This window comes from Diadema antillarum, unplaced genomic scaffold (assembly GCF_040938485.1).
Source record: "Diadema antillarum isolate AM-2024a unplaced genomic scaffold, OU_Dant_1.0 seq00000791_RagTag, whole genome shotgun sequence".
Classification (NCBI taxonomy): Eukaryota; Metazoa; Echinodermata; class Echinoidea; order Diadematoida; family Diadematidae; genus Diadema; species Diadema antillarum.
The window spans coordinates 1,559,682-1,848,039 of record NW_027271678.1 but is presented as its reverse complement, the minus strand read 5'-3'; the positions used below and the strand labels follow the sequence as shown (position 1 = coordinate 1,848,039).

Genomic DNA, 288,358 nt, shown 5'->3' with positions numbered 1-288,358 from the left:
AGAGCACTTGCAGCAGATGAAGTCTGTTGGGGCCAATACTAAGACTGCCCGTGCCTTTCTCTTAGCTCTCCTGTCGGTCTGCTGTACGTGCCTTACAGCTTCAGCTCTCTGAACGCCCTCCCTGACGGTGCCTCTCCATAGCGGACGATCTTCAGCTACACCTTCCCATGTGTTGGTGTTGATGTCCATCGTCTTCATGTCACGTTTGCACACATCTTTGAAGCGAAGATGCGGCCTTCTCATGGGACGAGACCCCTCGCTTAGCTCTCCATACAGCATGTCCTTCGGGATGCGACCTGGTTCCATTCGACGCACATGACCCAACCACTTCAGGCGTCTCTGGCTGAGGAGTGAAAACATGCTGAGAATGCCGGCACGCTGGAGGACCTCTGCATTTGTCACCCTATCCTGCCATTTTATGTGCAGGAGTCGTCTGAGGCAACGGAGGTGAAAGGTGTTGAGCCTCTTCTCCTGGCCAGCGTATGTTGCCCAGGACTCAGAGCCGTATAGCAGGGTGCTGAGGACGCAGGCTTGGTAAACGTGGAGCTTGGTGTTCTTGGTCAGCTGACTGTTGTTCCATACGCGCCTGTTCAGTTTGGCCATGACTGCAGTAGCTTTCCCTATCCTATTGCTTATCTCATTGTCAAGGGAGAGGGAACTGGAGATTGCTGAACCAAGGTAGGTGAAAGAGTCCACTTCTTCCAGGTGTGTGACATTAATGGAGATGTCTGGAGGAGAGTCAGTGCCTTGGGTCAAGATCTTAGTCTTTTTCAGGCTGATGGTTAGTCCAAATTCGTTACAGGCATGGGACAGACAATCAACAAGCCTCTGCAATCCCGCTTCTGTGTGCGATACCAGAGCAGCGTCGTCAGCGAACAGCATTTCTTGGATAAGAACCTCTCTAACTTTGGTTCTCGCATGCAGTCGGGCGATGTTGAATAGCTTCCCATCCGCTCTGGTACGGATGTAGATTCCCTCTGTGCAGTCAACAAAGGCGTACTGAAGGAGCATGGAGAAGAAGATTCCGAAAAGTGTCGGTGCGAGGACACAGCCTTGCTTCACACCGCTGTTCACAGGGAAGGCATCAGAAGTTGTAGCAGACTTTACTTCGCATGTTCTCGTGAAAGGAAATGATAATTTGGAGCAGTCTCGGGGGGCATCCAATCTTCTGCAGGAGACTAAAGAGTCCACTTCGGCTGACCAGGTCAAAGGCTTTCGTCAGGTCTATGAAGGCAATGTACAGCGGCTTTTGCTGCTCACGGCACTTCTCCTGTAGCTGGCGTAGTGAGAAGATCATGTCTACTGTAGATCGGCCTGCCCTGAAGCCGCACTGTGACTCTGGATACACCCGGGAGGCAAGACTCTGCAGGCGTGTCAGAACTACACGTGCGAAGACTTTTCCCACAACACTTAGGAGAGAGATGCCTCTATAGTTGTTGCAGTCGCTGCGGTCTCCCCTGTTCTTGTAGACAGTGACGATACTGGCATCACGCATATCTTGGGGTACGTGGCCTTTTTCCCAGCAAAGACACAAGAGCTCATGGAGGTGTTGCAGTAGTACTGGCTTGCCGCTCTTTAGAACTTCTGGTGGGATACCATCATTTCCAGGAGCCTTCCCGCAGGATAGACGGTCAATGGCTTTGCTGAGTTCTTCTTTTGTAGGCAGGGCATCCAGCTCCTCCATGATTGAAAGGCTAGGTAAGGTGTCCAAGGCAGCATCTGTTACCTTATTTTGGGCTGCATAAAGTTCCAGGTAATGTTCTACCCAGCGTTCAAGCTGCTTACATTGGTCTGTGATGGCTTCTCCAGTCTTTGTCTTCAATGGTGCAGTCTTGATGGCGGTGGGACCGATTGCAGCTTTAATGCTGTCGTACATGTCCCTGGTATTTCCGCTGACTGCAGCTGTCTGAATCCTGCGGCAAAGGTTCAACCAGTAGTCATTAGCACAACGGCGCGCAGTCTGTTGAACCTTGTTGCGAGCAGTTCTTAGGACATCGTGTGTGCTAGAGATGGGGTTCTGCTTGTAGGCCAGCAGGGCTTTCCTCTTGGCTTCAACATCTGATTGCATCACATCCCAGTGAGTTTCGTACCAGTCTTCGCTCCGACGTTCCTTCTTCCCGAACACAGAGAAGGCTGAGGAGTAGATAGTATCCCTAAGGTGGCACCATTTACTATCAATATCATTGTCATTTGGAATTGAAGTGATCATTTTCTCACTGAACGTGTCATGAAATCGTCGACATCTCTCGAGGTCGTTGATACAGCAGGTGTTGATGCGTGGGAGACCTTTGGTTTTGGTTCGATGTATTTTCTTTGTCATCAATCTCACTTTGCTACTGACGAGGGAGTGATCTGAGTCGCAGTCTGCGCTGTGATAGCTCCGTGTGTGGAGAACACTGCTAAGGTCTGTACGCTTGGTGATGACAAGATCAAGTTGGTGCCAGTGTTGAGACCGTGGATGTCTCCAGGAGACTTTGTGGCGTTCTTTACCTTTGAAATAGGTGTTTGTCACACACAGACCAAGATGGCAGCACAGCTCCAGCAGCCGCTGTCCATTATCATTCATCTTTCCCGTGCCTTGGTGGCCGAGGCAGGAAGACCAGGTGTTGTAGTCAGTTCCCACTCTAGCATTAAAATCTCCTAGAAGATAAAGTCCTTCAGTGCTGGGGATCCTGGATATCATCTCATCCAATTCTTCATAGAACTGGTCTTTAGTCTCTGAGGTGGAGCAGAGTGTCGGTGCATAAATGCTGAAGATGTTGATGAAGCCCACTGTTGTAGACAAACGCAGAGTGAGTATTCTCTCTGTCCCGCCAGTTGGTGGTTCAATGGTGGAAACCAGAGAGTTCTTCACTGCGAAGCCCACCCCGTGCTGTCTTGGGTCGTCCTGTGACAGACCCTTCCAAAAGAAGGTGTAATTGGCTTCCTTGATAGAACCACTGTCTGCCAGACGGGTCTCCTGTAGACAGGCAATGTCAACATTTAGTCTTGATAGTTCCTTGTCGATAACCGCAGTCTTTCGGGCATCATTAATCTGTTCGATGTCGTTATTAAAACCAGGGCACATGGTTCGAACGTTCCAGGTTGCTAGCCGAAGAGTTGGAGTCTTCATTTTCACTTCTTAACTTCTCCTTCTTACATTGTGTCGACGTCTTGAGACGTCGCTGGAGTGTCTTCTCCAGAGTGCTACGAGCCTGGGCTGATGTGAAATGGAGAACTTGTGCTGCCCATACGTCAAGTTCCCCCTCTCGGCGTTGCTGATGTAGTCCAAAGGAAAGGATGAACCAATACAATTTGGCACCAGCACAGCTGCAGGAGTTGCCGGAAGGTAACGCAATACGTTGCTCGACCGCCTTATAGGGACTCCACTCCGGATTTCTGTAGAGTTTACTCCTTAGCCTTTACTTCTCCCGAAGATAACCACAAGGCAGTGGGACCACGTGGCAGGTTGTACTAGGTTACGTGGTACTAGTAGCAGGGTTGATTATTCCTGACCTGACCTACATATATATATATATATATATATATATATGAAGAGCTTGCTTCCAAAAGGCGCTAAAATCCATCTTATTTCAATGGATTTAGCGCCTTTTGGAAGCAAGCTCTTCATATATAATTATATATACTTGCTCAGGCTGTAAGCACTCCACCTGAATAGGCAATACTCATGGAACCACATATCAGATTGCCCTTTGGCCACTAAGGTGATAAAAATCTTTACTGTCTCCACTTAAAATTTCTCGTTGTTTGAACCACTCGAGATCAATTATCATACACCAGTCATGTGTAAATGCAAAATGTTATGTACCCCTCATTGAACCTTGAACTATGTCTACTATGACACGACAATAACTCCGTTAACGATTTGTCAGGTATACTCTAGACCTACATGATCTGCGACATAGGAATAACCCGATATATTAGCAGGCAAGCTGCTGATTCCAAGGGAAGAACCCCACACGATGAATGCTCCTTACTCAAATTCTACAAAAAGAATCCCAATTGTGCCAAATTGATGACTGGAATAGATTAGCTTGCTTGACTACCTCCCACTACTTAGGATAGAGGATAATATAGAGGATGACAAGGGTTTTCCTGAGATAAGGATTGGTCGTTGACTGCCTAGTTGCGATGGATAGAACATACGGCCCCGTGCTGCTTCTAACATTGGCTGCTTCTCTGTGTGTATTAGCTGCAGAAGGTAAGTGTATCTCTGCACTTCAATCGTAGATGTTACTTTATCCCGTGAGAATTTTGCCTTAAAATTTATTTTGTTTTGGCTAACTTTTGTCAATTAGTGGGTGCCGAATCCAAAATCAGAAAAACTTTGATTCCATTTTTTTCGACCACGTCTTTGACCGCCATTTTGAATTTCAAAATGGCAGCTGTAGCAAGCTGTATTTTGTCTCATATCTAATACAGTGAGCATTGTAACAGCTTCAAATTTGGTGCAAAATGCATGGTTTTGATGTCAGACATTCGGATATTTTATATCTTCACGATATTTTGGATTGCTTTGACACAATAAGGAGACTATCATCTGGCAATTCATAATGGCTGCCATATTGCTTTTACCCATATTTCAGGTTTCAATTAATGTACGAGCATCAAATTTTGAAGAATGCACATGCCTGTGATGTTCAACGTTACGCCCCAGCTGTTTCCTAATCGTGGATCGTCAAATAGGCAACCATGTTTAAATTAAAGATGGTCGCAATAGAAAACCATTTGTGATAAGCGCCTTAGATGAATATGCAGGAAATGAAGCCATCTCTCAAATTAAAATACCCACCATAAATTCAAAATGTAATGACGTTATCAAGCCATGCTGAAGGACAAAAACTGCGTATGGAGGGGGGGGGGAGTAGGAGGAGGGGTCCCATACCACTGTCCCATACTTGTGGGCAAACGTGTAAGCAATACATCCTACATCCCATACAGCCAGGCAGATATATGCGGTTCGACGAAGGTGAGAGCTTAATTCTCATGCGATTTGTTTTTTGCTTTTCAGGCAACACATTATCCAAACTTCAATAATAATTACATTTAATCCAAGTCTTTGAATATTTGTATAAAAGCAAGCATTGACAAAATTGAAGGTGATCTGTAAAAGCTCGATGCTACCGACCTCGAGAGAATGAATACAAACAAGGAAAAGTCTCGCAATGGCAAGAAATGTCATGGTCATCCTACCAGGCATCCCATTCACAAGCTTGTTTCTTGGACACACACTAAGACAAGGTTTGCTCGATATATTTCTTGAATAACACAGAATGAATAAGGAATGAGTAGGGTTTTTTTTTCCTGGTTGCCCTTGTGTGGGTCATACTCAATTATCAAGACTTCCAAGATGCTTACTTCTGTTAAGCCAATGATTTTAAAAATAAGTGACAATAATCATGTGATAATAGCTCAGTTCTCTGGCGCGTTGCATGCATCAGAATCCATCCACAATTTACAAGACACTCACTGGAAGGTAATGTTAAAAATTGTCACTGCAATGAAGCTGATGAATGGTAGTTTGGTAATCAGGTGTCGAAAACATTCAAGGGGGATATTCTAAAAAAAGATGAAAACGGGAAGTTTTTATGTCCTGTACTATGAATTATTAATTGAAAGAATTATATATCGAATAAAATGAGAAAGGCCAGATATTCAGCTCTTGCAATTAGAATACACCATGTACGATTGGATCCAAAGTCATTAAGCTTGAGAGGATCACCAACTTCTCATAACATTTCTACTGGATCTACAGTCTGATAGACCTTTTATCAAGTCACTGCTTGACGATACATTTATCGGAAGGTATAAGTTGTAGGTCACTCCATAATCACTCTTCACCTCATGATTTCATGGCATTCTCCTCATTCTCACTAACGAAGGCTCATTTTTAGATTCCCAGCATCAGAAACCAACAAAACTGATCAGCCTAATAATCAGCCTGAAAGCTGAAATAACGAGCAGTCATTTCCATCTGACAGAGAGACCCCATCACGGAATTAAAAAAAACAACAACAAAGGGTTCATCAAAGATACCATTGGAGCTTTTACCCGTCATAATGAGGAAGCAGATATTCTCATTCCAATGCATGTATTAGATACTACTTTAAGAGCAACAGGGAAAATGAGAGATATTGATGATTTTTACGTAGACACTGACATTTCAATTCTCCTGAGAAGTTTGTTTTACTTGCTGCATAGCAAGTTGTCTGCTCCATCACTGGAAAAGGAAATGATAAAAGTACAGGTGATATTATTGAGAAATTATGCTCTGCAGTTTGTTATGAAAAATAAAAAGCAAAGGTCTGTTTGGTCATGCCTTTCATGGTGCCGGCTGAAGTTGAGATTTGAGGATTTGAGCAGATAGACCAAGAAGTATCAACGCTTTTAAGCATGCAGAATGCGCAATGACATGGTCAATGCCTTCCAAAAGTTGGGCGTGGATGATTCAACCAGGAAAATCTCCCGCTTTAGCTCGGTAGAGTCTTGACACAACTCATCAAGAGAGCAAACCACATAAACTTTCTATAATTAGGTGATCCGAGTATCCTCTCGGATCACCTTCTGTATCTGTACGGATTCTTTGTTGGTGGTTCTTCTTCTTTCTTTATTTCTGGACAAATTTTGTGTATCGATTAGCTCAGAAAGTATTCTTCCTATCAATGTCAAAATTATACCATATATGTATCATGTCCCAAAGACGACGGGTCTAATAAAATCATAGTGATCAGTCAACCGTGACGTCACTATGACGTCATTATATGAAAACACATTCTCATTCATATCTCATTAATGGAATGGAATTTTTCAATGAAATTTACGTCACATATATTTCAAGTTATGCGGATTCTACTCATATTCCCAAAATTCATATTTTCTCTTAAAACGTGCGCGTACGCGCGCGTCGAAATATTTGTATGCTCAAATCGAGCTCAAATTTTTTTTGCATACGTTTCAGACCATTTGGAGCATTTTTTGAAAAATTGAAAAAATTGGACGGACGCGTACGCGCGCGCACATATACGCACGCGCAGCTCATATGCAATAGAGATTTTCCGTTTTATCACACTTATTGGATGCCTGAAATGTCAAGGAATATTTCTACCAAGTTTCAAGTCAATCCGACTCAATATGACGTCATACGGACCCGTCAAAGTTGAAATTCCGCGCGCGCGTCAATGGCGATATACAGTTCAACAATGCCAAAAAACCGCCAATTTTGAATCCGATTTTACTCGTCAGGATGGACGGTGACCCCCCATTTTCTTTACATATTCTGAAAGCTGATGAGTTGTACATGTCATTTCATGGGGTGGCAATGCTGACAAAATGATTAAAAGATATCAAATTTCTTAATAAAGTAAAAAAAGTAAATTTTCAAAATGACGTCATCAAATTTCAAGTTCATTCGAGCGTATGTCACTAGTCCTTTGTCAATTTTCACCCAGATTTCAGTATGATGTAGCTTATTTAATGTTCTTTCAAACATAAAATTACAATATTTTGATTGGATAACGGTATCACCTCGTAAAAATGGATTAAAAGTAATCTTGTCAAATTTGACCAGTTTACGTGTTATCTCTATGGGAGTGCAGTTTTTCTGGAAATGAAAATTGGCATGACTATCTTTATCGAGCACTAGCTCACTTAAGCTTCGGTAAATTTCTCCCAGATTTTAATATGTTGTAGCTGAGACTTTACGCTACCGTAAGTGTGCCCTTTGTTTTTTCATACGATGTCGGAATCACGTCAAAAAATTGGGTTGAAATTCAGGCTTATCTTCGATGTATTGAGATATTTCTTTCTTTCTGCAACTTTCTTTGCAATAACTCAAGAAAAACGGCCTCTATCACTTCTATATTTTGCACATGTTTAGTTCATGTCACGTACATTATTTCATAAAATAACAACTACTTGATCGGACACCATCTTGGGTATGTAAAGTAGGGTCAAAGGTCATAAGTGTTTCACCCTGTATCTTAGTGAATACATGTCCTTTCTTTCCCATATTTTGCACACGCAAAGACCATGTTACAAGAATTATTTCACAAAATAACCACTTTTTACTCAGATGCCATCTTGTCGTTGCAAATTGAGGTCAAAGGTCATATGTACTTCTTTTTGTATCTTCGTTATGACGTGTTATCTCTATGGGAGGGAATTTTCTTTAATGTGAAAATTGACATGATTGTCTTTATCGAGCACTAGCTCACTTACCCTTCGGTGAATTTCTCCCAGATTTTAATATGTTGTAGCTGAGACTTTGCGCTATCGTTTTATTAGGTGATCCGAGTATCCTTCGGATCACCTATTGTATCTGTACGGATTCTTTATTTATTTCTGGACAAAAGTTGTGCAGCGATTAGCTCAGAAAGTGCTACTCCTATTAATTTCAAACTTATACCATATATGTATCATGTCACAAAGACGACAGATCTAATCAAATCATAGTGATCAGTCGACCGTGACGTCACTATGACGTCATTATATGAAAACACATTCTCATTCATATCTCATTAATGGAATGGAATTTTTCAATGAAATTTACGTCACATATATTTCAAGTCAAGCGGATTGTACTCATATTCTCAAAAATCATCTATACCTTAAGACGTGCGCGTACGCGCGCGTTGAAATATTTGTATGCTCCAATCGAGCTCAAAATATTTTTGCATCCGTTTCAGACCATTTGCAGCATTTTTTGAAAAATTGAAAAAATCGGACGGACGCGTACGCGCGCGTGCATATACGCACGCACAGCTCATGTGCAATTGAAATTTCCAGTTTTTTTACTTTGATCGGATGTCTGAAATGTTAAGGAATATTTATACCAAGTTTCAAATCAATGCGACTCAATATGACGTCATACGGGCCCGTCAAAGTTGAAATTCCGCGCGCGCGTCAATGGCGATATACAGTGCAACTATGCCAAAAAACTGCTAATTTTAAATTCGATTTTACTCGTCAGGATGGACGGTGACCCCCCATTTTCTTTACATATTTTAAAATCTGATGAGTTGTACATGTCATTTCATGGGGTGGCAATGCTGACAAACTGATTAAAAGATAGCAAATTTCTTAATAAAGTAAAAAAAGCAATTTTTCAAAATGACGTCATCAAATTTCAAGTTCATTCGAGCGTATCTCACTAGTCCTTTGTTAATTTTCACCCAGATTTCAGTATGTTGTAGCTTATTTAATGTTCTTTCAAACATAAAATTACAAAATTTTGATTGGATAACGGTATCACCTCGTAAAAATGGATTGAAAGTAACCTTGTCAAATTTGACCAGTTTACGTGTTATCTCTATGGGAGTGCAGTTTTTCTGGAAATGAAAATTGACATGATTATCTTTATCGAGCACTAGCTCACTTACCCTTCGGTAAATTTCTCCCAGATTTCGATATGTTGTAGCTGAGACTTTACGCTACCGTGAGTGTGCCCTTCGTTTTTTCATACGATGTCGGGATCACGTCAAAAATTTTGGTTGAAATTCAGGCTTATCTTCGATGTATTGAGATATTTCTTTCTTTCTGCAACTTTCTTTGCAATAACTCAAGAAAAACACGCCCTATCACTTCTATATTTTGCACATGTTTAGTTCATGTCACGTACATTATTTCACAAAATAACAACTACTTGATCGGACACCATCTTGGGTATGTAAATTAGGGTCAAAGGTCATAAGTGTTTCATCCTGTATCTTAGTGAATACATGTCCTATCTTTCCCATATTTTGCACACGCAAAGACCATGTTACAAGGATCATTTCATAAAATAACCACTTTTTACTCAGATGCCATCTTGTCTGTGCAAATTGAGGTCAAAGGTCATATGTACTTCTTTTTGTATCTTCGTTATGACGTGTTATCTCTATGGGAGGGAATTTTTTTAAATGTGAAAATTGACATGATTGTCTTTATCGAGCACTAGCTCACTTACCCTTCGGTGAATTTCTCCCAGATTTTAATATGTTGTAGCTGAGACTTTGCGCTATCGTTAAATTTGATTTTGTTTTTTCATACGATGTCGGGATCACGATAAAAAACTTGGTTGAAATTAAAGCTTATCTTCTATGTATTGAGATATTTCTTTCTTTCTGCAACTTTCTTTGCAATAACTCAAGAAAAACAAGCCCTATCACCCCCATATTCTGCACATGTTTAGTTCATGTCACGTACATTATTTCATAAAATAACAACTACTTGATCGGACAACATCTTGGGTATGTAAATTAGGGTCAAAGGTCATAAATGTTTCATCTTGTATCTTGGCGAATACCTGTCGTATCTTTCCCACATTTTGCACACGTATAGACGATGTCGCAAGAATCATTTCACAAAATAACCACTTTTTCCTCAGATGCCATCTTGGGAGTGTAAAGGTGGGTCAAAGGTCATATGTATTTGTTGTTGTATCTTCGTTATCTAGTGTATACGGAATTTGGTACCAAAGATGGCAGATATGACTCCCTTTTCTAAACGAGAATTCAAACATCACACGGCCAACGTTTTTAACAACAGACGAAACCTGTATGGTCATGCCTATTGCGATCAGGACTCGAATCATTGATGAAAAAAAAAAAAATCGGATCACCTTAATTTGTCAGTAATGACAAATTACAATCTCTAGTTTCATTTGTTTTTTCATACGATGTCGGAATTACGATAAAAAATTGGTCGAAATTAAAGCTTATCTTCTATGTATTGAGATATTTCTTTCTTTCTGCAACTCTCTTTGCAATAACTCAAGAAAAACACGCCCTATCACCCCCATATTTTGCACATGTTTAGTTCATGTCTCGTACATTATTTCATAAAATAACAACTACTAGATCAGACAACATCTTGGGTATGTAAATTAGGGTCAAAGGTCATAAATGTTTCATCTTGTATCTTAGTGAATACCTGTCCTATCTTTCCCATATTTTCCACACGTATAGACGATGTCGCGAGAATCATTTCACAAAATAACCACTATTTCATCAGATGCAATCTTGGGAGTGCAAAGGTGGGTCAAAGGTCATATGTATTCATTGCTGTATCTTCGTTATTCAGTGTATACAGAATTTGGTACCAAAGATGGCAGATATGACTCCCTTTTCTAAATGAGAATCCAAACATCACACGGCCAATGTCTCTGAACACAGATGAAACCTGTCATGGTCATGCCTATTGCGATCAGGACTTGAATCATTGATTAAAAAAAAATCGGATCACCTTAATTTGTCAGTGATGACAAATTACAATCTCTAGTTTCTGGACAAATTTTGTGTATCGATTAGCTCAGAAAGTATTCTTCCTATCAATGTCAAAATTATACCATATATGTATCATGTCCCAAAGACGACGGGTCAAATAAAATCATAGTGATCAGTCGACCGTGACGTCACTATGACGTCATTATATGAAAACACATTCTCAATCATATCTCATCAATGGAATGGAATTTTTCAATGAAATTTACGTCACATATATTTCAAGTTATGCGGATTCTACTCATATTCTCAAAATTCATATTTTTTCTTAAAACGTGCGCGTACGCGCGCGTTGAAATATTTGTATGCTCAAATCGAGCTCAAATTTTTTTTGCACACGTTTCAGACCATTTGGAGCATTTTTTGAAAAATTGAAAAAATTGGACGGACGCGTACGCGCGCGCACATATTCGCACACACAGCTCATATGCAATGGAAATTTCCCGTTTTTTTACACTTATCGGATGCCTAAAATGTCAAGGAATATTTCTACCAAGTTTCAAGTCAATCCGACTCAATATGACGTCATACGGGCCCGTCAAAGTTGAAATTCCGCGCGCGCGTCAATGGCGATATACAGTGTAACGATGCCAAAAAAACGCCAAACTTTAAATCGGATTTTACTCGTCAGGATGGACGGTAACCCCCCCATTTTCTTTACATATTCTAAAAGCTGATGAGTTGGACATGTTATTTCATGGGTTGGCGATGCTGGAAAAATGATTAAAAGATATCAAATTTCTTAATAAAGTAAAAAAAGTAGATTTTCAAAATGACGTCATCGAATTTCAAGTTCACTCGAGCGTATCTCACTAATCCTCTGCCAATTTATACCTAGATTTCAGTATGTTGTAGCTTATTAAATGATCTTTCATTAATAGAATTACAACATTTTGATTGGATGACGGCATCACCTCGTAAAAATGGATTGAAAGTAATATTGTCAAATTTGACCAGTTTACGTGTTATCTCTATGGGAGAACAGTTTTTCTGGCAGTGAAAATTGACATGACTATCTTTATCGAGCACTAGCTTACTTATGCTTCGGTGAATTTCTCCTAGATTTTAGTATGTTGTAGCTGAGACTTTGCGCTATCGTGAGTGTGCCCTCCATTTTTTCATACGATGTCGGCATCACGTCGAAAAACTTGGTTGAAAATGGCACGAGGCTTCGATGCAGCATCATTTTGCTTAATACACAGGGCCTATGGAGAATGAAATACTGAGTAGGTCATTGCGTAGCGCATCCGACTCGTAATCCTAAGGTCCCTGGTTCGAGGCTCACCCCTGCCAATATTTTTTTTAAATTTTTTAGGTGATCCGAGTATCCTCTCGGATCACCTTCTGTATCTGTACTGATTCTTTATTCTTCTTTCTTTATTAGGTGATCCGAGTATCCTTCGGATCACCTGTATCTGTACTGATTCTTTCTTTATTTCTCCTCAAAAGTTGTGCAGAGGTTAGCTCAGAAAGTGCATTACCTATCAATGTCAAACTTATACCATATATGTATCATGTCGCAAAGACGACAGATCTAATAAAATCATAGTGATCAGTCGACCGTGACGTCACTATGACGTCATTATATGAAAACACATTCTCATTCATATCTCAATAATGGAATGGAATTTTTCAATGAAATTTACGTCACATATAGTTCAAATTAACTTGATTCTACTCATGTTTTCAAAATTTATCTATACCCTTAAAACGTGCGCGTACGCGCGCGTTGAAATATTTGTATGCTCCAATCGAGCTCAAAATTTTTTTGCACACGTTTCAGACCATTTGGAGCATTTTTTGAAAAATTGAAAAAATTGGACGGACGCGTACGCGCGCGCACATATACGCATGCACAGCTCATATGCAAAAGAAATTTCCCGTTTTTTCACATGAATCGGATGTCTGAAATGTCAAGGAATATTTCTACCAAGTTTCAAGTCAATCCGACTTTATATGACGTCATACGGGCCCGTCAAAGTTGAAATACCGCGCGCGCGTCAATGGCGATATACAGTGCAACTATGCCAAAAAACCGCCAATTTTAAATCCGATTTTACTCGTCAGGATGGACGGTGACCCCCAATTTTCTTTACATATTTTAAAAGCTGATGAGTTGTACATGTCATTTCATGGGGTGGCAATGCTGGCAAATTGATTAAAAGATATCAAATTTCTTAATAAAGTAAACAAAGTAAATTTTCAAAATGACGTCATCAAATTTCAAGTTTAGTCAAACGTATCTTATCAATCCTTTATCAATTTTCACCCAGATTTCAGTATGTTGTAGTTTATTTAATGTTCTTTCAAACATAAGATTACAAAACTTTGATTGGATATCAGCATCACCTCGTAAAAATGGATTGAAAGTAATCTTGTCAAATTTGACCAGTTCACGTGTTATCTCTATGGGAGTGCAGTTTTTCTGGAAATGAAAATTGACACGACTATCTTTCTCGAGCACTAGCTCACTTACCCTTCGGTGAATTTCTCCCAAATTTTAATACGTTCTAGCTGAGACTTTACGCTACCGTTACTGTGCCCTTCATTTTTTCATACGATGTCGGGATCACGTCAAAAATTTTGGTTGCAATTCAAGCTTATTTTCGATGTATTGAGATATTTCTTTCTTTCTGCAACTTTCTTTGCAATAACTCAAGAAAAACAGACCCTATCACCCCCATCTTTGGCACATGTTTAGTTCATGTCACGTACATTATTTCATAAAATAACAACTACATGAGCAGACACCATCTTCGGTATGTAAATTAGGGTCAAAGGTCATAAATGTTTCATCCTGTATCTTGGTATATACCTGTTCTATCTTTCCCATATTTTGCACACGCAAAGACCATATTACAAGGATCATTTCACAAAATAACCACTTTTTGCTCAGATGCCATCTTGTCTGTGCAAAGTGGGGGCAAAGGTCATATGTACATCTTTCTGTGTCTTCGCTATGACGTGTTATGTCTATGGGAGAGAATTTTTCTAGATGTGAAAATTGACGTGATTGTCTTTATCGAGCCCTAGCTCACTTAACCTTCGGTGAATTTCTCCCAGATTTTAATATGTTGTAGCTGAGACTTTGGGCTATCGAACGTGTGCCCTCCACTTTTTCATACGACGTCGGCATCACGTTAAAAAACTTGGTGAAATGAAAGCTTATCTTCGATGTATTTTCATATTTCTTTCTTTCTGCAACTTTCTTTGTAATAACTCAAGAAAAAAAACAGGCCCTATCACCCCCATCTTTGGCACATGTTTAGTTCATGTCACGTACATTATTTCATAAAATGACAACTACTTGATCTGACAACATCTTGGGTATGTAAATTAGGGTCAAAGGTCATAAATTTTTCATCTAGTATCTTGGTGAATACCTGTCCTATCTTTCCCATATTTTGCACACGTATAGACGATGTCGCAAGAATCATTTCACAAAATAACCACTTTTTCCTCAGATGCCATCTTGGGAGTGTAAAGGTGGGTCAAAGGTCATATGTATTTGTTGCTGTATCTTCGTTATCTAGTGCATACAGAATTTGGTACCAAAGATGGCAGACTTCCTTTTCTAAATGAGAATCCAAACATCACACGGCCAATGTTTCTAAACACAGATGAAACCTGTAATGATGGTCATCAGGATTCGAATCATTGATTAAAAAAAAAAATCGGATCACCTTAATTTGTCAGTAATGACAACCCTAACAAAAAAGTCCTGTGGTACTCCCTGTGGTACTTGTCGGTACCACACAATGTACCACACACTTGTAATGTTACCACAGGAATTGTGTGGTACTGTACCACAGGCTTGTAGGGTACTCCCTGTAGTACTTGTCAGTACCACACAATGTACCACATAAATAAATGTTACCACAGGAACTGTGTGGTACTGTTTTACAGGCTAATGTGGTACTCCCTGTGGTACTGGTTGGTACCACACAATGTACCACACAAATATATGTTAACACAGGAACTGTGTGGTACTGTGTCACAGGCTCGTGTGGTACTCTGGGATGTACCACAGGGCAGTACCACAGGACATTACCACAGGAAAGTTCCACAGGACAGTACCACAAGACAGTATACACACAAATTGTCCTGTGGTATTTTGGGACGTATACCACACAACAGTACCACAGGACAGTACCACATGAATTGTCATTTGGGACGTACCACAGGAGAGTACAACAGGAATTCCACAGGATAGTACCACAGGACAGTACCACACGACTTGTTTTGTGGTATTTTAGGACGTACCACAGGACAGTACCACAGGGCAGTTCCACAGGACAGTACCACAGGAAAGTACCACAGGACAGTACCACAGGAAAGTACCACAGGACAGTACCACAGGAATTGTCCTGTGGTATTTTGGGATGTACCACAGGACAGTACCACAGGATAGTACCACAGGACAGTACCTCACGACTTGTCCTGTGGTATTTTGGGACGTACCATTGGACAGTACCACAGGACAGTACCACAGAAAAGTACCACAGGATAGTACCACAGGACAGTACCACACGACTTGTCCTGTGGTATTTTGGGACGTACCACAGGACAGTACCACAGGACAGTACCACAGGACAGTACCACAGGACAGTACCACAGGACAGTACCACAGGACAGTACCACAGAAAAGTACCACAGGATAGTACCACAGGGCAGTACCACAGGACAGTACCACAGGAAAGTACCAAAGGATAGTACCACAGGAGAGTACCACACGACTCGTCCTGTGGTATTTTGGGACGTACCACAGGACAGTACCACAGGGCAGTACCACAGGAAAGTACCACAGGACAGTACCACACGACTTGTCCTGTGATATTTTGGGACATACCACAGGACAGTACCACAGGAATTGTCCTGTGGTATTTTGGGACATACCACAGGACAGTACCACAGGACAGTACCACATGATATTACCACAGGACAGTACCTCACGACTTGTCCTGTGGTATTTTGGGACGTACCACAGGACAGTACCACAGGACAGTACCACACGACTTGTCCTGTGGTATTTTGGGACATACCACAGGACAGTACCACAGGAATTGTCCTGTGGTATTTTGGGACATACCACAGGACAGTACCACAGGAATTGTCCTGTGGTATTTTGGGACATACCACAGGACAGTACCACAGGACAGTACCACAGGATATTACCACAGGACAGTACCTCACGACTTGTCCTGTGGTATTTTGGGACGTACCACAGGACAGTACCACAGGGCAGTACCGCAGGACAGTACCACAGGAAAGTACCACAGGATAGTACCACAGGACAGTACCACACGACTTGTCCTGTGGTATTTTGGGACGTACTACAGGGCAGTACCACAGGACAGTACCACAGGATAGTACCACAGGACAGTACCACACGACTTGTCCTGTGGTATTTTGGGACGTACCACAGGACAGTACCACAGAATAGTACCACAGGACAGTACCACACGACTTGTCCTGTGGTATTTTGGGACGTACCACAGGACAGTACCACAGGACAATACCACAGGAAAGTACCACAGGATAGTACCACAGGACAGTACCACATGACTTGTCCTGTGGTATTTTGGGACGTACCACAGGACAGTACCACACGAATTGTCCTGTGGAATTTTGGAACGTACCACAGGACAGTACGACAGGAATTCCTGTGGTAATTTTCGATGTATACCACAGGAGAGTACCACAGGAACTGTCCAAAATCCCACAGGAAAATCATAATATGGTGCTATTCCACACAGAAGTACCACACAGCAAATTAAATTCGTAAGTACCACAGAAAAATGCTACAGCATATTCTTTTTTTTCTTAACATTTTATACCAGAGGACTATCACATCAGGAGAATATCAAACAGCAGTACCACACAGGAGTACCACACAGGAAAATTGTAAGGCAGAATCAACTGAAATTTATAACAAAAATACAAACAAAAAAGCACATATTAATATTCCTCAATTAATTGATAGATGAGTTATGCTGTGAATTATAACAATTGATTTGCCATTACTTATCCTGTCCTATACTCCTACAGTATTACCTATTTAGTGAAAGTGCTGATGTAAAGCATGAGAAATTTCATAAGGACTTCTGTGGTACTCCTGTGGTACTCCTGTGGTACTCCTGTGGTACAAATTTTTACATAGCTCATGAATATTCATAAAAAGCACTCTAGATTTTAGAAAATACATATATGTCTTAAAAAATCAAAGTATTAATGATGGAAGTTACTTTGAACTTTATGAAAGATTGTCTAATTATGTTATGTTATTCCCAATATCATAGATATTGTTATGAAAGTGTAATTTCATATCTTGATAATAAAGTATAATCGAGTTAGTAACCATGCCTTAATGCTGTACGGATAGACGGCCATATATATATGTACTGATAGGGTCGATGGCTACCTAGGAATAGAATATGACTATATAGATCTATTATAGGACTAGATTGGCACTTGGCCATTAGACTCTCGTTTGTGGTTATATGTTAGGAGTAGGACAGGTTATTAAGTAGGGCCATGTTTGTCCTGAAATCCATCACTCACCTATCAGGAATATTCCGTGAAATGTGGCTAAAAGTCTCCCAGATTTTTTTTTTCGATCTGTCCTGTGTGGTACTCTCCTGTGGTACCATGGAAATGCTGTGTGGTACTGCCCCGTGGTAATGCTGTGTGGTAATGATCGACCTGTGGTACTGTCCTGTGGTACTGTCCCAAAATACCACAGGACAGTTCCTGTGGTACTGTTCTGTGGTACTAGTCCTGTGGTACTGCCCTGTGGTACGTCCCAAATACCACAGGAATTCCTGTGGTACTGCCCTGTGGTACGTCCCAAAATACCACAGGAATTCCTGTGGTACTGTCCTGTGGTACTGTTCTGTGGTACCGGTCCTGTGGTACTTTCCTGTGGTACTGCCCTGTGGTACGTCCCAAAATACCACAGGAATTCCTGTGGTACTGTCCTGTGGTATGTCCCAAAATACCACAGGACAATTCCTGTGGTACTGTCCTGTGGTACTGTCCTGTGGTACTTTCCTGTGGTACTGTCCTGTGGTACCGTCCTGTGGTAATTACCACAGGAGTACCACAGGACTTTTTCGTAAGGGAAATTACAATCTCTAGTCTAATGTGTGTCTCTACTGCAGGGGAATATGATATGGCCATTGTAGATATTTCCAGAGGATATACATAAACAGTGCAATTGAATGCTTGGAGTTTCCTACACCACAGAATTCATTATCATGCGCATTTAGCAACAAATAAAAAAAAATGCAAAAGCCATTGTTTCTGGAAGAATTTAGAACCAATGCTTCCCTGTGTACAGCCTTAAAGTGCTGTAACTTCGAAAACACATGCAGGGAATGTGCTTAGAAGATATTACCTAAGTGATGAAATTAGCAGTCTTTGGCTTATATTGTTTATTTAAACTCGACAACCAAATCGTCTAAATCGGGCATTTAGTCACTTGGACACAGTTATCAGGAGGTACATTTGAAAGTCATATGTTTTGACACCAGAATAACATGATTTCAAATTCACTAATTTTATCTAAGCGCAATGCCGGCAGTAATGTTCCCCACGGCAGCCATTTTGCATTTCAACATGGCAATGTACCTACAGGACAAGAAGCACTCGCGCTTGAGATATGCAACTCACTGAAGTGATTGACTTACACGTGAGTGCTCCAGCATGCTTGAGTTTGCAGGATAAAGAGAGCACCAAATGTGGGTCGAAATCCATCTTAAATTCAAGTGTCACTGCAGCAGTGTGCAGTGAGAATTTGGTGTAATTTTGTCCTACAAAATGGGTCTAGGATTGAAAACTAGTAAGTGTTAAACAGGTCTAAATTTGCAGACTACATGTGTTCAATGAAAGATAAGACCCCTACCCCAGGAGGCTAGTGTAAACATTGAACAGTTACCCCCTTGTTTTAGAGAAAGTATTAAGAATCCACCATTCACTTAGTACAGCAATAGGGCTTTGCGTGTTGTACATGTATGCAGTATTATGGGTGGACGTGGCAAGCTGTTTAGTGACAGTATTCACAGTTCCAGTGACAAGCTTGCGAAGTTGCAGCAGCCTAACAAGTTTGTTCAAGTTTTGTGGGAAAACAACAGGCCCGAATTTGGTAAGAAACTAACTTCTTCACAACGTTTTATAGCTTGTGATGATTTGTGTAATCATGTTAGTGAATGAGAAGACTGTAATGAATATTTACAGAGCAGGATTTGATTTACCGAATCTTTGTAGACAAATCTTTGTAGACAAATGGGAGTGGACAAAGAAGAAGCCAGTGATGCCCCATGCACACTGGTCTCTCGCTCCCCTCTTTCTCTCCTCTCTCTCTCTTCTCCCCTCCCTCTCCCCTCTCTCCCCTCTCTTCTCTTTCTCTCTCATTCTGTAAGCAGTATGTGCTTGTGCCTTAGAAGAATGTATAGCGGAATGGTAGGGATGTATTATACCTTTTTGCTGTTGCTGTAGGTAGTTGTGGTTAATGAGTTATATTCTCACAAGTGTTGTTAAAGAATTTCAAGTACAGTGTACTGATGCATTATTGTGTTACATGTTTTTGGATGTTTAGTAGAAACAAATTGACACACATTCAAAATGATTTGAGATTACATATTTAACGTAATCGACTTAGTTTTGGCATTAGTTGACAAATTGTTAGCTGGTGTATAGTGTTTATAGTTGTTAGGTTTTATGTTAGAGTTTTATAAAGTTATATTTGAGGTGTTAAGATAATAATTAGTTATAGTTGATAGTTTTGAGTTAATAGAATAAGTTTATTTTGTGTACTCTGCTATGGACAGTGATACATAATGAAAAGTTTGAGAATTTATATTTCAATGTTGATTTATGCAACAATAACTTAAATGATTGAAGTTATGAAAGATTAAAGGTGAATTAGGTTTTGGATAATATTGGGATTAGATTTTAATAAATTATATAAAGAATATCAATAGTTGAGGAATTAGTTGATTATATAACAGTTAATTCAGAAAATTATAAGATATGGATAAGTTTGGTTTATGATTTGTGAGTAAAGTGAATGATAATATATGTATTATAAGTTAGTGACATAGATTATTGGCAGATTATGTTATTAGATTTTAAATGAAGTAAAATGGTGTTAAACATAAATTTAAAACTTTGATTTTGTGTATCATGTTTCAGATTGTTATCTGAATGTCCATTATGAAATGAAGGTCCATATGAACTGAAGGTCTTTATCTAAAGTGAAGCTCAGTAACTGGAAGTCCATAACTGAAGATTTGACTGAAATTTCATATTAGAAACATCAGTGTGTTAGCGTAATAAACAAGTATTTGTCACGGTAACCAGATGTCACCTTGCTTCATATTTGACCTTGTGAATAACAACTAAGGAGGGTTGTTTTGAATGAACAGTGGAAACTCCTCCGTGGTACGAGTTGTCCCGGAGGCAGTCACACAAGAGAGATGGTCGATACAAATAATCCATTATCACAGATAACAGGCCCTTGTGTGTGTGTTTTAAAAGAAAGTACACGCACACCACCATAAACATTGATATTTCTAAAAGTCTAAAATGTTTAAAAGCTGCTTGTAAAAAAAAAAAAAAAAAAAATATTGGCTGAAAACAGCCATTTTGAATGTTAAACGGTAGCCGCGAAAGTGATTTGCAATGTCAGGGAGGGGAAAGTGTATCTGTATGTTCAACATCATAAGCCCGGTTTATGCCCGGAATGTGTAATTTCTGTATTGCAACATGAGAAATGGGTCAAAATATACATTTTGGTATAGCGGCCATTTTGAATTTCAAGATGGCCAGCAATAATATCAAAATGAGCCATCGTTTCTGAAAAAGGTGTTTCACAATGTCTGACAGCAAACACATGCTCTTTGCTCCATTTTTTTTTATTTCAAGATCGCCATCGATAATATCAAAATGAGCCATCGTTTCAAAAAAAGGTGTTTCACTATGTCTTAAAACAAACACATGTTCTTTGCCTCAAATTAGAACCTTACACAATGCATACGATATGAGATACAGGCCCAATTACATTTATTATGGTGGCCATTTTGAATTTCAAGAAGGCCACCAACTAAAATGATCCACTATTCTATAAACAAGTGTACATATTAGCATGTCTGACATCACAAGCATGCTCTTTTGGCCCCAAATGTGTACTTCCCATAATGCTTTCAGCCTGGGATATGGGTAGAAATATATTTAGTGGTAGAAGATATGCTAGTCTACATAGAAAGAGGTGTTAATTGGTCACACCTCCTAATTAGCGCTAATTAACTAATTAACGTCCTCCTTCCGTTGCTTCCGGAAGTCTAGTGTTTTAAGGATGAACTAATTAATTAGTCATCCTCTTTCGTCACTCCCCTAATTAGCGAACTTCCCTCCATCTTTACGAAGGGATGCGTATATGAATGTTTATGAAATGAACTTATGAATATATGCATCGGTAGTGTGTTGGTGAATATTGCTGCACTGTAGTTGTGCAGTGCAATTTTGCTGGATGAGGATTGCATGAGTACTATAACGGTCCATGGTCACTTACACATTGTGTCCAGCTGCCACGATAAATGGTAATGCACAGGGTGAGTATCCAAACAGCGATCAAGAGTGTATCCACAGGCACAAAGTTCTCATTCTCGGTGTATATTCCACACAAGGGTATGCAGAATGCGAGTGTACATCATGTACATATTATGTAGATCATGGCATAAAGGAGAGAACAAGTTCACACAGCGATAGCCTACATGAGAATGGTGAGGCAATCAGAGTTTCACTTTACCTCGCTGTGCACAATGTATAGGGAGAACAAGCCCGGTTCAAGACAGGAAACCAAGAAACAATATTCCAGTAGCCACGGTGGGAGAAGTTCTTTGTGAGAGTTTAAAACAAAGAGTCTAAGACAGGAAGGTATAGGTATAATCAAGACCAGGGGGAATACAATGTAGGTATACAGGGCCAAGGGACGCATGATTTAAGCAACTGTAGAGACTGAGGATGCAGGGGGGGGGGGGGAAATGGGAAAACAATGGGAGTATGGTAGAACTATGCTGTACAAAGAGGACGAGGCCAAGTTTACTGGATGAATGGGGCACAAAAGCAGGGTGTATAGATGGGGGAGGTTGGCAGGAAGACTGGTTAAAGAGAGGGAGACAATGAAGAAGTGGGTGAAGGGGACAAAGGGCTATGGTCAATTCCAATGACCAGTGGGGAGAGGGGTGTGAAAATGAGGATGTTACCTGATTGGTAGGAAGTATCACCAAGAGCTGACCAATGGGAGTGAAGAAAGGTCTACTCCAACATTGTAGTCGTTACAAAATGCCACGATGTGATTGGTCAAGGAAGATGACCTAGTGGTCAGGCCTCTGGGATCTCGGTTAGTTCTGATTAGTGAATGTGAGTAAAATGTAAGGTGGGCAACACAAACTTGTGGAGAAGAGTGCGTAATACACTTGACAATAAGCTACAAACAGACTGAAACTTCTAGGCGTTCTCAGCAATCAATGAACTCCATTCTTCATTGCGTCAATGTTACATCGATGGAAAGGCATGAAAAGGGTGTCGCCGAGTTACCATGATTCGCTGAGTTACCATGATCACATCATCAATTGTAAATGCCTCGCTGCATGACGCGTTGGCTCTTAGAGATGAACTCTTCGAAGAGTTGGACCCAGAACTCCACTGATTGATACAGTTTTGTTTGACAGGGAATGCAGCATAGCGGTCAGCGGTCACTTACACGATTTTTTCAGCCATGATAAATGGAAATGCACAGCGGGTATGCGATCAGCAATCTTATTAGTGTGCTAGTATATATCCAAGAACACGCTTGCACTGTATGTTCCACACATGGGCAGAATGTAAATGTGAACCGGAACTCCACTGATTGATCTACACGAGGACAATGTCAAGGAGATACTCCCGCAGAATTTCTGCATTCACCCGAGTACAGGTATGTTACATCATTTCTTTCTTTTTGTTTAATGTTCTGTCGTTTGTTTCAATTTGTATCTGGTACATATGCCGTTGAAAGTGATTTCGCATGTAGGACTATACGTTAAAGAGGTTCACAGCGAGAGTACAAGGTTGCAATACGCAAATGGTGTGTATGCTAGATGCGACTTTTCTCTTTATAAGTATTTCTTAGCGTTGATGCTAATACGCTCTTCGATATATTTCATTTCATAGATGACCACAGCTGGAGGAAGAGTCCCCAAACTGGTCCGTGTACGACTCATATCGCAGGAGCGTGATCAATGGGTGCCGGTTCAACTCATCCAAGCGAGGAGGAACATCCAACGACAGTGCCAGCAGCAACGACACGTAGAGCTGAGGGGCCTCAAACATCCAGAGAGAGAGAGAGAGAGGGAGTACGTCATCCACCGCAGATAGGAAGCGGCAAGCAGAGGAACACACTCTCCTTCAACTACAAAGTCAACCGTTAATGTACAATGTAAGAAAATTGGGTAAGATCAGTCAAAGACATTGTAGCAAACATAATGTCGCCATGACTGATACATCATGTGTTTTGTTTGTTTGTTTGTTTGTTTGTTTTTTAATCTGGTCTAGAGAAAGAGACCCATGATTGGCATGCTGCCTCTTGTGATTGGGTTCAACAATAGATGACGTGTTTGAGGGTGCTCGGGACAAAAAAATCGTAACAGTTTTCTTTAATACTTCTAAACTGGAGAAGCCGATCAGCATGCCTTACGTTTTGAAGGACCAGTTGAAGCTCGATTCATTCAGCATCAAATTGCAGACAATGCTCTAATCACACAAGGAATTGTCGCTCGATGAAATTTGGACGTTTAATGTCACGCGTTTTGCCCTGCCTGAGGGGAAGAATAAAATCAAAGGGTTCTAAACCTCCACGAAAAACCTGCTGAAAATATGTAGCATCATCCAAATCAAATATCGGGTGGTGGATGAGATGTGTTGCGCGAGAGCGATAGTGAAGGGAATCGTTTGCATTAAGATGATAAAAAAAAGACCCAGACTGGTAGTCCAAAAGGGAAAGTTATGAACAAAATGTACTACACGACAGATTTGAAAAGTGAAGTGAATGTCCCACATGGGAAATGCAGTCCAGAAGAGATCCAGTTTTATGATAATACTCCAAAAACGCGGAACTACCGAGAAATTGTCATTTCATAAGAAACTTTGGAACGCAATAGGGTGTTCAATTCCTGAAGATCGAGAGCATGTCATATCCGGTATACTTTTATTAGCATAACAAACACTTCGACTTGGTAACGTTCCTCAGTGTATTTTATCGCCGGTCTGTGAGAAGTGCCTGATGAGTAGGATGTATAAAGTTTGAGCACAAATGTGAGAATGCTTGCAACCTTTGCCACGGTAAACACCGTTCCGCACCATCGCAAGACGCAACATAGCGACACTGGGCTACGAGCAGTTAAAATTTCATGAACGATCATTGTTTTCGCACCAACAAAGAAACGCGTCTGTTGGAAATATTACAAAAATGTCCGCTTTGTAACAGAATGACGCAATTGCTGAGGACGAATACGATTCACGAAAATGGGCAGATTTTGTGTAAAGTTTGTAATATATCCGAAGCATAGGTGTTATAAATGCAGCCCATTGACAATACACGTAAGTAAGATAATGTCAAGTCCTAGGAGTTTAGGTGGGGAGAAAACCGCACATAGTTATTACACAGATGAGGTCAATGATGTTGGCGTTGTAGACCGAGATCGTGCCAAATGAATCTTTATTGCGCATTTTATAGCAGATCTGTGAGAATTAGTGTCTGAAGGGGTACGATGTAAAGTTTTAACACAAATGCGAGAATGTCTGCAACTTTTGCCTTGGTAAACACCGTTCCGCACCATCGCAAGACGCAACATTGCGATATTGCGATAGGAGCAGCTGAAATTTAGAGAATGATCATTGTTTTCGCACCTGCGAAGAAACGAGAGTCTGTTGGAAATATTACGAATGTCCACTTTGTAACGGAATTATTACGTAATATCAGTTTGCTGAGGAAATACAAAACGGTTCACGAGTGTGGGCAGATTTTGTGTATGGTTTGTAAAAATTTTGTATATCCGGGGCATAATATGTGTTACATGCAACCCGTTGATACTACACAGAAGCACATAATCAAGTCCGAGGAGTTTGGGTGGTGAGAAATCGGCACATAGTTATTACACAGATGAGGTCGATGATGTTGGAGTTGTAGACAGGAATCATGCCAAATGAATCTTTATTGGTATAACAAACAATTCGACTTGGATACCTCCCTCAGCGCATTTTATAGAAGATCTGTGAGCATTAGTGTCTGAAGGGGTACGATGTAAAGTTTGAGCACAAATGTGAGAATGTCTGCAACTTTTGCCTCGGTAAACACCGTTCCGCACCATCGCAAGACGCAACATTGCGATAGGACCAGCTGAAATTTAGAGAATGATCATTGTTTCGCACCTGCGAAGAAACGAGAGTCTGTTGGAAATATTACGAATGTCCACTTTGTAACAGAATTATTACGTAATATCAGTTTGCTGAGGAAATACAAAACGGTTCACGAGTGTGGGTAGATTTTGTGTATGGTTTATAAAAAGTTTGTATGTCCAGGACATATGTATTATATGCAGCCCATTGATACTACACAGAAGTTTCCTAATATCCAGTCCGTCGAGGATGTATTTGGGGTGGGGAGAAAACCGAGCTTACATAGATGAGGTCGATGATGTTGAAGTTGTGAGCGATAAAACGGACCAGCCTCATATACAGCACAGGAAGGAAAAGAAAACGAAAATCACAAAGAAAATAGAAAAAGCTGTGCCAAAAAGAAAGGCGCTTCGAAGTTTGTACTATTTGAGTTTGACTTTGTATGCACGCAAGAGAGAGGAATGCACATCCTAAATTACTGCGTTGCTCAGAAAGCGTGTTCCAAATTGTTACTCGTTGCTCCTTGAAACACTGTGCAACAAACCAAAGAGAACAAAAAAGTATTCAAGTTAGAAGACACTGGCAACGAATTTTGTCAGTGGTTGTTCGGCAAACGAAGAAAACCGAGGTGTACACAGTCTTCGCGCACCACTTCAAGGGTGTGATGGAGTTTGCATACAACAATATTTGTACGAGGACTGTACTAGAAGTTTGTCAAACCATGTCCCGTACCTCGGAACCCCTGCGAAGCGTATACTATTAGGATGTACAAACGCAAAATCTACTTGTTTATATCGCGAGTGTAAGCTTATGAAGTTGAGAAGATCCGGTACAGTGACTTTACATCTTTGTACCGTAGCATAGATGACAACGGTTAAGACGGATGATGAAAGCATGTTACGGCATGGAATATCACAACAATAAGGGAATTGAACTGGAACACGAGAAAATTGTTTAAACAAAAGGATTGATGTCTCAAGAAACTTTCATATTGAATTCATTTCTGGAGCGTTTTGGTATGAGGAATAATCTCCTCCCAGTGTTCAGGTCATAATGATATAGCTCTCAAGATTTGTATACAATGTTAATAGTGACAGCTTCGAATTTTCATTAGGATCGCTGTGTGGACTGTTATGTCAATCACGTAGGTGGATAAATTTGTACAACACACAAAGCTTGTGTTTCGATGCATTGGATGTTAGACAGTTACTTGTTCACCGATTCTTTGATATTTTCATGTCAGAAAACACTGTACTTTGTGCCATTCAGCGGTTTGAGTCCATTTATTTTTAGCTAATTGTACGCATGATGCGTTGCGTTGAACCAGTTCATAGTTGACGATGAAATGAAATGATGAGAACGAGTTCAAGATGAAAACACACTCCAGTAAGAATGATACTGGAAACTGCATTAAGTATCACAATTGATTTTTGTTGTTGTTGTTGTTGTTGTTCAAAATTTGTTTGCAATGGTTCGTGATATAAAAAAAAAACAGAATCACAAATGAGAGAGAACATTTCATGCAGTCTTTGCTTACATGTCTACCTGAATCTAAGATTGTGAGCACTAAAGAGAAGAGAAACAGACAAAAGAGAGAACAGGGAGAGAGAACAGAGCAGACTAACATCACAATCATGATAGGATTTAATTAAAAAGGCTAATGAGAGAAAGAGAGAGGGAGAGAGAGAGAGAGAGAGAGAGAGGAGATAGCATTGGTGGGCAGTTTGAAGAAACAATATCGTTTACATCTGACATTGTTTTGCACAAATACGGTATTAACTTCTCACAGTGTTATCACAGCATTCCGTAATAGGTACACCAAGTTTTAAGTGTACACTATAATGCGCTCATTTTGCATGTTTTGTGTGCGATTTGATGTGAACTATGGAACTTTACTTGGTGAGCTGTTGCCTCTAACTGAAAATACAAACATACGGTCCTATGCATAAAAAGTAAATGCAATTGATATAGTGCTAGCCTTTTGCTTGAATTTGCAGAAGCATAAAAAATATGCAGTTGCTTGTGAGCAAAAGCTTTTGTTACCACGAACATGCAAGCAAGGGCTTGCTGCCCTCGAACAAGTGCTCTAGACCAAGGATTTACTGAAAATTAGTACGTAATAATAACCAATATTTATAACGCGCTTTTTTTCTAAACAGACGCAAAGCGCTTCAAAAATTTAAACAAAATACAAGAAATCAACAATATTTACCAAACAAAACAAAACAGAGAAAGTACAAAGCAAAGCAGACGAATAATGACGTGAAACTTGTCAGGTCATTTCAGCAATGGAATGAGGTAAGAGCTATAAAGAGGTTTTACTTTTGGAACAAATAGGTTTCAATAGTTTTTTTTTTCTGTGTTAACTGCTGATTGGATATTTGATTTGTGGGGATATTGTTCCAGGATTGAGGTGCTGCAATACTGAATGCGTGACGTTCGCCTGTTGTTCGGGTTCTTGGGATGGTAAGCGCAGTACGAGTGGTGGACCTGAGGTTAATCATGTTGACTGGCGGATGTGGAGGAGCTCAGAAAGATACACTGGTACTTCATTGTGTGTGTGTGTGTGTGTGTGTGTGTGTGTGTGTGTGTGTGTGTGTGTGTGTGTGGAGGGGAACTTTGTATGCAAGTGTAGCAGTCTTGAAATCAATTCTCTTAGAGATGGAAAGCCGATGCAGATCATTCATAAGGATGTAAACTTGGGCTTATTGTGCACTAATTTAGCAACATGATTTTGGAGAAGCTGTAAAGATAGGAGATTTTGTGATGTAGTGCCATAAAAGAAACAATTACAGTGATCTATAGTCTGGAGAGTACAAATGCTTTCACTGTGTCGAGTGTAGAAAACTCATCGAGACATTTTCTAATACAACCGAGGTTCCTCAAATGACATCTGATATTGCACGACATATTAGTGACGTGGTCATCGGTACAACACCCAGTATGCGAACTGATGGCGAGGTCTTTAGTACTACATTGTCCAGTGAAATCGTACATTTTGCAGATGTTTTTGGTGTGATCTAGAAGATAGGACACAGAACTGCGTCTTGTCTTGGTTTAATTTCAACTTATTCGCCAGCATCTACTTCCTAATTTCAGACATAACAGTTGACATCTTCCTTGATGTCTGGTTTACATTGTGTCTCGTCGATGGGTCACAGGTCAGGTAGATTTGTATGTCATCTGCATACATAATAAACGTACGCTTTGCCTACGATCAAAGATATCAGGTACAGGTTTGAGATACAACGTAAACAGAAGAGGACCCATCACCAAGCCCAATTCAAGTAGACATCTACTGAGGATTCGCCATCATCAAACAAACATTTTGCTTGTTCTCGCAAGCAATTGCCTACGGGTTTTTTTTCCAGGCTCTGTAACACTATGAGTTTGGGCTTTTGCTTAACTGGGGCATTCGTAAAAAATCCAAAGTTGTGCAGGAATGGCATAGGCCCAAATCAACAAGACAGTTTTCCAAGGATGTATCGGAAATAAACTTTTTTTTTTCAACAAGGGGAATGTCCAGAGGCTATCACACAAAATGAGATGAGAAACGGGTAAGAAAATCATCTGGGAGAACATGGTAACATCCACCGAAGCCAGATCCAGACGATTAAACATCGGTCGTGGAAGTGATGTGAATCAGACAGTATATGTGCTTGTGTGTGTGTGTGTGTGTGTGTGTGTGTGTATGTGTGTGTATTTGTGTGTATTTGTCATTGTTCTACTGCTATGTCAGGAAATGTTTTCGCATACTAAACTGAGTAGTACACATGCCCTTTCAAATATTTCGTACCACATCCACCAGTGTTCACGTGTACGCACAGGCGTGACATCCCTCTTGTCGAAATCGCAAGTAATTGCTTGTGCAGGGCAAGCAATTACTTGAGCATGATCTTTTGCTTGGCGAGCTTGACGTGCTTACGATTTCGACAAGAGGGATGTCACGCCTGTGCGTACACGTGAACACTGGTGGATGTGGTACGAAATATTTGAAAGGGCATGTGTACTACTCAGTTTAGTATGCGAAAACATTTCCTGACATAGCAGTAGAACAATGACAAATACACACAAATACACACACATACACACACACACACACACACACACACACACACACAAGCACACACACACACACACACACACACACACAATGAAGTACCAGTGTATCTTTCTGAGCTCCTCCACATCCGCCAGTCAACATGATTAACCTCAGGTCCACCACTCGTACTGCGCTTACCATCCCAAGAACCCGAACAACAGGCGAACGTCACGCATTCAGTATTGCAGCACCTCAATCCTGGAACAATATCCCCACAAATCAAATATCCAATCAGCAGTTAACACAGAAAAAAAAAAAACTATTGAAACCTATTTGTTCCAAAAGTAAAACCTCTTTATAGCTCTTACCTCATTCCATTGCTGAAATGACCTGACAAGTTTCACGTCATTATTCGTCTGCTTTGCTTTGTACTTTCTCTGTTTTGTTTTGTTTGGTAAATATTGTTGATTTCTTGTATTTTGTTTAAATTTTTGAAGCGCTTTGCGTCTGTTTAGAAAAAAAGCGCGTTATAAATATTGGTTATTATTACGTACTAATTTTCAGTAAATCCTTGGTCTAGAGCACTTGTTCGAGGGCAGCAAGCCCTTGCTTGCATGTTCGTGGTAACAAAAGCTTTTGCTCACAAGCAACTGCATATTTTTTATGCTTCTGCAAATTCAAGCAAAAGGCTAGCACTATATCAATTGCATTTACTTTTTATGCATAGGACCGTATGTTTGTATTTTCAGTTAGAGGCAACAGCTCACCAAGTAAAGTTCCATAGTTCATATCAAATCGCACACAAAACATGCAAAATGAGCGCATTATAGTGTACACTTAAAACTTGGTGTACCTATTACGGAATGCTGTGATAACACTGTGAGAGGTTAATACCGTATTTGTGCAAAACAATGTCAGATGTAAACGATATTGTTTCTTCAAACTGCCCACCAATGCTATCTCCTCTCTCTCTCTCTCTCTCTCTCTCTCTCTCTCTCCCTCTCTCTTTCTCTCATTAGCCTTTTTAATTAAATCCTATCATGATTGTGATGTTAGTCTGCTCTGTTCTCTCTCCCTGTTCTCTCTTTTGTCTGTTTCTCTTCTCTTTAGTGCTCACAATCTGAGATTCAGGTAGACATGTAAGCAAAGACTGCATGAAATGTTCTCTCTCATTTGTGATTCTGTTTTTTTTTATATCACGAACCATTGCAAACAAATTTTGAACAACAACAACAACAACAACAACAAAAATCAACTGTGATACTCAATGCAGTTTCCAGTATCATTCTTACTGGAGTGTGTTTTCATCTTGAACTCGTTCTCATCATTTCATTTCATCGTCAATTATGAACTGGTTCAACGCAACGCATCATGCGTACAATTAGCTAAAAATAAATGGACTCAAACCGCTGAATGGCACAAAGTACAGTGTTTTCTGACATGAAAATATCAAAGAATCGGTGAACAAGTAACTGTCTAACATCCAATGCATCGAAACACAAGCTTTGTGTGTTGTACAAATTTATCCACCTACGTGATTGACATAACAGTCCACACAGCGATCCTAATGAAAATTCGAAGCTGTCACTATTAACATTGTATACAAATCTTGAGAGCTATATCATTATGACCTGAACACTGGGAGGAGATTATTCCTCATACCAAAACGCTCCAGAAATGAATTCAATATGAAAGTTTCTTGAGACATCAATCCTTTTGTTTAAACAATTTTCTCGTGTTCCAGTTCAATTCCCTTATTGTTGTGATATTCCATTCCGTAACATGCTTTCATCATCCGTCTTAACCGTTGTCATCTATGCTACGGTACAAAGATGTAAAGTCACTGTACCGGATTTTCTCAACTTCATAAGCTTACACTCGCGATATAAACAAGTAGATTTTGCGTTTGTACATCCTAATAGTATACGCTTCGCAGGGGTTCCGAGGTACGGGACATGGTTTGACAAACTTCTAGTACAGTTCTCGTACAAGTATTGTTGTATGCAAACTCCATCACACCCTTGAAGTTGTGCGCGAAGACTGTGTACACCTCGGTTTTCTTCGGTTGCCGAACAACCACTGACAAAATTCGTTGCCAGTGTCTTCTAACTTGAATACTTTTTTGTTCTCTTTGGTTTGTTGCACAGTGTTTCAAGGAGCAACGAGTAACAATTTGGAACACGCTTTCTGAGCAACGCAGTAATTTAGGATGTGCATTCCTCTCTCTTGCGTGCATACAAAGTCAAACTCAAATAGTACAAACTTCGAAGCGCCTTTCTTTTTGGCACAGCTTTTTCTATTTTCTTTGTGATTTTCGTTTTCTTTTCCTTCCTGTGCTGTATATGAGGCTGGTCCGTTTTATCGCTCACAACTTCAACATCATCGACCTCATCTATGTAAGCTCGGTTTTCTCCCCACCCCAAATACATCCTCGACGGACTGGATATTAGGAAACTTCTGTGTAGTATCAATGGGCTGCATATAATACATATGTCCTGGACATACAAACTTTTTACAAACCATACACAAAATCTACCCACACTCGTGAACCGTTTTGTATTTCCTCAGCAAACTGATATTACGTAATAATTCTGTTACAAAGTGGACATTCGTAATATTTCCAACAGACTCTCGTTTCTTCGCAGGTGCGAAACAATGATCATTCTCTAAATTTCAGCTGGTCCTATCGCAATGTTGCGTCTTGCGATGGTGCGGAACGGTGTTTACCGAGGCAAAAGTTGCAGACATTCTCACATTTGTGCTCAAACTTTACATCGTACCCCTTCAGACACTAATGCTCACAGATCTTCTATAAAATGCGCTGAGGGAGGTATCCAAGTCGAATTGTTTGTTATACCAATAAAGATTCATTTGGCATGATTCCTGTCTACAACTCCAACATCATCGACCTCATCTGTGTAATAACTATGTGCCGATTTCTCACCACCCAAACTCCTCGGACTTGATATTATGTGCTTCTGTGTAGTATCAACGGGTTGCATGTAACACATATTATGCCCCGGATATACAAAATTTTTACAAACCATACACAAAATCTGCCCACACTCGTGAACCGTTTTGTATTTCCTCAGCAAACTGATATTACGTAATAATTCCGTTACAAAGTGGACATTCGTAATATTTCCAACAGACTCTCGTTTCTTCGCAGGTGCGAAAACAATGATCATTCTCTAAATTTCAGCTGCTCCTATCGCAATATCGCAATGTTGCGTCTTGCGATGGTGGGGAACGGTGTTTACCAAGGCAAAAGTTGCAGACATTCTCGCATTTGTGTTAAAACTTTACATCGTACCCCTTCAGACACTAATTCTCACAGATCTGCTATAAAATGCGCAATAAAGATTCATTTGGCACGATCTCGGTCTACAACGCCAACATCATTGACCTCATCTGTGTAATAACTATGTGCGGTTTTCTCCCCACCTAAACTCCTAGGACTTGACATTATCTTACTCACGTGTATTGTCAATGGGCTGCATTTATAACACCTATGCCTCGGATATATTACAAACTATACACAAAATCTGCCCACTATCGTGAATCGTATTCGTCCTCAGCAATTGCGTCATTCTGTTACAAAGCGGACATTTTTGTAATATTTCCAACAGACGCGTTTCTTTGTTGGTGCGAAAACAATGATCGTTCATGAAATTTTAACTGCTCGTAGCCCAGTGTCGCTATGTTGCGTCTTGCGATGGTGCGGAACGGTGTTTACCGTGGCAAAGGTTGCAAGCATTCTCACATTTGTGCTCAAACTTTATACATCCTACTCATCAGGCACTTCTCACAGACCGGCGATAAAATACACTGAGGAACGTTACCAAGTCGAAGTGTTTGTTATGCTAATAAAAGTATACCGGATATGACATGCTCTCGATATTCAGGAATTGAACACCCTATTGCGTTCCAAAGTTCCTTTTGAAGTGACAATTTCTCGGTAGTTCCGCGTTTTTGGAGTATTATCATAAAACTGGATCTCTTCTGGACTGCATTTCCCATGTGGGACATTCACTTCACTTTTCAAATCTGTCGTGTAGTACATTTTGTTCATAACTTTCCCTTTTGGACTACCAGTCTGGGTCTTTTTTTATCATCTTAATGCAAACGATTCCCTTCACTATCGCTCTCGCGCAACACATCTCATCCACCACCCGATATTTGATTTGGATGATGCTACATATTTTCAGCAGGTTTTTCGTGGAGGTTTAGAACCCTTTGATTTTATTCTTCCCCTCAGGCAGGGCAAAACGCGTGACATTAAACGTCCAAATTTCATCGAGCGACAATTCCTTGTGTGATTAGAGCATTGTCTGCAATTTGATGCTGAATGAATCGAGCTTCAACTGGTCCTTCAAAACGTAAGGCATGCTGATCGGCTTCTCCAGTTTAGAAGTATTAAAGAAAACTGTTACGATTTTTTTGTCCCGAGCACCCTCAAACACGTCATCTATTGTTGAACCCAATCACAAGAGGCAGCATGCCAATCATGGGTCTCTTTCTCTAGACCAGATTAAAAAACAAACAAACAAACAAACAAACAAAACACATGATGTATCAGTCATGGCGACATTATGTTTGCTACAATGTCTTTGACTGATCTTACCCAATTTTCTTACATTGTACATTAACGGTTGACTTTGTAGTTGAAGGAGAGTGTGTTCCTCTGCTTGCCGCTTCCTATCTGCGGTGGATGACGTACTCCCTCTCTCTCTCTCTCTCTGGATGTTTGAGGCCCCTCAGCTCTACGTGTCGTTGCTGCTGGCACTGTCGTTGGATGTTCCTCCTCGCTTGGATGAGTTGAACCGGCACCCATTGATCACGCTCCTGCGATATGAGTCGTACACGGACCAGTTTGGGGACTCTTCCTCCAGCTGTGGTCATCTATGAAATGAAATATATCGAAGAGCGTATTAGCATCAACGCTAAGAAATACTTATAAAGAGAAAAGTCGCATCTAGCATACACACCATTTGCGTATTGCAACCTTGTACTCTCGCTGTGAACCTCTTTAACGTATAGTCCTACATGCGAAATCACTTTCAACGGCATATGTACCAGATACAAATTGAAACAAACGACAGAACATTAAACAAAAAGAAAGAAATGATGTAACATACCTGTACTCGGGTGAATGCAGAAATTCTGCGGGAGTATCTCCTTGACATTGTCCTCGTGTAGATCAATCAGTGGAGTTCCGGTTCACATTTACATTCTGCCCATGTGTGGAACATACAGTGCAAGCGTGTTCTTGGATATATACTAGCACACTAATAAGATTGCTGATCGCATACCCGCTGTGCATTTCCATTTATCATGGCTGAAAAAATCGTGTAAGTGACCGCTGACCGCTATGCTGCATTCCCTGTCAAACAAAACTGTATCAATCAGTGGAGTTCTGGGTCCAACTCTTCGAAGAGTTCATCTCTAAGAGCCAACGCGTCATGCAGCGAGGCATTTACAATTGATGATGTGATCATGGTAACTCAGCGAATCATGGTAACTCGGCGACACCCTTTTCATGCCTTTCCATCGATGTAACATTGACGCAATGAAGAATGGAGTTCATTGATTGCTGAGAACGCCTAGAAGTTTCAGTCTGTTTGTAGCTTATTGTCAAGTGTATTACGCACTCTTCTCCACAAGTTTGTGTTGCCCACCTTACATTTTACTCACATTCACTAATCAGAACTAACCGAGATCCCAGAGGCCTGACCACTAGGTCATCTTCCTTGACCAATCACATCGTGGCATTTTGTAACGACTACAATGTTGGAGTAGACCTTTCTTCACTCCCATTGGTCAGCTCTTGGTGATACTTCCTACCAATCAGGTAACATCCTCATTTTCACACCCCTCTCCCCACTGGTCATTGGAATTGACCATAGCCCTTTGTCCCCTTCACCCACTTCTTCATTGTCTCCCTCTCTTTAACCAGTCTTCCTGCCAACCTCCCCCATCTATACACCCTGCTTTTGTGCCCCATTCATCCAATAAACTTGGCCTCGTCCTCTTTGTACAGCATAGTTCTACCATACTCCCATTGTTTTCCCATCTCCCCCTGCATCCTCAGTCTCTACAGTTGCTTAAATCATGCGTCCCTTGGCACTGTATACCTACATTGTATTCCCCCTGGTCTTGATTATACCTATACCTTCCTGTCTTGGACTCTTTGTTTTAAACTCTCACAAAGAACTTCTCCCACCGTGGCTACTGGAATATTGTTTCTTGGTTTCCTGTCTTGAACCGGGCTTGTTCTCCTATACATTGTGCACAGCGAGGTAAAGTGAAACTCTGATTGCCTCACCATTCTCATGTAGGCTATCGCTGTGTGAACTTGTTCTCTCCTTTATGCCATGATCTACATAATATGTACATGATGTACACTCGCATTCTGCATACCCTTGTGTGGAATATACACCGAGAATGAGAACTTTGTGCCTGTGGATACACTCTTGATCGCTGTTTGGATACTCACCCTGTGCATTACCATTTATCGTGGCAGCTGGACACAATGTGTAAGTGACCATGGACCGTTATAGTACTCATGCAATCCTCATCCAGCAAAATTGCACTGCACAACTACAGTGCAGCAATATTCACCAACACACTACCGATGCATATATTCATAAGTTCATTTCATAAACATTCATATACGCATCCCTTCGTAAAGATGGAGGGAAGTTCGCTAATTAGGGGAGTGACGAAAGAGGATGACTAATTAATTAGTTCATCCTTAAAACACTAGACTTCCGGAAGCAACGGAAGGAGGACGTTAATTAGTTAATTAGCGCTAATTAGGAGGTGTGACCAATTAACACCTCTTTCTATGTAGACTAGCATATCTTCTACCACTAAATATATTTCTACCCATATCCCAGGCTGAAAGCATTATGGGAAGTACACATTTGGGGCCAAAAGAGCATGCTTGTGATGTCAGACATGCTAATATGTACACTTGTTTATAGAATAGTGGATCATTTTAGTTGGTGGCCTTCTTGAAATTCAAAATGGCCACCATAATAAATGTAATTGGGCCTGTATCTCATATCGTATGCATTGTGTAAGGTTCTAATTTGAGGCAAAGAACATGTGTTTGTTTTAAGACATAGTGAAACACCTTTTTTTGAAACGATGGCTCATTTTGATATTATCGATGGCGATCTTGAAATAAAAAAAAATGGAGCAAAGAGCATGTGTTTGCTGTCAGACATTGTGAAACACCTTTTTCAGAAACGATGGCTCATTTTGATATTATTGCTGGCCATCTTGAAATTCAAAATGGCCGCTATACCAAAATGTATATTTTGACCCATTTCTCATGTTGCAATACAGAAATTACACATTCCGGGCATAAACCGGGCTTATGATGTTGAACATACAGATACACTTTCCCCTCCCTGACATTGCAAATCACTTTCGCGGCTACCGTTTAACATTCAAAATGGCTGTTTTCAGCCAATATTTTTTTTTTTTTTTACAAGCAGCTTTTAAACATTTTAGACTTTTAGAAATATCAATGTTTATGGTGGTGTGCGTGTACTTTCTTTTAAAACACACACACAAGGGCCTGTTATCTGTGATAATGGATTATTTGTATCGACCATCTCTCTTGTGTGACTGCCTCCGGGACAACTCGTACCACGGAGGAGTTTCCACTGTTCATTCAAAACAACCCTCCTTAGTTGTTATTCACAAGGTCAAATATGAAGCAAGGTGACATCTGGTTACCGTGACAAATACTTGTTTATTACGCTAACACACTGATGTTTCTAATATGAAATTTCAGTCAAATCTTCAGTTATGGACTTCCAGTTACTGAGCTTCACTTTAGATAAAGACCTTCAGTTCATATGGACCTTCATTTCATAATGGACATTCAGATAACAATCTGAAACATGATACACAAAATCAAAGTTTTAAATTTATGTTTAACACCATTTTACTTCATTTAAAATCTAATAACATAATCTGCCAATAATCTATGTCACTAACTTATAATACATATATTATCATTCACTTTACTCACAAATCATAAACCAAACTTATCCATATCTTATAATTTTCTGAATTAACTGTTATATAATCAACTAATTCCTCAACTATTGATATTCTTTATATAATTTATTAAAATCTAATCCCAATATTATCCAAAACCTAATTCACCTTTAATCTTTCATAACTTCAATCATTTAAGTTATTGTTGCATAAATCAACACTGAAATATAAATTCTCAAACTTTTCATTATGTATCACTGTCCATAGCAGAGTACACAAAATAAACTTATTCTATTAACTCAAAACTATCAACTATAACTAATTATTATCTTAACACCTCAAATATAACTTTCTATGTAGACTAGCATATCTTCTAGTGGTGGTCATTTTTTATGTCAGATGGCTGCCCCAAAATTGTATGAAAGCAATATACAATATCAGAAAAGGGTGCATCAGAATATCTGACATCATTAACATGCTTTTTGCATCAAATTAAAACCTTGTACGATGCTAACAGTAGGACAATTGGGTCATACAATTTTCTAATGCGGCCATTTTTGAATTCTAAATGGTGGCTGAAGACGTGGTTGGAAAGAAGAATGGAACCAAAGGATCTTTGTTTTATTTCGTTTTTGTTTTTGTTTTTATTCATTACCCAAAAATTGACCAAGTTAGCTAAAAAACAAAAAGCAATTTTGGCAAGAAAATCTCACGGGACCAAATATTTCGACATAGCAAACTGTTCTAATTTGTGTTAACTTAGCGTTGTTAGATAATACAAGCTAATAATGTCACTGAAAGGTGCGCCCATGACAGGGCCAACTTGAATTCTATCAAATATCAACAATCAATAATTTCTATACCAGTTTGATTGGCAAGCAGAAAGTGAAAAGGCGTTAATACATTCTATAGTGTTTGACTCGCAAAATTAAAAGAAAATTAATGCTCAGTGACACATACGTCACAAACTGTTAGTCGTCACAGGGTCATGTCAAACTTTATTTGTAAGGTAAATTTAGATAAAGCTATCAAGTGCTATCAATACAGTGCCATTCGGACCCCAACTTTACCTTTCATGACAAAATACATGGACAGGGTTTCACTATATCAACGACGTAGGTAAGAGTAGATGAAAAAGAGTAAGAGTGAGTGAAAAATGTTGTAGGGAAAGCTATTGAATTTCATTAAAAATACAGTGCCAGGTAGCATTTCATCTAGCCTACCCCTATTTTCTATTTCCATGATAAAACACCACACAAACTGAAAAAAAAAATAGTTTTAACACTGATTGATAAATTACCAATTGTCTACATAAATAATTTTGATGATATCAGGTAAAGACAATAATACGCATAGTTCAACTGCAAACGACTTTGCCTTTAAGAAGCCTAAGTGATAAATAAATGGTTCTATAAAGGCACAGCTCTTGTGAAGGACATTAAATGACAAAAATGCAAGGTTATCTAAAAAAAAAAATGTCTTTTTTTCTAATAGCAGTGTAACTCTGCATTATCTATTATTTGATGCCTATAGGTCACATTTAAACATAAAGAAAAATAAAGAACACAATTTAAGGGCCATTCAAAAATCTTGATTACTATTTTGGTCCTTCAGCGAATTAGAGCCCAGACAACGCATTTCGTCCATTATCATATTCCTAATTAAAATTGAAACAGAAAAAAAAAAAGAAAATGAACACACAAAGTCTGACTGACATGCTGTTTATTGATTTCTGATTGATTTTGATTTATTGGTGTCTGCATTATCATTGTACAAGTGCATTTACATAAACATACATTGTTCGTGCCATATGATTTTTATAAACACTAAGTTGCTAAAAAAGTGTTTTTCTGACATTAACTTGACACAATGTACAGCAAGACGTATCAGCAATTACTAAAACAATGAATAGTTTACAGTTGCCATATGAATCATCAATATTAGACATTTCAAAATGTTGGTACATTGTAACATGATTTTTGGGGAAAGTCAACGGATTTGATTGTGATTTGATTAAGGGCGTAGGAGTTGCAAATGGAAAACTGACAAGGGCATAATAATTATGCCACCATTTTTTGGTTTAATAGGGTTAGATAGTTTACCAATAGAGAGTACCAGGAGCTATAACCTGAATATATCAAACATTGTACGGAGACTTAGAGGAGACACAAATGCATCGAAGCACACAGTCCAGCAATACATTGTAGTACATATACATATATATATATATATATATGTGACCGTGCACCTCAAAACGAACATAAAGTCGCACACACTGATTTTGCGTGAGGACTGAAAATAAGTGAAATGGGTCAACCTAGCCGAACTTGACTTTTTCATATTTCCTGAAAGAGCGGGTCTTCTTTTACATTATGCTAAAATTTGGTATCGTAAAACGGGCAGGAAAGTGTGTTTGTTTAGCAGTTTATCTCGAACATTTTTGGTAGAATAGTGTGATTAGGTGTGTCTTTAGAATCCTTTTTTTTTTTCATTTCTGAAAAACCTTGTCCTCACTCTTCACTTTCAACTCTAATTTATAACTTTTGAAAGGATAGGGCTACTGCTTTGAAAGTTGGCATTAATTATGGACAGAATGTGTTAATGAGGCATGTTAAATTTCAGTTTAATCTGATAATCCCTTCATTGTTGTTACTCTGGTGGTTTACTTCCTGTTTTTTGTCCCATTCATCACACAGCCAGCACGGTTTGGTAAAGATTAAGCGCTTGAATAGACACTGTACTTCAGAGCCTCTTTTCTCAGTTCACACTTTCAATTCAATTCAATTCAATTCAATTCACATTTATTTCGGATATTAAAACAAGGTGAATATTACAAGGATTCATTTGGGTAACACCTATAAGAAGCAAACGCTTGTCGGGTAAGGTGCACCCTATTGCAACTGTACAATAAACATAAATAATGATATAATATACAACATAAAAGCGACTAAAAAAAATACAGCGTACATACATACAAAATACATTCACAAAGACAACTTTTCCTGAGTTTGTGCTTTCTTTCCAATATTTAGATAGGTTAGGAGAGTCCATTTGATCTGAGTTATACATCATTTTAAAGCTTAAAGTCTGCTCTTTCAGAATATGGTCTTAACTAAAAATTCATGTCTGGCGACTTTTTGTTTGTTTTGAGGTGCAGGGTCACATATAGATATACATATATATGGCAATAATAATGTCACAACAGAGGAAGGCATTGAATGGCATTTTAATGCCTTCCTCTGTTGTGACACTATTATTGCTATTTCTAGTACTGCCAATACGCGGAGCAACTAATATATATATATATATATATATATATATAGTTAACGAATTAGTAGAAGAAGAACGCCGTAAAAAAAATAAATCCTAGATCTTGAAGATCTTAAAAACGGAGCATAGCTCTCAAATACTGAAAGGCAAGGTCACACTCTTCATCAGTGCCCATGGTGTGACAAAAGATCTTAATCAAACCCGTTTCTGAAACAGACATGAAAACACGTCTGATCATGGGCAGAGGATTTTGAAACTCACCTTTCAAAGAAGTCAAGGCGCTAAACAGATGGAGGTAGCGCACAGTGTCCATAGTGACACATCCAATGACGCGTAGTCATGACTGCAAGATGACATGGCAAATCTCCGGCTCCAAAACAGTGAATCTGAAAAGGGCCTCATCGCCAACAGTCGGAAGAGTAGCAGAAAATGTACACAGTACAGAAACGTAATAAGAAAATTGGTTTGCTCGGCATCTTGATGATAATAAGTTAACGAATCAGTAGAAGAAGAACGCCGTAAAAAAAAATAAAATAAATCCTAGATCTTGAAGATCTTAAAAACGGAGCATAGCTCTCAAATACTGAAAGGCAAGGTCACACTCTTCATCAGTGCCCATGGTGTGACAAAAGATCTTAATCAAACCCGTTTCTGAAACAGACATGAAAACACGTCTGATCATATATATATATATATATATATATATATATATATATATATATATGAACCGCTGCAACAAAAGGATCCGAAAGTCGGGGAAGGACAATTTTCTGAAAATGACATGATATTATTCCCTTCCTCTTCCACTTTAAAGTCATATATAACATGACTCATAAAAATACTCGGTTGCGGAGGTATCAATGATTTTATTAGCGCATATCGAGTGGTTTAGGAAATCAGCGTTTCGAGAAAACCACCCTCAAAGTTTTCCTTCCGACGCTATAATGATCAAGGGGAAGCAAGACAGTTTTCACCGTTTGACCATAGAAGGTACGCTCCTAGCAACCTCCGCGATGTTCATTCAAGCATAGCGCCAGTGGTCTACGCACGACCAATCAGTCACCAGGATGCCACTCACTGACCAATGAGATCACTCCCTCGTTGCTAGGGGCGGAGTCTAGCTGCGGCGGTAAATCCAAATCTTCGGACACATTTCTGTTCCGTTGAAAGTCGGAAAATCATGGCCCAGAAAAATGCTCTTTTGTTGCCTTTCCTTTGATCATTCAGCTTCGAAATTTCGGCAGATGATAGAAGATACATTAGACTACAAAATTTTGTCACAAACAGAAATCCGACGGTTTTGACAGATTTTGATGATCTGACTTGAAACTCGATTTCTTTTGTTCTAGCGGGTCATATATATATATATATATATATATATATATATAATATTCCGCAATACAGAGCTCCCACTTGTTTGGTTGTTGTAATCTGCTCTTATAATTACGATCGGAATGTTCCTTCAATCCGGAATAAAATATTTCAACAGATTTAAGCTTATCTTTGATGCAAAATCGATACAATAAATGTGCTCAATTGTTGTTTTTTTTTTTCGTTTTGTAAGTTCCTGTAAGAAAAAAAAAATACAAAGATGACTGAGAAGGTCTAGGCAAAAGTCAAGACTGTCATTGTCGTAGCTAAATCATTCTAATGTACATTACTATTTACACAGTGAGAGAGACCGCCCCCGTTTTTATAGGATGGAAAGGGGAAGACATCCGGCTGCCATGTCACTTCCAAGGAGAACCTGTAACTGTGATTTGGGTTAAGGAGAGTAGCTCACGTAAGCAGCCGAGGACGCTGAAAGCTGCATTCATCGATGGGAACTTTGAGAGCTTGGAAAAACGGTTTGACATCGACATGAACTTTAGTCTCGTCATTACGGACTTGGAAGTGGCAGATGAGGGTCTCTACCTGTGTCAGGTGGTTTTGACGAATTTGGAGGATTTTGAGCTTCCCACTCTTTTGACGGTTAGCTGTAAGTAAAGTATTGCTATATCTTTACCGATTAAAATTTACTGAAATGTTCCTTCAAAACTGTGCGTAAGAGCATGGTGACCTTATAGATATATTTTGATAGATCAAAATATCAGTTTTGATTTTATTCTGATGAAGAGAGAATCAAAACGCGTTTCGAATGACGTTTATGAATGTTGTTTGAAACGCGATTCTCAGGGTTTATCTAACGATTAATACATGACAACAAGTCACACGCACTGACTTTGCATGAAGATTCAAAATTATCGGAATTGATCTGCTTGGTAGAACTTAAGATATCGTGATATGGAATATCATTTTGCATCGCGCTATATTCACCCCGTATTGAAAGTAGGCCTATTTCAGACACTTCATGCGAGAACTAATCTTCATGCAACATTAGAGATCAGCACGTATTATACTAGTCTAGTTTCTAGCCGTTTTTATTTCGTCTTTATTTCTCCGTGTTGCAGCTTGTGCGCAAGCCCGAATAGGCTGTATTGCGCTAAGCCGAGTGAGGGCGCATACCCCAGTGATTGCGAGAAGGGCCTAATGTAGTATATTAATGAACAACCTCGTTCTCTATCGATCTGCATTATTTCTATAATATCAGCTAACCTCTTCTTATGAAATCTGCTGATCTCTACACAACCATGTATGAATGTTCTTCTGTACAGATATTCAAATATGTATCTATATAACATTTATGTTTATGTATATGAATTCAAATATCATGTAATGTACTTTCTAAAGCGTATTCGAAAGGGAGGCAGGTGTGAGGGGCCATCCAGCCAAGCCATTTTACGGCACGTTTCTCGGGGGTAGGGGCATTCTCCACTGCTATAGGCCAGCCAAGAATGAGTCTCTCCTTTCGTGCTTCTCCCTCATAATGTAATCACCATCTACATCGTTACCGCAGGTCTATTCTTTACTGCTTTTCTCATGGTCAAAAATGCTAGACAAAAATCATAATTTCGATAAAGAATTAAATTCATTCATTAACGATTTCCTCTTTCCCTAGCGATGGCCTCAAAACATTCAATCGAGGAATGCGTTGATAAAACTCGATACCGTCAAAACCTGTGTATATACGAGACTCCTAGCATTCCTTCATTCAACCTGACGTGTGTTGTGAGTGGATTCAAGCCTAACATTTCTATGCTGTGGACTGAGGAGTCTGGAAAGAGAATACATTCTGTGGTTTCAAGACAGAAAATGTTATCTGACAGCACGTACGAGAGGACTGAAACGATAACCGTTTCAATTGAACATGAGAGAGAGCAAACTTTCAAATGCATCGCTTTCGGTCACTCGCTGAATGGAACGTCGACCGAAGAAATCACTGTTCTATCCATGTCAGGTTGGATTATTTTTTTATTTTTTTACAATAACAGATTACAATTTTGTTTCTGCTTGCATTACCACTTTATGAAAACAGATGTAACGATACTGTAATGAATTTGGAATCTGACTGCTCATCGGAATAAATGTGAGTCTTCAAATTTGAGCAATTAAATATCTTCATACTAGAAATGTGTAAGCCTATTTCCACGAATAAAGGCAAAGATACGACTAACTGCTCAGTTCTGCTGAATGATATTATTCTGTCATAATAATTAGTGCTAGGGAATAGTCAATATTTCTGTTGAACTGTACATAATCATGGTAATCATAGTAATATTTTGCAGAAAAGACATTGTGTTCCTTATCAAATACACGTTTGATATTTTGAATGACCTGCTTTAATTGTGTCTATGTCAAATTTCAGGAAAACGTGACAATATAGGTTTCCGGATTGGGCTAGCCATTGGTGTGTCTGTTCCTGTATTCATCCTTTTTCTTCTTGTTGGAAGGTGTATGCAAAAGGGTAAAGGAGTCGATATTTTGTTGTTCTATCAATCCCCCTTTTTAAGCCTGTCAAATAGCTTTATAATATATGTAGGACAAAATTGTCCTTATGAACTTGTGCGTCAGTTCCTTTATACTACTTTCGTTTACAACTCAGCTTAGAATAGTTTAAAAAGATACGAGCAAAGGCTGATTAAACTAAATTAAGAAAACATATCCTTGTGTCGATACCCTTATGCTTTACCGTTTGAATAATTTGTAATAGGGACAAAATCTATGAAGTAACGATTTGCAACACACACGCACACACACATATTTATTTATAATATATATATAATATATATATATATATATATATATATATATCCGTTGGGTGCTCGACCGGACGCCTATATATATATATATATAATTTGTGTGTGTTTATATGCTTGTGGTCTTTATGCAAGTATAAAAATCTATGATGTTTAGATGTCTACGTATCTCAATGTATATATGAAGAGTTTGTTCGCAAAAACCGATAAGTTCATATTTGCCAGATGAAGATATTTGCGATTAAAGGTCAAGAAAAATAAAGAGAATAATACGAAAATGTTTGCTTCTTTTGATCATAACTTCAAAAATGTACCTTTATATGTAGTGACATTGTACTTCATGACAGAGACCGTACTTCAAAATCTTCAAAAATGAACTTATCGGTTTATGCGAACAAACTCTTCATATGTATGTATAGAAACATATAGATGACGATTGATATAACTATTGTTGCTTTTTCGTGATATTGTATTTCGCAGGGTGTGGCTGGATTCCCTTCAGGAGAAGACCAGAACGAGTCTACCAACTTGAAGAGGAATCAATGCTGAGTATGCTTTCTTTCTTTCTTTATTTCTTTCTTTCTTTCTTTCTTTCTTTTTTTTTGGGGGGGGGCACTTCACGTTGTATTCCTAACACACTGTGATGTATTATAAGGTATAGTGCTCCCAAAAATATATTTTTTGCTTATTTTATTTATTTTTTTTTTGGGGGGGGTTGTTTTTCCTTGGAGAGATTTTTTCGTGTATCTACTGAGAACATAGCTATGTAAAATGTTAATTGCAAAGTAAATGGAATCATACACGGTTCAAACTACATAGTTCTCATTTGCTTGCAGACCTCTAATGCTTGTTTCTTTTTAACCCTAAATGTTTTTTTTTAAGATAAGATGAAATCAAATATTTGCAAATAAGGGGTATTTATATTTTTACAGTGAAAATAGCGTCTCACCAAATAAAAATGGTACATATAAACTGCATATATTTCGATTTCTGAATTTGTTTTTCAGCAGTCAAATATTGCCAGAAGGTACAAAAAGGGTATAACTCTTCTAGGTATGATAGCTTAAGAAAATTGATTTAGTCAACCAACATGGCATATTTGGTCCATTACCAGAATCCATTAACGCTCACAGAGCACAACTTTGAAGAGACGTTAAAACATCGCGCATCTCTTTTTGCGAACTGAAAGGGCAAGCAGTTTAAAAGGAGTTATATCCCATCAATCACAAATCTGTACTTCATTACTCTTTATTACAGATTTGATGTGTTTTCTTAGAACGCATGCAATGTTTCCATTTAAAGGACCCATGCATTGTCTAGAACCCAATCAAACCAGTTATAAAATACAATTATTCATTCTATGATTGGCAATTGGAAAATCTGAGTATTTTTCATTAATCCTGAACTGCATTGCACGTGATATCGTAGACGATGAAGATACTGAAAATCTTGGGAAAGAGTTTTGTTTCTCTGCGGCAGAAGTTGCGCGATTCATCAAAGTCAACAGTCGGTACGATAAGGTAACATGTGAAGGAACGGTTCATATTTTTCATAAGTGGAGTAAGAGAGTGAGCTCGTCGAAAAGCCGGTTGACCTTGCCAGCAGCTCTAATAAGAGATTGATAAGGCAGTATTTCTAAGACATATCTACCTTTCACTGTCTACGTATCTACATATCTATCTATCTATCTATCTATCTATCTTTCTGCAGTAAACAAACGCATGGAAAACTTCAGAGAGCTGATATCACAGTGCGATACCCTGAAGAAAGGAGATTATTCCAAAGAGGAACTATCTTTGTACAAGCTTCGCCTAACTAAAGGAAAGTATGGTCCACGCAGTGAATACCAGACCTACTACTTCGGTCAAGGGAATGAAACACAGCGACATTTGGTTGTAATGGTCGTCGGAGCGACAGGTGCAGGAAAGAGCACTCTGATAAACGGCATGGTAAACTACATCTTTAACGTTGACTGGAATGACAACTTTCGTTTTAAGATCATTGCTGAGGAGGGAGAGAACAAGGCTGGCCGCAAGGTACAGAGCCAAACTCAGATGATCACTTCGTACACCATTAATCCAACAAAGTGGTCATGTTTCGATTTCAGGCTGACAATAATTGACACACCAGGATTCGGTGACACGAGGGGTATCGCACGAGACAAAGCCATCGTTGACCAGATTCGTGAATTCTTTGCAGATTCATCTCTCCATCACGTGGACCACATAAATGTCATTGGCTTTGTCGCTCAAGCATCTCAAGCAAGGTTAACCCTTACTCAAAAGTATGTGTTTGACTCCGTCTTGGCACTCTTCGGCAAGGACATCGAACAAAACATTATGATGCTCGTGACATTTGCCGATGGACAGAAACCTCCCTTAATGGACGTTATAAAAGAAGCAAACATTCCATGCTCGAACAACATTTTCAAATTCAACAATTCTGCTTTGTTTGCCAATAAGACTGATGTTGATCAACTTTCAGGTGGCAAGAGTAGCAACGATGTCGTTGGAAGAAACGTCAATGACGTGGAAGAAGGAAACGCAGATTCCTTGAACAATGTGTTCTGGAAGATGGGGATCCAGAGCATGCGGCGCTTCTTCTTGGCTTTGAGTCAGATAGAGCCAAAAAGTCTTTCGCTTACACAAGAAGTCCTGAAGGAACGTCAGCGCTTGGAAGCAGCAATAGAAAGTCTACAGCCACAGATCCAGATTGGATTTCATAAGCTTGATGAATTGCAAGAGGAGCAGAGGATCCTGGAGCAACATGAGGAGGAAATTGAAGCGAATAAGGACTTTACATACGTTGTGGATGTTCAGAAGAGTCGGAAGATCGACATTAAGGGAGATTACATTTTGAAGTGTTCCCGTTGCCACTTTACATGTCATTATCCATGTAAAATTACAGATTACAAGGATATAGCGCGCTGTTGTGCGATGACAGAAGATGGAACATGTCGCGTATGTCCTCTAAGATGTCCTTGGGCGGTTCATTTTCATCAGAATTTCAAATTTGACTTTTACACTGAGAAGGAGACTCGGACTTATGCGGAGCTCGAAAGTCGTTATAACGACGCAACTGGCAAGAAACTAGCTGTAGGACAAGTTTTCAAGAAACATCAAGAAGAATTCCTGAGCGTACAGGAATGCGTGTATCGACTAATCAGTGAATCACACAGGAGCCTCAAACGTCTGGAAGAAATCGCAATGAGACCAAACCCTCTCAGTACTCTGGACTACGTGGATATCTTGATTGAGGCAGAAGAACGTGAAGCTATGGCAGGATGGAGAAAACGTGTTAAGGCTCTCCAGGAAGTGCGCAAGGCGGCAGAAATCCAGTCCCAAATAGGGCAAGCGAATTACAATCCCTTTCAGCAGTACCAGCAGCAATTCGGTGGCAAAAGGAAAGAAGAAATTAGTATGTGCAATCTTTCGTAATTTTTTCTGGCCCATTTTGGATTGGAAGTGGTAGTCACAGCAGTGTTTAACTTCTCTGAGTAAATTTACCTGTATCAAAGATGGCCTGCACAAAACAATCTGGTACAGACTTAAACTAGAAATAATGTCAATGAAAGCTGAGCAGTGCTCGCCTACTACTTTGTTTAAATCTCCTTTTTCCTCGTTGATTCTTGGTTGAAACAGTTCTTAGATTTTCGTGAGTATATCTTAACGTTTATATAGGGAATAGTCGTATAGGTGTTAGATTACGATTTCTTGGTCACAAGAATCTTTGAAAATAAACATTTACTTGCTTGTAATCTACTCTTGCAAATTACTCAAACAAGAAAGTCATTTGTATTTTGATATTAAGTTATATATATATATGTATATATATATATATATATACATATATATATATAAATAATAGATAAATATAAGTTTTATATCAAATGAAAGAGCAAAACTTGTTTTGGTATTATGATAGAAAATACACAGAAACACACAATTAGCTAATTTTCAAAGAGGCAGCATTGGCAAATGCCCCCTTCCCCAATGGCTCCAGGGGCTAAATTCAAAATCAGATGATTCCGCTTTGAACTGAAAGATGCAACAAGGAGTTTACTACGCAAATGATTGACGTCTATGGGAAGAAGGAAACGCCCTGCTCCTACCAAGAAATGATTTGCCCAGCAAAACGAAAGCAACACGAGTTTTTTTCAAAGATATGGTTAATATGAAGATATTAACAGAGCTGTTGCAATAATTTACCATTCTTCTTTACCATGAATGTACTTTCGAAGCAACACAATTTCTACAATTTTACGCTGTACAGATTGTTCATCATTGGCGTTCATAACTGAACTTGCTTTTGGCAGGAGATATATGCACAGATATTATGCTCTGAATAAAGAGAATGGTTAAATCAGTCGCTTTGTAAATGTCATAATTACTTTCACCGGTCTGGTTGCGCCAGCTGATATAACACCAGGAATAGGAAATGTCATTACAAACACAAATGTAGGCTGCGTAGCGTGTACATGGATGAGTTAAAAAGCCGTCAGCAATATCATTTTTGTATCTCATGAGAAGACAGCATGGAACACAAAGATACCAAAAGGCTGTTGTAGTTTTTGTATTTTTTCTGTTATTTTTTTTTTTGGTGTCTTTGCATACATGTGTCCCATAGACATTGTTATGCACCACTGCTCTTCAACCTTAGACGTATTTGAAATCGAGTTTTGAAACTCTTATATAATTGTCATATCACGAAGTTTTCGTAATGTATTTCAAAATTCATTAATTGTATTTTTATGAACATTCCAGAAATCTATCAAAAATAATACGTCATTCTTTTTACATTTTTGAATAAAGCAAAATGTAAACTGAAGTAGGGTGCGCATGGAGATTTTTTTTGTGTTTGGTTTTTGCGTGATTCCAACTTAAAAACAAACAAACAAAAAAGTGATATCAAATGATACCAGATTTTAGTGATTTCAGCGACTTTTGAAAAACTTCATGCGAAAGTGGCAAATACCGAATGATTCTGACCAAATGATTTTGATATTACCTAACAAATGGAAACGTATTTGTAATCATATGGCTTGCCCGTCTCGTAAAGTTCATGCAGTTTATTTGACATGATTCCAATTTGAAAACAGGAACAATGTGATACCAAATGATATCAGATTTCGGTGATTATATGCCAGAGAAAACTGAGCTCTTACTACATGTATGTATACAGTTTTGACAGGATAAAAGTATCAGACCAATTTTACCTGTCCTACTTATATATGTAGTACATTATATATGTAGTACATGAATTTTGCAGTAAAGTCATATCACTGCGTGTAAGTAGCTGAAATATCCAATGTATGCCTAGCCATAGCTGTTTTGTTACTGGACATTGCTTGAATCAATGTAGTTTGCATTTCAACTTGTATCTCTACCCCTCTCTTTGAAAACACGATGGAAGTGTGATGATAGATAATATGTGAACATGAAGTCTGTAACAATATGACTATGGGCAGTTCTAAAAAAGATTGCATGCGTGAAAAGTTAATGCTGTTCTTTTGATATCTGGGCAGAGTATAAACGTAGAGTCCGGTAATCCAGATTACATTCGTTTTGCCAACGTCATGTAGTGATTTTTGTGATTCGTGTGGAGCCTGTAGGATGGAATGAGTCGCGGGGGGGGGGGGGGGTACTCAGCAAATTGTTAGAATCAATTATTATCAAGAGTCGAAAAATCATTTTTAAGATTGAATAGAAACATAATTCGCGATATTATGGTTTTAGACGGTCCTCTGTGGTTCATTGAAAGCAAATCTGAAATACATTTCTTTTATTATGAACTATGTTTAGAAGAAAAGATCTACAGTTCTAAAAGATGTGAAGCCCGGTTGTTTTGTTCTGATTAAGAGAAAAATGACACATTTTGCTGATGTGATAGTGGGTCATAAGATACTTGGGAAAGCAGTGCGTAGATTTTTCTCACAAGTAGAGGAAGAAAAAGACTGCAACATTTACATTTTTTCAACAATGTGAATGTTCCATAAAGCTTGTGGAGCGCATTATACGTTTATTTGTGTTTGTGATATTGATATTTCAGATGCAAGCTACGTAGAATAGACCTGTTTGGAATGTCACAGGTGTGATACTTTTGAAATCGTTACATTGACTTTTTTTTTTTTTGGTCAGGCGTAAAGGATTACATTGAGGAGGGAATAGAAACACTCCAACATTTATATTATGTACAATCATGGAACAATTCAAAAATGCGTAAGGCTAGCTGCATACATATTATGTTGTGTATTGATCTTCCATATTTAAAGAAACACTTAATGCGTTCTACTTTACGATTTAACACGTATGATACTCAAACGCATTGCGTAGACTTGACATTTATATTACATTCAAGAATGTAACATTTCGAATGAACAACACGCTTTTTGTTAATTACATTGATATTCCGCTTAAAAGATGCAGATTTTACTTCACGTGATGTAGAGATATGGATTTATGATAATAAGAAAGTAATTACTTTGATTTTTTTGTCAAGAGTAGAGAAAGCTTTGAGAATAGAATACGTTCGATGTATGTATGTACATGTATGTAGTATGTATGTATGTAGAAGTGTGTTCTATTCAAGAGTTATAGAGATATTGGATGTAGATTACATTTGTCGTCAGTATCTTTCACTAGGAGTTTTCCAAAATTCAGTAAGTTCACTGTTGTAGACAACAGTGGTGCAGTCAATCATTTAATGTGATGAATGATGTGGATGTTAAGTTGAAAAGATATGTGTTTGCTTGTCAGAAGCTTTCTATTATGTAGTGATGATTACGATACAGTTGATTTAAACGCATTGGTTATCTGATGGAGGGGCAAATACGTGTTCACATACTTTCATGAAATGATGACTGTGAATTGTTTCATTTAGTGCCCTGTTGTTATGACATGTATAGAAACAGGAAGAAATAATAATTGGAAGCCAAGGAAAGACTGGCTGGATTCCATTTCATGAATTTCACTCAACGTAATATGTCTGTTATCAGCATACTTTCACAAAACTAGTTTCCATATACTGGGAAGTACCACTGTGAAATTCATATGAATATGATACTTGGTTTGTCACCACACTGTAACGGAAGTTGTATCGATCATTATGCAGGAGTGTATGGATGCAAATGAAAAAAAAAAGTGCGTTTAATACTCGTTTATCGTAAGTTAAGATTTAGTGTTGCGGTAAGAGCATAGCTTGTAGCTGGTATATCAAAGTTACGGGCAAAAATGAAAACTTGTCTTGAAGTGGTTCAAAGTATTCATCAATTTCAGGCTCATTTCAGTTCACTCTAGATACGGACATTAAAAATGCACTTTCATCATCAAATGTGTGTCCTGTTAATGTGAGTTTATCACGTGAGGACGAGTGTGATTATTTTCAATTTGTCAAATGTTAAACATAACTTTATGAATTCTTTACAAAACATGTGTCAATGTATGACAGAAGTGTTTTGCTAACGTGTAACGTGACACACAAGATAAAAAATCTACTTTGCGAACAAGGCACATTAAATTTTGAAACGTTCATATCACATTCACGAGATCGTTCTTGATATCATAATTATTATGATACGTGAAATCTCTTATTTTTTTTTTCTTCGTACAGTTATGCCGGGCATGATTTGAGTTCTATTATGTGCTTTTAGTATAGGTATGCAAAATAAACAAATGCGTTACAATAATATGTGCATATCCACATGTGTGTTTTCTTTACTTTGTGCATGTATGTTTGATTCTGAATTTTTGTTTTACTTTGCACTTTCTCATAATAAAACTAATATGAATCTATTGTTTATACACATACACACACATTTTAGTACATGTCTATAAGCATGATACCATACATATTATTGATGTATATTATAAAACATATCTTATATATATGATTATAATATATATATATGCATAAATGTAACATATAAATGAATATATATATATATATATATATATATTATATATCATATATATTATATATATATAATATTACATATATATTATATATATATATATATTATATTTATTATATATATATACATATATATATATATATATAATATAGTCGAGACAAAGTAATGATGACAGAAGATGTTGCAGGATGCCGGCTGGTGGAAGCTTTTGCCCTTCGGTCTTCTTCAGCTTTATTGCCTGTTTATACGAAATGAAATAAATGTTTTAAGCATGACAGATCATTAATGGAGTAATGAACATAGTATACTGAATACAATTTCAGCATGAGTTGATAGCTTCAGAGCATACTTGGCAACTGATATTCAGCAATTGCAAAACATTCAACAATATATTACTGTAAGTAGACATATAGTAATGGGTATGTTTCATAAAGGCATATCACACAATAAAAAAAAAGATATTAAACATATCATAACTAAACTTAATAATGTAGTTACCTGTTGAGCAGACATGTGTGTGTTCCTTGACAGTAAATATTAACATATGTTGGATGCTTATAATTAACACTAATTAGAACGGTGGACTAGATGGCTAGCGCCACATTTCCTAAAGTGGGGGGAGGGGGGCTATACCGGGTTTCATCAGCTAACAAGCAAAAAAGAAAAAGAAAAAATGATGACACCCTATGTATTCCTATGAGTGGTGCAAAACAAGTGGGGGCCCAACAAACCCCTGGTTCCGCCGGCCCTGCACTGATGTTCGATTTTAATGTCACAATTTCACACTCTATCACAGTCATCATCTCTTCCAGGTTAAAAAATATGGTTCTCTCTTGTCAGATATGGTCGTATCCGTCTAAAAAAAAAAAAAAAAAAAAAAAAAAGCGGACCATCTTCTCCTTTGATAATAATTCATCAATGTCCTAATCCTAACCTAACCCTATAAAGCCCAAGAGGGGGCACATTATGCCCCCCTACCAGATTTTCATTTGCCACTCGTTTACCCTTAATCCGATTTCAACCAAATCTGGTGACTTTTCCTAAAATCTTATTGCGAACATTTTGATATATAATTTAGCTTCATTTGATATTTCTTGTTGCCATGGCAACCATAAACTGACAACCATGTCAGTCAGATTTTGCATCTTTTTTCTGTTCCCATTTCATTTAACAGCATTACAGTGAATGAAATGGGTGTTTCTTGGCTGAAATTTGTTGAAGGAGCAAAATTTGTGGCAAATATGAAAATGATTGGTCTATAATAAGACATATATAATTGGGATAAAGAAATCATACAGAAAAACCATGTTTTTAGCATATTTCCTATGTATTTCTTTATATTTTGGAAAATAGCGCCCTCCATGGGTGATCTTGAGAAAAACCAACTGTTCGGTCATGTAGAGTACGAGTTATTCTACCTATGTGCCAAATATGAAGATGATTCATCAAATAATAAAAAAATTATATAGGGGTGCACAATGTGCCCCCCCCCCCCCCCTTGGGCCTGCGAGGGGTCAAAATAGCTTGGGCTTAATAGGGTTACACGGTCATCAACAAATGCTTCAAGATAATTATGTACCATGTATCACTCTTATAATTTGATAGGATTTATTATGTACATTACGATGTAATACATCAATTCCACCGTAATTTTATACTTATTATATTTTGTTGGTTTTTGCCAACTGAGTAATAAATATTCATATTTGTTCATGTAAGCTGAACACAAGTCTGTTCACTAAAAGCCAGTGACTTGCTACTTTTATTGTTGAGTGTTTCGACTTCAGATTCCACCTTCTTCTTTTTTGGGGGGGGGGTGTTTAAAGCATATTGTAGACCTATTTGTGTCATTCGCATACAAACACCAAGGTGTTCAGTTTCATCGTTATGTACGTGTTCAACGTGCATTCATCCATAGAAAATTATGACATGCACGTGACTATGCTACCTGTAAGCGCAGAGGGCGCTATCCGAATTGATTGTACTAGCGTGACTATTAATGAGTTTCTAAAGAGAGAAAGCGAAAGAGAAGCTTAGGGGAAAGAGGAGAGAAAGAGGAAGATATCAGTGAATTTCTTGCTTACAACTGAGACGAAAAAGAAAGAGAAAGAAGTGCAGTTCCATTGATACTTGGCTACAATATGACATAGCTATCTAAAGTGATTTCAAGATACTTTCAAGGCACTATTGTTCGTAATGAAATGACAATATAAAGCACATTACGTTTGATGACTTAAAAGATAAAGAATGATAAAGGTGGTAGAACAAAAACAATGTAAGTTTAAAAGGTCTGTGGATCAGTACAGATTAATACTGACTTGATGTGGTGGAAGTCGGAGTTACAAATGTTTTGCTTTCTTATTCTCTAGTGTGTTGGTATAGTTTGTGCAGTGTCTCCCATGTTGGGCGTGGAATTTGATTGGGTTTTGTTTATCTGTAGTGAGAAATGTAGAAAGCAGCTGTAAATAGAGAAGAATCGGAGCGATCTCTTTTTGAGCTTGGAATGTTGAGATTTTACGTCTTACTGCACTTGAAAAGTATACACAATATTTCACACACACACACACACACACACACACACACACACACACACAAAGTATGTCATAGCATACACGTGTGTGTAGAGATAACGACCATATTGAAAGAAGGTAACACTGTCAATGAAACAACTTTGGATCTACACACAGAGCATGCATGACACTGTATGAAATAATTTCACAACTATATGAATATACACCTGCCAATGTGTGTGTAAACGCTGATTATGTATTGGTAAAAGTGAAAAAAAGATAATACTTTCCCTTTGAAATACTTATTTTCATTGTAAAAAAAAAGGTAGAAATAATACATTTCACTATTCTGATATGGTGACATGAAAGTATAATAGGGAATTTATTACGAAAACTTCATCTCCGAACTACGGAATAAAATCTTTGATCTGGGTAGACACCCTCTTATTATGACTGTTATTTTTAAAAGAAAAGTCAGCAAAAGGTGCAAAGCACGGTTATTTTGCTTCTGGTTAAGGGGAAAATGACTCATTTCGCTGATGTAATAGTGAGTCATTCGGCACTTGAGAAAGCAATGCTTAGATTTATCTCAGAACTAGGGGAAAAGAAACACTGCAACATTTACATTTTCAACAATGTGAATATTCCATGAAGCTTGTGGAGCGCGTTATATGTTTATTTGTGTTTATGATATTGATATTTCAGATGCAAGCGACGTAGAATAGATCTGTTTGGAATGACACAGGTGTGATACTTATGAAATCATTACATTGACTGTTTTTCTGGTCGGGCGTAAAGGATAATATTGAAGAGGGAATGGGAACACTTAAACATAATATGTTCGAGTATGGAACAATTCAGAAATGCGTAAGTCAACCCGCATATATTTTGTATATTGTATTGATCTTTCATCTTCACAGAAACAAATAATACATTCTACTTTAACTACGATATGATACTCAAACGCATTGCGTAAACTTGAAGTGAAAAGTAGATCCTTTTTTCTTTTGGTCTACTAGAATGGAATAAAAAACTCCAACATTTACATTATATTCAAGAATATAGCATTCCAAATGTGCAACATGTTTTTTTTTTTTCCGAATGACAATGATTATCCGTTAAATAAGACAATATCTTTTACTTTTTGGGATGTAGTAATAATGATTTATGATAATAAAAAAGTACAAAATTTAATGTACTTACTTTGATTCTTTGTCTAGAATGGAGAAAAGCTTGGAGAATAGAATACGTTCGATGTATTATATTCAAGAGTAGAGACATTGGATGTAGATTACATTATAGACGTCAGTATCCTTCGCTCGGAGTTTTCTAAATTCATTTAGCTTACTTGTTGCCGACACGAGTGGTGCAGTTAATCATTTTAGTAATATCTCTGCGCGAGGATGGTACACTGTGAATGAATGATGTGGATGTCGGGTTGATATGATATGTGTTTACTTGTCAGTCACCTTTCTATTCTGTAGTGATGATTACGATTCAGTTGATTTAAACTCATTGGGTATCTGATGGAGGGACAGGTATGTGTTCTTATACTTTCGTAAAGCGATGACTGTTGTTTCATTAAGTGCCTTATTGTAACGACATGGATGGAAAGAGGAAGAAACTAGACTTGGAATTTGTCAAGACTGACAAATTAGGTGATCCGATTTTTTTTTTAATCAATGATTCGAGTCCTGATCGCAATAGGCATGACCATATAGGTTTCATCTGTGTTTAGAGACATTGGCCGTGTGATATTTGGATTCTCATTTAGAAAAGAGAGTCAGGTCTGCCATCTTTGGTGCCAAATTCGGTATGCACTATAACGAAGATACAGAATGAAGTATATTTGACCATTGACCCAACTTTGCACAGCCAAGATGGCATCTGAGCAAAGAGTGGTTATTTTGTGAAATAATTCTTGTAACATGGTCTTTACGTGTGCAAAATATGGGAAAGATAGAACATGTATTCACCAAGATACAGGATGAAACACTTATGACCTTTGACCCTAATTTACATACCCAAGATGATGTCCGATCAAGTAGTTGTTATTTTATGAAATAATGTACGTGACATGAACTAAACATGTGCAAAATATGGGGGTGATAGGGGCTGTTTTTCTTGAGTTATTGCAAAGAAAGTTGCAGAAAGAAAGAAATATCTCAATACATCGAAGATAAGTTTGATTTCAACCAAGTTTTTTGACGTGATCTCGGAGTTGTATGAACAAATGGAGGGTACATTACGATAGCCCAAAGTCTCAGCTACAACATATCTAAATCTAGGAGAAATTCACCGAAGAGTAAGTGAGCTAGTGCTCCATAAAGATTGTCATATCAATTTTCATTTCCAGAAAAATTCCCTCCCATAGAGATAACACGTAAACTGGTTAAATTTGACATGGTTACATTATATCCATTTTCACGAGGTGAAGACATCATCCAATTAAAACTTTGATTAACAAAACTTAAAGAGTATTAAATTGGCTACAACATACTAAAATCTGGAAGAAATTCACCGAAGGGTAAGTGAGTTAGTCGTCGATAAAGACAATCATGTCAATTTTCACATCTAGAAAAATTCCCTCCCATAGAGATAACACGTCATAACGAAGATACAGGAAGAAGTACATATGACCTTTGACCCCACTTTGCACAGACAAGATGGCCTCTGAGCCAAAAATGGTTATTTTGTGAAATAATCCTTGTATAATGGTCGTTACGTGTGCAAAATATGGGAAAGATAGGACATGTGTATTCACCAAGATACAGGTTGAAACATTTATGACCTTTGACCCTAATTTACATACCCAAGATGGTGTCTGATCAAGTAGTTGTTATTTTATGAAATAATTTACGTGACATGAACTAAACATGTGCAAAATATGGTGGTGATAGGGTATGTTTTTCTTGAGTTATTGCAAAGAAAGTTGCAGAAAGGAAGAAATATTTCAATACATCGAAGATAAGCTTTAATTTCAACCAAGTTTTTTGACGTGATGCCGACTCCGTATGAAAAAACGAAGGGCACATTGACGATAGCCCCAAGTCTTAGCTACAACATACTAATGGGAGAAATTCACGGAAGCATAAGTGAGCTAGTGCTCGAAAAGGACAGTCATGTCAGTTTTCATTTCCAGAAAAACTGCACTCCCATAGAGATAACAAGTAAACTGGTCAAATTTGACAATGTTACATTTAATCCCCTTTTACGAGGTGATGCCGTCATCCAATCAAAATGTTGTTATTATATGACTGAAAGACCATTTAATAAGCTAAAACAAATTTTGGACGAAAATCAACAAAAGAATAAGTGAGATACGCTTGAGTGAACTTGAAATTTGATGACGTCATTTTGAAAATTTACTTTTTTTACTTTATTAAGAAATTTGATATCTTTTAATCATTTTTCCAGCATCGCCAACCCATGAAATGACATGTACAACTCATCAGCTTTCAGAATATGTAAAGAAAATGGGGGGGGGGGGGGGGTCACCGTCAATCCTGACGAGTAAAATCGGATTCAAAATTGGCGGTTTTTTTGTATTGTTGCACTGTATATCGCCATTGACGCGCGCGCGGAATTTCAACTTTGATGGGCCCGTGTGACGTCATATTGAGTCGGATTGACTTGAAACTTGGTAGAAATATTCCTTGACATTTCAGGCATCCGATAAGTGTGAAAAAACGGGAAATTTTTATTGCATATGAGCTGTGCGTGCGTATATGCGCGCGCGCGTACGCGTCCGTCCATTTTTTTCAATTTTTAAAAAAATGCTCCAATTGGTCTGAAACGTGTGCAAAAAAAAATTGAGCTCGAGTTGAGCATACAAATATTTCAATGCGCGCGTACGCGCACGTTTTAAAAGAAAATATGAATTTTGATTATATGAGTAGAGTGCGCTTGACTTGAAATATATGTGACGTAAATTTCATTGAAAATTTTCTTTCCATTAAAGAGATATGATTGAGAATGTGTTTTCATATAATGACGTCATAGTGACGTCACGGTCGACTGATCACTTTGATTTTAGTTCGATTGTCGTCTTTGGGACACGATACATATATGGTATAAGTTTGACATTCATAGGCAATGTACTTTCTGAGCTAATCCCTACACAACTTTTGCGGAGAAATAAAGAAGAAGAAGAAAAACAAAGAATCGGTACAGATACAGAAGGTGATCCGAGAGGATACTCGGATCACCTAATAATAATTGGAAGTCAAGGAAAGAATGGCTGGATTCCATTTCTAAAATTCACCCAACGTGATAAGACTGTTATCAATATACTTTCACAAAACAAGTTTCCTTATTAGGAAATGTCATTGTGAAATTCATATTAATATAATAATTGGTTTGTCACCACACTGTAACAGAAGATGTATCGATCATTATGCAGGAGTGTATGGATGCAGATGAAAAAAAAAAAGTGCGTTTAATACTCGTTTATTGTAAGTTATGAATTAGTGTTGCGTATAAAAGAGCATAGCTTGTAGTTGGTATATCAAAGTTACGTGCAAAAATGGTAACTTGAAGTGGTTTGAATTATTCATCAATTCCAGGCTCATTTCAGTTCACTCTAGAATACGGACATTAAAATGCACTTTCATTTTCAAATTTGTGTCCTGTTAATGTGAGTTTATCACGTGAGGACGAGTGTGTTTAGTTTCAATTTGCCAGATGTTTAACATAACTTTATGAATTCTTAATACAAAGCATGTGCCAATGTAAGACAGAAGTGTTATGCTAACGTGTAACATGACACACAAGATAAAGATTCAACTTTGCGAACGAGGCACATTAAATGTTGAAACGTTCATATCACATTCAAGAGATCTTTCTTGATATGATATGATATGTGTAATCCCTTATTTTTCTTCTTCTTTCACTTATGCCGGGCATGATTTGAGTTGTATATGCGCTTCTAGTATAGGTATGCAACATAAACAAATGCGTTACAATAATATGTGCCTATCCACATGTGTGTTTTCTTTACCCTTTATATATGTATGTTTGATTCTGAATTTTTGTTTTTCTTTGCACTTTCTCATAATAAAACTGATATGAATCTATTGTTTATACACATACACACATTTTATCATATGTCTATAAGCATGATATCATACATATTATGGATGTATATTTTAATTCATATATATATATATATATAATGATATATATATAATTATAATAACATATATAATAATTATATGTCATATATATATATATATGTATAGTGTATGTACACATATACATATATATGTATATATACATGTGTGTTTATATATATATATATATATATATATATATATATATATATATAATCGAGACAATGCAATGATGACAAAAAGATGTTGTAGGAAGCCGGCTGGAAGCTTTCGACCTTCGATCCATTTTAGCTTGATTGTCTGTTCATACGAAATGAAATAGATGTTTTGAGCATGACAGATCATATTATGCAGTAATGAACATAATACATTGAATGTATTTTTAGCATGAGTTAATGGCTTCAGAGCATACTTGGCAACATATTCAGCAATTTTAACACATTCAACAATGTATAGCTGTAAGCATTATATGGGTGTAATGATTCATAAAGGTATATCACACAAAAAATATCAAACACATATCATAACTAAACTTAGTAATGTAGTTACCTAAATGAGCAGATGTGTGTGTGTTCCTTCGCAGTAAGTATTAACATACGTTGGAAACGTATAATTAACACTTAGAACGGTGGACTATCAATGGCTAGCGCCACCTTTCCAAAAGTGGGGGGGGGGGGCAATACCGGGTTTCATCAGCTAACAAGCAAAAAAGAAAAAGAAGAAAAAATGATGACACCCTATGTATTCCTATGAGTGGTGCAAAGCAAGTGGAGGCCCAACAAACCCCTGGTTCCGCGGCCCCTGCACTGATGTTCGATTTTAACTTATGTCACAATTTCACTCAATATCACAGTCATCATCTCTTCCAGGTTAAAAATGTGTCTCTCTGTTGTCAGATATTGTCATATCCGTCTTTAAAAAGCGGACTACCTTTTTCTTTGATAATAATTCTCAATGTCCTACTCCCAACTTAAAGGGATGGTATACTATTGGTGGAGATGAAAATATGGCTTTTACCCGTTACTTTTTGCGAGATATCAAGAAACCACTTCTGAAATAGTACAGACCATACCATTCTAAGAGGAATTCAAAGTCTATTTGATAAAAATCGGTTTTGGAATGGCTGGGACATCCAAAAACAAAGTATGTAAAAAACAAAGTGATCGTAATAAGATGTGGGTCCCACCTTTTATTAGGAATGCTCTGTTCTGAATATCTCCACCATGCATTTCAAGACCAATTTTCATTAAATAAACGTTGAATTCCTTTCGGGATTACATGAAGAGTTTGTTCATATTTGCCAAATGGAGATATTTGCGATTAAAGGTCAAGAAAAATAAAGAGAATAATAAGAAAATGTTTGTTTCTTTTAACCATAACTTCAGAAATGTACCTTTGTATGTAGTGACCAATATAGGTCATTATTTAAAAGGTATTATTTTGTACTTTATGACAGAGACCTTACTTCAAAATCTTCAAAAATGGACTTATCGCTCTTTGCAAACAAACTCTTCACATGTTCTTTAATTTTCATAATAGGTTTCTCATTATCTCACCAGATAATGTTAGAAACCTGAATTTAGGTCTCAACCACTACTATACGATCCCTTTAAACGGTCATCAACAAATGCTTCAAGATAATGTACCTTATATCACTCTTTTAATTTGACAGGATTTATGATGTACGTTACGATGTCATACATTTATTCCGCCGTAGTTTTTTTTATATATAATTATTGTATTTAATTGTTTTTTGCCGACTGATTAATACATTTCTAATATTATTTTTTTTTCCTGTAAGCTGAGCACAAGTCTGTTCACTATTTATAAGCCAGTGGCTTGCTCCGTTTATTGTTGAGTGTTTCGACTACTACAGATTCTACACTTTTTGTTCAGAGCATATTGTAGGCCTACTTGTGTCAGTCGCATACAAACACCAAGGTGTTCAGTTTCATCGTTACATAATACGTGTTCAACATTAGCGATAGAAAATTATGACATGCACATGACTATGCTGCCTGTAAGCGCAGAGGGCGCTATCCTTATTGATTGTGCCGGCGTGAAATGATTATCTAAGAGGAGAAAGAGAATGAGAGGATGAAAGAGGAGAGAGTGGAAGTTATCAGTAAATATCTTGCCTAACAACTGAGACGATAAAAAGTCATCAGTTTGGATATCCATTTGAAGAGTTTGTTTGCAAAAACCGATAAGTCCATATTTGCTAAATGGAGATATTTGCAGTTAAAGGTCAAGAAAAATAAAGAGAATAATAAGAAAATGTTTGCTTCTTTTGACCATAACTTCAAAAATATACCTTCATATGTAGTGACCAATATATCATTTAAAGGGTATTATTTTGTACTTTATGACAGAGATCGTACGTCAAAATCTTCAAAAATGGACTTATCGGTTTTTGCAAACAAACCCTTCATTTCTTCCCGAATAAACTCAACTCTTCTATGATACCACTAACCAATAGATAAGTCTAGGCACGGTGCTGGATATTTTTCTGTCACCGAGCCATGCGACTTATTCAGTTTTATGTATTGCTCGCATTGACTTGGGAGATGACAAAGAATCATCCTATACCATTGTGTTACTAACGGGCATTTGCTCTACATGTAACAATACCCCTTTGCTTGGGTATAAAATGTATGGACTTTCATTCCATAGTATTTTAATCAGCATCAATTAATATCATTCTGTGTTTAGTAACTATATTTTCACCTCATTAATTCAGTTTCCTTCAAGCAGGTAAAATGCGCAAAATTCCCAGAACACGGAAGGAATATACAAAAAGGGAGCGGATTTATTTCCTTCCAAATGCATAAATTGCTTCTAAGAAATTATTGGATGTAAACTTGAATATTAACCCCAACTAGATTGGGTTTTTTCGGCTGTTCTGTACGCGGGGAAGTGTTGTAAATCAACAACCCCCTCCCCCGAAATTTTGGAATCGCGCAATCTGACCTTTATCGACATTAAAATTGGAACATACATTACCTCTGTAGTAATCTACGAAAAAATAAGTAAAAGAAATTGATTTTTCTACATCTAATATTAATTAGTAATGCTAATATATGTGTGAAATCATACATTTTGCTCTAAATTAGAAAATAAAGCTCCTAGAACCCTAATTCTAATGGATGATATTCTGTGTAGCATTAGTTCTAACATTACACTGAAAAAAATCTGGTATCAAAATTAATATTTCTTATGTATTGTATTATTGTACGCCTTTTGTTTTTCGACCATTTATTTTTGTCATTTTTTGTCAATATCAAAACTTATGACAAAACCTATTTTTAGCAGAATCATGATTAAATCATTTCAGTTTAGGCAATGAAAGCGAGAATAATCACATGTTTGAGAAAAATCAATGTTTTTGAGCCGTATAGGTCTGACAACCAAACGTAAAAAATTGTGCAGCGTCATAACATGGTTACGGTATGCACGATTTTTGCGAAAATGGTGTCATAAGATGTGCGAGACAAAAAAGTAAAAAGTCAGCGAGCGGGGTGGTCAAAAGAAAATTCACGCTGCGGAATGATCGTCGAGAATGTTGAGTAGGTTCGATTCAACCCCCCACCGCCCGCCGTAACGGACATAACGGAATAACGGCATAATGTAACGGTTTTGACACAACGTGGTGTCGTGGACGTTGTGATATTCTTGTGGAAATTTTTTTTTTCAATTTCAATTCAATTCATTCATAGTTTATTTCCAATCAACGAAAATCAAAACATAATACAAAGTATACATGTCATGAAATGATATTGTCCAAACGTTTACGAAAGATTCATGTAATATACGAAATACAACAACATATGTACAATAATTACGAGGAACAATGCATGTATACTTCGTGAGCGTTCGGAAAATAACTTCAATTACGGAAAATAGCGATCCACTAAAAAGCAGAGCTTGTGGGACGTGGATCGCAACATAAATAATGAGTAAACAATAATTATATTATTCAAGGTTTTTTTACAGCTATTGTATAGAATATAGATTACTTAAGTCATTTGTAAAGATATACACGTAGCTATTTTGAGATACGCTGGCTTCGGCAATAATAAGAAATAGGAATAGAGTATCAATGCTAATGCCTAATATGAAGTCACAAATAATAATAAAAATGGTTAATCAATGATAACTTTAAAGACGTCAGAATGATATCTAACTATTTATACTAGAATTGTGTACGTTATCCATGTTTCATTTATGAATAAACAAGATTTAAGCTATATCATAAACTTCCCATTGACTCACGGACAATTCTAACTTCATTTTCTTTCTTTTGAAATGTAATCTTAACCTCTCGCATCACACTTAGAAATGACCGACTTCAATATGAAGGCTTTATAGTTTTTGAATATACCTACAAAAATATTATAATCATAATTATTCCACTAAAAAGGGGGAGAGTTGAGTGTGCATAAGAACATGAAACATCACCATTTCAACTTTATTTTGTCTTAGTTAAGTGAGATTACGATAAGATTTAGATTTTCTTCATGGTTAAAGACAATCTCGGTACAACATTTTAAATTTTATAACTTCATACATTAAGTGTTGATCAGTTGCAGAAACAGGACAGTGCAGGATTTATCACAGCCCAATAGTGAGGAAGACATGTATCACAATTATCTCTCATGTGATTTAGGTATTTCAGTTTAGGTCTAACTGTTGAAAGAATGAACCAGAGCCTATAGCATACGAAGGACATGAGCAGAAGATGCCATCGCCTCACAACTTATATTCTCTCATTACATACTGCATACAGTGTATTAAGTACAGTCAATCGTGACGAATGCTAGAAATGTAATTACCCTTCATCCGGATACAACTCTAAACACATTTGATGCCATCTCGTTTCTCATTTATTTTACAGAGGGTGAAGTTCGGTATAAATGATTTTTTTTTTTTTTTTAGGCGATGAATGATTTTTTTTTTAAGGCAATGATCTTAAGCTACGGTCACCATTCGTACGAATTCTGGAGTTCGTAGAGATTCGTGGATATGGGCACAGATTCTAACGGCCTTCTTACGAATTTCGTATGAACGCTGTTTAATTCGCAAGAACAACTTAAGACCTTTTAGAGCAACGAAATGATTTTCAGTCATACAATGGCCCTAGAATTCGTACGTTTTTCGTAAGAATGCCTTGACTTATTCTTTCGTCAGACTTACGGCCATCTTACGATTTCTTTTTGTCATAAGGTGGTCGTCCGTGCAACTCATGGCACTCTCAATCCATTCGCAAGAAGATTCTACGATTTTTTAAAATATTTGTCGGGTTGTTAAAAAGACGCTGCCGTTTCCTGTCAAAAATTCTGTAACAGTTGAAAGTTTTATACTTCAAGATGGCAGAAGTGCCAAGGAGACTAAAACTGCAGCTGCATCTGCAAGTAAAGGAGGAGGAAGTTGTTGCTCCAACTCTCCCTTCTCGCTCCTTCCTCCTCATAACCCTCCTCTTTTATTCCCCTTCCTCCTTTTCCCTTTGATTGCCTTCCCTTTTGGTCCCATATTTAACAGAGATGCTTTCTTGTCGAACACCTAGAACAGAGTGAGGATTTGAACTTTTTCGGGCGTTTGGCTTTATACCCCCTAAAACTCAATAGTTGCACAAAATAATTGTGTACCTACGCCTTACGAGTCCCTTGCAAACGCCTTACAAACTCGAAGAGTTGTTCGTAAGAACGCCGTACGAATCTCCGTGCGTAAGACATTCTTACGAAAAGCGTAAGAGCCCTCTATGAACGACTTAAGGCGTTCTTACAATCATCGTAAGAATTTAAGGCTCCGAGAATAATTATGTCTCTCGACCCTACAAAATCTTGCGTATAAGTTATAGTTCTCACGATGTTCGTACGACGTTCGTACGGCCGCCTTACGAAGAGAGGGATTCGTACGATGTTAAAAAAAAAATCTTGGACAAGACCATCGACCAGGCTACGAACTTAAGAACGGTCTACGAACGGTCTACGAACGCTGGTTTCCTACGGCCTTCGTAAGAAGATCTTACGAAATTGTCTAAAAATCGTCGTACGGCTTTCGTAGCAGTACGTAGAGGCATTTGTGATCCACAAGACAAAGCGAAAATCGACAGCATCCATGCAGCCTATGACGTAATTTGCACAGAAAATTGACGTCACACCTTTTGCTATATTCAGGTCCATGCACAAGCATAGATTTTTCTTCTTCTTCTTCTTCTTCTTCTTCTTCTTTTTCTTCTTCGTCTGAAAGCATCCCCATGTTTACTCATCACATATATGGATCTTTGTCTGGCTATCTAATGCATTGACTTAGATGAAGAGCTTGTTTGCAAAAACCGATAAGTCCATTTTTGAAGATTTTGAAGTACGGTATCTGTCATAAAGTACAAAATGATACCATTCAAATGATATATTGGTCACTACACATAAAGGTACATTTTTGAAGTTATGGTCAAAAGAAGCAAACAATTTCTCATTATTCTCTTTATTTTTCTTGACCTTTTAATCGCAAATATCTCCATTTGACAAATATGGACTTATCGGTTTTTGCAAACAAACTCTTCAGATTTAATCAAATTGAATACTACATTTCAACTACATTGTGAGAGAAAGGGGACTTGGAGAGACTAAAGTAGATAATCAAGAGTAATGGAGATTGAAGAAAAAAAGGAAATCTTTTAATACGCAATGACTTTTGACGATAAATTAAATTTTGGCACGAGTGTCTACTTCAGCTGGATTCACAGGGCTTCTCTGGAGCTCTGCACTGTCTACCACTCTACCGTGCCTTGGCGAGGCTCGGGGCTGGAGCGTGTCCAGTAATCCACAGGTTGTTTTGCGTCTAGTACAGATCTTTTCCTGCCTTGCTGCTGGTAATACTAGTAGAGCAATGTCTTTGTGCAATGGGAACTCGATCCACTCCCCGGTTGGACTAATCCATTTGTAATAAGGAACAATCTACATAAAGTAATTTTTATTATGTACTTGTTGAATAATAAACAAAGAAATACATAAACAAAAATTGTATAATACATAGCTATAATTACTGTTAGAAAAATCGTTACATCCAAAACTCATTTAAAATAGGACCATGTATTGTTAGAAATATCTTGACACCCCTTGTTACGAATAGACTCACCCACCAGCCTTGCCTGGGAAATTTGTATGCAAATAAGGAGCATGCTTTCTGCCCAGCGTGCCCCTCTGTACGTTGATCAAGGTCAACAACGCATTAACTGTAATAGCATCATCAAAACTTTACAACATTTGTTTGGCGGAATACCTTGTCGATAACAAAGTTTTGATGAACAATTCACATAGGCCTGGATCATATATTTAAGGCCAGGATTTATCTAATGAAAATTAGCTGTGACATCATGAGAAAATCAGATACACTTGGTGAATGCATTGTTCGGCTCTTCACTCGGTCCGGCGAACAAAGGGTTTGTTCGCCCTGCCGTGACCCCATTTTGTCGTCCGGAGGGAGGAGAGATACGATGAGAACAGCCATTCCCACGGCTGATAATCAACTATGCAAAGTTCCCACGGTGTGCTTTTCACACTCAAACAAGCAGTTGCCGAGTTTGATTAGTATCATATATATACAAATTATCTTTGCAAATTTATAATAATATACATTTCAGTGCATAAAAGTATAAGAAATTATCATTTTTTGACGCAATTTTTTATTTAATGTTTGAAAATTTGATATTAAGGATCATTAGTTGTTTTAATGAGTTTGGATTCTTGGTCTTCAACGTGCTTGTGGGAATTTCTGAGGCCCATCTCTGCACTGTGGACTTGCAGCAGCAGCACACAGGGATGAGAAAATTCGCCCGAATCGGGCTGTGTTGAAGCGGAACCCCCTAAGTCGTGCGAAGAACCATGGTCGAGACAAAATAGTTTAACGTAAGTATTGTCGATTTTAAGATAAATATGTACAGTTACATGCGGGTTATGTCTTATTGTATAGAGTAGATACCTAGGGTTTAAATATCTGTCGTGTTCAATTTGAAGATATGTGGTAAATCGTTAGCAGTAAGTCGAGTGAATGTGAAGTTCGTAGTGTGACCTGACGGTGAGGCGAGTGGTAGGTCGTGGTATTGGTAGCGGAGTAGATGGTGTGCTAGTGGGTATAGCAGCGGTCTGTAAACTTGCCACGCCACGCACGCTTCACCACACTTGCCGTCTATAACTTGGGCAGTTTGGCAGGGAGAATGCAATGCAATGCAATACTCCGCTCTCCCGTCAACAAAATTGTGACCATGGCCGAAGTGCCTGCTAGAAGATACTTGCTCATGTTTTTATTAAAGTTGAAAGTCATATTATTACTCGATATCAGGCCGTCTTGAGTTTCATAACTATGATGTGGTACATCTTACATGTTATGATCCATGGTCGTATGGACAAACAACTAGAGAAATCATGGATATGGTGGTGGGAAAAGGTATGGTCATTTACAGTTGTAGGTGGTGTATGTTTTTGCCTGGGTAGCGAACAAGCAGCTTCCTCAAGCTCAACACATAAAGTAAACCTTGATATGTCTATCTCTACTCTAGACAGAAAAATCGGTACCGAAAAATCCATCATTCCGGAAGAATATTTTCTTCTATCATCTTCTTCTTCTTTTAAAATTTACCAGCTCTCCTCTGCTGTGGAGACATGTCATGTATAGGCCTACAAACAATGTAAACCATTACATAGACATCTACTATACAGGACTATACAGGACTAGGAGGGGATCCCGTGAAGCCAGACGCAATATCACTGTAGAATATTCGTATTCAGAGACTCCAACTCTCCCGTTTTCGACGGGAGATCTCCCGTCGAAAACCCATTTTTGCAAAAATCTCCCGTTCTCCCGCTTGAGATTTAATTTCTCCCGCCCTGGCTCTGTGTCTCCCGTTGGAAAGGATTTCTTACTTATTGCTATTGTATGTTGAAAAAACAAGCCTTAGACATATCCAGAGAGCATCTAGAACCCTAGGAACTTGGCGATTCGCACACATCAACTTGGAGTCTCCCGTTTGCTAGGGGTTTCAGGCGGGAGAATCTCCTGATCAGAAGGTGCTTTGGGTTGGAGTCTCTGGAACATATCCCCGACGACCACCAGATAAAGACCAATCTAGTGCGGTAAAGTCTATCTCTAACATTAGAATAGATTTATGACTAGGGTCTAGAATACAGACATCAAGAAAATTTAGTTTTCTAGAAAAGGAGACCTGTGCTGTGGTATTCATGTCAGAAAATGTGGTGTGCTGTATGCACATGCAGTTGCATACTTGGCAGTGTCGTTATTTTTTAGAATTTACAAGGGGAATGATATTTTTATTAGTTTTAAGATTAACAACTTGCAAAATTTACAATCTATCACTGTGGTCTGTGTCCTATATTAATGTAGACCTTATTGTCCCCCAAGTGAAAAAGAATTATTAGCTTTTCTCCTGAAAAGGAAAAATGATTATTCCTCATTTTGACTATGGTACTTGACTGTGAATTCAACCATGTTTGAAATAGTCTCAAGTCTGAAAGTACTGAACTTCTGTAAAAATTGATATTTTTGCTCGACTAATTTTTCACGCTTAGCTGGGTAAGAAGAATTTTGTGTGTTTTTTATGCCACGGAATCATGACATCAAGTAGATGTCCACTGCAACATACAAGATGGCAAGCAAACATATCTGCATGCTTTTATTTTCACACTGATTTCTGATTGCGCAAAACAGTCTCAACACAGCAAATATTTCCACTTTTACAGTAAGTGGTTATATACTTTTGCAGTATACTATATAAATCGTGCACAAGCTGTTATTTTGGGGAAGGTTTAAATTTTTTGAATTTCACAAAATTACTGTTGGACAGCAAATTAACAACCCATGAAAATATCACCTTGAGCTAGTCTACTAGTAGACTTACGGATAACCTCGCGTTAAAGGTCTGTGATCTGCACATTTGCAAAAAATATTTCATGATAGAAGCCAACATTATATTCTTATACAGGTGACTCCTTGGGCTATTCCACGGTTACTCACGTTACACTTGGAGAAACCTTCACTCATTCCTGGAGCTGTAACTCCCTTATTATAGATATGAACCAAACAACTTTTTATCACAACAAAGTACATAGTCTCACTATCCTTTGTATAAAAACAAAACTTGAGAAATTTTAATATGCTCGTGGCAAATCTTTAAAATGTGTCGGTTACTCACGTTACACGATTTGGACATGCATAAAATGAAAAGCCGACAAAAGTGAAAAGTGTCCTCATACCAAGCCTTTATGACAGTTGATAATATCCATTTCAAAGAAGTACAGTAGGGAGACAAACTTTGTATATAGTATAAAAAATAAGGAACGCATGTTTTTTTCTAGGGGTGCAGATAAAGTGGTTACTCACGTTACGGTTACTCACGTTACATTTTGTCCATGTATGGTCCTCATTATAAATCTCACAAAAAATTAATAATGTGTGATAGCATTCAAGTTTCTTTTTCTGAAATAATGTGTGTAGGATATCAGAGACCAGTTTATGTTTAAAGATAACATTCTAAGTAGGTTTCCTCTTCTCTTACTAAATTGGACAGTATATGCTACGACTTGTATGTATTTACATTGTACTATACTGTATAAGATCTGGCGTGGGCTTTGCAAATGAAAAAACTGGAAAACAAATGCATCTTATTTAATTTCTTCCCAGCAGTAAGTATAAAAAAGACAAACTGGTGTTACTCTTCAGATTGGCTATACTGTAGACCCCAGATGTAGACACAAAATCCAAATCAAATGTTCACATTGAGCTGTCCTTTCTTGATACTGTCCATGTCATTTAACCTGCGTTTTGACGATATACTATCCAGCTGATCTGTGTTTGTATTAAAAGTTAAAGTGTCCACAATCATGGTCAATTTTGATAGCTGGTGTAGTTTTTTCATAAGCATCTTCTATTTCATGTACAAAAGATTAAATGGGTTGGGCCATTTCCAATACATCCCAACTTGCTCCATTACAGATACAGTGTACAATATACTTGACAGTTATTCTCTTGGCCAACAGCAATGACTTCTCCAGGATACATTCTTCTGTCTTACTCCACAGCATACCAGTCTCCAATGGAAGGGTTCTCTTATTCTCTTCTTAAATTTTACTTATACTTTCCCACTTTAACATTGGGAACACCTTGTAGAAAAGAGCATGCGTTTCCAAAATCGACAATGCCATGTACCAAGCTTATATTTATTTATTTGTTTGTTTATTTTTGATGAGGAAAGAGTAACATCAGAGAGGGGTACTCTCATTTCACTTTTAATTAACCAAAAATAACTTCAAAACTTACCACGAGACTTAAAATTTGCCATCCCACAGTAAATGTTACCTAAATTCATAATTTTTGCTGGTTACTCACGTTACAAAATGGTTACTCACGTTACAAGGTTACTCACGTTACAGTTTTTCTTCATCATTTTTATGAAGATAAGTATTTTGTTGTGATTTTGATAGTCATTACCTTGTCAAAGTTTGTATGAAGGAAGAGAATTTCAAATCCCACCAATTCAAAGTGAAGAATTTTTCTCTCAGAAAACAAAGTCAGTTTTTTTGGTTACTCACGTTACATCGCCTAAGTAGGTTACAATATTTATTTTTGAACGAGTTCTACAAATTTACTTGAAAAGCCGTTGTGTATTTTAGGTAATTTGAGTCTTCTAAAATTTAGAAATGAATAAACTGGTATGATGTTGCTATAATGAAATGGTAATATGCCATATTCCATTTTTCACTATTTTCTTGTATTTTGGTACAGAATGGAAGTCACAACTTTCAACCATTTTTTCCCAAAGTAAACATATGAAAATTGACTTTTTATTTTTGGTTCCTGAAAATATCATGTATGAAGAACTAAAAATGAAAAGAACACAGAATAATACTGAATTTGAATTTTTAAGCTCATGTCCACCAACCTGTGGAATAGCCCCCTTGGAACTGGTAGTGAATGTTTTCTATTGTTCTTATCAAAATTTTGAGCAAGTAAAATGTTAAGATGTACATGTACATAGATAATAACTTAGGGACCTACGTGTAAATGTGAACTACATTTTTATGAAATTAAATTTTAGAGGGAGTGCATCAATCAATAATTTGTTGAAATGAAAGGTCAGTTTTCTGAGACTTAAGCTGAGTTTTAGTTGCTGGTTCATTTGAATTTGTCTTTTTGCAATGCTGCAAGCTGGCATTGGTCTGACGGTCCCTGACCAGTAAGACCAGTAAAAATCACTGTTGGACCAGTTACTTTCTTAGGAATGGACCAGTAAAACATGGAAGCACAGGGTACCTACTGGTCCGACCTGTCTGTTGGACCAGTAGAAAAAAAAAAGATGGGTTTAATAGTGTGCAGCCCTGCTTTTTGGACCAGTTGTGAACCTGTTTGGTTCATTGGTCTCTTCATCCATTGGTACCAGTCTAATTGAGGAATGCTGTTTGTACAATTGTCTCATTATCACAGACTAGCCCAAATGCTGTACAGTACTGGTTGAGGTGAGGATTTGACTTGTACCGTTTTCCGAGATATTTAGAAACCACTCTATGAAATGTTACAGAGCATTCAATTTTAAATTGAATCAAAAATTTATTTGATGAAAATCAGTTTTGAAATGACTGAGATATCTAGTAACAAGGTAAAACAAAGAACTCGGGACTAATAAAAGTCGTGGCCTGTCAATTTTATTAGGATAGCTTTTTTTTTTTTATGTCAGCCATTTCAAGACCAATGTTCATCAAATAAACGTTGAATCCTTCTTGAAATTACACTGTACATGCTCTTTCATATTTCATAATGAGGTTTCTCATTATCTCACACACACAAAAAAAAGGAAAAAATGTTACAAACCTTAAAGATGGGCCATCCCTTTTGCATTCCTTCCCAAATAGCACAGAACATGATACATTCCACCAAAATGACAAGACTATTGTAAAGCTATTTCTGTGATATTTGAAGGTTGTAGCCGTTAAAATTCATATAATGCACCAAATGCTCACCGTACCATATTCTGTGTACAAGGCACAGCTGCATAATCCTCCTGTGGTTGTAATATGATACTTATACTTCGAACAAAAGATTTATATGCATGTTAAAGCTGTCAGAAAGGAAGAATTCACTAGCTTACTTTGTTATCTATGGCAAATATTACAACAGACAACGTACATGAACTACAAACTTGTACATAAGTGCATCACACAGGTCTGCAAAACTAGACTAGTACAATGTAACTAGTTTAGATTTGTAATTTTTTCGTAGTACGAAATAATTATTTGAATCTTAAAGGTCAATTTAACTCAACAAATAAAGACCCTCTTGAGTTCAAAACATACAGGAGGTTTTCAAATAGTGTTTTCTTAGGTGTTCTCACGAAATTTTCAAAAATTTGCATGCAAAAGGGATGACCTATCTTTAAACCTCACCTTAACAGGTACACGTACACTGTACTATTACAGTCCCTTTAAAGGCCCTGAACTAGTTGAGACCATGTTGATTAAAGAACATGGACTTTCATGCAGGCATGAAATCCACAGTTAGAGTCCAAGTCTGTACATGACTTAAGTGTAAACACAGGAAAAAAGATGTCAAAATCGGGCGAGTCAAGAAAACTAGCCTCATCTTACAGTTGAACTTTGCTTGAATGGAAGCCCTTTCTGTAGTCAAGAGGACGAATGAGGAGTTGACTTTTTTTATGCACTAACTTTCAATTTTCATAATCAAGCATTTTGTATTGAAGAACAATTCCACCTTTCTAGACATGGGGATTGAGTGAATGCAGCAATATTAGTAGAACACATCAGTGAGGGTTTGAGGAAAATTGGACAACCTGTTAAAAAGTTTTGAATTTTTGAAGTTTTTGCTAAGTCACTGCTGGATGAGGAGACTACTGCAACTTGTGATGTCACATGTGTACAACATTGTAAAGAAAATATAAAGAAAATTCAACATACTTTCACTTTTCTCGCAAAATAAAAGAACACTTGACTTGCCTCTTTCAGAAGGCAAGTGGAATATTATAAAATGGGTTCAAGAATGTAGCCAATAGGAAGCGCTGAAATGAGTCACGTGTGCTTTGGTTATTCTAGTCCCATCGCACTGCATGTTAAATCCTATTGCCGATCGTCTGTGCGCGCGGCGGCTCCTGTGAATTGCATGCATACGCGCTGTCAATCCTGTAAACAACTTCTAGTTCGGCCTGCCAAGCCAGCCTGCCGGCCTTTCTTCCCTTGTGCATAACATGTGTGGCGTACGTATACTCTTATACGTACAGTACAGTATACCAAGCGTTGTGGGACCGGACGCGTACATGGAGTCACTTTGAAGGGCAAATCCAAAGATTTAGCAAGTTAATTCTCACGCCGTTTTCAGAGTATGTTGTCTAGTAGGCCTATATGAGGAGTCTATATCAAGTCTTTATTGAAGGTAAAGGGTGCATATTCTATGTAAAATAAGTACATTGTAAGTTTTCATGCAGGAACTTCAGTGTCCAGAAACCCAACCCCCCATCATACTTAAATTATACTGTATGTGCGGGATTTCCGAGTGCGACGTGCGTAAATGTTTGGGACGAACATCTTCAGACGTCTTGACCCACAAAGGTACGTGAAAAACGCTGAAAAATACTGTTATTTTTTCGAATTTTCAACCCATTTTATACAACAAATGATGCACAGGATTATTTCGTGGCGTTCGCCTCGTGCATGTTTCACAATTGTAAATACCCTCGAGTGCGCTATACGCCTCCACTAATGCACTCTATCCTGTGCATCATTTGTATAATATCACCTTTCAACGTATGTCAGCGACAAGCCGAGGAAATGTGCACTTTTTTCAAAAGATAAAAATTTATGAAATTCTCTTACAGTTGTACATCCTTATTTTGTTGTACACAAGTGACATTCTAGTAGTTTTCTCATCCAGCAGTGACTGCACGGACACTTTAAAAATTCATGAATTGTGAATTTATTGTCCAGTTTTCCACAAACTTTCACTGATTTGTTCTAACAATATTGCTGCATTCACTCATTCCACATGTATATAAAGGTGAACTTATCTTTAGAAAGTAAAAAGGACAGGTAAAGGAAGAATCTTTCACCAGTCTCCAGGTGGTTTATGAGTTGGGAACCTGACCCTAAAGTTCTCTTTGTTGTGTTGTGTGTGTGTGTGTGTGCCCATATGTCTGTGGAAGGGGAGGGGAGGGGGAGGACATGTATTCTATCTTTGTTTTACGTAATTTAAATAATCAGGCTTTAGTCAGGGGCGAATTCAGGAATTTTGAAAAGGGAGGGTGCAAACAATGTGTACATAATTTCTTGTGCTATTTCTGGGTTTCATCTCATTTTTTTCTTTGTATTTATTTTGTTTTAACAATGAATAAAGAGGGGGTGCGCCCGGTGCACCTCCTCTGGGTCTGCCACTGGTACTGTAGTTGTTCTCTGCTGTGAGATCCTTACAGGTGAACAAATCAACTTGTCTTCAGCAAACATGTCTTGAGCTGATAGTGATAAGCAGAGGAAATACGTTTGAAAATATGCTTAATCGAGCCTACTGTAATCAGGGAGATGTGATATTTATAGGACAGTAATTAAAGTTGAATACAAGCTGAATACAAGCTTTTCAACTTGAGTTTGTTTTTGTTTAAATTGTTTTTCACTGCAAGTAATTCCACCACTTAAATGGGAGTTTACCCCAAAAATACATGTTGATTGAGTGGATGCAGCATAAGTAGAACACAGCAGTGAAAGTTTGAGGAAAATCGGGCAGTCACTTCAAAAGTTATGAATTTTTGAAGTTTTGGTGATGAGATGACTGGATCAGAAGACTACTACTGATCATGACATCACATATGGACTGCCATGTATGAAAGAAAATTAAGCATTTTTCACTTTTCTAGCATAATGAAAGAGCACTGGACTTGCTTCTAGGGGAAATAATATTACCCTTGACATATTATGTCAGTACCAAGTTCAGGGAATGTGTACACAGTGTACTTTTCATATGAAATTATATTTTGTGGAATTTAAATACTTTCTTTAAAGCTTTCTTAATAAAAGGTGCGATCCACCTTTTTATCACTGCTTTGTTTTACTTTGGTTTAGAATTTATCAGCCACTTCAAAACCAATTTTCATCAAATTAAGTTTGAATTCCTCTTAGAAATCTACGCTTTTCAACATTTCATGAAATGAAAACTGAAAAATTAAATAGTTTAAAGTGTTTACTTCCATTGATGAAGGGCAGTTTGCCATTTATTTTCAATGAAAAACAACTTGACACAAGAAATATTAATTTTTATAAATAAGCAATACCTGCTGCGTGGAACCCCAGTGATCAAGTAGATATATGATGTCTGTCTAGCAGTCAGGTCATTGAGTCACACCTCAGTACATGTATGTACATATATTGTATACCCATGAATTTTGTCGTGGCTACTATTGAAAACTGAATAAGGACATTTTGTGTATCACTTGCAATTAAAAAAAAAATCATTTTATATTTTTCATATCATTATATTTTTTTTAATATATCACAACCATTTCAAATTGGATCTCCATCACATAAACTTTGAATTCCTCTAGTCTTAGGATTGTATGCTCTTTAGTAATTCATATAATTGGTTTCCAATCATCTCATTAAATGTTGAAAACTGAATCCCCATTTCTACAAAAAACTATACCATCCCTTTAATGCTGATTTTTCATTGTGTATTTTGCCATTTTCCCCTCCCCCTTTCTGAAAATTGTTCAGTCAAGTACATGTATTGTTTAAAGTGTCTATAACTCAAAAAGTAGAGTGTTGGGATGCTTTCTTCAGGATGATTGACCATTTGTGACCCGCTACAACAAAAAGGTCCTAAAGTCGCGCACGGTCGAAGCCGTGAAAATCGAGTTTGAAGTCAGAGCATTAAAATTGGTCAAAACTTACGATTTTCTGATTTTGATATATTATTGGAGTCTAACATGTCTTCTATCATCTGTCGAAATTTTGAAGCAAAATGATCGAAGGAAAGACCAAAAAATAGCGTTTTTCTGAGCAATGTTTTTTGGCGTTTCAACGAAGCAGAAACTAGTTCGAAAATTTGGATTGAGCGCCACGGATAGGTTCCGCCCCTAACAACGACAAGAGTGATCTCATTGGTCAGTTTGCTGCTTGCTGTTAACCGAAGCGTGAAGCTCGCACACTGCCCAGTCAACTGGTGCGTGCGGGCGGGGTGCGCTATGCTCGGCCGCTTCTCACATCCTGGTCACTGATTGGTTGGTGAGGAGACCGCCGACGCTGATGTGCTTGAATGAACTCTTCGGGGGTTGCTAGGGCTTACCTTCTATTGTGTAGGGGTGAAAACTGACTTGCGTGTCCCTTGTTCGCGATTGCGTCGAAAGGAAGACTTTTAGGGCACTTTTCTCGAAACAGTGATTTTCCAGACGTCTCGACATGCTCTCTTTTTAACATCGATATCTCCGCAGCCGGTTATTTTTATAAAATGTGTTATATATCAATTTAAAGCAGAAAGATTAGGGGATTATATCATGCAATTTTCAAATAATCGACCTCGCCCGACTTTAGGATCATTTTGTTGTAGCGGGTCACATTTGTGTACTGAGAGACCTTCCCAGCTAGCTACATGCATTCACATGCAATATGTATGAGGATGTCCCATACGTAATGCATTTGTCCCGTACGTAACATTATTTCAATGCCTAATAAAAAATATTTCTTTTACTGTTTTTTTTTTTCTATGGCATTTAATTTCTCTAAACGATAAATTAGAAGTTTCCAATTTTTAGGGCATTAATATAACCTTAGCAAATTCAGAAAAACCTAAAAAATGACCTCAATTTGTTACGTATGGGACATCTCATGATAGGACATGAGCTAATTTGCATAATCATTTGCATAATCCCTAAATTTTCATACCAAGTTAAACTATTTGATGAACTTCTTATGTCCACATATTAATCAAATATCATTTGATTTCCTTTGAATTAATATGAATTTTTATAAATGTCCCATATGTAATCCTGTGTTTCACTTTTATGCAAATTGAGCCCTTGAAATTTGCATAGATTTACATAATATAATTTTTTCCTCCATGGAAATCAAAACTTCAACTCACAAGCTTCAAAATGATACCAAACATGTCAATATTGAGCAAAGGTGAAATTTTGCCTTCTGAGGGGACCTTATCTTGGACTTGCCCTACATTGTATACCATCCCTTTAAACGAAATGAACACCTAGTCATGTATACTCTCCCAACCAATCATTTGCTCGGGATCTGCTTTATCATTAAATAAACATCTTTAATGTTCTGTCATATCCTTGGGATGTCAGAGAAGCAGAGATAACTGAAAGTAAAAACTATTTTGAAGGAGAGTGACGTCTTTCACATCCTATCTCTTCACAGGTCCGAACCAAGATGTAACGCTACGGTGATTCCTTCGTCCCACCCTCAACAAGAGCCAAAAGACATCCTACTGGACAAACACAAGTCTCATTCCAGGTGTCTACAAATCTCCATCAGATACTCAATTCAGATTCACCCTACACTGACTGTACATCACAGTGTTCAGTGTCAACATCTACCATCACACATTTCTAAACAGATGCCCATTGCTGTATCAAAGTAACTGTAGTATGAATGATAACACACTCTCTCTATAGCAACATTGTCATGCTCACACAAAAGGAGAGTGTTTCTATAGAAATATTTCTTGAACAATCTTTCTGTAGAAGTGACCTTATAAAGTTACAACCAAATCTGCAGCATGTACAAAGCTAGCATTGCCATGACAACAAGACTGTAAGGAGTCGCTGATCTGTGAGAGATTTTTGGTGGCCGACTCCTCATAACTTTTTTTTATGCAACTCAGTGAGGATGAATCCACACTATGAAGCACTCAACCTGTCACATAGAGACATGGTTGCCGGGGGCGGAGACTTGGTTGCTAGGGGTGGAGACCTGGTTGCTAGGGGTGGAGACATGACTCCAGAAGGAATGATGATTTCTAGAAGTCACGGTATGATGGTTGGAGCCACAGCGATGCCGTACGTCATGACGGCTGACATCACAAAGTATCACAGTAAGTTGGATTTGTCTCTAGTTTTTTTATTTGCAGTGAGAATTGCATTTGTTGTATGCTTTCATTTACAGTAAGTTTGATTTACTGCATGGTTTAATGCAATTTTTTTTTTTTTTTTGCTGTACTAGGTATGTTTTAATTTGGAGTAAGTTTGATTTGCTGTATGTTGTATGCTTTAATTTAGAGTGAGTTTGATTTGCTGTTTATATTGTTTTGATTTGAAGTACCTGTAAAAGTGGTTTCTTTCACAGTGGTTTTATTTTCGCGCTTTTCGCGCTTTGAGGTTGAACTGCGAATTTAACATCACGCGAAAATGTTTTGAACTCGTCGCTTGTTACAATGCTATCATTACCGACCATGAATTTAAACACACGCGAAAAAGTCGGCACCGATGGAAACCGCAAAAGTTTCTGTACGCGAAAGAAACCACTTTTACAGTAAGTTTGATTTGCCTCTAGTATTCATTCACAGGAATTTTGATTTGCTGCATATGTTTTCATTCACAGCAAATTTGATATTCGTTATGTTTTAATTCACATTGATCTCAGGATGTCTCAGTAGTGTGGGGGAGAGTGAACTAGCCTGATTAACCCATTGAGGACGGACTGATTTTGCTATACAACATACATTTCCCATAGACCCCTGCCTGAGTATACTCGAGACTCCTCCTCAATGGGTTAAAATGATTCATTCACTGTGTGTCCTTTGGTGTGTAGTAGAGAACAGTAGTGCAGGACACCGTTTCATCAAAGTTGTCAGCCCTGACAAGTTGTCAGTCTCTGACAATCACCATAGTAACAGTCAGTGACTGGAGCTTCTCAGCCAATCAAAACCAAGGATTTTGCTGAAATTGTCAGAGACTGACAACTTTTCAGTGCTGACTTAATTGATGAAACACCCCCAGGTCTCCCAGAATTTGCCCTTTCAAATAGTGAGTACAACATATATGCATGGAAGCATACGTGTATAAGGCTGCGTTCACATAGAAGTATACTATTCGGGTATTCGGGCTCGTTTTTCGAGGGCACGCGAATAGCTTGAATCGAACGATAGGATTTCCTCACACCGGTTCACATAGGAGGGCACTATTCGAAAGTACCGAATAGCTGCGAAAAGTATAGCAAAGTGGGAATCGAGCTTGTTCGATTTTCTTGCAGCGTATACCGTCTCTCGTTTATGAAATAATGACGCTTTTGGTCTGGATTTGCCCTTTAGCAAAAATAAGCATGCAGACTGACATTCTGATGCAGTTTAGAAATTGTTAATAAGATTTGCTGGGATGTAGGAGGAAGAAATCCTCACTGCATGGGATGGTGAGTTGACGGTGCGGGTGATGGTGTATTCGGTGCTCGAATAGCGAATAGCGAATAGCGAATACCGAATAGCAAATATTGAATACTTCTATGTGAACGCAGCCTTATGCTTCACAGCAAAAGTCAACTCCAGTTGAGAATTTTCTGCTGCTTGTATGCTGAGTATTTAGAGCTGTACATAATTTGTTACAGGGATTTCCAAACACAATTCAAGCCAACCTTTCCATTGCATGGTCTTCCCATGCTTTTGTACATGATAGATCAAGCAAACTGCATCCTTTGTACAAGTAATGATGTTACAATATAAACTTGTTAAAAATTACTGCTGTTCATTCAAATATTGAGATGAAGTGATTCATTTGTAAATGCGGGTAAGCTAGCCATGTGCATATAAATGTACTGGAATTGGGTATCACAAGCAGAAGTAAAAACAAACAAACAAACAAAGAACTAAACAAACAAAACAAGTCCTCACCTCCTGAGTTTACTACTACACTGTATATCAGCTCTTCAGCGTACTCCTGTAATTTCGCCTTGTCCCACTCCTCATCGATATTTGCTTTAGCCCCACCTTACTCTTTAGCCCCACCCTACTCTTTAGCCCCACCCTACTCTTTAGCCCCACCCTACTCTTTAGCCCCACCCTACTCTTTAGCCCCACCCTACTCTTTAGCCCCACCTTACTTTTTAGCCCCACCCTACTCTTTAGCCCACCTTACTTTTTAGCCCCACCCTACTCTTTAGCCCCACCCTACTCTTTAGCCCCACCCTACTCTTTAGCCCCACCCTACTCTTTAGCCCCACCCTACTCTTTAGCCCCACCTTACTTTTTTAACCCCACCCTACTCTTTAGCCCCACCTTACTCTTTAGCCCCACCCTACTCTTTAGCCCCACCCTACTCTTTAGCCCCACCCTACTCTTTAGCCCCACCCTACTCTTTAGCCCCACCCTACATGTACTCTTTAGCCCCACCTTACTTTTTAGCCCCACCCTACTCTTTAGCCCCACCTTACTTTTTAGCCCCACCCTACTCTTTAGCCCCACCTTACTTTTTAGCCCCACCCTACTCTTTAGCCCCACCCTACTGTGGTATCACTTTCCCTATCTCACTATGGTACACAGTATCACTTTGCCCGCTATGTTACTGTGATATAATTCGCCCCACCATACCAGGGTATATTGATCACTACTGTGGGGCCACTTTGCCCCATCGGCCTGTGGTAGGCCCTATCACTTTATCCGAGCCATACTGATGTATCAGTAGTGCCTTGCCCCACCATAGTATATAATCACTTTGCCCCACCCTAGCTACAATGGTTTCACTTTGTCCCACGCTGTACTGTGGTATCACTTTTTTATCCCCACCCTACCATAGTACTAGTATCACTTTATCCCCACCCTACTGTGGTAGTACTTTATCCCCACCCTACTGTGGTAGTACTTTATCCCCACCCTACTGTGGTAGTACTTTATCCCCACCCTACTGTGGTAGTACTTTATCCCCACCCTACTGTGGTAGTACTTTATCCCCACCCTACTGTGGTAGTACTTTATCCCCACCCTACTGTGGTAGTACTTTATCCCCACCCTACTGTGGTAGTACTTTATCCCCACCCTACTGTGGTAGTACTTTATCCCCACCCTACTGTGGTAGTACTTTATCCCCACCCTACTGTGGTAGTACTTTATCCCCACCCTACTGTGGTAGTACTTTATCCCCACCCTACTGTGGTAGTACTTTATCCCCACCCTACTGTGGTAGTACTTTATCCCCACCCTACTGTGGTAGTACTTTATCCCCACCCTACCATAGTACTAGTATCACTTTATCCCCACCCTACCATAGTACTAGTATCACTTTATCCCCACCCTACTGTGGTAGTACTTTATCCCCACCCTACTGTGGTATCACTTTATCCCCACCCTACTGTGGTAGTACTTTATCCCCACCCTACTGTGGTAGTACTTTATCCCCACCCTACTGTGGTAGTACTTTATCCCCACCCTACTGTGGTAGTACTTTATCCCCACCCTACTGTGGTAGTACTTTATCCCCACCCTACTGTGGTATCACTTTATCCCCACCCTACTGTGGTAGTACTTTAACCCCACCCTACTGTGGTAGTACTTTATCCCCACCCTACTGTGGTATCACTTTATCCCCACCCTACTGTGGTAGTACTTTATCCCCACCCTACTGTGGTATCACTTTATCCCCACCCTACTGTGGTATCACTTTATCCCCACCCTACTGTGGTAGTACTTTATCCCCACCCTACTGTGGTAGTACTTTATCCCCACCCTACTGTGGTATCACTTTATCCCCACCCTACCATAGTACTAGTATCACTTTATCCCCACCCTACTGTGGTAGTACTTTATCCCCACCCTACTGTGGTAGTACTTTATCCCCACCCTACTGTGGTAGTACTTTATCCCCACCCTACTGTGGTAGTACTTTATCCCCACCATACTGTGGTAGTACTTTATCCCCACCCTACTGTGGTAGTACTTTATCCCCACCCTACTGTGGTAGTACTTTATCCCCACCCTACTGTGGTAGTACTTTATCCCCACCCTACTGTGGTAGTACTTTATTCCCACCCTACTGTGGTAGTACTTTATCCCCACCCTACTGTGGTAGTACTTTATCCCCACCCTACTGTGGTAGTACTTTATCCCCACCCTACTGTGGTAGTACTTTATTCCCACCCTACTGTGGTAGTACTTTATCCCCACCCTACTGTGGTATCACTTTATCCCCACCCTACTGTGGTAGTACTTTATCCCCACCCTACTGTGGTAGTACTTTATCCCCACCCTACTGTGGTAGTACTTTATCCCCACCCTACTGTGGTAGTACTTTATCCCCACCCTACTGTGGTATAGTACTTTATCCCCACCCTACTGTGGTACTACTTTATCCCCACCCTACTGTGGTAGTACTTTATCCCCACCCTACTGTGGTAGTACTTTATCCCCACCCTACTGTGGTAGTACTTTATTCCCACCCTACTGTGGTAGTACTTTATCCCCACCCTACTGTGGTAGTACTTTATCCCCACCCTACTGTGGTAGTACTTTATTCCCACCCTACTGTGGTAGTACTTTATCCCCACCCTACTGTGGTATTACTTTATCCCCACCCTACTGTGGTAGTACTTTATCCCCACCCTACCATAGTACTAGTATCACTTTATCCCCACCCTACTGCATATAATGCATTGTATCCCAACAATCTAACAGTTTTTACCATCAAATGTAAACAATCTGAATAATGTATAAATCTTCCCAACAGATGTTTCGCAGTACTTAGCACATCCAGAGAGGGGCGTACCAGGAGTATGCCCCCTCTTTTTTTTTTTTTATTTAGACAAAACAAAAGAAAAAGAAAAAAGGGGGGCTCATGCGCCCCCTCCCCCTTTAATTTTGTAAAGGCGCCTGCCTTTATCGAAATTCTTGGATCCACCCCTGCTTTGTTATCTCTTCATGCCATAAAGTTAAGTTTCTTTCTCAAGGTCTTATACAGTCTTAAATAGTTTATTTCACCCCATTTCTCACCCTATTTTCTTTTGCCTTGTTGTGGAATGTAAGTTTCATGATAACTGTATAAGATGGTTTTTTAGTTAAGTACAGCAACAACAAAAACCACACATCTACAGCTTTATATTGGCTGGGAATTCTGATGAAAACTTTTCACAGGGAGTATGAATTGGTCAGTTCTTATCGCAGTGAAAGTTGGAGTGAGTGATTTTCATACTGAAATGAGATCTGTAGTGGCAGGCAAGAAGGAAGGTGTGTACAATGTATCAATGTATCAATGTACCTGTGTCTTGTGCAACATAGAAAGTAGGTCATGTAAGGTGCCTAGGGTGAATGGGAAACGTACACCGTGGGAAGTTTGGCTTAGCACCGTGATTGGATCCCACTTTTGATGCTATCATAGTGAGAGCTATGGGTACGGAGGAACCAGGTATGTGATTTAACAGTCTGACAGGTTTAGTCTGGAAAAGACTACCTTTGTATTCTGAGAATCACAGTTTGCACAGAGATGTGGACCATACTTTTCAATGCTCTTCTTTTAACCCGTTGAGGATGAGGCCCGAGTGAGGGCAAGCATTGAGAGATGGGAAATGCGTGTTGTAGCAAAGTCAAACCGTCCTCAATGGGTTACGAAGCGTCCCGTTTACGTTAGGGAACAGTGATTTTAAAAATGTTGAAGATATCACTTTTGATACATATGTGTAGGTCAATTGTATCACAAAACATCCTACATGTACCATATAAAATTTTTGCAATAAAGCCCAAGTATATCACCATTTTTCTCATTAAACTATAACTGTAGATGGTTTGTTCCCATTTTGTATGTAACGTGTATACTTTAACACGAGCTATACTGAATCAAATTTTTACATCTTGGTTCTTTCTATCCCCAACTCACATCTTAGAACTATTTTTAAGCAGTAATGCTTGGTTCTTGTTTCATCTGCAAATGATAAATTATGTCTTTAAGGAAGGGGGCAGAGCCTTCTCCATTCTTACCATATCAAGACATGGTACACAGTAGTTTCATGAAGTGCTTGTGTTTAAAAATTATGGCATGATTATGATGGGTGATAAATTATGAGAGATAATTTGATACAGTCTTTGAAAGGAGTTTATTGGCAAAGACCACAAGTCCAATTAAAATATGAATAGATTTGAAAGAAAGCTCAAGAGTATGAAATTTCAAGGTGCTACCATCATGGGCAATAATAGAATGAGAGGTTGTGAAGAGAATTCATCTGCAGAAATCACTGTATCTTTAGTAGCACAACCTTGATATCATCACATGAACTTGTAGGTTTCTGAACTTCAGAGTAATTCATGTTCAAAGTACAGTAGTTTTTGCTCATGAATCTGGTTCAGAAATCAAACCAGTAAATCTTATTTCCACTTGAATGTCATAAGTCTATGAAATGAAATAATGCCTAATACCACTATCCTTTTGTTTTCTTGTTTTGTACAGTGAGAATATTTTTCCTTATAATACACTGTACATTGAATAATGCTTGTATAAGTGAGCTCTTCCCTTTTATTATGATATAAACTCTGATAGATACAGTGTAGCTAAAAGTTCTCTAGACATTTAACAAGTACTGTACAATGTACATGTGCATACAATATTGTCTCAGGTATGTCAAGATGGTCAACTACATTCTAGAATGAAATTTATATAGAATAAAGTTTTCTTTTTACGTATGTAAATGTCCTTCACTTTTAGATGCTAGATTTAATGGAAAATAGAAGGAAACATAATTCACTACGGTACCAAAGAAAGAACAAGTTCCAGTAAAATTTACCTGCTTATAGATAGATCATGATCTTATTTTTGCTTAAATTCTGTCTTTTGAAATAGATGATATCAATTCATAAAAAATTTATTAACAAAGTCCAGTTTTCTGTGATATTTGTGATAGCATGCATCCCATACTGTACGGTACTCATTTTGCATGAATTGATCATACACACATTCCATCCCTTTTTAATAAACCATCACTACCCTACACCCATTACTGCAACTTGTACTTGTACAACTACATGTACATGTATACAGTATTACTGGGTGCTTTTCGTTATTCCGAAGGTTCGCTATTCCGAAGGTTCGTTATTCCGAAGGGTCGTTAATCCAAAACACACAGATTCCCTATACCTAGAGGTTCGTTAATCCGAAAATGAAAAAGGGTTCGTTAATCCGAACATTTGTGGCATCATTCCGAAGGTCCATTATTCCGAAGATTCGTTCATCCGAAAACGAAATTCGGAAAAACAATCCTTCTGAATAACGAATCTTCGGACTAAAAGAGCCTTCAGAATAATGAACCTTCGGAATAACAAGCTGTAACCGTATTACTACACCTACAATTTTTGTATCTCTCCACGGTGTGAATACACCCATTACTACAACTGTACACCTTACCTTATGTCCATAGCAATCCATCAGTCTCACTGCTTCATACTGAATCCTAACCTGCCTCATTACCACAGATATTCCAAACCCAAACCAATTCCTAGACACTCAGTACATCCACACCAATTCTGTACCTCTATCTTACACCAACACCACCCAAAACCAATCCCACTCTACACTTCACCAACACCAGTTTCACCTACATACGTAGGAGCTGTCCTACACCAGCACCACACCACACCAATTCTACTGCTACTCCCAGCCCTGGCAAATCCCACTTGTTATCATACACCAATACCACATCACTCCAATCCCACTTGTGTCCTACATGTACACCACCACCATCACTACCCAAACTTACAAGTGTACACTGTACACTGTACACTACTTCCAATCCCTTTCCATCTGTCCTTGTGGACCTTACACCTTACACCTTACACCAATCTTTACACTCTTATTTTTATACATTGAAGATCTGATCCAAATATCAAATCCCTCAACAATACTCACCTACTGTACCTTTTGTGTGCATCTCTCGCAATTTCTTCACCCAACTAGTGACATTAAAGAGAAAAAAAGCAGCTACTTGTTTGAAGTTCATAAGAATAATATAGGAGAGCGAGATAAGCCTAAAAAGTGTACTGCATGACTTCTCTTGTAAAGCCTAGTTGAGACAAGTACAATACAACTCCTAAATTTGATTAAAATTCTTTCCCTGTCTACATTTTTGATGTACAAAGTATAGTATGTCCCAGCATCTAGTCAGAGTTGGTCATCAGTTGTAGAGCTCTCTGAATTATACACGAGTTATCACTTTGACAGGATCCTTTGTGCATCTACATGTATGCAGAAAATATTTAAAGTTCTCAGATCACTGTGTACTACAGTACCACTGTTTAATCATTGTTGTTGAATCGACAAGAATCTCAGAACAACGGACATTGAACATTTTCAGTATCAAACATACAATGTACTTTGTACATGAACGTACAAATTGTAGGTGGTAGATCTAGAGTCCTGAGCATACAGGGTATAGTCATACTGAATGCAACTATCCTGCAAGGTACAATTGTAGTACAATGGACAAAAAGTCTGATATGTGAGACTAGCTGAAATGATCATTAGTGGCTCCACAGCAGTGAGCCAGTGATATTTTCCCACCATAGACCTGTGTGTTAAACCAGGCCTCAATCTCTTCATACTCTAGTCACATATTAGCCTGCCTCCATTTGACTCATGTTTAGCTTTCCACACTGGCTTCCCTCAGATCTGATAGGGGAAAAAATAATAATGACTAATTTTATAATAATTTGGTAAAGGTCTTTGTTACGCTGTAATCCAATAATTCCGTGTTAAAGGGTGCATTTATACATATTGTGTGTACCGTGTACATGTACAGTTGTATTATTACTGCCCTTTTAGAGAAAAACGGTGGGTTTCTTGTGCTTCCTTCATGCATGTTTTACCCCCAGGTACATTTTGTGCACTGAAGGTAGACAGAAGACACTGTAAAGCTTGTGGAAGACCAATAATAAAGATGTTGACCTTGATTTTGATGTTTGTATAGTTTCTGTACTTGTACATCAAATTGTAGACTTTTTCTCGGACATATAGAGTCTCCTATAGTAACTTGACTCTCTTTGCCCGCAAATCAATTCAGCTGGTCATGTTGACATGGATGTTACAAACTGTAAATCCACAGATCCCTTCACATAACATTTTATATTGTTTTGTTGTTCAGGAAGATACAAAGTATATGAGATGGAACCTGATTTAAAAGGGAAATTTCCTCAAATTGATGTGAACTGAGTGAATGTGGCAACATTACTGTAGCGAAACACATCAGTGAATTTTGAGAAAAAATCAGACAATTTGTTCCAACATGGATTTTCAAAGTTTTGTTCAGCCATTGGTGGATGAGATGACTACAGCAGTGTGTGACACCACTGCAGGAAAAAAAAGTATTGAGTGTTCCACAATATTTCATTTCTTGTGAAAAGTACAAATTTCTCTGACTTCTTACTGACATACAACACATTTATGTTACGGGTAGCTTTCTTCTTCAGGCTTGCTCTCTGAAAGATATACCGGTACACATTAAAAGTCAGTTGATCTTTCATTATGCTTCAAAAATTAGAATTTGAGGAATTCTTTTTAGATTATCATTTTGTTCTGCAGTGACGTCACAAAATCATCGTTGTCAATAATCGTGATCAGTAAACTTATCAAATGTAATGGAAGAGGATAAACATTGTTCTTATGACGTTATATCATGAATATTTGAAAAAAAGGGGGCTGCCTTTGATGTTAGACTGAAAATTGCAGTCATACACTTGTACCACTCTTGTTAGTTATTTTAAAAAAAATGTTTTCTCTCCTTCTTTGCCTCTCACAAAAGTATTCTACAGTATTTTCATGAATAATTGATACGCTTTTTCTTCATTGCGTTGCAAATACCATTCAATCCTGATGTGTATTTGTCTCTCTTCATGTCCAGATTCACCAAGCATCTCGTCACATTCACAATCACTTGGTATGGTTTCCAGGACAACGGCCAGCCCTCACCATGGTAACAATGGAGCCACTTCAGTGCGAAGTCCTCCGAGCCCTACTCCCAGCTCTTCTCCCTCTCACGTGGGAGGCAATGCTATGCATCCTGAAGACCTTCCGGCAAGGTTTGTGTGTGTGCTTCACAGTCAAACTCTTCAGTCCCACACATTCATTTAGATTGATGACTTCACAGTCAAACTCCTCAGTCCCACCCATTCGTTTAGATTGATGGCTTCAGAGTCACACATTTCAGTCCCACCATTCATTTAGATTGATGGCTTCACAACGTAATTCCTCAGTCCCACAGGTTTATTTTAAGTGATACCTTCAGAATATGATTCCTCAGTCCCACATAATTCCTCATGCTTCCTTCGTGATATAGATTGGTTGGTGTACTCATAATACAAAGAAAGTTTTTATTTCTAATTTTGCCCTCAGTGATAACGTCAAATTTCTCAGAAGCATGACAAACTCTAGTTAGCTGCATTACACTCCTTTTTTTTTTCTTTTCTTTTTTTGTAGGGTAGAAATCAGAAGAATATTCAAAATTCTGCAAAAGAAAAAAAAGGGGAAAAAAAACATACCGGGTATTTCTGAATGATATAGCTTGACTTACTTCGTATTTTATGACTCGATCCATGGCATAAGGTTTCTTTGAAATCTTTCACAGTGAATTTCTTTTGAGGGGTTCTATAAAGTTTGCATGAACATTATCAAGAACAGACTTTCTTATGGGGTATTGTACATGCAAAATTCAAACAAGGAAATTTTCAGGTATTTCCTATACTTTACCTCTCATTGCTGTAATCTACGATTGCTTTAATCTGAAGCTGTGCTTATGTTATTTTTGTGTCATTCATCTGGACTTGTTTCTTTCTCTTCCCAACTCAGAGGTCAGAGGTTAACCAAAGAAGCCATGCAAAAATACTTAGAGGACCGTTGTCACCAGACAGTCGTTGTTCAACATGCCAAAGTAGCTCAAAAATCATATGGGAATGAAAAACGGTAAGTTGACATTGTAAATTCTAATGAGTATTATCAAAGTGCTCATCATAGTTATTTCATTGTAGTACCCTGCTATGAACCTTTAAAAGGTGCCAATATCCATAATGAGATTATCCCAGAAGGGCAGGCAACTCTTATGGCAATTGGATTGATAGCTTTTGCCAAAATACCTTGATTCTTTGGTCCATGGTGAGTTCCCTTAGCACAGTTTTAGGTGAGAATCCGTCATCTCTTGTAGTAGTTGACTTCTTAAAGTCCTTTGTCTGAGAGTGAATTATCACTTTGCCCAAAAAGTAAAACAAGAGAACTCTGTTATCACGAGATATTAATAATGATAATGATAATAAGGATTCCTTTACCTATTATCGCCTCTTCAGTGTTGCCACTGCTCTACTAGGGGGTCTTCACTAGCCATGTGTTGGAGCCCTGTTGTAATGAGATTATCTGGTTAATGAAAATGTTCTTCTTGTAATGAATTGGGTTAGATCTTCTTGCAGTAATAAAATATTGTTTTGTGGATGTTTGTTGTATCAGGCTTGGCCTGCATCTTTGGGACTTAAAAAAGTGATATTGTATCTCACAAACAAGGAAAATAATGTACTGATGTAACAAATTTCAACAATTTCTGCCGCATCAGCCTCCTGTTTGTCTAATCACCTCACTGATACATTCTGTCATTTAGATGAATATCTACACTGTAAATAGTTCAAGAAATATTCTAACAGTATTTTGGTCATGTGATTGAGAAGTCAGTCAGTTGGTTTAAACAGGGCGATCCAGATACAACAAATACGGTTGTAACAAAATTTTGTTTCAACAAAGTAAAAATTCTGATCCCAGAATCATCATCACTAAATTCTTCCTACTGTACAAAATCCCCTCTACACTCTAGTTGTAACAAAATTATGATGTAAGGGAAGAAGACTGCTGGTCCTGAGGTGATATGAAAGCAACTCTTTGCTGTATACAAAAGGGCAGTTGTCATGATGGTAATGACAAGAATCCAGATTGGCTGTTATATTTGAAGCTGCTGTACAGTAAGAGTTCTATCCTTATATCTTTTATGAAATGGGGCCCTGGTCCCAAGGTCTTTGTTATAATATACAAATGATGCACAGGACAGAGTGGATCAGTGAGAATTGGTTGCACAAGTTTAATTTTGGAACTGTTTAAACCCACGTTCTGATTTTACCAGACGCATGGCCATGCATTTGGATTTTACTAGACGCATGACTCAGTGTGGATCAGTAAAAATCACTGCATGACAACAGACCAATCAGATTGCAGAGATTCTAAAGCCTATTGGGAATTGAATGTACTGTAAAACATGATATATTCGCGGCATGAATTTTTCGCGAATTGGAGCCGACGGCCTTTTTTGCGGCATGAAATTTTCGCGAACTGCCATTGGCATTCAATGCATATAGTGTACACAAGAACTTTCGCGTGCATTTTAATTTCACGAACCTTGGCGCTCGCGAAATTCGCGAAATTAAAATGCACGCGAAAATTCCTCGTTTTACAGTACATCACAAAGTGTTTCCTCACATGTTTGTTGTTTGATTTTCTGCAGGTTTTTCTGTCCTCCACCATGCATTTACCTACTGGACCCAGGCTGGAAGAGGAAGAGGGAACAGGTGTTAAAGGATGGAGAGACGGAGGCTGGTAGCCAAGTGTGTGCCTTCATGGGAATAGGAAACAGTGACCAAGATATGCAGCAACTCAACCTGGAGGGCAAGGTGAGGACATCGGTGTTTGGTTTAGATGAGTGTTTGATGTAGATGAGTGTCTGGTGTAGATGAGTGTCTGATGTAAGAGTTTTGTGTGTAAAAGGGTGTTGTTTGTCGAAGAATAGGAAACAGTGACCAAGATATGCAGCAACTCAACCTGGAGGGCAAGGTGAGAGCATTGGTGTTTGGTGTAGATGAGTGTTTGGTGTAGGTGAGTGTCTGGTGTAAGAGTGTTGTGTGTAGAAGGGTGTTGTTTGTAGAAGAATAGGAAACAGTGACCAAGATATCCAGCAACTCAACCTGGAGGGCAAGATGAGGATATCGGTGTTTGGTGTAGATGAGTGTCTGGTGTAAGAGAGTGTTGTGTGTAGAAGGGTGTTGTTTTTAGAAGAATTGGAAACGGTGACCAAGATATCCAGCAACTCAACCTGGAGGGCAAGGTGAGGACATGGATGTTTGGTGTAGTTGAGTATTGGTGTAAAGAAGGGTGTTGTGTGTAGAAGGATATGTGTAGAGGAGTGTTGTGTGTATAAGTGTATTTTGTGTATTCAAGGGTGTCGTGTACATTTAGAAAGATGTTGTATGTAGATGGGTGTTGTGTGTAGAAGGGTGTTGCTTGTGTGTAGATCGGGGTTTTGTGCAGAAGGATTTAGAAGGGTAATTGAAGGGTGTTGTGTCCAAGGCACAGTAGTATGTACATGTACTGTACACAAAATCACGCAACCAACATTTCGTAGGGAACAAAAAATGTGGAGATTAAAGGTTTTCAAGAATCATTGGTCAGGAATATCTCTCTTAACCTGTTGAAGACTAATCCTGTTTATACTAAGGCAGGTGTCTATGGAAAATATGTGTTGTAGCAAAATCAGTTCATCCTCAACAGGTTAAAATGATGCTCTGAAGGTCTTCTTCTTCATTCTATTGAACAATTAATAACAAAATGCCCAGTTGATGAAAGGGAAGATAAGAAAAAACAGTGAAAGAAGAGAGGTGTGATTTTGATTGAAGTTTACATTTCACGTCATAAAGATTTATAACTTTCTTTTCTTCTTTGAGAAAACAGCTGTCTGAATAGCAACCGTTAGGCTTCAGACAGGACATAATTTTGTATATTCTGCCAGTATTTTACTTTTTACTCTTTACTCTTTTCTTTCTTCAGGCTGTTTTGATTGTATACCATTTGTGTTCTATAGTTTATACTATGACTTGAAACTGTAATGATTGTTGTTTTTAATGTGGAAATAAAATGAAGTGAAATGAAATGAACCAGTCCATCTTGACATTTTGGCTGTAATTCTATTTCTATTCTATTTTTGATTTTCCCATCAGGACTACTGTGCAGCCAAGACGCTGTACATTTCAGACTCGGACAAAAGGAAACACTTCTTCCTCACTGTCAAAATGTTCTATGGGAATGGAGACGACATCGGAGTCTTCAACAGCAAGAGGATCAAAGTCATTTCTAAGCCTTCCAAGAAGAAGCAATCCCTTAAGAATGCAGACTGTAAGTTTGTCTCTCAAAGCCATGCTTTATACGCCAAATATTTCGCAAGGGTTTTATTTTTTTGTGAAGTTGGTGAGTCAAGTGCTTTTCAGGAAATTAAAGACATGCAAAAACAATGACTCTGATCCCGATAAGAATGTGACGCAGACGTATACATTTCTCAACGATCGCGAATATAAACACTTCCAAAATCGTTGGGAAGTCCCAATTCACAAAGATTTAGACTCGCTAAATCTATGGTGTATACAGTAGTTTGAGATCTTCATCAAGATGAAATCACATCAACAAATGAAAAATATTATAATGCCATGATCTGAATTTGACATTCCTTTAAATGTACACAAATGGACTGTTGCCTAGTAATTTGGCATGTTCATTGATTGACATATTAGGATTGACTTCAGAATGTGCCTTGTAATATTATACATATTAAGAATGATGTTAGAATTGTCATGATATTACATCATACATTTTTTTTTTTATCATTGTGTACACAACTATGCATAGGGACCTGAAGACCAACTCTCATCTTCTCAAACTACACGTAGTTACTACCACATTTAGCAACTTTTCTGTGCTACTTTCTTGACTTGTCAGGGTTCCATGCACAAAACTGTGCTACTTTTACAATTAATGTTAACAAACGTATCAACGCATTTCAAACCATCAGTGATTTCTTGACTTTATTTGGCAATAGAATAGTGTTGCTATGTGTATGGTAGTTATCATTGATTGCAGAGTTACAATTAATAGTAAAGTTACTATAGTTTATGTAACAGAACCCAGGTGTCTCCCTTTCCATGGAGAATCATTTTATGGATTATTTCAGCCACTTTTTGATTTCAGTCTTTATATTCTCCTCTTCCCAAAACTGAATCCCTTGTGTGATATGACCAGTGTGCATCCAGTCTGGATCAACGGTGGCGCTGTTTAACAGACTACGATCCCAGACAGTGAGTACTCGCTACCTCCATGTGGAAGATAATAACTTCAGAGCAAGTTCACAGCAGTGGGGAGCCTTCACCATTCATCTCTGTGAGTTCAAGTCTTTTCACTTTAATTCCAATTATTTCAACTTATTTCTATTTAAATCATTTCAATTCAATTCATTTAGATTCAATTCAGTTCCATGTAATACAGTTCTTTTTTAGATCATTTTGATTCATTTCAGTTCATTTCAATTCTGTTATACTTTATTTCCATCAAGCAATGGCAATACATCTTACGAAGTATACATTTGACATACATGTATTGTGTTTAACAATTTGTTTGGTACAATATCATACAGTAAAATTACGAATATTGACTGCTTTGAGGGACATGATCAAAACTACAATCAACTTTGCTTAATTCAACTTCACATAAGTTGAATAATTGCAGTTAAAGTCTTTCCAAGTCCTCATCTCTCTATAGTCTAATGATTTTAATTCCTCACTAGTCAAATTGACCTCCCCCTCGACATATCGCGCCACAATTCGGCAATGCGTAAAGATTTTGCCGCGGAGTTTCATGACTTTTTTCATTGAAGTCTCCCGCATATATGGAAAGACAGGTTCGAGTCCCACTGGTTCCTTTTTTCCGACATGTTTGTTAATTTACAGATCAGCGATTGCGATCTTAACAAATTTAATTTGTAGAGGGAGACAAAGTGAAGAAACTTGCATCTGAACCTACACCCCTCTGAATAATATCTTTCTTTCATTTAATATGCCTTGTCCGCCTTGGACTACTTAACACAACAATGTCGGAATTTCGGAGCTTGGGTATTTGTTCCATGTTCATCGTGTCACTGCCGGCAACCAGGGAGAGCCTGGTGGTAGTGTCACTGCCCGGAAAGCAGTAGATGACAGGTTCGAGTCCCACTGATTCCTTTTTTCCGACATGTTTGTTAATTTACAGATCAACAGTTGCGATCTTAACAAATTTAATTTGTAGAGGGAGACAAAGTGAAGATACTTGCATCTGAACCAGAAATATGTCATACAGTATATAAATGATGCACAGGACAGAGTGGATCTGTGAGAACTGGATGCGCAAGTTTAACTTTGGAACTGTTTAAATGCACTAAGTTGAGTGTGACTGACAGCCATGTGTTAGGGGAGTTTAATACTTCTTGAGTCATGATAAGCTTAAAGGACAAGTTCACCTTCAAAGACATGTGGGTTGAGTGAATGCAGCAATATTAGTAGAACACATCGGTGAGAGTTTGAGCAAAATCGGACAATCCGTTAAAAAGTTATGAATTTTTAAAGTTTCTGCTCAGTCACGGCTGGATGAAAAGACTACTATAGTTTGTGATGTCACATGAGTACAACGATATAAAGAAAGAATAAAGAAAATTAAACATATTTCCATTTTTCTCACATAACAAAAGAACACCTGACTTCTCTCTTTCAAAAGGCAGGGGGAATAATATTACCCTTAACATACGTCAGTAGCAAGTCGAAGAAATGTGCATTTTATTCAAAAAGTAAAGTTTTGTGAAATTCTCTTTTTATTTTCCTTTTATAGTTGTACGCATGTGACATCATACACTGTGGTAGTCTTCTCTTCCAGCAGTGACAGATGCTTAAAATATTCATAACTTTTGAACGGATTGTCCAATTTTCCTCAAACTTTCACTGATGTGTTCTACTAATACTACTGCATTCTCTCAATCCTTATGTATATGAAGGCGGACTTGTCCTTTAAATGATGGAGATAATGAAAGCCATGTTTGTGTGATTTCTCTTCCAGTGGATGATGATGAGTCAGAGAGTGAAGAGTTCACTGTCCGTGAAGGTTACATCCACTACGGCTCCACCATCAAACTTGTGGACACCATTACTGGCATGGCCCTCCCTAGACTGGTAAGTGACCTTTGACCTAGGTCAGATTGTGTCAGAACTTTAACCTTTAATACAACACTTTGCTGAAGTTTATTTGTTACCTTTAACCTAGGTCAGATTGTGTCAGAACTTTAACATTGGACGAGTCATTTCTTTGGAGTTTATTTGTGACCTTTGACCTAGGTCAGATTATGTCAGAGCTTTAACCTTTGGAGAGCTTGTCCTACCAGCCTACTTCTTGCTAGCGTCAGCAATCTTAGACGGATTCTTATGAGGCTAACCAGCCTTTGGAACAAAATATTGGATTCAGTTGTTTGCATGATTTTTTTTTTTTTTTTAAGGAGATGTGTTTAAGCTGAGTGTTTTATTTCAGTGAAGACTTTTTGTGCCGTATAAAGTTTTCCTAACTTGTTGATTTCACAAAAATACTCGACTTGCAAAATTCACAAAGATTGAATGTGGAAGTGTGAAACATACTCCAAAATACAGTGTGTGACAAATTGTGAGAGATTTTCCTTGCTGTCTGATATCTCTTTTTTAATAGTTCTTACCTGTTTTGAACAAATTTGTCGCAGACTACTTGATGACTTGGCTGTGTTACACTCTTCCACATCTTAAGAACACTGATAGGACCCCTTCGAAAAAACAGCAATTTGCTGAAAGGGCTCCATCCCACAACTGGTAAATAAATAAATACAAAAAAAAAAAATAGTGCTTTAGTTCTTTGTTTTTCTCAAATCGGTAGATTTGTTAGAGCAGTCATTGATTCATTCAATATTTCAATTTTCTCCCCCATTTTCTCTTCTTCGATTCAGATCATCCGTAAGGTAGACAAACAGATGGCATTGTTAGATGCCGACGATCCTGTCTCTCAACTCCACAAATGTGCCTTCTACATGAAAGACACCGACAAGATGTACCTATGTCTCTCACAGGAGAGGATCATTCAGTTTCAGGTGAGCCGTGTGACACACGGTGTAACTAGAGTCTGAGACAGATGACATGGTGTAACTCTTACTGGAATCTGGGATAGGTGACACGGTGTAACTATTACTGGAGTCTAGGATGGATGACATGGTGTAACTCTTACTGGAGTCTAGGATAGATGACACGGTTAACTCTTACACGAGTCTAGGGTAGATAACACGGTGGAACTCTTACTGGAGTCTAGGACAGGTGACACAGTGTAACTCTAATACTGGAGTATAGCATAGATGACACGGTGTAACTATTATTGGAGTCTAGGATAGGTGACACAGTGTAACTATTACTGGGAGTCTAAGACATGATATGGTGTAACTACTACTGGAGTCTAGCACAGGCGATGCAGTGTAACTCTTGATACTGGAGTGTAGAACAGGTGACTTGGTGTAACTATCACTGGAGTCTAAGGCAGATAACACAGTGTAACTCTTACTAGAGTCTAGGATAGGTAAACACTGTGTAACTATTACTGGAAGTGCAGGTTGCATAGTGTTATAGAAGTGCCATTCTAAATTTGATGTGAGTTTCTTGTTATACTGAGGATGTATTGTAGGTAATGACAGTTTGCAATGCACTCTCTCCCTCATTTACTTCACCATGCAAACCTCCAAGTAACACATGACACCTAATGTGTTTATGTTGACACAGGCTACACCTTCCCCAAAAGACGCCAAGAAAGAAATCATCAACGACGGTGCCTCTTGGACAATCATTAGTACAGACCGAGCTGAGTACAAGTTTTATGAAGGCATGGGACCAGTCAAGTCTCCGGTCACTCCCGTACCACTCGTCTCTGATCTCCATGTGAGTTTCTTTTTTGTTAACATCAAACACCAAACACCAAACACCAAACACCAAACACCAAGCCTGGCTTTCAGGTAATATACAAGTTCACTCATAAATGCAGACCGAGCTGAGTACAAGTTTTATGAAGGCATGGGACCAGTCAAGTCTCCGGTCACTCCCGTACCACTCGTCTCTGATCTCCATGTGAGTTTCTTTTTTGTTAACATCAAACACCAAACACCAAACACCAAACACCAAACCTGGCTTTCAGGTAATATACAAGTTCACTCATAAATGCAGACCGAGCTGAGTACAAGTTTTATGAAGGCATGGGACCAGTCAAGTCTCCGGTCACTCCCGTATCACTCGTCTCTGATCTCCATGTGAGTTTCTTTTTTGTTAACATCAAACACCAAACACCAAACACCAAACACCAAACCTGGCTTTCAGGTAATATACAAGTTCACTCATAAATGCAGACCGAGCTGAGTACAAGTTTTATGAAGGCATGGGACCAGTGAAGTCTCCCGTCACTCCCGTACCACTCGTCTCTGATCTCCATGTGAGTTTCTTTTTTGTTAACATCAAACACCAAACACCAAACACCAAACCTGGCTTTCAGGTAATATACAAGTTCACTCATAAATACAGACCGAACTAATTACAAGTTTTATGAAGGCATGGGACCAGTCAAGTCTCCGGTCACTCCCGTACCACTCGTCTCTGATCTCCATGTGAGTTTCTCTTATCTTAACACCAAACACCAAACATGGCTTTCAGGTTATTCAAGTTCACATATAAAAGACTAACATTCCTTCTCTGGCACAGAATGAGTGACTCAAAAAATTCTGCAGACATACTTGATGGTTACAAACATTACTGTGGACATCATTTTGACCTTGATGAATACCATCTTTACCTTGATGAATACCAACTTAACCTTCATGAATGCTAACCTTATCCTGAGGGACATTAGTCTTACTTTGAAGAATTCCAACCTTACCTTGAAAGACATATTTTTTTTCCTCAATAACAATATGAATTTAATAAATACCAGTCTTACCTTGATCGAGACTAATCTTATCTTGAGGGACATTATTCTTAACTTTGGAGAATTACCTTACCTTACCTCAATGGACATCATTCTCACTTTGATGAAAACCAATCATTTAGTGCAATGTTTTATGTTAATCTTATTATTAAACAGAAATACCAAGGTTATGGTCAGTCTGGCTAAGGAAGGTGCATTATATTGTATTTTGTCATAGATATCAGTACTTTGGCAGTGATTAACAAATGATGTAATTGACAGAACTTTGGTTTGGAAGATTTTTTGTGGTTGTTTCCAAAAGATCTGAAGAAAATAGTATAGACATTGTCAGAAAACATATATGGCACATATTTAGACATGATTTGGTGCATTAGTGATGTTGAGGGTATTATGAATTAAAACAAGTTAACTTGCATTTACTGCATCCCACAGGTCTTTTGATAAATAAATATGTTTTCTACATAACTAGTAGAGATATTACAAGCCTTATGGTTTCCTGGAAAGTACCATGATGTTTTTATTTGACTCATCTTGACAGCTGAATGGTGGAGGAGACGTTGCCATGCTGGAGCTAAGAGGAGAAAACCTCACCCCAGAACTCAAAGTTTGGTTTGGATGTGTGGAGGCAGAAACTATGTACAGGTAAGGAAGGTTTGCTGGAAATGAAGAAATGAGATGTCAAACGAATGAAACTCAAATTTATTCCATCTGAAGGGGGGGGGGGGGGGGGTGGTATTTCGCAAAGCTATTCTTAAAGGACAAGTTCACCTTCATAAACATAAGGATTGAGAAAATGCAACAATGTTAGTAGAACACATCAGTGAAAGTTTGAGGAAAATTGGACAATCGATGCAAAAGTTATGAATTTTTAAAATTTTTGTGTTGGAACCGCTGGATGAGGAGACTACTACAGCTTGTGAGTCATATGCGTACAACAGTATAAAGAAAATATAAAGAAAATTTAACATATTTTCACTTTTTTTCACATAATAAAAGAGCACTTGACTTGGCTCTTTCTAAAGGCAGGGGAAATAACCTCGACATTTCGCGCGATTACTCTGCAACGCGCCATGCTCTTGCCGCGCTGCTTTATGACTTTTTTCTTTCGAGTTTCCCGCACATTTTGACACCAAATTTGTGACGCCCGGGGGTACGGTTCTGAAGTTACATAACTTTTTGTACATGCATGTGAGGCCAAAAATGGTTCAAAAATGTGATTTTGTGTACAAAGTCAATGCAAATTGAGTTTTTTCACATGGTTCATATAAATATGCTTATTTTTACTCTCAATGGCTAAAATTAATTTGTTTTAGGAGTATTATGCTTCAAAAAGTGTCTGCCACAAATTTTGTTTAAAAAATAACAAAAACAAAAGGTCGAAAAAACAAAGAAATACATAAGAAATTCAAAAAACAATAAAATAAATAAGAAATAATTTTGATACCAAATTTTTTTTTAAGTACATTTGCTAAGAATGCCACAAAGAATAATTAGACCAAAAATGAGCACTTTTGGAGCTTTATTTACTGATTTAGATCAGAGTCTGATTTCTCGCATAAATTAGCATAATTAATCAAAATGAAATAAAAGAAGACTATTTTGTAAAATTTAAATATACGATCTTGTAGATTACATCGCACACTACCATTGTGCAAATTTCCGCGGCGAACGCGCGATCCACGGCCGAGATCTTAAGGGGGGGCCCTTTAGGCCCCCCCCCCCAGTCTTTCGAGCTACCAAAATAGCCCAGTCTTTTTAGGGTTAAAAGTGTGTAGAGAAATTTCCCATTCAATTCTATATTTTTGTTCATGTTGCCTTTTATGTATTTACAGTACGGTATTTAATCAAATTTGTTTGGAACATGCAGTTACCAAAAATTGGCAGTTGCAGCCAAGTGGCATCGCTATGTTATAGAGAGGCTATATGAGGAGAAATGGTGTGCCTTAGCAAACCAGCATGATTTAATAGAAAGAAATCAAGCTGAAAGGCAGAAATCAGTCAATGAATCTAGAAACCCATCAAGCTTGCAGTGAGGTATAGTCCCATTCATTTCTTTCTGTGTAGGAACACAGACTGTCTGCTGTGTGTAGTCCCAGATATCTCAGCACTGGTTGGAGAATGGAGGTACGTCCACCGTCCCACTCAAGTCAACATCATGCTGGTCCGTCAGGATGGTATCATATACCCCACTGGGCGTGTCTTCACCTACACACCGGAGCCTTGCCCCCCGCAGCACTGCCCGGTGGCAGAAAGCGTCGTCAGGAATCGGCGTCACGACCAGGGCCTTCCCATCATGCAACCTGAGACGATGCAGGCTGTGCAGGGAGCTATGGGGGGCTCCCTGAATGGCATGATGGCGTACACTGGTGGCATGTTAGACTAGGCTTGGTGTATGAATCGGTGTACTGGACTAGTCACCTACATGCATGGTGTGCCATATCAGTGTACTCTCTGTGTAGTGACTACACAGCATAAGGTACTACACCAGTGTACTCTGCTTGTTTATAATGCAAAGTGTACTACTTCAGTGTACTTTCCAAATACTACACTGCATAGCGTATCAGTTCAGTGTGCTGCACCAGGCAGCTACACTGCTCAGGGTACCACACCAATGTACTCACCTTCTAATGGCATTAAACAGTGTACTACACCAGTGTAACAGCCTTGGAAGGTTGCAGAAACACCGAGCAAGACTCCTTCAATTCTGATGAATCTGTTAGATGAATCCCCATGGCGTTCACATGGACTCTGACTGTAAGCTGAGTCTGAAACTAGTCTCGTGTCTCGAGTTCTTGGTCCCGGATCAAGAGATCTCAATTTGGAGTCCAGTGATGGAGCAGAACCTATCAGGAGTGACTGCATGGTGTCAAAACATCTGGTGTTACACTTTACACTGTACACTCCAACAGGTGTTATCAGCCTCAAGCATGTTTCAAGTGTCAAAGATGAGAATCCTTTCAACTCTTCTTCTCTTCCAAATGATGGACACGTTCTTTCCCTTTTGTAATCTTCACTGCCAGTACACTGGAAAGATGATCTATTTTTATAAAAACTTGTAGATTTTTATTGTACTTCCTCTACAATATTGTGCAACTCAGCAAGGGGTCTTTGGCAAATTTTTGCTGAAACCTGAATGCAGCAGATTGTGAAAACCATGTGCCATCTTCACCATGTCCTGAGAATAGTCCTTTGTGAGGTATTAACCTGGACTACTATTACGAGTTTGTGACAGGTCAATGAAATGTTCAATGACTTTTGGTGTATGTGCCTTCCAAAGTCTCTCAGTGACCCTGAGGTCAAATGTCATGCATATAAAGGTCAAATGCCATGCATATATTAAAGGTCACGTGACTGCATTGTACCAATCACAGAGTAGAGTTTTGGGCCATGTTGAGTATATCTACTATATATTTATTTCGCCATGATTTGATCATCATTTATGCTCGTTTTAGATCGACAAAATGTGAAAGAGTCACATCTTGGTTTGTGTATGCCAAATTGTAAAGATTGTTACATGTTACTTTCAGCCTGTATCTTGATATATTATGTGTACATGACTTTGCTCTCCAACCCCAGATGTCTGCTATGACCTCGTACAGTCCAACCATTGGGTAGAGATGTCACATTGTTAGTTTGAGAGATCTTTCAGACGACTGAAAAATCTCTCCTGTAAATCATCCTTGTGTATCATTATTGTAGCTGTGCTTGGAGTTACACACATTTCAGAAACTCAAATTCTCCAAAAAAAAAAATCTTATTCAGATGATTAAAAAAAAAAAGAATCTGTCTCATCATCTTAATGACTTGTGATGATATCTCATAAGGTTCCTGTCCTCCGTTTGTCAATCAAGGTCTAGAATCTGATTACAATAATTGGTTTTCAGATGCAAGAAATATCTCGATTACAATCACGATTCTTCTTATAGAGATTATAGTCATGATTACAGAAGAGATTTTTCTGCCATCTGAAAGGGTGTTCAACTCATTTTTTATGAGTTACTCATGATTTCATCTGCTGTGTTTCCCTACTTGGTCCAGCAGGTAGAATATATCCCCTGATTCTAGAGTGATTAGAACATGTGATGCTGTAGCAGTCAATAACACTGTAGCAGTCAATATAATATTGTATGTTGCCCCGTTGGGATTGGGGTGTTACTCCCTCTGTTTTCACAATGTCTCAATATTTCAGGTTTGTGGGTACCGTAAGGCTTCACTTCAAAGTGTTAGTAAGGATGACATCTCCACAGGGCTCTACACTCTTGATTTTTATCTTGTTTGTTCTTCTTTGTTGTCATTTGCTTCTTCTTCTTTTTTTTTCCCACACTGTGGTATGAACCAAAAGTCCTGGTCAGTCTTCATGAAACTACTCTTAGTTTTCTCTCCGATCACTTTCCGTAGTTTGCAGCGGTGCAAAACTACCCATAGTTTCAGTCTGTTACGCACATACTCCACATTAGCGAAAAATGCACGCCTTTATTGAATGTAAAGTTTGCCGATGTGCAAAGTGAGTAAAACGATGTGTTGTGTGCATAAACATGAAATGGATCTAATAGTGTGACAGACTTCTCAGTTTCAGCTGGGCACAGCCACATTTTACAAAATTAAACAAGAAGTGAAAGACGTCCAGACTGTGCTCAAGTGATGTACACTAAGCAGCCTCAAGTCATCAGATAAGAAGGAACAGGAGGAAGGGTATGATAATTTTTTTTTCCAAGGAGACGTCATCTTTGGCAATTCCAGGAAATGAAAACCGTACGGTCCTGTTGGATATAAAGATCAATCAAACTAGGATACTTCCCACCTCCCTGATCAAACATACAGTGAGTCATACAATTGAATGCAAGTCAGAAGTCAGTAAATTAGAATTGGGTATTCAGAGACTGAATTTGATTCTTTATCTCCATTTAATTCCAACTTTTATGAAACAGAGCCCAGATGAGTAAATAATTTAGAGCTAATAGTTACATTCAGACCACAAACCCCTTACCTCAAGGTTAGTAAACCTCGAGGTTAAGCTCTTGCCCCCTAACTACGACCTGCATCCACACAACGAATCTTAACCTCGAGGTTAAGCTTCTGCCCCTTTGAGTATGTTGATTTTTGTGTGTCCACACGGTGCTTAACTACAAGTGGGACCCCCCGCGGCTCGTGGTTAGAGCACTAACCATAATATTTCTTGTAGGGCGGTTAGTTGGCTCAGTCGGTAGCGCGTCTGCCTCACGATCACGCGGCCTGGGTTCGAACCTGAGTCTGGACTGAGCAATGTTGTGTGTAAACATACCGTCCCCTCTAGCAAGAGGCAAAACACTCTGTCCCTCGGATAGGACATAAAAAGGAGGTCCCGTGTATGAGAGAGTCACAGCTCATGCACGTAAAAGATCCCGCTTCATTCATTCATCGAAAAGAGCAGGGTGTCTAACCCGGTGAAGTGGTCCGACCCCACATCCAACTGGACCCCATGGAAGACCAGCTTAGTGTAGCTGAATATGGGCTATCCAGCCATCTTCACAGATGGAAAATGAACAACAACAAGCTCTTAACAACCTACGAGTGCGTCTTCACGGTCCCTAAGTACATGCTCTAACCTTGAGGTTTCCTAACCTCGAGATTAAGGCTTGTCGTCTGAACATAACTATAGTCACTATAGGATCATTAATTGTACCCGTGGGAAGAGTTTTCTTGGCAGTGTGATTACTGCAGTAAATTGATTTTTCCCTCACGTGTTGGTTGTGTTAAATGTCATTCAATTTCGCATAACATTTTTTCTTCGCTACTGAATTGAATTGATTGTTTTACAAAAGGGGCCTGAGCTTCAATTCTTCCGGAATCTTTTTCACATTACAAGAAAAATCTGTGATAACAAGTCCAGGCAATTTTACCTTGTTATAGCTTGTACATCATGATGAAGGTACTGAAAAAAGAGACCAACTGAATACAGTAATAGCAAAATCAGGCCCGCGAATTTACCTCACTAATAGCGGCAGTTTTGTTATACGCACGCAAGCTTGTTATTACTGGGGGCCCCAGTTCTTTGAAGTAGGCCGGTGACTGCAGTAGAAAATCAGACTGAAGCAGAATAATATTGTACTACCACGGCTGATGATATTAACCTGTTAAGGGCGGTTTGGTTTTGCTACAGCACGCATTTCCCATAGACATCTCTCTAGAGTACCTTTTTACTTTCTGAAATACTTTTGTCACTCTGGCCTTCAGCTCTGTACAAACATAGATGCGACTGACTCATACAATGTATTGTACAGACTAGAGTAGGTGGGGCCAAAGTGTATACGTGTTGCAGTGGGTGGGGCCACATTGAATACATTCTAGAGGGGGCGGGCCAAAGTGTATACAAGCTGCAGTGGGTGGGGCCAAAGTGTGTACATGCTACAGTGGTTAGGGCCAAACTGTTTACATACAAAGAGTTGATTGAGCCTTATCAGTGATTGTCGTACTGCCGATTCTGAATTGCGTAGCCCGCCACAAGGACAATGCATGGTTACAGGCAGTGGCCAAAGTATACATTATGTCAATGCATCAAACTTTACTATAGTTCAAAAGTTTGTTGAAGCCGAGTACTAAATATTATTTTTATGTATTGTACATGTATTTCATTTATGCCTAGCTTCTTGTTTTTTCAGGTGTACCATCAGTAAGTAGTGCGATGTTCTTATTATTATGTTATACAGAATGTATTACCACAGTAGCTGAAGAAATGTAAATGTGTGGAACATTTTACCCTTCACCTGTGTTGATAGGAGAATTTTGTATGCAAGAATGTGTCATTACTGCTGAGGGAAAAAGAAAGACCACAAACTAAACTTGTCAAAAAAAACTCTCCAAACTCGCTGAAATCAGCCTCTCATCCAGACCACCCTTTGAAGACTTGTAAGCCACAGCTACAATGTAAGTCCACCGCCAGACATTTTCTACACCTTAAAAGCTGCACGCCAGCCCCCTTCCTTTCCTATCACTTTCCTTTGCAATGTGGTTCTACCGATACTACTTAATGTGATTATCTTGGTTTCATGCCAGCATCAATGTCTGTGGTATTTGTATTAAGTACTGGTAGTAGATACATCCGCCATAACATTTAGCAGACCTCTGCTATGCTGTGGCAGTGTTTCTACAGCAACCCAACCACTGCAGACTGGGTGGAGCTTGGTGTAAGGTGGGTTGGGTGTAATGCGCAACTCACTTTCCAGGTAATTTCTCACATTTTGAGTCCTTTGTAGGGCGAAAGGACATAGCAGTGAGACTTTTAAAGTCTTCATAATTCTTTGAATCTAGAGAAAATGATTTAATGCACCTGGCATGAGGGATGGTGGTACAAACCCTGGTGTTAGGAGGAGCTAAGGGTGGGAGGAGGAGCTAAGAGTGGAAGGAGGAGCTTAGAGTGGGAGGAGCTAAGGGTGGGAGAAGGAGCTAAGAGTGGAAGGAGGAGCTAAGAGTGGGAGGAGGAGCTAAGTTGAATGGCTGAAACCAGTGCTGTATATAAGGAGAGTCTAGCCAACTACTAAATTGAACGCCACATCGTTGCCCAGCGCATTATGCGGTACAGGGTCAGCGTGTACGCTCAGATGTACTAATAAAAGCAAGCCAAATAAGGGGATAGTGAACAATGGGCACTGCGTATGAGCGCACTTTGGTAACGACATGGCTCGGATCCTCAAAAAGATCACGGGACCACTTTTGACCAATCACAGGCTTCAAAACTCATAGGCCAAAAACCGAGTTGGCCAGACTCTCTTTGTATGCACTGACTGAAACCAGTGGACTGGTGTCTACAGTCTCTCATCTTACTCTTCTCTTTGATCATCAGCAATAACGTACTATAGGGCGCCCTCTACTGGACTGCTCTTAACATCTGTATGAAAAAAGCACCGCGAATAGTATCGAAAATTCTTTCGTTTCTGGAAATCAATTCTTTCTGGGAATCAATTCTTGGGACCAGTGAAAGTCTGCCAATACTTACAAAAGAAAATTTAAGTACAATGTAGTACAATGTTTCTAGCAGCAGGTGTACGAGGGTGTGTTCTAGGGCTCATCACACGGCATTGATTTACGCTACCGAGTCAGTGATTTTTCATTCCAACTTCATTCGTCATGAAGACAATAAAACAGTTGTCTTTTACAAGAGATATACTGTATGACAATATTGAATCTTTGCATGATCCATCTGATCTCATTTCAAGTACAAATAATGGAATAATCAGGTCATTATTTGTAGTTTCATTTCTTTCTGTTCATAAATACAGTCAACCTTGGCCATGTCAAATCTATTTGGAGTGAAGAAATAGCTTTGACTTTCAAGTAGAGAAAGGGGGTTAAGTTCACAATCGAGAATATAATGAGGACTTGAAAAGACCTTCGACTTGGGCGATTATTTGACGTATGCAAAGTCGACTTAAGCAAGGTAAACTGTATCTAATTACTGGAAATCTGTTCAGGTTACATTAAGATTTCTCCCCCTGTAATATCCACAGCTGGATAAAGAATTCTTGATATCTCCTGTGCAACCTAGAGTACTCTCCCAAACACCAAATCTTGGGGAAAATGATCTACCTGCAAACTTACATTAAGAAATGTATAATTAGAAACATTTTTTGTCTGTTCATAGCACGTCATTTGTGGTCGTAAAAAATTTTTATGATGTTGAAACCTGTGTAGGTTGGCAGTGGTCACCGTGACAGGCTGTCTGCTGCCCTCTATGTCTCAGCCAAGACAGTAATGATCTCAGAATAGATTATCTCTGCTGTTCTGGGTCATATTTTGTTCTGTGCTTCTAGTGAAATCTTTTATACTATATGATGCCCTTTTGCCTTTTAGATGCAACAATAAAAGTACATTTTTATGAAACATATCCTCTAAGGTCCGATTTTCACTAATGTAATGTGATTTTCAATTAAATACCTGAATACAATATAAAAATGACCCAAGTCCAAATTTGGCTATCATCTTTGGAGACCCTTTACAAAGTCATGCAAAGATAGATAATCAGTGAAATGAATGTTTTACATTTGAATTTATATAGTGAACATTCCACTCACTAAAAAAAGAAAAAAAAATACAAAAAACACTAAAGCCATTAGGAAACTATTTAATGATTTCTAATTCTTCAAAATTTTCTGCAATGGACTTGGATCATTTTTATATCTGAGGCCCCGTTTCATAAAACTTGTTATCAGTGACAACTGCCACATTTCTATGACAAATTTGCTCTCAGCCAATCATATGCAAGGATTTCAGTAGCTTGACACAACTATGACAACTTCTCACTGATGACAAGTTTTATGAAATGGGCCCCAGGTATTTAATTGGAGAAAAGTACAAGTATAATAATAATGTATTTACATGTGTGCATATGTATGTGACAGAGAAAGAGAGAGAGAGAGAATTTGGGGGTTATTTTTATGGTCATCAATTTCTTGATTACTTATCAAAAAGCAGAGATTTACTTCCTGCCTTGATAGTTTTAGTAGCTGTTCACTTTGGATTTTATGTCCAGTTCTTAAGGCTGTCAATTTGGAAGTAAAACTGGCATTTCAAATATCTTGCACTGTAAAAGATATTTTGATAAAATTGCAATGTAACAGAAAGGTCCCAATTCACGAAGGTGGTACAATCTTTGTTCGTGGTTCAAAGCATGGACAAAGACCATAGTTTTGTATGGGGCGCCAAGTGTCGCATGGCCTATTTCGTTACGAAGTGATTTCGTAAACGAAATGTTAACTGATTTTGTAACGAAATAGGCCATACGATACTTGGCGCCCCACACAAAACTACCGTCTACGTCCATGGTTTGAAACATGGACGTTTGTCGATAATATTAAACCATGGACAAAGATTGTACCACCTTCATAAATTTGGGCCACACAGAATCAGTGGGTGGAATTCCATACATTTCTGCATTTCTGCTCGGACTAATTTGACACAGATCAATTACATTCCACATTTTTTCTTTCTTTTCACCAACAAAAAAAAAAGCAATCAAACACATCATGGATGACTGGAATAAAATCAGAGGATACATTGATTTTTAAAAATGGATTTAATCATCCTTTATCCATATAAATATTTGATAAACCTTGCCAAGAAAATGCACAATCTGGGCACATCTAGCAAGGATTATACAGGCATTCCTTACATGGAGAATTATTGCTCTATTGTCTACTTTATCAAGTCACTTTACAATGATGTACTCCAATATTAAACATTTGAATTAGATTGATGCATTACCATATCACCATACAATGTATGCATAATAGCTGTATGAGTGAGGACTTAGAACTACCTCAAGATGGTTGAAGTCCCAAAGTCTTGGAAAATTCATTTTGCTATGACTGATTATGTGACAGGGAAAAATGTACACTCATTGCAATCTCATTAGGAATTTTTCTCTTCTTTTTTTCTCTTTTTTTTTTTCAAAGGGAAAATGAATGAAAAGATCATACACCACCAAAGGAAAAAAAAAAATTATCTACGACACCAGTTAAAAAGGAAAATCCTGCACACATTACATTACACTATGTCTATCCAGCCACAATCAAAATGGGGAAAAAAGTCTCTGACATTTATGAGTTTCCCCGCTCTCCTTAAAGATGGAGATCCCACCAACAAGCAGTACTTAAAGACCCAGTAGCGTTTGGGAGACATGGGCGACCCAAATGAATCCATCTTCATTCGCAGCCAACCAGGGGGGTGTTTCATAAAACTGTTCTTAAAGTTACTTACGACTTAAGAAAGATTGGAACATGTTCTGATGTGCTATACTTATCAGAATTTCAATAATTCAGCACAAGAACTGATCACCAGTCGTTCTTTAAAGTTGTTCATAGCCTAAGAACAACTTGGTGAAACACCATCCAGGAGGTACATTTTAAATCTACAACTAGTGTAGGCCTGCCAGAATAGAACTGCTCACGGGCGAATACATGTAGGCCTATGTGCACCAAAATGTGTGGTCATTGGTAACATCCAACTCAACTCCAATCGATATTTTTTCGGCTGTGTGTGTGCTTTTGCATAGAGAATAATGATAGAACTACAAGTATCACATCATTCTTTACAGGGATTCTGGACTGTAATGGATAATCGTAATTGGGCCAACCTTCCCAATGCATGGAGTCCCCATGCTACCAGGTCTTTAAATATGAAGCCTCCACCAAACCAATTACTCGACATCTGTCTGGTCTTAGATAGATCTATGACAGTAATATCTAACTACACACAAAAATAACTGAGGAGTATTTAACCATTGGTTAGACCAGCAAGTAAGTACTCGGCACTAATACAGATATCTCTCTGATTAATAAACCTTATTAATAAATAATAATTATATAATTCATGCAAACTTGAGATAAACGTCATTCACATTTTCAAAAACTATTCATGCAAACACAATCTAACATAGAATATTAACATCATAGAAGTCACAAACCATTTGCAATATTCCAAATGATAAACACAAACTACAAGTGTACTGATTCTATTACTTCCAATTGATTTTAACAAATCAAGGAGCTAAACCATGGTAGTCTCCTCATGACCGTTAGGAAGTATCCAGAAAACGCCCTCTGTGGGTTCAGGGTAAATAGCCATTTCAGAAACCAAGTTTTGTGTGGTGGTGCATTTCATCTAGAAATCTGAAGGAAATTGTGGAGTCTAAACAAATTAAGGTAGAGAGCTGAAACCAAGACTACTGTTAGAAATGTAAGAAACTCTTCTTTCCCTCAAAGTAAAATCAATCATATTCCAAAAAGACAATTGACTACCAGTCCCAATCTAACCACTAGTAGTCACTACAGATTTACTCATCAAGAGTTTAAAGGGACTGTACAGTACTGGTTGAGGTAGAGATTCATGTTTTGAACATTCCTAAGTGAGATAATGAAAAGCCTCTTAGGAAATATGAAAGAGCATGTAATTTTAAGGATTCAACGTTTATTTGATGAAAATTGGTTTTCAAATGGCTGAGATATCCCAATAAAGTGCTAATAATAAAAGGCGAGATGCCACAACTTTATTAGGATCTCCTTGTTTCACTTTGTTTTTGGATATCTCAGCCATTTCAAAACCAATTCTCATCGAATAAACTTTTGATTACCCCTTAGAACTGCATTCCCCCTTACATCTCATAGAGTGGTTTCTGAATATCTCGCAACATGTTAAAAGCTAAATTTACACCTCGACCAGAACTGTACACACCCTTTAATCTGCATTTAAGAAAAGATAAATTTGATTTAGAAAGATCCATTTTGCAACCCTGTTAATCTATTGGCAGTTAATGCTAGTCTCAATTCAAGGCTCATCATTTGTGCTACATTAATTTGAGCTATAGTCTGATTACAAGAGTACTCTTGTTGTTTACATGCTCTGATGCATTGTAAGAAATAACCTTAATCCAGTTAATTTCAAAGGTATGGTTTCTGCAATGGTAACAGTAGATTCAGTGGGATGGCTCCTCTACCGTTTGAATAGACTGGGAGTCTCGTATCGACCTTGACTCAGTCAAAGTTTTACACAATATCAAAATATTTCTCAGACATTAGTTAACTCCTTTAAATATCAATGCATGCAGTTTTTAAACAATGCAGGGGAAATAATTTTCATTTGGTTGTGTCAAATAATCTTTACAGTATACAACATCAATGGCTGCTCCTGGTTTTGGATGAGTGCAGAGCGTTAAAGACCAGATGAGGTTTATGACTTGTAAAAGTGACTGATATCAAGAAAGCTTTAGATTTACTGACCAATAGCACCATGCCTTTAGGCTAGTTTTTACTTGGTACAGTGATCAATATCACTAACCAACAGAGGTCTAGCTTTCCATCAAGTCAAAATCTAACATCAATTCTTAGAGTAGCAATGATAAACTGTAAGTATCTATATCTTATAATTCTACACACAGTATACAATAACACAACCTTAACTTGTTAATCATTCAAAGCTAAAATCTCCCCAGCATGGCATTCTAAGGAAATTCAAATAATTTGCATGAAAGGATTCAGGAAGACAAAAAAGAAAAGTACACATTTCTTATCTAAATTCACAGTGCAATGGAGAGAAACATAATAAATGAGTCCAGTGTGATTCATTTTGCAACCTGCAAAACTGATTTAAAAATACAAATGCATCACCAAAGTCCACAAACTAACAAAGTCAAGATTGCTGTTCTGGGATCTAAATAAAAAGCTACATACTTTGACCAAGACCAGGCATCAGCTGACAGCTGGCTGAAAAGAGAGTTTAAACTGTTTTGAAGGAAGGCATCTGACTACAAAACCTTTTCATTCATTGCATCTTGAAATGTCCTCTCTTACAATAAGTGAAGCAGTGTTCGTCTTTCTGAAGAAACCAACAAAAGATGAAGGACTTTTTCGAATATGAATTTCCCAATAATTATAGTGCATGTTTCTATCATTCATATAAACATACAGCTGTATCAAAAATTCAGCAAAAAGGTTTTTTATGAATTGTGCTCATCAATTGCTTTGAGCTGTCATGATAATAGAAAGATTTCTACATTTCTACCCTGATTTCTATCTAGGCAGGTTTCTTAGCAAGCATTGAACATAGCATACTCTTTATCACTGTTTGATTCATGCAAGGTGATCCTGTACTGATAAAAATTGTACATTTTTGTTATAAATCCATCTTTCATAGAGTTATCATACTATACCTACAATATTATCAATTGAAACCAGACACTCTCAACAAGTTTGCTGTGATAAGCCTTTGGTGCTAAGCTTTATATGGCAGGCCCTAGTTCTTACTCAATTTACATTTTTCCAATCATACGTTATCAGGTACACCATCCATCACCTCCCACAATTGAAACAAAAAAACAAAAAATAAAGAGTAATATTCTTCTCTTTGATTTATTTAGCGCATCAAGCTTTAGCATTCAGCAGGCAGTCTATTTGGCATGATGCATAATCTTACTAACATGTCACTCCTCCTCCTACTACACCCACTAACATGACTGACCCACTAGTGACCCCAATCAGGCATTGCTTGACACTCTACAGCCACTGTGCTACGAGGGGCGCCCTCTGTTGTCCAATCTTTAATACTGGTACCAAGGCCTCTGGCGTTCCCATCTCATCTTGTAGCCAGCGTCAGTCCTGATCTTGATGGACGCCGCCTTGGCGGCTCGCACCGTCTCCTTCACAGCTCTCATCAGGTTTTGGGCGTTTCCTACCAGCATCTCGGTAGCCTCCTGGTCCTCCTCCGTTTCTATGGAAACAAGAGATTCATGTCAGAGGTTGAGGAGAGGAGAGGATTCTAGGAGATTTGAGAGAGAAGGGAAGAGATTTGTCTCCACTTTGGAAAGTCAAACCAAGGCAGAGACCTGAATGATTTCATGAATTATGCTGATTTACCTTTATGAACGTTTCTACATTGTACTCCAGTGTTGAGAAGACTGCAGTAAAAATCTGTCCACAGATAATATGTCAACTTAATGACTGGCATGAAGGGTTCCACAAGAACTGAGAAAAATGTAGACCTTTTTATAGAATTCACATAATTGAGGTTTTTACAGTCTAATTTAAGTACAGCTCTGCCTGAGTCAGTACGACAATCCCATCTCAGTTGGTACGCTCAAGTTTCAGCAAGTACAGTCTAGTCTAAGATAGTTTAGTCCAGTCTGAGTAAGCACAGTATAGTCTCAGTCAGAACAGTCCAGTTTGAGTCAGTTTAGTCCAGTTGGAGTCAGCACAGTCCAGTCCAAGTAAGCACAACATAGTCTCAGTCAGAACAGTCCAGTGTGAATCAGTTTAGTCCTGTTTGAGTCAGTTTAGTTGAGTTGGAGTCAGTTTAGTCCAGTCTGAGTCAGTACAGTCCAGTCTCAGGTCAGTCTAGTCCTGTCTGAGTCAAAGAGCAGTAAGTTAGACGGTAAGAAAGACAAGCTACTTACCTTGAGCTCCAAGCATGACAGCTTTGACCGTGGAGAGGATCTTGAGTTGGGTGCTGATGGTTGGGATTCTTTCACAGACTTGAAGAAGGTTCTACGGAAGCATCAAGAAGTAAGAATCTTAGCCGAGTGGTAAAGATGAAGACATTTCAACCATACCTCCACTGATCTCATACATTGTGACCCAAACCACTGTAGCTATGATCAGCTGGTACTGGAAACATGAAACACTCAAACTTGTGCTAAATGAAGTGATTTGGGACTTTTTACCACCCATTTTTTAGTTTATGCTAAAGTGATATTGATGTTTAAGGAGTCACAATGTATTCTTCAGAGAGTCTGGTTTATAAAAATAAAATTCTAATCTCACTTGCATCATGCTAGTAGCATGCATGTTGATAAATTATCTTGTAATAAGGTCAAAATTTCTTTCAGTATAAGACAAGGTGATAAAAGTTATCTGAAATGAGGCTAACATTTATGACATATCAAAGGGTCTCTAATTTTCATTGGAATATCAATACAATGTGATATTTCTTTCAATAAAGTTTTATATAACAAACGTTTCTCCATGAATTCAAGGAGGATGTTCATGAATGGTCATGTGATGTTAATGTGATGATATATTATTCTCAGTCTAATTCACAAACTTGCAGATGTTGTCGATATAATGTGTGTTTCAGTGAAGAAAAAAAATATATATATATACATATTGATAGAATATTTATATTCCCTCATTTCCAGGGTTATTTGATTAGTTTTATTTAAAGTATTAAAAATTATGGCATCAAACAAGCTCTTCAAAGCTTCCACATGATTTTACTTTCATCATCTCTATATTAAAGCCAGTTCACAGTTACAATCTGAGCATGAGCAGATAAAGGTCATTGCAGACCTTCTCTTGAAATGGATTTGAAACTGAGGTATTCAAACCCTAGATAGGGCTTCATGACAACTGTGTTGTAAATGAACCAGGTGCAGATTGGTATTTACAGGTGAATGTGATTCTTTTCAGCAACATTAACAAAAGCCATTCATGCAGCACTGACATGTACTAAATTAACACTTCCTGCATTGCTTTTCAACTGCTCTTCTTGAAGACTGTTCCATGTTTTGCAAAGTCTGTGGTTGGAGAGGTCATTGCAGACTAGTGCTAACTGTGAACTGGCTTATTCTGCCTTTCTCTCTCTCTCTCTCTCTCTCTCTCTCTCTCTCTCTCTCTCTTCATCATCTTTCCATCCACAATACATAGTAAAACACTGAACACCAAACACCAAACACCATGACATAGGCGCCGGAAGTGGGGGGGCAGGGGGGGCGGCCGCCCCCCCAATCCAAAAAGTGGGGGGGCAAAACGCATTTTTGCCCCCCCAAAAAGCCCCCCCCCCCCAAAAAAAAAAAAATAATAATAATAAATAAAAAATAAATAATAATAATAATGAAAATAAATGAATAAACAAAGAAAATAAAATAAACATGTATATATATGACTAAAAGGGAAAAAATATGGCTACAAACGGCAGCTTTTGGACTGTAAAATGTCAAAATTTTTCAAGCTCGCTCGCTTCGCTCGCTCGCATCCAGCAGTTGAGCCCGGTGCGCCTCCCCCTTAATTTCTAAAGCGAAAAACATAGCTACGACGGCAGTTGTTGGACTCTAGAATGTCAAAATTTTCAAGCTCGCTCGCTTCGCTCGCTCGCATTGAATCGTTATGCCACTCTCCTAATGTTGCTGACAGTAATTGCCAGTAGTTGCGCCCGATGCCCCCCCCCCTTAATTTCCAAAGCGAAAGATAAATATAGCTACAAACGGGAGTTTTGGGACTGTAAAATGTCAAAATTTTCAAGCTCGCTAGCTTCGCTCGCTCGCATTGAATCGTTATGCCACTCTCCTAATGTTGCTGCCAGTAATTGCCAGCAGTTGCGCCCGATGCCCCCCCCCCCCCTTAGTTTCCAAAGCGGAAGGTATAGTTACAAACGGGAGTTTTTGGACTGTAACATGTCAAAATTTTCAAGCTCGCTCGCTTCGCTCGCTCGCATTGAATCGTTATGCCACTCTCCTAACGTTGCTGCCAGTAATTGCCAGCAGTTGCGTCCAATGCCCCCCTTAATTTCCAAAGCGAAAGATATAGCTACAAATGGGAGTTTTGGGACACTAACATGTCAACATTTTCAAGCTCGCTCGCTTCGCTCGCTCGCATTGAATCGTTATGCCACTCTCCTAACGTTGCTGCCAGTAATTGCCAGCAGTTGCGCCCGATGCCCCCCCTTAATTTCCAAAGCGAAAGATGTAGCTACAAACGGGAGTTTTTGGACTGTAAAATGTCAAAATTCTCAAGCTCGCTCGCTTTGCTCGCTCGCATTGAATCGTTGTGCCATTCTCCTAATGTTGCTGCCAGTAATTGCCAGCAGTTGCGCCCGATGCGCCGCCCCATTAATTTCCAAAGTGAAAGATATAGCTACAAACCCCAGTTTTGGAACTGTAGAATATCAAAATTTTCAAGCTCGCTCGCTTCGCTCGCTCGCATTTTATTGTTATGCCATTCACCTTATGTTGCTGACAGTATATAGTTTGTCGATCGTTTCACACCGTCATTCCATAATCCATATAAGGAAAACTTACAATGTTCCTCAATGACTGCGTTGTTGAATGTATCACATTCCGTAATGTATGGTAGTCCCATTATTGCTCACGCACACACGCACAAGCATACAGATCGTCAAAATTACTTTATGGTTCCCCCCATGTTTCGACCCACCGTACGCCACTTTACATACATATATATATATATATATATATATATATATGAATGATAGATGTGTGTGCGTGTGTGTGTGTGTATGTGTGTGTGTGTGTGTGTGTGTGTGTGTGTGTGTGCATGTGTATATTGTGTAACATATGCATGGTCTAATCTTGAGCCCCCTCCAATGTTTGCCCCCCCAATCCAAAACTGCTTCCGGCGCGCCTGCACCATGATACAAACCATGTGTCTCCAAGTTACATACACTCTACACCATAACACATCTTGGCTCTATCAATCTCAAATCAGACACAATGTGGAGGAGAATCAATCCTTTCTGTGGTTGTAAGGCTGCGTTCACATAGAAGTATACTATTCGGGTATTCGGGCTCGTTTTTCGAGGGCACGCGAATAGCTTGAATCGAACGATAGGATTTTCTCACACCGGTTCACATAGGAGGGCACTATTCGAAAGTACGAATAGCTGCGAAAAGTATAGCAAAGTGGGAATCGAGCTTGTTCGATTTTCTTGCAGCGTATACCGTCTCTCGTTTATGAAATAATGACACTTTTGGTCTGGATTTGCCCTTTAGCAAAAACAAGCATGTAGACTGACATTCTGATGCAATTTAGAAATTGTTAATAAGATTTGCTGGGATGTAGGAGGAAGAAATCCTCACTGCATGGGATGGTGAGCTGACGGTGCGGGTGATGGTGTATTCGGTGCCCGAATACCGAATAGCGAATACCGAATACCGAATACCGAATACCGAATACCGAATACCGAATACCGAATACTTCTATGTGAACGCAGCCTTAAGAAGACGGTCTCCATGAGACAGAGACCTTGACACCGGTAGCAAAGACCGCATCACTGGGTGTGGCTCATTCCAGTGGTGGCAGGACTCATCAAATGGTTGCCATGACAACAAATACTTTTATTCCCTCCTGACTTAAGGAATGTTATCCTCTCTCTCTCTCTATCTGCCCATCATCTTGAAGCATCTCCAAAGTGTGATGCACCTGTCTTACAATCAAAATTACAAGAACTGATCTTTAAAGATCTTCTCTTGACAGAATTGAGATTTTCTGTCTGTTGACACATTCTAGATTTTCTACATTCTTGGTACATGAGATAACAATTTTTTAATGGTTAAACTGTATGCTAGCACATACGATCAACCATTCTCTGGTCATCAGTAAACATCTAGTACTGAACTACAATATGTAGAAAAAAAAATATCCCAGATAATCACATTATATCATTACTGTGTGTCTACTCTCGTTTTGAACTGACTATGCAGACAGTTTTTAAAAATCCATTTGTCATCACCGTCCCCCACTACCAATTCTGCAAACAAGTCTTGGCTCCATTCTGTCGGAGATTGTGACAACAGCCACTATATCCCAAATCTCTGATGGCTAGAGGCAGCTACAAGACTAGCTCCTTCTACAGACTTCAGCTCTCAACCTAGCCAGGAACTAGACTTCACTGACAGATAACCTCCTGAATTCTATGCAGCAGACCAAGTTGTGTTTGCCTTCTGCATTATTGGCAAAGGATTTACTAATCAGCTTGCACTTTCTATTTTCAGCTCTATCTTTTCATTTTTGCTCGCTTTATTTTTTTTTTCTTGCTTCCTTCTTTTCTTTTCTACTTAAGGACGCAGCAGCTAGTGCACTGACGTATGGGTTAGTTGGGAAGAACACACAGACTGCATGTCCAGGAAACATCTCACCAGAATGCACTGACTGATGTGGTATTCATGATAGTCATGACCAAATACATGCTTGAAACACCTGGCAAGGAGTCTATGGAGGGCAGAGATATTAGTCTCCACTGCAGACTGATGTGGCCAATATACTACGATGAGGAGAGTGGATGTCAATGCTTACTACAAGAAAGGAGACAAAGGGATTACATGTCTATAAAGGAGCTTGTCTGGGAAGACTGATACAAGGACTAGTATTACGGGTAGAGACAGACAAAAGAAGAGAAGGAGACTGGATTTCGTGGACTGACACAAGACACTTTGCCTTCTACACACATGCAGACACACAGACAGACTGACATAAAACACACAAACATGCATATACACACATGCATCCACAAATCATACACACACAAAAAAAAAATGCATATCCACATAAACCACAAGCACACAAATACATACAAAGCAAATGCACACAAATTTTACACTAAAAAACACACACACAAAAAAAAAAAACACACACACACACACACTTGATATAACTGTGATGAATTTGTAATGCCAATGGTTGTAATGAAGGAACCTAGTCACATGCTGTATAGTATATCGTACATATTGACATGTAGGCCTACAGACACAAAACCCTATATCAATAAAACATTTGGCCCAAATTCACAAAGGTGGTACAATCTTTGTGCATGGTTTAAACCATGGAAAAAGATTGTAGTTTGTAGTATTTTCTTCGACGTAATTAGTCATTTCATCACGAAATAGGCCATGCAACGGTTGGCGCCCCATACAAAACTACAGTCTTTGTCCATGGTTTATACCACCTTCGTTAATTCAGGCCAAAAGGTCTGGTCATATCAATGTGCTAGTGCGATGTTTAGTCTTCTATCAGGGAGAGTCTACTTACACATTGTACACATTTGTACTCACAATTACTCACAGCTTGTTATGACTTCAAACAATTTAGTTAGACAAAATGAAATAATATTGTTCTCTCTTGTCACAAGAAAGGGAAGTATCCATATGACATTTGTTTGCCTTAGCTAAACTCAACTTTGAATTCACAGGTATTTCACACTGCCTTTGTGCTCTGGTGACTATTTATATTCAAAAGATTGACATGCTTGTACATCTAGTGGTAGAAATGATTTTAATTTGTGTTTTAATCACAGAAAACAGAAATAAGATACATGATGCATCACACAAACCATCACCATGCTTTCAGTAGAAACTCAAACCAAGCCAAGAAAACAAACAAGAAAACAAAGAGAGGCATGAGTAAAGTCTTTACAGCCCTTCATGCAAAGCTCATTTTTAAACCCGTTGAGAACAGACTGATTTTGCTATAACATGCATTTCCCATAGACACCTGCCTGAGTATTCTCACGACTTGTCCTCATGCAAAGCTCATTAATGATTCAAATAGAAAAGAAGTAATTCTTGCAGCATTTTTGATAAAAACTGCTCCTAACAGTGTATTATAAAAGCCCTAATAGCATAAGTCAAAATAAAAGAAAAAATCATTCAACAGTTCTCAAAAAACTATTTCAACAGGTAAAACCTCTTCTTTTTTCTTTTCTTTATTCTTTTCCTTTCTTTTTTATGTTGCAAGATTGCGAGACTTGTATTATATCTACTTGTTGCATGAAATAGCTGCATTCTGAGCTACAAAACGTTTCTTGTACACTTTACCTTTGGGAGCAGTGAGTTCAGAAATTTTCGAGTAATCACACTTGATTAATATGTGTAGGTAAGTTGTATCACAAAATATCATACTATATAAAAATTTTGCAATAAAACCTTAAATATATGCAGATATCACTGCTTTTCTCATCAAACCATAACTGTAGATGGTTAAATTTAGAAACAATTCTTTAGTTCTTTAGTTCACATTTTGTATATCTAACAATACTTAACATTGAGTATCCTGATTAAATTTGTTACCATCATGGTTGTTTCTATGCCTAACTCCCATTTTAGAACTATTTTGAAGCACTAACAGTTGGGTTTTTGTTTCATCTGCAAATGGTAAATAATGCCTTCAAGCTGGAAAAAAAAACCCCTCAGAGATGAAAGGTAAACATGCTTCAGACAGAGCTATGAAAGTTGAGAGTCAAATGGTTGCATGTCTTTTATCTATGTAGAGCACTTACGCCCTTCTGACTCTTAAGGTTAGCCAGCATTCACCATGCAAATAACTTGTGATATTAAAACAGAGAGCAAAAAAGGATGCACATAATGATTAACACTGACCATCTTTCATACAGCTCCTACAATAACAGCAACTTACAATAACTGCCATTAACTGTAAAATGAGGAATGTCCGTAGGCATTTTCACTTTGCAAATTTCTTGAACGCCAAGATTCGCGAAATTACATTCAAATGCACATGGAAGTTCTTGTCCACCCTTTATGCATTGAACGCCAGTGGCAGTTCGTGAAAATTTCATGTCATGAAAAAAACCTGTCGGTTCCAATTCGCGAACATTTCATGCCGCGAATATATCATGTTTTATAGTACTCCGCTACAGTTTCCCAATTACTAAGGAGCACTATGATTGTTGTAGTGGCAGTCATAATTATTGTAAGTTACAATTACTGCCAGTCTCTGTATGACAAAGGGTCCAGCTGGCATACACTGATGCAGGGGTGGAGTTAAAACAGGTGCAGTGGGGGTGTTAGCTGGTGGAGGGGTGGGGTTGAACTGGTCTGGGGAATTTGGGAAACAAAAATATGATAGCTGCATGATGATCAAAAAGTGTAAGGTGTAAGGTGTAGAGGTGTCAGTGTAAGGTGTAATCACAGCATGAAGAGGTGGGTGTAAAATAGCTTGAGAAGTATAGTGCTATGACAGTTTGATGGGTTTTTGTTTTTTTTTTTTGGGTGAGAATGCTGGAGCTGAGGCATATTGATAGGAATGTGGACCATTCAACCAAAGAAAGTAAAACTTATTGAAGTAAGTTCAAAACCGACTACCCAAATCAATTAGAACTGATTATTAAGTGTTTTAGTAGTAGTGTTAGATATCATAGGTATTCATACTGGGCTCTCTCTGGATGGGTCTAGGTAAACACAAGATTGTTGGTTTGAGTCCAACTTGAGTATGTTTGTCATGATTTTTTTTTTTTAATCATGGCTGCTACTACATCACTGAATAGTCAGTTCTTATCTATATTAATGCTTGCCAATTTGTCAATTAGATGCAATAAAAACAATTCATTGCAAGAATCATTAATTTTATAGAATTGCCAACATTTCAAGAGGAGAAAAGGATGACATAAAGTTGGTCAGTAGAAAGGCAGAGGAGAAATGATGGTAGACAGGTGGTAGGAAGATGGCTGAAAGAAAAAAAGTGATCCATGATTCGTTCACACTAGAGAGTATGCCTTCATTAGATGGTAGTGTGTACATGGTCAGTGGTTGCACTAGTCAAGCAAAGCAAGCAAGCAGAACAAAAGTTAAAACACCGAACACACACCCACAGGGGGAGTGGTACATGCTCACGTTTTTCATGCGTTTATCAGTACACTGATTTGCTATCTCTGAGGCGAGCCTAACAACTTCCAACGACGCCGCGGCAATCTTCTTGGCAACCTCAATCAAGTCTTTCTTGGAGGTGTTCTCACCGCTAGACATAAGATGGAGAGAGAAGACAAATCTTATGAGAGTCTGTTCACATTGATGTCAAAATCCCCCAGTCTGAACACACCACCTGGTGCCCACATGCCTCACACTGTGTAGACCAGTCAAGGTAGAAAAAAACCCTTTTCACACTAGAGAGGCAAAGTACATCTTTTGTGTGTGTGTGTGAATGCAGTTTAGCATTAAGATCGAAGATTTCCAAACCACCTGCAGAACATTTTTTCAGATTATTTTTTCTTTCTTTTTTTTTCAAATCTTCAACCAATGTAGCAAAGCCACCAGATCAGTTTTGACCATCTTTTTGGTAAAATCAAGTAATTACTTCTACCCTTGACTGATCTCTTCACACATGTGACATCACACACACACATTGCCACATGATGTGTTTCCATGGTAACAGGCAGTGGGAGTGTCCTGTTGAGGCCCCGCCCATACTCACCACTCTCATCCGGATATCAGTGCACTGGTTGGCTATCTCTCTTGTCAGGCGGGTAACCAGGGCAGCAACCTTTACTATCTCCTTGGCTGTATCGATCAAATCCTTTTTGTTTCCGCCCTCTCCACTAAGGTCATGTGTCAAAGGTCGAAGGTTAGAACAGAGGAGGTCACATACAGAAGGGCAAAGAAGCAACTTAAAATGTCAAGAAAAGACATGGTCTATCTCACTGTGCGAAGAGATGGATTAGCCTGGGAAAATTTGTTTACATCAATTCCAGTATAAGTATACAAATGAATCGTTTTCTCAAAATTTTAACACATAAAAATATGCTCTAACTCAAAACAATAGGATAAAGAATAACAGAATTCTGGAGAAGTGAAATGGAAAATGAAGAGGCATGTAATCATTGCCAGTTACTGACTTTCGATATGATGGAAATTGTTATAACATCACGTAGCCTTGTTTGATAGTTTAAGTTTTACAGAGAGATTATTGAGGTACATGTACTGTGCAAAGATTACATCTAAAGAGTACTAAAAGTGGTGTGAATGAGTTGTAATATCATCATCAGCCACTGACACCATACCTGACATGTTTGCTCATTGCAGCCATAAGTTGTGCCATCCGCTTTGCTGCTGCGATGAGGTCATTATCCTTACTGGACCACTGGGCAGTCTCAACGTGGAGATCGTAAGCAGCTTGCTGCATCGGACAATAGAGGGAGACATTGCTGGGTAATCAAACCTGACAAACCTAGTCTGCTGAACAAAATATTCTGTGAACAGATCAGCATGTGATGGCCTTCAAGGATCTACCCTTTTGATTCTAAATTTCCATTAAATAGACTTCATACCATCAAAATGTACCGATGTGTTGGCTCAGTGAGTAGAGCGGCTGCCCTCACAATCGGGAGGTCGTGGGTTCAAACCCCGGCCGCGTCATACCAAAGACGTTAAAAGATGGGAGTTGCTGCTACCTTGTTTGCCGTTCAACAGTTAAAAAGGCGCTGCTCAGTGGCTGCCGGGCCCACGATCAATTGGGCAAAATGAATTTCCATTCTTGGACAATAAAATTTGGAGTTTATATCCAAAACAATTATTATTATTATTATTATTAAAATTGTATAACTAAAATTGGATATACACCCAAAAATACATGACAGTTTCAAACTGATATTCTGTTTTCATGTCCTATGCTGTATCCTCAGCCACACACTGTGGTCCCTCCAACAGTATATACATAGTTACACACTGGGGTACATTACACACTGTATCTCTAGCCACATACTGGTTATCTGGTAATGCACTGTGGTTCCTTCCCACACACTGTATCCCTAGCCATATAATGTGGACCCTTCTCCCACACTGTATCCCTGGCCACACACTGTGGTCTTCAACTGTATCCCTGCCCACTGACCACACACTGTGGGTCCCTCCCAAACACTGTATTCTGGCCATACCATAAACCTACACTGCTGACCCTCCCTCACACTGTTGTCCCTCAGCTATACTGAGGTCCTTCCCATACACTATATCTCTTGCTACACACTGTAGGCCTACAGTAATTCCTCCCATACATTGTATATTTGGCCACACACTATTCTCCCTTCCACACTGTGGTCTTTCCTACTCACCATAATAGGTTGCTGGGATCCCTGCACTGGCACTGGGAGGGATGTATCCTCTGGGGGTGGTGGGCGGGGTGGGGGCACATCCCCTGGGAGGGGAGGGCGGGGAGGGGCGGCCTCAGTTTCTGTGAGATTCAAACCAACCAAAATGAACCAACCATGAAGACGTACATTTACAACAGGTCACTCTGAACTACTCAGTTGCAAGTGTGTGTGTTTACTCTCACAAATAGTCTCATAACGGGTTTCCATTAGTCTTACAGCCTGACACTGCATTCTTCTGCAAAGGTCATTTCACAGGTCACATCTGTCTGAAGTACATCATGTATTCCTACTTTGATATCCAAAGACCCAATATCAAAGAGATAAGGTTGGCCTGATTGAACTGATCATCATTCACTGTCCATCGAGGTAATTTTAACCCATTCCGCACAAGAACCTGGTGGCCTGTGTATCAAGTCTGTGGGCATTTCAGAATTCAGTATGGAATGGGTTAAAAAGCATGACTAGGCGTGCTAGAATAGAATTGCCATTCAGCGATTATGCGCATGGAAGAGTCCACTCATCGGTAACATTCGACTCCATTCAAAATTCTTCAGCTTTGTGTACCTACATAGAGATCAGTGATAGAGCTGTACACACTTTGTTATGAGAATTCTTGAATGTATCCAAGTCAGGCAAACCTTCCCACTGGTATCCCAACACTACCACTGGGTCCTTAGACATACTTCATTCTGCAGTCTCATACTGGAATATTTGGCAATGTTTTACATATTCTATCATCATGTCACTTAACACTCTGGCATGATGTCAAATAGACAATTTAGAAAAAAAAAATGTGGTGAGATGAAAATACAAAAGTCTACAGTAGAAGTGTTATTCAAGGCATTTTCCTTGTACTTAAAAGATATAAGGTATTGAACAAATAAGTTGACTTGAGGAATAACAAGAAAACAATACTGGTGTCGCATACAGCGCACTGGTTACTGAAGCAAAGCTGTCATCATAACTTGAAAAGTTATCCTAAACATCATCAATGACCTAAGTAAGGGTCAAAGGTCAATGACAGGGGTTACTGACCTTCCAGCTGAAGTTGGCTGAGGTCAGGAGGAGGAGGCAGGATTGGTTCCTGGTTGACAACCAGAGCTTTCCTCACATCTACTACATCAGATTGGATCTGTCAGGATACAAGCAAGTGACTGGTATGAAAGACTAGTCTCCATCAATCATTGTACAAGGGTCTGGTAAGAAAGGCTATTTTCCATAAATCTTACACATCTCAAAGACAGAAAGACTTTCTGCTAACTTTTCTAACTATCCACAGAAAAAGGAAAGTTAGTTGCTACATTCTAAATTGTATGTTGAACGACACATAATCACTGTGTCTGATACATTGCTATCTCGTAGGGGAAAAAACATAAACATGGGCCAGATGCTTAGGAATCCATCACATTTTAACAAGATTATTCAAAAAGAAAAAGTGTTGGTCAGGCAATAATCTTCCAACTTGAATTTGAGTAGCAAATTCAGCTGATGACTGGTATTTCAAATGGTATCCTTTCACTTCTATGGAAGAAACCTGCTACACAAATTGTATTTTGTATACCAGTGGAATAAAAGAAAAATGCAAATTGTGATGCCATACCAGGAAAGTTATTCCTGGATATAATTCTGCATACTATATCCACCTTTTTTACAACTTTTTCTTTATCTGACAAATGAATACTTGTAATCATGATTACAGATCCAATCTCTGTCTTTTCTAGTTCACTCACAGAAACGATCGTTTGTTGGCAAGCAAATAATGGCCTAAAAATGCTCATACAAGTTGAAATGACAAATTGACAATGCAAATAATGGTTAAGAAATACAATTTCTTTCAGCTAGCTGCAGGATTAGAACACTTATGTAAATCTTTGCAGTTATTTGAAGGTACAATGTAAGTATGCAACATCAAATCTGGGATTGGCAAGCATTTAATTTCATGGAATACAAACATGTAATACGAGTAATAAAAATTGGGGCGAACCGTCTTCATGAAAACATAGCTTTTAATGAGAACAAAACACATTATATTTTTCTCTCCCCCTCTCTGCACTTCACATGACAGTGTGGCTGGTGAAATGTAATAACGTACAGCACATTGCATGGAGTCTTATTTTGCTGTAAATCCAGCAACATTTCATGCCTGGGTTGATGGACCTTGTAACAACTACCATTAATGAAATTTATGAAACTTTCGACATGAAACATCACATTTGTGTCTTTCATGATGGTGTTAGTGGAATGTAATTTCATGCATTTCATGAAAAACACACATCAAAATCTTGCAACACAGTAAAACATGGTTTGAACAGAAAACCACTTCTACACATAGTATATGTATCCTCGGAGCAGGCCTCTAACAAGATGATATGAAACTGATTTGTAGAAAGACATATGTAACACTCTGTACTACCAAAAAGTGTCTTGAAGGAAATACAGAAGGTTGTATCTCCACAGTTTTTATTAAGATGCTATCAGATTTTACCATCTCTATCTAGGCCAAGCAAAAAGAACATAAAATTAGAACACTGCCCACACTGCCTATATCACACTTAGGGAGTTATTTGGAAAATATTTTCAATAAAGTCAGACATTTAAACATAAACTGACTCCATATTCATTCATGGCATGGTATGAAAGCATAGAGAATCTCTAAATTCAATAAAAGCTTTTGGCATGAATACATTGTCAAAAATGAAAATGATAGTGATTTGAAAAAAAACAAACAAAAATCCTGCGGCAAAGATTGTATTATTTTAGTATAGAGATGGCCAGTCCTCTGAAAACTAAAAGCAAATGCTGAAATGAATTTAGTCTCAATTATAACAACAAATTCCAAACTTCTACTCATAATTGAGTAAATCATGAGATAAAGTGTATATTTCAGTGATCAATGCTGGCAGCAAGATTCCTGTATCATATTCACCCAACATACGACCAATCACTCCAACAATGATTCCACTTTAACTACCTGCCACCAACCGAGGGCAGCAAACTACTTAATCCGAAATCATAATTCCTCCTTTATCAATGGAACACAAAACTACTCAATGCTGTGGTCCAGGATCTATATTCCTGTCTGCAGAACAGAGATGTGTTAGCTTACAATACAATATGATGGAAGGAACAAGGCGTTAGTTCTGAAATACATGTACACAGGTTTGTACCTGGTAATTTCATATCTTACAGTGATGGGCAAAATTTGTCACAGCAATGTTAGTGAGGTAATACTTGGACGGTGGAAGCAAGGGAGAAAAACACACAAAAACATATCAGAATTGGTTGTAACACATATCATGCATGCTGAATAATAAGAACCATGAAAACATCATTTCCAACATTTGATGAGAATTGTTCCCACTGTAAAAACCGGTGACCACAGAGATGACCACTAAACTGGACAGAGATGACCATCAACGACAATGTCACATCGTTGGCTTGCAATGATTTTCCAAACAAATGATCCCACTGCTGTATGAGGCTGATCACATGTGTAACACATAATAATGATGCACAGTACATTTGTGAGATGGAATAATCAGTAAACAAAGAAAATCCCGAAAATGGCAACAAAACAGGCCTAGGGGGGAATCAGTCATAAGTATTTTCTGGAAACAGTCCAGTATGACTTCCAGAAAAACTTCACACAATGCAGTTTATTAGTTATCATAAACAGGGTTTGTTTCTTTGTCAGTCTGTTTTTGTAGCAGTAGGTGCCCAAAGTAAAAGGAAATAATAAGAGAGGTGGAGTTTTACTCCTAAAATACTGAGACACACCCAAGCATTTCAATAAATATACTGGGGGTCCATAAAGTGAAATTCAATGGGAAAAAAATATAGTACAGAGTTGTTCATAGTAGCATTATTTTTTATTTCTTTTTTATTGTAAAGGGGATGAAAAATGTTTAGAAACTGGATTTACATAACAGGTTCATCAATAACCGCACCGCACAATAAATGGCCACGAAATTTGCACATACATTCTCTTCATGCACACACCATTAGAAATGGGTGGGACTAAACATTAAATCACAGGCTGGATCTCAAAGATAGTGTACCACTTGGTACACAAACCACGTGACCAGCAGGTACTTGATCTGGTCTGTCAAACAAACTACACAGTGCAACCACTCATGAATAATTCAACAGGCTACAAACAGGATGCTGTGATTGGTCAGGACAGTCAGTGACTTGCAAGTCCACTCATGAATAATTCAACAGGCTACAAATGGGATGCTGTGATTGGTCAACCTTTCTTGGCCTGGGAGCTGTAGAAGGCGGAGCAGCACGTGGAGGGGGCGGGGCATATGTAGGAGTCTCAATAGATGGAGTGCTGGGGTAATTAGGGAACGTTCTCAGGACCGCCTCCAAGTCATCTTGTAGCTATAGTAACGATGTGCAAGCAAACATGAATGGTTAATGCCTTGTTTCACTGCTTGGTGACTGATGAATATTGACTGTTTGGTGACCGATGAGATTCATACTTTTCTACACATTCTGCAGTGAAGGCATGACGACTATCAAGATACATGGTAGATTCTAATATATTTGACTACTACACACATACTGACATAATGGGCAGTCACTAGTTAAAGACCGGGTAGTATGGAGTGAGGAGGTTGACCAAACTTAATCAATCTTTCCATTTGAAAACCAAGACTAGCACAGGCCTACTAGAATAAAATTGAATGTCAGAGAACATGTCCAAGCGTACGCTCATTGGCAATGTTCCACTTGAGTCAAGATTCTTCGGCTGTGTGTGTTCTTACACAGAGATCAGCAATAACCTGTCTAGGGAGGTGTTTCATTAAGCTGTTAATTCTTAAAGTTACGAACGACTTAAGAATGACTGGTGATCAGTTCTTGTGCTGAATTATAGAAATTCTGGTAAGTATAGCACATCAGAACGTGTTCCAGTTGTTCTTAAGTCGTTCGTAACTTTAAGAATGGCTTTATGGAACACTCCCCAGAATTCATTACAGGGATTCCCAAATTTATTACATCCAAGTCGGGCCAACCTTCCCATCACATTATATCCCCACACTATCAAGTCTTTGATTACCATATCACATCAGTGGCTAGCTTTGAAGCACTGGATACATATGATCTTACAATCAATGACATAATCAAGCATAAATGTATAGCAAGCTTTGCTAGAAATGAAAAGTGTGCTCTACGATCTTGCATAGGAACAGTTTGATGAAGCTATTACTGAGTGGTGTACATTCTGTGTTACACTCACTACTGTATGGTGTAGAAATCCATGTTACACTCACTGCTGTAACATGACATAATAATCCAGTGATTTCTTGTGATGACGCTCTATTGTAGTATCATGCTTTATGTAATTGACTAGCACACAACTGACCATCAGATAAACTGAGCTCAGTTAACAGCATAGCTGATGATGATTCACAAGACTGCATTGTGACTTTTGCTTTATTTCATTCATGAGTTTGACAATCATACACACCTATCTACCTCGATATAGACAGACATGACGGAAATAACAATAATAAAGTGACTAGACATTGATGGCAAGGATTGGCATTCAAAGGGAAAAGACGTTTTATCTTCTGTGTGCTGCAACAAAAAGGATAGAAGCAATAATACCAGCAGAGTGAGCCTTAAGCCATGCAGAGAGCGACCAAACAGGTGGTAGATGACACGGTGTTATAGAGTATAACACCAACTGATTTTTTTTACATATTGATATACACCAAACACAGTTACACTTACACTGAGACCTGATACATTGCAGAGATTGGTAAAATAACATCAACTATTCTTTTTACACAATGACAAACACCAAACAAATGTACACCAAACACAGTTACACTGAGACTCGATGCAGGGTTTGGCAGGATAGCAACATTTGCCATTTTAAATGATGACATACGCTGTACATCAAACACAGTTACACTGAGCTGACACATGAAACATTGCAGGGAGAGGTGTAGATGAGGCACTCAACATATCAGCCCAACCATTCAACTACAAGCAGGATACACTCACATGTAGCTTCATACATGCACTGCGTCACATCAGCGGTATACGTGTAAATCAAGGTTGCTTAAATTTTACCACTATTCAGAGCATCACCAGAGAAACAATTCATTTACGATATATTCAAATACTTCAAGGCGTTAGGTTAGAGTGAATGCTTTGGTGCTGTACATAATGGCATATTTTGGGACTGATGACCCATGACTAGATCTATTCTACACAGAGAGTCACATGCAGACTTCTAGTGTACTATGATGTAAACACCTGTTTAGTGTAACTATGGCAACAGGCATTATAAAAGTTATGTACCTGTTCATGTCATCATAATGAGATACAAAAGATGTACATTATCTATGAACCTATTAATCCTGATATACTAGACAAATATTTCATATTTTACAGTGTACCTCAGGCATGCCATAAGGCCCATAATGAATTTGTGAATGTCTCTGTGATTGATTGTCCACATCAGTATTATGCATTTTTTTTAAAAAAATAACAATCTGTAATAACCCTTTTTCCACTGGTTTTTATTCTTAAACTATCATCTCTAAATTTCTTACTTTAAACCTGAATGTCATTCTACCAGTTTGGGACCAGCTTTAGACCAGTTTGGGACCAGTTTATGACAAGTTTGGGACCAGTTTGGGACCAGTTTGAGGTCAGTTTTAACCACTTTAAGACTCTCCTTCAGCCACAACTCTTTTCTTACTTTAAAATCTTAATCCTTCATCTTTCAACTTATTCATCCTCAAAGAATTGTTGAATGCCACAAACCACAAACATCCAATAGGATGAGAGACACATTGTAACACACAACACAAAATGATGCTGACTACGTGACATCTTTCACATTTTCTCTTTTTATCACAAGTTTGACTTTAGCTCACAACAAACAACAAACACACAATACATGTTCTGAAATAATAAACTTCACAAGAGAGCAAGCAAGCACTGAGAGACAGTCAGCCTACAGTCAGCTGATCAATCACATGACAGATCACATGACACAGTCAGAGGTTCACATAAAACATTCAGCCATTTACATATGACTGTGATTCACTCCACAATGAAATATACAGAATTATTATCCACAACACTCACAGGAGTCAGCAGCCAATCAGATGCTTTCTCACATGATTAGAGTAAAGTGCTAAATGAAAGGAGCGCTGCCATTGGTGCACTGCTGGTCCTCTGTTGATGACTGTGGGGTTAGTGTGCAGAAATCAAATTAAAGACATTTGGATGCAAACGGCAGTAAGTAACATGAAAGAGAAATCTTGGATTGAAGATGACACCTCTTCCGGCAAGTCAAACGAAGGACCCTGGCCGCGAGATGCTGGCTGGTGGCTGCCACTAGAGGGCATCCTTTTGGGTGAGGATCCTGGGCCAACCTGAAGATTACGGGACGTACCACGAGGCTGATGGGGAGAGAGGAAGTGTGGGTGAGGGAAAAAGAGTCAATCTTGGTGGATTGAACCAGGAGACATATACATCCCTCAGACCTTGGTCTGGCCTGGGTGTGGTCTAAGGGTGTGGCCTAAGGGTGTGGCCTAAGGGTGTGTCCTGGGGGTGTTGCCTACCAAGTGGCCTTAATAGTAATACCTCTTACTCCACATATTCTTTGTCTCATTACCTAGCCACATCTTCTTCCTACACTGTCATCAATCAGTTTAAAGTGACACAAACTCACACCTACGACAGTATTACACACAGCAAATTTTAATGGGTTAAAAGAGGCATGTGAAAGGTGAATCCAGCAAAACATGTGGAAAACCAACCAAAAATAAATGAAAGCTTTTTCCTTTACAAGTCGTTCTCTCTTTCTCTCTCTCTCTTTCTCTTTCTTTCTTTCTGCTCATCTCAAACAAAGCTGATGATTCTATCAAAAATCATCAAAGATATCTTACACTCTGTTTTTCATTGTACTTTCTACATTTTGAATCATTTTTTTTCCTTTATTCTTGAATAGATGGAAAATAGATGAATTGAATCGAAATGAAATATTAGAACAAAAAGATCTTTGTCAGCTATGAGGTAACATTTGATCCAGTGATAAATCCTGAAGGGCTGATAAAAATACTCAGATTGCTTGAAGAGAGAAGCAAAAAAAAAAAAAAAAAAAAAATCTTGAGGGTAGATCACTTCACACATCATGGGGAGGAAGAGAGAAATAGGAAGATATATATATATATATATATATATATATATATATATATATATACTGTATACGCCGAATATTTTGCGAGGTTTTTATTTTCGCGAATTTCGCGAGTCGGGTGCTATTCGCGAAATTAAAGACACGCGAAAATATTGACTCTGTTCCTGATGTAAATGTGAAGTACGCGTGTATTCTACTCCGTGAAGTACGCAACTCCATGATCGTGAATTTAACCACTCGCGAAGTTGTGGGGAATTCCCGATCCGCGAAAATTTAGACTCGCGAAATATATGGCGTATACAGTATATATATATATATATATATAATATAGCAGTAATAAAGTCACAACATAGGAATGCAGGGAATGCATTAATAGCCAATCTTGATTTAATGAATAATCCGAATTTTCAAGGAACCTTCCTCTTCTTCAGGGATGACAGTGCGAAGAAGAAGAAGGTTCCTCGAAAATTCGGATTATTCATTAAATCAAGATTGGCTATTAATGCATTCCCTGCATTCCTATGTTGTGACTTTATTATTGCTATTTCTAGTACTGCCAATACGCGGACAACTACAATATATATATATATATATATATATATATATATATATATATATATATATATATATATATATATAGTGAGATACAGAGAGGGAGAGAGAAAGAGATAAGTAGGAACTCAGAGCTTTCAGATATATTGGCAGCCATTTTGATATCTTAGTGTGAGTTTTGTAACTAAGTACTTCTTATCAAATTCTCTTGCTGAAAATATGAAAAAGAGTTTACTAGAGGAAATATGAATTTATTGAAATAGAAGAAGTAATACAATAAAGCAAGAAGACAGAAGACCTTTAAAAAAAAAGCATCTACAGACAGGTATGATGGAACCAGAGAGAAAGAAACATATCACGAAGAAGAAGACATTCTGAAGAGAAAGAAGAAAAAGTTTGGGTTGTGCTCCTATCCCGGTCAGTTTGACATTAAAGACATTTGTCAGGTCAGTGACAAAGGTCATGCATTAGTCTTTACTCAAGACTGTATGTAGTGTGAATCTACAGCAGAATTGCTTTTGGCATGAAATACAAGCCATTTGTCCATAAAAAACAAGATTGTCAACAAAAATAAATTGTATTTTTAAGTGAAGCCAAAATTTGTGGCAATAAAACAGAAACTAGAGTGTAGTAGCTTATTGAAGAGATCTGTGATTGTATAAATGATTTATGCTGAAATGTGGTTTGTTCTATGATTCCCTTACAACGTCTGACTGTCATACACATTGAGTGACAAGTTAACCTCTTCTGTTATAATCTAAACATTAATAATAAATACTTGGATCAGTACCTTTCATTTCTGTCCTCCAAAGATGGCCAGTGTTATACCACTCTTACTAGAATTTCCTTTCTTCTTACTTTTCGTGATACTATTTGATACAAAGCATGAAGCTTGAGGTTAAATTTCATATTACATGATCACCTCATTCTCACTCCCTGTTTCTATGGCGACATTGGGGTTAAAAGAGGTCATGGAGGGGTCACCAGGAGATGAGGAGGTCGTTGCAGGGTCAGCGTGAGGTGAAGGGGTCAGATTGAGTGAGGAAGTAGAAACAAAGTGTGCCGGGTTGCATGCTGGGATAGGATTGTCAACAGGAAGTGAAGATGGTTGAGGGTCAGGAGGGGTGAAAGGTGAAAGGTCAGGGTGATGAGGTGAGGAAGCCTGAGAGTGAGAAGGTTGTGGGTGATGGGAAGATTGTGTCTGTCACAAAGAAAAAACACAGAAACATGACAGGTTAGACAAGACAATATTGATACAAGACAAGACATACTTGATACAACATAACACAGAACTGATACAAGACGACAATACAAACAATAGGATACAAAGAAAGGTGTGATTAAGGGGAATATGACAGACTGTAAACCATAGAAACTAAAAGTAGTATGCAGTGTTTCTTGAAACAATTAAAAGTAGATAATGACTTTGCAACTGATTGACAAATGGCTCTACATCGACGTAAATAAGCACTGAATTGATCAGTGTTTACTACTAAAACACTGATCAATTCAGTGCTTATTTATGTCGATGTAGGGCAATTTGTCAATTAGTTGCAATGAAAACACCTCAATGGAAGAATTACATGAATTTGAACATAATATCTATAGGGCAAACTTAAAGGGCTTACAATCACCGCATTAAATCAGGCTGTGGTCACTTTTAATTTCAACTTGCTGCCTTTTAAATCAGAGTTCACATACAATGAGATGGCAATGTGTGTGAATCCCACAATGAAATTAGCATCTCATTGTCTGTATGGTACGTCTCTGAAAGAATTATTAGAGGCCTTACGTTTTTCATTTCACTCAGCAGTCGCTATCTACCCCCGCCATCATGTGATCACAGAGGAATGGATTTAAGAGAGTTGAATACTAGAGCAGTGACGAAGAGCCACTTTTTTCTTGAATATTTGTCATTTCTTTTCTCAATTTAAGTAAAATCACCAGAGTTATCTAGAGTCACCTTACATGTGGTATCCATCATGAAAAACATTAGCATTCCAGATAGTAGCTCAATATTTCAATGCGAAAAGATGATGGTGCCCAAAGGGTACCTGGGTCATATTTCACAAAATAGTTGCCATGGTAACAACTCTTGCTGCAATGGCAAGTGCCACGGTAACGACAAGAATCCTGCTTAATGATTGGCTGTTGCTATGAGGAGTGAATATTCTAGCAAGACTTGCTATCTTACCATCTTTTAGGGAAGTTGGTTCCAGGACATCCGTATTATAGGACTGAGCATTCATTTGTGGTCTAACGTAGGACATATCAAAATACTGATTTTTATTGTAGTTGTCATGGTTACAGGACCAATCAGAGGTGAGGAAGAATGAAAAGTAAGAGCAGTAGGCAGAGTTATCTGACAGGTCAGTGTCGGTTGGGTGAGTTAGGATAGGGTTTTACAGATAAGAAGGAAGAGGGGTGTGGTTGTGACAATTAGGGATGAGGGGGAGTCAGGATTTTGGTCAAAATAATCACGATCCCAGAATACAAAGTTTTGTCTGATTCTACCCTTTTCATTTCGAATCAATTTTATTCTATTCAATTTCAACATGGCATGGCAAGACTTCATCTAGGAACTATAGCCATGAAAGGTGAATCTAAGTTTCCTGAGTGACTAAAGTAAACCTAGAATGCTCAATGGATGAACCACAGAAAGAGGGAAATGAGTTGAACCTGTGTAGGAGGTGTGGCCTGTTTGGAGTAGGCGGAGCTTGGAGGAGGGGGAGGAGGAAGAGGCGCTGCACTCTCTGTGGTGAAATCTGATGAGACTTGAAGTGGATCGTGGTATAGCGCCCTCTATGGACAGAATAATGTCAGTACATCTCTCACATAAAGTAGGTTTACTTACCAGCTACTTTCTACAATATATGGAAAGAATTTCATACAAGGTGAATACTGATTATCCTTTGCTATGAAATGGCGAAAGATATTACCCATGGCTAATAAAATGAACAATTTAAATTCTAAAGCAAGCTCACAAGGATTTGCCTTATTTTAATTGCTAGCGTGTAATTAGGTAAAGCAAGAAATCAACAAAGTAAATAAGCCTTGTAATACATCTAACTATCAACAGAAAGCATATTACTCCTAAGATGTTACAATTCTATAACTTTAGAAATATATGCATCAGCATCATGTGAATGTAATTTAGGACAGACAATTTCAATGACAACCTTGTCTTTTATGATGGTGTAGAACATACACCATCAAGAAATATTTCTAAATAATGTGAATGAGAAGCATTTCTGATACAATCTAAATCCTTATAGAAAAAGAAATACACTAGCAGAGGTCATGTAAACACACTCACTTCTGTCTTCTCTATAAACTTGAAGAGAATAAAAGATAAAGTATCAATCTGTCAAGACTATCAAATATATCATGAGCTTAATATCATAACTTTCCTTGAAAAAAAAGTGAAATAGTAACACTTGGCTTTTAATACAATGTCAAATCAGCAGGCATTAGTGTAACATGGATCTTACAACAGGCTAACGTCAGGTGAGTCAACACGGGGACGTTTTGATTGTGCAAAGTCTGTGCAAAACCGACTAAACAATGTTTGTGAAGTTTGTGCAAGAAGGACTTATCTCAAGTTTGTGCAAGAAGGGGATATGTGAAGTTCATGCAAGAAGGCATTATCTACAGGAAAAAAATCCTTTGAACCGGAAGTGCAGCTCATGCTAAATCCTCTGAACAAACCCATTGGGTGTGATGCATGCAGGACTCGTGGATTCTGAGTGACTGTGATTGCCAATAGGTGCTGTGGTGAAATGTGACGTGTTTTGTCCTCAAGAGTCTATTTAGGGGGCCTTGGATGAAAATTGCAATCAATTGTAACTCAGTTTTCTTGCAACACCCCTTAAAGGGGAAGGCTAGTAACTGATCAGTGGGAATCAGTGGAAATGCTGGGAGATGATTGTTCCAATCCTCATGGGATTCATTCAAGAGTTTATTGTATATCTATTGTTGTGTGAAAATGATTTGCTTCAGAACAGTCTCATATTCAAGTAATGTGCAGATTAATGCTCCGTCACTGACCAGGGACGCTAACCTGGAAGCATTAAACTGCACATTACTTGAATATGAGACCATTCTGAAGCAAATCATTTTCACACAACAATAGATATACAATGAACTCTTGAATGAATCCCATAAGGATTGGAACAATCATCTCCAAGCATTTCCACTGATTCCCACTGATCAGTTACTAGCCTTCCCCTTTAAGTCAAGTTTAGCCGTCAATACTGCTTACATGCACCAGCTGATCAGTGAGAACTTCTTTTTTTTCACATCTGCCACACCTACTATGGTTACTAGTACCCAGTTTTTCTCTCATAAGGTTTTTGACTATTTCGACTAAATGATAATGATAACAATATTAATGATAATAAAAAATAAGGTCTTATTTACCCAGAGTAGCCTCTTCAGTTGCCACTGCTCTACCAGAGGGCCCTGATATTATTATTACCCTAGCGATGATAGGTACTCATTTATACACCTGGGTAAAGAGGGACATGGTGGGTAAAAACATCTTGTCCAAGGACGTAAGCACTGGGCGGGATTCGAACTCGGGTCCTTTGATCGGGAGTTGACAGTCTAATCCACTATGCCACAGTGCCCCCACAATCAAGACATTGATTTCTCATCGACTCAGGGGTGTGAAGTGTCAGCCCAAAGTTTATATAACAACTATAATGATACCCTGATATATTGAAGTTTGATAATTCAAGTTTCAGAAGTTCTTTAGGTCTCCATCATGATAACAATGTTTCCCCAGAATTGTGGGAGATATACCACCAAGTTTGTATCAAGGCAGAGAGCTACAATAGTATCTTCCACCTGTTGAAGACTACCGGTATACTTAGGCAGGTGTTTATGAGAAATAAGTATTGCAGCAAAATCGGCTCATCCCAAATGGGTTAATCTTTACATGTGTGGTAATGAATCACAGTTTTCAACCAAGCTACAAAAAAGATATAGCTATTACAAGAGAACGAGATATAATCACTTCGGCACTCTATAACAGATATAAAACTAAATTCTCTGACGTCATACACAAACTTCTCTGATGGACTAATTCTAAGTGATTGCTGGTGTCTATACAATGAGCAGGATATTTACATACTCATTTGCATGCTGTTAGCTGATTGGCTGGTTTGATGTGAATATTCATCAGGACAGCCAGGGATCTGTGATGAATCTGAAGTGGGTCACTATTTGGGGAGAAGGAAAGGACCTTGTTAGATCACACACACAACACAAGGTGCATTCACACTACAGCCGTTCTAAATTCCACAGTAATTTGTTGGTGAAATAACCGCAAATGCTGCAGTATTTAAGTTGGTACAATTCACATTCATAAACTACCATTGTATTTCTGACTCAAGTGCACACCTCTCCAAGGTAAGCACTTTGGATAAACATATCTCCTATGTAGAGAAGACATGAAGTGCGTTAGGTCATGGGAGAAATACTGTGCTGTACAGTGGGCGGTATTTTATGGCCCGATTCACACTCAAATCTCGAATGCGGATTTTGCGCAAAGTTTGAATTACCACCCTGAATTCGATTTGATATGTACATGTACCATGTGATATTTTATGATGTAATTTACAGAGCATTTTGCAATGTATTTGCGTTCACATTACTAAATACAGCATGAAATGCCACGGTATTTCACCACATGTGTGAATGCACCTACTTAGAGACATTACTGCTACATGAAGTCACATTCTGGTTTTCACTCGCGTAATGAATCCAGAAGCATGCTGACAAAATGGGGAAAAAATATGGGGACAACATACAATGTAGTGTTTATTTACAAGGAATGAACACGAAAGCTACACATACACACATATATTTGCACATGGCTACAAAGTATGTTTTTGAATGCTTTAGCCTTTTGTCTGCTGCTAAATGGAGCTGGGGGGAAAAAGAGTGTGACCATTGTTAGTTTGCGATTGGACAAAACTTTAGGACTCATTTGCATGTAATTTGCATATGAGCATAAGACAACCTGAGGCGCAGTGGGCTGTTCCATTGCTCCCAGAGGGGGGAGTGGGGGCGGCGGAGGGAAATCTTGTTCCGATGGGATCTCCACGGTGAGAGGAAGACGGACGGCAGCCACAGACTTCACCAACTAGATAGAGGAGAGACTCGGTTAGACCAAAATATAATGTGCCTGCCTGGAGGCCGCCATTTTAACTCAGTAAACCCATCTTAAAACTTACAGTGCTACATCCATAACATTTCATGAAATGTAACGTGGGGGGAGCATAAAAAAGAGAAGTCATTGAAAACAAAACACATCTGAATACAACCTGTCAACCAAATTACAAAACAAAGGAATTTTCTCATGAACAAAGATAATAGGCCTATGCATTATACATGTAGTTATCACAAGATACAGAAAATTTTGAATTATAAACAAAGATGCATGTTATTACAGAGTATACAATTTCATTTTAATTTCCTGTGATACTGAGTACAAATTTTAAAAGAAAAAGAAGAACAAAATGATTAAGGAAGCCATGAATATCATTGGAGATGAGTAACCATGGTGATGATGTGAAAAAGAGAAAAGTGGGAGTGGTCTTACCTTGGTATTGGCAGCCATCCAATCAGCTTCAGCGGGCTTGTGGCCTGGGTTCATTGCTAGTGATTTAGCCGCCGTCACCGTGGGCGATATGTCTGAAATAAGGTCAAGGGTCAATACAGGTCATCAGGGTGTCAGGGTGTGTTGAAAGCGGTGAGCTACGAGGTGTTGGTGTTTTCTTGGTGATGTTGGGTGTGGCTCTGCTGTTGTTCCTTTCTTCATGGTGTCATGCACACAACATCACCAAGAGAACAGCGCCACAGTGGCCTCCACCGCTTCCATTACACACCACCACCAAACAGCCACTTTCCCCTTCCAATGCACCCACTAACTTTTTTTAACCCATTGAGGACGGTTTGACTTTGCTACAACACGCATTTCCCATAGACGCTTGCCTGAGCATACTCGGGACTCGTCCTCAACGGGTTAATCTTCCTCACACTTCCTCCACTTCACTCTAGAAGACTTGACAGTCAACCTGTCAAAACATAATAACATCTTTCTGTACACTTTCTCTCTTTCACTACACCCCTTTCTAACCCGTTGAGGATGGTTTGATTTTGCTACAACACACATTTCCCATAGAAGCTTGCCCGAGTATACTCGGTACTCATCCTCAACAGGTTTAAAAGGACTCTTCAAGAAAATGATACTTCAAATCTTTACTAACTACCTCTACTTCTAACTCTTCTCCTTCCCTCCACTTAATTTCTTTCTTTCTTAAATATCTCTTTCTGGTTTTCATTACTTTTAAAACCTCTTCCTTATTTTCTCTGCCAAACCTTTTAAGGTCTATACACAAGGTGAACCACAGATTCTACATCTTGAGTTCATAAGGTAGATAACTATGGCATCATGAAAAAGAGTTTGAACTTCTTCCATACTTTCATTGGGGGATCTCATCCGTACGGTCACTCTTAAAACATAGACTGTATCTGCTTGTTATCTGTGACTGAGAGACCTTTGACTTATGACCTTTGACTCACCATTTGACAGCTGCTCAGCAGCTGCAGTAACCTTGGCAACAAACTCTGGGTCCTCCGAGTTGGCTGCTTCTTTTGATGCTACGTCAGCGACCCGTTTGGCCCGCCTGGCGATGTTTGAGGCCTTCTCAATGATGACGTTTGGGTTTTGTTGCTGGATGCCAGCAGACACGGCTTCACTGTCTCGCTTGATAGCCTCCTCTATCAGGTGACAACATGGCTACATATTAGTGTCAGGTGACCACACATGGTGTCAGAAAGGTCAGGTGACCACATGTTGTCATGACTGTCAGGTGACAATATATGTTGATGTGTATATATGTGTCAGGTGACCACACATATCGTCAGAAAGGTCAGGTGACCACAACATGTTGTCAGTAGCTTCAGGTGGCCAGACATGTTGTTATTTCTGTCATGTGACAATATATGTTGATGTCAGGTGACAGCACAGGTTGTCATATATATATGTGTCAGGTTACCACACATACTGTCATTAGTGTCATGTGACATTACAGAGTAACTATCAGGTGGTATCACCATGTGTCACATGACATCCCTCTGAAGTTATCAGACTTTACGTACAAGTGTATGTAAGTCATGCTTCACTCAACAACAGGCAAAGAAAGAAATAAACTTTATATTCTTACTTTTCCATATGATAAGGATTTTTTATAGAATTTGTATCTGCAAAATTGTACAAAAGATTACAATATTCCACCAGATGTGTGCACCAGATTGTTGGATTTTAAGAAACCAACCAGCAGACTCCATGTCATGCTGAAAAGTCACAGAAATAATCAAAATCCTGTATCCATGATGGACAACTTAAACATTATAATCAAAACATAATGAAGTGACCTTTTTGTTGTTTTGAGGAGAGAGTGTGGTTAAAGTTTTATATTTTGCTCTTCTTTTCCATGAAAATGCTCATAAGCTTGATCTGTATTATCATGAAAAACAAGTGAAAAAGGATCTAGCCTGGGTTAGTTCCTTCTTAATCACTTGGTGCTCATAAAGATACATGACAATACTGTTGCACTAGCATAGGATCTTAATCACAGAGAATAGTAGCAGAATAGAAAATCTGTGTGACGATTACAGCAACAAACATTTTATGTTACGAAAAAGGCAAACGGAAGAAGAAAGTGAAGCATGACCCCTAACTAGGTAACTAGGTAAGGGTTTGGATTGATTTTAATCTTAACCATAACCCAAACTAGATAACAGACAGCTAACTAGCTCTCACCTGAAGCCTTCACAAACTGGACAGTGTCCGTAGCCTGGTCAACCAGGTCGGTCAAGCCTTCCACCTTGCCCATGTATTCCTTCTTGAGCTCAGCAAAGTGAGAGTCGGCCATCTGTTCACACACACACACACAAAGAGGACAGGTTAGGAGACTAATGACCACAGCCCTGTTTGAACAGACCTTCTTCTGACAACGTCCAGCGAACAAAATTTTTCATCTCCGGCAATAATACCACAGGAAAGATCAAGGGGTACCCTTACAACAAACACACACCAAAAACCTTCTCAAAGCAGATTTCAAAAACATTCACCCTTTCATGTGCAAAGGGAAAGGGGTGTAATTACAATTCATGCACATGATCGGTGAGCGGTGTGTATTCTGTTTGGACCATTGCATATTCCTGTCGTGCTGTGTATGTGCTGCATATGCAGCTATACAGATTCGTTATTTGGATTCCCAAATATACTGTATATGAGTCGAGCCAGCCTCTCCAATTTACAGCGTCCCTATGCTTTTGGGTCAAAAGGCCCCACACAGACATCCCTTAGATCCTGAAGTCCCACCTACACTGTTTGATGGAGATAAAAGGGGATCAACATGGATCCACTTTTAACATACATTATAAGTCAGATGATAACACATAATGCTCAAAGTCAAGCTTTATAGCTAGTTTGCAACACTTCTTTAACCAAGAGTCACTTGAAATTAAAGAGTGCAAAGTTCAACTATGAGTCATTTCATATTATAGAGTTCAACGGTCAGCCATAGGTCATTTTAAATCAGAGTGCAAAGGTCAATAGGGGGTCATTTCAAATGAAACACTTTGCAAAGGTCAGCCAAGCATCATTTTAAATCAAACAGGTAGTGTGCTCCTACCTGTTCTCCAGGATTGAGGTCATCCAAGGGTTATTTCAAATCATACGGCAAAGGTCAACAAAGGGTCATTTCATATGAAAGTGTGTAAAGGTCACCCAAGGATCATTTCAAATGAAACAGAGTGCAAAGGTCAACTAAGGGTCATTTCATATGAAGCAGTTTGTAATGGTCAACCAAGAATCATTCACACTAATACACTGTGCTCCTACCTGTTCTCCAGGATTGAGAAGAAGAACCTTCCCAGCAGCCACCACCTGAGGTGCCAGGTCCCTCACTTCCTGTGCCCTGCCATTGAGTTCCTCCACTAGCTGCCTGTCATTGCTGTTACCAGCCGCTGCCACAGCCTTGGCCGTATCAGTGATGGTATTAGCGTGTCTCAGGAAGATGGTAGCCCTAGAGGTATAGGTTGGCTCCCGGTCTGGAACATCTACAGGAAGTCAAACATTTGACCTTTGACTTCAGTTTATGCTCACTTCCTCCATCTATGTATCAAACTATGTGTACAACGTGAATGTAGCAGCACATACTATTTATAATTGGTGATATTATACAATGTTGCACTACTTCTCATTGTTTGTTTGTTTTGTTTTTGTTTTTTTCATCTTGCCATTATACTAAAATTTGCTTATTTAAAGACTCTACCAAGTGGGAAATATCTACAGATAGACCTGGTTTGCACTCATTAAGCATTCATAAGTTCATTAAAGAATCCGAGGACAATGCAAGGTCACTTGAAGGTCAAATGTTATAGAAGGCTGAAGTATATCTGTATGTTAACAAATGCCATCAATATGGTCAATCATACACTGATGTTCAATTTGATAACGTGTTGAATGCTAGTATACAAATATCGACTGCTGCACAGGGAGATGGTAAAACTATTTGCACCGAGGTGATTTCTCAACAGTGCTATGTCCCGAGACGAAGTCGAGGGACATGGCACTGTTGAGAAATCACCGAGGTCAAATAGTTTTACCATGGCCCGAAAGAAAGCAGTTACATCCCTCTCGAGCATTTTACTAGAGTGATGATGGTTCCCTTTTGGAAAAATGTGCAGGTTTCCTGACGTTAAATCTAACGTTAGGCCGTAGCAGTGGCAGTGCAGCAGCAGTGCGTGCAGCGCGTAGCGAACGACACCGTTGGTTCCTACACGTACGAGCTACACTACAGCGTGTAAAACTCCGAAAGATCGAGGAGGTCCAGGACTACGTTAGAAGTAGGTCTAAAGTGGCTTGGTTACCCACATCATCTTCAAAATCGCTTTTAGTTTATTCCTAATTCGTACCTGATCTGATATGGTGTCCTTCTGCTGCAATCATTCCTCCGTTACTTGAAGCGCAGTCACTTTGTCAATAATGAGCTGAACTGCATTGATCACACTAACGAATACACACACACACACGCCATCGCACCACAGATTTCTGTATATATGCCGTCGCGCAATTCCAAAGCGCTGCTAGCACTAGCTACAAGCCACGCACAGGACTGTCGCTCAAAAGTATCGCTACTACGCGCACTGCGTACATTCTTAAGTGAGAAATGTCGATATCGATCGCACGATCACGATTGGGTGCAGATCGTGGATTCCCAAAAGTGCTATATCCCGCTGGCTAGTAACCAATTGCACCGCATCCAGCTGCTCGTAGCTAGCTAGTAAAACTACACCATGTTCGTGCTCTGTACAATCCTATGGCAAGAAGCTTTACATGAGGGATATAATATACTTTACATCTTCTGTTGTTTTGCTTTTGGGAGGTGACTAGGGTTTTACCAATGGGGGTGGGGAGATGACTGGTGTCTTACCAATGGGGTGGGGAGGTGACTAGTGTCTTACCAATGGGGGTTGGGAGGTGACTAGTGTCTTACCAATGGGGGTAGGGAGGTGACTAGTGTCTTACCAATGGGGGTAGGGAGGTGACTAGTGTCTTACCAATGGGGGTAGGGAGGTGACTGGTGTCTTACCAATGGGGGTAGGGAGGTGACTAGTGTCTTACCAATGGGGGTAGGGAGGTGACTAGTGTCTTACCAATGGGGGTAGGGAGGTGACTGGTGTCTTACCAATGGGGGTAGGGAGGTGACTAGTGTCTTACCAATGGCGGTAGGGAGGTGACGTGTGTCTTACCAATGGGGGCTGGGAGGTGACTAGTGTCTTACCAATGGGGGTAGGGAGGTGACTAGTGTCTTACCAATGGGGGTAGGGAGGTGACTGGTATCTTACCAATGGGGGTAGGGAGGTGACTAGTGTCTTACCAATGGGGGTAGGGAGGTGACTAGTGTCTTACCAATGGGGGTGGGGAGGTGACTAGTGTCTTACCAATGGTGGTGGGGAGGTGACTAGTGTCTTACCAATGGGGGCTGGGAGGTGACTAGTGTCTTACCAATGGGGGTACGGAGGTGACTAGTGTCTTACCAATGGGGGTAGGGAGGTGACTAGTGTCTTACCAATAGGGGCTGGGAGGTGACTAGTGTCTTACCAATGGTGGTGCGGAGGTGACTAGTGTCTTACCAATGGGGGCTGGGAGGTGACTAGTGTCTTACCAATGGGGGTGGGGAGGTGACTAGTGTCTTACCAATGGGGGCTGGGAGGTGACTAGTGTCTTACCAATGGGGGTACGGAGGTGACTAGTGTCTTACCAATGGGGGTAGGGAGGTGACTAGTGTCTTACCAATGGGGGCTGGGAGGTGACTAGTGTCTTACCAATGGTGGTGCGGAGGTGACTAGTGTCTTACCAATGGGGGCTGGGAGGTGACTAGTGTCTTACCAATGGGGGTAGGGAGGTGACTAGTGTCTTACCAATGGGGGTAGGGAGGTGACTAGTGTCTTACCAATGGGGGCTGGGAGGTGACTAGTGTCTTACCAATGGTGGTGGGGAGGTGACTAGTGTCTTACCAATGGGGGTAGGGAGGTGACTAGTGTCTTACCAATGGGGGTAGGGAGGTGACTAGTGTCTTACCAATGGGGGTGGGGAGGTGACTGGTGTCTTACCAATGGGGGTAGGGAGGTGACTGGTGTCTTACCAATGGGGGTAGGGAGGTGACTAGTGTCTTACCAATGGTGGTGGGGAGGTGACTAGTGTCTTACCAATGGGGGCTGGGAGGTGACTAGTGTCTTACCAATGGGGGTACGGAGGTGACTAGTGTCTTACCAATGGGGGTAGGGAGGTGACTAGTGTCTTACCAATGGGGGCTGGGAGGTGACTAGTGTCTTACCAATGGTGGTGCGGAGGTGACTAGTGTCTTACCAATGGGGGCTGGGAGGTGACTAGTGTCTTACCAATGGGGGTAGGGAGGTGACTAGTGTCTTACCAATGGGGGTAGGGAGGTGACTAGTGTCTTACCAATGGGGGCTGGGAGGTGACTAGTGTCTTACCAATGGTGGTGGGGAGGTGACTAGTGTCTTACCAATGGGGGTAGGGAGGTGACTAGTGTCTTACCAATGGGGGTAGGGAGGTGACTAGTGTCTTACCAATGGGGGTGGGGAGGTGACTAGTGTCTTACCAATGGGGGTGGGGAGGTGACTAGTGTCTTACCAATGGGGGTAGGGAGGTGACTAGTGTCTTACCAATGGGGGTGGGGAGGTGACTGGTGTCTTACCAATGGGGGTAGGGAGGTGACTGGTGTCTTACCAATGGGGGTAGGGAGGTGACTAGTGTCTTACCAATGGTGGTGGGGAGGTGACTAGTGTCTTACCAATGGGGGCTGGGAGGTGACTAGTGTCTTACCAATGGGGGTAGGGAGGTGACGTGTGTCTTACCAATGGGGGTGGGGAGGTGGCGTGTGTCTTACCAATGGGGGCTGGGAGGTGACTGGTGTCTTACCAATGGGGGTAGGGAGGTGACTAGTGTCTTACCAATGGGGGTAGGGAGGTGACTGGTGTCTTACCAATGGGGGTAGGGAGGTAACTAGTGTCTTACCAATGGGGGTAGGGAGGTGACTAGTGTCTTACCAATGGGGGTGGGGAGGTGACTAGTGTCTTACCAATGGTGGTGGGGAGGTGACTAGTGTCTTACCAATGGGGGCTGGGAGGTGACTAGTGTCTTACCAATGGGGGTTGGGAGGTGACTAGTGTCTTACCAATGGGGGTAGGGAGGTGACTAGTGTCTTATCAATGGGGGCTGGGAGGTGACTAGTGTCTTACCAATGGTGGTGGGGAGGTGACTAGTGTCTTACCAATGGGGGCTGGGAGGTGACTAGTGTCTTACCAATGGGGGTAGGGAGGTGACGTGTGTCTTACCAATGGGGGTGGGGAGGTGGCGTGTGTCTTACCAATGGGGGCTGGGAGGTGACTGGTGTCTTACCAATGGGGGTAGGGAGGTGACTAGTGTCTTACCAATGGGGGTAGGGAGGTGACTGGTGTCTTACCAATGGGGGTAGGGAGGTAACTAGTGTCTTACCAATGGGGGTAGGGAGGTGACTAGTGTCTTACCAATGGGGGTGGGGAGGTGACTAGTGTCTTACCAATGGTGGTGGGGAGGTGACTAGTGTCTTACCAATGGGGGCTGGGAGGTGACTAGTGTCTTACCAATGGGGGTTGGGAGGTGACTAGTGTCTTACCAATGGGGGTAGGGAGGTGACTAGTGTCTTATCAATGGGCGCTGGGAGGTGACTAGTGTCTTACCAATGGTGGTGGGGAGGTGACTAGTGTCTTACCAATGGGGGCTGGGAGGTGACTAGTGTCTTACCAATGGGGGTGGGGAGGTGACTAGTGTCTTACCAATGGGGGTAGGGAGGTGACTAGTGTCTTTCCAATGGGGGTGGGGAGGTGACTAGTGTCTTACCAATGGGGGTGGGGAGGTGACTAGTGTCTTACCAATGGGGGTGGGGAGGTGACTAGTGTCTTACCAATGGTGGTGGGGAGGTGACTAGTGTCTTACCAGTGGGGGCTGGGAGGTGACTAGTGTCTTACCAATGGGGGTAGGGAGGTGACTAGTGTCTTACCAATGGGGGTAGGGAGGTGACTAGTGTCTTATCAATGGGGGCTGGGAGGTGACTAGTGTCTTACCAATGGTGGTGGGGAGGTGACTAGTGTCTTACCAATGGGGGCTGGGAGGTGACTAGTGTCTTACCAATGGGGGTGGGGAGGTGACTAGTGTCTTACCCATGGGGGTAGGGAGGTGACTAGTGTCTTACCGATGGGGGTGGGGAGGTGACTAGTGTCTTACCAACGGGGGTGGGGAGGTGACTAGTGTCTTACCAATGGGGGTAGGGAGGTGACTAGTGTCTTACCAATGGGGGTGGGGAGGTGACTGGTGTCTTACCAATGGGGGTGGGGAGGTGACTGGTGTCTTACCAATGGGGGTAGGGAGGTGACTAGTGTCTTACCAATGGGGGCTAGGAGGTGACTGGTGTCTTACCAATGGGGGTAGGGAGGTGACTGGTGTCTTACCAATGGGGGTGGGAAGGTGACTGGTGTCTTACCAATGGGGGTGGGGAGGTGACTGGTGTCCTACCAATGGGGGCTGGGAGGTGACTAGTGTCTTACCAATGGGGGCTGGGAGGTGACGTGTGTCTTACCAATGGGGGTGGGGAGGTGACTAGTGTCTTACCAATGGGGGTGGGGAGGTGACTGGTGTCTTACCAATAGGGGTAGGGAGGTGACTGGTGTCTTACCAATGGGGGTGGGGAGGTGACTGGTGTCTTACCAATGGGGGCTGGGAGGTGACGTGTGTCTTACCAATGGGGGTGGGGAGGTGACTAGTGTCTTACCAATGGGGGCTGGGAGGTGACTAGTGTCTTACCAATAGGGGTAGGGAGGTGACTGGTGTCTTACCAATGGGGGTGGGGAGGTGACTGGTGTCTTACCAATGGGGGCTGGGAGGTGACTAGTGTCTTACCAATGGGGGTGGGGAGGTGACTAGTGTCTTATCAATGGGGGTAGGGAGGTGACTAGTGTCTTACCAATGGGGGCTGGGAGGTGACGTGTGTCTTACCAATGGGGGTGGGGAGGTGACTATTGTCTTACCAATGGGGGCTTTTGCTGCCTTCTCCAGTTGTTTGATTGGTGTGGTAGTATCCATGAAGGCATCAACCACCTACAAAAAATTAACACGACATTAATGTCATCCTAAATACACCATGTAGATACAGTGTTAACATATGTACAGGATGGCATGGTCAAAATGCATAGAAGGCAGAACAAGAAATCAAGTGCCGTACATGACAGATCATGCCCTTGCATTATAAAAGCCTGTTCAAATTTCATGTCTATTAATTCTATATCTTACAGAACAATGAGCATATTGACAAAAGATTTATCATTTTACACTTAAGTAAAACATGAAAAAAAAAATGATTTCGCTCTGCCTGTTTCCAAACATAACATTGGGAAATTTGTTGTTTTGTCTTGTTTTGTTTCCTCCTTATGCCTGTTTCTTCACACATCACTTCAAACACAGATCAAGATGATATTTTTGGACCAAATTAAATGCAGTTCAGTCACACAGAATACGAGAATAATATGTTTTAGACATTAGTACATTATACAGTGTACACCACACACAAGAAACCATACACCACACACAAAGTATCAATACACCATATACACACCACATACTACACAAGAAGTAACCAGACTCAGGACTGCATGAAAGGGAAATCCTCATCACCCACTTCCTTGACCAGTGCATAGACACCACACACAAAAATCAATACACCAAACACCAGAGACATTACACTATACACAAAGTGTCAATACACCACATACACACTATACAAGATGTAACCACACTAAAACCCCTTATCATCCACCTCCTTGACCAGTTCATATACACCACAAAAAAGGAATCAATACACCAAACACCAAAGACCAATACACCATACACAAAGGATCAATACACCACATACACACCACATAAAGGGAAACCCCTCATCACCCACTTCCTTGACCAGTACATATACACCACACACAAAAATCAAACACCAAACACCAGAGACCAGTATACCATACACAAAGTACCAATACACCACATACTACACACAAGGTAACCAGACTGAAGACTAGTTATGAAGGGGAACCCCTCATCACCCACCTTTCTGACCAGTGTGTATACACCACACACACAAAAAAAAAAACACACACACACCAGAGACCAATACACTATACACAAATTGTCTAATTACCACATAATTTATACACAAAAGGTAACCAGACTCAAGACTGTATGAAAGGGAAATCCTCATCACCCATCTCCTTGACCAGTGCATATACACCACAAAAGAGAATCAATACACCAAACACCAGGGACCAACACACCATTCACAAAGTGTCAATACATCACATACACACTACACAAGAGGTAACCAGACTCAAGATCGTACAAAAGGAAAACCCCTCATCACTCACCTCCTTCACCAGTGCATTCTCTATCATCTTCTGGAGGGCTGGGAGTTTCTCTGCAAGGAGCCTAGCAACCCGATCAGCCTCTGGGGAGTTCCCCTTGTGAGAGAGATGAAAAAAGAGAGATGAGTGGCTTGGACAAGCTCATTTTGCTGTGTTTCCCATAGACACCTGCTGAGTAAACTTGGAGCTAGTCTTCAATGAGTTTGAAAGTAGCTTGGTTAGCATTACACTTCACCAGACTCAAAGAGAGAAATTCGTCACATTTAGGCTTGTAGTGTTCCGAGAATAAGATGACAAAAAATGAAACCCTAAAAACACTTAAGAAGAGGAAAAGTAGCGGGTGATACCGAATCATGGTTGCATATATTTTAAGGTCTAAACAGCTTAGAAAAAAATTGCAGAAGACTATTTGTGTATTTGCGATTTTGACAAAAAGAAAGATTTGTTGATGACAGATATTGGACACACCTATCAAGATATAACTTAAACCTTAGATGGTGATATGTCCCTACACTGAGTTCATCAAGTTATAGAGAAGTGTGAACTTTCTCCGGCTTGGACTGACAGACTTCACAAGCCTTCACTATACATTATTCACTTTCCACATACAGTCATCACAGTTATGTAGCAAAATAAAACAACTCACACAAGAACTTAACCTTTGATGATTCAAAAATGTTACATCAGTGTACATAGCACACCGTGCCTACACAGCTTTGGTATTTGTGTGCTTAGAAACACCAGTATAAAGCCCCATATTGATGCAATTATTATTGGGACTAAGGGATTAAACATGCCTCGTTTCACCAGGTCTGTGAGAACAGATGTCCTTTCATGATACTAAATATGTGGGACTAAAACACTAACCATGCCTCGTTTCACCAGGTCTGTTATCTGCTTAGCGAGTTGTTCCACCTCAGCACACCTCTGGAGAAGTTCTGCTCTCTCTGGCCCACTCATGTTTTCAGCCACTTTACGGCCCTGAGACACGATGCCCGCAATGGCCCGGTTAGCTTCAGCCAATCAAACAGGAAAATAAGATCAAAATTAATCATCACATTATTTCATGAACTGATCCTCTTATAGGGAAAACAATTCTAGTAAAATGTTTCATTTCCTTTTACCGCTTTTTGTCTCTGAACAATGACCACTAGCATAATTCAGTGTACTTCTTCCATCATTTTTTTATGACAATATCCTTGCAATCTGATTGTGAGTGATAACTTAAACGGCAAATGCTGTTTGTTTGTTTGTTTGTTTGTTTGTTCATTTTCCTTTAGACAAGATGTCTGGATAGCTCATACTCAGCTATGCTAAGCTGGTCTTCCATGGGGTCCAGGTGATTAGTTTGTGTCAGATATTTTTTGTGAGATGCTAATTTCCCTGTTGTGAGAGTCTGCTAATTGTAACTTCAATTTCATACAATAAAATGAGAATGAGAATAACATGTGACAATACTAGTACTGACTGATTTTAGTAGGTGATTTCCTGAACAAAAACAAAGAGTGTGTTCGTCATTCAAAGCACTGCGCTAGTGTGCTATGATGTCCAAATATTGCTATGTCACAGCCAAGGCAGCATGCTAGACCTACCATTATAGTTCTAGTTGCACATACACGTAATCCAAGATTGACTTGACATGGCTCGATACACATCATTGTTTTCATGCAATATCATTTTTGTGGCTCGAAGGTCATTCAAAAAATCTATAAAAATAAGACCACTGCAAAAAAAAAAAAAATAAATAAAAAAATCAGCTCATACAATACAAGATTTTACAGCAATAAGTATCTATCCTCATTTTTCTCAACTTTGTGTAACAACCATTTTCATGATAAATTGTCCAACTGCCTACAGTGGGGAGGGATTACACAGATAATAAAATATCGCAAAACCTTCTTGTTGGCTCCGAGCTAGTATCAATCTGTCCCTCCCTCTCTATTTCATCCAACCTCCCTGTGACAAAGTGGACTCACCCACATCCATGTCATTCAGTGTAGGGTTTCGAAGCCACTTCTGGGCCTGTTCCACTTTGCCAGCCAGGGTGTAGGCAGTCTTGGTCACTCCACTGACCATTGCCCTCTTGACCGAGTCATCCACCTGCTTCTGAAGGAAGTCCAGTTTGGCTGCTATCTGACGAGCAAGCTGCAAGGCTTCTGGTGAATTGCCCTGATAATCACAAACACCAAACATTCAGTGTAATGACAGCATTAACCACCACATACTTGGTGTTATATTACCCTTAACAGTAACAGATACCAAATATTCAGTGTAATTACAGTGTACCACCACATACTTGGTGTTGATTATATTGCTCTAACAGTAACAGACACCAAATATTCAGTGTAATGACAGCATAACACCACATACTTGGTGTTGATTAAATTGATTTGATAGTAACAGACACCAAATATGCAGTACATTAGCAGTGTAACACCACATATATGGTAAAGATTAAGTTGCCCTTATATTCATAAACATGAAACATTCAGTGCATTAATAGCGTAACACCACATACGAATACATGTAGTATAGACTGAATTACCATGATTGTCATAAATATCAAACATTTAGTGTGATAACACTGCAACACCACCCATTGGTGTTAATTGCTTTGCCAAATGCTAAAAAACTCCAAACATTCAGTGTAATATGTTGCACTACACACAAGCAGACTGAATAGGACTGTGATGCCTAAAGCACAAACTTGGGATGTTTGATTTGACTTTAGGACACAGAATTTTGGGAATTAAAATCCCAATACGTTTACACAAGGAATATGGATGAGGAAGCTGACAAGGCTTCACACATCACCAACCAACATGTCAACAAAGCAGTCCTCTTTTTGTTTTGTTTTGTTTTTTTACATTTTTTTTTATTCTGTCATAACACTATTTGTGACCCTGCACCTCAAAACAAACAAAAAGTCGCCAGACATGAATTTTTAGGTAAGACCATATTCTGAAAGAGCAGACTTTAAGCTTTAAAATGATGTATAACTCAAATCAAATGGACTCTCCTAACCTATCTAAATATTGGAAAGAATGCACAAACTCAGGAAAAGTGTGAACTGAGAAAAGAGGCTCTGAAGTACAGTGTCTATTCAAGCGCTTAATCTTTACCAAACCGTGCTGGCTGTGCGATTAATGGGACAAAAAACAGGAAGTAAACCACCAGAGTAACAACAATGAAGGGATTATCGGATTAAACTGAAATTAAGCATGCCTCATTCACACATTCTGTCCATAATTAATGCCAACTTTCAAAGCAGTAGCACTATCCTTTTAAAAGTTACTACAGTTGAAAGTGAAGAGTGTGGACAAGGTTTTTCAGAAATGAAAAAGGGATTCTAAAGACACACCTAATCACACTATTCTACCAAAATGTTCGAGATAAACTGCTAAAAAAAACACACTTTCCTGCCCGTTTTATGACACCAAATTTTAGCATAATGTAAAAGAAAACCTGCTCTTTCAGAAAATATGAAAAAGTCAAGTTCGGCTAGGTTGACCCATTTCACTTATTTTCAGTCCTCAGGCAAAATCAGTGTGTGCGAATTTATGTTCGTTTTGAGGTGCACGGTCACATTTGGTTGAAAAATACAGTTTACCTCAGCATAAATAACTCTGAAGGAGGTAGGGTATATGGTTGCTAAATTATCAACCCACAAGTACAATTGTAAACAAGATTTTTCATCTTTTTTACACAAAGAGCAATCAGATATTTTACTTAAAACTTATACCATCGCTTTAAATGAATGGTATAAGTAGTTGTGACTGACAAAAATAAGAAGGCATGTGAAGAAGTGACCCACCATCTCTTTCTCTCTCTCTCTCTCTCTTACTCCATTAGATTTACATATCAATCTCTCTATCTATCTATCTATCTATTTATCCATCTATCTATCCATCTATATATCTTTCTACCTAGGTGATCTATCCCTCTGTCTCTTCATCTCTTTTCTATCCATCCATTCATCTATTCTTTCTATCTATCCATCTCTTCCAAAAGTATTTTCTACAATAGAGGGGATACTATAGAAACAACCAAACCTTGAAAACTCTTTAAATGCAATGAATCGAAAGTGAAAGCAAACATGCCTCACAAACACTGTACTTATTCCACCATTACAGTTCAAGTGATGCTACTTGCTCAAATAACACACAATTCTTTCACTTCCTATGAATATCATATTCTCCAAGATGAACTTTGCAATTAATTTAACACCAGTCATTGTATATTGTACCATAACCACCCTCACATTAGTACTGACTGTGAATATTGCTTTGACTTGCCTATTCCTTACTTTCTCTTGATATTATTACAATTTCATTTTACTTTATTTCACAGTACCATCAACATCAGTACTAAGATAATGATTTCTACTTCATCATTATTTGTTTTATAAAAATCGCCGTCTGTCAAAACTTTCAAAAGTATCACTTAAAAAAAGTCTCCCTGAAAGGTCACATGAGTTGACCTTTGACCTCCTGTGAACTCACCTGACCCTTGGCCCTGAGAGCACAGAGCTGATCCATCATGGTTTCCACCTCATTGATGGTTGCTAGGAGACGTTCTCTCTCCGCCCCCTCGGTGCGGTCAGCCACTCTCCTGGCATCCTTCAAGATGTCTCTCACTGCCTTCTCACCTGCCATAGAACAACACATATACACGGTGTTACAAACTTACACGAATCAGTATACAGTCAGTGTAACATACACCATTCAGTACCACACCATTCAGTGCACAGCATAACTTACACCATTCAGTACACAGTGTTATAAACTTACACCATTCAGAATACAGTGTTACATACTTACAATATCTAGGTAGGTTAATTACAAAATTACACCTCTCAGTGCAGTGTTACAAAATTACATCATTCAGTACACAGTGTTACCAACTTACAATATCTAGCACAAATGTAGGTTAAAAAACTACACCACTCAGTACACAGTGTTACAAAGCTACACCATACACCACAAAAACAGTATTACTAAAGTCAAGTTGAACCGACATGTTTAACCTATATTTAGGTATAAATTCAGGTTGTAAGGATGAAATCAAGTCAAAGTGACATGTTAAAGCTCTATGTAAGAATGAAATCAAGTTGGAGTATAACATTTCACCTGCACATACGAATAATATCAAGTTGTAGAAATGAAATTAAGTCCGAGTGACATGTTCAACCTCATGTTACAATGAAATCAAGAAGTAACTATAAATGTCGCTGTGGCAACTGGTATGCCTCTACCACAATGCATGGTTGATGGGCAAAACTTCGTCCACACAAGTTTCATTAGGATACCTCAAGCGGTTTTTTAGTTTAACACTGTTCACAAAATTGATTGCAGATGGAAGGACAGAAGGATGGAATAACAGACAGAGGGACAGACAACCAAAAAAAATACTGTATAGGCCATATACTTTTCAGGGAGTCTAAATCTTCACAAATCAGGACTTTCCGACGACTTCACGAGTGGTTAAATTCACTGTCGTGGAGTACTGTACTGAACGGAAAAAGTATACATGCATCACATTCATATCTGGATCAGAGTCATTATTTTTCGCGTGTCTTTAATTTCACAAATAGCACCCGAATCGTGAAATTCGCAAAAATAACAACCTCGCGAAATATTCAGCGTATACAGTAAGGGTTAGCAAGCAACACTTTGTGGCGGAGGCATAAAAATGAAATGGAGTCGGAGTGATATGATGTCTACTCACCCAAACCACCAGGTTCTCCCTCTGGATTACCCAGCCAAGTCTTGGCCGATTGAAGCTGGTTGTTGATGTTGAACGCTGCCTTCTTCATGATTTGGATGTCGTCCATCGACCAATCGTCTTCGTCCGCTGACGTTAGTTTCAAAATGCGCATGATCTCCGTGATCTCATGCGACATTCGGCCGACGATGAAAGTCCGGTTCTGCTGCGCCTCTTCTCGTCCCCGCCCTGGAAACATATGTCAATCATCTTTAATTTGATTCTATGTCAATATCACAAATAGGTCTACAACTACAGCCTCTATGCTTAACATTACTATGAATGATGCTTAATATCAATAGGTATGATGCTTAAAGGACAAGTTCACCTTCATAAACATAAGGATTGAGAGAATGCAGCAATATTAGTAGAACACATCAGTGAAAGTTTGAGGAAAATCGGACAATCGATGCAAAAGTTATGAATTTTTCAAATTTTTGTGTTGGAACCGCTGGATGAGGAGACTACTATAGCTTATGAGTCATATGCGTACAACAGTATAAAGAAAATGTAAAGAAAATTTAACATACTTTCACTTTTTTTGGCATAGTAAAAGACCACTTGACTTGCCTCTTTCTAAGGGCAGGGAGAATAATATTACCAATAACATATGTCGGTAACGAGTGCAGGGAATGTGTACTTTTTTCAAAAGATGAAATTTTGTGAAAATCTCTTTACATTTTCCTTATATTGTTGTACGCATGTGACATCGAAGTTATTCATACACTGCAGTAGTCTTCTCATCCAGCGGGTACTGCACAAAAACTTCAAAAATTCATAACTTTTGTACGGATTGTCCGATTTTCCTCAAACTTTCAATGTGTTCTACTAGTATTGCTACATTTTCTCAATCCTTATGTTTATGAAGGTGAACTTGTCCTTTAATATCAATAAGTATGATGCTTAAAATGATTTACAGAAGAATGTAGCACTTTATTCAGGTGATATTACCTTAATCTACGTTTTTTAACAAGGTATACAATTTATTTCATTTCATTTTATTCATTATGAAGACTGAAGGATACAAATGACTCCATTTTCCAAAAATGGCTTTTGTGAAAACATACATAACCAGGCAGTACATGTTTTTTTCATAATACTTTTTTCTGAACTTTTAATGTCGATGTTTACAAGTTGTCAGTTTATCCTGTACATACTAATTGAAATTACTTCTCCTTCAAAAAGGTCTACAAATATCACCTTACACACCTAAGCAAGAAAAATTACTCGCACAAAAAATTTTCAGTTCAATAAAATGAGAGAAACTGCAGAGGACTGCAATCAGAAGCAAAGCTTGACACAGTCAGCAGACACCAGCTAGCTGACACCAGCCATTGGACACAATACACCAAACTCATACACTGAACACTGAACATGTCTTCTCACCTCCTTTCTGGAGCATAGTGACATAGATCTTCATGGATGAAATCCAGATGGGTGTCTGTGGTCATCTTCAAACTCTCCGTGTGGTTTATGAGACTATTGGCGTGGGCAACATAGACACCAGCCATTGGACACAATACACTAAACTCATACACTGAACACTGGACACGGCCAAGCAACCTCTTCTCACCTCCTTTCTGAACAGTGGTGACATAGATCTTCACTGAAGATATCAGGATGGGTGTGGTCCTCTTCAAACTCTCCGTGTGGTTTATGACACCGTGGGCGTGGGCAACATAGCGGACACCAGCCAATGGACACATTACACCAAACTCATAGACTGAACACTAAATACTGAACACTGGACACCGCCAAGCAGCCTCTTCTCACCTCCTTTCTGAAGTGTAGTGACATAAATCTTCATGGAAGAAATCAAGATGGGTGTGGTCCTCTTCAAACTCTCTGTGTGGTTGATGAGACCGTTGGCGTGGGCAACATGGGTCAGCTCCTTACTCCTGGCTGTCACCTTCTGAGCAAGGTTGGTCAACCCAGGGGTCAGGTTCTAGGATCAAAGGTCAGTTAAAGATCACTGAAAGGTCAGACATTAATGACCACTTGACTCCTTCATTCATTGCTCTGACATTTCTACTTTGTCTATAAAGTGTGTCAGGGCTTCATACATTTTGTACTCTTAACCCATTGAAGACAAGTTGAATTTGATCATATTACAAGCATTTCCTACAGACACTTGCCCGAGTACACTCAGTACTAGTCTTCTCAGAGTTAAAGGGTGTGTACAGTTCTGGTCGAGGTGTAGATTTAGCTTTTAACGTTTTGCGAGATATTCAGAAACCACTCTATGAGATGTCAAAGAGCATGCAGTTCTAAGGGGTATCAAAAGTTTATTTGATGAAAATCGGTTTTGAAATGGCTGAGATATCCAAAAACAAAGTGAAACAAAGAGATCCTAATAAAGTTGGGGCATGTCGCCTTTTATTATAGCACTTTTTTGGATATCTCAGCCATTTGAAAACCAATTTTCATCAAATAAACGTTGAATCCTTCTTAAAATTACATGCTCTTTCATATTTCATAAGAGGCTTTTCATTATCTCACTTAGGAATGTTCAAAACATGAATCCCTACCTCAACCAGTACTGTACAGTCCCTTTAAGATTAGATAGAGACCTAGCCAGTCCAAATGATGAAAGTATTATAAGATTGAAACCATGAAGAATATCATTGGGTTTTGTTTTGTTTTGTTTTGTTTTTCATCATACAGTACGTTGTAATTGGCTACTTAAAGAAATACAAACAACGTGATGATGATAATGATGATGAACAGTACTGTAAAAGTGGTTTCTTTCGGTTTTCTCTTTTGATTTTATCTTCGCGCTTTTCGCGCTTTGAGGTTGAACCGCGAATTTAACATCACGCGAAAATGTTTTGAAGTCGCGCGAAATCAACCACGCAAGGAAATGATTTGAACTCGGCACTTGTTACAACACTATTGCGCACATGCACACACGAAGATTCCGCGCATTGAGTGTATTGATGGTCAACACACACAGCGATACTGCACAATGTAGGTACACGCATGTTATAAAGTACTTGAGAGACAGGGTTTCAGGTAAGCCTGCATTTAAGTTTAATTTCTATTTGATAAATAAAATAATAATTGGATTATAGTGTGGGTTTTCGTGTGCAAAATAAAACAGTTTTTGCCGACTGTGAATTCACAGATTTTGCGGACCGCGAATTTAAAAATGCGCAAAAAAGTCGGCACCGATGGAAACCGCGAGAGTATCTGTATGCGAAAGAAACCACTTTTACAGTATACGGCAGAGTATAACTGCAAAGAACATTCAGAGGCACCTGATTCCCAAAGTGCCCGGTCATTACCATTTGCTGACTACTGCTAATCATCAGGGTTCTATTTCATAAAAAGCTGATATGATAGCAACTCTTGTTGGAGTGGCAAATGTCATGGTAACAACACGAATCCCCTCACTGATTGGCTGTTGCTATCGGAAGTTGTCAATCCAGCAGAGAGTTGCTTTACTAACACCTTTTATGAAATGGGGCCCTGGGGAGAACCACCAGAAGCATCTTTCACATATTTTCTTTTACAGGTACATTACAGATAGGTGGACCACTTCACCCACTTTAATAGCACACTGCTCTTTTTGATGAATAAATAAAGTGAGATCTTTTACGTGCATGAGTCGTTAACAGCTCACACAGGGGACCTCCATATCAGAGGAACAGAGCATTTTTTGCCATTTACCAGAGGGTAGACTCTGGAATCAAACCCTTGTCATTTGGACTGAGAGGCAGATGCAGTACTGACTGCACCAAATCACTGTCAAAACTTGAGGGTAGGCGTAATTTGTGCATCACATTACCATGGAAACACTAAAACTCATCTATTGATATCTGACCTTGACGAAGGTGACCAGGTCCTCCAAGATGTCAACGACCTCAGAGACAGCCAAATACTCCATGACACCCTTAGCCACAGCCAGGATCTTCCTCACTTCTGATTGGTCGAAGCAGAGCAGCAGGTCTGACGTGCCTCCCAGAATTCCTGCCAAAAGGAACACAAGAAATAAAATCTGTGTTCACATCAGGGCCTTATTTCACCAACATGTGAACAATATTGAGCCTAATCATGAAAATAAAGTTGGGACAGATTCAGATCAAATCTAATAAGGATATTCACAGACATTCAAGATGTATTCTAAAACATGAGAAGTTGGGTGGAAGATATTGTTCCCAAATGGCGAAATGAAACAGTTCCTTACTTCTGACGACTAAATAATTTTTAATCAGATTCTGATGACTGAATGATTTTAAACAGATAAGTGTAATCAAACTGAGGATTGATTCTTGAGCTTAGTGAATCATGAAATTCAAGGTGTTAAGTATTATAAAACATGGGAAGATAAGTGCGAGATATTGTTCCCAAATGGCAAAATGAAACAGTCCCTTACTTCTGAGGACCGTCTGATCCTAAATGGCTTAGTGGAATCAAACTGAGGATTCTAGAGCTTAGTGAATCAGGACTCGGGTCATGTCACTACTTTCTGTTTCAATGTTTTGTTCTTTTTTGCAGTTATTCTCCATGAATAGGGTTATTTGATAGATCTGTAGTATCATGAACACCAAGTAAACACCAAATGAACACCAAGTAAACACCAAGTGAAACCAAGGATTTAAATCCAAGGCTACTTCCCTCTTTGTCACTTGGTGTTCTAATACAGATTGAGTGTACAATCTTTCTCAAGGAGAATAACAGCAAAACAAAATTCAAACAAAACACAAAATCTCTCTGTAACTACTATCTCTCTGCAAAGCAAAACAGAAATGAAAAAGAAATAAAACAAAAACCCCTTAATTCTAAAATTCTCCCTCTATCTCATACCCCTTTCAGGTAATCGTGGATGTGGATAATAGGAGCAATAAGTCGTAAAATTTGATTACATCAACGGGAGAGGAGTAAAAAAGTGTGCATTATTTTGATGCTGCTATTATGCGCATTATTGCAGCATGAGGAGTTGATCGAGAATACATGAACGCGTTTTATGACTTATGCGCACTAACATTCCACAGTTCGGTCAAAGGTCACTCGATTTCCCGCACAACCGCTGATTGCTGAGCTTGAGCGAGAGCTGTGCATACACGTGAGTATATATCACCGGAAACATTACGTCATTATAGAGGCGTGCGCAGTAACCATTACAAATACTCCCGTCTTTCGCACCGTTATATGAACGGGCGCTCGTAAAAGTAGTGCGCACTTCATGGGATATATGAACGCGATTTTGATTATTTCATCCGCATTATTTGGATGCGGATAATTGAACCGCGATTACCTGAAAGGGGTATCATTGTGAACCTTTTGACGTATCAAAATAATTTCCTTTAAAGTGTAGACTGGGCTGCTCTATTGACTGCCTGGTTCCATTTATAATGAAAGAAAAAAAATCATCAGATCTATTCCTGGAACTGTATTTTTAAACTTCACAGAGAGTCCATATCACTTTCAGGATGTGCCTACTTATGAAATTAAAACTCTTAGGAATCCTGTTACATTCACTATCAAACACTTGATACACGGCTTGAGGTTTAAAGCATACAAACAGCTTGGCTTCCAGTTTACAAGGAACATAAACATCCAGCATAAAGTACATAGTTGACCCAAGATTGTTATATTGCCTGTAGTGTATCAGATTCCTTCTCCTCCTCCTGCGGCACAAAACACCTTGTAATAGTTTAACTTGATACATGGCGCAATATGAAGGCATTGCTATTTATTCTTATCTTATATCTCACTGCACTATTTTTCAAGAATGTGTTTACAAGTACATAAATATAGTTGTATTGACAAGCCTATTGCACAAATGACATTTTGCATTTTATACACAAAGTGTGTTTGATGAATCAATTGCAGGAAAAGAGAAAAAAAAAGCTGCAAAAAACTGCTTGTCCGAAAGTGGCACATGAATTAATTGATTAACAATATCCAAGTGGGACGTGTTTCATGCCATTTGTTTCCCTGAGCAAAATCCGACATATAGTATACATCACACATCATATAGTTTTGTAGACCAGGTTGAGAAACTTCTGTCATCTCATTGGTTGTGAGCCACGTATCAATATTCATTATAAAATGGGCTTTAGAATCTCTGCAATCTGATTGGTCAATTATCATGCATCCATTTTTAATGATCAACACTGAGCCGGGCATCAAGTAAAATCCAAACGCATGGCTCAAGTCTTGTATAGTGTTGTAGGTGAACCGGATGCATGATGGGGAAAATTGTTGTATTTCATGAATTTACGGGCCCTTTTTATAACAAGAGTGCTGCACAGGCCTATTTCGTGGATCAGTGAGAATTGAGTATATGAATATAAGAACGACCCAAGTCCATGGAGGATCATTTCGAGTAAACTAAAAAAAACTTCATATCTTTTTTGTTTGTCCAATAATATTCTATTTAACTGTGATGGAAAGGCAACATTGTATATACAAATTAGAACATATATTATTATGACAATTAACATTTACATTAATTGTGGAGAGGCCATTTTGTGTGGTGGACTTGGGTCGTTCTTTGATTCATATGGACTTGGGTCGTTCTTTGATTCATATACATGATATTCTGCTATAGAGATGGGAGAAGGATGAGAGAGGGCGCTATTATATGAATGTAAGAATGACCCAAGTCCTTCATTCTTACATTAACATAAGATTTAACTCATTCATTTCAGGCACTTCCGGGGGTAATTAGGATCTATCATTTACACACAAGATGAGTCCATGCATAAGCTACAATTTCCCATGTCAAACTGAATTTGGCCAAAAATTGGACTTGGGTCGTTCTTATATTCATACACTCAATTGGATGCTCTCGTTTAACTTTGGTACAGTCTAAAACAGTTCCAAAGTTACTCTCGTGCATCCAATTCTCACTGATTCCACTCTGTCCTGTGCATCATTTGTATACTGGCAGCATATATTCCCACCATATCATTGAGATTGTGAGTGAGAGACACTGTAAACATGCTATCGCTCACTTGTGCTGTTCCTGGTCTTTTTTAAAGTTGATTTTTATTTATCTCTTTCATTCACAGGTTGCCAACCCATCATGGATCCTCAATGGTCTTAAAAACCCTACAAAGCCCAAGGGGGGGGGGGGGGGCACATTGTGCCCCCCTACCAGATTTTCATTTGCCACTCCTTAGCCCTTCATCCGATTTCAACCAAATTTGGTGACTTTTCCTAAAATCTTATTGCAAACATTTTGATGTATAATTTAGCTATATTTGATGTTGCTGGTTGCCATGGCAACCATAAACTGACAACCATGTCAGTCAGATTTTGCATCTTTTTTCTGTTCCCATTTCATTTAACAGCATTACAGTGTATAAAATGGGTGTTTCTTGGCTGAAATTTGTTGAAGGAGCAACATTTGAAGTAAATATGGTCCTGGAAAGTTTTTCTTATTATTTAGTGTTTATGTGACAAAGGCATGAAACAATAGATATAATAGAGATAACTGAAAGCAATAATATTTTCTAAAGATTGCCCTTCTTTTTTTGTGTTATTTTGATTCCTTCACCCAAGTTATGCCTCTAATATCATTAGTTTATCATATTATCAAATTGCAGTCTCAAAATTCCACTATTATGCAAATATGAAATGTCATACCTGCATGTACCCATCCCAAACATTTCATCTCAGGTCTCAAAATGTACTTCTTAATGTTGGTATGAATAGCACCCCCATGTGGTGACCTTGAGAAATTTTAACCATAACAAATAATAAGATTCCACTTGCATATCATTTGTGGCAAATATGAAAATGATTGATGTATAATAAGACATATATAATGGGGATAAAGAAATTATACAGAAAAATAATGTTTTTAGCATATTTCTCATGTATTTCTTTATATTTTGGTAAATAGCGCCCTCCATGGGTAACCTTTAGAAAATTCAAATGTACGGTCATGTAGAGTATGATTTACTCTATCCATGTGCCAAATATGACGATGATACATCAAATAATAAAAAAGTTATATAGGGGGCACAATGTGCCCCCCCCCCCCCCCCCAATTTCACAGAGAAAAGATCATCATGGAGGGAGTTCCACAGGCAAGGAGCAACAGAGAAAAATGCCCCGGCCTCCGCATCCCTTGAGATGTGTAATGGGCATCTGGAGAGTACTGTAAAAGTGGAAATTTTCGCGGTGTTCAAATTTTCGCGCATTTCGCGCAACCAGAAACTAGCGCGAAAATAAAAGCACGCGAATATTTTTGCTTGCCATATGTGCCTGTGCGTGATGTCTTGATTCCGCGGAATTAAAAACACGCGAAACTCTTCCGACCCGGCCAAGCGCGAAAAATTAGTCACGCGAAAATATCCACTTTTACAGTAGATGAAATCAAGTTCTACTGTTTGGTATCACTATCATCTTTAAACTGCTTCACTTCTTTTTTCTTTCCTTTTTTTGTGCAAGGTTCTATATACTTCTAAATCTAGCTTTATTGGTTCTTATCACCACCCTCCATTAAATGCCTCTTTTTATGGGTTCTGCTTTTTAATCAAGTTTGACGGTATCCCCTGAATGCCTGTTGTTCCAGGTTTATTTATCTATGTATTTATTTATTCATTTATTTATCTATTTATTTATCTATCTATTTATTTATTTATTCATTCGTTTATTCATTCATTTATTCATTCATTTAATCAGTTGAAAGTATGTCGGAATACAGGAACTAAGTTGCTTCGCATCTCCAATCATGTGAAATAAAACTTTCTTCCACGAATTTGTTTCCCACCAGTAAAACCAAAGTTCCATTAACCCCTTCAGGATGAGCTGATTTTTCCATAGCACACATTTCCCCCAGATACCTGCCGGAGTACTCTGGGCGACTGGTCTTCAACAGGTTAGGAGTAGTTATGTTCACACACAGTTGCCAAACTTGAAGTCTAGGTTGAAAACTTAACTGTCAATGATTAGCTCCACTCGTAAATTCTAGACGCGCGTTCACAAGCACACCTAAACCTTAAGTTACAGCTTACGAGCGAGCCCAACTCGATGATTATAACAGAAGTGCAGAGTCTTTGCTAGATGACTTTGTGCCCATACAAAATAGCGCAGCGAACGAGACTCGAGGTTCTTGCTAACTCACAAGCTCATCGACTATTGTGTCCACATGGAGCAAAAACTACGAGTGGATACCCCTCTGACTCATAGAGAGAGCGTAAACCCTAAGATGTCTCTTGGTTTCTATAATCATCAACTAAACTTTAAGATTGCTTGTTCTTTCAAGTGCGTCCACAAGGTGCTAAACTACAAGCTAATCATTGAGAGTTAAGTTTTTGACCTGAACTTAAAAGTTTAGGAATTGCGTGTGAACGGAACTAAAGTCACTCAACCTACCCCTCGCCCCATCAATAAGAATCTTCCTAGCTTCAGAGCTGAATGGATCACTCTTGAGGGTCAAGGCAGCCTGGGAGAGCTGATGGGCGGACTCCTCCACTTTCTGGAAAGCTGGAGGCATCTCTTGCCTCAAAATCTTGTCTTGAGTGGACTCCGCTGTATCCTTGCCAACCTAGACACAAACAAACAGATGTTACCATGACAATGACAGATAATGGAATCTATGCTGTGCTTTTCATTCTGCCAAGTAAGATATGTTTGCAGCATGAAATTTCTGCGAATTGGAGAAGACAGCATTTTTCACTGCATGAAATTTTCACAAATTGCCACTGGCATCCAATGCATTAGAACATGATAGAGAAGAATTTTCACATGCACTTTAATTTTGTGAATCTTGGCTCTCGGAAAATTGTATGTATTGTTGGTGTAGGGTTGTGTAGACTATGGAGTGTCAGTGTATGTTATGTGTGTAGTGTTAGTGTAGTGTCATGAGGACATACTAACCTTGACAAGATTCTGTACAGCAGCACTGACAGCCATGACTGGTCTGGAGAGATCCGGCATAGCGTTGCCATCTTGGGCTTCTTCATGTAGGATCACCAGCTGAGAAACCTGGGGAGAGAAAGATATCCAAACTATCCATTACAAAACCATTCATTATCAACTAGCTGAGACACTTATAAGGGAGAGAAAGATATCCAAACAATCCATTAGAAAACCATTCATTATCACTAGCTGGGAAACCTACAGAGAAAAGGTTATCCAGTAACTATCCATTAGAAAACCATGTAAGTCAGTATCACTAGCTGAGACAACTTGGTAGAGAAATATATAATCCAAACTATACATTAGAAAAACATTCATTATTATCAACTCTCCAACGATCCATTCTAACAACACATATTATGAATTACAACTCTCCAGAATATCCCTACCATTTCTTGTAATAAACAATCCAAACTTTCAATTAAATACAACCATTCATTATCATGAAGTAGTATTCAAAGTAAATTCATTAAAATAAGAGTATTCATTATTCTCAGCTATCCAACTGACAATTTTATAACCCAACACAATACAACATTTACTAAAAAAGATATTTCAGACACTAACCTTTGACCTCAAGTACATACATAATATCCAATACCATGGTAATGACCTCTTGACCCCAGGAAACATTCTCCATCCTAGATATCCTCACCAAACTCATTCCATACCTACTCTGCTTGTCAGCCTCACTCTCCCATCCCATCAAACTAAACCAACATTTATTTGACAGTCCTGGCACGGAATCTATCTTTATGTCAGCTGGATTTAGGATATTTCAAGTTTGGATGCAATCTTCATACACAACATGCTCTCTAGAGGGAGGATAGATTTTTATAAAGTAGGAATGGAGTGTTTGATGTATGCACGGAGTAAAGCAAAATAGAATATTGACATGAAGAAAGCAAACATTACGATTTTTCAATTTACATCACATCACATGAATTCCTTTCAAAAAAATCAAAGTAAGCATTCTGATGGGAGCTTCCTCAACTACAAAAAAAAAAGATATCTTACAGACTCTACCTTTCCAGCTTTTAGCGGGAGATCTTCCGGTTGAGGCCATGTTCTATTCAACATCTCCCACTCTCAAGCTTGCGTTTCTCCGGCTCTAACTACATGTATGTGTCTCTCGCTTAAGATGTATAATAATTATTCTTCCCTCCTTAAAAAAAAAATATTTAGCTTTCCCCCGACAAACCTCATTTTTGCCATAACGTTCAAAGATAAGGGTAAGATATCACCAGAGAGCATACATTGTACAGCCCTGGAGCTTTCAGATCATGGCTGGAAGGGACTTCACACTTTGCACTCCTGAGGTACATTTCAGAGACTCCAACCCTCCCGTTTTCGACGGAAGATCTCCCGCCGAAAACCCATTTTTGCAAAATCTCCCGTTCTCCCGCTTGAGATTTAATTTCTCCCGCCCTGGCTCTGTGTCTCCTGTTGGAAAGGATTTCTTACATATTTCTATTGTATGTTGAAAAAAATAAGCCTTTATAGCACCAGAGAGCATCTAGAACCCTAGGAACTTTGCGCTTCGCACACATCAACTTGGAGTTTGCTAGGGGTTTCAGGCGGGAGAATCTCTAGATCAGAAGGTGCTTTGGGTGGGAGTCTCTGACGTTTGCTTGTCGGGCAGGAGAATGTCCTATTTAAAGGACAAGATCACCCAAATACATGTGTGGATTGGGTGATTGCAGCAATGCTAGTATAACACATCAGTGAAGTTTGAGTAGAATCAGACAATCCGTTCAAAATGGTGAATTCTGAAAGTTTCATGCCGCCATCGCAGGATGAGAAGACTACTACAGTTTGCGACATCACGACAGGACAAAAATATTGAGAATTCAACCAAATTTATTTTTTTTTCATGAAAAGTGCACATTCCCTCAACTTGTTACAGAAATATTTAAGTCAAGTGTTCTTTCATTTTGCTAGAATATGAAAATATGTTGAATTTTGTTTATATTTTCTTTTATTCATTGTCCTGCAGTGAAGTCACAACTACTGTAGTCTTCTTATCCATCAAGAGCTGCCATAAAAGATTGTCCAATTTTCCTCAAACTTTCACTGCTTTCTTTTACTATTATTGCTGCATTCACTCAATCCCAATTTTGGTGAACTTAATTGTCCTACAGGAGATAAGTGGGGATAGAGTCTCTGATATTACTTTTATTCACTGACACCAAATTTCAGTTCTAACCACAAGCATAATAATAATGCTACATCAAGTGACATGGGTCAAAAATGTGAAGTTGCACTTTGTCATAATGCTCAGCCTATAAAGGAAATACAAACTGTACAAGGTCTTGCAGTAAGTTATGCACCCTTTCCATGGAGCAAATTTACAGAATGTTAAGCAAACACAGTGTATGACCTTAGCGTACATTGTATGATATAGATGTGGCTTGATCAGGGTGCACATCATAACATAGTTTGATCCTGTGTGTGTGTGGTATACAGTGTTTGGTCTGCCATGTTAAGCAGGATTTGTTACGAGCAGTCCATGACATGGCAGTCTAATGCTTGCACCAGGCTAGCTATGTGTCTGTATATTAGTGAGCTAAGTACTTTCAATTAAAACTAATAGACACAAGCTAAAGCTGAGACCCTGGGTGGTAAAGCCATCACCGCTGTCTGTTATCTCCATTCACTGACAAAGTATTCAAAGTTTCATATGGCCAATGTCCATCCCATAGAGGACACAGGAAGATATACATTCTGTATCCACAGCACAAGCCTCCCCCCTCCCCCTCCCATTCCCTAAACCCTGTTCCACCTTCCCCACGAATATTCCCTACCGACATCTTCTTCCTTCCTACCCCAATGCCACCTTCCCTACTCCCCCTTCCCCATCCATATATCCCACCCCAGCCCCACAGCCTTCCCTGCCCCCCCCCCTTGTCACTATTCCCATCCTGTTGCTTTCTGCCCCATCCCCATCCCATATCCTCTATCCTCCCCCATCTTCCTTCCCAACCCCCTTGCTTCATTCGTCATCCTCCATTCCTCCTTCCCCACCCCATATGCTTTGCCCCCTCATCCCATTTTACCTCCCTACCCACATTCCTCCTATCCCATCAACTCTCTCCTGCCCCACCCCATTCTGTCCTCCCCATCCTGTTTCTCCTCCCCCCTTTCTTCCTTTCCCCTTTCCTCATTCCCCACCTCTTCCATTCCCCACCCCCTTCCACTACCCCTCCCTCTGCTTTCTCCCTGACCTAAATGAATCAAATTACACATCAACCAGCTGTGACTGTTTGCATTTAAAGGGTACCAAGTATGCCATGACTTTCAATCCTATGATATGATATCACTGATACTTTAACCCGACATCACACCGACTGGCTCAGTGTCATGCAATCTTTGGATTTATGCTGGTGCTGTTCAGAGCATTCTAAAACCAACATCCTGCAAAGCCAAAAATATACTGTTTACTTTGGATTTATAAGCCGGGTAGTGAAGGGATACAATGCGACAGTAAGGCTGGTCCGACTGGGATATTATATAGGAATCCGACTGTGTACAGCTTTATTACTGATCTCTTCATACTAAGTCTGTCAGTAAACAGACAGTCATCGAAGCTTGACTGGAGTTGAACATCAGCGATAAGCGTACGCTTCAATGCACAATTCGCCAAGGGGGAAATTTGATTCCAGCTTGTTTTACCCCAGTCTTGGTTTTCAGATAACCAGGGATATAGGACCCTATATCCACCTCCCTGGATACTGTAAAACGAGGAATTTTCGCATGCACTTTAATTTCACGAATTTCACGAGAGCTAAGATTCGCGAAATTAAAATGCACGTGAAAGTCCTTGTTTACACTATTACCCAAAATGGTATGCATTGAACGCCAGTAGCACTTTGCGAAAATTTCATGCCACGAAAAAGGCTGTCAGCTCCAATTCGCGAAAAATTCAAACCGCGAATATATCATGTTTTACAGTATATCCTGGCAGGCAGTGAAAGAAGACCAATAATAGTCAGACCAATATCCTGTGCTTACGCTATCAGATCTTTATAAAGGGAAGGGTTACCCCATGAAGAAAACCAGTCTCCTTTTGCTGTGAAAACATTCAGATAAATCAGCCAATCTTGAGCACCAACCATGATTATGGTACACAGAGGCAAAGTTTGATGAAATGTGGTATCATCCACCTTTCCAAGATATTCTTTGGTTCATACAATCAGATGATCTACACACGATGTAAACTACCAGACTACCGTAAAAGGGGACATTTTCTGTGTAATTTCTACATGCACAGTCAAGTGAAATAAATGTCATATTTTCATTATCAGCAAAAATAAAACATACAAGGCATTATTGCATATTTCAAATATATTTGCTCACTTTTATTTTCACACTAGTTTTTTAATGTTAGCACAAAATGGGCTTCGCAAAAATGTGTACACTATAAATCTACTTTTCCAATACTTCTAAATGTGGAAAGAATACTAAATTAAAGGTAACCACAAGATGTTAATTTTACTGGATAATCAATTACAAATCTATATCTGTTCAAGTACAGCGTACATGATCAAAATCACAATTGACAAATTTCCCATCAGCAATGTCAATAAAAACAAATTATTCCGTGTTCTGAGTCCAATAGCACTGATAAAAATCACAGGCTCCTGAGACTGCATACCAAAGATTTTCATCATGGCTAATAAACTGAATAATGTGTGTTCATTTATGTCAATGATGGGCAATTTGTCAATTTTATGTGCAACAGAAATAACTTGATTCAAGAATTGATATCTACACATGTATCTGATTTCTGTTTGTTATAAATTAATCAAATTTTGTGTAAATGTTTTATGTTTTGTTGTCATTATATATTGCTTGACTTTAAAGGAAAGTAACCCTACTATACAGTGGATGAGCTTTTATTTTATTTTTTTTTGAGAAGTTAATCAGGATTTTACAAGAGCTATATAAACACTCATGAGTGGCCAGAGGGTTTAACCAAGTAAATTCCATAAGTGCCAAGCCAGAAATCCAATCAAGTCAAAACCCACAATCCTATTGTACTGTCAGAGTGTTTCATTGTGTGGTTATCAATGGTCACTGGATAGGGTCAAACTGACCATATTTAATCTATTGATCAAAAGAATTCCTACATCATATTTGCAATGTATTCACTAACACTAACAGACTCCTTCAAACCTATATCAATGTACCAGTAACCGTACAAATTATTCCATCTTCATTATGTAGGCCTACAACATATCATTAGGATTTTTTTGTTTATTCATGAATACAACTTTACATTTGTCCTTGCCTTCCCTGTCCTAAAGACGATGTTGCCCATACAATTTACAAAGACCTCTGAACTACATACAGTACATTTATAAAGGTATCCATTGCACAAGATATTGCGAATGAATAAGCTGATATGCAAATACTTATGACAGACAGAGATATTTGGCAAGGTATTGTACTCAATCTCTTATGCATCTGCCACACAGAGGCAGTAGCAGAGTAGCAGCACATACCATACAATATTAAAAAATAGCAATGATCTCAGCTGATCATGATAACACAGTCTCTTACAAGACCTTTATACATGCCTATGTTTCCTAATATTGATGAGGCTAGCATACATGGTCAAGGACTGACCGCTGACCGCTGAGGAAGGGTTAAAGTCACTGACCAGCTCTTCTTGACCCATCCCAGTATGAACGATGCAAAGGAGTGTCCCGGATAGTGGGGGTGTTGACTGTAATCACTCATTCCATATGAGGTTATGGAATGCAGTGACTTCTTGCCACTGTTGTCTGCTAGGCTTACACTTAGTCTACTTCCACAGACCTCCTGACACAACGCCCAAGTCTCCGCTAACGCTACGTTCCACATCTCATCCCTTGCCTATATCTACCAGGGTCTGGCGACGCATAAAGATTTGATTTTAACTAAACATTCAAATATACACAATGAAGTCCCTGGAATTTTGTTGTTGTTGCTTTCATAAAGAGGTGGACCCTATTGAGAATTATTTGCCCCGTAAGAATACCAATATTAAAATGATCAAACAGTACTGAATCAAACTGGTTTATTTTCAAACCTTTGCTACAATGTCTCCTCGAGGGAACTCATCGTAATAAATGCCTCAAACAAAGAGCTCATGGAGAACATGTCCACACATTACAAAGAGGAGCTCAAACGGAGTTTATATGACAAGTCATCTCCCTGTGGTCACCCCCCCCCCCTCCCCCCTTGACCATGTTACCCATCCCTCACCCAGCTTGGGCCCACAGACAAGACAGAAACCCATTTTAGTTGACCTCTTTGAAAACACATCAACATTGCAATCCAAACATACAGAAAGTGACCTGCTCAAAGGTTATAGGCATGCATCACAGTCTGGATGGTACATCATGAATTTTGAGAGGTCATTGACCTTCATAGTGAGGTCAAGTGAGGTTATCTTCTTTCAGTCTTTGGTCTGGTAGTCTCCCGTACCAGGAGGTTTGACAATTATTTAATAACAGAAATCTTTCCACTCATCTACCTTTCATTTTCAAACAACTAAAAATTCAAAAATAGTAAAATATCACTATTCAAATTTCATAGAAAGCAAATAATTTCTTGCAATTTCTAGTGGTACTTCAAACATTGGCCAAAATTCATAAAGGCAGTGAAAAAATGCAAATTCAGATCATATAAATGCATAATTATATGACAAATCGAGTACACTACTGCAACCAGTAATGAACGCACACTGTTACCCGCACATGCAAAGTACAGTGGACACCTGTTATAACGAAGTCCTCAGGACTGGCAGTTTTCTTTGGTTATATGAAAATTTCGTTATAACCCAAAAAATAAACAATGTAAAACATAAAGCTGATAATGTTGCAGCCTGAAATTATACTTCGTTGCAACCGGAAACTCGTTATAAATAACCCTGTCCGTTATAACTGGAGTGCACTGTATGCCTATTTCACGTTTGACTTTAATCCATGGACTAAATTCAAACAATTTCTTTTTTTATTTAAACTAACTTTGTAAATGCAGGTTATTAATCCTAAGATAGAAAAAAGCTAGAAAGTGCTTTATTTAGCTCTTCCAATTGACATGAAAAATGGTATTGTTGGCTACGAACTAGAAGGGCGTTATTACAATTTTTTGGGATTTTGAGTTATTGGTATCACAATGTAGAGGTTTATCTCTTCTACATCATGGTGTCAATTATAATTTGTTTTCATTTTTGGTAAAATGGTAAATATCAAAACCACATAGATGCTTTTTACCAGATATTTGGAACAATGCTTACAAATCTATCCACTTTTGATCAAACAAGATTTTTATTCCATGGAAACCGTTTGTTTCATTTTCATTTACACACATATCTTAGAACAAGATAGTGCCCTCCTAGTCCTAAGCTGATGATTCGAATGTCCCCTAGATCTATGGTCTTCACTATTAAAGATAATATAAAGTTTTGGTACCTCAAAAGTTTCCCTGACAACTTTATATTATCTTTAAAGGCCCTGTTTACCTTTGGGAGCAGTGATTTAAAAAATGTTCAAGATAGCACTTTTGATGCATATGTGTAGGTCATCCGTATCACAAAACATCCTACCGTGTAAACTTTCACAAAAATATAAGGAGATACCACTATTTTTCTCTCAAAACCATAACTGTAGATGTTTTAGTCTGGAAATTTTTTTATCAAAAGTATTGTTCACATTTTGTATATTTAACAATACTTAACGTCGATTGGACTTGTTCAAATTTTTACATTGGCTGTTTCTATCCCTAACTCACATTTTAGAACTATTTTGAAGCACGAGTGCTGGGTTTTTGTTTCATCAGCAAATGGTAAATTATGCCTTTAAAGTATTCAAATACAAACATTGTGTCAATGCTACATACAGTGTAAAGCCATTTCCCAGCTTGTGCATATACACACACACACACACACACACACACACACACAAAAGAACTCTTCAAAATTTCTTTTCACTACCCTGGGAGAGTTTGGCAGTTTGAAGATTTCATTTTTCTAAACAACCTTACCATGAGCAATGTGGTAATTTCTGTGTTAACTTGATGAATCATATTTCAGGTAAGTTGACTACTTTTTTGTTCAAAGCCCCCAGTCATCAGCTTGAATGAACAGCAGGGTTTGTATTTTGACAGGTGTTTAGAATATGCAAATCTCTGGTATAAAATAGAACTACCATTTCAATTCAGAGAGTACTGTAACCTTGTACCCTTCGGCCTCATTTCATAAAAAAGTTGATACAATTTAGCAACTCTTGCTGGAATGGCAATTGTCATGGTAATGATGGTTATCCAGCTTCCTGATTGGCTGTTGCTATGGGAAAATGCCATTCCAGCAAGAGTGGCTATCCTAACATCTTTTATGAAATAGGGCCCTGGACAAGAAATTTGTAGGCAGTAAAGAGGTCTGAATGAGCAGACTAGGACAGTGCACCCCTGACTCACAGGGAGCTTGGCATGGTCTAGGATCCACACCCCATGCAGACTAGCCTCATTTAATGTAGGCTACCATGTCGTGCGCCTGAATTCACACTATGGACGTCCTCTCCAAGGGAAACGAAACATTGGTATTATCTAGCTTTGGGTAAAGAGTAAGAAATCACCAGAAGCTTGAAACAAAATGAATATCGGAGGCATGAAAACCAAATTATAGGCCTTATATGACTCTGTGATGTGACTGGCGATGTGAAATTCTGGTCAGTGACTACCGTACAGTACAATGTGTCAGTAGCTAGGAATGGTGTCTATGTCACTAGTCAGAAATCAAAGTGAAAGCAGGCTGAGATATGTACAATCCTCACCCATTTATAGTAAGAAAGCGCATCTTACAAGGCAGTGTAATATTAAAGGGAGATCAAGGGAGCCTCTAATTATACAGGCTGCTATGTACAGTAAGCACTAGCCCGATTGCCTGGGGCAAGTAAAAATCAAATTTGGGTGAGTGTTTTTGAATAATGAGAACAAGCACTTGCCCAAATTGGGCAAGCAAAATAAAGCCACCTTGGTATTTAAATATGTGCAAACCAATGTATGATTCTGTTTTATCCAGCTCTTTTATGGGGGGGGGGGGGGGGTAAAACAAGGTGAGGCCCAAATCTGACTCTGGTATCCAGACTGACATGTCATCTGAAAAAACAGGTTGAATAAAAAAAAAAGTGTAAAAAAACAAATGCTAAAAGTGAATTCAATGGAATCAAATACATATCAGTATTTCTTTTGACATGTAAGGATCATCAATCAAGTTCAAGATTTTTGTCATCAATCATGCACAGGCCTACAAACAAATTAGTAGATTTGTCATAGTGATTCAAAATATCAAATTTCCTCAACAAGAAAAAACAGTCTAAAGCTGCTCCTTCAATCCGATTAGTTTGAAATCTTTGATCACAAACTGTGGGAGTTAGGAAGCTGTGTACAGAGTGAGGTGTAGGCAAACAGGGCCTGTTAGGGATTGGCTGCTAAGTCTATAATAACAGGAACTCGGCCAACTGTATCAAAGGGATGGTACAGTTTCCGTTGAGATGGGGCTACAAGTTTCCGACATCTTTTGATAGTGATTCTTTTTTTTTTAGGTAATGACAAAACTCTAAATGAAATAAGAAATTGAAAGAGGATATAGAGAAATTCAAAATTTTATATGATGAAAACTGGCCTTGAAATGGCTGATATATCCAAAACAAAGCAATTCTAATAAAAGGTGGGACCCATCTTTTATTAGGATCGCTTTGTTATACTTTGTTTCTGGAAATCTCGGCAATTATAATCATAATGCACTTCATTGTAAAACATACATTATTGTAGTAACAACAAACAACATACATATGAATACATGCACCTTTCAACTATGACAAATAACAATAACATTAACATAACAATAACATTAACATAATAAAAATACAGCATCTTATGAAAATGCAAATTATAGAAGAGCAATTACACCAAATATGCCTATATCATTTCAAGAATACTTACTGCAGTTTGATTTCTATTCAAGGAACGTGTTACAAATCCATGGTTTTACTTATTTTATCAGGAAAAGTTCTGCCTAGAGGACAAGTAGAAGTTTGGTTTGACAAAATTTTGACCGGTATTTACTATTACGACATACAGTGTATGCTCAGACTGTAAAAATTGCTCCGGTCTTATTTTCTTCAAAAATTTAGGCTTGGGGTAAGGGTTGTGACAGGGTTTTAAGTTTATAGTTTCATGTGAGGATTAGGAATAGGGTTGGGGTTATGTGGTGCGTAAGTTTTGGCTTCAGTGTACAGACATTTAATGCCCATGAGCAATTGTTGCAGTCTGAGCAAATGTCATGGAACCATTTTCACCAGACCCAATCTATACAGTACACTGTACCAGTATGCCAGGAAGCTATACAGACAGCCAGGCTACAGCCTGGACAACTTTTTCACTCCTACGTGTACATCTTAGTCTGCAGGGAATAATTTTCAAACTCAAATATGATTAGCAATTTCAGCTGATGAACAATATATCACAAAGTATCCTGTACACTTCTGTGGAAGAAAACTGCTATACAAAAGTTAGTTTGTGTAGCAGTACAGTGTAAAAATGCATAGCAAATTGCAATGCGATACCAGGAAAATTATTACCTAGTCTGGCATTGGGTTTCAACTACGTATGTAGACCTACCTAAATGATTCTCTGCATAGCTTGGCATACATTTATTTGTTTGTTTGTTTATTTCATTTTTCACCGAGAAGATGGGCTGGAGAGCCCATATTCAGCTACAATAGCTGGTCTTCCATGGGGTCCAGCTGGATGTGAGGCAGGACCACTCCACCAGGTTATGCACTCTGCTCTCTTCATAATGAATGAATGAAGTCAGGATCTTTAAAGATAATAAAAAGTTTTGGTACCTCAAAAGTTTCCTTGAATATTTCCTTATCAAGTCTTAGTTTGTGTTTCAGGTTAAAGTACCTTTCATATAACTAACACTGTGAGACTTACTCGCCCCAAAGTGCTCTCATGTCTTAGTAATCATGCAATTAACTGCGACCAGCAGCCCCATACGCATAGCGACCAGCAGTCCCATACGCATAGCGTAATCGGGCTTTGCATTGTAGCATTCGGGATCATGACAGATTTAGTATCGCAGGATAAATGTCAACTTAAAATCCCAAAAATTCTTCAATTTGAAGACTTACCAATTAAGGTGAAGTACCAGGTATTGAAAACAGGCTTCGGGCAACATTTGGTTCTGCCTATAGTCCCTTTCTGTACGAATTGATGACTGAATGTGACTCGGTCGAGAGGACCTTGGGAGAGCTACCATACAGTAAATACTACAGCCAGTGCATGCGAACACATCACATGCGCACAAATTTCAAATCCATCAACGGATAAGATGTTTGTGTGTGCATGCGCTGGCTATAGTAGTCAGTGTAGTAGCCAGTAGCTCTCCCAAGGTCCTCTCGACCGAGTCACATTCAGTCATCAATTCGAAAAGAAAGGGACTATTGGCAGAACCAAACGTTGTTCGAAGCCTGTTTTCAATACTTCAACTTAATTGGTAAGTCTTCAAATCGAAGAAATTTTTGGATTTTAAGTTGCCATTTACCCGCGATACTAATTCTGTCACGATCCTGAATGCTACAATGCGAAGCCCCATTACGCTATGCGTATGGGGCTGCTGGTCGCAGTTAGCTATGCGTACAATGGGCTGCACGCTGCTGGTCGCAGTCAGTGGTTTCGTACAATATTTTTTGACGCCGTACGGCGACGGCTCTGGTACGAAACCATTATTGCTTGATTACTAAGACATGAGAGCACTTTGGGGCGAGTAATTCTCACAGACAACGTACTTTAACGTGAAACACAAACCAAGACAAGGAAATTCAGGGAAACTTTTGAGGTACCAAAACTTTTTATTATCTTTAAAATGTGCATGAGTTGTGACTCTCTCACACACAGGGCCTTTATTTTATGTATGTCCTATCCAAGGGACAGAGTGTTTTGCCTCTGTACTAGAGGGATGATATGATTACATCATGGAGGATTTCTACCTCCATGATTACACACAACATTGCTCAGCTAGACTCAGGAATTGAATCCCAGTCATATGAGTTTGGAGGCAGACACGCTACAGCTTGAGCTAAATCACCTCTGAGCCGAATCACCAACCTTTATGGTTTGATTTGAAGAATAGGAGAACTTGACCTTTGACAAGTTTACACAGTGCTTTACAGGGGGGAGAGAGAAAGGTAATATTGTCTGGAAATCTTGACATTTGATGAGGAAAAATACAGCTAGAGAGATTCCAGCATTCCTTCGCATTCCTACCTTTGACCTGAAGTGACCTCAAACCTCCCAGCAGTCTGTCTACAGCACAGCTAGGAGACGAGACAGATCTCTTCCTTCGCCTCATCTCACAGGACTCTCACTATCTCATGATATTATGAGCCAGTTTGTAAAACATTTTGCATGTCAGCCGAAGAGTCATTTGTACTTACACACTGTAACAGTCATGATGGGTTTTTTTTTAATTCACTTTGTATAGATTATAAGCATGATATGATATTCATGTTATCCCTAAAATGGTGCTTGCTGGTACATCCACCTGACTGCAAGCCCAGCATTTGGCAATATTACGGGTACTAGAAAAAGGTTGTTACTGTATTCAATGCCAGATGATAAAATGGATGCTTCTCCAAGTGTTGATTGATGGACCATCTTAATCAGCTTGTCTACGCAAGTTCATTCTTTGTTTGGCATGACTGATGATTCCATAAACTGGTTTGTCAAGCAAGCTTAACTGCATATTGCTTAGAAAATGAGGGATAAGTACAACAGTGTACCTAACCAACTGAGAAAAAGAAAGGTTATTCTAAGTATCTTCGTGCACATGACCTAAAACTATGAACTGCCTTATTTATAATGCAGTTTTGCAATACTACACGTATATTCTCATATCCTCCACAAATCCTCTAAAAGACAAGGCTTATCCTACCCTGGCCTGCCAGTCATAGTCATAGCAGTAAAGGTTTGATTGCATAGTCCTGTTTTCCTAATAGCCATTATTAGCAGGCTCCACACGTTTTGGGTCATTTGTAGTCTGGCGCTTGTACGAATGTAGACATTTTATTATTACAATGTCACTTTGCACAGTATGGGACAGCGGACACTACACTGAATAGCAGCTTGGTAGACAGCTATATTGACAGATCTTTACAACCTGAACATTGTGTGATAAAATCTGATATAGAATTGTTCCATTGTATACCCATGTAGTCATTTGGGGCTGCCTCAATGAATTGTTTGCCAATTGTGTGATAGAGAAAGAAATTGAATTCCATAAATTGAACCACATCATAATCTCGATACCTATGTAATGTCTAGTAACATACAATCGTCAGTCAATACAGTGTAGGACATATTTGACAAGTTGTACACACACTTTTTTACCAGTACTTCAAAAGTGGATATTTTCACATGAGCAATTTTCTGCACTTGGCAGGTAGGCCTACACTGTAAGATGAATTTTGCATGTTTTTAAGACTAAACCAGGCAGGGGAGCATCTAGACGAGTGCTTTAACCTCAACAATGGTCTGCTTCATGGATTATTATGAATTTGTAATTTCAGACCTTACCTTCCAATGAGAAAAAAATAAAGAAATGAAAAAAATTTGAACAAATATCAATTCATAAATAACAACATGAATAATTTAATGAAAAAATAAATGAGTAAACAAATATAAAATATCATATTGAACCCAAAAAATAAATCAATAAATCTATGATATACATGTGTAAGACTGAAAATTAAAGAGTTTTGCTATGATTCTGCAATTGATTTCCTTACACCTTTACCCTGGATCAAGGAGCTTCTGAGCTACTTGCCTGGATGCAGCTGTCCATTGAAATCAAGAGAATCCCAGTCTGGAATCCTGCAGAGATTTGTTTGGGATTCACCAAGACAATGCTAATGTGATAAAACTCTTTCACATCAAGTTTTCTCAAGAAGTGGAGATGACTCAGAGCTCTGGCTGTGAGATTTACAGCCAAGATCATGTCTGGTGGCAAACATCTGTCTGGGCTGGGCAACTTCATATGAGAAGTTAAAGGACAATTTGAGTCCACGTTCTTACAGACACGTGGATTGAGTGAATGCAGCAGTATTGGTAGAACACATCAGTGAAAAAAGTTTGAGGAAAATCAGACAGTCTCTTCATAAGTTAAGAATTTATAAAGTTTCAGTACTGCCATCATTAAACTAGAAGACTACAACAGCTTGCGATGGTGCATGCGTTGAACGATATAAAAAAAAAAATAACAATAATCAACATATCTTCACTTTTCTTGCATAAAATATACATGTACGAGCACTTGACTTGCCTCTTTCTGAAGGCCGATGGAATGATGATCTTTAACATGAATACGTCAATAGCAATGTGTACTTTTTCAAAACAAAGTAATTTTGTGGAATTCTCTCTATATTTTCCTTTACATTGTATGCATGTGACAACATACACTGTACAATGTAGTAGGCTTCTCATCCAGCAGTGACAGTGCAGACTTTCAAAATTTATAACTTTCAAATGGATTGTCCGATTTTCCTCAAAATTTCCCTGATGTGTTCTACTAGTATTGCTGCATACACTCAGTCCTTATGTGAAGGTGATCTTGCCCTTTAAGAAGGCAGACCTTCACAATGGCTGACTTGAGATGACATACAATGACAGGTGGAGTGAGGTCTAAGGTTAGCAAAGAAGACAGGACAGACATCAGCCAATGAATACTTCTTCCAGCTTAGCTCCATGGATGTCATACACTTAGAGCTCTTGGGATGCAAACATTCAACAAATCATCTCATATTCTTCAAGTCCATCTGGATAACACCAATCTGTTCAAATGCAATTTATAGGGGTCACATTACTAGTTTTTGTAGAGACATAAAGGTGTATACGCCTAAATTTTTTTTGGTGAGATAATGAAAAACCTCTCATAAACTAAGAAAGAGTATGCAATCCCAAGATCATTTCATGGTTTATCTTATGAAAATTAGTTTTCAAATGGATGAGATATCCAAAATAGTACAATCCTGATAAAAAAGTGGGAGCCTCCTTTTTATTACCTTTAATTACAATCGCTTTGTTTTATCTTGTTTTCTGATGTCTCAGCCGTTCCAAGATCAATTTTCATCCAACAGAACTTCGGATTCCTCTCAGAATGGACCTATTTTGTACTATTTCCTACAAAGTATGAAGTAATTTCTTGAATCTTGCAAAAAGTTAAAAGCCCTATCCTCACCTCCACCAATACAATTCCTTCAGTATTTTTCATAACAAGATTTGACCATGTATAAAAAATTATGTCATTTTTCCAATGACTTGAAATACACTAGACTGATATCTCATCCAAGATCCTACTGTAGGGCGGTGAGTTGGCTCAGTCCGTAGCGCGTCTGCCTCACGATCACACGGCCCGGGTTCGAACCCGAGTCTGGACTGAGCAATGTTGTGTGTAAGCATACCGTCCCCTCTAGCAAGAGGCCGAACTCTCTGCCCCTCAGATACGACATAAAATGGAGGTACCGTGTATGAGAGAGTAACAACTCATGCACGTAAAAGATCCCGCTTCATTCATTCATCGCAAAGAGCAGGGTGTTTAAACCGGTGAAATGGTCCCATCTCACATCCAACTGGACCCCATGGAAGACCAGCTTTACCCCAACGTAAATATGGGCTATCCAGCCATCTCTCAGATGGAAATGAACAAACAAACAAACTTTCTAGGATCATCTTTACCAATTCCCCCCCCCCCCCCCCCCCCCGAATGGTACCAAAATCCTTTGAAACCTTCTTGGCACCACAACACAGCCTACAGTGAAGTCCCTGACATACAATGTAGGGTGCTCTGCAAACAGCACAGCATACAGGGGACTACTGTAAAAGTGGATATTTTCCCACAACTTATTTTTCACGTTCAACCCAGTAAAGAGTTTCGCACGTTTTTAATTCCGCGGAATCGAGACAGTAAGTATGGGAACATATGGCAAGCCAAAATATTAGTGTGCTTTCTGTTTCGTACTAATTTCTGGTAGCGCAAAATGCGCGAAAAATTTCCACTTCTACAGTTCTTGGTTAAACATTCTCTTGTCCACAGATGGCGAATCATAGAGAGGATTAGATCATCCTTTGTTCACAGGATATACAGGGGACTAGATAATCCAATATTAACCAGGCAAACACAGGGAATTAATCCCCTGTCCACAAGGCATACAAACAGGCCGAAAGCTCCTGGCGCAGAAAGTGTTAGGCAGTAATATTTTGACTAGAATAAGTTTCCCTTTATTAACAGACTCCATAGCTTCAACCTTCTAGGTTATTACTTTCTACAGACATAAAGAATGTTGTAAAGCAGACGACTTAAGCATGAACAAACAAGTGATCAGATTTAGAATAACAGGAAGAATCATTTTTCTTTCTCCATTAAATTGATGACTTCCTAAAACACAGATTTATTCTTTGAAACTTTCTGAAAGTATTAAAGACCATGAAAGACCCAGTCAACCCGACAGGAAAAGTAAGACCGGAGGAACAAGTAACTTCAGCTCCAGAGTTTGCTGCTAACACACAGGATATCCTCTGCTGTTGTTACGTACCAGCCCTGTTCACACTGACATTCAAACACTGCATTATTTCTTGTGGTGGTATTTTGTAATGTACACGCATTTATATGCAAAAACAAGTGCTGCACAGTACCACAGTGCACAATTAGGGTGGTTATTCAAACTTCGCACTTAAAAATATTATGCATAAGAGATTTGAGTGCGAATCACATCACAAAATATCATAGTTCATTCTGTGCTGTATTTCTCAATTATTGTGACATTAATAACATGTCCGCACTCTCTGTCTTTTCCCCATAGGAGATGTATACAGATGCTGTACATGTGTGTGAGTGGTGATTACCGTGGAAAGGTGTACTTTCAGGCCCGAAATACCACAGTATTCCATGAAGAAAAACTGCATTGTCATGTGAATTGTTGTGTTACCTACACGTGTATCACCATGGTACAATGTAACTTTAACAAATGAGACTGGTGCTAACAATTTAACATGGTATTCAATACTTCAGGCCCTAATTGGGATGTGAATGCACCTACCGGCAACCCAAGGGGCTGGGTATAAAATCCTCTACCAGATGGCTCTATGGCTGTGTGATAAACATGGAGGGTGACTAATGAGCTGCTTCACTCTTCCTGCTTGGATAAATTAAGACAACTTCGTCTCGTTGAAAAGTTTGGCAGACTCAAAGGTGCAACTCTGGGTTTTCGCTCAGTAGTCAGGAGTTACTGTACCTGTATGAGGGCAGTTTATCCTGTACTTCACACAGTAGCATGTTTTTATTACTTTTAAACAACAACAAAAAAAATGATACTGCAAAACACGATACGGCGCGGAATGAAATTTTCGTGAATTCGAGCCGAAGGCCTTTTATGCGGCATGAAATTTTTGCGAGTTTGCTCTAACATTCAAGGGGTATAGCGTAGACAAGAACTCTCCGTATGTGCATTTTAATTTGGGGAATCTTGGCTCTTGCGAAATTTGGGAAATTAAAATGCAGGCGAACATTCCTCATTTAACAGACTTACTGCAAGGCAAAAAAGAAGTAAGAATTCTGGTCCCCAAAATGATAATCTGTGTCTTTTCACATACTTTAAAACTGCTTGGCTGTATTGAAATTTGGCTATAATGAAATTTTGACATAACGAGAGAAAACTGCTGGTCCCAAGGACTTCATCACAACAGGAATCACCTACCAGGTGCAAAAATGCATCCAGGACCACAACTACAAATTTTTGTACTGTCAAGTTTATACACTGCCCTCATTCCAACCCACGCTACGACCTCTGGCTAGATAGAGAACACCACTAAATCCCTGGCTTGGCATCCATTCTAAGAATGCAATAATAACAAACACCAAGCCTCTATGGCATTCTCAACACTGACTCATCATGCTAAAGACTGGTAGCAAAGACTACATAAGTTGTAGTAGCACACAGCAATACTATCCCGTTCCATACGGGAACCTGGTGGCCTGTGTATTAAGTCTATGGGTTTTTCAGAATTCAGTATGGAACGGGTTAAAGCATGGAGGTAATGTACAGTACCTCCATGATTAAAGGCCCAGAAGCAAGGGGTAAGAACATTGGCCCAAGCGAACTGATCTTCATTTGCTGTCCAACGGGATACATTCGAAAACTGCAACTGTAGCACTATCTGTAGCCTGCTAGAACACATTGCCTATCACTCAGCAAAAATGTGCTCAGGAAAACAGTATACAATATCCGGTAATGTTCAACACATGTTGAGATCAAATTCGGCTGTGTGTGTGCTGTGTATAAAGAGCATATGAAGGTACACAATTTGTTAGAGGGATTCCCAAATTCATCATACAGTGTAGTCGATATTTATACTTAGTAATGCGAGTCACAGGAACCTTGGCGATATTACGTGTATACACAGTCTCCCAAAGCTAGCTGGCTTTTTAAAAATAAGCTATAAAAGGCTGGCATGAGAGTAGAGAGAGAGACTAGAGTAATATAATATCACATCCTAGTGTATAGAGTAGAGACTACATAAACTTTAGACCAGGTCATACACACTACACCAGTGTAATGTGTCACAACCTGGCATTTATCCATAAGAGTACAGATTACATTGATTTAATGTCACACACTATGCCAACGATGTAATATCATATCTCTCCCTGGTGCTGAGAATAGAGATTGCATCTATACAGGTCACACACACCATCAGTCGAGGTGCTTTGCTGTGAATAAAGCTATGCAGATAATGTTTCATTCAAATGGCAGCAGCAAACTCTGGCCTATTTACAAACTCTGGCCTACATTGTCTATCAATAAATTCAAAACACTGTGTACAATGTGCACCAAAAGGTATTGATGACACAATGAGCTGCAACCATTTTATCTTGAGAGCTTTTAATTCAGAAGTGATCTTTAGCACCATAAGTTAATAACTTTACTTAGTTGATGGCAACCATCAAAATTTTCATAAATTCTGCATCTCAGAGAGGTTTGAAAGTGCATTTTTTTTTTAACCACTAATTTCTTGCTACATAATGAGATGTGAGGGTGAGGCTTGGACGTAAATGAAAAGGATACATGACTATAAAAATGTCTGAAAACTGAACTAAAAAATTACACTACAGACTCAATTATTATGCAAATTGATTTGTTGTTTGCCACACGGAGTGCGTCCTTTATTGTGGTCATGTTTGTATCAATAGCCATTCTTCTTTCTGTCTCATGCTTTCAGAGAGAAAGAGAGAGAGAGAGAAGTCAGCAAGATGAGGCAGAAAACATTCTCCTTGTACTACAGACAACAACTTTATGAACAAGGTTTCAAAAGCTTTTCAAAACCACACTTCCTCTCTCTCCATCTCCCTCTCTCGCATCCTTTGAAAAGAGTCCTTGAGTAAAGAGCTGACAGAAAGTATTTACATTTCAGAGTAGTTGAACTTTTGAAGCACTATGAAGACTAATAGTCACGTCTAATTAATGGAACAATGTTATCAATGGAGGTATCTTTAGCCATAAAAGGTATCAAAGAAAATGGGACTCATTTATCATGTAGGAACATGTCCCATTTAATAAAGATCTCCCTTTTCTTTTCTTTTTTCTTCTTCTTGTGTTTTTAAAAGAAAGGAGGGAAAAAAATGGGGCCCTATACAAGACAATTTGCACAGACAATACTGACATAAATCAAACATAAAAATATATTTTAGAGATATCAAACAAGAATATTAGATTTGTTTTTCTTCTTCTTCTTCTTCTTCTTCTTTCTTATCCTTAAAGGGATATGGCATGCAACTTTTATCCCAAAGACAAAATTGACCAGTGTGTTTGCTTTGAGTCATACAGTGTGTGGCCCTACTCAGAGGCTGTTGAGAAATATCCTATTCAAAGGGGAAATTGGACTTTTCTTGACCGAGTTTATAATGAGGTACATTTGTACAGAGCTTGGTAGATCATTCCACTCAGTGAGCAAAGCAAACTCGTCAATATTTTCCCTTGGACGGTATGTTTGTAGTGTCAAGCATGTTGATTTTTTCCTTGTTTTTTTGTCAAAGCTTGCATGAACAGATTTAAAAACAAAACCAAAATGACATAAAAATAAATCTAAACCCGTTCTGGATTCACCACTCAGATGATTGGTTACCATGACAACCTATCTAGTCTCAATTGAGTCGTGTCCTGTTGAATGGGAAACAGTGTGTCAGAACAAGTTATAGTTCATTTCACAACCCCTTTAGAAGTTATTTCACTTCTGGAAAGTCCACAGCACTAATTGGGTTGCTTTCAAGTTAGTATCAACTACATATCATGCCATCGTTGGCGTAAACCACAAAACTGCAGCTATCACTTTTTCTTTCTATCTTTGTAACATGATATTTGTGGTACATTTATGGATGAATCGAAATTAAATTTCCAAATACTTTCAATGATTGAATAGGCAAAGCAGACATGGGTCTTCAAACTAAAAAGTGAAACTATTCTATGCAGAGCTAACATTTTGAAAGTGAGTTTTGTTGATCCTAAGGAAAACTGAACAAAGAAATAAGGAAATATCTGTGATACCTTAACTACTTGCCAAATTGCAAAATTTTGCATTTCATGCCTGTACATACATCTCTGAGCAATTTCTACAACCGAAATCACAAGTACTTTTGTAAACTTGCTCAAAGTGACTACCACTGCAGTGTCACTTTAATTTGTCCTGCACTGAGTAGTAGAGTATAGTGCACACTACACATTAAATGGTTGTAGTAGCACATTGCAAAACTCTCACAGTTGGGACCACCACACATAATTTTCTTTGTTTTTGTGCTGTTGTTGTTGTTTATTTGTTTGTTATTCTTCTCCTTTGCAAAAGACCAGGGAAGGAGTTCCAACTTTTAGACATGCTTACAAATGTAATTTAATTTCCGCAAAGGTATGTTTCCATGGATATGGGTGAACGTAACATTGACCCTTGTCGGTCTTGGTATACAAATCACTTTTTATACATTTATAAACTAGAAAAGCACTCTGAGAGTGCAGACCTCCGCCAAGCAGCTACTTTCCACTGATGATCTTGCTCTTCCCAAAGAGATTTTCCTCCTCTCCACCACTGGGGAAAAGTTCTTTGGGCTCTTCCATAGAGATCAGAGATTTCCATCCATAGGTAAAATTGTATAAATGCTGAAAAATCGCCCGATTTCCCAAAATAGTTCAAGACTTTGTTACATAAACCCTTACCAGCATGGCGCGCATAGCCCAAGCAGAAACTAGAGCAAGCGCTTTAGTGCGCGTTTGAAAACCCCAAAAATGCGCAGCTTCAATTCCCAAGTTCATTGACCCTACCCGTCAAAATATCAAAAATCCTTCATAAATTCCATTAAAATTCTCGGATCACTACCAAAATTTAATCGTTTGTTACTGGTACTTGTGCCATTCTCAACCTTTCCTCTAAGTTTCATCCAAACCTGTTCACTACTTTACAAGTTTAATTGTATTTTGCACACGGACAAACAAACAAACAAACAAACAAACCAAAAGTAACGAAAACATAACCTTCTCCCCTGGCGGAGGTAATAATTACTGTTGATTATCTATCACAAGACTCTAACAATCCTAGAGAACATACACGTGTATGGAGGGCTGACAGTCTATAATGGGATTGGATGTTTTTGTTTGTTTCTTCACTGTTTTTTACTCCTTTCTTTCTGGACTTTGTTTGGCAATGAGACAACACAACTTGATGCATCGTCATTAAAAAAGACAAGAATCATTAATATACTTCAGTTTATTCAATTCATTTTCTCAGCATTGCAAAGTATCATTTCTAAATTCAATGACAAATTAAACACCATTTCATCTGGTCAAATAAAAGAGTAATAATTCATCTACTATCTAGATTTTCTACACTTAGATCTAGAAACTTGATGTACATGATCTTTATTTTTGTCAATTTGCCAAACAGGAAAAGAACTGGAGAAAAATGAATTTGAACCCAATGTAAATGGCAATATTTCAATATTGAAAAGTCAAAGAGTGTTGCCCTCCTCCATAGGACTAGACCGTATCGATACGGTCGTCCCCTGTTCACACACGGGAACACTCCGGGGTAGGGCGAGTACACACATTTGGTGAGTCACAAAAATAACTTCACACTTTACCTGCTGGGCCACAGGATCTAGAATAGCCTCGATGGTTTTTGTGTGGAACACAGGCATGGCAGTCACCAGGAATGCACCAAACGAGATGAAATATTCCGAGGATTTTCACAAATGTGACTGCAATCACGGTGGTAAAAACGTTCACGAAAATCAACAGCAGACACTCCACAATTTTAGATCTCCTCCACCTCTCACCACACGGACATGGAAACAGCCAAGCGCTGAAGATGATGAAGTTTATGCACGGTATACACTGCACACTGTACTACACACACACTAGTACACACACATGCTCCGCGCCCGAGCTACGCACAGTGTGTGTAACAACCTCCCAATATCTGGCGCACGCCTAGATAGATGCGGGATGCACACACTGTAATGCTGTACTGACCCCGCAGTGCCCACATTCCAAAACCCCACCCTCCTATGCACCCAATAGACCTTTGCTAGTCTTTTTAACAGACTCATTCTTCTCCTTGCCTACCTACTCCATTCTGCCTGTCATTGATTCTTTCTTTAATGATTTCTTTCCTTTCTTTCAACTTTCATTTCAGTTTTAATATCTCTAGGTGAATACATGTGCTATTACTTTTTATGATGCATAGTTGCACTTAAACTCTGTAGACACTGCATATGAATGCAAATTAGAAGTTATACTTTCAGAAGAGTTTGTTCGCAAAAACAGATAAGTCAATTTTTGAAGATTTTGAAGTACGGTCACTGTCATAAAGTACAAAATTATACCTTTTAAATGATATGTTGGTCACTACATATAAAGGTACATTTTTGAAGTTATGGTTAAAAGAACCAAAAATTTTCTTATTATTCTCTTTATCTTTCTTGACCTTTAATCGCAAATATCTCCATTTGGCAAATATGGACTTATCGGTTTTTGCGAACAAACTCCTCACTTAATAAAATGGAGGATTACAAAGTTTAATAGGGTGCAAGATAATTTCTGTCACCTTTGTGGACTAGCCTGGTTGTCACTGACAAGATATAAACATTAAAAACTACTGATCAGTCACAAGTTTTCCTTATAACACAATGATTTACGGTTATTGAATGATTGTTGGTAGTTGTCCCTACAAGGGGTTTGTGTTACATGTATGTGAATGGTTTGTGAAAAATAAATTGAAATTGAAATTGAAATTAATATTGCTGACAACCAAACTGTCATCTCTCATCTATCCTACTCCCTTCCCTAAGCCCATAGATAATATGCGCACTTAAAATCTTAATGTGCACTTTATAGAAGTAGGGCCTAGTTCGTTATCATCATCAGTAGAAATCTAGAATCATTCTTTTTTTCAGAAATTATGATTTAAAAATGTAAAACAAAATATGTGATACAGCTCAAAGTGAAAATCTGTTAACTTTTTCTTCCTCTCTACCTGCAGAATTTTCTTCTTACCTCCCGAACATGATTCAGATGATTATGTTGTTGTAGTATATTCTTACAATGCAAAATGTTGTCAGTATACTATAATTTGCAGATACTTTAAATCAAGTGTTGAATAGCTTAAATTGTAGAACCTATCGCTTGCCAACAAGTTTGAAAAATAATGCAGAAAGATGTAGAGGTAGCAGATCATAAATCCACAGTCTATTCACAGACTCTTGGGGGTCTGACGATGCTAATTAACTTATTGGTTATTGGTTGGTTTTTTGTGTTTTTTTTTTTACAGATTTGTCTGCCGTATACAGCTATGGACCATTATGACATTCAATGTTATGTAGAAAAGCAGAAATTATGCATATCTTTCATTAAATATTAACTCCATATTCTGCATGTGAAATTATGCAAAAGGACCATAACGATATACGTGTAGCTGGGTTTATCGACAATCCTGCAAATTTCAACCCAAATGACTTCATGGATTCACTTGCAAACATTTATACCCTTACTTAAATGAAATCTATACCAAATATAATTATTTTTATCAGAAATTAGAAATTGTATTTAATCAACACACATTATATAGGGCGGAGAGCTTTCTAGATTCATCTATTGTGTGTGTGTGTGTGTGTGTGTGTGTGTGTGTGTGTGTGTGTGTGTGTGTGCGTGCGTGTGTGTGTGTGTGTGTGTGCGTGTGTGTGTATGTGTGCTCCCCTATTGATAACGAATAAGGAAGAACCAGGGCCGTGTGTCATTATCACACTCCTCATAGATTGATTCTTGTCGAATGCCATCAGATCCAATGCCCTGATATCACACCGTAATATCAGATCATTTTCCGGGTTTGTGTTATTGACAGTAAATGGAAATTGCCGTCCGCAAAAGGAAAAACAACTCATCATTTATCCTGTCTGAATAGAAGAGATAAACTATAATTATTTGCCATATTTTATACCGCAAAGCAACTGGCCTAATATGATGAAATACACGGAAGTTTTCAACTTTATACTTAGTGCCACATTTGCACAGAGAACTTTGAAAAAGCATCCATGCATTATTGAGATGAATTGCAAGCAACTTTGAATAATGTTATGATCTGAAAATCATGGAGTATTCTTTGAATAAAACTAGTGACTGGAAAAAACAAAGAAAATCAGTCATTTTGCCATCATATCCCGTAAAACATGATACTAGTCCAAAATTAACATTCACAATGTCAATCATAATGATTTGAAGTTCATCATTGTATAAATGAAATTTCCCGTCAGGCTTAGCACGTACACAAAATAACATAGACTACATTAATTTCACTTATCACTTCACTAAGTTACTCTGTGGGATGTATCATTCTTATACGCCTTCTTCAAGAACCTGCTGGCGAGAATGGAATTCTAGGGCCTGCATTTACGATAGAAGTTAAGTTAATAAAGTCGCGTTTAATTATGGGAATGATACGTTTCTCAAATGGATCTTTTCCAGAGATACTGACATTATCTACTCCAGAAGCGGTGATCCAAACTGCGTTATGCAAATTTAATGTCAAGATCGCCCGAATTAATCCCCTTCGTACACACTGCTGAAATTGCCGGAGTGTTTAGAGATCAAAATAATATTATGGTATGTATCCAGTAGGGGTCCTGATATAATCAATGGCTTGATTACCAAAGAGCAGTTGGGTTTTCGTCCAAAACACTCGGCAGATTGAACTTACACTAAATCATGCTCAATTATTAGAACCATGGGCGTCACCAGGGGGGGTGCGTTGGGTGCGAACGCACCCCCCTTCAGACCCTTTCAGAGCAAAAACAATTCGCACCCCTGGTTCTGGCAGCACTGATTTTATACATATCTACTAGTATACAAGTGTATTCTATACAGTGTTTACTATTTAGATAGATTTTGGACATCCTTCCCATGCTTGGTCACTTCGACGCCACCTCGCTGGTCATACCTCCCCCAGTCATGAACATAAACCGACACCCTTGACTACCAGTGGCGGATCCAGGGGGAGGGGCTCACCGGGCGTCCCCCCCCCCCCCGCCCCCTCTTAATTTCCAAAGCGAAAAAGTATAGCTTCAAACGGCAGTTTTTGGACTGTAAAATGTCAAAATTTCAAGCTCGCTCGCTCCGCTCGCTGGCATTTAGTCGTAATGCCATTCTCCTGAAGATGCTGCCAGTAATTGCCGGCAGCTCCACCCGGTGCGCCCCCCCCCCCCCCTTACTGAAAAAAAGAAAAAAAAACATTTATATATATATATATATATATATATATATATATATAGCTACAAACGGCAGTTTTTGGACTGTAAAATGTCACAATTTTCAAGCTCGCTCGCTCCGCTCGCTCGCATTTAAATTCTCCTGATATTGCTGCCAGTAATTGCCAGCAGTTGCGCCCGGTGGCATGCGCTCCACCCCCCCCCCCCCCCTTAATTTCCAAAGCGAAAAAAATATGGCTAAGAACGGCAGTTTTTGGACTGTAAAATGCAAAATTTTCAAGCTGCTCGCATTAATCGTTATGCAATTCACCTGATGTTGCTGCCAGTAATTGCCAGCAGTTCCGCCCGGTGCGCCCCCTCCCTTAATTTCCAAAGCGAAAAAAATATGACTAAGAACGGCAGTTTTTGGACTGTTAGATGTAAAATTTTCAAGCTCGCTCTCTTCGCTCGCTCGCATTTAATCGTTATGCAATTCACCTGATGTTGCTGCCAGTAATTGCCAGCAGTTCCGCCCGGTGCGCCCCCCTCCCTTGATTTCCAAAGCCAAAAAATACGGCTAAGAACGGCAGCTTTTGGACTGTAACATGTAAAATTTTCAAGCTCGCTCGCATGTAATCGTTATGCTCTACTGATATTGCTGCCAGTAATTACTAGGAGTTGCGCCCGATGCGCCCCCCTTAAATTCTAAAGCGAAAATATATAGCAACAAACGGCAGGGTTTTTTTTTTTTTTTTTACTGTAAAATGTCAAAATATTCAAGCTCGCTCGCTCCGCTCGCTCGCATTTAATTGTTATGCCTTTCTCCTGATTTTGCTGCCAGTAATTGCTGGCAGTTGCGCCCGGTGCGCCCCCTTTATTTCCAGAGCGAAAAAATATAGCTCCAAATGGTAAATTTTTTACTGTAAAATGTCAAAATTTTCAAGCTCGCTCTCTTCGCTTATCGCTCTCTTCGCTTACTCGCATTTAATCGTTATGCCATTCACCTGATGTTGCTGCCAGTAATTGCCAGCAGTTGCGCCCGGTGCGCCACCCCCCCCCCCCCCCCTTAATTTCCAAAGCAAAAAAATAATGGCTACAAACGGCAGTTTTGGGACTGTAAAATGTCAAAATTTTAAAGCTCGCTCGCTCCGCTCGCTCGCATGTAATCGTTAAGCCATTCTCCCGATATTGCTGCCAGTAATTTGTCGTTTCACACCGTCATTCCATAATCCATTTATAGGGGGACAACCCCCTCCCACAACCTCCCCCCTTAATCGTTCCGCTTGTTCGGGCTCGGTCGCGTTCATGACATCAGTGTAAGAATTATTACTAGAAGTTCATTTGAATTATACCATTTATAGGCAAATTGTTCAAGAACAATTTACTTCAAAATGTACTGATACCTTAAACAAGTGGGACTGTTTCAAGTCGATAAAACACGCAAAATACCTGCATCAAATTGCACCATTTACAACATCAAAATGAAAAAGTGCTCACCGTGGGAGGGGGACACTCCCTCCCACATCCTCCCCCTCGCTCACTCCTCTCGCTCTTGCTTGGCCGCGTTCATGATATTCAGTGTAAATATTAAAACAGGACGTTTATTTGGATTATACTATTTTATAGGCAAATTGTTCGATATTAATCTACATCAAAATATACTGCTTTACTTTAAACAAGTGGGACTGTTTCAAGTCGATAAAACAAGCAAAACATGCATCAAATCCCCCTCGCTCTCTCCGCTTGCTCGGGCTCGGTCGCGTTCATGACATCAGTGTAAGAATCAATACAAGAAGTTTATTGAAATGATATAGTTTATAGGCACATTGTTCAACAACAATTTCATCAAAATGTACTGCTACCTCAAACAAGTGGGACTGTTTGAAGTCGATACAACATCAAAATGCAAAAAGTTCTCACCGTGGGAGGGGGGGGGGACAACAGGCACTTCCACACTCTTCCCCCCCCCCCTCCCCCCCCCCCCCCCCCCCCCCCCAAGATGAAATCCTAGCTACGCCGGTGCCCTTTCCCCGCTTGGTTTCCCTCAAAAACAGTAAAAGTCTAGGGATCGAGAGCTTCCTATATTCCAAATGTCTGTCAAAAAAAAAAAAAAAATCTCGTTACATTAGGGTCAAAACGCACCCTCCTTGAAAAAAAGCTGGTGACGCCCCTGTTAGAACAAAAGGTGAATTCTTTCGTGTAGGTTTCACTTGACAATCTAGTGTTCAACGGAATTCCTTGCCGCACTCACAAAATAATGAAAATTCTGCTTCTCAAACTTGTGATCAGTGTATAGGCGTACACAGCAAGAGGCCATAAAACACCTTTTACTATATGTAATTCTGGTATTGTAACCAAGTTTGTTAATGACTGCACATCCAGAATTATAAATCACTCTCCTCGCTGGTGACACCCATACAGGGCTGTCCTGTATAGCAAACAAGCAAATCAAGAGTTTGTACAAAATAATACCTTTCAAATGATAATAATATTGGTCACTACATATAAAGGTACATTTTTAAAGTTATGGTCAAAAGAAGCAAAAATGTTCTTATTATTCTCTTTATTTTTCCATACCTTTAATCGCAAATATCCCCATTTGACAAAATATGGACTTATCGGTTTTTGCGAACAAACCCTTCAAATTGAGACCATTACTCTGTTTGTTCTATCCCTGGCCCGTTTCTCATCCAGAACCGAGTCTATGCACGTTATAGTACCTGCTGCAGCAGCAGCTCTCATTATTCGTGACGCCAATATTTTTCTTGTCTGATAAAGAAGTAACTATTAATGCCACAATGAAAAACAAAAACAAAAACAAAAACAGGGTCCACGACTTACCACTGACATTATGTTAAGGGGAAAGTTATTCCTCCCGCTTTTTGAAAGAGGTAATTCAAGTGCTCTGTCATTATGCTAGAAAATGAAAATAATTTCTTTGATTTTCTTCATACGTCATTGTCTTTGTTAAATCGTGCTGCAATGGCAGCAATTAAACACTCACAACTTCGGAATGGATTGTTTGATTGTCGATTGTTTTGGATTGTTAGATGTTTTGCTGCATTAGCTCCCTCCACGTTACATGATCATTTCATTTAAGGTGTTTGTTTTTTGTTTTTTGTTTTTGGTCAGTCATGCTTTATATAAACGCAAAACATCAACACACACACACACACACAAAAAAAAAAACTTGCTGGGTTACAGTAATGTTCATTTTTCAGCTTCTTTTCACTAAGTCTTTCACAAGAACCTTATTTCATTTTCGGATTAACGAGCCTTTGGAACAACGCCACCAAAGTTTTTGAAACAATTGATTCTATAACATTTTCGGATTAACGAACACTTATAGTTGCAGGGATTATTTGTGCGTTTCGGAATAACGAATCTTCGGAGTATAATGAACCTATCACTCTAAAAACGCAAATGTTGAATCAGCATTTTTAAAGTGCTGCATCCAACTTTTAAGATAACATTTTGAATGTTGAATCTAGCAGGAAAACCAACACTTTAAAAATGTTGTCACTCCTCGGCCCTTTTAAATGCTAATTCAACATTTGTGTTTTTAGAGTGTATTCTTGACGAAGACTGCACATTCAGCACAGAGCTGCATGCGCTCTAGCGCCATCTTGCGACGGAACCATTACAGCCTTGTCGCCGTTTCTTATTGATTTCATAATGAAATCAGTCACTTCGCTGATCGTCATGACGATTCCAAATATCAGTATTCATGACGCCATCTTGCGGTGAGACTAGTGCTCAACATTCAAAGTCTAACTCGGGTAAACAGAGAGAGAGAGAGAGAGAGAGAGAGAAAGACAATGCATTAACAAAAGTCTATAACAGCACACAGAATTACCATCTTCGGAGAGTTTAAAAATGTGCCAGGGGAGAGGAGGATTCATTGAGTAAATCCTTACTGTTGGGAGCTTGAGAGGTCCAACACTTTTGAATGCAACTTGCTGTTGACAGTCCTATCAAAGGAGATATCTTCTTTTTAAGTATGAATTATATATATATATATATATATATATATATATATATATATATATATGAAGGGTTTGTTTGCAAAAACCGATAAGTCCATTTTTGAGGATTTTGAAATACGATCTCGGTCATAAAGTACAAAATTATACCTTTGAAATGATATATTGGTCACTACATATAAAGGTATATTTTTGAAGTTATGGTCAAAAGAAGCAAAAATTTCCTTATCATTCTCTTTATTTTTCTTGACCTTTAATCGTTAATATCTCCATTTGGCAAATATGGACTTATCGGTTTTTGCAAACAAACTCTTCATATATATATATATATATATATATATATATATATATATATAATAACGTTTTGAGGATAATATATGATTATGTGATAAAAACCTAATTCAGTCTAATGCCATTTTAGGTCTTTATCACATATATATATACAATGTATATATATATATATATATATATATATATATATATATATATATATAATTATCCTCAAAACAACAAACCACATTTTTTTTTTTAAACAGAGGTTGTTCTGATAATAATTATAAACATGCCAACTATGGCTGATTGTTATGTGTACCAGTTTGAACTTCGATAATCATGCATTGATGATTGTGTTCAAAGAGTAGTGAAGTCGTGATGTAACATAATTATGATTGTCGTCGGTCTTTGTCTTCGTTTTCGATTTTTTTTGTCTTTCTCAGTTGCATGGCAATTCTATTCGCTTTGATGGGCATTCCTCAATGCACAAACCGCGTGACTTAAAATCAGGGGATCAGTTTCATTCATTTGATATCACAAGGAGAGAGAACATTCGAAGAAACCGTGCCGTCTAGGCCTATATACGTGAATTGAAAACCATCCAAATAAGTTGCAACCTATATGAATAATGTTTTGCAGTTGAGTTCATGATACATGAACAGATTGAAATCCGTGAAGAGATTTTTTTTTTTTTTTTTTTAACTTTGGCCCACGAGTTTTTTGGTTTCCCCCATACATTATATCATTTTTTGCCATTTTTGTCCATTTTTTTTTGACGACTTATGTACTTAAGTTTGCATCAAAATGTTTCTCTGGACATAATTTTGGGTTTATCATGGGTTTTGTTGTAATTTCTCATTATATTTTTGATTTCTCCCTTTTTACCCCCCCCCCCCCCCCCCCCCCCCTCGTTGCGCGGCCCCGTATAGTCACATAATAATGACAGGATATGTTGCGTGTGCAAGTTTTTGTATGTGTGCGACAGCGGTGGTGTGTGACTGCCTGATCATTCATTGATTTGCATTATACCCAATGTTGCCTATACCGGTATTTTTCACTGTAACCCCCCCCCCCCCCCCCCCCTCCATGTTGTATGAAATGTATCCATAGGCTATACAGAGAGAAACTGATAGTATAGGGCATACATACTATAGGACATGGGCGAGAAATAAAAGTAAATCACATTAGAAAAGGAATATAATACGATAGAAAGGAATACACGAAATACATCAATTTCATTTATTTAGCAACCGTTTTGTTTTGTGTTTTTTTTTCTTTTCCCGTCGCCCTTCCATCAATGTTAAAATCTCATTCAAACTTGTGTATTATGTTATAAAGATATCATGAAAGTGAAAGACATGATAGAATATGTTGAGGGCCCACAGTGAAAGTTATTTCATGGATATTTCCTACCACAGCCGCACGGCTCAGATCAAAGGTTGAACACAATCCATGCATCTGATATCGCTAGTAGCCTTGGTCAGAACAAACAAACAACACTCGTACTAATTCGGTCTGATCACGTAAAATGACACGGATAATTCGCATCGATGTGAAATCCTATCTTGTTTTTGGTCTTGTTCATATTTTTGTTATGTTTGTGTGTATGTGTGTGTGTGTGTGTGTGTGTATGTGTGTGTGTGTATGTGTGTGTGTGTGTGTGTGTGTGTGTGTGTGTGTGTGTGTGTGTGTGTGTGTGTGTGTGTGTGCTTAGTTCTTATCTTGTGTGAGATAACATTTTGTTTGTTTGTTGTTCCTAAACATTCAGCTCTATGAGCGCCGAAGGGTCGGCTATACATGTCGACTGAACTTCCAGGGTTGGACGCGTCCGGGTATAATAGTGATGGAACGTCTTGTCCTGTATCAGGGAATGTGGTTTTAGAATATCCGATATGCCATTCAGGAAATGTCTTGGGTTTGTGGAGAATGTTTTGCACAGATCGGAGAATGTCCTATCGATTCACAAGGGGGTTAGGGGCGGATCCAGGTATTCCGTGGGAAAAGGGGAGGTGCCTTTGCAAAATTAAGGGGGCGGATTTTTATTTCTTTTGTTTTAACCAAATCAAAGAGTGGGCGCGCACCCGTTGTGCCCCCCTCTGGATCCGGTAGTGAGGGTTGCTCTCCAATTGCTTGATTATATGCACCTTGGTCCAAATGCGTCGAAAAGGATCTGTAAGGTATAGGACCTACGTCGACAATTCCCGCTTATTTTTTCTTTCTTTCGTTTGCCGTTTGTAGCCTATAGGGGTAAAAAGACAACAACAACAACAACAACAACAAATCACGAAACGCAATTCCGATATAAGGATTAAGGTAAGAGCACTAATAAGTGTTGTGGATTCAGTTACTTAAAAGGACAAAGCATTAATTGTTATTCAGCTATTTTCCTTAATTCAGACAAAATTCAGGATATTATACATTGCCACATCAAAAGTAGACGAAATTGTTACCACGGTAAAGATATTCGAGACTTCAAATTCTTCTTACATGCCTGGAAAGAGAAATGGGAATTGAGAGGAATTTACGATGAAGAACTCGAAAAGGCGGAAAACTCATGAATAATGATCATGTTTGAATATAGGTGCCAATTATACTGCTGGTTACAAGTTTTATACTCCGCAAACATGAAAATAATTTGATTATTTATTGGAAAGTGAACATAGCATAATCACGGCTCTTCAGTGGTTAGGAATACCTGTATACATAAACATGAACAATTTTAATGACAATCATAAGCAAAAACAGACAAACGCCATTTTCATTTTTTTTCAAGTAACGAAGTCTTCATCAAAAATATCATTTTTAAAATAACTCTTCACCCGTTGATAAATATTTTGAAGACGCATGAATATTATAGGGCCTATACCTCTGTACCACATATATTTTTATTATCATCTTATAGTGATTTTCATTATATAAAATCTCAATATCTCAAATTGATAAAATGGATACCTGTGTTAGAAATTCGTATAAAAAGTTCTTTGAATACAGGCCCACATTTCTAATGGCATGGTGTATGTATGTGTCTGGTGGTCTATTGGTTTGTTAGAATGTTACGATACATAGGCTAATCATAGAATGGCATTGTTGAATTTCACTCAGGGTCAGGGATTAACACTAATACCGGTATGCCTATAGGCCTGATGATAATGGTTAATAGAGACCCTTAATGAATGAGTATACTATTATTTGCAATCATAAGACTGTGCACAGGATTTCGCCTTGGTCTCATGCCAATTGCCTTACTCGCACACCGACGACTTACTGTATCCAGGGTTGCTGTTATCAAAATAATCTTTCACTCGCGGATCTGTACTCTTTCTATTTCATTTCACGTCTGTTTTGTTTAAACTACAGTATTCACCGTCATTAAACAGTCAGAAATAGCAGTTGAATTGAACACCCGCTTTGTTATTTTTATGACTCTAGTTCTACTTTCATTAATTTAGCATAAATTCCTGAGACAAACGTTAACGGCCCTCCAAAGATTCATCGAGATCCATTTTCCCGCCTTTTTCCAGCTATGTATGAAGCCACGTGTGGGAGGCGGGGTCGGCCAGCTGACGAGCCACGCGACCATCACGTCACTCCATTCAGCCGGCCAGCTCGCCGCTCCGTCACCCAGGTACCCCGTCACAACAATCCGTCTCGGCTAGTCTGGGGGAAAGACCGCACATTCATAATCACCGACGAGCAACTAAGAATTCCTGACATTACTAGCGAAATTTGTTGTTTTCTTTTAGATGTATTACTGGTACCTAGAAATATTCTGTAAATGTAACGGCGCGACACCACTGAATGACCATTACCATCCTGGTCAAAAACTACACACTAATTAACCCGTCATAAGAGAAAGACTTTTTCGTTTCGACAATTAGAATTGTGCAGTGTAGAGCCCGTGTGCTGCATATTAGTAGTGAAACATGATATCGAAATAAGCAAAAAAAAAGAAAAAAAAAAGAAAAAAAGAAGATGATGATGATGTAAGTAGGCGCTATACTACCACGCAACAAAAGGAGTAGGCATGAGTGTCCAGTATAGGCTAATTACACTTCAATCGTGAGGGTCAACTTGTACTTGTAAGTCAAGTTCAACACCTGCTACACGCAAATTGCATTGTGACATCATCACATAGGCCCCTACGTGACACTAGATCAGTTTGGACGAGATAATTAATATCTTCTCTCTTTTTTTTTTTTTCACAAGCTTCTTGTCTTTGTACAATGGAAAAAAATAGGCTAGTTAAGGCAATGGTTTACAATGATAATGGAAATAACAGTCCATAGTAATGATGCTGACATTGTAAGCCCTAATGATAAAGATGTCAATAACATTCTAAAAGAAATAGAAAAAAAAATGAAGCAGGGAGCGAGCGAAAAGAAAGGAAATGTGTTTGCATAGCTTAAACGGAGGAGATATTCCATATTCGGTAGATTTTTTGTTTGTTTGCGGGTGTCACATAGAAACTTTTTCTTGGCAGGTGGTTACAAGCATCCTATGTTTGCATGATAATTAGTGTATAGGCCTATAGGCCTATATAGACGAACAAATGTCTATTTATTTGTTGACCGATCTATATCTGTGCAGATATATAATTGCATAGACACCTGGTAGACCTATATAATATATTAAAAAGAACATGGGGGAATAAAAGGACTGAAAATATCCAAAACATAGAGGTTTAATCTAAGCCAGTGTCTACTTTGAGTAAGCTCTACCAGTGGCACAAAAAAAACCCAACAACAACAACCATCATAGGCCCACACTCATCCAAAGAGACTGAAATAGATCGAAATGACCAGACGTCAACAGGTGATACAGCAAAAAGGAAGAGGATGAACATAAACAAGATATTCATGAAGGGTGAACAACGAAAGAGACATATGATTATGAGAAAGGAAACATCATTTTCAAAAGATGAACAGACATAGAGTTGTGTTTCTCCTTTGAACAAGGTTTGCAAAAATTAAAACTTTAGTTGTTTTTTTCTCTCTTCTCGCGGTTACGCGCTTTTTATCGTCTGTATAGTGCAATCTTGATGAACAAGGAAAGAAATTATCCACCTCAAAAACTGTAAATTGGTACACTGACATTGCACACTACAGTATACATGCTCTTCAATGGCACAATTCTTAAACGACTTGATTTTGTTCTCAACTATTCTGACGTTTCCTTCGTCTAGACTAGACACGTGTGTTTGTGAAGATCAGCTGACACGCCGAGTCTCGCTCGCCCGCCCGCTCAACCCTGGGCTAATCCCGTCAATGGAACACCGAGTCGTGCCTATAAAAACCGAGACCACACATTTGAACGTAGTCTTGGCACAACGTAACATCCACTGGACAAATAACCACACCCCACACGTCCAACGTCAGGACAAAGAGATCGTCCACATTCAACAAAGGGGTGATTTTATCTTCGGCAGTATAGAAAAAAAACAACCCAACTTATTTGCAAAACCCTCTCTACTAAGGAGCAGACAGCTGTTGATTTACACAGTGTATATGTATTACGCCTAAAACTAAGCATATCATCAACAAAATGACACGGAATGTAATTTGCAAAGGCATTATGACGATTTAAATTTAGTATCCTAACAACTATTTCGTAGAAGAGTTTCGGAAATTTTTATCTGCATGCATAATGCTTGCTTTGACGACGAGGAACATTGACCTATCAGCGCGCGCCATTTATGAGCTCTATCACGTGGTACCTATCTGACCAATCAGCGCGAGGCTATTTAAATTCCCATCCGTCTTTGTTCAAGGCTCAGTCAACGGAATTCTACTACAACTTACTACGGGCCCATCCTCCGGAGTCCAAGGCGATTTGTTTTGAGTGCTAATTACAGCTCATTGCATCAAAAAGGCTCCATATCTTTCACTGGATATAATTTATTCGCGTGAAAAACAGTTTATTCCTTGGATCAGTAATATTTTGCGAGCTGAAAAAGGTCTGTTTCGCTGTTATACAGTGGTTTTCTACAGGTGAATTCTTATCTTCCGTGTGGGACTACAACAACTTATGCGCACACGTAACGTATGTACAGTTTGTATGTCGTTATAGGGTTGTTATTGTATGAATTTCTAATAGGTCGGACTACACGACATTTTCTACTCTCGCTCCGATCGTGATCTGTAGCTGTCGTCATTGTGGATGTTATATCGGACATGTTGTAATTGCGTTTGGTCTATATAAATGTTAAAATATGGCAGATATTGACTTTTGGCATTGCAATTCTTCTGTGACCGACCTGTCGGTGAACGATGTTTTTGAGAGCGAGGTACAGAGCGAAATGGCAGAGATACTGCGCTCAGATTCCGCACGATTTTCTCCGCAGCCACGGACAGACCTCGTTCAGCAGTCAACGGGTTTAGCGGACTCGACCGACTTCGCGGACCTGGGATCACTCCCAAACTACTTCCAAGAGCAGGGAGTTCAAACGACTGCGCAGGACATTAACTCGACGTCCGTCTTGACAATGACGTCGAACACTGTGGACTTGAGTCAAATTTCAGCCATGGATAGTGTAGATAATCAAGTAAACAGCTTAGATCTGCTTGTCGATCCGCAAACGGGACTGCCTGTTTCGACGACCACTCATCTGCAGCTCGACCCGAACTCTGCACAGGCAAGTCTCCAGATGATCGTAAACAGCCTGCCAGAGCTTCAGGCCCAGATTGCCTCGTCCTCCGCTGAGAACTTGGGTCTTGCCAATATAGGCAACATCATTTCCCAAGCTCCCATTTTGTCTCTCAATACGCAACAGCAACAACTGCACCAGGAGTCGCCTCTGATCCTTTCGACAGCAACATCTGACAACCAGAATCTCACCTTCCAGAATGGAACGTTGCAGCAATCTGACCTTCAACAAATCAATCTGTCAAACTTTAACGAGCTTGCCACTCAAACTTTCATCACACAACTCCAGCAACAGCAGTTGCACCTCGCCAACGGTAATGTGCAAACAGGCTCACTGTCAAGTCTTAATTCAGCGCTGAAGGTGAAAAAGAGCGACGCTGAGCCAGCAAGCCCAAAAACTAAGACGGAGAAGATCTACCCTAAACCTGCCTACTCTTACAGCTGCCTCATCACGATGGCTTTGAAGAACAGTCAGACAGGCTGTTTGCCTGTCAGTGAGATTTATCAGTTCATGTGGTAAGTTCCTACAAACAAATTCAATTCATTCCAACATGTTTTCTTTACTTTTAATGTGATGTATATCAGTTCGGGAAACCCACTCACAAGGGGGGCCCCTCCTTATAAGTAACCCGTCCCCCTTATAAGTAACCCCGTCCCCCTTATAAGTAACCCCCGGGGCACCCCTTATAAGGAGTCTCCACGCTTTTTTGCAATGCAACGCGAAAATGAAAGGACTGCGGCAATTCGCTTGATTATGTCCATAAAGCTTCACAAGTTTCCTAGTTACTCACGAAATTTGAGCAAAATCGGTTTGAGGCATCATATCTAAAATCATGGATTTAAATGCGATGTCAAACGACCCATGCGAATGCTGAAATGCGAGCGATTACTGGCGTGAGTGTCGCCAGGCGCGGCGGCGCGGCAATGCTTGAGTGCAGACGTGGCGACTAGGTACATGTACTCAGTCGCCACGTCTGCACTCAAGCATTGCCGCGCCTGGCGACACTCACGCCAGTAATCGCTCGCATTTCAGCATTCGCATGGGTCGTTTGACATCGCATTTAAATCCATGATTTTAGATATGATGCCTCAAACCGATTTTGCTCAAATTTCGTGAGTAACTAGGAAACTTGTGAAGCGTTATGGACATAATCAAGCGAATTGCCGCAGTCCTTTCATTTTCGCGTTGCATTGCAAAAAAGCGTGGAGACTCCTTACAAGGGGTGCCCCGGGGGTTACTTATAAGGGGGACGGGGTTACTTATAAGGGGGACGGGTTACTTATAAGGAGGGGCCCCCCTTGTGAGTGGGTTTCCCGAACTGATATACAATGTCAAGAAGTACGAAGTCTACTACCTCCTTCTACTAGTCTTGTGGATTTTTGTGGTAATTCTTACGTGTACTTGAATGTGACTGCAATGGCTCTTTTGTGACTGAAACTAACCAGGAACCTGCTGTCATCACAGATTGCATCTTACTAGCAGAGCGTATTCTTTACAATTGTATAAAACCCGGATTGGTTTTCTGACAAGAAACATCCACATCTTGCAAAACACACAAAAAAAAGGAAAACATGTGAAGAAGAATTTCATTTTCAAAGAGTAAGTTACTTCATGAACTTCCTGTCAAAGAAAAAATCTTTGGTAGGCCTACAGTGTCCCACCTTCACATTGTAGTTTGTATCTTTAGAGTTCTATACTAAGTAAATCTTCATTTTGTTATTGAAAGTAATTCCATCATCTAGATTAACTTTTAACCATCAAGATATAAACTACATAATCTAAAATGTGTCTCTGTTTTTTTATAGTAATATTTTTTATGCAATTTTCTTACATCAATTGCCATGGAGTCAGGTATAAAAGTTTCTAACTTTTTTTTTGTCTTTGTTTTGAGACTACCTTATTTGACAGAACAACAGAACTCATCCCAGAGGTTTCCTTTTTTTTTCTGAGTAGAAGTGGTGAACATTAATCTTAGAATTCATTCATCATTTATGTAAGAATACAAACAAATGGATCAACAAATGAAAAACTAAATTGTACAAATTGTACGAATCCAAAGACAGGGTGCACACACCACATATAGGTTATTGTTATTGTATGGAAAATATTACATTGTACAAGTTGTAGGACAAGCCACATCTGCTTTTGTGATGTACAGCACAATTAATTACTGCAACTAGAAAATGCAAATAACTTACAAATGTAATACAATGCTTTATTACTTCCGCTGAATTGCATAATTAACTTAATGCCCACTTTTGCACTCCCAGCTAGGCTTTGAGTAGAAAAGTTGAGATTGTAGCTGCCAGGAGCATTGTTTGGTCATTTTCTGGATTTCTGTCATACATTGTAGCTGAGTCCGGTCCACCTGCCCTCTTTGTCCTGGCTGGCCGGACAAGTGCATTGTTCATTACATAACACTGAAGGCATTTGTCACTTCAAAGAAACCACTCCCAATCAATACACCCAGTCAGGGGAACAGGATCATCCTTTGTTGTAGTGTGGTTTGAAATAACAAGAAAGGAGTTCAGTCTGTTTGTTGGGAGAAGTGAACTGTGTAAGGACTAGTCTTTGTTTCTAGGCCTTAGAGGAAGATACCCATATCATGTTTTGTCCCTGCTGTCAGGTTGGCCCCTTCTTAGCCTGGGTTTTGGACAGTAAAAGAAGAAGATCAGTTAAGACATTGTTCAACAAAGTTTCCAGCTGAGCACTTTGAATTAACACAGTCATACAATGATGTACATTAAAGTTTCACTCATTAAGTCTTTATGAAAATATTTGATACACTTCATCCACATATCAAAAAGAAGAATTTTGAGGATAGGAATGGTTTCATGTTTGTTCCCATAATCTGTATATTTTTGCCATTTCACCAAGCTGATCTTTCTTGAGTGTCTTACTGTTTGAATAGATTTTCTTCTTGATTTTCTTTTTTTGTGTGGTTAGAGTGAAGAGGATTTGGTATCTTGATGAAATTTAACTTTATTTAGGAAAAAACTGTTATTCACTGAGCACTGTTTTCAACCCAGTTCAGTTTTAATTCTGTGGTAAACCTCACCTATCAACCTTAACTCTCTCTAACTCCATCTATCTTTGCCAAATTTTGTCTTTTGTTAAATCCAAACTGAATGAGATGATGTACAAAAAATGTAGTGTTTATTAAATCTATCATGTAGCTATACTATTTTACTACTGTAAAACGAGGAATTTTCGCGTGCATTTTAATTTCGCGAGCGCCGAAATTCGCGAAATTAAAATGCATGCGAAAGTCTACACTACATGCACTGAACGCCAGTGGCAATTCGCGAAAATTTCATGCCACGAAAAAGGCTGTCGGCTCCAATTCGCGAAAATTTCATGCCGCGAATATATCATGTTTTACAGTATTTAAATGATAACAGGTCAAATCAATTTAGTACACTATCAACTACCCCTCACTCTGAAAGACACAACATGTGTTTAAACTTTGTTTTGACAAGCCTTTTTTTTTTTTTTTTTAACATACTCAGTCAGACTGTTGTCTAGCTACAGTGGAGTTGTAAGGTACAGTCTACTCAAGTTTATCAAGTACAAGCTAATTTACTTTTCTCTTGCAAAGAGTTTCGACATGCACAGGTTTCACTGTGACAATTGCTTTCTTGTAGAACAGTTCAGACATTGATCAGGGCTGCATGCAACTATTTTTTTCCCCTACTTGTCTGATGTGTCTGTTGGACCAGTAGTTAGCCAATTTTTCCATTGTTACTGGTCCATTCCTGAAAATGTTACCGGTCCCGATAGTGATTTTCACTGGTCAGGGAAGCAGGGACTGTTGGACCAGTGCCAGTGTGCAGCACTGCAAAGATGTTTTACTCTGCATTGTCACTAAGTTATGTTTCTTCACATGGAGTCTAGGTTGAAGACTAAGTATTGACCATTGAGTAAGCAGCTGAGAGTAGGCTCAGTCTATGAATGACTCCCTACCTTGGTAGCTAGCCAAGGGGGTGTGGCCTGGCTTACTCATAGTAAGTCACTTTTTCTCCCCAAATACCAGCTGATGTTCCCCTGAGACAGTGGGTAGAATTTAGTCACTGGAAACGATATTGTAGTATTGAGGAAATCATTCTGTTTACAGTACTGCCTACTGGTAGTTCAGACTTACACACCCCCATTTGTATTGTTGATAAACAGATTTACAGTGAAATCAGGAAGGTGGAAAGATGTTTTCCACCTCCCTGGTGAAATACAGTGCCATTTACTCTATTTGCACTTCTAAAACATCCCCATAAAAAGCCATATTTCTCTCTTTCTTTCTTTCTATTACAGCGAATACTTTCCATACTTCAAGACAGCTCCTGATGGGTGGAAGGTAAGATTTTGTTCATTGGTAATCACAGGGCAAACTATAAGACTTCAGTGTGTTACGATATCCTAGATCATCACTGAAATCGAGTGGGACAATCAGCAGATACAATAGTGTTTGGATGCGAGATTCATTAGCTAGTCTATGTTTCAGACCTATGGAAGGTTTCCATTTAAAGTGAGTAATATTTCTCTCACTGAATGAAGTTGCTTCCCTGTGATGATTGGATGTAACAGGGGGCTGATTTACATAATGCAGACCTGACACTGTGAGGTGGAGCTGAACCATACAATTTGTATGTGTAAATACCTACTCACTAAGTAACAAAGGCCTCACTTACAATTTTGTTGCCTTTCATCTGCCATATCATGTAGCAAGAATCGTCAAAGGAAACAGTCCACTTGGTTTAGTCTTTAGGTTTAATATTGTATACAAATCTGACATCTTACACCATAACCTCCACCAAAGAGGTTAAATGTCTGTGGGCATTGGTTTGTATGTTTGCGTTTGTCTGTCTGCTTGTGAGTAACTAAAAATACGTGAAAACACACATTTTCATGAAACTTGCAGGAAATATTATAGATATTCACACAAGGAACAGGTGATGGATTTTGGTAGTTATCACAGAATTTTTTTTTAACTTAAGGATTTTTCTTTGATCTTTGGCAAATAGGGTCAGTGAACTTGGAGTTCAAGCTGCGCGTATTTGAGGCTTGCATACGCTCACTTAAGCGCGTGCTCTGCGTGAGACGCCGCATAGCAGGAAGCTGATAAGGTAAACACATGGCCTAGCAACTGGGATCATGCGTGTATGGGTGGAATTGAGCTGTTTAGCGGAGGTCTGTGCTCTCAGAGTGCTTTTCTACGTGTAGTTGTGTGCCTGATCAGATGAGATCTGTTTGGGAACATACATTGTACATGTAATGGTGAATGCATAATGCTACAATTTATGTACATCTAAAGCCCCGGTCACACAGCGCATTACGGCTTAATCATGGCCAAAACCCGTCTAAAAGTGGTCTCCCGTGAAGCAGACGATGTTGTTTGCGTTGATGTCGAGTTTAAGACGAGCTACGGTCAATTTATAGACTGTCAGGACGTGGGGAAAAAATGGGAACGGCGTCGGACGCGGTAGAAAGTTTTGAACTGCTCAAAATTTTACTCTGCGGACAACCATGGGTGGCACACATAAAGACGTGAAACACGTGTGATAATCCGTGTTCGGCAGTGATTAAAACTTGGGGAGACGTGGTAAGACGCGAAAATTTAGCGGGCAGAGCATGGTCATCTGACACGTGTTAGGCGTTGATATCACTGGAAATAGCGTGTGTTTGGCGGCTTATCACTGACAAATTGATTTTTCTGCGTACATACACGTGGCTGGACGTGGTTAGCCGTGCTAAGGCAGTGCTTCAGCAGTGGAACAGCAGCCAACGGCCATACCCCGTACAAAGCACGGCCAAACCAAAATTGACCAAAAAATTACCACTTACGACCACGTCCACCAAATTTTCACAACTTTTTGTACATGATTTAGACGTGGAGTGCTGTGTGACCGGGGTATAAGGTGTAGGTGCCTACATGCCAATGTCATGCATATTTTCATCCATGAACCAAGTTTAAAGTGAATTTGGCTGTATTGAGTTGGTGCCTTTAGAATAGTGTGATATTCACTGTCTGTTTCCATTTACTGTATTATTTTGAAACATTTCAAATGGTTATTAGGAAAGATAGACATTTTTCACGCATAAAATGCATTTGTACAGAACTTACATGTAATTCACAATTAAGATGTTCATGTTATGCTGGATTTGTGTTTGTGTGTGTACATGTGAGACAGGGAGAGGGAGGGGTTCACTATCTTGAGGCTCCTCCTAACAACCAATCAATGTCATCATGAGTCAAGACCACACCCACATCCCACACCAGCCCCCAATGACCCCGCCCTATATGCCCTACTTTAACACGGTCTGCATTTCATCACGAGATTGGGGTATAGTGGTAGGCTTATAAAAAGGGGCAATTTGTTGGTACATGTAGGTGGATAGAAATGTGTGTTCACTCATGCAGAGCACATTGTGTATTGAGCAATGGGAACGATGGGATAGTGTTCAAAGGTATGCATTGCCTCTCTAATATGAAAAGTCAATCAACAAGAGCTGGGCTGATACTGAATACATGGGGAGCTGTTAGTTTAAAATATTGATGAAAGCATTCTAATTGATCCCTTCATTTTCAGGGTCATGTATAATCACTATGCAATTATTTCCTGTAAAAGAACTGCCATAGAGGTTAGCTGCAGTTTAATGAAGTGTTGGTACCGGTACTCACAATTGGTACTCTGCAAGCAGCACAAAATGTAAAAAAAAAACCAAATAAACTTTTTCAGCATTTATTCCAGGGCTTCTGTCCTAATGCTTGTTTGTTTGTTTGTTTGTTTGTTTGTGTGTGTATGTTGTTGTTGTTGTTGTTTTTTGTTTTTGTTTTTTTTTTGGGGGGGGGGGGGGCAAGGAGTGCCCTACTTCCATTTAAACCATGTAACTCATAATACACAATACATTGTAGATACGAGGGAAGCTATCATAGATAACTATTGTAAAAAAGAAATCTACAAATGACGAAACTAAATTGAATTACTCTAACCAAATACCTGCACACTAACCCCCCCCCCCCCTTTTTTTTTCCCTACCGGTCCAGCTGGTCTCAGTGTGACCAGAAGATAACCAGTTTTCCATTTTTTACTGGTCCAAACCTAAAATTATTTGTCCCTCAACTTCATGAAATTCTTGTGACATTGAGTTGATTAACAGTGATTTAATTTGCTGCATATTTATGTTGATTTAGGGCAGTTTATCAGTCAGTTAAAAAGAATAAAATAGTCCTGATCTTTTTTAATCAGCCCAACAATGTTGTCATTTGTTTATTCATTTCATTTTTCATTTTATTGTTTCTGTATGGCACAATATAATCAACTCCGATCACTTTCAGAAATAAACATATGATTCATAATGATTCATGGCTGATTTTGCACATGACAGGTAATCAAATCTTAGTGACAAAGAACAAAGACATAATGATAATAAACAAAAAGTCAAGGTACCATACAGGAGGATCCCCAGTAAGCCGAGCTTGATATTGGGGCCTCATACACAGATAAATGAATAAACAGTTTCAACCAACTGTCGGTTCACTTAACTACAACAAGACAAACTAGTTTTACACAACAAAAACAGTTACATAACAAAACATACACGGACATGTACGCAGGTGATGCTAAGAAAGAAAAATAAAGAAGAAGGGGACAGCGATAATGAAAGATGGTGAGAAAGAACAGGAGACAGAGAGAAATAGAAAGACTCCTCGTTCGCTGTACAATAACACACTGTGCAAATACAACACTATTGCAGGTGCATACACCCTGTTGCCAGGTAACGGCTGGGTGTAGCAACGTACGGACCAGTTACATCTGTATCATATAAAAATAGAGAAACATTCCATGGCATGCCTACAACAGAAGGCAGAGTACAACATAGAATGAAGATGCTTCAAGTAACAAAAGAAATTCATGTTCTGGATATGTTAATTAAGTCACTGATATTTAGCAACAAGCATATGTTTAACAAATCTTTTGAAGGAACCAATCGTGCGAATTGCACGGGACTGAGATGGTAAAGAATTCCATACGTCTGGGCCAGTGTGCCGAATTGATTTTTTAGCTAAACAAGTTCTGGGATTTATAAGATGAATATTGGAGGCATTTCTTGTAGGGTAGGAGTGGATTTGTTTATTGAGTTGGAAAATATTCATGAAATAAGAAGGTAAACACTGAATGTTGTAGCGAAACATGAAGGCAGCAGTCTGTAAGAAATTAATGTCATCAATTTTCAGAATTCTATGCTTTTGAAATATTGGGTCTGTGTGAGCTCTATAATCAGTCCCAGCACAAATACGCATGGCTTTCTTTTGGAGCAAAAATATTGAATTTGTACTACTGTATGAAGTTGCCCAGACAATGTTGCAATAATTTATATATGGCAAAACGAGTGAGTTATACAATACAAAAAGAGTTTCTACCGGAAGAAAATATCGTAATTTACGTAGAACACCAATATTGCGTGCAATAGGATTTGATATATGTCTGACATGATCAGACCAATTTAAATATTCATTAATAACAACACCCAAAAATTTTATACATGATTTTTGTTCAATTGCAATATCATCTATGAGTAACACATTATTTTCTGGATCATGATTTGTTCTTCTATAACCTTTAAAATGAATAAAACTCGTTTTCGACAAGTTGAGAGATAACACATTGCTCCGGAACCAACGTGACAATTTCGGTAGTTCAGCATTCAGCTTCGAAATAAGACTATTGTAATCAGCATGGGAAAAGAATACATTGGTATCATTGGCAAAGAGAATATATTGCAATGAATCTGACACATTAACCAAATCATTTACATATATCAGGAATAAAAGCGGGCCTAAAATGGATCCTTGGGGGACACCACATGTTAACAGAAGCAAAGTAGATGAATGAGAATCGTGAACAGTATATTGATATCTATTTGATAAGTAACTAAGAAACCAATCAAGGGCGACGCCCCGTACACCATAATACTGCAATTTGGAAAGTAAGATACCATGATCTAGAGTATCGAATGCCTTGCTGAGGTCCATAAACACGCCTATCACGTGCTTATGGTCCGCCAAGGCGCTCGATACTCTGTCGTATAGTTTCAAGAGTGCAGCATCAGTGGAATGGGCTTTACGGAAACCATACTGATCAGGATTAAGCAAATTATTGCGTGTGATAAAATTATCAACTCTGTTATACACAATTTTTTCAAGAATCTTTGAGAAGGCAGGCAGAATAGAAATGGGGCGGTAATTCGATATATTTGAAGGATCATCCTTTTTATGGATTGGTACCACCTTAGCTACTTTAAATGACTGTGGATATACACCTGTAGATAATGAAAGGTTGAAAATATATACCAGTGGTGTCAAAACATATCGTATTATTTTCTTCAATAAATATGAGCTGATTTCATCATGACCAGTTGCATAACTATTTTTCAATAATTTTGTGATTTTTAATATCTCACTATCACTTACAGGATAAAAAAATAACGTTTTATAAAAACTTCTATTCAAAAATTCTCGAAAATCAATTTCATTCCTATCAATTTTCTTAGCTTGATTTTGACCAATTCCGGTAAAATACTCATTAAATTTATTTGCAATTGTTAGTGGTGTGTCATATGACACTTCTTCAAAAAATAACATATCAATCTTATTAACACGACCTTTATTCAAAATTTCTTTGATTACTTTCCAAGTAGAATTACAATTATTTCTGACTTTTACAAGTCTATTATGAAAATATGATTTGCGAGATGCCCTTATTATTTCTGTCAATTTATTTCTATATTTCTTATATCTGTCAAAACATTCTAAATCAAATCTATTATTTATATGCAATTTATATAACATATTCCGTCTCTTAATTGACCTCAGAATACCATTCGTGATCCACGGGTGCTTTTTCTTCTGTTTAACATTCATTTCTTTTAAAGGCATATTCTTATCAAAGTAATATAAAAATTTATTCAGAAAACAATCATAGGCAGAATTAACTTCCTCGCATGCAAAAACGTCTCTCCAAGTTTCTACTGCCAAATCATTTTTCAATCTATTAATTGAATCAAAAGTTATTTTACGTTTAACATATTTGGCAGACTGAGAAAATCTTTTTGAAATCAAATTGGTAAAGATCAAAAAGATTGGAAGATGATCAGATATATCAGCATAAAATATACCTGACTTTAATATATCTCGTTGCATATTAATAAAAATGTTGTCTATCAGAGAAGCTGACTGAGGTGTAATTCTTGTCGGTTTATCAATTGTATTATAAAATGAATGTGATAATAAAATATTAAGAAAGGTTGAAGTTGAGTCATTTTCAGTTGCCAGATCAATATTGAAATCACCCATTAAACAGCACATCTTATTGGAAGAGTTAATTTTCCTAAGCAGGGATTCTAAGTCCTCAAAAAATAATTCCAGGTTTGTATTTGGAGGTCTGTAAATTACACATATGATAAAAGAGTTACCAGGTGTTACATCAACTTGAATAGAGAGTATTTCAGCACTGGATAAAGAAAATGTCAAATCATTTCTAATTTTGGGGACCAATGAATGGGTAACATAAAAACCAACACCTCCACCTCTACCACATTTCCTGTCAGCACGAATAAATTTATAACCATCAAGGTTTACAAGATCAGGAGATGTATCATTCAACCACGTTTCTGTTACCCCAATGATAGAAAAATTTAACTGTATGGAGGACAGAAAATGAGAAAAATCATCAAAATTTTTTACTATGCTACGAGTATTAACATGTAATAAGCTTAAATCGGAAGATACACTATAATCTGACATTTGATGATAAAATTCGTGAGGTAGAAAATATGTGCGGTTGCCATCTATATCAAATTGTTGATCATTTTTTTTTTTATTTGTTGTTGTTTGCTTGCTTGCTTGCTTGCTTGTTTTACTGGTCATTTCGGACCAGTAAATTTGGCAATCCCTGAAAAGTTTACTGGCCTTCCAGTGATTTTTACCGGTCTGGGACCGTCAGACTGGTGCTAGTGTTCAGCATTGCTCTAAATTCGCATTGTGCAACATGCACTACAATACAGTAAAGACACAGGGTGTACCCACATCCAACAAAAACAAAAATACCTGAGATTTGTTTCCTTAGATTTCATCCAGTGCACATGGACACCAGAATGACGCTTCTAATAGTGTTAAAAAGTGATACACAAATATGTATCTAACATTCAGTCATTTTTCATGCCAAAGCCTGATTTTGTCTCTTTACTCACAAACCAAGCATGCGAAGCACACCTTATATTCCCTGGTAAATGGCCCATCTCCAAGCTGTTTAGTTCCACTAAAGACAGTGTAATATATCATTTGTTATACCAATACGAACATACCTACACTATTTGTATGCTACACATCAGTAGAAAGCAAAGTCCACAGATGATAAAATGCCAAAATGCGATTGGTGCTCTATTCACATTTTGAGTTTGGAAATGGAGTTACTTCTTACCTGTCAGGATTTCAATTGCTAATTTGTGTCAACTTCCCTTCTGCCTAGTCCAAAGTACAAGTCATTTTCCATTGTGCTGGTTGTAAAGACATTGTAAACAGTAGTGGACTGTTCCATTCATGGGAGGGGGAGGGGCTTGTAGTTTTCCAAGTCTCCTGGTTAACTCGACCATAATATCATTGACACAAAACAGATTACCCTAGGCTACACAATTCATAGAGTTGAGAATGTCTTGAAGCAAAGAATGTGACAGATCTGTATTCAATTAGAGGCTTAAATCCATTAATCTCTTGATCCTACAATGTATTTGTGCCAGGATTCAAGGTATCCAGTGGTACAGTAGTAACCTCATAGACCTTTCAGCCCATTGTTAAGTGCATAACATGTATTACCAGGCACCTGGCTAGGTAGGTTCATTCAACCAATAGGAGTGATTGTACATTGTATAGGGACAGGTGGCCCTGATTAAACATTGTATTCAACCCTGGTCGATTCTAGTCTCTTCTCTTACAGTCTTTTGTGTTGATTTTACACTTGACTTCTTACAAGGTTAGGTGAGAATACTGAACTTTGCCCAAACGTATAGTACACATTCATACTGTGCAGGGGTTTACACCCTGCAGATAACGAGTTTTCACAGTTGGGATTAATGCTGTTGTAGTCAAAATGGATCAATTGTTAATTCTGAATTTTTCCGATATCTAAGTTTTCTCTATGGATCCCACATACATGTAACTGTGAATGCTAAGTCTGAGAAATTGTTTATCCTGTAATTCTTTAATATTTCAATTCAGGTTTGATAATGTACAGCTTTATTGAGTCATAAAACTAATTTTCACTGGTTCCCTACTGCCTGCTTGGTTTGAGTCTCACAGTTCATTCTGATGCACTCTTTCTATAAAATAAAAAAATCAACCATCTGATCTTGACTACATGTGTGGAACAGGGGTTAAAAAAAGCTTCAAGATTCTTGGATATCTTTCTCTCTCTCTGTAAACCATTCTTGGAAATGCTGTAACCAACAAAAATGTTCAATAAGCAAAGAAATGGAGTTCCATTTCTTTGACATTACATAATCTTGTGAAAAAAGAAAATAAGAGAAAAGACAAACTTGTGTCACATATACATGTTTGTAGTTTCAATGTTCTTTACATTGCTGATTTGTTTTTATTTCTTTCTTTTTTTTAAATTTACATTGTAATTGATTTATTGGGTGTTGAAAATAATTATTTTGAAAAACACATGTACCTAAGGTAATATGTCCATTGTATTACCTTCAAAGTTTAAGATTTTGTCTTTGTTTCTGATATGGCACATCACATACACTGACTGATGTATAGCAATGAGCACTAAATGAAAATCTTCCACATTTGTTCTGTTTATTTTCTCCACAATAGAATTCAGTCAGACACAACCTGTCACTCAACAAGTGTTTTGCCAAGATAGAGAAGCCGACGCCCACCAATGGCAACGGCTCCACCAGGAAGGGATGTCTGTGGGCCTTGAACCCTGAGAAACAGGCCAAGATGGAGGAAGAGGTCTGCAAATGGACCAAGAAAGACCCCCTGGGAATCAAGAGGAGCATGGCCAAACCAGGTCAGTTAGAGGTCACTTCAGTGGTCAGAATTTCCTTCTTTTTATTATACCCCCCCGCCAAACGAAGTTTGAAGGGGGTTGTATATAGGAATCAGCGGACGGTCGGGCGGTCGGGCGGTCGGGCGGTCGGTCCGTTGCAAATCTTGCGTCGCGAACTACTTCCTCAGTTTTCAACCGATTCCCGTAAAACTTGGCGCAGATGTGTGCCTTGGGTTGTAGATGTGCAAGACGTATCTTTTGACAGTACCCAAAAGTACGTTGCCATGGTAACGGCATATTATGGGCAAAAATGGGTACAAATCTTGCGTCGCGAACTCCTCCCACAGTTTTTGATCAATTTTTATGAAATTAGGTACAGATGTTCATCTGAATATGTTAATGTGCAAGACACATATTTCCACAGTGGCAAAAAGTGCGTTGCCATGGTAACGGCATGTTATTGGTAAAATATAGGGCAAAATGCTTCATGGCAAAACTGCTTCATCAGTGTTCTTCCAATTCTCATGGAATTCATATTGAATGTTTGTCTTAGGATATAGGTCAGCATGACACATTTCTTGACAGTGACAAAAAGTATGTTGCCATGGTAACAGCTCACATATTATGAGCCAAAATGATGGAAAATTTTGTGTTGCAAACTACTTCCTCAGTTTTTGCCCAATTTCCATGAAACTTGGTACAGATGTGTGCCTTTGGTTGTAGATGTGCAAGACGCATTTTTCGACAGTACCCGAAAGTACGTTGCCATGGTAACGGCATATTAATGGCAGAAGATCAAGGAAAGATCTTGCAGATTTAACTACTTCCTCAGTTTTTTGACCAAAGCTTATGAAATGTTGTTTTGACCAAAGCTTATGAAATGTTGTTTGGCGGGGGTATAACCAGTCGCTGTAGCGACATTTCTAGTTTATTTTTAATCTTTACTGATTTTCATAACAATTGTAGAACAAAAATGAATACGATCAAAAATCACAGTACTCCATAATAATACCATAAAAAAAGGGGGGAGAGAAAAGAAAGAAGAAAAAAGGGTACGATATTGAAAAGTTAAAAAAAGGGGGGGGGGAAGGGTCCAGGCGCAAGTGACATTACGGTCCTTTAGGACAATATCGTAAGCAAAAACAACAAGGTCATGTTAAAAAAAAAATCAGTTTTGAGATGATAATGTTTCCCAATGTTCATTCAAAGCATCATATGTGTAATAGCTGGGGTAATACAGGGTAAATAGTAAGAGTACTAGAAAACCAAAAGGCTTACAAGTCAAATTTTCATTTTCTGAAATGAACAGAAAGTTTTTTTTTTCTATTTTTAGCAACAAAATATTCAGTTTCTTTAATTGTTGTCAAAAAGACTGGAAGGCTATGAAGTCTCCTATCATTGTCTTCTCTGTTTTCAATTGGTATCTGTGCTTTCTTTGTAGATCTAGATACATCTGTCCATATTGTGATGCCAATGGGGTCTGGTAGCAGGATGGATGAAGACTAGATTTACTCCATTAATCTCTTTAGCTGTGAAAGAGAACAAAAGAAGAAAATAATGCCTTCTGTTTCTACTATACAGATGTACTAACTTGTTATCATGATGAATAACCTACTGGGTATGCCCATAATATCTGCTGAGTGTTGATTAAAAAACATTTCAATAAGAAACCTGCATAGCTATCATCATGTGCACCAATAGAACTAGGATTTGATATGTTAGAAAGAACCAGAAAGGATGAAGTAACTGGACTTCAAACTGATTTTTTACTACTTTTTATTCCTGTAAGGTGATGTCTTGATATCAATTATGCAGCTCAGTTATTGTGGAGCTTTTTATTCAAATTTTCTGTGTTCCTTTCTCTCTGCAGAAGAGTTTGACAAGATTGAGGCTCTCTCGAGGTGTTCGTCATCGCCCAAACCTTCTCCCAAACCATCATCTCCGCCCCAAGCTCCGCCTCCACTCCAGAGTATCATCACCACGGCAACCACCACCACCTTGACATCATCCGATATCAAGGCGGAGGATTCCAGCAGCGGACTGACGGAGCAGTATTACTTTAACACCTCCCTCAACATGCTGGATCCTACCCTGACTCAGCTCGATGGAGATTTGGGCTTACAGGTACTATTGTAAATCTCATCTTCATGTGATTAATATTTGTTGCACTTAGCAGCTCCATAACCTGTAATTTGTGGGCTTTCAAATTTGTTCTGTGCAGTTGCTATAATCGTATGTGGTTTTATATTCTGATTGGTGGGAAAATCGATGTGCTGCCAGATTGCCTTGAAATTTAAACATGAATTTAACTAGCAAGTGATGTTTCGAAGGGGGACGATCCATTTCAATGTACGGCCTGCACAAAATATTAGCATAATTATATGCACACATGCTCAATAATACTGTTAGAAATACTAGTACACATTTACACACGCACTCATGCAGTCACACCTACTACCGTGTACCATAATTACAGACAAAGTGCACAATCCAACCCATTAAAAATGTGCTTAGAAAAATCTGGAAGATATTTTCACATGTATTCAATTTGTGCTAACCAAAAGTAATATGCAAAATCTGCAAAAATTAATGTATCAATTAACACAGCTGTATTTCCATGTTTACAGTAATATGAGATAAGTTTCTCACAACTTCATTTCACATTCTTTATGATTGCTACTATGGTTATTACACTAACCACTGAATTATTGGTGTGTATTTCCATCGATAAAGGGCGATTTGTCACTCAGATGTGATGAAAACAACTCAACACAAAAATTAATTTTCAAAAAATCATTTTTTCTTCTTCTTATACAGGACAATCTCCTGGATACCTTCAATGACCTGAGCAGCTTGGACGTTCCCATGACAACATCTCCCCTGACCACCTTTAGTCTGAGTGGCTCCATACTGGACACGTCACCGGTCAAGGACTCCGGCCATACAGTGACCACCTCTCTCCTCCCCCTGGACTCCCCCCAGGCTGTTGGCTCCTCGGCCCTTCAGTTCTGCAGCCCTACCAGAACTCCACAAGTCACTGCCTTTATGTGACAATCACAGAGGGCTGGACTCCTAGATACAGATGTTTCTAAGAGTTTTATCTAGATTACTACTTATCAAACCACATAGAGACGGATCATGTGCATATGTTTTTTTGAATGAAGTGCATGAAAAGAGACTATATGTTACAGTTTGCCACATTGGGAGTCCAGCCTGGAATGTTATCATTGAGTGCCCGGAAGCAAGTCAAGTCAAGATTCGGCATTTTTTGAATAGTCAGATTTCATATGGACTCACTGGAAAGAATATTTTAAATCAAGAGAGTATTCCGTTGGATTCTCAGAGGAGCTGGTGTACACAAATCTCATGACTGTTTCATCATCTTTCAGATTTCATTGGTGGAGTGCTAATCCATCAGGACAGAGTGTGGCTGCTCCCATTAGTACATCTCTGTTGGTGTTTCCTTCACTCAGTTGCTCATCTCACAGTCTTACAATGCATCAAACCCAGCAGTCAGGAGTCGTATTCTGCAGTACAGTGTGAGTTGGTGTAGACTTCCCACAGGGAAACCATGTCCTCACAAAGCTACTGCCGTCTCTTGGTGACGTTTTACATATGTTTCATTTTCAGCGCAAGCCTTTTATCACACTCAGCCTATACTCATCGCGCCAATGGATGCAAAGGGGGAGATCTTGACTGTCCATCATGTTTTCGGAGAGCGCCATCATTGGTGGAAAGACTACAGTGTCTCCTCATCTCAATGTTACAAACTCATGAATTAAACTTGGTATTGACTACAGTGCTCTGACCAGCAGAGGGCGCCCTTTCAACATAATTCCTACATTAGCCAAAGGGGATCTGGCAGCATTGTCCAATAAGGAAAGCAGAAATTCTGAGTTCCTCTACCTAAACAGAACAGATTTAAATGTTGGACTTGTCTCATGCTTTGAACACCACTTGTCTGACTCAATCATGGAAAAGAAGATTCATATTTTAATGATCTATCATGATTTACCTGATTTAACTGTTTATGAACTTTATGTGTACATAAGATCTGTTTGTTTTGCATATTTTCACATTGAATACAAAAACATTTGTACAGGTTTTGATATATTACTGATGAGATAACTATACTTAGCCATGGGTGTGTAGCAAATATTACGCAGTCAAAAGTCATTCAAAGCTGTTTTTCTTGGAATGGAAGGGAGAGAGTGAAATGAGTTAGTTTGCAAACTTGAGAATACCGTCGTCTCATTTGACCCGTTGTTTGAGACGAGACTTGGGCCTTGGATTCTAGTGTGATGTGTGCATTTAAGGGTGCCAAATTTGTGCAAATCTGTTTGTTTTGTGTCCAGCGTTTTTTTGTCACGTTTAACCCAAGGGACGAGTCGAGAGTTTTCATGTTCAGAGAATGCAAAGAATGCAAAGAATGTTGTGATTGTTTCAATCAGATTCATGGCTCCAGGATATTTCTGGCAACAGTTCATTGCACAATGCATTTGATATTATCGACAAGTTATTATGACATTCAACTACAATTGTATTTGCTCAATTTCAGGTATTTCACCCTTATTTAATGATGAATTCTTGTCAGAGCTTGAACCAAGATAACATAATTACCAATCTTCTTTTTCCTTTGTACAGTGAACATCCTCATTATTTCATTCGACATTTTTGTGTACAAATTGCCAGTTATGTAAACATTTCAACTAGGGAAGAGATAGATACATGTCAGCTGTTTGGTCTAGCAATCATCTCATGCGAGACTAAATTTCTGAGGGTTATATTAATCAATCCATATTTAAAACAGCTTTTACAAATGTAATATTCAACTTGTTATTGACTGTTTACGTCTTTTTGCTACCCCCCTGCAGAATACCTATGAGGAATGTTATAAATAAAGCGTAGATTACAATTATCATTCTAATAAACCCATTTCTTTTTATATTCCTCTTCTCAACCTTCTTCTTGATTCATTTTGGATACTTCACTTATACAATTCACAGAGCTTACAAATGTCTGAAAAGAAGACCGAGTTAAAACACAGTTAGTTTTGTAAGAATATCCCATGGTGCACAATTTTTTTGAATTTGCAAAGTAGATTTAGGTTTTGATGTTTTTGTACTTTCCATGATACTATAAGGAAGGCATTATCTGTTTAGTTTCCAGTCTAAGCTCATGATGTAAATGCAAAAAGAAACTCTAGATTAAAGAAATAATAATGGTTATAATAATAATTATACTAGTAAATCAACACCTCATATCTGTAAGTACTGTCATTGTACATGTACTGTACAAGCTGAAATTTTCGCGTACAAATATTTTTGTGAATTGCTACTTGAAGGACATTTTTGCATGGTGTTAATTTCGCGGTTGCGAGGGTCTAACTGAACTTACTTATTCGTGTGTTGTTATTTTCACGTGTTGTAATTTTGGCGGTTCAAAGGTGATTTGCGAAATTCGTGAAAATTAAACCACTGCGAAAATTTCAGCTCGTACAGTATCTTGGTCATTTGGTTAATGTTGTAGAAAAAGCAAAATCGCCATAGATGAGATTATGAAAGGTGAAGTTTGAAAAAGTGCCTTCCATGTCACTCAGGAAAGGGACTGAAGGAATATTGGCAGTGAATTTAGTCTGGAGGTTGTCTCAACTTTACAATGGTAGAATGTACCAGGGGACCTTTTATAACAGGGTCATTCCACGAGACCCGACACCCACAAGTCATACAGCCCAGTAGTTTGACACTAGGCAGATAAAGCCCATGAGTTCGATACTAGGTACAGAACAGCCCACGAGTTCAACAGATACAACACGGGGCTTAATGTGTCAGTCTCATGGGCCTCGTTAGCTTAAGGCCACCGCACACTACACGATCAGACTGGTCTTAAAGTCTTAAGCCAAGCTGGGTCTTTAGACCAGTCGTACGACCGGACACCGCACACTATACGACCGAGTAGGCTTACGACTGTAATGCGTGCGCTTGCATTTTACTGCATTGTGAATGGCTGAAAGCCCACGACCAGTCGTAGAAATTCAACATGTCAAATCTCTACGACTGGCGCTAAGACCCAGTCGTACGACTGGAAACTGGCAAGACTGTGACGTCACACTTCCAGTCTAAAGGTCTTAAGACCGGTGAATCGGGGCAAAATCGTGTAGTGTGCGGCGGGCTTTAGTGTCGAACTCATGAGCTGTATAACTTGTGCACCTGTATGACTGATGGGTGTCGGTCTCATCACATGCACCTGTTATAACAAGGACCTGAAAAACGTAACCCTGTTACCTTTCTGGTTTGTCACAGTATCTGGGTACAAAAACAAAGAAGGAGAATGATTTTGGACTTAGAAAATCACCTTGTAAGGTTTTGATATGGCCTCTTTAAAACAAGATTCCAGTGTACAGGGAAGTCTTGTTATAACAAGGACCCAAAACATGACAATTACCTTGTTATATCAGGCTTCTCGCTTTATCAGAGTGCAAACACATAGAAAGGTATGGGACCTTCAAAATCAATAAATATAAGAGGGTTTTGTTTAATTCGACCTCTTTATAACGAGGTTCCACTGTACCTCAATTTAATGGCTGTAAAGTATCTCAGTTAACAGAATCTTGCTGTGTAGAACCATGAAATGAATTCAAAGGTAACAATATTATTTTTCTCTATGAGAATCTGTGTATATGAATTCTGTTTCGCAATTAGGAGTACCTGCTCTTAATTGTTGTCATGAAATTTTTTCCCTTTGCAGGGGAAAAAAAGTGAACTAAAATGTGTGAGAGGTTTTGCAGTATGGCCCCAATTGGTTTGTTTGTATTTTATCTAAAGTTTTATTCAGTGGCTAGCTCAGAGCATTGATTTTTAAAGTGACATGACTTTTGAGTCATTATTACAATGAAATATGATATATCCTTTGGTATTAGGCAAAAAAAGATCAAAGTTTTCAGGCATTGACTTGTTCTGGTCTGAATTAAGGCACTATAATTTGTCCACAGATTCTGTACTTTTAAATTCTGTATTTAGTGGTAATTTTCTATCTGCAGTAAGCTGACACTTATTGTCTTTGATAATTGCTTTGTATGAGGCGTATTGAATTTGGATTGTCAGAGAATTATGGAAATAATTTAATTTCCCACAACCATGTCCTAGAAATTGATTTTGTAAGAGAGTGAGATTTTGTTATAATTCTATCATGAATATTGAGCAGACTTGTCACCTTTGACCCACTTTCTATGTCATGTGTTCAGTTATTACTGTTGAAGTTAGCTATACTGAATTACCCAACATTTCACAAAAAGATTCCATTTTATGGACAATTAATAAATGAAATGAATGAATGAAATTTCAAAAATATTTTAATTTCGAATTGTATAGGTTTGAAGGTCATTTTATTCTCCAAAGAGAGACACACATGCTGGATGGTGTCAGATTATTAGGCATTGTTTGTATGTCAGTAGTCATTCTGTATTCTTCCCCTTTTAAATTTGGATCCGTCGGAAAAATGCTGTTGTAAAATTGTGAGACAAATCCAGCTATGGTGAATCTTGCTATTGCTTGCAGTGTCCTACACATTACCACTCATGGTGAGATGCCAAAAACGGGGTAAAATGAGTCAAATTTATCAAGTTCCAGGGAGAAACAAAGTGCCTATCAAAGTAGATGTCTATTTCTCTAAAGCACTGCTATCAGCTGTACAGTCACAGTATTACGTCAAGCAATAATTCTGTCTAGGTGTTCACATATTTTCATACGGCTGCATATTGTGATGTCATAAAGATATTGTGATGTCATAATAGACATTGTGACTTCATAAGACATCTGAAATTGTACAAATGCTTAGTTATATTCAGAGTGGATGTGTGTATGTGTGTGTGTGTGTTTGGGTCAGCAGCCTCCATTAGGACCAATGTCCCTGCAATGGTCTGTCTCTATTGGTCAGTTTTCAGAGACTAGTCAGACATGTCATATTTTCCTGGACGAGCCCGTGAATTTTTGGCAAGAAAGACTGTCACTGTGTGACAAGATTTGTGCCAACCATCATCGTTGCTGCCAGCATTGTCTTGTGTTAAGTGTCAACTCTTGATTTGGGAGTGAGGAGATTCTTGGTGGGATCTCTCATCTGTAAAACTTGAAAGTTAACATCATTTCTAAATGGAATTTGAAAATGTATTGAATGTGAGCAGCTTATAGGTTTGTAAGGTGATTCTCTGCGTCATCAGTTTTGCCCTGATCAATGAAATGAAATTCAGCTTTATCTGAACCCTATCGTGGCCAGAGGCATATTTCCATTAAAATTACAAAGTCATTATGACTGTTTGGAATTTGAGGAGACAAGTTATGATCATTTGATAGAAATTGCCGTAGTTCTAATGATAATTCAGATTTGTTGACTACCTTTTCTAACAGTCACCCTTTAATTACGATGAAATACGATGCCTCAAATGATGTTCCTGTGATGTTTGTCTCCGTAATGAATGAATTGAACCAGAGAAGTGTTACCTCTGTACAGAATGGTTTGGGTTAGACCGCTGTCAAATATTGTATATTCATATTGTACATTGAAGAACTCAACATAATGAGTGTATGGATCTCTCTGCCTTGGATATTATCAAATATTTGAATTTCATGGTTTTTGTCATCATAAACAACAGTAAGAGAAAACAAGCTTTGATAATAAAAAAAAATGACAAAATACTGAAATAATTGTATTCAGTGTCTCTTTCTGTGTGCATGTATCTGTTTAGAATCAGTCTTGGATTCTGTATCGATAATACACATTACAATTTATTTTGTTTGGGATTTAGTAATACAAATAACCTATACTACCTTTGAATCAGTCCAAAGATTGTTCCAAAAATACCTAATGTGGGTAATTAATACCAATTCCCTCAATGGTGTGTGTGTGCATGTTTTTGTACATTTATTACGAGCCATTTTATTCATCTGCAAACAGTTTTCAAATCAGTGTGATTGATACATTTCCAGTAGACATCTTGCACTCTCAAGTTCTCAGCCACATAATCAAACATCACAACTTTTTCAACAAGCCAAGTCATGGTTAGTGCATGTCCCGAACGATCCCTGAACCACAGACTTTCAAAGAACATGGAAAGGTCTCGTCATGAAGCACTCAAATGCCATCTTTGTAATCACTGTCAGTGAAATGCATGGAGAGCTTTTGTTACACATCTCAGATTCAATCACTTTCGACCTTATGTACAGTGGACTCCTGTTATAATGAAGTCCTTGGGACCGGCAGTTTTCTTTCGTTATATGTTATAACCGAACGAATAAACAACCAAAAAAAAAGAGAGAAAGAAATGGAGCGGATAATGTTGCAGCCTGAATTTTTACTTCGTTGTGACTGGAATTTTGTGTAACTGAGTTCATTATACACTACACAGGAGTGCGCTGTATATTCAGAGAAGTTCAGAAGATAACGTAATACATGTATTCTAGATAGAACTTGCCTGAAGACTCTTTCTGTTAGAAGTTGATGGCAAATTCACAGTCATTTTCAAATGGCCTTTCCTTTCGCACATCCACATATCACATCCATGAACTGACATATATTGCTCTTCTATCAACCCTTGCATACTAGAACATGGCATATTTTTTTTCATCTCAACAAAATCAAACCAATACAAAACAAAATTACCAACACATAAAGCAGCTATAATTTATTGGTAAAATATTCACATCATTATTTTTTACAATAGAAACATTATTTACAGTATTTACAATGTTTTATATAAAACATTTTGTATTGCTTTACAGTGAAATAAAAAGTTCACCAGCGATGGGAGCACTGAGGCTTTTACCGCGGCCACACTTTGTAAGTTATCAACGGTCCAAGCCAACAAAGAGGGCGCCCTTCAGTTTGCATAGTGGAGTGATGTAAGAAGAATGCCCAAGTCAGTTAAATCAAAGATACACCCAAACAAGTGACCTTCAGAAGAAATCAACTTCTGTCACAAAAAGGGTACTGAAAACAAAGCCTTTTGTATTTGAGTGCTCAAATTGAAGCCAAAATTGTAATCAGAGAAAACAACAGTCATTTTATTACTGCTACAGGTCATTCATGGCTGTACTCTTTCTTTCACATTAAAGTTGCTACGGCATTTTTTATGTTTTCTTGTGATTAAATTGCATTCAAAAAGAAGAGAACGAGGGTCAAACTGGGAGAGCAGCTAGGCGATACAATTTAAACAGAAGAGGAATTGGCTATAAGCATTGTAAAAGAGACTGCATTTCAAATGGATTTTTTGATAGATGCATACCATTCCTTACGTGTAACAAACATGTGAAGACTTGACAAAAAACAAAAAACAAAAAACAAAAAAAAAATCTTCTGCATCAGAAAATATAAATTTCTTTCCAGGAAAAGTTTCTTTTTTTTTTAATATACCACAATGTATCAATCTATTTTGTCAAACTTTACGTTGAAAACACAAGAAGCTTCATGCGAATTACAGATGAAAGAAAAGTACGATTTTTGAAAAAAAAAAAGTAATACAATCATATTTCTCATTACAAACACTTTCTAGTCATTGCAGTAACTCTTTCATGACAAATGCGACACATGAAACATTTTGTAACAAGGATGCCTACGAGCTTGCCGCCTGCTGATGTAAGCGGCACTGAGCCGACTATCACCATCAATACATCAACTATGGGGCTACATTTCCACCTGTTCTCTTGCAAATTTCTGTTTCCTCATGTGTCCTGATGTCAAGTGTAAATTAAAAGTCTATCACCAAAACCAAAAAAAATGTTCTCCTCTTGGAAGTGGTTTCTGGTCGTTGGTGACTATATAAACTTGACAGTGACTATCTTCTTTCAGCAGTGAGTATCATAAAGGGGCTGTACAGCACTGGTTGAGGCGAGGATTCAGCTTGTATGTTTTGTGAGACATTTAGAAATCACTCTATTGAATTATAACAGAGCATACAATTCTAAGGGGAATCAACATTTTATTTGATGAAAATCGGTTTTGAAATGAGTGAGATAAACACTAAAGCAAAGAGCCTAATAAAAAATCATGGCCTGTCAATTTTATTAGGATCGCTTTTTTATATCTCAGCCATTTCAAGGACAATTTTCATCAAATAAACCTTAAATCCTTCTTGCAATTACATGCTCTTTCATATTTCATTAGAGGTTTCTCATAATCTCACAAAAAAAATCTATAAATAAATCCTCACCTCAACCAGTACTGTACAGTCCCTTTAACTTCATAGCAACTATCTTGACAGTGACTATTTAAACTTGACAGTGACTATCTTCTCTTGATAATAACTATCTAAACTTGACGGTGACTATCTTCTCTTGATGACGACTATCTAAACTTGACGGTGACTATCTCTGTCTTCCTGTTGGACTCCAGTCCCTTGTTCATCCTTCGTTCCTCTGCTCTGGGAGCCTTGGACCAATCAAAGTGAGAGAACTCCATGATGGATCTCTTCACAGCTCTCTCAGCCACAGCCTCCTCTGATTTCTCTCTCGGTGGACTGCCACAGACCATGAACAAATCATAGAATAACAATCATAATATATATATTTTGTACCCCAAGGGGATGGCTAGTAACTGATCAGTGGGAATCAGTGGGAATGCTGGGGGATGATTGTTTCAATCCTTGTGGGATTCATTTAAGAGTACATTATATATCTACAATGTATTGTTGTGTGAAAATCATTTGCTTCAGAATGGTCTCATATTCAAGTAATGTTCAGTTTGATATTTCCAGGTTAGCATGCCTGTACAGTGTCGGGGCACTAATCTGCACATTACTTGAATATGAGACTGTTCTGAAGCAAATAATTTTCACACAACAATAGATGTAATGTACTCTAAAACGAATCCCACAAGAATTGGGACAATCATCTCCCAGCATTCCCACTGATTCCCACTGATCAGTTACTAGCCTTCCCCTTTAAGCTGAGAAAGTCTTGTATTTACTTTGGGGCCTATTCCAAACAAGCCTGAAAGGCTTTAATTGGTCCCCCACAATAAATTTATACTATGACTCGAATATGTAATGATTGTTGTTTTTAATGTGGAAATAAATGAAATGAAAATACACTCTCAAAGAACTAAAATCAATGCCAACAAATGTATCAACATACAGTCAACTCTGCATAAGTTAATGGCATAAATGTTGACAAATAAGTAAAGTCTACCAATTAAAAAGGTCCCAAATTTACTTTCAGTGTGTAATTCATATGTACAAGTAGAAGACAAATATCATCAAATTCATGGCATTTTTCTCTGTCGAGGCAATGTCACCTTGCCCAGAGTTGACTGTAGGTCTTTTAAATGTGGCCATTTCTATTACAGCTGCTCTCAAATTACCTTTTACAGGTGTCTTTTACTTCAGTCAACCTTGCACAAGTCAAATACTTCCTCAAGTTGAAGGTCTTTTCACTTCCTCTTTTCTTTATAATCTATTGAGTTTAATCACTCATAAGTCATATTTTCTCTAAGTCGAAGCTATTTCTTCTGTCCAATCAGATTTGATTGGTTATAAGCAAGGTTGATTGTAGTACCAACATATGTATCTTAACTGTATTGTGTCCTTTGAATGACTCTATATCTTACTTTTAGCAATCTTGACTTTTAACTTTTCTTTTTAACTTCTTTTTTTCTGCGGTGGCTCATTCAGGCCACTAAAATCTTTTGATTTGAAATTGTGGCTGTCCAAAAGAGAAATTCATTGACAAAAAAAAAACAAAAAACAAAAAAAAAACATTTTGACTCTTACTTGTCTGGCCCAGCCACAAAGAGATTTAGTCTTTTGATTTTTGGTGGCCGAACATTAATTTCTTGTGGCCCGATCCACTGGGTCACCAGGCCACCACTAATGCAGAGCCTTGGCTTTATAGGCAAAGCTAAATTTGAAGACACAACATCAAACTATTTTCAGCATTTGATCAATCCTCCATCCCTCGCGGTAATTTGATCATGCAACGTAAAAAAATCCTCATGGCATGACAAAGTGAAAACACAAATCATGAGCAATGTAATCTGCGTCTCATCATGCAAAAAAAAAAAGAACAATAAATAAAAAATTACCCTATCACTAGATAGAGCAACATCATCAACAGCATCTTAGATGACAAAAATGTGTGCTGCTGTTTTCCATATGATTTTTCTCATGATGTGTCCAAAAATTCTGACCTTTTGAGAGACTATCCCTTTAAATATGTCTAACTGTGATCAAGTCTTCTCTAGATCCCAATCATAATTTTGTCTTGTGTGATCTTTATGGTATTGCTTAGCATTCTGCACTAACACCACATTTCTACAACACATCCCTCCTACCTGAAGAAATTATTGGCGACCTCTCTGTCTGAAGCCATGGTCAAGTTGGAGGCTCTGGTCTCCATGGCAACGCCCTCATCCTGAGATGGTTGGACCGGTCCCTGGCAGCGACGCCCAAAGGCGATGGTCTCCAGTAAAGCCTGTCGGTCCTGCTGGTAGAGCTTGGCAGCCTCCTCCCTCTCAGACTTGAGAACCTCTGAGACAATCACAAGGGAGACAGAGAGGTTTTATGTTGGGGAGGAGTTGTTACTTTACATTAGTCAACAGCACAATTAATAGTGAAGTATGAAATAAGACAGTCATACAGAGTCTCCATTCTGCTCAAGATGTACTGTAAAACAAGGACTGTTCATGTGCATTTTAATTTCGTGAATTTCGTGAGAGTTGAGTTTTGTGAAATTAAAATGCATGCTAACGATCTTGTCTACACTATATTGCATTGAATGTTACAGGCAACTTGAGAATATTTCATTGTGTGAATAAAGCCGTTGGCTCTCATTAATGAAAAGTCATGTCGTGAAAATCATGTTTTACAATAAATTGGGAATGGGTTCGTTACTTTATGTAAGTCAACAGCACAATCAATGGTGAGGCGAGAAATAATACAGTCATAATGAACTCTCTATTTTGCTCAAGATGTTATATCATTGCAATGCGCAGGCGCTGCTTACACAGTGGGTGTTATGTGTACTACACGTACATCACAGATGCTCAGGTCAAGGAGCTGCTGGGTGTGAGATTTTGCAGTGCATCAGCACCGCCCACGGAGCAAAGTGACCACAACACCAGGGAGGGTGTTGGGTGTGTGTGTGTGTGTGTGTGGGGGGGGGGGGGGGGTGTCCCCTGGTCCCACAGTAAGGAGCTAAGGTATTTTAAGTTGCAAATTGTGTGATCTTGCCAATATTAAACATACTTTCTTGGTGTATACTGCTGAAAAAGATATCATGTCAAAACTAGACCTTTTTGGTCATTGGAAGTCAATGTTTTCTTGTGATTTATGAGGGAAGGGGGGGGGGGGGAGTTTGTGATGCATGAAAAAAAGCTTGTAAGGCATGTGAACCTGAGAAAGACCTCTAAGACCCGAGTCACAAGCCTAAGGCGTGAGACTTGGTAGCACTGGGAGGGTGGGTTGACTTAACATCACCATATGCCAGGGTTTAAACAACTACTGTAAAAGTGGATATTTTCGCACGACTAATTTTTCGCGCTCGGCTGGGTAAAAAGAGTTTCACATGTTTTTAATTCATGGAATCAACACAACAACTACTGTAACATATGATAAGCAAAAATATTTGCGTACATATATTTTCGCACCAGTTTCTGTAGTAGCGCAAAAATTTCAACACCGCGAAAATTTCTACTTTTACATCAATGCACAGTAATCACTTTTATACACATCATAATGAGGGAACACATTTTTTTGTTATGTTCTGTTTCTAATGGATGGAAAAGAAAGTCCGACCACATATCAAATGTGTGGATGAATATTGAGAGATTTACTACGTCTCATTGTCTGCCATTATATCTCAAATTTACAAATATTTCTCACAACACCAAAAAATATGACAATGATTTTAGGGAATCATTTCTCCAAAGCACATGGACAAGATAATCTAAAGTGATGATGAAGGCTGACCTAAGTACAAACTTTTCTTGGGTTCAAACATTCCAATTTTTTCTGTCTTCCTTCATTCAGCAGTCATTAAAATACATATGTATTTTTTTAATAGTGACTCATGACATGGGTGTATAACAAGCAGTTCCGTCATTTATCTGATATCTTTACTGATACTTCAGAGGACAACTCAAAATGTTCTCTTCAATCATAATTTTATGACTCCACTATATCTCACCATGTCAGTGCGTAGGGTTCTAGGTAGATTGTTGTATTTAAGGTAAATATCCTCAAGTCCTGAATGTTTTTTTGACATCAATCCAGTAAAATGAAATTGTAAACAAGCTTGAATTCAGTACATTTTGCTCTTAAATGAAATCTCAAATTCTTCAAAGAAAGGAAAAAGGTACACTTCAATTGGAATTTTAATGCATGGAAACCAAAATGGGTGGACTAACACTCTGCAAGTTTACAATCTCTGACCAATATTTTTTCCAGTATTAAATCACACTTGTGGAATACACTTAGTAGCCTCATTGTGGATGACAGTTTCTATCATGCTTACAGAGCTAGAACCAAAGAGCTTTTCCCCAGCAACTACTAGAGTGCGGACTCTTCATACGCCCAGTACTATTGTTTTATGAGCGCACAGGGAGCACAGGATGACAATGAGGCGTTAGGCTCTCCCCCTCGAGCTAACACGCTAGCAAACGAGCAACCGTGGAGCAGCTAAATCAAGAAGTGTGTACTTGCATAAAAGTTAAAATACGCACTGTAGATATTACTTCAGTACGCAAAGTCCGCCATTACTACGTGGGTAATGGGAGCCCCATGAAATCCCTGACACCATTATATAGTTCGCCCTCTAGTGGTGGAGAGGGGAAAAATCTTTTTGGCTATAGGACAATGTGAAGACCCATTACCATTAAACTTACCTTGTCTATCCAGAAGCTGTAGGGGTGGGGTGTGGAAGATGACATAGTGACGATATTCCGTCTCCTGAGCCAAAGGATTCTGGGACAAGTCTGGGAGAGAGAAAGACACAGGTGGTAGTGGAAGCTACGGAATCTAGGAAACATTAGAAATCAAAGCCATGGTATGAGTACATCTTCATTTTGATGAATCAATGAAACAAGGGATTGTATAGTTTTTGGTTCAGACCTAACTTCAGATTTCTACCATTATTATTATTTCTTCTTTTTTTGTGTGTGAGATAATGAGAAACCTCTTCTGAAATATGAAAAAGCATGTCATTACAAGGGGGATTCAATCAACGTTTATTAGATGAACATTGGTTTTGAAATGGCTGAGATATCCAAAACAGAGCAATACTAATAAAAACTGGGAACCACATTTTATCAAAGGCTTTGTTTACATTATTTTTGGCCGTCTCAGCCATTCCAAAACCGCCATTCCAAAACCGAGTTTTATCTAATAAAGTTTGAATTCCTCATAGAATGGTGTGCTCTGTATCATTTCATAAGTGGTTTCTTGGTATCTCACAAACAAAGTTTAAAGCCCAATCCTCATCTCTGCCAATACCATACCATTTCTTAAAGTTCTTAGGAGACTAAAGCATCGTGGTCAAGCCATAAAGTATTTCAATCCATAGCGTGACACTGACAAACCTTCATTGCAGCCGAGTCCATGACTTACTCAGAGTGTGGAGAGCTTGCAAGGCTCGAAGCTCAGTGACCGTCTCCTCCAGCTTGGTCAATTGATTGTTGTGTAGCATCAACACCCTCAGGTTGGTCAGAGGGGCTAGGAGTCCAGAAACACTGACCAGTTCATTGTCCTGTCAAGCAAGCAAAAATAAATAAATAAATAAATAAATAAATAAATAAATAAATAAATAAATAAATAAATAAATAAATGCATACATAAATACATAAATATATACATAAATATATAAATAAATACATAAATAAATAAATTAACTAATCAATTAATTAATAAAAGGTCAAGAAGTCATATCAAATCTGTAACACTGTAGCATGTGGACAGATTACATTCAATATGGTTCAATTTGCATCCAGCTTAATCATACCTGCAAACCCAAAATTCACAAAATAGGAATAACTGGGAGGAAATGATGCATATATTGGAATTGGGCTAATCTCTCAAGCACTTTATGTACCTCTATCGTAATTATTATGATTATTATAACTATTAGCAGGTGCCAAAGTAGGAGCATAAGGTTGAATGCAAAGTCTTCTTTTCATACGAATAGGCTGTTCCCATTGCATGCATAATATGCTAGCAGATGTATGTGCACATTTTGATAATGTCTGTGTGGATTTCATTGACCGCAATACTGCTTGTAAAAGTTGTAAAAAATTTTGAGAGCCATGGTATTGGGGAAAACAGTCTGTTAATGTCAAAACTCTCACAAGTACATGAAGAAGGGTAGCTCCATTACCCATGACTTTTGTTTGCTGTTGTTTATTCTGCACTTGTGAAACACAACTGCTCTTGTAAATACACTAATGCAGCATACAGGGCTAGAGGAAGCACAAATTTTGAAACTTTGAACTGTGTAGCCCCTCCAGGAAAATTGTACTTGTATGTCTCAACTAAAAAATAAAAAATACATAGAAAAAACTTAGTCATTCGTATCATACCTCGTAGTCCACAGGCTAAATTGCATATATAACATTACAAATACTATGTACAGACAAATTCAAACCTTAAAGACAGTTGTAAACAAAATAAAATATTTACATATGTGATGAAAATGAGTGAGGAGACATTGTGATTACACAAATCAACAGGTTGAGCAATACCCGATTAAGGCAATATAATCATATAACATACACAATAAAGACGTATTAAACACTTTAATGGCATACAATCGTGGCGAGTGGTTTGTGCGGCACGGAGACGAACGCAACACGCTGCCTCCCCCATTCTGTATCAAATGTAGTGACCCCGAATGAGAATAGCGCTGGCTCAATGGGTCAGCGAACAACACTCTAGACTACAAGAGCTCTGTGCTACAAATTTCCTGACCCAAAATGGCTGTCCGAGCGAACCACGAGAGCTTCTGAATGGACGCACATTCTCAGTGCGCATGCGCATGAAGAGAGGCCAAAAGAGCCACGTGTTTTCTGGCCTCTCTCCTCCAATCACCGCAGCTCGTTGTCACAATGTTTGTGTATGATGCGTACACACACACGCACATACACACACGTGTCTCAGTGGCAGCATTGTCCCACACGTTTACGGATATAGCACTGAGTCTGGCATTGCGCAATTGCATGCACAAACTTCGGTCGTTCGGAGTTTACGTACCATTAGGGATGACGATCGGCTGCCTTTAATAAACAACCAGAAAACGCTTGAAAGAAAAAAAAAAGTGTAAATTTTCACCTGGAGGTAAAGTTCTGTCAGACGGTAATTGATTGAAAGACAGTTGATCCTCCTCAGTTTATTTCCATTGAGCCAAAGTCTGTTCAGCAGCTTGTACTGGCCAAGGTCACTGACCTCTGTTAGCCCTTGGTTGCTAAGATACAGCTCAGTGACATCAAGATCCTTTCTGATGCCCTGTTGGCTCATCTGGTCTTCAATCAGCTGAAAAACAAAACAAAAACAAGATGAAATCAGATGAATTCCCTTTAATTTCTTTAACTCAAGGGAGGGAAGGGGTAGGGAGCGGAGTGATGAACAGAATAAAACATATTCCCATTCATATTTTCAAGCATATGGCACAGTGTGCCCGGTTGATACCCTTTGTTGACTATTGCTAGTCACCTGGTGCTGGTGCAAACCACGAGAGGTCGGCATCATTCGCCTGTTTTCTTGTGTGGATGGGTAGGGGGACCACTTCACGGCTGCCAGGTTGGCTACCCGCTCTTTGCGATGAATGAATGAATGAAGTGGGATCTTTTACATGCGTGGGTCATGGCTAACACACACACACGGGACCCCCCATTTAATTTGATCACAAGGTTTTAATCGCAGTGAACACTTCAATTATGAAGCAGCAGCAAAATACAATGTGATTTACATGATGGCAAAATGATACAACAGTCAACACAATTAAAATCAGGGAGCAATTTGTGAGGAATATGTATGGTACATTTATCATGAGATTTTTACTTGCCTTGATATAGGGGTCTACTTTTACCGTAAGAAATTACTAAATAACCTAGACTAGTTAATTTACTGAAGATACTGGAACAGTGCTCTTTATTGTAGCAGAAATTTTACCACTAAAAATATACCACTTTATTACTGCAATTACTAGATCTAGAGGGCTAGAGGCTATAAATTTACCAGTTACCACCTGTGTATGATACATATCATATCTCATGATGGTGTTGCGGTCAAGGAAGTTGACGGGATCGGGAATAACATGTAAGAAATGATTGCTGGTTCATCGGACCAAGGAGCTTCTCCTTCTTCTTCTTCGTGTGTAGGTCTACTGTCTAAACACCCCTTAGTAGGGGCCAACAGGACAGGGGGTGAGCTGGTGTTAAATTGCGCAGAGAGAGAAGTGTGGGGTCTAGCACTGTCTGTAGTTGCTTTGCTCCTGGATGTATTGTAGGGTTGCTGAGATGAGTCCTTGTTTGTGATGTTAGAAACTGTTGATGGGAGTGAGTTCCAGTCTATGCTCCAAGCTCCTTGTTCAGACAGTGACAATGTAAAAAGACCTCTTCAGTAAGTTCAGGCGCAACATAACAATCAGGTAATCATGTTGTATTTTACATCACTCCAATTTTAATTACTGGGACTAGGCAGAGATATAAAAATTTGTACACTATCTGATGTAGAACCACTAGACCATCAGTGTTACACATAAAACATTACCTTCACTGACGTTGAAGATGCTGCCATTCTGTCCTGTTTATTTCCAAGAAATCGTAAAGCGTACTGAATGCTTACGGCTCTACATCAAAACTACGCAAATTCAATTTCGTAATTCCAACCAGAGTCATAATTGCGGTAGGACTATCATCTCGAGTGAGGGAAAACAACGAGAGAACGAACAGTAAACACACGTAGATCTACGTATCACTCTACACACCAACGCAACACAGCTAGCACACGACTCTTTGATGTTTTCAAGCTGCCTTGGACACCTAGCCATAAAGATTGATTATAATAAAATATTTTTGTTTGTAATAATTTATTTTTTTAAAGTTTAATGCGAATATATTTTTAAAATTTTGAAAATTATTTTTTAAATGAATTTTATTTTACTTATCATGATTAAGAATATAAATATATCATGGATCAGAGAGAATTTTTTGAACTTGGCAAATACAAATTGATGTACGGATAGCTAATCGAGTCCCAAATTTAAAATTGGAATGATGGGAATGTGAAGGTACGACCCCTAAGTTGATCCTATGTAGGCCTATGTTGTTTTTATTTCCCTATCTTAAAAAAAGATCAGATTCAAATACAAGTAAGATACGATATTTCAAATAGAAAGAACAAGGACAATTATGGGGGGATAGCCTATCATCACATGGCTGACGGAACGGGGGAGGGGGGGGGGGGAAATCGGGCCCTTTTTTGTGCACCATATACAAAGGAATACATAAGGTGTCATCAGTGCCCCCCCCCACCTTTTTTTTTTAAACCCGGAAGTACCTAAAGTGGCACTAAAATAGAGATCTTGAAATGTGAGCGCGGTAAGGTTATGTTTTTCCACTGAAGAAACCGGGAAATGGAAACTGCGGACCTTTGCTTTGTTTTTTGTTGTTTTGTTTTGGGTTCTTTTTTTGCGTGTTAGCTAATGAAACCCGGAAGTGCTAAATATGGGCTATCCAGCCATCTTCTCAGATGGAAATGAACAAACAAACAGACAATTATGTTATGGGTATAAATCCCCATGATTTCTGAAAGCGATTAGTCAAGTGTTCTTTCATTATGCTAGAAAAGTGAATTTTTGTGGAATTCCCTTTATATTTTCTTTCTATTGTTATCCCAAAAAATGTCATAATCTCTAGTAGTCTCCTCATCCAGCGGTTCCAACTCCAAAACTTTAAAAATTCCTAACTTTTGCATCGATTGTCCGATTTTCCTCACTTACACTGATGTTTTCTACTAATGTTGCCGCTTTCACTCAATCTACATTGCTCTTTGGGTTTGGGTCCGCTTTAAAGACAGGGCCGGTAGAGCGTTTTCAAAAGTGGAGGGGGGGGGGGCACTTCCGGGTTTCATGAGCTAACAAGCAAAAAACAAAACAAAACAAAAGGTTCCTCAGCTCACTGACAACCAAAAAAAAAAAAAAAGGGGGGGGGGGGGTCTTCAGCGGAAAAACATAAACTTATACTGTGCTCACACTTCAAGATCTCCATCTGTGGCCCAAATACCTTATGTATTTCTTTGTATGTGCACAAAAACGGGGCGAGCCCCGTGAAAGAAACCGGAAAGGCAAGGAAATAACCAAACAATCTTACAAATCATATTGAAAGGGGGAAACGAACTTTTAAAGATTTGTTGCGGCCATTTTGTGTTTTTGGATTCAAGCGATTTTCATCGGGTGAATTCTTGGCGAAGGTGACTTTACCAATAATTACTAATATGGATCTGCTGCGACGGAATGATAGTGTTATCATGATGACTCTGAACACCATATCTGATTATCACAGTAAGTTTGTGAGTCCTGCGTAACCAGTAACTGAAATATCCCCCTCCCCTAAAAAAAAAAGAAAAAAAAAAGGGGGCGAGGGGAATATAGGGCCTATACTCTTCGAATTAAGGAGAACAGTTATTAATTTTTTTTGTCCACCTGTTTCATCTTCCTGCATGACTGAAACTTTTTTGATTGACAGATCGACCATCCCTTGTCAAACCAAATTTAATATCATGTTATGTCATTAGTTTGCGCAGATATTTCACACAATAATTAGTTATTCTTTTTTTTTCCTGCCTTATCACCAGTGATGGCTGCTGATGGTTGCTTATCTCTTTTTAATGTGCGGGGTTTTTATTTAGTTGTGTAAATGTGATGAAAATGTATAGCCCTGCACAATTTGTCGACACTTCTCCCGCACAATTATTAACGTATGGAATGAACTTCCTTCTTCAGGAATCACACAAACTGACTCAGTTAAATTTAAGGAGATGTTACTTAATGAAATAATTGTTTAAACGTCCACCCTCCGGCACCTCCAGTCAAAACTCCAGTAGGAGTATTCAGGATCTTAGATTTAGATTTTATTGACTCTTCCGACCCCATATTCCGGGGTAGAGAGTACAACACATAAATACAAGATATGGTCATTACAATAACAAAGAATACATGATTATATTACAATAATGTCTAAACATATATCCTATATACAGTGAGATACAAATTGGCAAGCAAGGTTAACTAATCGTATATGCAGGGCTCGACACTAACGGTGGCCCGGTGGCCCGGGGCCACCAAAAATGAAAGTCGGGCCACCAAATTTAAAAAAAGGGCACATTTGGTGGCCCGTCTCGGGCCACCAACATTTTTTGAAAAGTATGTCAATAAATTCGTAAATTTTTGCGCCGGAAATTAGCAGTTAAATTTGTTCAAAGGATGGATGAAAAGGACTGAATGAATGCCTGAGAGTGAGTGTTGCAAGTTTATTGAAATTTATTTATGAGTAGATATGCACAACTTCTAATTCTTACTATCATAAATCTTAAATATTTGACTCATTAAAAAAAAGGACTTTTAATGTTTTTTATTGTTGTTTTTTCGGGACACCAAATTTTTTTCTCGGGCCACCAAAAATTTGAAATTTAGGGTTTTGGTGGCCCCATCGGGCCACCAAACAAAAAAGTTAGTGTCGAGCCATGGTATATGAACCATCTATCACGATCAAACAATCGTAACATTACAACTACTATAGATCGAGTATCACTTGATGCTTAATTTTTCTACCTCTATATACGAGTTACAATATTTTCTTTCTCGACTAAAGTACACTCAACTTGTTCAGGCTTCTGCAAATTTGCAAAATATGGCATAATCAGCCTCACAAATAATACTAATCTTTTAGGCTGTCCTAAATGCGAACATGAAAATAATCTGGACATGTGTACTGAGCAAGGACGTTCAACCAAAATGATTGCTTAAATATAAGTGCTTTCCTTTTCAAAGAAGGGGCATACGAACACATAGTGAAATTCATCACCCGTTTCATGTCTATCACAACAAGAGCATCGAACATCCCTTTCATCAAATGACTCACAAAAACAAATCTTCTATCATTAACTGGCAACTGATTTGACCTACATCTAAAACGGCTCAATGAAATTCTATCCCTCTTACTCAACAGACTGGACTAAATACCTTTCAAAGAGACTATTCGTCTTAAAAATCCTATAATTTAAACATACTCTATTTAACTAAACATTTACCATCAAATCCTGTTCAGATATCACTTAATCTCAGCTTCAAGGTGCAGTATCCAGCTATTATACTAAATCCTTCCCCTTTTCTTAGCCATACAACACCAAGACCAGCATGGTTTAAAATTTCCTCAATATGAGATATCCACTTAAATACAAATGTCGTGTCCTGTTGACTTATTAATCTTTGGAGTGTATAAAACCTGAATGAATATTTAGCAGAAGAACCCTTTACGATCCTCAGCCAGAAGCTAACCATACGATATTTAACAGTATTATAGCCAGTCGTGTTCTCCCGGTTTCTGCATATACCATACAATCTGGTGTATTTCTATTTACACATTACAACGATTTTAAGAATTTCCTATGAAAAATTTTGATTTGACTCAAATCCTCAAAACCCCAAACTTCACACCCATATACAATGGTATTGGTAACACTAACTGATCAAACAATTCGCACTGAATATCCACAGGGAGCTTGAGTTTCTGAACCTTTAGTGACATAGAAAAAAGTGATTTCCTGTGACACCTGCTTAGAAATAGCCTTCTTAATACTTCCATTGTAATTAAATTGAATACCTAAGTAAACAAAGTCATCCACTACATCAAGTTTATCTTCACGAAAACTGAATGGAAAGTTACGTACTTTGCCTCTTGAAAAAATCAGGACCTTAGTTTTTGTAAAGTATTGACACTTAACTCCCAATCTTTACAATATCGATGCAATGCATTCAAAGCCAACTGAAGCTCTTCTGCACTGTCGGCTAAAATAAGAGTTTCATCTGCATACAACAATGTATATAAATGTATAAAAAGATCCTTATTGACTTCTTTGTCTAAAATATCAACACAAACTTTTTCAAACAAAAGCTGTAGTCCCTTGAAACGACAATTCAAAAATGATTCAAAATCATTGAGATATATTGCAAAAAGCAGAGGCGATAAATTTTCACCCTGCCGTACACCAACACTACACTGAAAAGCTTCAGAATGGTGACCATCTACTAATACACAAGATTTGGCTTGAGCATACATATTGTTTATAACTGTAAACACCTTACCATCCACACGAAACCTCAACATTTTATGCCAAAGTGATACCCTACATATCAACCATATCAAAGGCTTTCTTGAAATCGATGAATACACAATAAATTTGTTTGCGTTTAGACAAATATAAATTATATCAATTAAAGTTTTCAAAACAAAGGCGTGATCCATTGCAGAATATCCAGCTCGAAAGCCGGCTTGTTCTTCCCCAAGCATACCTTGATTATTAAAGTAAGTTGTTATTCTATGATTCAAAATAGAGGTGAATAACTTCACCAAACAGCTTAAAAGTGTTATTCCACGATAATTATCTGGGTCTGTATCCCTTTTCTTTTTCTTAAAAATTGGTACTATAGTACCGAGACACCAGTCTTTTGGAACTAAACCACTTTCCAAAATTATATTAGAATAAACTGTAATACAATCTAAAACACAACTTGAACAATGTTTTAAAAATTCATTCCTAATCAAATCAGGAGGATCTCAACCAAGTACCAAGTACTGCGTAACAAAATGATTTTAGAAACGCGAATAAAAGTTGTCTACGTTTGGCGTCCCATAACAAGGGTTGAGCTTGTGCATGCTTTGCGCTTCCCACGAACGATTGTGTACACGATCGACAACCAAGCGAATCGTCGCGTATACGCTTACCACATCACATGTATGTAGTACTATCACTCTCTGCATCATCTACAGTATACATACGTGTACGTACACTGACGTACATGTACTACTGTAGGCCTTCAGGGTCATAGGTACAATCGTGGCGTCCGATTCAATCCGGCGAGCGAGTTACAAAGTGTGAATCAAATGCGGGAACAATCGAGTCGGCTGAACCAGCGTTGTTTCGTGTCTCCAAAGCCAATTTCCGTGTGAATTCACAGCGAACATGCTGTAATTTTTCGCAGATAACGTTAGACTGTTGAAACGGTTGATTCCTGTTCGAACGAGGGTAAGTTACATCACATGTGAAAATTGTGAATGCGGATTTTTCGTGCCAATGGCGATGCCAATGCATGGCAATATCGCTGTCAATCTAGATTCTATGTAACGTTAAAAAAATGCCAATGTATACAACCACACGCGTGTGTCTTTACCATCCAGCCACACGAGTGTGGTTGTAGCCATGGCCCTTGTTGCTGGATACAGCCACACTCGTGTGTAATGTACATATCCAAACACACGAAAAAGCTATTGCGTAGCGGGAAGGTGTGTGTGGCCGGCCGCATCAACACGCGATCATGCACCACCGCAAAGGCGTAACAAAGCGATGAACATGAACCTGCCTCCTATATGAATCCCATTTAATCACACCATCTAACTGTCAGACAATTTTACTTTTTCATTTTTAACTTTATTGTCATTTTCTTGATTTGATGAGGTGAATTTAAAGTTACAATTGATTTTGATACATTGTGTCGTTATTGAGACTTCGCCTTCGTTCGTTCGGGTACTCGCAAATCGCGCATCCACGATCCAGCGTACACAGGCAGCCGACGCGCGGGTCCAAGTCCCCGCTGGGGCGGGCGGGTGGCACAATCAACTGCGCTGAGCGATCGCTTGCACAACGCACCAGCAGTTTAGCGATGTCAATCCAAAGTCCCCCAATTTAGCGGCAGTTGTAACTTTGCTATTAATTCTAAACCCATAAAATCAAGCAAACACGATGAGAACTGAGCGAAAAATATAAATTTATTTGTAAAATAACAATATTAAAAGGTATGAAAATGGGGTTACTTTCATCATTTTGTGAGCAGGCTGATTGTGTGGCGTTTACGTGTTTGACATGCACGCACGGCGATCATCTTCTCCCGTATCAGCGTACCGTGTGTGTATATCCCTAGTACATGTACAATATACACACGAGTGTGGCTGTATCCAGCGACTCGGGCCATGGCTACAACCACACTCATGTGGCTGGATGGTAAAGACACACGCGTGTGGTTGTATACACTGCCTTAAAAATAACTGTTTAAGTTTGTTTAACTAAGTGTAAGTGTAACCGTAGAACCCAAGTAGAAATTAAACCAGTGTAAATTTAAGTGTTGCAATTATGAACAATGCTATGTCAGTGGTCAATGCAATGCCAATGTGTAGTAGTGTATTATGTGATTGCTGGGGTAAATTTACAAAAAATTTTACAACTCTTTGCACTTGACCGAAGCGAAAGATTGGTCTGTAAAATCTGGTCATCAGAGATAGGCCTATGGGCTATGACTATAGAATACTAGATCTATAAATTTATAGTAGTTCCACGGATGCGGAGACTTGTCTGGCTTCACGGATCCCCTCGGACAAATGGCGGAGGAGAGTGGTAGAGTCTAGTCTTAAACTCTAATTCAAATGACTTATTTAATGTGGAAAAAAAAATAAAATAAAAGATTCATCCAGACAGACGGATCTTTCTATCTAACGTTAGGTTTGCATAACTACCACAAGCTTCTGCTTTGGTGGGGTGGGGTTTATAAAGAATTTTAAGTCGAACTTATTAAGATTTAAGACCAACTAAAACAGTATGGTAGATTCTATGCGACAGGGCTGAGTATGGTGAGATCTAATGTTAGTAATGATGAGCAAGGTTAGGACAGTTACACAGTACTATAGTAGGTAAGAATGAGGATACAAGGAACTTCTATCTCATCTATCATGTCTAGAGTAAGGACCCCAATTTTCGGCCGGCCTCCAATATCCGGACACTTACCACTTATCACAAGGCAGCAAAGTCGACTGTAATAGCACAAGCATATCACATCGTTTCACATACTAGCACACTCGTTCACCACACGAAAATGCCCGAGTCACCTCCAAAAATCCATCTAAAAGTAAAATCCCAAATTTTGCCGTCAAAATCGCGGAATCGCCGCGACTTTTCCAAAGCGCGCGCAAATTAGGGCCCGTGTAAAGAATCGGGGTCGCCGAAAAAGCGCTAAAAATTGAAAAATTACGCCGTTCCGTTGCGAGATTTTTCGCTTATCGCAAGCTCAGAGTGTGATGGTATCCTCAAGAACACAAAAGAAAAACAAAATCTCCGTACGTGCCGATGCAGTGAATAAATGTACAGGGGCTGAATGCAAGTGCAGAGGCCCCAAAATTCGGACACGAACGGGCGCCGCAACATCCCCAATGCAACCTTGCGTCAACAAGGTATGGCGCGCGCGTATTTTTCAGCGGCCTTGTGTGCGTACTGACAATGCACGCGTGTCCGGATTTTGGAGAAGCTGTCCGAATTTTGGGGAATTGACAAGGTGATAATATTTGGGGATTTTGTGAAATTTTATGATCGGTTTAACAAAATCAATATTGGGAAAAATTAGTTTGATATATGTAACAAACATTGTTATAGATTTCATTTTGTGGAAAATTATTTGAGTTGAATAAATATTGCAAAAAAGCTTAAGTGTCCGAAAATTGGGGCTTTTACTCTATTGGTCAGTTGGGATAATTTACTGAATAGAAAATTTCTTGTATTTCGTTGAATGAGATTATATTTGCTGTTGTCATGTGGTGCATTGTTCAGTGCATGCACTAACTCCAACCTAGTCCGACTGTGCGTTGCTACTTACAAGTACAGCAACAGGGCTGTGTAAAATTCTAAATCTAACATGTCATTAGTTATCTCCGACCATGAATTTTTCCTATGAATCCCATACTCTGTGATGACATTTATCACTAACAATACATGTTGATTTTAATTGTAAATAAAATTACCCCTTGTTTCTTTGTACTCACAGAATATGTGAAATGAAGCAAAAATGCCAAGGTTCTACCCCCCGTGCAAAATTCGACCACACGCATACACATAGGTTTTACATGTAGCAGGTGGTCGAATCATGGGCAGCTTGCTGTAATATTTTTATGGTCTGGAGCCATATTCCACTGGGAAAGCTGTGGATAGCTTCTATAAAGAGGATAAGACGCTGTATTTTTTTGCTCCTTTTGTTACCAAGGTTCAGTGATTGACACCACCAGACAAGATGGACTTCCAACACAGAGCCGGGGGTAAGACGGGTGGAGGGGGCGTGGCCTCTCAGTCTGAGTCCAACCGAGATCGGAGAGAGAGACTTAGACAGCTGGCCTTGGAAACCATCGACCTCAACAAGGTGAGACAATCATTTATCGTTCTCTCTTAACTCTTAGCTTGTCAATGATGCAATATCGCATCATATGAATCTTGGAGTCAAAAGTGGCCTGAGTTTTCGATCCCAGGAGAATTTTCGTCAGAGGCAGTATGAATCTTGATGGACACAAAAGCCATAGAGCAGCAATATGTCTGGCATGTAAAGAGTTAAATCTGCTCTTAGTTTAATGTATTAAAGGACAAGTTCACCTTCATAGACATGTGGATTGAGTGAATGCAGTAATATTAGTAGAACACAACAGTGAAAGTTTGAGCAAAATCGGACAATTCGTTAAAAAGTTATGAATTTTTGAAGTTTCTGCTCAGTCACGGCTGGATGAAAAGACTACTATATCTTGTGATGTCACATGAGTACAAAGATAAAGAAAGAATAAAGAAAATTCAACATATTTCCATTTTTCTCCCGTAACAAAAGAACACTCGACTTCTCTCTTTCAGAAGGCAGGGGGAATAATATTACCCTATATGTCAGTAGCAAGTCGAAGAAATGTGCACTTTATTCAAAAAGTAAAGTTTTGTGAAATTCTCTTTTTATTTTCATTATATAGTTGTACGCATGTGACATCATACACTGTAGTAGTCTTCTCTTCCAGCAGTGACTGTGCAGATACTTAAAATATTTGTAACTTTTGAACGGATTGTCCAATTTTCCTCAAACTTTCACTGATGTGTTCTACTAATATTGTTGCATTCTCTCAATCCTTATGTTTATGAAGGTGAACTTGTCCTTTAAGTCTTAGTTTAATGTATTCAAGACCCAGGGATACTGTGCAGTGGGAAATCTAACTTGACACCAATATAATTGAGAACCCCACAAACAATTACACATAGCCAAAAAATCTCGACTAGAGTGGAACATTGCTGACAAGCAAACATTTTAAAAGTAGAAAATTTTCACTGGCTACATGTCCAGATTGTTCCTGATTAAGGACTTACAATATATATTTGCTAACTGAGATGCATGTACAATGTACCATAACACACAAGGTTCTCCCTGATTGCATTTTGGAATCTCTCTGATGATGATAAATGAATGTTGACAGTCCTGTACAGGGAATCATTTTACTGGTATCGCAGAGCAATTTGCTATGCATTTTGCCATGACTGCTGTACAAAATGTCATTTGTGTAGCTACTTCATTACATAGAATTATACACCATTTTGTTCAAAATATACAATTTATTGACTAAAATTACTAATCACTTTTGAGAAGAGAAACTATTCCCAACTGCAGTTTAGGCTAAGACTGAGTGAGAGGAATTTCCCTTTTCAACTGAGCACTGTGAATGATGATCTTCTATCTTGTTGTAAACTGTTTGTACAATCCTTACTTTTTGAGGCTGACGTTTTGCTTTGTTTTTTGTTTTTGTTGTTGTTGTTGTTTTTGTCAGTTTGGCTAAGCCTGAATGGGGATGAATTTCCTTTTTTAAATGAGCAATGTAGATGATGATCTTTTATCTTCTTGTAACCCATGTTTAGGATCCATACTTCATGCGGAATCACTTGGGTTCCTATGAATGCAAACTATGTCTGACACTCCACAACAACGAGGGAAGCTACCTGGCTCACACACAGGGCAAGAAACATCAATCTAATCTGTGAGTATCAACTGAGCATTAGTATAAGGGTGCGTTTATCAACTCTTTTTCTCGGCTGAAACAGGTTTTCCAAACAACTTTCAAGGAATTTTTATGAGTTGATAAACGCAAAGCTGTTTTGAAAGTCCTTTCGGAAAGCTGTTTTGCAAGCCGCAAATTTGTGGCTTTCCAAACAGGTTTCCTAAACTGGTTTTCAGAAACCTGTTTGTAAAAGCCTTTTGAAGTTGATAAACGCAAAGCTGTTTTGAAACAGCTTTGTAGTATTGTACTGCAGTTACGAACAATGCATGACCTCTTCTCCTTGGGTTGAATTGTGCAATGCAGCTGTGCAGTGACAGGCCCGTTATCGTGTTCGCGAGGAGTTGATAAATGCAACTATTTTGGAAGCTGTTTCTAAAGGGCTTTGGAAACGGCTTTTGAAAGCCATTTAAACAGGGGAAAGTTGATAAACGCAGCCTTAGTTTTATTATGCAGGGAATAATTTTCCAATTCAAATTTGATTAGCAATTTCAGCTGGTGAACAATATTTCAAATGATATCCTGTACACTTCTATGGAAGAAAACTGCTACACAAAAGATAGTTTGTGTAGCAGTGGTGTAAAAATGCACAGCAAATTGCGATGCGATACCAGGAAAATTATTCCCTGTTATGTGAAAGGAGCATTTCAGTCAAATCTCTATAATACATACTGTCAGTTTAAAACCTCCAAGTGTATAAGGAGAATTTCAGTGGAATGTGTGAAGAGCATATTTATTATCATCATTTTAAGACCAACTCCAACTAAAGAGTACAGCAGAAGAGAAGGGGACCTGCAGAAAAGAATGCTGCTACTCATACAGCACGGAGGCAATCCACAGGTGCAACTCATTTGACAAAGACTGTCACTCGCATATTGTCCTGCTCAGCCACAGATTGCGCTGTTCTAACAAGACAGTCAGCTAGGATTCCTGGTCTTCACAGACCATGGGAAGCTTACTAGTATCTGCATATAGATAGGGATTTATCAGTTTAATCTGTATCAAATGAGATACTGACGTTAACAGTGTAAAATAGTCAGTCTGGAAGTGTGCCATAGCATCAATATAAATGTCAATGTCAATGGGACAATGTTAGAGCAAAGAGGGATTGTAAGTCAGATCAGTAACACATATTAACACTGAAATCACCTTACAAAGCCAGTTCGCCATTCAAGGAGAAATATCATGATATTCAAAGCTTTGTGGATCTGTTTGAATACTGTAAAACAAATGTTTGTGTACATTTTCATTTCGTGAATTTCGCGAGCGGCAACATTCGCAAAATTAAAATGCACGTGAAAGTTCTTTGCTACACAATATCCATAGGATGCCAGTGGCAAGTCCTGAAAATTTCATGCTTCGACAAAGGCCGTCGGCTCCAATTCGCGAAATTTTCATGCCGCGAATATATCGTGTTTTACAGTAGATACATGTATTAATGACAATTCTGCACCAATGTAATTTTGTACTCTTTCCTTTGCTGCTAATTAGAGCTCGGAGAGCAGCGAAAGAGGCGAAGGACGCCCCCGCACAGCCAGCTCCGGAGAAGATGAGAGTTGAAATCAAGAAATTTGTCAAGATTGGTAGACCCGGTTACAAAGGTTTGTCCTTATTTTTATGCTGTTCACCTATTTTAGTGTTGTCTGACGTAAATGAGTAGTTTATAATTCTCACTGAATTCTCTGATGACTACAAGTAGACATGTGCATTAAGAGACTTCTCCCGTTTTCGACGGGAGATCTCCCGCCGAAAACCCATTTTTGCAAAATCTCCCGTTCTCCCGCTTGAGAAATTTCTCCCGCCCTGGCTCTGTGTCTCCCGGTGGAAAGGATTTCTTACTTATTTCTATCGTTTTGAAAAAATAAGCCTTAGATAGCCCTAGAGAACATCTAGAACCCTAGGAACTTCGCGCTTCGCACACATCAACTTGGAGTCTCCCGTTTGGGGGTTTCGAGAATCTCCAGGAAGGTGATTGGGGTTGGAGTCCCATTAAACTCTCCTAATGTGTAGTGAAAAATCCTTGTGTGCTAGTGTGATGGTGGATTTGAATGGCTATATGTCATTCAACTGTTGTAACTCAGGGGTAGAAATACAGATTATCAATTACAAGGTCCCCGGTTAGATCTTTTTTAAAGATTCTGTTTTTGTGCATTTATATGTTTGTGCAGTTTTGTTTTAATTGTTTAACAGTGAATTAACAGAAAACTGTGGTGGACATTTCAGTTCATGCAATAGTCTCTTTTCATAGGCTTCCCTATATTATTGCATTGATCTAGAGAGTTTAATCCATTGAGGACGGTTTGATTTTGGTACAGCTCGCATATGTTCCCACAGAGGCTTGCCTGAGTATACTCGGGACTCGTCCTCAACGGGTTAAAAGGATGGCCTAATTCAAACCCCAGACTTCAGTGTCTAAATGACTCTGGGATAATCATCCTCTCACTTTTCTTTCCTCCTTACAGTGACCAAACAGAAAGACCCTGACTCAAACCAACAGAGCTTGCTTTTCCAGGTATGACCTTTAACCTTTGATCTTTGACACATGAGCCCTCTTTCCATTTGTATCAACCCTCTATGGTAATGATAACTCATGATGTAGTGTAATGTGGTGTTTCATAAGATACCTGTTACTTTAGTCTACCTGACACGCTGTCCAATATCTCATAATCATCTGTTCTTTAAACACATTACTATCACCAAAGTCCCAGTTGTGTTAAATTCATTGTTTAATATGACTTTGATGGAATTTCATGCTGATATTTAAAAAAATCCTATTTACATTTGATAAGTTGCATTTATTTATAGATAAAGGGATCGTACAGTTGTGGTTAAGACCTAATTTCAGGTTTCTAACATTTTTAGGTGAGATAGAGAGAAATCTAATATGAAATATGAAAGAGCATGCAATTTTATGAGGAATTCAACGTTTATTTGATAAAAATTGGTTTTGAAATGGCTGAGATATCCAAAAAAGAATGATTCTAGTAAAGTGTGGGACCCACACTTTGTAATGATCGCTTTGTTTTACTTTGTTTTTGGATGTTTCAGTTATTCCAAACCCGATTTTCATCAAATACACTTTGAATTCCTCTTAAAATGGTAGGCTCTGTACTATATCATAAGTGTTTTCTTGGTATCTTGCGAAAATTGAAAAGCCTGATTCTCATCTCAACCAAAACTGTACTATTTACAGTTAATACAAAATATGTAACCTCTTATCACGAACAGGTAACTCCCTTCATAATGAAGTCCTCTGGACGGGAATTTGAAATTTCTGCTGTTTTCTTTGTTGTGTCAAAATCTTATGGTAGCTGAACAAGTGAAGTATATACAGATACATTGATTACTGTATATGCCAAATATTTCTTGAATTTTTTATTTTTGCAAATTTTGTGAGTCAGGTGCTATTCGCGAAATTAAAGACATGCAAAAATAATGACTCTGATCCCTATATGAATGATCTTGATAGGAATATCCCGCACACATTCTCCGCTCAGTACAGTACTCCATGATTGCAAATTTAACCACTCGCGAAATCGTCTGGAAATCCCATTTCGCAAAAATTTACACTCCATACAGTACATATAAAGCGTATACATTATGATTTGAGGACTTTAATTTTTCCTTTGTTGCAACAAAATTTTGTTGTAACCATGTTCATTGGTAACGGGAATGCACTGTATTAAACTGTTCCTTAGATTGACTACCCCGAGATAGCGGAGGGTGTGTTCCCACGACATCGGTTTATGTCGGCTTACGAGCAGCGAATAGAACCACCCGACAAGAAATGGCAGTACCTCTTGTTTGCTGCAGAACCTTATGAGACCATTTCATTCAAGGTAAGCTTGTTAGTATAATGATGACGATACACATTGTAATGATGTTGTGACTTGGTACAGTTAGTAATGAAAGTGACATAGCGCCACCTTGTGGCAGGTGTGTAATGTGATCGCCTATGGGGAGATCGCTTATGGGAGATTGCCTATGGAGATCGTCATGTAAAAGTCACGATGGGAGTACATGCAATAAACACCGATGTTGATGACATACGTGAACCTGGTGAAGTAGATGATTGTCATTACCGTATCAGAGATTAATAGACACATCACCTATTACAAAATAGTGGTATGATGCAATCTTATTCAAGGTAAACTTGTTAGAATGAATGTGTCAGTGAAAGTAGCTCATTCAAGGTAGGAGTGTTAAAGTGAGTGTGGTATGAAACCGTTTCATTCAAGGTAAACTTGCTAGAATGCTTTTCAACTGTCAGCTCATATCATGTATGAAATGTGATATTGATGTTGTAAGGACAATGATGATTCTAATTATTCATAATATTTATAATAAAGCAGAGTATGAAATCAGCATGATTTCAGTGATCAATTCAATTTTATATCAGATAACATATCACAAAGTTAAGTTGCGTTGTCAAATAGTTTTGATCTGTAGAACTCTCTTCCCCCCCACCAAAAAAAAAAAAAAGAATACTGAAAATAAAAATAGAAATGAAAAAGAAAAGATATAAAAGAGTTTATGCACCGTAGATATGTTTCAATGTCATTTTCTCTTTGTCATTTTCTCTCTCTTTTTTTTTTTTTTGTTTCTTTTTTTTTTTTTAGTCTAATTTGGCCTTGCCATTGTTTTCCCTCATCATCCCACTCAGGTTCCCAGCCGAGAAGTTGACAAGAGTGAGACTAAATTTTGGACGTCGTGGAACAAGGAAACCAAACAGGTAAAATGAGATGGGGTAAATAAGCGACCTGTAAGACAGAGCAGGGGCGGATCCAGGAATTCTGTAAAGGGGGGGCGTGACTAATATTTCTGGTGCCACTTCCGGGTTTCATTTCATTTTTTTCTTTTTATTTTCTTTGTTTTCAACGAAAATTAAAGGGGGGCGTGCGCTGGTTGCGCCCCCCTCTGGATCCGCCACTGCAAAGTTTTGAGTCAAATTGATTCATGCAACTACTTTCATTGCTTAAATTTATGTCATGTAATTGAAAGACATGCTGAAATTATGGTGTACTGTAAAAATGGATACTTTGGCGCGATTTATCACGCTCTGCCAGGTAAGATGAGTTTTGCACATGTTTTTAATTCCTTGGATTCAAGACGTTAATTACTCGATACTAGAAAATATGGCGAGCAAAAATATTCACATTTATTTACTTTGGCGCCAGTTTCAGGTTGTGCAAATTGCATGAAAATATCAACACCGCAAAAACTTCCAAAGGTATAGTTGTGGCAGTTTTTATCATCTGTGTGATGCCAGTAAATTGAATTTTTGTGAAATAATGTAGTTTCAGATGAGAAAATGTGTGGCAGTAGGAGTCAACAATAATTTCTTTCTCTCTCCTATTTATTCACAGTTCTTCCTTCAGTTTCATTTCAAAATGGAGCCCAAGCCTGTAGCCCCTCCCCCTCCACCACCAAGTGCCCTGAAAGGAGCTCCTCATATTGGGGAGAAACCGCCTGTCCCCCCGACCCCGCCCATTGGTATACCCCCTCCTCCTGGTTTCCCTGGTATGCCTCGCCCCCCTCCCCCTCCCAACATGCCCCTGCCTCCACCCCCTCCCATACCCCTGCCACGAAGGTCAGGTGGTATGATGCCCCCTCGTCCGATCCCTCCACCAGGCTCCATGCCCCTCCCACCACCACCTGTTCCCCCTCCTACCAGTGGTGTGGGTGGACCCCCCATGCCACGCCTTCCCCCTCCACCGCCCCCTCCACCAAACATGCCTCCAATGAGTATGCCCCCAATCCCTCCACCTTCTCTTGGAAGCAACCCCCTCCCCATCCCCCCTCCTCCCCGCCCACCTACCAGCAGTGTGTCAGGAGGGGTACCAAACTTCCTACCTCCCCCTCCTCCCCCAATCCCTATCCCCCCTCCAGGCGCTCCTCCACCCGTCAGCCAGCCAAGCTCTGAAGGACCCTCACAAAGTACTGAAAACTCCTCATCATAGTGAATAAGTCTTTTATAGTTTTGTACAGGCCTAGGTCTCTTTCCTCCCTTTTTGGTTGTTGTTGTTGCTTTGTTTATGTTTTGTAGCTGAGAAGTGTAAATAAACCTCATAGATTGATTTCTTATAGAATGAGATAATAACATTTTTATGCCTCCGCCACATAGTGGTGACGGAGGCATTATGTTTTCGGGTTGTCCGTCCGTCCGTCCGTACGTCCGTCCGCTTTTGTTTACGCGATAACTTGAGTAATATTTACTGGAATTTCACCAAACTTGGTCCAAGTATGAAGTATGATGGGGCAATGACTTGATTAGATTTTAGGTGAAATCGGCTAAAGGTCAAAGGTCAAAGGTCAAGGTCAAATCATGAAATTTATCCGTTTACGCGATAACTCAAGACTGTATGGAGCAAATTTCACCAAACTTTGTTGGAGGATGATGTATGATGGGACAATTACTTGATTAGTTTTTCAGTGAAATCGGACAGAGGTCAAAGGTCAAAGATCAAGGTCAAATCCTAAAATTTATCTGTTTACGTGATAACTCAAAACTGGATGAAGCAGCTTTCACCAAACCTCGTCCAAGGATGATGTATGATGGGACAATTAGTTGAGTAGATTTTAGTGACATTGACAAGAGGTCAAAGGTCAAAAGGTCAAGGTCAAATGCTAAAAATGTTGCTATTTCCCCCATATCTATGCAATGCCTGCAGTTATTTTCTTGAAACTTAGTGTAGACATGTACTACTGCATAGAGATTCTCCAGAGAGAGTTTCATGTCATAAGGTCAAAGGTCAAAAGGTCAAAGGTTAGGTGAAAATGTTGCAATATCACTTTTCTCACAAATGGTTCAATGTATCTTCATTGAACTTGGTACATATGCATGTACTGACTAGCAGGGATTATCTAGGGAATTTAGGGGTCATGGGTCAATAGTCAGGGGTCAAAGGTCAAGGTCAACTTCTCAAAATGTTACTATTTCCCTCATATACGCCTGTACTAGTATATGCAATGATTGCATTATTAGTTTTAAAATTTAATATATGTACATGTATTACTTAATGGAGATTCTCTTGGAAATTTCCAGCCAGAAGGTCAAAGGTCAAAGGTTAGGTTTAAATGAAAAAAATATATATATTTTGTACCATTGGTAATTACACTCTTTCTTCATATTTTGAAAATTATACTCAATGCATAAACTTATAATAAGGTCGGTCAGAAGTCAAGTAAAAATTTCCAATTCCCCAAATATGTGTACCTGCAATCTTTAATAGACAATTATAGCAAACTCAGTTCGTGGAAAGTGAACATTCAAGATATTTCTGATAAACCTGTTATTTCGATATTTTGCCAGTTATGTGAAACTGTCATCACACATTGTGAAGACATTGTACTAGATACACCTATTGGGAGAATCATGCATTATGGCGGAGGCATCAGTCGCCGTAGCGACATTTCTAGTTTTTTTATTCAAGCACCAGACAAACTCTCATAGCATCACACAGTGTGTATCCCAACAGCCCATGCATATAGAGTGTATCTTGTTTGTAAAGCCATGGTGTTTACTCTGTGTCTGGTTCACATAACCCAACAACACACTACAATTTCAGCATACTGGTACTTCATTCTTTCATACATTTCAAGGGATTTTATTTTCCGAAATTGTTCAAGTAGGGCGCTATTTGCATGTTAGCATGCAGAATTATTTATTCTAAACCCGACATGATTTTGACATGCACGCTTACAATTCTCTATTCATTACTGTTCTCTATGTTCACAAATTTGATATCTGTGAAATTGTTGGGATATCCTTATTCATAAAATCATAGACTGGCTAATAAATGTGGTGCATACAGTGATCTTCTTTGCTCCCAGGAACACATTGTCATGTCTAGTGATGAGTATAATTGACATTCAGTGGGCAAACATGTTCGGGGGGAGGTGGGGATATTGTGTGTCAACAAACTAAATCGCTATGTGAGTCTGATGCATATGGTAATGCTAACACCAATATGGCAACAGTTTTGATATTTCCTGTGGACTGGTGTTAGCTTTTAGGGATATGACACAAAAATCATCAAACACAAAAATTGCAGCTAGGTTCAGCAGAAGATATTCAACACCTAGCCCAAGATTGGATACGAGAACCACTGTTTGATATGTCATGATTACTAGGACCAGCTACTAACACTGACTGATGTCAAGTTCAGTGTTAACATTATCACTAGTGCTAGTGTCGAGAAAACACCAACACTAGCGCTAGCACCAAACTTGAAATCACATAGTGTGTACAACCAAGTAGCCAGTGGCAATAAGTGTCAAGCGCAGGTAAATTGTGAAACACCTTTTGATTCAGTGAGGCTCCAGTAGCCAGCACTGATGCAAGTTGTGTATTGGTTGTCTGGCAGTTTGGAGAATACTGAATCTATGAAGGGTCTTTATACTTAGTTCAGATTAAGTGTTTCCTTAGCATGGATATATCTTAAATAATCTTACCTTGACCAAATTTTTAAAGAGATGTATATTTGTGCAGGATTCAAGCTTGGATTTCACTTCATGATTTAGTATTGTGTAATAAATATTCTTAAAATAAAAGTAATGTGGAATAGCTTTGTGTCTTTACTGATAATTAAGTTTTCATCTTCTGGGGACAGTGACCAAGTATCCATCAGATTAAGTTTGGCTGTGCTGTGTGTATTTTTGTGTTGTTTGTATGTTTTGTGTATTAATTGAGTAAGTTTGATATACAATCAACCTCACCTCACTTTCCAGTTTACCTAATACACGGTAAGACCACCTAGCCAAGCTGAAGGAAAGTTTTACCCAAAATAGATAAACATTATTTGTGTAAAACAAAATTTTTAATGTTAGTCGAAGAATATTCTCAGTTACTGAATTTGATTTACACATTGTAGGCAAGATTAACTGTATTTTCCAATGCCTACACTCTTGTATAAGCAGGCTGTCTGGAAGTCTATTGTGTTCAAACGAATACTTTTTGCGTTGAATTGGATTTATTGCAGCTGATCGACAAATTTTCCTTCATCAATGTGAACATAACTAATTATTCAGTGTTTGAGGCATAGCATAGCCATTATATGGGTCCAAATTCGATCCAATCAATTATGCCCATGATTTTTTTCAATCATGGCTATTACTCAACCACTCAATAATTGTATATGTCTGTTAATGAAGAACAATTTGTCAATCAGTTGCAACAGAATATATGTTCGTACTGACAAATGTGTGAAGCCCAAGGTGGATGAAAAATCTGCAGTCGTGAACAGTCTTACTACACACAACATTTGATGCTCATGGTAGGATTTGTATGTACACCAGGGTGTTTCTAGTTTGTTATACCAAGCCTGCTTACAAGGTACATCATGGCAGTTAAGTTTTCTCTTCTGTATTTAGCTGGTGTATTTTTTTAGTGCATTTCCTATAAGGCAACTGTGATAACAAGGTAAAATCAGAGGTCCCAGCAACAGTGTTATGAATGAGGTTTCCTACGACCTGTTTCACCAGAAAGTTGTTAATCATAATATTATATGATTAACCATACATTACACGCATCACAATCCATCACTGAAGCATGTCACTTATTGTTTTACACACACACACACACACACACACACACACACACATATATACATACACTATCAGTATCATGTTTGGGTTGAAGGATATCACCATGGTTACAAACCACCAGCAAGTAATATGTTCAACAGAATAATGGAAACACAAGCCATAAAAATGAGTTCAAGAATGAAAATAAGCATATAATGTATCTTTGTGTTGCTTTGTAATATTTGTGATTTTATTACTAAAATAACAATGAAAATGAGTAATACTGACAGCATTTACTAATTAACGATTGCATTAATTACAAAAGTTAGCTATATCTGCACATTTTGTGATTGCACTTTTCACAATCTCAATCAACACAAGTGCTTCAGCCTCACACTGCATGCTTATCACGCTTATCACACACTGCGAATCAATTTAATCCTTAAATGTGTGCTTTGATGATGATGATGATGAAACAGCATTTATACATTGCCATTTATCTGTACGGTATGTCCGAAAAATCAAAATCAGATTTTTGCATTGATAACACCCAATAAGATTAAACCGTCTAAATGCTACTTCAGGGTCTTGAATTAACATCTTAGCTCTCTTTTGCAGAAAACCCCATTCAGTTTGGTTGAACAGTCACAGAGAAATACGGATTGTGTTAAAGCATGTCATGAGTCTGATTCTTCCAAATTTAGCACTTGGATGATCTTGGACCTGCATATTAATGTGTAAACACAATAGACAGAACTTGGAGGGAAGGGATTCCTGACTTGTTCTATAAAAATCCTTGTTTCTCTTTGAACACTGAAGCAAATCAATTTTTTTTTTTTTCTTTTTTTTTTTAAAGATGTGGGCAATGAGTTATAGTTTCATACCCTGAAATTGTGTTTGGATTGATTCCCTTTTTAAAAAATTTAGTTGCAGGGGGTGCCGTTGTAATTTTTATTTTATTTTTTTTTTTTGGGGGGGGGTGGGGGGGGGGGACATGCGGTAGAAGCATTCAAAGGTGCTTGGTGTGTCGACTGGCACAGTAAACGCCATAGTCTTGTACACACTGTCTGAAGTCCTGGCACAGAAAGGGTAAACCTCACACAGGAGACTCATACACATCCCTTGTAACAAGGTCTAGATGCCTCCAGATATGGTGGAGAGTGAAGAGGTGTTCTCTTCAATACAATTGTAAAACCTATCCCTGACTCTCTCCAGATATGGTGGAAATGGAATAGAACTCTTTACCATAAAACTTGTCTGACTTGGGCATTCCACACTGTACAAACTTACTCTGTGACAATCCAGTAAGAAATTGCTGGAACAATTCAAGGTACAATACATGTGAAATAGCTGCACTCATTATTGCTGCTTTTACTTCACTTTTTTTTTTCTTCATGCTACAGATGCACTCTAAATATTATAATTGAAAAAAATCAAATTCTCTCGTGAAAAAGCATTCCGTAATGTACAAGTTTCTGTTGTGCATGCATATTTCCTTGCATAGTTGTAATATGCAGTAAAGCATCATTATCAGGAGAAAAGGTGGACAGAGCTGAACTAACACTTTTTATTTGTCGTGCAACTTTTTTTTATAGCACTTATGTACAAATATACAATCTTGGTAATCCTCTAGAAATATCCACTACCCAGGTGCCATGAAAATAACATTTTATACATCGCAATGTAAAATATATATCTGATATATACACTCACACATAAAATATATAAATACTTCACTTATTACCTTGTCAAATAACATGCCTAGTAAAATAACAATGCAAACTCCATTAAATCAAATGTAGATGCTTTAACCCTAAAAAGACTGGGCTATTTTGATAGCTCGAAAGACTGGGGGGGGGCCTAAAGGGCCCCCCCTTAAGATCTCGGCCGTGGATCGCGCGATCGCCGCGGAAATTTGCACAATGGTAGTGTGCGATGTAATCTACAAGATCGTATATTTAAATTTGACAAAATAGTCTTCTTTTATTTTATTTTGATTAATTATGCTAATTTATGCAAGAAATCAGACTCTTTGATCTAAATCAGTAAATAAAGCTCCAAAAATGCTCATTTTTGGTCTAATTATTCTTTGTGGCATTCTCAGCAAATGTACTTGAAAAAAAATTCGGTATCAAAATTAATTTCTTATTTATTTTATTGTTTTATGAATTTCTTATGTATTTCTTTGTTTTTTTGACCTTTTGTTTTTGTTATTTTTTTAAACAAAATTTGTGGCAGACACTTTTTGAAGCATAATACTCCTAAAACAAATTAATTTTAGTCATTGAGAGTAAAAATAAGCATATTTATGTGAACCATGTGAAAAAACTCAATTTGCATTGACTTTGTACACAAAATCACATTTTTGAGCCATTTTCGGCCTCACGTGCATGTACAAAAAGTTATGTAACTTCAGAACCGTACCCCCGGGCGTCACAAATTTGGTGTCAAAATGTGCGGGAAACTCGAAAGAAAAAAGTCATAGAACATCGCGGCGAGAGCATTGCGTGTTGCAGAGTAATCGCGCGAAATGTCGAGGGGGGGGCCTTTTAGGCCCCCCCCCAGTCTTTTTAGGGTTAATGCACATTCCCTTTGAACGAAAAGAAAGAAATGCTGTACGATTTATAATTTGCTATCAAGTTAAAATCTCACAATTATTAAGTACAGTGCACAATAGATGAAGGAATAAGCACAAATCATTGGCTATACAATGTACATAATATACACATAACTTTAGAAATTATCAAGGCATATAATAATTCACTTTGACAGATTTCAATGCTTTTTTCTTTTTGCTTTCATGTTAAACTATTTTTCCTCATCTCCCTATATTTGGTTTGAATATCAGCAAGTGAAAAATTTGGCATCAAATAGCATCTACTGAATTTTAAAGCTCAAATTATTTGCACATTTTGCACATATAAGTAGTAGTTCTGACTTATATCCTTGCATTTTCTTGGTTGTGGCTTCCATTAGTCAGAAAAACATCTACCAGGTAAAAGAACCTTGTTACAAGAGGTTCGATACAGCACGATAACTGATATAACAAGGTCATTTTAGAGGTCCAATTCCTCTTTACAAGCAGTCTTTATCTTTATCCCTGATATAACGCGATACCCAGTATGAAGGAATCTGATACCCCATTTATACTGCTAGTGGGTTTCAGAGCCTCCTCGAGGATGTTCGAAAGCCCACTTCGAAGAAGCAGCCTCTCGTCTGTTTAATACTGTTCACCAAAAGCAGACCCTAGCAGGACCTAGCAGGCCCAACTGGCTCCTCATCTTCCGATACATGGCGCAGGCTTTTGAGCATGAGTGTGCAAGTTGTGCTGCTTTCTTCAGCGGGAATTGGTCGAGACGTCTGGGTTGGTTACATCAGCAGGCGATGACCTTCAGCTATAGCTTCCGGGTTGGCTAAAAAGCGGCTTCTCGAACCCCGTAGCGTTTATACTGCAACAGAGGCTGCTATAGCAGGCTCTAAACCACCTCCTGTAGGTGGTTTCAGAACTTGACCTGATCTGATCTGATCTGATCTCCTTTTGTCTGTTTAAATACTGAGCTGAAAGTCTGCTCAAGCTGTTATAGGAGGCTTCAAAACCCCCTTTTTGCTTAGTATAAACGGGGCATTAGTGGTCCTACACACAAAAGTTCCCCTGTAACAAGAATTTACTTCTTTAATAGAACAAGAACAAATACCTTGTTTACCAAACACAGAGCTGTTCTCTAGTTAACCCGTATTCATGTTACATACCTTGCCACTGGAAGTATATAGTATTCCTCTCTTTAGGTGTAGGCAGATCTGACCTTTAGCGAAACAAGTGCGCATGACTTGACAAATGTATCTAAGAATGTGGTGACAAAAGTCGTTCTCTGCATCAATGTTAATTTGTATGTCAACATCTTATCATGACATCCTAACATCTTATAGCATCTGATGGTAAGAGGTACAATGAGTTGTATGTAATCACGTAGAGGGTAATGAATGTAGGAATTTACTTTCGTTCCCTGCAAGTTCACTGATTCTGACCTCTGACCCTATGGGTTCTCCTTTGATACATACAGTCAACCCCGCGTAAGTCGTCGAGGCATGAGTCAAATGATCGCCTAAGTCAAAGATGATAAAAAGTCCCAATTTACATTCACAGCCTTACATGTGTTACAGCGGTATTCCTCTGCACATGAAGAATTCGAATATCACCTATCAGTAATGAAGTCGCTGTGTTTTTCTCAGCGCTGTCAATTGACTTACTGGGTATACAGAGTTGACTGTATTACATATTTCCCAATCATTTCATTCCATCATAATAAACAACATTTCCAAGCAGAGGTTATGGCTAGAAAATGACATTTTACCCAATTTTCAGGTACCTTTGACCTTAACCGTGGAGCATATACCACATTTTATTCATTTATTTCTATTTTCATCATGCAAAGAACTGCATTGCAAAAGATACACAAGCAGCAAAAGTTATCACGGTTAGTAAGCTTCCATGAATTTACAAAACTATTTGGCAAAAATCAAGGCTCAGAGTTGAGACAGAGTCAAAGGTCAAATGAATACATAGTTCCTATATACCTTGTCATTGAATCATGGTGGGCTTATAAAGATATATCTCTTACAAGGGTAACAGTGTGGGTTTATTTTTCTTTACTCTCAGGTATAAAAACCTGCTGCTAAATATTTTTTGAGAAGTCACTGGATCAAATTCAGCATTTAAGAGGATCTGGCTATGCATAAATATTTTTTGTTTTTTTATACTTCTGGTTTATTACAAAGCAGCGAAAAATCTTTTTTCATATCACGTTTCTTCTTCATCTTGTTTGCAGTAAATATCAGAAGCTAACTGAGAAATATGAAAGTTGGAAAAATAATTGGCTGGATCCATTTCTGACTGATGCTTACAGTCATAAAACAGCTGATAACCACCACACTATATTGGATACAAGAAATTACAGGTCTCAAACACTATGGTCAGTTTACACAAAACTATGCTTCCTATACTCACTGAAAGCTTTCACAAGTCTTGGCACGTGATCATACAACAGACACAACTACACATAGTTGAGTAATGTGAAAGTACCCATAGTTACCATCTCTAACACTCTACATGGGCAAAAACTGCATGGCCTCCATAAATATTTAAAATGCAAATAGGCAACAATGTGCAAAATAATGCATAATGTGTGTAAATATAAAATGGCTATAATCATGTAACAAACTTCTTGAAGTTTCAGCCCTGCGAGGCCACACTATACAATACGTTGCATAGTTTCGCAAGAAGTAAGAAACTTCCCAAGCGCATGCACGATGTTTAGAATGAAGTTTCGTGTGGTAACTTGTTAGGAAGTTTGCAGTCACACTGCCCAAACTACATGAAGCACAATATTGTGTAGAGAAGCTCCACTATGTTTTGCAAAATGTGAATTCTGCTATAACGATATCATCCAAAGTATCATTTCTCTACCTTTGTGCATGCAATTCTCATAATGACATATCTCTGTCATAACAAGTCAATAAAAGAATTTTGTATTTTGCTTCAAATCTATTCAACTCTCAGCTGATTTGTGCTAAAATTATTTCCAGCAATCCAGAGAGGGGGCTTTCTGATTGATGCTACAATTCTCTCCAGTAACCTACAGAGGGCGCCGTCCATGTCTGCCAAGCTTCTCCCTCTTTTCTGATAGTCTGCAAATAATCATTTTCTTTCAGAATGCCACTCACAGTTTTTATCCTTCTGGGTGCTGACAGTGAGTATTGTGCTGATACTTGTCTACAAGCTAGCGGAGGAATGTCTCATAAAGGTCATGTGACGATCATCCCTCCTTTGAGGAGACACTTTGGTTGCTACGGGGACGACCTGTCACCAAGCTCCGCCCATTCCCATTGACACTGGTTGTCAAGGGATCTTGGAGAAGAAGGAATGATGATTCTTGCTTCTTGACTTGAAGGATACTAGAGGAAGGTGAGGGAGAAAGAGAGAAAATATTTCAAACCAAAAGTTTATCAGGAACCCTGGCATTATCATTCTGTAACAAAATTGGCCAAAAGCAATCCCTCCTGCCTACAGCCACCCCTAAAGGAAATAGAACATCCCTAGGTCATGAACCCATGGTAAGGAACAAACACAAGGTCAAAGTGTGTGCAAGTGAGTGGGGGCAAAGGGTAAATAAACCAGATCTTCTATACTGTAGAATCCTATCATGGAGAGTTCATCACACAGGGGTCATTCCATTTCCCTTAGGGGTGGTTCTAAGCAGGAGGGATTGCAATAGGCCAATATTGTTTACTCTTCACTGCATTGTGCTTTCAGATGTTAACCCGTTGAGGACAGACTGATTTTGCTACAACACGCATTTCCCACGGACACCTGCACTAGTATACTCAGGACTCGTCCTCAACGGGTTAAGATCTCTCTTCATTATGAGACTTTCAGATTCATTTTTCTTGTATTTATTTTTAAAGTTTCACAATCACAAGGTGAATATGGAAATTGTGATGGTGTACCAATTCAAACCCGTCTGTGGGTGACTTGGTAGGGGAAAACCCCGAGGTAAGTACAAGACTATTTTATGACTCTAATAAGCACATGAAGTGATACAGATACACATTGTATATAAACAGCACATACAGGAACAGACAAAGAGGAAGATGAGGATCTAGTAATGTATGCATCATTGTATGACTCAGTCCTACTTAGCGAAAGCAGGGATGAAATTATTTTGAATTGCCTCGATCACTGAGTGTTTAGAATCACTGGATAAACTGTGTCACAGGCTATGTGAGGGAATGAATTCAAAATATCAACCTCTTCTTCTCTACGCACATCTTCAGTGTCATAAATGAAACAAAGTATTTTGGAGCTAAAATGACAGCCGGGCCTTTTCGTTAAATACTTTTACTTGTAATTTAGCATTTTATACATATGCATACTTTTTTTTTTTTTGTATTGAGTTTGTAAGCCATGTGTGGTGCTTTTTCTCCTTGTTTTTTTGACTAACTGTACTTTTGTACTCAACTTTGTATGTACTGAATTTTGTATTGTTTTTATGCAGGGCCCTATAGTAAAAAAGGGCTACCCTGTGAAAATAAAACAGAAAATAAATGAATGAAAAAATAAACAAAATAAGAACCTGACTGACAAACTGCCAAACTGATCAAAGAGACAAATATTCAGTGTTTGAATTGCAGCCATGATAAAAATCATGTTCATACGTATACCAGTAGAATTCAATTTAATATAAAAATTATAACCAATGAATCATATCTACTTGTACATCATCATGGTAAAATATTGCGATACTACATATTACTATATGTTATCATTCTACTCATCAGTATGCATTCTGCATTGTGGGGGGGGGGGGGGGCATAGTGGATAGACTCCCGAGTAGAGGATCCAAACTCGAATCCCGCCCTGCGCTTACGTACTTGGACAAAATGTTTTTACCCACCATGTCCCTCTCGACCCAGGTGAATAAATGAGTACCTATCATCGCTAGGGTAATAATAATGGCAGGGTCCTCTGGTAGAGCAGTGGCAACACTGAAGAGGCTACCCTAGGTAAATAAGACTATTATTGCTGTCATTATGCTATTCATTATGATAATTAGCATCTATCTTGGAGCATGACCATGGTTACAATACTCACATGGTCAACAAACTTGCCACTACCAGGCAACCTGCCATGACAAAAAAGACGATGCCGGGATAGACGTCAATAGTAACGTAGTAGATGTTGTTGAATGTGACGGGCGAGATGACCATCGTAAGACTTTGAAGGCATCCGATACAGGCAAACATCACTCCTAGAGAGAAACAAGTGAATTACAGATCAGAAAACTTGAACATGTTGAGTAGTAGTAGCAGAAGTAGAAGAAGTAGTAGTAGTGGAGCAGTGCTACACTACTACTACTTATAATAATAATTATAATAAATAATAACAACAGAAACAACAACAACAATAATGATAATAATAATAATAATGATAATAATAATAATAATAATGATAATAATAATAATAATAATAATAATAATTGTTTCTTAACTCTTTATGTGCCACATTCGCACGCACGACTCAGTCGACGGCGTGCCAACTTCGCATATTCTGCTCAAACGCTCAAAACCACCTAAACCGATCGATAAATTGCCGAATGCCACAGTATGATGAAAGCGTTTCTCGCGATTCTGTTCCTCGCGTCCATAGCTTGCATTTCATGTGGTGATTGGCTAACAGTGTTTCATACTGTATTTTCTGCATTTACGGTAATGTAGCTACTGGGCATTTGAAGAAAAGCAATTATAGATATGTCATAGAATTTATATCAATGCAAACCTTGGCATTTTCTGTACAACTTCGCTCAATTTGTCTACAATTAAACATAAATCTTTATAAGTTACATAGATTTGAATAACAGAATGTTTCCTCAACGCATGACTACGTTGGTGTCTCAGAATAATGTGGCACACGGGGGTTTTCCACCATGGCACATAAAGAGTTAATAAGCTCATTCACAGCAAACTAATCAGAGTTCATATCACACATACACACATCTTTATTATGCTGGAACAGTTTGGCTTCGAGTTTCTGTTTGAACAGATTTGGAATCCTGATGAAGAAACAGATTTCTGTATTTTTGACCTCACTGCAATCACAAATTAATTACATACCCAGTTATTATTCAAGAACTTGTCAAATATGTTGGTAAATTAGAAAAGAATTTTCTTTCACAGCAGGAACAGCTCATCATTAAATAAATAAAACAAACTTTTACTATCATACCACAAGACTTGACACCAACTTTTCTCTCTGGGGCCACTGAATTCTTCAAATCTGACCAAGATTTTAGTGGCTCAAAAAGAAATATAGTGGCCCAAAATAAAAGGAAACATGACAATCTACTTTGAATCTTGGTTGCCCCATCTGGCCATCAAATACCAACCTTTTCAGAAGTTTGGTGGCCCGATATCAACTTTAAGTGGCCCCAGGCTAAAAGACCTCTGCTAATGTTGAGCCCTGCATACCACAACAACTTCTACAATACAGGAATCGACATAAATTTTAAGAATGAAACGGCATGCTTGGAAAGTGGTTTATACCTTTTACCTTCTACAAGACTGCATAATACAAGTGAACAAATGTTAAAGTATAAAAGACTAGAAATGTCGCTATGGCGACTGATGCCTCCGCCATAATGCATGATTCTCCCAATACGCGTATAGTACAATGTCTTCACAATGTGTGATCCATGACATTTTCACATAACTGGCAAAATATTGAAATGACAGGTTTGTCAGAAATGTCTTGAACTGGATTTGCTATAATTTTCTAAGAGTGCAGGTATACATATTTGGGGAATTTTGGGGAAGTTTATGCATTGAGTAATTTCAAAGGTATGAAAAAAGAGTGTGATAACGGTACAAAATAGATTTTTTTTTCGGGGGGGGGGGGCATTGAAACCTGGCCTTTGACCCTTAACCTTTGACCTTTGACCTTCTGGCTGGAAATTTCCTGGAGAATCTCCATCAGGTAATGCATGTTCATAGTTTTGAAACTAATAATGCAAGCATTGCATATACTAGTATATGAAGGAAATAGTAAAATTTTGAGGAGTTGACCTTGACCTTTGACCCCTGACTATGGACCCATGACCCCTAAATTCCCTAGATAATCCCTGCCAGACAGTACATGCGTATGTACCAAGTTTCATGAAAATACATTGAACCATTTGCGAGAAAAGTGATATTGCAACATTTTCACCTAACCTTTGACCTTTTGACCTTTGACCTTATGACATGAAACTCTCTCTGGAGAATCTTTACGCAGTAGTACATGTCCACACCAAGTTTCAAGAAAATACCTTCGGGCATTGCATAGATATGGGGGAAATTGCAAAATTTGTAGCATTTTACCTTGACCTTTTGACCTTTGACCTCTGGCCAATGTCACTAAAATCTACTCAACTAATTGTCCCATCATACATCATCCTTGGACCAAGTTTGGTGAAAGCTGCTTCATCCAGTTTTGAGTTATCACATAAACAGATAAATTTTAGGATTTGACCTTGATCTTTGACCTTTGACCTTTGTCCGATTTCACTGAAAAACTAATCAAGTAATTGTCCCATCATACATCATCCTCCAACACAGTTTGGTGAAATTTGCTCCATACAGTCTGGAGTTATCGCGTAAACGGATACAATTTCATGATTTGACCTTGACCTTTGACCTTTGAACTTTCGCCGATTTCACCTAAAATCTTATCAAATCGTTGCCCCATCATACTTCATACTTGGACTAAGTTTGGTAAAATTCCAGTAAATATTACTCAAGTTATCGCGTAAACGAAAGCGGACGGACGTACGTCCGTACGGACGTACGTACAGACGTACGGACGGACGGACGGACAACCCGAAAACATAATGCCTCCGGCACCACTTCGTGGCGGAGGCATAAAAATGGAGTAACATTTCATGCTATTCACATTGCATAACCCTGACAGAAGCTTCAAGAGAGCATCCCTAGACCACTAGAGTGATGGTCAAAACATGGACATGGTCAAACCTTGTTCTGAAGGGTACACCAGCTTGGACATCACAGTTCTCAACATCGGTAGAGAGAGAGCTCGGAAGAGACCAACGGCTGGGACTAGGAAAACAAACAAAGAACAGTGATCACATTTTAAGCTTGAAAGAGACCAATGGCTTTTACTATCACAGAGATAAACGGAGAAAAGTCATCTCACTTCAATCAGATAAATGTTTACGAATTGCATACAGAAATACTGTAACTGTCACATAATCGTAAATATGCAGTCAAACCTGCCTTAGTCAGGGCTGGGGGAACGGGGGGGGGGGGGGGGGGGGGGGGGCCTACTTTTTTGCACCATACAAAGGAATAAGGTATCATAACTTAAGGTCCCCCTGCCCAACTTTGTTTTACCCTGGAAGTGCATAAGTGGCACTAGAAAGAAATACATAGAAACCCTGAAGTGTGAGTGTGGTAAGGTTATGTTTTTTGTGCTGAAGACTTTTTTTTTTTGCTTGTCAGCTGAAGAAACCAGGAAGTGACACCAGAAGTTGCAATGAAGACTTTTTTTTTTCCCTTGTTACCTCATGAGACCCAAAAGTGTCCCCCTCCAAACTTTTGAAAATGTGCTGCCAGCAGTCTTAGTGACCACCTGTCCACAGTGGTCACCTGCTGTAACCAGAAAATATAAACACTTTCCTTCTACAGAAAAGCCATGATAAAGAACCTGTATACAGGTGCAAGCTGTCTTTAATGGCCACCTTTTCCCGTCTCCCCTGGATGGCAACTTTAGATAGGTTTGATTGCACAATACAATATTTTGCCAACGCAAAGAAATAAAAATACGACATTCAGTGGAACTTCACTATCACGAGAACCTCAATTCATGACAGTTACCTGTTTTATGAGGCTTCTCATCATATATTATAAACGCAAAGAAAGATATAGAGCTTAGGCCTGTAAATTCACCTCTATATGAGAGGGTTTTGTTACATACTGTGTATCCATTCTCATAATAACAAGGTTCTAATTCACACACACATACATAAAGATAGCAGTTTAGTTTCATGTAAATCTAAACACATACAAGAAAGCATGTAAAGATCCTCACTGATCATTTTTTCATACCTGCATAGAGAAGTGCATTCGTTTTAGCAGCACCAGTCAGGACGATGCATAAGATTGAAGAAATCAAACCGACTTGAATAAGACTACCATCTCCAAGCTGCTTGCTGAGGACTTTGCCCCCAATGATCATTCCTGGATAGAAAATGAGAGAAGTAAAATTCCCAGAGACGATAAAAAGTAACATCAAGTAAACACACAAAATTTGAAGAATAACACATATGGAAATACGCTAGAAACTGAAAGAAATAAAAGTGAACATTTTTCATTTAACCCTTTACATTCCAAGGCACTTGACTTAGCTTGTCAAAATTTTTCATCAGCATTTGATAAATCCATCCATTTGACCCAGATGTAAAGTTTGTGAAGCCCACACAGGTGTAGCAAGTGCCTCAGTCCAACGGTGATACAGTAGGGATTGGGGGGATTACTTAATCTCCGTTCATTTGCCATTAATTTCCAACAATCTGTGCCAAAGATGAAGTGCGTGCCAATCAGCAACCAAAGCAAAGTAAGGGTTAAACAGGGTGAACGATCTTTGGCTCTTAAAGGACAAGTTCACCTTCATAAACATAAGGATTGAGAGAATGTAGCAATATTAGTAGAACACATCATTGAAAGTTTGAGGAAAATCAGACAATCCGTTCAAAAGTTATGAATTTTTGAAGTTTTTGTGCGGTACCCGCTGGATGAGAAGACTACTGCAGTGTATGAATAACTTAGATGTCACATGCGTACAACAATATAAGGAAAATATCAAGAGAATTTCACAAAATTCCATCTTTTGAAAAAAGTACAAATTCCCCTGACTCGTTACCGATAAATGTTATGGGTAATATTATTCCCCCTGCCTTGAGAAAGAGGCAAGTCAATTGCTCTTTTATTATGCGAAAAAAGTGAAAATATGTTGAATTTTCTTTTATATTTTCTTTATACTGTTGTACGCATATGACTCACAAGCTGTAGTAGTCTCCTCATCCAGCGGTTCCAACACAAAAATTTAAAAAATTCATAACTTTTGCATCGATTGTCCAATTTTCCTCAAACTTTCACTGATGTGTTCTACTAATATTGTTGCATTTTCTCAATCCTTATGTTTATGAAGGTGAACTTGTCCTTTAAACAGTCTAATCAAATCTTGGGCACAGTTCCCATCAGGGGACTATGTAGGTGAGATCACATGGCATGATCTACTGCAGAAACCAGGTCACATGACACGAACCATTCACCAGTGGGGTCATTGAACTATGATCTCTAGATCTATTGTCTCTCATTACATGAGGCAGCAAGGACTGCTACTGAATATGCCATATATTTAGGGAGTCTATTTTTTTGCCAATTTTGACTTCCCAACAATTTCACAAGTGTTAAATTCACAATTGTGGAAGACCATATTGATAGGAGAATGTATGCATGCATGTCACATTTAAGTCAGCATCAGACTCAATACTTTTTGCGTGTTTAAAATTCGTGAAATTTGCGAAAATAAAAACCATGTGAAATATTCACCAAACACATTAACTCGCAAAGTACCGGTACTCTTCTTTCCATACTTTATATGTCCCTAACCTGCATTTGGGGTGTAAATCATATACTGTATACACAGAATATTTCACTGTGTTTAAGTTTTTGTGATTTTTTTCCCATCATATGATGTTTGTAATTTTCTCAGCTCGTAAAAATATTGGTACTCATACCACATTGTCTGTCATATTCAACGCTGGAAATAAAGGAACTAGATTTTATTTTGCACAAGGATATCAGTATTTCACTTTGTCATTCTCAATTGTACCTTCAAGCACTTATGAAATGACACTGCTAGCCCTATATGTATAATTTGAGAATCATTATTGTTGTGAAATATATAGAGTATATTACCAGACACACTGCTGATCTTTGGGACAAGGCTAAATACAGAGACATAGTATGGTGAGAAATTGTTGTTTCTAAAAGCTTTCATCAGCTCCTCAGTCCAAAAACTTGTCTCATCTACTGTATACGCCAAGTATTTTGCAAGGTTTTTCTTTTTGCGAAATTTCGCGAGTCAGGTGGTATTCGCAAATGTAAAGATACATAAAAATACTGACTCAGATCACAACATGAATGTGACGTGCGTGTATACTTTTCTCCATACAGTATTATGCTTCATGACTGCGAATTTGACCATGTGCAAAACCATCTTGAAGTCCACATTCGCAAAAATTTAGACTCGCTAAATACCTTAAAACGATGAATGTTCGTGTGCTTTTTAATTTTGCAAATTCCGTCAGAGCCAAAATTCTTGCAATTAAAATGCATGCGAAAGTTTTTGTGTACACTATATACATTGAATGTTAGAGGCAACTCACGAAAATTTCAATTCCTGTGAAAACGTTGTGTTTTGCAGTATATGGCGAATGCAGTAGATTACCCTAGGATATAAATCCCCCAAAGAATATCTACAGGTACTTGTGTAAATCAATCTTGAATTATCATTTCCTGGTAATGTAGTTATACACCAGTCTGCCATGATAGATAATACTTTCTGTCACATGATCGTCTCACACTGAGAATGAGAAGTTTCTTTTACAATGAATCTTATAATCTCAACTATGAGTAACCTAAGGCACTTGCGCATTTATTCTGTAGGAAGGAGTTTCAAAAGCTTTGAGATAAACAGTCATCACAGGTATCAGGATAGCCTGCTATTGAGTGTCGGGATCGGTGTATGGATTACATTTTAAGTATCATGTGCACAGCTGTAGAAACTGAAACTTATATCTTACAAGAAATAGGTGAGACTTTGGCAAAATATGAGGAAGTAGATTGTAGTCAGTTTAGTCTATGGCAAACTCTACCTGCTTCAGAAAAATTTGAGCTCTTGAAATGCTAAAGAAAGAACAACTTGAACTACTGTAGTATATCTCCTTTTTAATGAGAATAAGTTGGTGACCTACTGAGAAGACTATTGCAGGTATTCAGCTGGATGGGGGTGGCCAGAAAATACATCAGAAACTGGATGAAAAGTGAACTGACCACTCGTAGGTTACAGGCCAACAAAAGAGAGATAACTATACAACATTATAAACCAACAATTAAGGAAATAGCTGAAAATACAAATCATCAATAATATTCTTGTCATACATACAAATGTGAAATAATCAAATAAACCTCAACATAAACAAAAAACCGATCATGCCATCATAACTTATGGAGATGTTGTACATGACTCAAAGAAAGAATTATAAGAAATAAAGCGAAATGGTGGTCACACCTAAAGCACCAGAAACGTATTGTGCTGCACTAAAGATTCCCACCATCCAGGGTTTCCAGCAGAAGGGATCCCCCATGCCGTACAGAATGGTCAGGCTCGGGAGAGAGAAGAAGACGAGGACTCTTATCACCATGACGATGGTTGCTATGAGGAGAGGAAGACGGCGTTGGTGTGTGTTGCTCTGGATGAGGTTCAGGATGCGTCTCGGAGCGTCTCTAGCATGGATGACGGAGGTCGATGACCTCTGGTGAGTGTCTGGTACCAGGAAGATGACATACAATGTTGTCATGGTAACACAGGCTAGGATGAAGACGTAAGGATAAAGAAACCCCTGGGAGATACAGAGAATTTAGAAAATAAGAAGTGATTAAGACAAAATTGATAGATACTCTCATTCAAATATACTGGCAGACACCCATCAAAAGCATTTCACTTTGTAAGAATCATACTCCTAAGAGTACAAAAGCAAACTCTTTTCATTCATTTTTTAATTCCTCCATACTATGCCAAGTCTTGTCACATGCAATAATTGTACATTTCTACCACTATCCTGACTCTCATGATATCAAATTTCCATTCTGACATGGCTGACATGATTTGTTTTGAATGGGACCAAGAGACATGATTGTGACATCATCAACTTGTTCATATATCTCATCACATTAAGCAAAAAAAAAAAAATGTCCTGACCATCTGATCAATCAGAACTCATCGATGTCAGTATGCACACAAGGAGTACAGCAAGATATATTAGCATCACATCACTAAGATTGCCATTTTGTGCCAAATCAGGAAATAGCCAAACAATCTATATTCTCATTTAATTTATTCACTTTTACTTTCATTCATCCCATGTTTTTCTCTCAATGCCTTCAACCCATCAAATCTTTTATCTGAGTCCAATACTTCCTCATCCTGTAAAGTCTCACAATTCAGTAGTGGTGATATGTAGTCCCACATATACATATCTATGTATGTTAACTGCTGTGACTGCTATCATGAGGTCTTGAGTAAAAAGCTGGCTTCCATCTTCATGTACATAGTTTCCCTGTATACAACTTGTAAAGAACTGATAGGCTTAAAGATGTGCATTGTATGATATGTACAGCCATGATGAGCATGTCAGGATATCAATACACTGTATTCTTTGCTTTCTATGTTACCAATGTTAGTGAATCTTACTTTAGACATAGCATTAACAAAAGTATAAAATGCCAGTTTTACACTAATTTCTTTCATTAATCAGAGTACTGAAAACTTCCTGAGAGGAACCATGTTAGCTGGACCTACATGTACTAGTTATAAGCTTTAGCTGACTGATTCTATGACAATTCACTTGCTTGCTAATTTGATTGTTTCATTTTCTGTTTGACAAGATGGCTAGATAGCCCATATCTAGCTGCAATATGAATAGCTGATCTGCAGTGGGGTCCAGTTGTAAGTACCTCACCTGGTTAATGCACCCGCTATTAACAATGAAAGAATGAAGCGGTATCTTTTAGTGTACATAGAAACTATGCATGAGTTGTGACTCTCTCACACACGTCTTCCATTCTATGTCCTATCCGAGGGACAGAGTGTTTGCCTCTTGCTACAGGGGACGGAATGCTTCCACACAACATTGCTCAGTAAGACTTCTGAGATTCAAACCCACTCTTGAACCGTTTGAATTCAATTTGATTGAAAGCCAGATAAGCAACAAACTGCAGACCTCCCAACCTTTCTGACTGCAAAATAGGGATGATTTGGCTCAAAAATATGAAAGAAAGAGCAGATCCCATTGCAGTGTGTAGTAAAATGATAGAGATAGGAAACTCCAAATGAAACACGATTTGGGAATGGTCAAAATTCAGATTCTTTCCTCCAAATTCAGAATTTAGTTTGGAGGTCTGGAACTGAGCCATCTTGATGGACTGGACAGAAAAGACAGCCACAACAGGTAAAAACAAACAAACAAACAAACAAACAAACAAACAAACAAAAAAGAGGCATAAGCAGTGTGTGATACTTACGGAGGCTTGTATCCAGTACCCCACCCCAATCTGAGCGATGCCGGCTGCCGTGAAGCTCAGACAATCGAGGAGGATGATTCGGAAAGCTCTCTCCTTCTTAGTGGTGATGTCAGCCATGTAGGAAAAGCATCCAGCCAGGAGTAGGGAGAAGTCTCCGCATACACCAAGGGCAAAGTGACCTGTAAGGGTCAAAGGTCAAATGTGAAAGGTCAAATCACTGTCAGATGATTAGGCCTAATAACATTAAAGTTTTGTGTTTTGTTTTGTTTTTTTCATTCTAACATTATTACAGAAAACATTTCCGTCTTCATATTTTTTAATCTGAGACATTAATTTTTGCTGCAAATACATAAGAGCATATAAACTCCATATGTGTGTGAAATGGGAGATACGTGTAAAATGGAAGATACGTCTAAAATGGCTTACCAATCAGCAGGTATGCTATATCTTTTTCCAGCAAAGTGACAACAAGATAGACGGCAGCATAGACACAGAATCCAATGGATGGGACTATGAGGGCAACCTTTCTACCCACAAGGTCACTATGTGCTCCAATCATGGTCGTGCAGAAAAGCGCTGGGAGAGAGGTTGCTACACTCAGGTACAGAGACCACAGCAATACCTAAAAGAGAGTCAGAAAAGCGCTGGGTTAGAGGTTGCTAAACTCAAGTACAGAGACTACAGCAATACCTAAAAGAGAGTCAGAAAAGCGCTGGGTTAGAGATTGCTAAACTTAAGTACAGAGACTACAGCGACACCTAAAAGAGAGTCAGAAAAGCGCTGGGTTAGAGGTTGCTAAACTCAAGTACAGAGACTACAGCAATACCTAAAAGAGAGTCAGAAAAGCGCTGGGTTAGAGGTTGCTAAACTCAAGTACAGAGACTACAGCAATACCTAAAAGAGAGTCAGAAAAGCGCTGGGTTAGAGGTTGCTAAACTCAAGTACAGAGACTACAGCAATACCTAAAAGAGAGTCAGAAAAGCGCTGGGTTAGAGGTTGCTAAACTCAAGTACAGAGACTACAGCGACACCTAAAAGAGAGTCAGAAAAGCGCTGGGTTAGAGGTTGCTAAACTCAAGTACAGAGACTACAGCGACACCTAAAAGAGAGTCAGAAAAGCGCTGGGTGAGAGGTTGCTAAACTCAAGTACAGAGACTACAGCAATACCTAAAAAACCATCAGAAATTGTCTGATTACCATGGAAACAAGGCCATGAACTAAGCCCAGAAAAAATGCAAAATGAGTGCAAGAAGATGACTGAGAAAACAACAGACAACAAATTATAAAAGGAGAAAGTTTAAGATCTAGAGTAAGAGAGAGGGAAAGAAAGGAATCTAGAAAGGAATCTAGTTCAAAAAATTGCAGAATTATACAGTTAAAGTTAACAATCACAAAATTACAAAGACAGGGCGAAAGTGTACAGAAAGAAAAATGAAAGAAAGAAAAGAAATGTCCCATATATACATGATAACAACATAAACAACACAAAATTAAGTAGAGAAATTAAGCAAGAAAAAACAAAATGCTGACTAGGAAACATTAATAAGCTGACTGAAACAAAAGATTTGTGCTTGCTGTAAGATAAAGAGAAAATCACTGAAGAGCAGGAAATACTTCACAGTAGAAATATATTGAGAAATCTCCAAGAGTGAATCTACTTATTAAATGTGCTTGCTGACAAACTTCAAGATCAAAAATATATCTTTTGTTAGATTTTTCTCTATTTTATCAAATTTCTCTGTCTTCAAGGATGCAGATAACCAAATACTGTGTGAATTCTGGAGGCACATTAGCATAAATGTATCACTTTAGTAAACACCTGTATAAGGAAGCTAATCGTTGGAGTACTCACCTGTTGTTGAATGGCGTGCTCCGTCTCCTTATTGATAATGACATGTGGATCAGATGCATTTTCCTGGCACAAAATGTCATTTTTGCTTCTATTGCTATAGGTAATGTTGAACTGATCCTGGGCTATCCTATCTGTGAGGTACTGAAGACGGAGCGGGATAAAAAGACCGTAGCACAGCATCATGAAGAAGATCACTGGTTCCACTGTGATGTGGCAAAATCTCTTGGTCTTGTCTGCCTCCAAACCTCTTTGGCTGTTATCAGCTGAAGCTGTGATTTGAGTGGAAGATGTCAGTGGCTCCTCGTCTTCATCCATGGTGCAGCTTGCTTCACAGGACTGAAAGTTACACCAATCAGTACACAGTGTTACAAACTTACAATATCTAGCACTCATGTGGGTTACAAAATTACACCACTCATTATACAGTGTAACAAACTTACACCATTCAGTACACATTGTTGTCGATACAAACTTACAATATCTATTGCACAGATACATGTAGGTTTATACAAAATTAAAACCATCACGAAGGTAGTATTAAACACAAAAATATTGTAATCCATGGCCACAAATCGCCCTAACTCGACTAAAATACAAACCAATACATCATATTAACATAATCAAGTACATGTAAATTTAGTCAAGTAGTATATGATGATTAAAAGTCATGGCTTTATACAGACATGCATGGGATACACGTCCCTTGATTCAATACATACTAGAATTCCAAATAAGAGTCACTGGACAAGGGAAAGGTTGAGCAACAACCATCTGTTGAGAGCATTAACCATCAGTTGAAAAAAACATATATTAGCTTTTAATAGAAAATGTCCAACGGAGGGCCACAAAATTAGTATGTGAAATAAGATCTCTTATGAACAGAGATTGAGGCACCTCGGACTTTCAACTTTAGCATACCGCAGGGCGAGAGGTGACATGATTGAAGTTTTTAGATTATTTCATAAATATGATCAGGAAGTAGTGCCTGATTTGGGTTACAAAAAAAATGCACAAGAGGACATAGTAAAAAGTTATATATTTTTCGTTCACATACCACTACAAGAAGAAACTCATTTTACATGCGTATCAGGAAACCATGGAATAGTTTACCTAGAAATCTAATAGATGCACCCAGTGTCTTCAGTTTTTAAGTTGAATTCTGGGACAATGAACCCATTTAATCTAAGTTTGATGCCACGCCACCTGGTCATGACCCAGCTCATCTCAAGGACTAAGCCTGGATCTGAATACAGAGGCTCAGCCTGCATTCAGAATCTTCCATAGGTATCCATAAACTTAGGTATCACTGCACTGTCTAGTGTAAAATTGGATATTTTCACGCAAGTAAATTTTTCGCGCTCGGCTGGTTAAGATGGATTTTGTGTGTTTTTACAAAATTCTGTGGAATCAGGACATTAGCTACTGGAACAGATGGCATGCAAAAATATCTGAGTGCTTTTTATTTTCGCGCTAGCATCTGGTTGCACGAAATGCGCAAAAATTTTCACACTGGGAAAATTACCACTTTTACAGTATCTGGCTGAAGCTACAGTAGAGAGTCTCTGAGATTTTAACTGTGAAACACAGCCCGAACGCCGAACGCCGAACGCCACAGTATAACTGTGTACAAGGAGCGCACCAGGGTTAGCAGAGAGTGGATGTCTAACGTTAGAAGTTAGTACATTTTGAACATTTTGAAGTTTAATCATGTTAATATTGTTATTTAAATAGTCCATAGTCTAGGCTAACAGGTAGACTAGGGTCCCTATATCAGTTCGGGAAACCCACTCACAAGGGGGGCCCCTCCTTATAAGTAACCCGTCCCCCTTATAAGTAACCCCGTCCCCCTTATAAGTAACCCCCGGGGCACCCCTTATAAGGAGTCTCCACGCTTTTTTGCAATGCAATGCGAAAATGAAAGGACTGCGGCAATTCGTTTGATTATGTCCATAAAGCTTCACAAGTTTCCTAGTTACTCACGAAATTTGAGCAAAATCGGTTCGAGGCATCATATCTAAAATCATGGATTTAAATGCGATGTCAAACGACCCATGCGAATGCTGAAATGCGAGCGATTACTGGCGCGAGTGTCGCCAGGCGCGGCGGCGCGGCAATGCTTGAGTGCAGACAGGGCGACTGAGTACGGAGACTTTCGTTCATTCAGGTGGCTTTATAGCTGAAAGCCACCTGAATGAACGAAAGTCTCCGTACTCAGTCGCCACATCTGCACTCAAGCATTGCCGCGCCTGGCGACACTCACGCCAGTAATCGCTCGCATTTCAGCGTTCGCATGGGTCGTTTGACATCGCATTTAAATCCATGATTTTAGATATGATGCCTCGAACCGATTTTGCTCAAATTTCGTGAGTAACTAGGAAACTTGTGAAGCTTTATGGACATAATCAAGCGAATTGCCGCAGTCCTTTCATTTTCGCGTTGCATTGCAAAAAAGCATGGAGACTCCTTATAAGGGGTGCCCCGGGGGTTACTTATAAGGGGGACGAGGTTACTTATAAGGGGGACGGGTTACTTATAAGGAGGGGCCCCCCTTGTGAGTGGGTTTCCCGAACTGATATGGTAAATTTACTTGCATCCTTTCTAATCCTTTTTCTATAAGGTCTGATATAATATCAGCGCCAATATTAACGTGGCTTCAAGGTGGACGCATGGCTTCATTTACTTGCAGAATATCTCTTTTCAAAGTCACCATTTACAGAAAACCCATCCCATTACGTTGGAATCCAACACAATACATAGAAATACGAGTGTGGGACTAAGCTGATTAGTCCTCGGTCACATACCGCACAGCATAATTGCAATTTGATCACGGTACCTTAAACTACAAGCTGAAACAGGTTACATTGCGTTTTTACAAATCAAAGTAGATTCATGTAGAAACAGTGGTATCTATAGAACAAATGTGTTGTGTATGAAAGAACGCATTTACACTTTTCTCACCAAATCGAAGAACAATAGCCGTATCCGTCAGATCACTTTCTCACGACAAAGCCTCACATTTGCACACCCCAGACAGACTGGATTAGCAACCCAACGCTTGAAATCACTTCAAACGAAATCGCAAGTGTTTTGTTTTCTGCGAGCTCCCTGTAAAGTTTACGAAAAATCACGTGCGTTTACTAGTCTGTCATTCTAAGACCCTATATTAGAGTAGTCTAACTAGTCTAAGAGAATGACGCACAACTCTGAGAAATGCCTTCTTTGGTTAACTAAGTGGTTCATTCAAAATACTAGTAATAATAAATATATTGGACAAGAGCTGTGCTTCTCAACTTTTTTTTTTTCAAAAAAGAAACACTTATGAAATAGTACAGACTGTACCATGTTAAGAGGAATTCAAAGTTTATTTGATGAAAATCAGCTTTTGAATGACTGAAACATCCCAAAACAAAGTAAGACAAAGCGATCGTAATACTATATGGGTCCCACACTTTATTAGAATCGCTCTTTTTTTTTTTTGGAGATCTCATAGAACGACATGGTCTTTCATATTTCATAAGTGGTTTCTCATTATCTCACTAAAAAATGTAAGAAACCTGAAATTAGGTCTCGACCGAAAATATATATCATTCTATATTTCAGTTCATTTCGTCACTGGCCCAAGAAGTTGGTCAATGTCGATTAAAGAAGTAACCCAGCAAACACTTAAACTTAAACACTTTTTGAGGTTTCGTTTGTCTTCGTATAAAATGGGCGTTTTTAAAACGTACATACACGTCAAAGTTGGGACTTAGCATTTGCCGCAAAGCACAGATTTTTTTTTTTTTTTGAAAACGGTTTAAAAACGTGAAAGGACTTTACAAAAATCTTTATTGTTTGCTAAGTCTTCGTCCTTTATAAACGTCCACAAAATGTTTTTATTAGGTCTACTACGCCGGCTTCGTCTTTAATGAACTTTTAAAAAACGTTTTTATTTGGTCCACTACGTGTTCGTCATTGCTTTCTTTGTCATGAATACTCATACATTTATGAATATTAAAATAAGTACTTAAGACTTTAAACTAATGGAAATATAAAAGAGACATTGAAATCTAAAGATTTATGCTGGGTTCAAACTTTGTATGTTAAAAATAATGAACTTTTATTGTTCAGTTACTCACAATTTCAAATTGTGTCATGAAGAGGTATTTTCATGTGTTAATAGGCCTAATTAAGGTGTGTGTGATCTAATTTTTGTAACCATTTCTTCATGCATTACAACATTGTGCTGGTATATAAAAGAATGTGACACAGATTCATCAAATGGGAGTAGGATGTAGTGAAGGTATAGGTGGTATGACATTAGGAATAGGTTAGGACAGGATTATATAGGATTAGGATACATTAATCCCAGAGTGGGCCTTGTATAATCCATAACTATATCTTTTTTAAATACCGAATAAAAGTAAACATTAGACGTTCTGAAAGGATTTTCTGGACGTTCTAGACGGATATGAAAGGTTCTGTAAACGTTCTGGAACGGGTCAAAATACTATTTAAACGTTGTTGAAACGTTTTTTTGAACGCTCTAGACGGTTTTCAAAGGTTTTCTGGAAGTCCGCAGAACGTCCACATAAATGTTTTGAATATTCTTGAAAGGTTTTACTGACGTCTATAACGCGTGTCCAAATGGTTTTCTGCAGGTCCTTAACAATTCCGAAAGTTTTTTATTGTTTTTTTAAACATAAAAAACCGTTTTTATAACGTACATTTGAAACGTTTTAAACACGTCGAAAACCTTCCACATAAACGACGTTCTGAAAACGTTTTGATAAAACGTCCAAATAACGAACTTGGAACGTTTCACGGACGTAAAAAAAAAAAACCGTCCAAATGTTATAGCTTGGAAGTAGTACCAATGCTTGGTGGTGGTGGTGTTGTTTTTGTTGTTGGTGTTGTTGTTGTTGTTGTTGTTTTCAAATCAGGCAGGTTAACTTAATTTTATTATGTAGTTGTTTTGAACGCAATAAAGATGCAATATCTAAACCTGTATAATTCGAATAATGATTCCTTTGGTCGTTACCAATGTATCGCATACAGGGATATTTTTAACTTTCTTGGTATTTCTTGGAAGCTGCCCCTTCTGAAAGTGTTTTTCCTGGTCTGTGAGAATTCAAGGTCTATATATAGGACAAGTAAAAAGCGAAGTATAAATGTGAGGGCCTAGCGCAATCTTGAGCTGTCATACAAATACATTCTGTAAATATTAAGGATCGGAATCGACGCAAGACACACATATACCCCACACTGACACACACACACACACGCACACAACAACAACAACAACAACAACATCAACAGCAAACAGGGCATAACAAACACACAAGAATGCGTCCATAATACGAAAGTGGTCGATATCTTTATATCAAACGTAAAAAGAAGAAACACTCACGATATATCCTGAAAATGCGTGCGGGTGTGTAACGGATGACAGTTTTATGAATAGATTCACTAAAGGACGACATTACAAACCAGGAAACTGATTTACATGATATGAGTATCACATAAGTATTTATTGGACGGATTTCTCGCTATCCTCTTTGTTTCATAAAACCTGCTCACAAAGAAAACTCCGAACTTCGTTCTTACCTCTCTCAATAACAAGATTATACATTGTACAATGTTCTCTTCTCTTTTTAGAGAAATTGTATCACAAAACATATAAGAAATGTTTATTTGCTTCATGTAATTAGAAGAATAAAACCATAATATGTCTAACTTTATTTTTCCTTACACTCTAAAATCGTTGGATTATATAAAAAGTACTCTAAAATATAAGACCATGAGGAGGGACAAATCCACATAAGATTATAATCTTTAGTCTAATTGATTTAGAAATTAAATCTATTAGATTTGAAATTAATAATCTCATTTGGATTTGTCCCTCCTCAAGTTTATTATACTTTTAATCAATCGAATTTAGAGTGTATAGGTAAGAAGCATATTAATAAAGCAGGACTCAGACTGCTTTTCGACAGGACAGACAAACTTTTCATCATATAATATTTTGCATGTTGTGATCACTTATAAAATAACGATGACTCTGGCGTATGAATGTTACAAAATTCATTTAAATGGGGCCTTTTTGCACTTGTGCGTTCATGTTTTGTTTGAGCGGATGGGAGAACGTAAACAATGTGACTCGTTTCCACACTCATCTACTGCAGTCCATGAGTGAAGTCATAAAGAAATAAATCCCAAAAATAATTAGGTATGCAAGACAAATTCTAATGAACTAAAATCTACGTATACATGAATGCAATAAGAGATGACGTAAATGTCAATCTTATGTGTTAATTATAGATATACTTAATGGTAGGTTGATTTCAATGACTGAAAAGTGCTGAAAACTTCAGACATCAGTTTTGGTAAAGATTTACACGTGAATGATTTCTATATTTTCAAACACTGGTCACAATCAGGCTTCTGTCATGGTACTTTATCGATAAAGGAATAGAATATCTTAGGCAAATACTTAGGCCTGCAGCGTTACAAATTCAGATTTTTTTTCTTCACATTTTTCACATTTAGGCTATAATTGCAAGAATATATGTTTTCTCGTTCCAAAACAAACCAAACATGTAAATGAGTAATGAAATGTTACAGTTCATTATTCGGAAGACTCGGCTATCCCGAAGGTTCTATAATCCGAAAACGAAGCATAATTGGCTCATTTTTTTTCTCGCAGATTCGCTAATATATACACACCTTCTTTTATCTTCGGATTAACGTAATTCTTATTTTCTGAATAACTAATAAGAGCTGCAGTCCGTTTTCGGACTATTAAACCTGCGACATAACGAATAACGCTATAATGTTTAGACTATTGAATCATTTTCATTTTCGGAGCAAAGAACATCTAGGTAAAGGAAATTTTGTGTTTCGGAATAAAACTAACCTTCGGAAATGCGATCGAACCTTGTTTATTTTTGGATTAACGAACCTGTGAAATAACGGACATCACCCGGGTTGATATCGTTAAAATGCGAAACGTCACAGATATAGAGAATCACAATTCCCCACCGGATTGTATCAGAGACAAGTAAAAGTTTGTTCTTCTTGCTTCTTTGTTTTGTTTGGGAGTGATTCGAGCTAAACATAGCAGTTTGTGTCGCTGTACGTCTAAAATTCATGGTTTACATTCCATTAGACAAGCGGTGCTAGATAGACTAAGTAGATTTGAAAAACACTGTCATGTTTTGTTGTCTCATCGATTGGTGTCTGATCCCTGCAAGGACGGCAGTCAGGGATCCCAGCAGCAAAAAGATATGTACTGGGCCGGCTGAACCGGGGGGGGGGGGGGGGGGGGGTAAGAAAATTCATCCCACAATAATTTTTGCACTACTATAAGGTATAACGTAACCTCTTTGGGCCCCCACTTTTTACCCCGGAAGTGGCACTAAAGAGATAGAATGAAATCTTGAAATGTGAGCGAGGAAAGGCCTTTGATTTTGTGCTGAAGACTTTTTTCTTCTTCTTCTTCTTTCTTGTTAGCTAATGAAACCAGGAAGTGCCCCCCCCCCCCCCCCACACACGCATACACACATACTTTTGAAAACGTGGCGCCGGGGGTGATGTATGAAATAGGACGGGTTGAACTAAGGATCCAGCTTTTAACTTTTTGCGAGATACATAATCACTTTATATGAAATGTTAAAGAACGTACAATTCTAAGACGAATTCAAAATCTATTCGAGGAAAATCGGTTTTGCAATGACTGAGATATCCAAAAACAAAGTAAAACAAAGCAATTCTATGAAAAGCGGGTCCCATCTTTTATTAGGGTGCTTTGTTTGGATATCTCAACCATTTCAAAATGAATTTTCATCAAATAAACTTTGAATCCTCTTAGAATTATAAACTCTTTCATATCAATTTTCATAGAGGTTTGTCGTTATATCAAAGGATAATCATAAAAAAAGTTGAAAACCTGAAGGCCAATTCATGTACCATCCCTTTGGGTGTGATACTGCACACATCAAGTGACAGGTTTTCAAACATCAATAAAATTCAAGTTGCAAAATCAAACATATCCCTATAATGCATATTTTCCAAAATATTCTTTTTGTAGCACGAGCTACTCAGCAGCGAGTAAACTGCATAAAATTGCACTTATAACTGTGTAGAAGTAACACAAATAAATAATATGAAATCAAGGTGAAAATGGATGGATTTATGGCCACTCAAAATGACAGTTTACAGTCTTTACAAGTAGTCAAGGGAGTTGATAACACAGTAATGAGTAACAAGAATAAGATAACATACAACATCGCCGAGTCTTTGGCAGAAATATTCGACATTATGACGGGCAATATAAACTGATAACGTGGATGAAATAAAAATAGAATTCAAAGCAGCTCATGATAACGATGGTCACGCATAACCTCAAAGGTTGATAATACTTCAGTTAGAAAGCATGCAGCACTCTGTAAACTTTTATAGTATACTTAACTGACCCGGAACTGGCTCCGTTGGGGTCACACACCGTTCCGGGTCAAAAATGACTAGGAAATTAGTCATGAAGACTCCGAATGGGGTCACCCTGACTCAATTCATGACTCTGAATGGGTCATATCTGACCCCATTCCTCGCCATTTCTGACATGTCTGACCCGGAACGGTGTGTGACCCCAACGGACCCAGTTCCAAGTCAGTGCTGACTCGGATGTTTTAAGAGTGCACAAACGCTCTTAATTCGTCATGATATCAAACTAAATCTACAGTAATTGACTTCTTCTCCACGATGCACAGGTTCCTTGCATCCCATGGTGCCGCTATTGTGATACTATGATCTTTTTAAACATCTGTAAATCACATCTATACCAGACGGCACTGTCATTATCATTGCCCTTATATATATAGCGTTGCCAGGTACCCGTTAATGCGCCTGGGTCGACAGGAACACGGTGATCAAAAGCATCTTGTCCAGTGACTTGCACTTGTCGGGATTCGAACTCGTGACCTAAGATTTAAGAGTAAAGATTGTCCACTGAAGCCACATCACCTCCATAGTTTGATCGGTTCTACGCCTCAAGCAACGAACCCTCGCTACTGTTGCCATGGTGATACTTGTCGACCTGGCCCGCCTCTCGATTGATGTCAGCCTTTCGTTGTAGTCTGACGGACAATGGGGGCGGTTTCTCCACCTTCGGCTGTGGGGTCTGGATTTCTGTCACGGTGGACGTCCCACACCCCATGGTTGGTGGTCGTTGATCTCGACGGAAGACGAGTACTCCACAGGTTACCTGAGAGCCAGAGTTCCAGAGGAAACCTGTTATGATCAATGAAGATACAGCTCCATTTCATTTCGTTTCATTTCGTTTCATTTCATTTAATCTCATTTCATTTCATTTTTCATTTCATTTCCTCTCATCTCATTTCATTTCATTTTATTTCATTCCATTTCATTTCATTTCCATATCCAAAATAATTCAAAATTATTACAAAGTAACAACAATCATTTGTGCAAGCAGGTACAAACAAATACAGCCATCTTATGGCAGATTTGCACAAAATCGACTACACAAAATGTGAAGTTTTCAGAGTAGGAAGGTGGCTTTCTATCTCCCTAGTTCTCGACCCTGGTTTCAGGATTCATGTTCTTGTTATTATTTGCTCGCTCTGTTCTTGGATGACCTTCACTCTTAATGATTCTGAAAAGAAAATTGACAAACTGACAAGTATCCTGTCCCTCAAAGGACTCTGGACATCTAGTGCTTTAACACTGGACGTCCGTGGACATTGTTAGGGATACGTTCAAGGACTAATATATCAATCGGCTTCTATTGAGCAGGTGGAGACAGAGATGGGGGGGGGGGGTTGAGGGAAAGAAAGAGAGGTCGACATGCGTCTACTCATCTCGAAACTAACTCCTGATAGTCACTATATTTTGAACACTCAAACACAGACATCAAAAGTACCTATAGCTAGTGATTTTATTTGAAAATGACGCACTTAAAAATGCATATCCTCATTAATCATTCGTCATCAGGCTGAACCTGCTATAGCCCTTATGTAACACAATGAAGTGTTCAGGTTATGAGTGCACAGGGAACTTTCAAGTCATGTAGAGAAATCACTTTGATGGGACCAATATCCACGTATGTGTGTCAGCATATGATGGTCGCTTCTTTTGTGGCCCTTCAGTGTTTTAGTTTTCATAAAACATCAACATGAATGCCGACATAGCGTATCAAGCATTATATCATAAATTCAACTCGTTAAAAAAATAACAAATCACGTCATGGCGGTTCTTTCCTCTTAATATCTTCTGCTTGCTACATTGTTTATAATTTTTCTGTTTGTTTGATGGAAATGAAAATAAATTTGAATCTTGAATCTTAAAATCTCGAGTTCATTAAGATAGTAAGAGGGGCGAATTTTAATAACCCTTGGCAAATTTCCTCACTAGAAATTCATAAAAATCATCCCGTGGCTCCCGGGCATACCATAATCATGTAACTTAAACTCGTTTCCAGCAGATTCCAACAGTATATTTGTTTTCAAATTTCATAATTAAATTTGTTTGCAAAATAATGGAGAAGTGATTGACATAATTCTATAAAGTTTGTTGTGACATTTTCATTCTAGATGAAATCGTTCGTTTACCACATTGACAATTTAGATAAAAAGTGACAACAGTTGTCACACCTACAGAATCACAAGTTGGTATGACGATATAATCTTTATCAATAACAATCAAAAAGACTCGACTCCACCACTCATTATAACGTACACAGTTTCACACTGCTGGCTGACACATCAAACTATTTCGATGTATATGACATTAATTAAGGTCAATTTAAAGTTTGCAGGGGATGATGTAGACGTATGCAGAAAAATACAAGACTCACCGAGTATTAAATTCTCGAATAACTTCAGGGTGTTAGAAAAACATGTAATTAATTAGTGGATTCATTGACTGAACGTACCTTTTTTCTCGTCCTGACTTTGTCCGGAGTGAAAGAGATTGTGTAAAACTATCACTAACACGTGAATGAATGATCCAGTGACACTTTTCCTAAAAACTTGGAGATTCTCAAGTAGAGAAGACAAACTATTTCGAGTCAGATTTCGATCACACTCAAAGGACTTTCTCCGATGATAATCCAATAGGTTAGACCACCGTAGGTAAGACCATCAACACATAGACGCAGTCAGACTAATGAGATCATTCTTCAGAGAAACCAAGGCGTCCGAATCCCTCTAGGTCGGATTTATTGAATGATTTCTCCCTTTTCATTGATGACTGGGAAAGTGGTTTTCGATCCTTTTCAAACGTCACTGGTTGTTTGCCATTCATCGCATTGATTTGTTACGTAACAATGTTTGTGAGTCGTGTTACGGGTCAAACAAACACGGGTATATAAGTTAGAAGGCTGCTTGGTCCAAGGAGAGAAACCCTGCAAGGTGGTCACGTGGCCAGGGCATCGCGCTCCTTGCATTGCCATGGTTACAGGACACAATGTAGACCGATTCTGATCTCGGTTTTCGGTTTTGGGCAATTTTCTCACTCTTTCCAGTTCGTGTTTTCCTCTCCCTCCTTTCCTCATCCACTCTCTCCCTCTCTCTCATTTTCTTTCCAAATCAAACCATCAGTGAAACAGAATGTCATAAACAGAAATTAAATGCGAAATACTGACATAACATTGCCAGAAATGATACATCTTGAGGATGCATTATGTTTGATTTACACATTATGTATTTGAAGTGTATACCATTATATGTACACTGATATTAATGGGCGATGTTAGCTCTGAATTTCTCGGAGTACAATAGATAATAGATTACCGTGTACTGGAAACATGTATTGCCTGTTGTTTTTTTCAATTGCCTTTGCTAATCCTCAGACTTTCGAAGGTCATAAAGTGGACTGTGTGCAAACATAGACGAAAGGTCTCGGTAAAAGGTTCTGCTTTAGTTATTGGTTGTACATTGTATCAGATTTCTTTCTGCCTCGTTTTTATTCTTCTACAGGCAATTCCGTTATAACGAAATCCTCGATCGGGACCGGCAGTTTTCTTTCGTTATATCCAAACGGAAATGTACAAAGATATCTAGATGATGATTTTGGGTCCTGGATCTCACTTCGTTGTGTCCGAAATATTCTCTAAACCGTGTTTGTTGCATGTATGCATTGCAAGTCAATCTAATTCTCTCATCCTCAATCAAGGTTCATACTAAAGAGCACATGGATTTATTTCTACCTTCACTCCCCCTCACTCCTTCTTGGTTTCTTCTATCTACAGTCAGTTCTTCTCCTTTCTCCCTATCCATCCACCCCCCTCTCTCTCTCTCTCTCTCTCTCTCTTCGTCTGGCGTTACGGTGTGCGCCCTCAAAATAGGTGCACGAAATCTTGAAACATCACTAGTTATAATTATAGAAGCTATCTAGTTTAAATTCAAAGTACATTGGGGGAACACACGAGAGTCATAGAAAGATATTTATTTCACCATATCAGATTTGTTATATCCTTATCAACAAAAGACTATATAATTATGTTGTTCAAGGAATGCAGTACATTATTCAGAGAATATTTCACATCGGACGAGGTGTAATGTCAAACAGACAACTTCGCAATCATTATTCTTTGAAGTCAAAATAAATATCAATATATTTATGCTTCCCTATATATGCTGCATGGAATTGATGCTGCGACCGAATTAGCTTCATCTCCCTTCTTATTTTCCTGCCAACCTAGAGTAACTGAAAACCTCTCATCTTCGAAAAGTAACCGTGCACTTTGTCCAAGATAACATCGGGACTTATTACTTAACTTCTATTCTCAAAAGAGACAAAATATATTGGCACATGATGAAAATAAAGAATGAACATAACCATTCATACTTCACAAGTGTTATCATTGTGATATCAGGATTATCACAATTGCTGCAACAGGATAGTGATTTATACACACACACGCACACACACATACATACACACATACATCTCGTTCTATATAATTATAGAGGGACTCAAGGCGTTATGAATCAATATACTGACTATATGACATGTGTGTTCTTATGATCTGAACAGTCCAGAAAATATTGGTTAAAGGCAGAAAGTGGTATCCTTATATACTTCTCGTATGACTTTGTTTTTCTATTCTTTTTTAATTATTATTTTTATTATTATTTTATTTGGCAGAAAACATGCAATACATTATCAATTACAAAACTCAAAACAATCAATCAATACAATAACACAAAAATTCACAAACACTGAATGCACCTGACAGGGCTGCCAGGCATTGGGCAAGTTAACTAAATAACTGTAGTCCGCGGACCGCCCTAACCTATATCCCTTCCAGACGCATTCAACGTTACAGATTTATGTGCCACTGATTATCATAATGAAATATTCATGACTGTACTTTTTAAAATTTCTTGCATGAAAATACAAACTATGTAAAAATCATTATATATTTCACGATATCAAGTCACAATTTACAAACTCATAATCGCAGTGACATAGTTACAAAACAGATCCCTTTACTCTCCAAACCCTCCCCTCAGACACTCCCAAAATGAAGAATCCTATCAACCCTCCCCCCTTCGTACAACCATTAACACAAAACAAAAAAAAAGACATTCTGTAAACATTAATGACAATTGAGTATATGAATATAAGAACGACCCAAGTCCATGGATGACCATTTCAAGTAAACTTAAAAAAACTTCATATTTTTTTTATTTGTCCAATAATATTCTATTTAACTGTGATGGGAAAGCAACATTGTATATACAATTTAGAACATATATTATTATGACAATTAACATTTACATTAATTGTGGAGAGGCCATTTTGTGTGATGGACTTGGGTCGTTCTTTGATTCATATGGACTTGGGTCGTTCTTTGATTCATATGGACTTGGGTCGTTCTTTGATTCATACACATGATATTCTGCTATAGAGATGAGAGAAGGACGAGAGAGGGCGCTATAATATAAATGTAAGAACGACCCAAGTCCTTCATGTTTACATTCATATAAGATTTAACTCATTTATTTCAGGCACTTCCGGGGGTAATTAGGATTTATCATTTATACACAAGATGAGTCCATGCATAAGCTACAATTTCCCATGTCAAACTAAATTTGGCCAAAAATTGGACTTGGGTCGTTCTTATATTCATATACTCAATTCGAAGCGGGTGGTAACCAGGCCAACAAAACTGTACAAGGAAGCC

At 38.6% G+C, this 288,358-nt stretch overlaps 7 protein-coding genes and 1 pseudogene across 9 annotated transcripts; 4 read left to right on the top strand and 4 right to left on the bottom strand.

The window, feature by feature from the left end:
* Positions 1-46,879: 46,879 nt before the first annotated feature.
* Positions 46,880-48,595, top strand: LOC139739248 (uncharacterized). The gene has a single exon (XM_071649864.1). The coding sequence runs from the start codon at positions 46,880-46,882 to the stop codon at positions 48,593-48,595; it is 1,716 nt and encodes a 571-aa protein (XP_071505965.1).
* A 19,930-nt stretch (positions 48,596-68,525) lies between these two features.
* Positions 68,526-101,880, top strand: LOC139739247 (recombining binding protein suppressor of hairless-like). The gene is made up of 13 exons (XM_071649863.1): positions 68,526-68,595; positions 79,120-79,215; positions 79,586-79,795; positions 89,557-89,734; positions 90,501-90,614; positions 92,188-92,353; positions 93,674-93,848; positions 94,746-94,883; positions 96,585-96,697; positions 97,492-97,632; positions 98,309-98,464; positions 100,036-100,139; positions 101,562-101,880. Exons 3-13 carry the CDS (start codon positions 79,591-79,593, stop codon positions 101,878-101,880), a joined length of 1,809 nt encoding a protein of 602 aa, XP_071505964.1. The 5' UTR covers positions 68,526-68,595; positions 79,120-79,215; positions 79,586-79,590.
* Positions 101,881-109,558: 7,678 nt separating this feature from the next.
* On the bottom strand, positions 109,559-188,452 carry LOC139739221 (vinculin-like). Of its 3 annotated transcripts, none has more exons than XM_071649839.1 (21): positions 188,261-188,452; positions 165,994-166,101; positions 165,490-165,661; positions 159,980-160,125; positions 157,930-158,101; positions 156,121-156,345; positions 154,896-155,041; positions 152,370-152,562; positions 151,261-151,406; positions 150,397-150,489; positions 149,017-149,086; positions 143,264-143,481; positions 142,178-142,289; positions 140,935-141,132; positions 139,952-140,043; positions 125,661-125,757; positions 124,587-124,705; positions 123,540-123,655; positions 122,954-123,077; positions 114,415-114,505; positions 109,559-113,732 (listed from the first exon to the last, which is right to left on the bottom strand). In XM_071649839.1, exons 1-21 carry the CDS (start codon positions 188,315-188,317, stop codon positions 113,563-113,565), a joined length of 2,865 nt encoding a protein of 954 aa, XP_071505940.1. In that variant the 5' UTR covers positions 188,318-188,452; the 3' UTR covers positions 109,559-113,562. The 3 variants fall into 3 exon arrangements, with proteins under 3 accessions (XP_071505940.1, XP_071505939.1, XP_071505941.1); XM_071649838.1 differs by lacking the exon at positions 122,954-123,077 and adding an exon at positions 122,377-122,500; XM_071649840.1 differs by lacking the exons at positions 109,559-113,732; positions 114,415-114,505; positions 122,954-123,077; ... (1 more) ...; positions 124,587-124,705; positions 125,661-125,757 and adding exons at positions 128,759-129,008; positions 131,930-132,052; positions 136,024-136,146; positions 139,370-139,492.
* Positions 188,453-202,321: 13,869 nt separating this feature from the next.
* Positions 202,322-218,927, top strand: LOC139739246 (uncharacterized). The gene is made up of 5 exons (XM_071649862.1): positions 202,322-203,271; positions 207,062-207,104; positions 215,628-215,826; positions 217,676-217,929; positions 218,623-218,927. The coding sequence occupies exons 1-5, from the start codon at positions 202,322-202,324 to the stop codon at positions 218,854-218,856; spliced, it is 1,680 nt and encodes a 559-aa protein (XP_071505963.1). The 3' UTR covers positions 218,857-218,927.
* A 7,959-nt stretch (positions 218,928-226,886) lies between these two features.
* Positions 226,887-235,733, bottom strand: LOC139739266 (leucine-rich repeat-containing protein 72-like). Its single transcript, XM_071649879.1, has 6 exons — positions 235,547-235,733; positions 234,107-234,307; positions 232,394-232,532; positions 231,673-231,762; positions 229,123-229,318; positions 226,887-227,311 (listed from the first exon to the last, which is right to left on the bottom strand). The coding sequence occupies exons 1-6, from the start codon at positions 235,571-235,573 to the stop codon at positions 227,140-227,142; spliced, it is 825 nt and encodes a 274-aa protein (XP_071505980.1). The 5' UTR covers positions 235,574-235,733; the 3' UTR covers positions 226,887-227,139.
* Positions 235,734-238,609: 2,876 nt separating this feature from the next.
* On the bottom strand, positions 238,610-243,733 carry LOC139739245 (uncharacterized; annotated as a pseudogene).
* A 348-nt stretch (positions 243,734-244,081) lies between these two features.
* Positions 244,082-251,843, top strand: LOC139739244 (splicing factor 3A subunit 2-like). Its single transcript, XM_071649860.1, has 7 exons — positions 244,082-244,229; positions 245,747-245,865; positions 247,375-247,484; positions 248,346-248,395; positions 249,582-249,722; positions 250,547-250,615; positions 251,250-251,843. Exons 1-7 carry the CDS (start codon positions 244,104-244,106, stop codon positions 251,841-251,843), a joined length of 1,209 nt encoding a protein of 402 aa, XP_071505961.1. The 5' UTR covers positions 244,082-244,103.
* Positions 251,844-261,186: 9,343 nt separating this feature from the next.
* Positions 261,187-277,201, bottom strand: LOC139739265 (proton-coupled folate transporter-like). Its single transcript, XM_071649878.1, has 9 exons — positions 277,132-277,201; positions 274,174-274,509; positions 272,749-272,944; positions 272,323-272,501; positions 270,311-270,641; positions 267,061-267,192; positions 265,969-266,052; positions 263,057-263,213; positions 261,187-261,360 (listed from the first exon to the last, which is right to left on the bottom strand). The coding sequence occupies exons 2-9, from the start codon at positions 274,486-274,488 to the stop codon at positions 261,222-261,224; spliced, it is 1,533 nt and encodes a 510-aa protein (XP_071505979.1). The 5' UTR covers positions 274,489-274,509; positions 277,132-277,201; the 3' UTR covers positions 261,187-261,221.
* Between the last annotated feature and the right edge of the window lie 11,157 nt (positions 277,202-288,358).

Coding starts and splice junctions, on each gene's coding strand:
- LOC139739248 (XM_071649864.1), top strand. CDS start 46,880: ATGGAAAACTTCAGAGAGCTGATATCACAGTGCGATACCCTGAAGAAA.
- LOC139739247 (XM_071649863.1), top strand. CDS start 79,591: ATGAATCCACACTATGAAGCACTCAACCTGTCACATAGAGACATGGTT. Junction 97,633..98,308: donor AGAGGATCATTCAGTTTCAG/GTGAGCCGTGTG, acceptor ATGTTGACACAG/GCTACACCTTCCCCAAAAGA. Junction 98,465..100,035: donor CACTCGTCTCTGATCTCCAT/GTGAGTTTCTTT, acceptor TCATCTTGACAG/CTGAATGGTGGAGGAGACGT.
- LOC139739221 (XM_071649839.1), bottom strand. CDS start 188,317: ATGCCTGTGTTCCACACAAAAACCATCGAGGCTATTCTAGATCCTGTG. Junction 152,563..154,895: donor CTCTCAGGGCCAAGGGTCAG/GTGAGTTCACAG, acceptor TGTGATTATCAG/GGCAATTCACCAGAAGCCTT. Junction 125,758..139,951: donor GGATGGCTGCCAATACCAAG/GTAAGACCACTC, acceptor GTATCCTGACAG/ATCCAATCTGATGTAGTAGA.
- LOC139739246 (XM_071649862.1), top strand. CDS start 202,322: ATGGCAGATATTGACTTTTGGCATTGCAATTCTTCTGTGACCGACCTG. Junction 203,272..207,061: donor GAGATTTATCAGTTCATGTG/GTAAGTTCCTAC, acceptor TTTCTATTACAG/CGAATACTTTCCATACTTCA. Junction 215,827..217,675: donor GAGGAGCATGGCCAAACCAG/GTCAGTTAGAGG, acceptor TTCTCTCTGCAG/AAGAGTTTGACAAGATTGAG.
- LOC139739266 (XM_071649879.1), bottom strand. CDS start 235,573: ATGGCAGCATCTTCAACGTCAGTGAAG. Junction 234,308..235,546: donor CATCTTCAACGTCAGTGAAG/GTAATGTTTTAT, acceptor TTTGTTTTTCAG/CTGATTGAAGACCAGATGAG. Junction 229,319..231,672: donor ACAGCTTCTGGATAGACAAG/GTAAGTTTAATG, acceptor TGATTGTCTCAG/AGGTTCTCAAGTCTGAGAGG.
- LOC139739244 (XM_071649860.1), top strand. CDS start 244,104: ATGGACTTCCAACACAGAGCCGGGGGTAAGACGGGTGGAGGGGGCGTG. Junction 244,230..245,746: donor AAACCATCGACCTCAACAAG/GTGAGACAATCA, acceptor ACCCATGTTTAG/GATCCATACTTCATGCGGAA. Junction 245,866..247,374: donor AAGAAACATCAATCTAATCT/GTGAGTATCAAC, acceptor GCTGCTAATTAG/AGCTCGGAGAGCAGCGAAAG.
- LOC139739265 (XM_071649878.1), bottom strand. CDS start 274,488: ATGGATGAAGACGAGGAGCCACTGACATCTTCCACTCAAATCACAGCT. Junction 266,053..267,060: donor GAATGCACTTCTCTATGCAG/GTATGAAAAAAT, acceptor TTGTTTTCCTAG/TCCCAGCCGTTGGTCTCTTC. Junction 263,214..265,968: donor GGTGTACCCTTCAGAACAAG/GTTTGACCATGT, acceptor GTTTCTCTCTAG/GAGTGATGTTTGCCTGTATC.